At 47.7% G+C, this 288,358-nt stretch overlaps 2 protein-coding genes across 2 annotated transcripts; both read left to right on the plus strand.

The window, feature by feature from the left end:
- Positions 1–543: 543 nt before the first annotated feature.
- On the plus strand, positions 544–123,474 carry LOC135057144 (uncharacterized). Its single transcript, XM_063963041.1, has 13 exons — positions 544–645; positions 4,476–4,832; positions 24,786–24,977; positions 25,630–25,708; positions 31,422–31,519; positions 31,651–32,527; positions 35,794–37,035; positions 51,321–52,264; positions 53,371–54,610; positions 109,980–110,185; positions 115,905–116,194; positions 117,363–117,433; positions 117,583–123,474. The coding sequence occupies exons 2-13, from the start codon at positions 4,743–4,745 to the stop codon at positions 119,484–119,486; spliced, it is 7,233 nt and encodes a 2,410-aa protein (XP_063819111.1). The 5' UTR covers positions 544–645; positions 4,476–4,742; the 3' UTR covers positions 119,487–123,474.
- A 67,564-nt stretch (positions 123,475–191,038) lies between these two features.
- Positions 191,039–243,818, plus strand: LOC135057145 (zinc finger protein OZF-like). The gene is made up of 5 exons (XM_063963042.1): positions 191,039–191,069; positions 198,249–198,374; positions 198,585–198,745; positions 238,048–238,651; positions 239,177–243,818. Exons 1-5 carry the CDS (start codon positions 191,039–191,041, stop codon positions 239,821–239,823), a joined length of 1,569 nt encoding a protein of 522 aa, XP_063819112.1. The 3' UTR covers positions 239,824–243,818.
- Positions 243,819–288,358: the final 44,540 nt, after the last annotated feature.

Here is a 288,358-nt window from a genome sequence, read left to right on the forward strand (position 1 = left end):
AAACTACTTAGAAAAACATCAGATTGCTGTTTTATGAACTTTTAATAAAAACCCTTTGATTAATTTTTTGATGTCATTCCTGATCCTGGCTTGAAAGATACCTTTATATGTGGAATTAATCCCCCTCCAAAGTGAGTGGGGTACGCCCTCTTAAAATAGCTCTTTTTCTGTGTTACATCACGTGGTAAATAGCAGTTTAAAGATACCTTTATACACCTGTTCCTACACATTTTAATGTGAGTTTCGGTACGTCCACAAAATATTGATAAATTGGTGGCGAGATACTATTCTCATCTACTATCAAGTTGGGTCCAGCACTTCAGGCTTCATTTTCTAGACACTCATTGGTTGCTTATATTAATTGTTGAAAGCAATACCACCCATGCATGTGTATTATCTCTCTTTTTTGCATGTTTGACATCTGGATATCATGGGAAAATTGAGAGATTGAATATCCAAAAGGACACCATATTATGTGACGTATATCAAAAGTATTTATTTGTTATCGCCTTTGATCTATCCTCTCATCTGTTTTTCATTGAATATTGTTTTGATCTGTTATTTGGACTGATCTGCAGAGGATTTAGATTGGGCTGACAACTTTTTGCGCCAGGAATTTACACTACTGTGTTTTAAAATTTACCGGTAAGTAAAATCTTATTTTAAACCACCTCCTAGTGTTGTCTAATTGTAACTATAACTATTATGTAAGCCAGTGTAAATACAGTGACTATCTCTACTGCGTGAAATGTAGGGAATTAATATATCGGCAAACATGTATCCTCCTCATTCACGGTTGTGTGTCCCTATTAACACATGTATAGGGATAGTCGCTTTCTATCCATTTCTCTGTATAGTAATGTGTATACTTCACTAATGATCAATTAGGGGTGGCATAAATTTCTTTCCCTTTTAATATCGGGACTAAGTTGATATAATGAACCATTCCCCACAGATCCTAATTAGGATAATATATGATGATTAGTCTCAAATAGTCAGAAGTGAAGCTGCCATGTGTCTAAATATCTGGACATTATATACCATAGAGATCTTTCCCAGTGGTATATTGAGAGAGGATTAGCAGCCCGGTATATATGTAATCAATGCAATGGCTGACTCACATAAGTTCTAATAGGTCTCATTACACGTCCCATATTAATCCGCCTTGTATGCTAAATATTCAAAGCTACTGGTTACAATTCTGACATATGAGCAAATATCAATTAAAGGCGTTATCTTTCCCTGCAGTACAAGTGTAGTGGTTCAGTGTCCCGGCAAGCTCAAGTCAGACACGGAGCGCTACAGCTTTCTCGTTCATACTAATGCGTCCCTGGTAGTAAATATCTAACACACATAATGGACAAACATTTTTATACATATAAAGGGTACTGTGCCCATTTTAAACGGGTGGTTAGTTTAAACATTCAGGCACGTTAACACGTGTCTGTTCCAAACGATAGTTTCGCATGTTAGCTTAGTCATAGGAAAACATACAACATATAACATACACCACAGGCTGCTCCCTCTGCATAGTATAACATGTACCGTGGGCTGCTCCCACTGTATAGTATAACATACACTGCGGGCTGCTCCCCCTGTATAGTATAACATACACCACGGGCTGCTCCACCTGTATAGTATAACATACACCGCAGGCTGCTCCCCCTGCATAATATAAGATACACCGCAGGCTACTCCCCCTGTATAGTATAACATGCACCGCGCGCTGCTCCCCCTGTATAGTATAACATGCACCGCGGGCTGCTCCCCCTGTATAGTATAACATACACCGCAGGCTGCTCCCCCTGCATAATATAACATACACCACAGGCTGCTCCCTCTGCATAGTATAACATGCACCGTGGGCTGCTCCCACTGTATAGTATAACAAACACTGTGGGCTGCTCCCCCTGTATAGTATAACATACACCACGGGCTGCTCCACCTGTATAGTATAACATACACCGCAGGCTGCTCCCCCTGCATAATATAAGATACACCGCAGGCTACTCCCCCTGTATAGTATAACATGCACCGCGCGCTGCTCCCCCTGTATAGTATAACATGCACCGCGGGCTGCTCCCCCTGTATAGTATAACATGCACCGCGGGCTGCTCCCCCTGTATAGTATAACATGCACCGCGGGCTGCTCCCCCTGCATAATATAACATGCACCGCAGGCTGCTCCCCCTGCATAATATAACATACACCGCAGACTACTCCCCCTGTATAGTATAACATGCACCGCGGGCTGCTCCCCCTGTATAGTATAACATACACCGCAGGCTGCTCCCCCTGCATAATATAACATACACCGCAGGCTGCTCCCCCTGCATAATATAACATACACCGCAGACTACTCCCCCTGTATAGTATAACATGCACCGCGGGCTGCTCCCCCTGTATAGTATAACATACACCGCAGGCTGCTCCCCCTGTATAGTATAACATGCACCGCGCGCTGCTCCCCCTGTATAGTATAACATGCACCGCGGGCTACTCCCCCTGTATAGTATAAAATGCACCACGGGCTGCTCCCCCTGTATAGTACAACATGCACCGCGGGCTGCTCCCCCTGTATAGTACAACATACACCGCAGGTTGCTCCCCCTGTAGAGTATAACATGCACCGCAGGCTGCTCCCCCTGTATAGTATAACATACACAGCAGGCTGCTCCCCCTGTAGAGTTTAACATGCACCGCAGGCTGCTCCCCCTGTAGAGTTTAACATGCACCGCAGGCTGCTCCCCCTGTATAGTATAACATGCACCGCGGGCTGCTCCCCATGTATAATATAACATACACCGCGGGCTGCTCCCCCTGTATAGTATAACATACACCGCAGGCTGCTCCCCCTGTATAGTATAACATACACAGCAGGCTGCTCCCCATGTATAGTATAACATACACAGCAGGCTGCTCCCCATGTATAGTATAACATACACAGCAGGCTGCTCCCCATGTATAGTATAACATACACCGCAGGCTGCTCCCCCTGTATAGTATAACATACACCGCGGGCTGCTCCCCATGTATAGTATAACATACACCGCAGGCTGCTCCCCATGTATAGTATAACATACACCGCAGGCTGCTCCCCATGTATAGTATAACATACACCGCAGGCTGCTCCCCATGTATAGTATAACATGCACCGCGGGCCGCTCCCCCTGTATAGTATAACATGCACCGCGGGCTGCTCCCCATGTATAGTATAACATACACCGCGGGCTGCTCCCCCTGTATAGTATAACATACACAGCAGGCTGCTCCCCCTGTATAGTATAACATACACAGCAGGCTGCTCCCCATGTATAGTATAACATACACAGCAGGCTGCTCCCCATGTATAGTATAACATACACCGCAGGCTGCTCCCCATGTATAGTATAACATACACCGCAGGCTGCTCCCCATGTATAGTATAACATACACCGCAGGCTGCTCCCCATGTATAGTATAACATACACAGCAGGCTGCTCCCCCTGTATAGTATAACATACACCGCAGGCTGCTCCCCCTGTATAGTATAACATACACCGCAGGCTGCTCCCCCTGTATAGTATAACATACACAGCAGGCTGCTCCCCCTGTATAGTATAACATACACAGCAGGCTGCTCCCCATGTATAGTATAACATACACCGCAGGCTGCTCCCCATGTATAGTATAACAGACACAGCAGGCTGCTCCCCCTGTATAGTATAACATACACAGCAGGCTGCTCCCCATGTATAGTATAACATACACCGCAGGCTGCTCCCCATGTATAGTATAACATACACCGCAGGCTGCTCCCCCTGTATAGTATAACATACACCGCAGGCTGCTCCCCATGTATAGTATAACATACACCGCAGGCTGCTCCCCATGTATAGTATAACAGACACCGCAGGCTGCTCCCCCTGTATAGTATAACATTCACCACAGGCTGCTCCCCATGTATAGTATAACATACACAGCAGGCTGCTCCCCCTGTATAGTATAACATACACCGCAGGCTGCTCCCCCTGTATAGTATAACATACACCGCAGGCTGCTCCCCATGTATAGTATAACAGACACAGCAGGCTGCTCCCCATGTATAGTATAACATGCACCGCGGGCCGCTCCCCCTGTATAGTACAACATACACCTCGGGCTGCACCCCATGCGGTAAATTTACTAAGATGGGAGTTCTATTTAAGATGGGAAGTTGCCTATAGCAACCAATCAGATTCCAGGTATCTTCTACAAGCGCCTAGATAAATGAGAAGTAGAATCTGATTGGTTGCTATGGGCAACATCCCATCTTAAATAGAACTCCCATCTTAGTAAATTTAACCCCATGTATAGTATAACATACACCGCAGGCTGCTCCCCCTGTATAACATAAGATGCACCGTGGGCTGCTCCCCCTGTATAGCTAGCATAACATGCACCACAGACTGCTGCTGCCGGAAACCGTAAAATCTGTGAAAGTGTGAATCTTTCAGGCTGCAAGTCAAGAATTAACACGTCATATGTCCCAGGCGTTTGGAACACAAAGGCCGGAAGTCCTGTGGAACGCACAGAGCTGAAGTGTAGTTGAACGCAAAGGCCGGAAGTCCTGTGGAACACATAGCCAGGATTTCTAGTGGAACGCATAAGCCGGAAGTCTTATGAAACGCACACAGGCCAGAAGTCATGTGGACGGCATAGCCCGGAAGTCTAGTGGAACGCACAGCCCGGAAGTCTAGTGGAACGCACATCCCGGAAGTCTAATGAAACGCACAGTCCGGAAGTCTAGACGAACGCACAGACCGGAAGTTGGGTGTGTAACGTCTTTTGGGTGCGAACAAGCAGAGCTGTGGGTTGAGTATCTCTGTATTGTATATAATGTAGATGTGGTGTAAGATAGGTGTATAGTGAGATATATAAAACACGTATAATGAGGTAGATGGGACGCGCGGTGGACGTATAATGAGGTAGATGTAACGTATAACATACCTCCCAACATGACCCTCTCCAGGAGGGACACGATGCTCTGCTTCTGGACTTTTCTCTTAATTTATGATTGCTATTACCTGGTTTGAATAGGTTAATGGAGAAGAAAGGTGTTTAACTACAGGTGATGGCAATCATAAATGAAGAGGGTCCTGGAGAGGGTCATGTTGGGAGGTATGCGTATAATGAGGCAGATGTGACGCATGATAGACGTATAATGAAGTAGATGTGACGCGTGATAGACGTATAATGGAGTAATTGTGACGCGTGATAGACGTATAATGGAGTAATTGTGACGCGCGATAGACGTATAATGAGGTAGATGTGACGCGTGATAGACGTATAATGAGGTAGAAAGGCAATAGACGTTAAATGAGGTAGATATGATGTATAATGAGGTAGATGTGACGTATGATGAGGTCGTTGTGACGTATAATGGGGTAGATGTGACGTATAATGAGATAGCTGTGACGTATAATGGGGTAGATGTGACGTAAAATGGGGTAGATGTGACGTATAATGGGGTAGATGTAACGTATAACGGGGTAGATGTGACGTATAATGGGGTAGATTTAACGTATAATGGGGTAGATTTAACGTATAATGGGGTAGATTTAACGTATAATGGGGTAGATGTGACGTATAATGGGGTAGATGTGACGTATGATGAGGTAGATGTGACGGGTAATGAGGTAGATGTGACGTATAATGAGGTAGATGTGACGTATAATGAGGTAGATGTGACGTATAATGAGGTAGATGTGACGTATAATGGAGTAGATGTGACGTATGATGAGGTAGATGTGACGTATGATGAGGTAGATGTAACGTATGATGGGGTAGATGTGACGTATAATGGGGTAGACGTGACGTATAATGAGGTAGATGTGACGTATAATGAGGTAGATGTGACGTATAATGAGGTAGATGTGACGTATAATTGTTATGCACACCAGTGCCTGCAGGAAAGTACTGGTGTCAGAACTGTTATGCACTCCAGTGTCTGCAGGAATGTACTGGTGTTTGAACTGTTATGCAAAACAAATGGACTCACAGACAAACTGGGGAATATGACATAACGTACACAGAAGGTGATAGGGTAACAAAATACACACAAAGTGAACAGAGAAGCCCAGAGGCTAAGGAACTGGGTATCTCCCTTGTATTAGAACTGTTCAGATGGAAAAAGCAAGATGTTGTGTTTTAATACGTAGAGAACCCGAAATGCTGTTGCTAAGGGCAACAGCAAAACCCTAAAGGGTTACCAACGGGTGTGGCAGTAAACTCCTTGGTCAGAGATGGAATGATAGACACAAGGAGAGTCCCCACAATCCTAATTTTCACTTGCAGTGCACAGGTTTTAGCTTACTGCCACTAAACTGACCCCTGACACCTAGCACAGTGAGACAGGATTAGACAGGCAAGTCTTAGAATACAGCCGCAAACTTGCTAAGTTCACAGAGTAGTAACAGAACCCCAGCAAGCTAAACGACTGACTCCAGTCTTACTGCTAGGTCTGGATTGGCAGAGTGTAATACCAAATCCCCAGGCCTATTTGCAGTAAGCAACAAACAAATACAAAGCTACACAGTACTGGCTAACTTTCATGAACTGACTAACCAACAAAGATTCAGCAGCATCTGCTTACCCTGAAAAGAGGCCTTATAAAGCAGGTGCTGTCCACGCCCCACTCAGACCTCACAGACTGTGAGCACAAAAACCAGCACCGGATCCCCTGCCGTGCACAGAGCCTATAACCACTGCACAGCAAAAGACCCGAACCGGAGTATCAGCTGCGCTCAGGTTACTCCACTAGCACTTGTCTCCCGGTTGCCATGACGACGTGGCAGCACAGGGCAGGAGACCCTAACAATAATGGAGTAGATGTGACGTATGATGAGGTAGATGTGACGTATGATGAGGTAGATGTGACGTATGATGAGGTAGATGTGACGTATAATGGGGTAGATGTGACGTATAATGGGGTAGATGTGACATATAATGGGGTAGATGTGACTTATAACGGGGTAGATGTGATGTATAATGGGGTATATGTGACGCGTGATAGACTTATAAATAGGATTTTAATTACCTACCAGTAAATCCTTTTCTCGTAGTCCATAGAGGATGCTGGGGTCCATTTTAGTACCATGGGGTATACACGGGTCCTTTGGGAGCCACTGGCACTTTAAGAGTTTTAATAGTGTGGGCTGGCTCCTCCCTCTATGCCCCTCCTACCAGACTCAGTCTAGAAACTGTGCCCGAGGAGACGGACATACTTCGAGAAAAATACACTTATATTGGTGAGGTTCACACCAGCTCACACATAACAAAAGTAAAGCCAAGCTAACCACCTTGAAACGATTCAGCAACGTCTGAACCAAAAATACTTATGTAACAATGCAGGAAAATGAAGCACTGGGCGGGCACCCAGCATCCTCTACGGACTACGAGAAAAGGATTTACCGGCAGGTAATTAAAATCCTATTTTCTCATACGTCCCAGAGAATGCTGGGGTCCATATTAGTACCATGGGGATGTACCAAAGCTCCCAGTATGGGAGGGAGAGTGCTGAGGTTCCTGCAGAACAGATTGACCAGACTTGAGGTCCTCAGAGGCCAAAGTATCGAACTTGTAGAACTTAGCAAACGTGTTCGACCCTGACCAAGTAGCTGCTTGGCAAAACTGTAAAGCCGAGACACCCCGGGCAGCCGCCCAGGAAGAACCCACTTTATGAGTAGATTGGGCCTGAACAGATTTTGGACACGGCAAGCTTGCTGTAGAATAAGCATGCTGGATAGTACACCTGATTCAGCGAAAAATTGTCTGTTTAGAAGCAGGACACCCAACCTTGTTAGGATCATAAAGGACAAACAGAGCGTCCGACTTCTTGTGACGAGAAGTTCTCTTCACATATGTTTTCAAAGCCCTCACCAACATCCAAGGGCTTTGAGGTAATTGAGGAGTCAGTAGCCACTGGCACCACAATAGGTTTGTTGATATAAAAAGCTGACACAACCTTCGGAAGAAATTGCTGACGCGTTCTGAGCTCAGCTCTATCTTCATGGAAAATCAAGTAGGGACTCTTGCATGACAATGCCCCCAATTCTGACACACGTCTAGCAGATGCCAATGCCAACAGTGTGATCGCCTTCCAAGTAAGAAACTTGACGTCCAGCTCCTGTAAAGGCTCGAACCAATCCGATTGCAGGAACTGCAGTACCACAGTAAGATCCCAAGGTGCCGTGGGAGGCACAAAGGGAGGTTGGATGTGCAGAACCCCTTTCAAGAATGTCTGAACCTCAGGGAGAGCAGCCAATTGTTTCTGGAAGAAAATGGACAAGGACAAAATCTGGACTTTAATGGAGCCCAAACGTAGGCCCACATCCACACCTGCTTGTAGAAAGAGGAGAAACTGTCCCAATTGAAACTCCACCATAGGAAACTTCTTGGATTCACACCAAGACACATACTTTTTCCAAATCCAATGGTAATGCTTAGACGGTACTCCCTTTCTAGCCTGTATCAGTGTAGGAATGACCTTTTTCGGAATGCCCTTCCGAGCTAAGATCTGGCGTTCAACCTCCATGCCGTCAAATGTAGCCGCGGTAAGTCTTGATAAGCGAACGCCCCCTGTTGAAGAAGGTCCTTGCGAAGAGGAAGAGGCCTCGGATCCTCCAGTATTAATTCCAGAAGATCCGCGTACCAAGCCCTTCTTGGCCAGTCCAGAGCAATGAGGATCGCCTGAACTCTTGTTCTTTTTTTTAGTTTGAAAATCCTTGGGATGAGTAGAAGTGGAGGGAACACATACACTGAGTGGAACACCCACATAGTTACCAGTGCGTCCACCACCACGGCTTGTGGGTCTCTCAACATGGAACAGTACCTTCGAAGCGTCTTGTTGAGGGGAGAGGTCATCATGTCTATCTGAGGGACACCCCATCGGCTTGTCACCTCTGTGATCACCTCCGGGTGGAGGCCCCATTCTCCTGGATGGAGATCGTGTCTGCTGAGGAAGTCTGCTTCCCAGTTGTCCACTCCCGGAATGAAGATTGCGGACAGAGCCACCACGTGCTTTTCTGCACAGAGGAGGATTCTTGTTACCTCTGACATTGCTGCTCTGCTCTTCGTTCCACCCTGTCGGTTTATGTAGGACAATGCCGTTACATTGTTCGATTGATCCTCAATGGCCTGATCTTGCAGAAGATGTGCCGCTTGCAGCAGGCCATTGTATACGGCCTTTAGTTCCAGAATGTTTATCGGAAGGATGGATGATTCCAGATTTGACCACTTTCCTTGGAAGTTTACCCCTTGGGTGACTGCTCCCCAACCTCTGAGACTTGAATCCATGGTTAGAAGGATCCAATTCTGAATCCCGAACCTGCGGCACTAGAGAAGGTGAGAAGTTTGCTGCCACCAGAGGAGTGAATTTCTGGTTTCGGCAACAGGCATATCCGCTGGTGCATGTGAAGATGTGATCCCGACCATTTGTTCAGGAGATCCAGTTGGAAGGATCGTGCATGGAATCTTCCGTACTGTAGAGCCTCGTAGGAGGCAATCATCTTCCCCAGAAGTCGAGTGCACTGATGAACCGATACCTGGGCTGGCTTCAGGACATCCCGGACAATGGATTGTATCACCAAAGCTTTTTTCACAGGTAGAAACACCCTCTGCACTTCCGTGTTGAGAATCATCCCCAGGAAGGGCAGTCTCCTTGTCGGTTCCATATGTGACTTTGGAAAGGTTCAGGATCTACCCATGATCCTGGAGTAGTCGAGTTGAAAAAGCAATGCTCTGTAACAGCTTCTCCCTGGAAGATGCTTTTATCAGCAGATCGTCAAGATATGGAATTATGTTCACTCCCTGCTTGCGGAGGAGTAGCATCATCTCTGCCATGACCTTGGTGAACACCCTCTATGTTGTGGAAAGGCCAAATGGCAGCGCCTGGAACTGATAGTGACAGTCCAGCAGCGCAAATCTTAGATAAGCCTGGTGTGGAGGCCAGATCGGAACGTGAAGGTATGCATCCTTGATATCCAGGGATACCAGGAATTCCCCCTCCTCCAGACCTGAGATCACCGCTCTCAGAGACTCCATCTTTAATTTGAATTCCCTCAAGTAGGGGTTCAAGGACTTTAGGTTTAAACCGTCTGGTTTCGGTACTACAAACAGGTTTGAGTAATAACCCTTGTGTTTTAGATGAGGTGGAACTGGAACAATAACATTTGTTTGAAGCAATTTTTGAATGGCTTCCTGTAGGACTGCACTTTCTGTCAGTGAAGCTGGTAAGCCTGATTTGAAGAATCTGGGAGGTGGGAATTTGTACCTCTGGGCAACAATCTCTCTTACCCAGGGTCCAGGCATGATGACGCCCAGATGTGACTGAAATTTTTTAGTCTCTCTCCCACCTGCCCGTTTACCATGCTGGGAGGTCCACCGTCATGCTGAAGATTTTTGAGGAAGCAGAATCTGGTTTCTGTTCCTGAGAACCTGTTGGTGCAGGTTTTCTGTATTTTCTCCGACCACCCCTAAAGAAAGTGGAAGGGGGTTTGGACTTTTTCACTTTTGCAGTCCGAAAGACTGAGGGAAGAAAGTTTGACTTACCCGCAGTTGCCATGGAGATCCACGCATCCAATGCGTCCCCAAACAGAGCCTGACCTGTGAAGGGTAGGTTCTCCACACTTTTCTTGGATTCCGTATCCGCAGTCCATTGGCGTAGCCAGAGTCCTATGCGCGCCGAGACCGCCATGGAAGTAGCCCTTGCGTTCAGCATGCCAAGTTCCTTCATGGCCACCACCATGAAACCTGCAGAATCTGGTATGTGACGCAAAAGTAATTCAATGTCACTCCTATCCATAGAATCTAAGTCCTCTAGTAATGTGCCTGACCACTTTACTATGGCTTTAGAAATACACACACAAGCAATGGTGGGCCTTAAAGCTACACCAGTAGCTGTGTATAGTGATTTGAGCGTAGACTCAATCTTACGGTCAGCCGGCTCTTTTAAGGCGGTTGAACCAGGGACAGGTAATACCACCATTTTAGACAACCTAGATACAGAAGCATCTACTATAGGTGGGTTTCCCCACTTCTTTCTATCCTCTTCAGGGAAAGGGAAAGCAATGAAAATTCTTTTAGGTATCTGGAATTTCTTCTCTGGGTTTTCCCAGGATTTTTTAAATAAAGAGTTTAACTCTTTAGAAGCAGGGAAGGTAAGCAAGGATTTCTTATTTTCGGTAAAAAAAGATTCCCCCTCCTGCTCAGGTACCTTCTCAGAAATATGTAAAACATCCCTAATGGCTTCAATCATTAGCTGCACCCCTCTAGCAAGGGATGCATCTCCCCCCTGCATATCTCCATCACCTTCCCCTGTATCAGAGTCGATATCAGTGTCAGCTTGCATTATCTGGACAAGTGTAAGTTTTTTCGGGTATGTAGGTGGGGTTTTAGATAAAGTAGTTGGAGCTGAATACTTCAAACCCTCCATAGATTTTCTCAGAAACTGCGTCTCTTTTTCAGTATGTGACATCCTTGCTGAAATCTGGGATATCATTCCCCTTAAAGAACCCACCCATGGGGGTTCGGATTCAGAAGGCTGGGAAAGTACATTGCAGTCCTGAGTACATGGAATAGACTCTTCAGGAGAAGATAAACACTCTGCAGCACAGGACACAGAGTCCATAGACATGGTAATGTGGATATACACACTTACACAGACACACAGAAAAGTGTCAGACACCGTTTCCCCCAGAGTACCTTCAGAGAGTCACAGAGTATAAGGAGCCAGCTACACAGCGCCCTTGTAGGCAGTTATTATGATAAAAGCCTGGCACTGACTAATTTACCTTAATAGGGTAACTAGTACTATAAGCACACTCCCCCCTGTCTATAACACCCTAGTACCGCAGAGGTATGCTGGGGTTATCTAGTGGGCAGCGCTCCTTGTCAGCGTTCTGTTCCTATGATCTGCAGGGAGAAAATGGCGCTGGTGAGTGCTGGATCCGCTCTGAGGAGAAGCCCCGCCCCTTGTAATGGCGCACGGCTTCCCGCACTAATTGTTTATACTGGCCTGAGGAATTAGGTGCTAACAGCAGGGATTAGTCCCTGTTAGCTGTGTGACCAGTGTAGGTTATTCGTGCTGGCTCCGAACGCCCCTCAAAGCGCCTACAGAGTGTGCACGCTGACTCTTCCTGGAGCGCAGCCTGTTAGAGCTGCACTCCCACCCTTCTGCCGCCATTCCCGCTGGCGACCCGCTGATCGGGCCGTCGGCGCTGTACTCACCACTCTTCATTCTCCTGGCTGTTAGGGGGTGGTGGCCGTGCTGCGGGAGTGAGTGGTTGCCTCGTGGGCTTGCGATCAGCACCCCCAGGAGCTCAGTGTCCTTTCAACGGAGATAGAGAACCATTAACTTCAAGAGTTGGTTCCTACTCCCCCCCCCTAAGTCCCACGAAGCAGGAGGCTGTTGCCAGCAGCGTCCCTGTACCTAACAATCGTAGAAAAACAATAAAACCAGAGAAACTCCTAGGAGCTCCCCTAGCTGTGACCGGCTCCTCCGGGCACATTTTCTAAACTGAGTCAGGTAGGAGGGGCATAAAGGGAGGAGCCAGCCCACTCTATTAAACTCCTAAAGTGCCAGTGGCTAGTAAAGTACATGTCTATACCCCATGGTACTAAAATCGACCCCAGCATCCTTTAGGATGTAAGAGCAATGGGGTAGATGTGACGTATAATTGGGTAGATGTGACGCGCGATAGACGTATATTGAGGTTGATGTGACGCGCGATAGACGTATATTGAGGTTGATGTGACGCGCGATAGACATATATTGAGGTACTTGTGATGTATAATGAGGTAGATGAGCCGTGCAATAGATGTATAATGAGGTAGATGTGACGTATAATGAGGTAGATGTGACGTATAATGGGGTAGATGTGACGTATAATGGGGTAGATGTGACGTGTAATGGGGTAGATGTATAATGAGGTAGATGTGACGTATAATGAGGTAGATGTGACGTATAATGAGGTAGTGACGTATAATGGGGTAGGTGTGACGTATAATGGGGTAGGTGTGACGTATAATGGGGTAGATGTGACGTATAATGAGGTAGATGTGACGTATAATGTGGTAGATGTGACGTATAATGGGGTAGATGTGACGTATAATGGGGTAGATGTGACATGTAATGGGGTAGATGTGACGTATAATGGGGTAGATGTGACGTATAATGAGGTAGATGTGATGTATAATGGGGTAGATGTGACGTATAATGGGGTAGATGTGTCGTATAATGAGGTAGATGTGACATATAATGAGGTAGATGTCACGTATAATGGGGTATATGTGACGTATAATGAGGTAGATGTGACGTATAATGAAGTAGATGTGACGTATAATGAGGTAGATGTGACGTATAATGAGGTAGATGTGACGTATAATGAGGTAGATGTGACGTGTAATGGGGTAGATGTGACGTGTAATGAGGTAGATGTGACGTATAATGGGGTAGATGTGACGTGTAATGGGGTAGATGTGACGTGTAATGGGGTAGATGTGACGTGTAATGGGGTAGATGTATAATGGGGTAGATGTGACGTATAATGGGGTAGATGTGACGTATGATGAGGTAGATGTGACGTATAATGAGGTAGTGACGTATAATGGGGTAGGTGTGACGTATAATGGGGTAGGTGTGACGTATAATGGGGTAGGTGTGACGTATAATGGGGTAGATGTGACGTATAATGAGGTAGATGTGACGTATAATGTAGATGTGACGTATAATGGGGTAGATGTGACGTATAATGGGGTAGATGTGACATGTAATGGGGTAGATGTGACGTGTAATGGGGTAGATGTGACGTATAATGGGGTAGATGTGACGTATAATGGGGTAGATGTGACGTGTAATAAGGTAGATGTGACGTATAATGAGGTAGATGTGACTTATGATGAGGTAGATGTGACGTATGATGAGGTAGATGTGACGTATAATGAGGTAGTGACGTATAATGGGATAGATGTGACGTATAATGAGGTAGATGTGACGTATGATGAGGTAGATGTGACGTATGATGAGGTAGATGTGACGTATAATGAGGTAGATGTGACGTATGATGAGGTAGATGTGACGTATAATGAGGTAGATGTGACGTATAATGAGGTAGATGTGACGCGCAATAGACGTATAAGGGGTAGATGTGACGCGCGATAGACGTATATTGAGGTTGATGTGACGCGCGATAGACGTATATTGAGGTAGTTGTGATGTATAATGAGGTAGATGAGACGTGCAATAAATGTATAATGAGGTAGATGTGACGTATAATGAGGTAAATGTGACGTATAATGAGGTAGATGTGACGTGTAATGAGGTAGATGTGACGTGTGATAGACGTATATTGAGGTTGATGTGACGCGCGATAGACGTATATTGAGGTAGTTGTGATGTATAATGAGGTAGATGTGACGTATAATGAGGTAGATGTGACGTGTAATGAGGTAGATGTGACATGTGATAGACGTATAATGAGGTAGATGTGACGTGTAATGAGGTAGATGTGACGTGTGATAGACGTATAATGAGGCAGATGTGACGTGTAATGAGGTAGATGTGACGCGTGATAGACGTATAATGAGGTAGATGTGACGTGTAATGAGGTAGATGTGACGTATAATGAGGTAGATGTGACGTGTAATGGGGTAGATGTGACGTGTAATGAGGTAGATGTGACGTATAATGGGGTAGATGTGACGTGTAATGGGGTAGATGTGACGTGTAATGGGGTAGATGTATAATGGGGTAGATGTGACGTATAATGGGGTAGATGTGACGTATGATGAGGCAGATGTGACGTATAATGAGGTAGTGACGTATAATGGGGTAGGTGTGACGTATAATGGGGTAGGTGTGACGTATAATGGGGTAGATGTGACGTATAATGAGGTAGATGTGACGTATAATGAGGTAGATGTGACATATAATGGGGTAGATGTGACGTATAATGGGGTAGATGTGACATGTAATGGGGTAGATGTGACGTGTAATGGGGTAGATGTGACGTATAATGGGGTAGATGTGACGTATAATGGGGTAGATGTGACGTGTAATAAGGTAGATGTGAATGTATAATGAGGTAGATGTGACTTATGATGAGGTAGATGTGACGTATGATGAGGTAGATGTGACGTATAATGAGGTAGTGACGTATAATGGGATAGATGTGACGTATAATGAGGTAGATGTGACGTATGATGAGGTAGATGTGACGTATAATGAGGTAGATGTGACGTATGATGAGGTAGATGTGACGTATAATGAGGTAGATGTGACGTATGATGAGGTAGATGTGACGTATGATGAGGTAGATGTGACGTATAATGAGGTAGATGTGACGTATAATGAGGTAGATGTGACGCGCAATAGACGTATAAGGGGTAGATGTGACGCGCGATAGACGTATATTGAGGTTGATGTGACGCGCGATAGACGTATAATGAGGTAGTTGTGATGTATAATGAGGTAGATGAGACGTGCAATAAATGTATAATGAGGTAGATGTGACGTATAATGAGGTAAATGTGACGTATAATGAGGTAGATGTGACGTGTAATGAGGTAGATGTGACGTGTGATAGACGTATATTGAGGTTGATGTGACGCGCGATAGACGTATATTGAGGTAGTTGTAATGTAAAATGAGGTAGATGAGACGTGCAATAAATGTATAATGAGGTAGATGTGACGTATAATGAGGTAGATGTGACGTGTAATGAGGTAGATGTGACGTGTAATGAGGTAGATGTGACATGTGATAGACGTATAATGAGGTAGATGTGACGTGTAATGAGGTAGATGTGACGTGTGATAGACGTATAATGAGGCAGATGTGACGTGTAATGAGGTAGATGTGACGCGTGATAGACGTATAATGAGGTAGATGTGACGTGTAATGAGGTAGATGTGACGTGTAATGAGGTAGATGTGACGTGTGATAGACATATAATGAGGTAGGTGTGACGTATAATAGGGTAGATGTGACGTATAATGAGGTAGATGTGACGTATAATGAGGTAGATGTGATGTATAATGAGGTAGATGTGACGTATAATGAGGTAGATGTGACGTACAATGGGGTAGATGTGACGTATAATGAGGTAGATGTGACATGTAATGGGGTAGATGTGACGTGTAATGAGGTAGATGTGACGTGTAATGGGGTAGATGTGACGTATGATGGGGTAGATGTGATGTGTAATAAGGTAGATGAGAGGTATAATGGGGTAGATGTGACGTGTAATGGGGTAGATGTATAATGAGGTAGATGTGACTTATAATGGGGTAGATGTGACGTATAATGGGGTAGATGTGACGTATGATGAGGTAGATGTGACGTATGATGAGGTAGATGTGACGTATGATGAGGTAGATGTGACGTATAATGAGGTAGATGTGACGTATAATGAGGTAGATGTGACGTATAATGGGGTAGATGTGACATATAATGGGGTAGATGTGACGTATGATGAGGTAGATGTGACGTATAATGAGGTAGATGTGACGTATAATGAGGTAGATGTGACGTATAATGAGGTAGATGTGATGCGCGATAGACGTATAAGGGGTAGATGTGACGCGCGATAGACGTATATTGAGGTTGATGTGACGCGCGATAGACGTATATTGAGGTAGTTGTGATGTATAATGAGGTAGATGAGACGTGCAATAAATGTATAATGAGGTAGATGTGACGTATAATGAGGTAGCTGTGTGACGTATAATGAGGTAGCTGTGACGTATAATGAGGTAGATGTGACGTATAATGAGGTAGATGTGACGTGTAATGAGGTAGATGTGATGTGTGATAGACGTATATTGAGGTTGATGTGACGCGCGATAGACGTATATTGAGGTAGTTGTGATGTATAATGAGGTAGATGTGACGTGTAATGAGGTAGATGTGACGTGTAATGAGGTAGATGTGACGTGTAATGAGGTAGATGTGACGTGTAATGAGGTAGATGTGACGTGTAATGAGGTAGATGTGACGTGTGATAGACGTATAATGAGGTAGATGTGACGTATAATCGGGTAGATGTGACGTATAATGGGGTAGATGTGACGTATAATGGGGTAGATGTGACGTGTAATGGGGTAGATGTGACGTATAATGGGGTACATGTAACGTATAATTGGGTAGATGTGATGTATAATGGGGTAGATGTGACGTGTAATAAGGTAGATGTGAGGTATAATGGGGTAGATGTGACGTGTAATGGGGTAGATGTATAGTGAGGTAGATGTGACGTATAATGGGGTAGATGTGACGTATAATTAGGTAGATGTGACGTATGATAAGGTAGATGTGACGTATAATGGGGTAGATGTGACGTATAATGGGGTAGATGTGACGTATAATGAGGAAGTGACGTATAATGGGGTAGATGTGACGTATAATGAGGTAGCTGTGACGTATAATGAGGTAGATGTGACGTATAATGAGGTAGATGTGACGTGTAATGAGGTAGATGTGACGTGTGATAGAGGTATAATGAGGTAGATGTGACGTATAATGGGGTAGATGTGACGTATAATGGGGTAGATGTGACGTATAATGAGATAGATGTGACGTATAATGGGGTAGATGTGACGTGTAATGGGGTAGATGTGACGTATAATGGGGTAGATGTGATGTATAATGGGGTAGATGTGACGTGTAATAAGGTAGATGTGAGGTATAATGGGGTAGATGTGACGTGTAATGGGGTAGATGTATAATGAGGTAGATGTGACGTGTAATGGGGTAGATGCGACGTATAATGGGGTAGATGTGACGTATAATGAGGTAGATGTGACGTATGATAAGGTAGTTGTGACGTATGATGAGGTAGATGTGACGTATAATGGGGTAGATGTGACGTATAATGGGGTAGATGTGACGTATAATGAGGAAGTGACGTATAATGGGGTAGATGTGACGTATAATGAGGTAGATGTGACGTATAATGAGGTAGATGTGACGTATAATGAGGTAGATGTGACGTATAATGGGGTAGATATGACGTATAATGAGGTAGATGTGACGTATAATGAGGTAGATGTGACGTATAATGAGGTAGATGTGACGTATAATGAGGTAGATGTGATGCGCGATAGACGTATAAGGGTAGATGTGACGCGCGATAGACGTATATTGAGGTTGATGTGATGCGCGATAGACGTATATTGAGGTAGTTGTGATGTATAATGAGGTAGGTGAGACGTGCAATAAATGTATAATGAGGTAGATGTGACGTATAATGAGGTAGATGTGACGTATAATGGGGTAGATGTGACGTATAATGGGGTAGATGTGACATGTAATGGGGTAGATGTGACGTGTAATGGGGTAGATGTGACGTATAATGGGGTAGATGTGACGTATAATGGGGTAGATGTGACGTGTAATAAGGTAGATGTGACGTATAATGAGGTAGATGTGACTTATGATGAGGTAGATGTGACGTATGATGAGGTAGATGTGACGTATAATGAGGTAGTGACGTATAATGGGATAGATGTGACGTATAATGAGGTAGATGTGACGTATGATGAGGTAGATGTGACGTATAATGAGGTAGATGTGACGTATGATGAGGTAGATGTGACGTATAATGAGGTAGTTGTGATGTATAATGAGGTAGATGAGACGTGCAATAAATGTATAATGAGGTAGATGTGACGTATAATGAGGTAAATGTGACGTGTAATGAGGTAGATGTGACGTGTAATGAGGTAGATGTGACGTGTGATAGACGTATATTGAGGTTGATGTGACGCGCGATAGACGTATATTGAGGTAGTTGTGATGTATAATGAGGTAGATGTGACGTATAATGAGGTAGATGTGACGTGTAATGAGGTAGATGTGACGTGTAATGAGGTAGATGTGACATGTGATAGACGTATAATGAGGTAGATGTGACGTGTAATGAGGTAGATGTGACGTGTGATAGACGTATAATGAGGCAGATGTGACGTGTAATGAGGTAGATGTGACGCGTGATAGACGTATAATGAGGTAGATGTGACGTGTAATGAGGTAGATGTGACGTATAATGAGGTAGATGTGACGTGTAATGGGGTAGATGTGATGTGTAATGAGGTAGATGTGACGTATAATGGGGTAGATGTGACGTGTAATGGGGTAGATGTGACGTGTAATGGGGTAGATGTATAATGGGGTAGATGTGACGTATAATGGGGTAGATGTGACGTATGATGAGGTAGATGTGACGTATAATGAGGTAGTGACGTATAATGGGGTTGGTGTGACGTATAATGGGGTAGGTGTGACGTATAATGGGGTAGATGTGACGTATAATGAGGTAGATGTGACGTATAATGAGGTAGATGTGACGTATAATGGGGTAGATGTGACGTATAATGGGGTAGATGTGACATGTAATGGGGTAGATGTGACGTGTAATGGGGTAGATGTGACGTATAATGGGGTAGATGTGACGTGTAATAAGGTAGATGTGACGTATAATGAGGTAGATGTGACTTATGATGTGGTAGATGTGACGTATGATGAGGTAGATGTGACGTATAATGAGGTAGTGACGTATAATGGGATAGATGTGACGTATAATGAGGTAGATGTGACGTATGATGAGGTAGATGTGACGTATAATGAGGTAGATGTGACGTATGATGAGGTAGATGTGACGTATAATGAGGTAGATGTGACGTATGATGAGGTAGATGTGACGTATGATGAGGTAGATGTGACGTATAATGGTGTAGATGTGACGTATAATGAGGTAGATGTGACGCGCAATAGACGTATAAGGGGTAGATGTGACGCGCGATAGACGTATATTGAGGTTGATGTGACGCGCGATAGACGTATATTGAGGTAGTTGTGATGTATAATGAGGTAGATGAGACGTGCAATAAATGTATAATGAGGTAGATGTGACGTATAATGAGGTAGATGTGACGTGTAATGAGGTAGATGTGACGTGTGATAGACGTATATTGAGGTTGATGTGACGCGCGATAGACGTATATTGAGGTAGTTGTGATGTATAATGAGGTAGATGAGACGTGCAATAAATGTATAATGAGGTAGATGTGACGTATAATGAGGTAGATGTGACGTGTAATGAGGTAGATGTGACGTGTAATGAGGTAGATGTGACATGTGATAGACGTATAATGAGGTAGATGTGACGTGTAATGAGGTAGATGTGACGTGTGATAGACGTATAATGAGGCAGATGTGACGTGTAATGAGGTAGATGTGACGCGTGATAGACGTATAATGAGGTAGATGTGACGTGTAATGAGGTAGATGTGATGTATAATGAGGTAGATGTGACGTGTAATGAGGTAGATGTGACGTGTGATAGACATATAATGAGGTAGGTGTGACGTATAATGAGATAGATGTGACGTATGATGAGGTAGATGTGACGTATAATGAGGTAGATGTGACGTATAATGAGGTAGATGTGACGTATAATGAGGTAGATGTGACGTACAATGGGGTAGATGTGACGTATAATGAGGTAGATGTGACATGTAATGGGGTAGATGTGACGTGTAATGAGGTAGATGTGACGTGTAATGGGGTAGATGTGACGTATGATGGGGTAGATGTGATGTGTAACAAGGTAGATGAGAGGTATAATGGGGTAGATGTGACGTGTAATGGGGTAGATGTATAATGAGGTAGATGTGACGTATAATGGGGTAGATGTGACGTATAATGGGGTAGATGTGACGTATGATGAGGTAGATGTGACGTATGATGAGGTAGATGTGACGTATAATGAGGTAGATGTGACGTATAATGAGGTAGATGTGACGTATAATGAGGTAGATGTGACATATAATGGGGTAGATGTGACGTATGATGAGGTAGATGTGACGTATAATGAGGTAGATGTGACGTATAATGAGGTAGATGTGACGTATAATGAGGTAGATGTGACGTATAATGAGGTAGATGTGATGCGCGATAGACGTATAAGGGGTAGATGTGACGCGCGATAGACGTATATTGAGGTTGATGTGACGCGCGATAGACGTATATTGAGGTAGTTGTGATGTATAATGAGGTAGATGAGACGTGCAATAAATGTATAATGGGGTAGATGTGACGTATAATGAGGTAGCTGTGACGTATAATGAGGTAGATGTGACGTATAATGAGGTAGATGTGACGTGTAATGAGGTAGATGTGACGTGTGATAGACGTATAATGAGGTAGATGTGACGTGTAATGAGGTAGACGTGACGTGTGATAGACGTATAATGAGGTAGATGTGACGTATAATCGGGTAGATGTGACGTATAATGGGGTAGATGTGACGTATAATGGGGTAGATGTGACTTGTAATGGGGTAGATGTGACGTATAATGGGGTACATGTAACGTATAATGGGGTAGATGTGATGTATAATGGGGTAGATGTGACGTGTAATAAGGTAGATGTGAGGTATAATGGGGTAGATGTGACGTGTAATGGGGTAGATGTATAATGAGGTAGATGTGACGTATAATGGGGTAGATGTGACGTATAATTAGGTAGATGTGACGTATGATAAGGTAGTTGTGACGTATGATGAGGTAGATGTGACGTATAATGGGGTAGATGTGACGTATAATGGGGTAGATGTGACGTATAATGGGGTAGATGTGACGTATAATGAGGAAGTGACGTATAATGGGGTAGATGTGACGTATAATGAGGTAGCTGTGACGTATAATGAGGTAGATGTGACGTATAATGAGGTAGATGTGACGTGTAATGAGGTAGATGTGACGTGTGATAGACGTATAATGAGTTAGATGTGACGTATAATGGGGTAGATGTGACGTATAATGGGGTAGATGTGACGTATAATGAGATAGATGTGACGTATAATGGGGTAGATGTGACGTGTAATGGGGTAGATGTGACGTATAATGGGGTAGATGTGATGTATAATGGGGTAGATGTGACGTGTAATAAGGTAGATGTGAGGTATAATGGGGTAGATGTGACGTGTAATGGGGTAGATGTATAATGAGGTAGATGTGACGTATAATGAGGTAGATGTGACGTATAATGGGGTAGATATGACGTATAATGAGGTTGATGTGACGTATAATGAGGTAGATGTGACGTATAATGAGGTAGATGTGACGTATAATGAGGTAGATGTGATGCGCGATAGACGTATAAGGGTAGATGTGACGTGCGATAGACGTATATTGAGGTTGATGTGACGCGCGATAGACGTATATTGAGGTAGTTGTGATGTATAATGAGGTAGGTGAGACGTGCAATAAATGTATAATGAGGTAGATGTGACGTATAATGAGGTAGATGTGACATGTAATGCGGTAGATGTGACATATAATGAGATAGATGTGACCTATGATGAGGTAGATGTGATGTATAATGGGGTAGATGTGATGTATAATGGGGTAGATGTGACGTATAATGGGGTAGATGTGACATATAATAAGATAGATGTGACGTATAATGGGGTAGATGTGACGTATGAGGTGGTAGATGTGACGTATAATGAGGTAGATGTGACGTATAATGAGGTAGATGTGACGTATAATGAGGTAGATGTGACGTATAATGGGGTAGATGTGACGTATAATGGGGTAGATGTGACGTATAATGAGGTAAATGTGACGTGTAATGAGATAGATGTGACGTATAATGAGGTAGATATGACGTATAATGGGGTAGATGTGACGTATAATGGGGTAGATGTGACGTATGATGAGGTAGATGTGACGTATAATGGTGTAGATGTGACGTATAATGGGGTAGATGTGACATATAATGAGGTAGTGACGTATAATGGGGTAGATGTGACGTATAATGAGGTAGATGTGACGTATAATGAGGTAGATGTGACGTATAATGAGGTAGATGTGATGTATGATGAGGTAGATGTGACGTATAATGGGGTAGATATGACGTATAATGAGGTAGATGTGACGTATAATGAGGTAGATGTGACGTATAATGAGGTAGATGTGACGTATAATGAGGTAGATGTGACGCGCGATAGACGTATAAGGGGTAGATGTGACGCGCGATAGACATATATTGAGGTTGATGTGACGCGCGATAGACGTATAATGAGGTAGGTGAGACGTGCAATAAATGTATAATGAGGTAGATGTGACGTATAATGAGGTAGATGTGACATGTAATGAGGTAGATGTGACGTGTGATAGACGTATAATGAGGTAGATTTGACGTATAATGGGGTAGATGTGACGTATAATGGGGTAGATGTGACGTATAATGAGGTAGATGTGACGTATAATGGGGTAGATGTGACGTATAATGAGGTAGATGTGACGTATAATGGGGTAGATGTGACGTATAATGTGGTAGATGTGACGTATAATGGGGTAGATGTATAATGAGGTAGATGTGACGTATAATGTGGTAGATGTGACATATATTGAGATAGATGTGACGTATGATGAGGTAGATGTGACGTATAATGGGGTAGATGTGACGTATAATGAGGTAAATGTGACGTATAATGCGGTAGATGTGACATATAATGAGATAGATGTGACCTATGATGAGGTAGATGTGACGTATAATGGGGTAGATGTGATGTATAATGGGGTAGATGTGACATATAATAAGATAGATGTGACGTATGATGAGGTAGATGTGACGTATGAGGTGGTAGATGTGACGTATAATGAGGTAGATGTGACGTATAATGGGGTAGATGTGATGTATAATGGGGTAGATGTGACATATAATAAGATAGATGTGACGTATGATGAGGTAGATGTGACGTATGAGGTGGTAGATGTGACGTATAATGAGGTAGATGTGACGTATAATGAGGTAAATGTGATGTATAATGAGGTAAATGTGACGTATAATGGGGTAGATGTGAAGTGTAATGAGGTAGATGTGACGTATAATGAGGTAAATGTGACGTATAATGGGGTAGATGTGACGTGTAATGAGGTAGATGTGACGTATAATGAGGTAGATGTGACGTATAATGAGGTAGATGTGACGTATGATGAGGTAGATGTGACGTATGATGAGGTAGATGTGATGTATAATGGGGTAGATGTGACGTATAATGAGGTAGATGTGACGTATAATGAGGTAGATTTGAGCGCTTAGCGATTTTAAATGGTAGTGCACCAGTTTATTTACGGATGCACTACAGGTCCCAGCAAGCTGTGCCATAGCTTTGTTTCATGGTTGCCAGGGCATGTTGGTACTTGGGGAACTAGTGACACATTGATGAGACTTTGGTGATTACAGTATTTCCTCATTAAAGTTTACAGCTGAAACCAGTCGGACGACCGCTGTTCTCTCTGTAATTATTTCCGTGGTGCAGTGTGTATGATGATTCTCTCTCCTGCCATTTACGGGGGGAAGGGTAGGGGGGGCATTCTGCGCCCCCTACTTTCATTCAGCCTCACTGTCACATCATCCGGCTGTAGGACTCAACGCAGCCCATAACATAAAGATGGCAGTAGAGAGAAATGCTATATACACTCTGCTAGGAAGGGCTGACGTATGAAATAGGGACAGTGAGGCAGATGTATTAAGCTTGGAGAAGTGATTAAGCAGACCAGCCAATCAGCTCCTAACTGTCAATTTACGTATTGGAGCTGATTGGCTGGTGCTTTATCACCTTGCACTTATCACTGCTTTATCACTTCTCCAGGCTTAATACATCTGCCCCAGTGTTTGTAAAATAGACCATTGTATATCTTATGCTACCTAGTTGTGTTTCCCTTACATATTTATTGATGTCTCCCCCAATATACAGGTTTATACAGTAGTGAGGAAGGCATCCGCTGAACATGAAACACACAGCAGCCGTCCCTGTGAGTCAGGAGGACGGAGCAGGACCCAGAGCCCCATCACGGTGCCTCCACCTCACTCACTGATACATGTGAGGCACAATGACCAGAAGATTCTGGAACTCACCAACAAGATCATTCAGCAGCTGACTGGAGAGGTGACTGCTGGGAATGGGGCATTATACAGTAACACCAGGGGACGTGTCTGGGTGATGACTGGAGAGGTGACTGCTGGGAATGGGACATTATACAGTAACGCCAGGGGACGTGTCTGTGTGATGACTGGAGAGGTGACTGCTGGGAATGGGGCATTATACAGTAACACCAGGGGATGTGCCTTGGTGATGACTGGAGAGGTGACTGCTGGGAATGGGACATTATACAGTAACACCAGGGGACGTGTCTGTGTGATGACTGGAGAGGTGACTGCTGGGAATGGGGCATTATACAGTAACACCAGGGGATGTGTCTGGGGGATGACTGGAGAGGTGACTGCTGGGAATGGGACATTATACAGTAACACCAGGGGATGTGTCTGGGTGATGACTGGAGAGGTGACTGCTGGGAATGGGACATTGTAAGGTAACACCAGGGGACGTGTCCGGGTGATGACTGTAGAGGTGACTGCTGGGAATGGGATATTATACAGTAACACCAGGGGACGTGTCTGGGTGATGACTGGAGAGACGACTGCTGGGAATGGGACATTGTACAGTAACATCAGGGGATGTGTCTGGGTGATGACTGTATCATTGTGTGTGTCAGGTGCCTATAAGGTGTCAGGATGTCACTGTCTATGTTTCCATGCAGGAGGGGGAGTATATAGAGGAACACAGGGGTCTGTACAAGGACGTGATGATGGAGAATCACCGGCCCCTCACATCACTGGGTAAGAGGAGACTGTCATGTATTGTACAGGGGAGAGCAGGTATGGGGGCCCCTATATACACATCATCTGATAATCACATTTCTCTGACGTCCTAGTGGATGCTGGGAACTCCGTAAGGACCATGGGGAATAGCAGCTCCGCAGGGGACTGGGCACAAAAGTAAACTTTAGGACTACCTGGTGTGCACTGGCTCCTCCCCCTATGACCCTCCTCCAAGCCTCAGTTAGATTTTTGTGCCCGGCCGAGAAGGGTGCATTCTAGGAGGCTCTCCTGAGTTTCTTAGAAAAAGTTTAGTTTTAGGTTTTTTATTTTCAGTGAGTCCTGCTGTCAACAGGCTCACTGCATCGAGGGACTAAGGGGAGAAGAAGCGAACTGCCTGCTTGCAGCCAGCTTGGGCTTCTTGGCTACTGGACACCATTAGCTCCAGAGGGACCGAACACAGGCCCAGCCTCGGAGTCCGGTCCCAGAGCCGCGCCGCCGGCCCCCTTACAGAGCCAGAAGCAAGAAGAGGTCCGGAAAATCGGCGGCAATAGACATCAGTCTTCACCAAGGTAGCGCACAGCACTGCAGCTGTGCGCCATTGCTCCTCAGGCACACTTCACACTCCGGTCACTGAGGGTGCAGGGCGCTGGGGGGGGGCGCCCTGAGGCAGCAATAAAAACACCTTGGCTGGCGAAAATACATCACATATAACCCCCAGGGCTATATGGATGTATTTTAACCCCTGCCAGAATCCATAAAAAAGCAGGAGAAAAGTCTGCGAAAAAGGGGCGGAGCCTATCTCCTCAGCACACTGGCGCCATTTTCCCTCACAGCTCCGTTGGAGGGAAGCTCCCTGGCTCTCCCCTGCAGTTACTACACTACAGAAAGGATTAAAAAAGAGAGGGGGGCACTAATTAGGCGCAGTATTAATAAAACAGCAGCTATAAGGGGAAAAACACTTCCATAAGGTTATCCCTGTATATATATAGCGCTCTGGTGTGTGCTGGCATACTCTCCCTCTGTCTCCCCAAAGGGCTAGTGGGGTCCTGTCCTCTATCAGAGCATTCCCTGTGTGTGTGCTGTGTGTCGGTACGATTGTGTCGACATGTATGAGGAGGAAAATGGTGTGGAGGCGGAGCAATTGCCTGTAATGGAGATGTCACCCCCTAGGGAGTCGACACCTGAGTGGCTGAGCTTATGGAAGGAATTACGTGACAGTGTCAGCTCTTTACAAAAGACGGTTGATGACATGAGACAGTCGGCTACTCAGCTTGTGCCTGTCCAGGCGTCTCAAAAGCCATCAGGGGCTCTAAAACGCCCATTACCTCAGATGGCAGATACAGACGCCGACACGGATACTGACTCCAGTGTCGACGATGAAGAGACAAATGTGACTTCCAGTAGGGCCACACGTTACATGATTGAGGCTATGAAAAATGTTTTACATATTTCTGATAATACAAGTACCACTAAAAAGGGTATTATGTTTGGTTAGAAAAAACTGCCTGTAGTTTTTCCTTCATCTGAGGAATTAAATGAAGTGTGTGATGAAGCGTGGTTTTCCCCCGATAAAAAACTGATAATTCCTAAAAGGTTATTAGCATCATACCCCTTCCCGCCAGAGGATAGGGCACGTTGGGAAACACCCCCTAGGGTGGATAAAGCGCTCACACGTTTGTCTAAACAGGTGGCACTACCGTTTCCTGATACGGCCGCCCTTAAGGAACCTGCTGACAGAAAGCAGGAGAATATCCTAAAATGTATATACACTCACACGGGTGTTATACTGCGACCAGCAATCGCCTCAGCCTGGATGTGCAGTGCTGGGGTGGCTTGGTCGGATTCCCTGACTGAAAATATTGATACCCTAGATAGGGACAGTATATTACTGACTATAGAGCATTTAAAAGATGCATTTTTATATATGCGTGATGCACAGAGGGATATTTGCCGACTGGCATCAAGAGTAAGAGCGCTGTCCATTTCTGCCAGAAGAGGGTTATGGACGCGGCAGTGGTCAGGTGATGCGGATTCCAAAAGGCATATGGAAGTATTGCCTTATAAAGGGGAGGAGTTATTTGGGGTAGGTCTATCAGACCTGGTGGCCACGGCAACTGTTGGGAAATCCACATTTTTACCCCAGGTAGCCTCTCAACATAAGAAGACGCCGTATTATCAGGCGCAGTCCTTTCGGCCCCATAAGGGCAAGCGGGCAAAAGGCTCCTCATTTCTGCCACGTGGCAGAGGGAGAGGAAAAAGGCTGCAGCAAACAGCCAGTTCCCAGGAACAGAAACCCTCTCCCGTTTCTGCCAAGTCCTCAGCATGACGCTGGGGCTTTACTAGCGGACTCAGGCATGGTGGGGGCCCGTCTCAAGAATTTCAGCGTGCAGTGGGCTCACTCACAGGTGGACCCCTGGATCCTTCAGGTGGTATCTCAGGGGTACAAATTGGAATTCGAGACGTCTCCCCCTCGCCGTTTCCTAAAGTCTGCTTTACCGACGTCTCCCTCCGACAGGGAGGCGGTATTGGAAGCCATTCACAAGCTGGTGATAATCAAGGTACCCCTCCTGCAACAGGGAAAGGGGTATTATTCCACGCTGTTTGTGGTACCGAAGCCGGACGGCTCGGTGAGACCGATTTTAAATCTGAAATCCTTGAACACTTACATAAAAAGGTTCAAATTCAAGATGGAGTCACTCAGAGCGGTGATTGCGAACCTGGAAGAAGGGGATTATATGGTGTCTTTGGACATCAAGGATGCTTACCTCCATGTCCCAATTTACCCTTCTCACCAAGGGTACCTCAGGTTTGTGGTACAGAACTGTCACTATCAGTTTCAGACGCTGCCGTTTGGTTTGTCCACGGCACCCTGGGTCTTTACCAAAGTAATGGCCAAAATGATGATACTCCTTCGAAGGAAGGGAGTTTTAGTTATCCCTTACTTGGACAATCTCCTGATAAGGGCAAGATCCAGGGAACAGTTGGTAGTCGGGGTAGCACTATCTCAAGTAGTGTTGCGGCAGCACGGTTGGATTCTTAATATTCCAAAATCGCAGCTGATCCCGACGACACGTCTTCTATTCCTAGGGATGATCCTGGACACAGTCCAGAAAAAGGTGTTTCTCCCGGAGGAGAAAGCCAGGGAGTTATCCGAACTAGTCAGAAACCTCCTAAAACCAGGCCAAGTGTCAGTGCATCAATGCACAAGGGTCCTGGGAAAAATGGTGGCTTCCTACGAAGCAATCCCATTCGGCAGATTCCACGCAAGAACTTTCCAGTGGGACCTGCTGGACAAATGGTCCGGATCGCATCTTCAGATGCATCAGCGGATAACCCTGTCACCATAGACAAGGGTGTCTCTCCTGTGGTGGTTGCAGAGTGCTCATCTTCTAGAGGGCCGCAGATTCGGCATTCAGGACTGGGTCCTGGTGACCACGGATGCCAGCCTGCGAGGCTGGGGAGCAGTCACACAGGGAAGAAATTTCCAGGGCTTGTGGTCAAGCCTGGAGACATCACTTCACATAAATATCCTGGAGCTAAGGGCCATTTACAATGCCCTAAGCCAAGCAAGACCTCTGCTTCAAGGTCAGCCGGTGCTGATCCAGTCAGACAACATCACGGCAGTCGCCCACGTGAACAGACAGGGCGGCACAAGAAGCAGGAGGGCAATGGCAGAAGCTGCAAGGATTCTTCGCTGGGAGGAAAATCATGTGATAGCACTGTCAGCAGTGTTCATTCCGGGAGTGGACAACTGGGAAGCAGACTTCCTCAGCAGGCACGACCTCCACCCGGGAGAGTGGGGACTTCACCCAGAAGTCTTCCACATGATTGTAAACCGTTGGGAAAAACCAAAGGTGGACATGATGGCGTCCCGCCTCAACAAAAAACTGGACAGGTATTGCGCCAGGTCAAGGGACCCTCAGGCAATAGCTGTGGACGCTCTGGTAACACCGTGGGTGTACCAGTCAGTGTATGTGTTCCCTCCTCTGCCTCTCATACCCAAGGTACTGAGAATTATAAGACGGAGAGGAGTAAGAACTATACTCGTGGGTCCGGATTGGCCAAGAAGGACTTGGTACCCGGAACTTCAAGAGATGCTCTCAGAGGACCCGTGGCCTCTACCTCTAAGAAGGGACCTGCTCCAGCAAGGACCCTGTCTGTTTCAAGACTTACCGCGGCTGCGTTTGACGGCATGGCGGTTGAACGCCGGATCCTGAAGGAAAAAGGCATTCCGGAAGAAGTCATTCCTACCCTGATCAAAGCCAGGAAGGAAGTGACCGCAAAGCATTATCACCGCATTTGGCGAAAATATGTTGCGTGGTGCGAGGCCAGGAAGGCCCCAACGTCGGAAATTCAACTGAGTCGATTCCTGCATTTCCTGCAAACAGTCGATTTTTCCAGAAAGAACTGGCTTCAGTTCCTGAAGTTCAGACGTTTGTCAAGGGGGTGCTGCATATACAGCCTCCTTTTGTGCCTCCAGTGGCACCTTGGGATCTCAATGTAGTTTTGGGGTTCCTAAAATCACATTGGTTTGAACCGCTTAAATCTGTGGATTTTAAATATCTCACATGGAAAGTGGTCATGCTGTTGGCCCTGGCTTCGGCCAGGCGCGTGTCAGAATTGGCGGCTTTATCTTATAAAAGCCCTTACCTGATTTTTCATACGGACAGGGCAGAATTGAGGACTCGTCCTCAATTTCTCCCTAAGGTGGTTTCAGCGTTTCACCTGAACCAGCCTATTGTGGTACCTGCGGCTACTAGGGACTTGGAGGACTCCAAGTTGCTGGACGTTGTCAGGGCCCTGAAAATATATGTTTCCAGGACGGCTGGAGTCAGAAAATCTGACTCGCTGTTTATCCTGTATGCACCCAACAAGCTGGGTGCTCCTGCTTCTAAGCAGACTATTGCTCGTTGGATTTGTAGTACAATTCAGCTTGCACATTCTGTGGCAGGCCTGCCACAGCCAAAATCTGTAAATGCCCATTCCACAAGGAAGGTGGGCTCATCTTGGGCGGCTGCCCGAGGGGTCTCGGCTTTACAACTTTGCCGAGCAGCTACTTGGTCAGGGGCAAACACGTTTGCAAAATTCTACAAATTTGATACCCTGGCTGAGGAGGACCTGGAGTTCTCTCATTCAGTGCTGCAGAGTCATCCGCACTCTCCCGCCCGTTTGGGAGCTTTGGTATAATCCCCATGGTCCTTACGGAGTTCCCAGCATCCACTAGGACGTCAGAGAATATAAGAATTTACTTACCGATAATTCTATTTCTCGTAGTCCGTAGTGGATGCTGGGCGCCCATCCCAAGTGCGGATTGTCTGCAATACTTGTACATAGTTATTGTTAACTAAATCGGGTTATTGTTGTTGTGAGCCAACTATCCAGAGGCTCCTCTGTTATCATGCTGTTAACTGGGTTCAGATCACAAGTTGTACGGTGTGATTGGTGTGGCTGGTATGAGTCTTACCCGGGATTCATGAATCCTTCCGTATTGTGTACGCTCGTCCGGGCACAGTATCCTAACTGAGGCTTGGAGGAGGGTCATAGGGGGAGGAGCCAGTGCACACCAGGTAGTCCTAAAGCTTTACTTTTGTGCCCAGTCTCCTGCGGAGCCGCTATTCCCCATGGTCCTTACGGAGTTCCCAGCATCCACTACGGACTACGAGAAATAGAATTATCGGTAAGTAAATTCTTATTATATACACTGTACTCAGTCACTGCGTGTCTCCTACAGATGGGCCCAGTGACAGAGATACCCCAGAGAGATGTCCCCGTCCTCTGTATTCCCAGGATTGTACAGAGGGGAATCACAGGATCCCACAGGAGGATCAGGTAGGTGAGATTTAGGGTCTTATCAATATACCAAAGTGACTTTTCACAGGATCATTTATAAAGCAGATTTGTTGATCTAATTCACGGATATTCTACAATATGAAAGTGTTTTTTTGTTGTTTGTTAATAAGGTTGAATATGTGACTAATATCAAGGTAGAAGTTGTAGAGGGAGAAGAAGAGACGTATGTGACTAATATCAAGGTAGAAGTTGTAGAGGGAGAAGAAGAGACGTATGTGACTGATTTGAAGACAGAAGATATAGAGGGAGAAGAAGAGACGTATGTGACTGATAAGAAGGCAGAAGATACAGAGGAAGAAGAAGAGACGTATGTGACTGATATGAAGGCAGAAGATACAGAGGAAGAAGAAGAGACGTATGTGACTGATATGAAGGCAGAAGATACAGAGGGAGAAGAAGAGACGTATGTGACTGATATGAAGGCAGAAGATATAGAGGGAGAAGAAGAGACGTATGTGACTGATATGAAGGCAGAAGATATAGAGGGAGAAGAAGAGACGTATGTGACTGATATGAAGGCAGAAGATATAGAGGGAGAAGAAGAGACGTATGTGACTGATATGAAGGCAGAAGATATAGAGGGAGAAGAAGAGACGTATGTGACTGATATGAAGGCAGAAGATATAGAGGGAGAAGAAGAGACGTATGTGACTGATATGAAGGCAGAAGATATAGAGGGAGAAGAAGAGACGTATGTGACTGATATGAAGGCAGAAGATACAGAGGGAGAAGAGACGTATGTGACTGATATGAAGGCAGAAGATATAGAGGAAGAAGAAGAGACGTATGTGACTGATATGAAGGCAGAAGATACAGAGGAAGAAGAAGAGACGTATGTGACTGATATGAAGGCAGAAGATATAGAGGAAGAAGAAGAGACGTATGTGACTGATATGAAGGCAGAAGATACAGATGGAGAAGAAGAGACGTATGTGAGGGGTGATCAGCAGTGTAAGGAGGGGGAAATCCCTACAGATATTAGCACAGGTGAGTAATAATCACTTATTACAGAAAAGAGTCACATATTCTCCTTGCATAGTCCCTACAACAGTTTATTGCCTTACACCCTCCACTATCAGTACAAACTAATGAGGGAAATCAGGAGCCATCAGCCCCTATTATACTCCTGCTCTCCTCCTCGCATCATGTCACTGTGTGTTACCAGCCCAGAGATCTGACCAGTCTCCTCCCCACACTCTCTGGTGTATATCATACATCAGGAGTCATCAGCCCCTATTATACTCCTGCTTTCCCCCTCACATCATGTCACTGTGTGTTACCAGCCCAGAGATCTGACCAGTCTCCTCCCCACACTCTCTGGTGTATCTCATACATCAGGAGCCATCAGCCCCTATTATACTCCTGATCTCCCCTTCACATCATGTCACTGTGTGTTACCAGCCCAGAGATCTGACCAGTCTCCTCCCCACACTCTCTGGTGTATCTCATACATCAGGAGCCATCAGCCCCTATTATACTCCTGCTCTCCTCCTCACATCATGTCACTGTGTGTTACCAGCCCAGAGATCTGACCAGTCTCCTCCACACACTCTCTTGCATACCTCCCAACATTGGCTTCTTTGGCAGAGGTACATCCGCGCGATTTTTGAAAAGGGTGTAGCTTATCGGAAAGGGGCGTAGCTTTGTGGGAGTGCCGCGATTGTGCGCCACGCCCCCCGTTTTTGTCACTGAGGGGGCATGCCCAGCGCTCTGTGAGCTGCTGGCATGCCCCCTCTCTCTGTCATCTGTGAATAGACGTTGTGCGCATGCGCACAGCGCCTAATCACCGCTGCTCTGCTAAGCAGGGCAGCGAGAGACAGAGCCTCTGAACTGCCCCCCCCCCACTGCAGGACACTGTGGCCCGCGGGTGGGACAGCGGGACAGACCCCAAAAAATGGGACTGTCCCGCAAAAATGGGGACAGTTGGGAGGTATGCTCTCTTGTGTATCTCATACATCAGGAGCCATCAGCCCCTATTATACTCCTGCTCTCCTCCTCACATCATGTCACTGTGTGATACCAGCCCAGAGATCTGACCAGTCTCCTCCCCACACTCTCTGGTGTATCTCATACATCAGGAGCCATCAGCCCCTATTATACTCCTGATCTTCTCCTCACATCATGTCACTGTGTGTGACCAGACCAGTCTCCTCCCCACACTCTCTGTTGTATCTCATACATCAGGAGTCACCAGCCCCTATTATACTCCTGCTCTCCCCCTCATATCATGTCACTGTGTGTTACCAGCCCAGGGGTCTGACCATTCTCCTCCCCACACTCTCTGGTGTATCTCATACATCAGGAGCCATCATCCCCTATTATACTCCTGCTCTCCTCCTCACATCATGTCACTGTGTGTTACCATCCCAGAGCTCTGACCAGTCTCCTCCCCACACTCTTTGGTGTATCTCATACATCAGGAGCCATCAGCCCCTATTATACTCCTGCTCTCCTCCTCACATCATGTCACTTTGTGTTACCAGCCCAGAGATCTGACCAGTCTCCTCCCCACACTCTCTGGTGTATCTCATACATTAGGAGCCATCAGCCCCTATTATACTCCTGCTCTCCCTCTCACATCATGTCACTGTGTGTTACCAGCCCAGAGATCTGACCAGTCTCCTCCCCACACTCTCTGGTGTATCTCGTACTTCAGGAGCCATCAGCCCCTATTATACTCCTGCTCTTCCCCTCACATCATGTCACTGTGTGTTACCAGCCCAGCGGTCTGACCAGTCTCCTCCCCACACTCTGGTGTATCTCATACAATAGGAGCCATCAGATTATTTTTTTAGGGATGGTTTGAAACTTTGGAGACTTCTATGTTAAATAGACATGGGAATGGATTATTGAAATCAGGACTGGGAGGTGACATGACAAACAGATTTTACCAACGATTCTAAACGACATTTTCATCTGTTTTCTTGCGTTTTGGAGCAAAGTGTTGATTGTCATTTGTTCCCATACAGTGCCTGCTTTTCATTCCAACCAGCCAACTTGGTGTATGGCCTGCTTTACAGGAATTGTTGACTGCTTTGTAGGTGCAGGGAAAAAGTTGGCTGTTTCTGTAGAGGACAGGAAGACAGTGTAGTGGTAGACTGAGTGAGGAAAAAGTAGAGCGGTGAAAGAAGGAAATAAGTTGGCCAGTATTATGGATGTACTGAAGTTGGGAGAGGTGGTAGAGAGAGAGAATACAGAGAGGAGCAGGTTCTGGTAGTTTGGAGATGATGGAATTATTTGTTTCCAATGTGGAAATGGTCTTAATCTGGGAGATTTTATGATGGTTGAAGTGGCAGAATCGGCTAAAAGCCTCTAATGTGGGGAGTGAAGTAGAGGCAGGGGTCAAGGATTGCACCAAGTCAGTGGATTTGAGGCACAGAGGAGAGAGTAGTGTTTTCAATTGATTTGGAGAGGAGTAGACACTGGAGAAGGAAAGATAGTGATTTTCATTTTAGACATATTAAGTTTGGGAAAGCACTGAGGCCTTCAAAAGGAGATATCTTATGGGGAAGATGTGTACAGGGGGGAGAGTAGGAGGCTAAGAATGAACCCCTGGTGAGCCTGACAGTTAGTGGAAAAGTAAGTTATGTGGAAGCAGAGACAGAAATAGTGGTTTGAAAATTTGGAGGTAAACCAGGAGAATACACTGTCCTGGAAGACGATGGTGTGGATGGTTTGCAGGAGAAGAAGTTGGTCATTGTTGAAGGCTGCAGAGAACACAAGAAGGATACTTAAGGAGGAATAATCCTTCGATTTATAATCTTAATGTCATAAAGTGGAGACATGGTTAAGGAAGGCTTTGAGGTAGGACCTTTAGACATTTAGGAGACATGGAATAGCAGGGCCTGGAAAGATTAAGGACCCTGCAGTATCCATGTGAGGATCTGAGAGACCTGTAGCCAGGCAGACTGGTGATAGGATCAGTGGTGGCAGCTAGGTTGAAGCTGTGGCCTAGATTAGTAACATGTAGCAGGATTAGAGGTGGGGGACACACAACATGGATGGATGGAGTCAGTGGCATGTGGAGAGCAGAAGCGGCACAGCATGACCTGGTCCATTCTGTCTGATTTTAGAATCATGCCGGGACCAGCAAATTGGAACCTTTTACAATTGGGCCCTAGTGTTGGGTGGGTCATAGTTTGCACATTGAAATGAAACAACTGAATGCCTCAAACTTTTTAACAGTATGTCAATTTGCTCCTCATTCTAAACTCAAGATATCTATTTCCAAACATTTGTTTTATTTTCCCCAGATGGACGCAAAAGCAAGAATAACTCCTCGGAAGATCTTTTGTTGTCTCCACATTTTAAAACAGAAGATATAAACATTATACCAGAGCCTCAAGGGGAAAATCCTATTACCCTAAATATACACCCAGTACTTCACGGTGCAGATATATCATCCATTCCCTCTAATCATGAGGAATGTTCTCCTGGTATTGTTACACATAGTACAGCTCTTACAGTTGATACACTCCTTCCATGCTGTGAGTGTAGTAAAAGTTCTATACAACAGGCAATCTGTGCTAGACATCAGGGAACTCACAAAGGTGAGAAACAATTTCCATGTCCTGAGTGTGGGAAATGTTTTACAAAAAAATCATTACTTATAAGACATTCAAGAAAGCACACAGGAGAAAAACCGTTTACATGCTCTGAGTGTGGGAAATGTTTTACACAGAAATCAGGTCTTGTTACACATCAAAGACATCACACAGGTGAAAAACTAATTCCATGCCCTGAGTGTGGGAAATGTTTTACACACATATCTGTACTTGTTACACATCAGAGAATTCACACAGGTGAGAAACCATTTATGTGTTCTGAATGTGGAAAATGGTTTACACAAGAATCTGGTCTTGTTATACATCAGAGAAGTCACTCAGGTGTAAAATCATTTCCCTGTTCTGAGTGCGAAAAAAGTTTTATACGCAAATCAAATCTTGTTATACATCAGAGATGTCACACAGGTGAGAGACCATTTCCATGCTCTGAGTGTGGGAAATGTTTTACACAGCAATCAGGTCTTATTAAACATCAATTGACTCACACAGGTGAAAAACCATTTCCATGCTCTGAGTGTGGGAAATGTTTTACACAAAAATCTGTTCTTTTCACGCATCAGAGAACCCACACAGGTGAGAAATTATTTCAGTGCTCCGAGTGTGATAAATGTTTCTCACATAAATTGAGTCTTCTTAATCATCAGAGAAGTCACACGGGCGAGAAACCATTTCCATGTTCTGAGTGTGGGAAATGTTTCAAGCTAGAAGCAACTCTTATTAGACATAAACTAAATCACACAGGTGAGAAGCTATTTCTGTGCACTGAGTGTGAAAAATGTTTTACCTATGAATGGGGTCTAATTAGACATCGGAGAATTCACACAGGTGAGAAACCATTTCCTTGTTCTGTGTGCGGGAAATGTTTTAGGCGTAAATCAGCTCTTGTTACACACCAAAGAATTCACACAGCTGAAAGAACTATTCCCATGAGCTGATAGAAATGCATTGGGGTTGTAACAATACTCCAGATATTGTAAACAGCCTTCTATTTTATAAATGTAAATTTATTTAAAATTTTTTTTTTAAAGAGCTTATACTCCATATAGACATTGGTGAGGTTCGGATGGCAATACAAAGCTCCAGTCACACAGTATATGAACATGTCATAATGTACAGTTGTGCTCATAAGTTTACATACCCTAGCAGAATTTGTGATTTTCTGGCCATTTGTCAGAGAATATGAACGATAACTCACAAACTTTTCTTTCACTCAAACGGGTTTGAATTGCTACTAAAGGTAACCATCCTCACCTGTGATCTGTTTGCTTGTAATCAGTGTGTGTGTATAAAAGGTCAAATCACAGGTGAGGATGGTTACCTTTTTTTTTAAATTCAAAAGTTTTTATTGAAATTTTCCATAACATTCAAATAAAATTACAACAAGCTACAAACCCTCCCCAGCAACTGTTGAAAAGCTTAACAATAGTATTGCATTTGATACTTACAGGGAAAATGTACATATATGTAAGGCAAATAAACAATTGTATGTGGAAGAATTTAGCAGTTCGTGTGGTTCTTGTGCAGAAGTGTATGCCAGAGTGCGCCGACCCGGCAGAGCCACTAATTTAGAGAGACATCAATCGGTATTTAGTTAATAACCCCATTCAGCCACTATCATCCAAACACGATCCCACACTATCTGTGTATATATGGTGAGTTTAACCACCTTTCCCAAATACAATAATATTTTGTTTCAGCACGTCTACTCATGTACACATACCTTTCGTGTTTGACAACCTCGTTAGTGAGGGATATCCAGGCTGCGGTGCAAGGAGCGCTAGCGGCCATCCATAGTCTGGCTATGCAGACCTTGGCCAGCATGCATAGGTTGGCAATGTATCGTTGCATATTTTTATCAAGGCCATCGTCATCAAAAGCCGCTAGTAGACATACAGCAGGCGTGCATGTGTCTAAGGGTATCCCAGTATCATTCATAACTCGAATAACTTCATTCCAGAATACCTTAACCATAGGGCAATCCCATAATAGATGCCAGAACGTGCCCTCCATCGAGCCGCATTTAGGGCACTTGGAATCCCCCCTACCCCCCATCTGTAGCAAGCGCATAGGGGTGATGTACACTCTGTGAAGTATAAATAGTTGAATCTGTTGGAATCTTGCTGAAGTGGAGGAGGTGCGGGGACCTACCAGAGCAACATCCCAAGCGTCCTGGGACAAGGACCCCAAGTCTGCCTCCGATTTTAAACGAAGGAGTGGCATGTCAGTCGGGTGTTGCGAAGTGAGCAGACTAGAATATATCCGGGACGTGAGGTGGGAGCCATCCAGGGACCGTAACATCAGCCTAACAGGGGACTGCTGCAGCTGAATTGAGTTGTCAGGGAACTGAGCAGAGCAGGCATGTCGCAACTGTAAATATCTATAAAAGTAGGTATGGGGAATTGGATATTCTGATTGTAGCTGCGAAAAGGATTTAAACACATTCCCAGAGTATAACTGCCCAATAGCATATACACCCCATCTGCCCCATACGTCACGGATCCCCAGACCCTTCAGCTCCCTAAATCCAGTGGTTCCATCTAATGGTGCATCCGGATCCCAGCCCTCACTCAAGAGCAGAGTACTAGCCTGCTTCCAAATCATCACTGCCTGCTTAAATATTGGTAGGTCAATTAAGTTGATATTGCCAGATAGCAAGCAGTTCAATGGAGTGAGCCCAGGAGCCAACGTCGACACCACCAGAGAGGGAAGATCCAGCCCAGATTCGTCTTTAAGCCAGTCGTAGATATGTGCTAGTTGAGTGGCCCAGTAATACAGTCTAAAAGATGGTACCGCCATGCCCCCAGAGTCCCTATCCCGCGTCAGGGTGTTCAGTTTAATCCGTACTCTCTTGCTAGACCATATTATGGAGGATATGTAACTATCCATGTGTTTGAATATCGCTTGGGGGATATAAATCGGGGAGTGTTGCAGTATATACAATATCTTAGGTTGTGCCGTCATTTTAATTAGACTAATTCTCCCGGAGACAGTCAGCGGGAGCCTACCCCAGATCGCTATCCGTGATTTCAAATAGTCCAACTGGGGTTGTACATTAAGGTTTATGTATCGGGACGGGTCGTTAGATATCCAAATTCCCAAGTACTTAAAGGCCTCCACCCACTGAAGTGGGAGGGATATTTTAGGAGTCTCTGGGCACCGGCCCCTGAATGGCATTATACATGATTTATCCCAATTAATCAAAAGGCCCGAATACACCCCAAAGTCATTAATTATAGTAAGGATAATAGGCATGGTGACAGAGTAATTGGAGACAAAAAGCAATATGTCATCTGCGTACAGAGCTATTTTATCCTCTCTCGGGCCTCTGCAGTGGGAATGAAGAGGAGACAAAGCCATTAATCGATACTCTAGCCCTAGGGCTCGAGTAGAGCAATTTAACCCATTTTATAAAGCCAGGACCTATCCCAAATTTCTCCATGGTCCCCCAGAGAAACTTCCACTCCACAGAGTCAAATGCTTTAGCAGCGTCCAATGAAACAATAATCGAGGAGTGGTCGTCCCCATGGGGGACCTGCAGATGGGTGAACAATCTCCTAAGATTGATTAGCGTAGATTTTCCAGGCATGAACCCGGTCTGGTCGTCATGAACCAGCTGGGCTATAACTGAATTAAGTCTAACCGCTAGTATTTTAGCTAAGATTTTGATATCAGTAGGTAGCAGGGATATGGGCCGATAAGATTCCACCCTGGTGGGGTCCTTATCAGGCTTCAGCAGGACAATAATCAGTGCCTCAGACATGGATTCTGGTACCTTTCCTTCCCCAAACATTCCCTCATATAAAGCCAGCAATCTAGGCGCGCAGAATTCCCTGTGCTTCTTGTAGAATTCTGCTGGTATACCATCCAACCCTGGCGCTTTACCACCAGGGAAGGACTGTATGGCCCTCTCTACCTCGGCTAAAGAGATCGGAGAATCAAGGAATTCTCGTGCATCTGGGGTCAGTGACGGCAAGGGGATAGCATCAAGGTATGACAAAAGGTCTTCCTCCGTGCAGGTCAATCTAGTATTATATAAATGAATATAGTAGTCAAGAAATTGGTTGACTATATCTGGGGTATGATCATATACGATGTCGTCGTGATCCCTAAGGCTAATCACAGTATTAGACGGTTGCTCAGTACGTGCCAGTCTAGCGAGGAACCCGCCCGGTCTGTCACCTATAGCATAAAGTGAATGTTTAGTAAAGAGTATTCTGTACTTAGCTTTGTCAGTTAGACAGTCAGTCCATTCCCTCTGTGCTCTCAGCCAGGCCTCCTTAGAGGAGGACAAATTATCAGTCAAGTAGGCAAGTTCCAGGGACCTACAGGAAGCCTCCAGAGTTGCCTCTTTTTCCCTATATGATTTCTTCAGAGTCGAAACCGCCCGTATAAGGGTACCTCGTAGATGGGACTTAAATGCGTCCCAGAGTATAGGTAAGGGAGCAGTGCCCTCATTAAATTGCAGAAATTCCGCCCACTGTCCCTCTAGCGTTTCATCAGCATCCAGCCTAGTAAGCCAAAAAGGGTTTAACTTCCAGAAAGCTTGACCTCTCAAACCTCCCATATCGAGAACCAGGGAGAGCGGGGAGTGATCAGAGATCCCCCTGGTTTCGAGCTGCACCGAGCGCACCCGCGGTAGCAATTCAGGAGAAATCAGAGCTAGATCTATTCTAGAGAAAGCAGAATATGTAAGTGAGAAGCAGGAAAATTGTTTGGTACCAGGGTGTCTTTGACGCCACACATCGACCAGCCCCATGCCCTCCACCATAGCTCTAAATGAGCCACCTCCACGTCCGGTAGGTGTCCCGGCAGCCGTAAGCCTATCTAGGGTCGGATCTAAGGTGTTGTTGTAGTCCCCCAGGCTGATGACGGGAGCTTCAGGGAACAAAGCTATAAACTCTGCAGCCTTTTTAAGGATTTCCGGGGAGTATGGAGGCGGTATATAGAGTGCTATCAGCACAAGTGACATTGCATGAATCTGGCACTTAATAAAAACCGACCTACCCCATGGATCAGTCTGTACCTGCTCTATCACGAACGGGACATGCTTCTTGATTAAGATGGAGACTCCCCGAGAGGAGGAGGTATGGGTTGAATGATAGGACCAACCCACCCAAGGTTTCTTTAACGATAGAACTCTAGCCCCAACTAGGTGAGTCTCCATCAGGCATACAATGTCCGCCCCTAATTGTTTGATCTGTCTAAGGACCAGCGTCCTTTTGACCTTGTCGTTTAGGCCTCGCACATTCCAGGAGATAAATTTGACTAAGTTATTTGCCATTGGGTCGCTGTGTACCGAGCAGTTAAGACTCTGTCAGCCCGCACACCATCCAGCAGGCACCACACCGCACTTCCATTAACATGATAATTCACATTTTCCACATACCACGATACAGTTAAGGAAAGAAAACATAAACAGTTCAGCAGTTGCATAGTAATCCTTAAAACTAAACCCCCAGGTAACATCCCAGACCTTGGGAAACCTTTACCCCCGAGCCCCACACCCCCCTCCCTGTACACCACCCCGAACATTGGCATACTTGGATCCCTGCAACAAGAAATTATCCCCCCCCCCTCCGTCTACAGAGAAAACAAACTCTCTAGAATCCTAACTGTTCAATAGAAAACCGGTAGGCAAAAAATACAGTGGCGACTAGACATGTCTCAGCGCCCTCCGTACATTTAAGGCATCCTCCCACTTAACTAGTAAAAGTTTCCCCCCCCCCACAGAGATAGTCCCTGTGGCACTGCATCGTGGAGTGAAGCGCAATTTTTTAGGCTGTTCCCAACTCAAAAAAAGGGAAAAAAAACTCCCCCTAGTAAAACAGTATGGGGTCTATCCTTTCAAGGCAGGCTCCCCGATCGCCCCCCCCCCCCCAGCCACCCCCTAACAGAGGGACACTCCATGAAGCCCACTCCGTGCTCCCGAGCACAGCAATATCACAGGGCAGTATTGAGTATATGTGTCACAGTTACAGCATACACCCCCCCAGCTCCCCCCTGAAGCTGCAGACAGGAGTGAACGTCCAGGTGTAGAAGAGAGCGTTCATAGCAGGAGAGTAAGCATGCGTCTTCTTTAATCATCTGCCAATGCCCGTCTAGCCGGCCTAGCAGTGTCCAGCCACGCAGAGGCCTCCCAAGGGGTTGTAAAGAATTTCGCCTCACCATCCACCACTACTCTCAATTTAGAAGGGAACATCATGGCATAGGATATGTTGAGTTCACGAAGACGTCTCTTAACCGGGGTAAATTGGGCCCTATTCTTTTGGACTTCCACCGCGAAGTCAGGGAATACGGATACACGGGAGCCATTCCACATCAGTGGGCCCTTAATACGATTCAACCTCAATAGAGCATCCCTGTCACGGTAGTTGAGGAGCTTAGCTATCAAGGTGCGGGGAGGCGCCCCAGGTGGAGGAGGGCGGAAGGGGACCCGGTGGGCTCTTTCCACGGTGAAAAAAGGTGAGAAGGATTCCATCCCGTAGTTGTCCGTGAGCCATTTTTCCACAAATTTTTCAGGAGCCTGGCCTTCCTCGCGTTCCGGGAGGCCCACAAAGCGCACGTTGCACCTTCTCAAACGCCCCTCCATATCTAGCAGTTTGTGTTGTACATCCGTCATTAAGTCCTCGAGGGAGGAAGTGCGAGCCTCCACTTCACCTACCCGTTCCCGGACCCTCTGGAGGTCATGATGTATAATAGATAGGTCGGATTGAACTTGACCAATTTTGTCCGCCAGCCTAGCCTCACTAGCCACCACAGCCTCCAGGACCTTCTGTAGGGCAGCGTCAGGAGGAGCGTCCGGGATGGCCGAGTTTCGCGGGGATTCAGGCGGAGGAGAGGAGGTGCGGTCAGGGGTCACCTCTTTACGGGCAGGATTAGATGACCGGGAATACTTCTCCAACTTAGCAGCGGCGGCAGATTGCTGTGGTTTCACCATTATGTTATAAAGGGAAGCACCCAGGCAAAAACCAATAGTATAGAATAAGGTAGCTAAGGTATATTGCAGGGTGTGTATCGGGTCAGGCACCTGTCAGAAGTAAGCAGGCAGCCCCACTTCAGAGGCGCACAGTAACTATATTGCAGGGTTTATAATAGATCAGATCAGACTCCGGGCATGAGGGAGCAGTTAGCCGCACTTTGCAGGTGCCCAGGTATTGTATTGCAGGGTATTTGGCAGATCAGTCTCTGGTCAGAGGGGAGCAGGCAGCCACACTCTGCAGGTGTACAGACATTGTATTGCAGGGTATACATCAGATCAGACTCCGGTCAGAAGGGAGCAGGCAGCCATGCTGCAAAGGTACACGGGCACTGAATTGCAGGGTAAACGTCAGATCAGACCCCGGTCAAAGGGAAGCAGGTATCCACATTTAAGGGTACACAGGCACTGTGTTGCAGGGCAGATATCGGATCAGACTCCATTCAGGAGGGGGCAGGCAGCCGCACCTCAAGGCACACGGGCACAGTGTATGTAAAATGCCTTCTGCTATTATCCGCACTGCAGGCTTTATGGAGTGTGGGTGTCAGCAGGGGGATCAGGGCAGACACGTCTAGGCTGGGAGTTATTGGGGCCAGGGCACCTCTCGGCCCAGCATGGACACGAGGCTCTCCTCCCCTTCCAGCAGCCCTCGGTCACGCTCCACACGTCGGGCTCAGGCTCTAATGGCAGCAGGATAGAGTCTCAGGAGGGGGCATAGCAGGGCCCATTCATAGTGTTAAGCTTACCCCACTGAGCCGCTGACTCCGTCTTCTGCTGAGCCCGGCGTCGTCCCGCGTGTGAGTCACATCTGCAGTTCCGGCGTCTCCCTCTCGTGATGGCGCCAGCTCCTTCCCGCTCAACGACGCCAGCAGCACTTGTCGGGTTCGTACGGACACGGCAGCCGCCGTACACGGCCAGGGGGAGAGTCACCGCAGTCAGGGCTAGTTCCCCCGCACTTAGATGCCTCGCAAAGTATAGATGGGAGATCAGGAGATGTTGTGCAGGATAGTGTAGACGGAGAGCGCCGATCAAGTGCAGCTACTCCATGTCCGCGAAGCCACGCCCCCCGAGGATGGTTACCTTTAGTAGCCATTCAAACCCGTTTGTGTCAACTTGTGTGCATGTTATCAGGACAAAATTTCCAGGGTATGTAAACTTTTGATCAGGGTCATTTGGGTAGTTTCTGTTGTATTTATGATTTAAAAAGAGTAAACACAGTTGTTTGACAATAAATGGCTTCACCCAACCACTAACCATGAGTGAAAGAAAAGTTTGTGAGTTATCATTCATATTCTCTGACAAATGGCCAGAAAATCACAAATTCTGCTAGGGTATGTAAACTTATGAGCACAACTGTATATACCATCCAAGGATATAGATGGAATGTGTCTTATAAAAGTAAAACAGGACTGGTTACCTTATGTGTGGATCTTTTGGGCAGTTTCCTTACTCTAATGGGTTTTGGCATCACTCCACAATAGTAACAGACTAATATAGGCTACCAAGCAACATATATTCATGGTAATGGCCATCTGATATGATTCGGGGGGATGTAGTTAATTTCCAGAATAACGGGAACCCATTGGTCGACATACCGGCGCCTGAATATCGAAGGACACCATAAGACCGGTGTCTAAATCCCAACGGAGGCCAGGATACCAGCATCAACATACCGACACCCGGAATCCTGATCGTTCTTTCAGCTGGATGCGCCTGCGTCATGACGCGGGAGGTGGGAGGTTAGGTTTAGGCATTAGGAGGGGGGTTAGGGTGCAGGGACTGAAAGGGTTTGGTTAGGTGCCAGGGTAGGAAGGGGGGGTTAGGCACCACCGGGGATAGTTAGGGTAGGGAACAGGTAAGGGTTACAGTAATTTCTGGGGGGCTGTCGGCATTCTGACTGTTTGGGATATCTCTGTCGGTAGTCTGACCGCTGGCATCTCGTCCATCGGGATATGATCCTGAATCCGCTGTGAGACTAATACTCTGTAGTTGAAGGTATAAGATAGTTTATACCATTGTGTAATATGTTACTTTTATTATTACACTTTATTTATATGGTGCCACAAGAGGTCTGCAGCGCCGTACAAAGGCAAACAGCAAGACAGAACATTAAAGTAGCCAAAACATAGACAGGACACAAGTAACAATAGGCCCCACAGATCTCAGTACGCAATACAGCTGGTGAGCGGATAACATAAGGAATGTCATCAATAGCGACGGCAACACTAGTCATCTAAGTGCCGGTGGAAGAATGAGTGGCTACAAGACGGACTGTGTGTGGGTGGGTGCTGTAATTGAAGTTCAAGAGAAGAGGACTGAGAAAACAAGAGGAGGAGGAACCTACTGCTAGAAGCTTACAATCTAAGGAGAGGGGGTACAGAAGACATGAGCAAGTCAATGGGGTCCTTTGAGCAGGAATGTAGAGCGATAGCAATGGCTGGGGCGAATTTGATTGGTTATGTGCCGGATGGGTAAGCTGTGAGGAACAGGTGGGTTTTTAGTGCCCATTTGATGCTATGTAAGGTCGGGGAGAGTCTGATGGACTTACTATCTCAGCGGTTATTTAGGAAGCCGTGAAAATGTGGCCCAGTACTTATCTTTAGTTCTTACCCCAGCCACATGCTAGGTGGAAGAGATCCATCAGAAACAGGTTTCCCTTGTCCATACGCACGCAAGTCAAAACCGCCGGAGCTTTTGATAACATTTCTATAATTTCTCTAACGTCCTAGTGGATGCTGGGGACTCCGTAAGGACCATGGGGAATAGACGGGCTCTGCAGGAGACTGGGCACTCTAAAAGAAAGATCTAGTACTATCTGGTGTGCACTGGCTCCTCCCTCTATGCCCCTCCTCCAGACCTCAGTTAGAATCTGTGCCCGGCCAGAGCTGGGTGCTCCTAGTGGGCTCTCCTGAGCTTGCTAGAAAAGAAAGTATTTTGTCAGGTTTTTTTCAGAGGTCTTCTGCTGGCAACAGACTCTCTGCTACGTGGGACTGAGGGGAGAGAAGCAAACCTAATAACTGCGGCTAGGTTGCGCTTCTTAGGCTACTGGACACCATTAGCTCCAGAGGGATCGAACACAGGTTCCTAACCTTGATCGTCCATTCCCGGAGCCACGCCGCCGCTCCCCTCGCAGAGCCAGAAGTACAGAAGCAGCAGAAGCAAGAAGACATCGAAATCGGCTACAGAAGACTCCTGTCTTCACTTAAGGTAGCGCACAGCACTGCAGCTGTGCGCCATTGCTCCCACAGCACACCCGCACACTCCGGTCACTGCCCTGGGCAGCAATTAAGATACCTGATGGCAAAAAGATGCATATATACAGTCAGGCACTGTACATATGTACGAGCCCCCGCCATTTTTACACATAAAAAACGGGACAGAAGCCCGCCGCTGTGGGGGCGGGGCCTTCTTCCTCAGCACACCAGCGCCATTTTCTCTTCACAGCTCCGCTGGAAGGACGCTCCCCAGGCTCTCCCCTGCAGTATACAGGTGCACTAGAGGGTGATAAAGAGAGGGGGAGGCACATAAATTTAGGCGCAGAGGTATATAAAACAGCAGCTACTGGGTAAACACTAAGGTACAGTGTAATCCCTGGGTTATATAGCGCTGGGGTGTGTGCTGGCATACTCTCTCTCTGTCTCCCCAAAAGCCTTTGTGGGGTCCTGTCCTCAGTCAGAGCATTCCCTGTGTGTGTGCGGTGTGTCGGTACGCCTGTGTCGACATGTTTGATGAGGAAGGATACGTGGAGGCAGATCAAGTGCAGATAAATGTGGTGTCACCGCCGACGGTGCCGACACCTGATTGGATGGATATGTGGAAGGTGTTAAATGATAATGTAAGCTCATTGCATAACAGATTGGATAAAGCTGTAGCCTTGGGACAGTCAGGGTCTCAATCCATGCCTGATCCTACAGCGCAGAGGCCGTCAGGGTCTCAAAAGCGCCCAATATCCCAGTTAGTTGACACAGATGTCGACACGGAATCTGACTCCAGTGTCGATGACGATGAGGCAAAGTTGCAGCCTAAAATGACTAAAGCCATCTACTACATGATTATAGCAATGAAGGATGTATTACACATTTCTGAGGAAAATCCTGTCCCTGACAAGAGGATTTCTATGTTTGGGGAGAAAAAGCAAGAAGTGACTTTTCCCCCGTCACATGAATTGAATGAATTATGTGAAAAAGCGTGGGATTCCCCTGATAGGAAGGTGTTAATTCCCAAGAGATTACTTATGGCAGATCCTTTCCCGCCAACGGACAGGTTACGCTGGGAATCCTCCCCTAGGGTAGACAAGGCGTTGACACGCTTGTCTAAGAAGGTGGCCCTGCCGTCTCAGGATACGGCCGCCCTAAAGGATCCTGCGGATAGAAAGTAGGAAGCTATCCTGAAGTCTGTTTATACACATTCTGGTACACTGCTGAGGCCAGCAATTGCTTCGGCCTGGATGTGTAGTGCGGTAGCAGCATGGACGGATACTCTGTCTGAGGAGATAGATACCCTGGACTGGGACACTGTTCTACTGACCCTGGCTCATATCAAGGACGCGGTCCTATATATGCGGGATGCCCAGAGGGACATTTGCCTGCTGGGCTCTAGAGTAAACGCAATGTCCATTTCTGCCAGAAGGGTCTTATGTACTCGACAATGGACAGGGGATACCGACTCTAAAAAACACATGGAGGTTTTACCTTATAAGGGTGAGGAATTGTTTGGGGACGGTCTCTCAGACCTAGTTTCCACAGCTACGGCTGGGAAGTCAAATTTCTTGCCTTATGTCCCCCCACAGCCTAAGAAAGCACTGTATTACAAAATGCAGTCCTTTTGTTCTCAAAAAAGCAAGAAAGTCAGAGGTGCATCCTTTCTTGCCAGAGGTAGGGGTAAAGGAAGAAGGCTGCACCATGCAGCTAGTTCCCAGGAACAAAAGTCTTCCCCGGCTTCCACTAAATCCACCGCATGACGCTGGGGCTCCACAAGCGGAGCCAGGAGCCGTGGGGGCGCATCTCCGACATTTCAGCCACCAGTGGGTTCACTCCCAGGTGGATCCTTGGGCTATACAAATTGTGTCTCAGGGATACAAGCTGGAATTCGAGGTGACGCCCCCTCACCGTTACCTAAAATCTGCCTTGCCAGCTTCCCCCATGGAAAGGGAGGTAGTGTTGGCGGCAATTCACAAACTATTTCTCCAGCAGGTGGTGGTAGAGGTTCCCCCCCTTCAACAGGGAAGGGGCTACTATTCCACTATGTTTGTGGTACCGAAACCGGCTGGTTCGGTCAGACCCATTTTGAATTTAAAATCCCTGAACATTTACCTGAAGAAATTCAAGTTCAAAATGGAATCGCTCAGAGCGGTCATTGCAAGCCTGGAAGAGGGGGATTTTATGGTTTCTCTGGACATCAAGGATGCTTACTTGCATGTCCCCATTTATCCGCCTCATCAGGAGTACCTCAGGTTTGTGGTACAGGACTGTCATTACCAATTCCAGACGTTGCCGTTTGGCCTGTCCACGGCACCGAGAATATTTACCACGGTGATGGCGGAAATGATGGTGCTCCTTCGGAAGCAAGGAGTTACAATTATCCCATACTTGGACGATCTCCTCATAAAGGCGAGGACCAGAGAGCGGTTGGTGATCAGCGTAGCACACTTGCAGGAAGTGTTGCGTCAGCACGGCTGGATTCTGAATATTCCAAAGTCGCAGCTGATTGCTACGACGCGTCTGCCTTCCTGGGCATGATTCCGGACACAGACCAGAAGAAGGTGTTTCTCCTGGAGGAGAAGGCTCAGGAGCTCGTGACTCTGGTCAGAGATCTCCTAAAACCAAAACAGGTGTCGGTGCATCACTGCACGCGAGTCCTGGGAAAGATGGTGGCGTCATACGAAGCCATTCCCTTCGGCAGGTTCCATGCAAGGATCTTTCAGTGGGATCTGTTGGACAAGTGGTCCGGATCGCATCTTCAGATGCATCGGCTGATCACCCTGTCCCCCATGCCCAGGGTGTCTTTTCTGTGGTGGCTGCAACATACTCACCTCCTCGAGGGCCGCAGGTTCGGCATACAGGACTGGGTCCTAGTGACCACGGATGCAAGCCTCCGAGGGTGGGGGGCAGTCACTCAAGGAAGAAACTTCCAAGGGCTGTGGTCAAGTCAGGAGACTTGTCTGCACATAAATATCCTGGAGCTGGGGCGTGGCTTGGCTGCTGAAGGAGCAAGACACGCAGTTTGGGAGCTCCTGCACATAGCCCCAACAAAATTCATATTTTCCTCACTTGTGACCACCCATTTAATCTGGGACATCTCTCCCACTGCTCTCCAGCCGATTGGGACTGCCCTGGGGAGACGCCGCGGAATCGGGGAGTGCTTCTAAGCGCTCCCGCGGGTTGCGGCCTTCTCCCCGGACTGAAGCCGGGGCCTGGAGTAGCTGCGGGTCCCGACCTGTGCCCCTGGAGCCGAGCCGACGGCTGGTGGATCCCCCTCGGCGATCGAGGAACCCTGTGTGGAGCCTGCTGGTTCCCCCCTCCATATACCTACCCCCGTGGATGCTCGGTGACGTCGCCCTCTGGAGATCCGGGCGCCGAGACGGGTGCGGCCGCCATCTTGCTGGGACTCTGCCGGGGGCCTGCAACGGGAGACGCGGCTTGCAGTGACTGACCCGGCACACGCTCTATCGGCGCCGCAGCTTCTGGCGACTGAGGTGCCCGAGGCGGATCCGTTGCTGAGGCCAGTAGCCAGAGGGTAAGAGGTGCTCTCCCTGCTCTCCCTGATTTGCTAGGGGTCCGGCCGGTGCCGCCGTGATTAACCCTCCCTTGCCCTTCCCAGGGCCCCCCCTTGTATGCACGCTCTGCCTCCTCTATCCCAACGCTTGGGCATTGCCGCAGCCTCCAGAAACGGGGCATTTGAGACCCCCGGACGGGGTTACTCCACACAGAAGAGCCCTGCCGTGGATGGTTCCCCCTCAGCATACTGCCGCCCTGTTTGGACCCTCCGGACGGAGGACCGTGCCCCGCTAGGGAGCCTGGGGGTGAGTCTGCTCCGTGATCGGGGCTTCCCTGCGGGCCGCGGCGCCCGCTGTCCCCCGGAGCTGCGGAGGCCGCCGTGCCGTCAGACGCGACCTCCCTCCCCCACCTCTTCCACCCGCCTGGTAGCCTGGGACGCTGTGAGCGGCACGGCCGGCCGCCGGGGCCCGCTATCCTCCCGCTCCCCTCTGCAGCGGGGACGAGAAGCCTACTGACGGCTTTACTCCCGGGCCGACGCACAGTTCCGGAGCGGCGGGGAGAAAGCACACATCTCCCCCCTGCCCCCTGGGGCTCTCCATTGGTCCGTTATTCACGAGACCACACCTGGTCCTGAAGCACTGTATTTCTGCCAGTGTGTGCCCGGTTGTGCGACCCCGAGCGACGACGACCAGCAGCAAGCTGCTGCGGCGGTGAGGCCTACGCGGTTCACTGAAGCGGGGGCCTAGAGTCTCAGGACGACCCGGCGGGAGGCTCCGGACCGGTGCACGACAGTGGCGGGACCGGACGGCGCCCTGCGGACACCCCTAGAGCCCTCCTGTCAACCTGAAGTCCTCCCTGGTCAGGTACTCTAATATAACGGGGAAACCCCTCTAAAGCCCGCAGGCTCCACACATATACCCACATACCTCAGCCCAGCACAGCGGCGGCGGCCATCTTGAATGCCAAAGTCACATTACACAAGCTGCACAGATACAGGAGCTCAGCCTGAGACCCCCCTGACATTAAACGGCGGGTCAGCTCACTGCTGGGTGGCTGAGGGAATACCTCACTCTGCCCTCACCTCTACCCCCTGAACACCCACCCGTGTTCCATAGGAGCTCTTACGAGCTAGTACTACTAGACCAGACAGCACCTTGGAACACCATTACCACTACACCGGTACTATCTAAACACCCTGCGGAGCTGTCGGCCCCCCCCTGGCAACCACACACACTACGCCGGCAGGGCCTTGGACATCTCTAAAAGAAACCCCGGTCCCCGGTGGACCCCAAACCAGCTGGAACCTGAGAGCGTACATTCACTGCGCTGAGGCTCGACCACTACCCACAGGACATGGCACGCCCAACTGGGCCCGTCTGACCATTCTCTCCAAAGCGCCTAGCATGTGATCTCGATATGTGCTACACTTGGTCTCGTGTGTGATCCTAATGATATAGGAGCTTCCCTCATCCTTCCCAGGTGTTGACAAATAACCTACCTCACCTCCGCCACTATGCCTAAAGGGGGGAAAAAGACGAACGCCCATAACCTGGTGGGCTACTTCAAAAACCCTGCTCCATCCTCCACCCGGAGAGCAACCTCACCCCCACCTACTCCAGCAATATCTGACAAAGACTCAGACGATGACTCTTCCTCCACTCCCGCCACAAAGGCTGATGTCGCCCTCCTCCTATCCGAGATGCGCAATATTAAAAAATCAATACGTGCAGAAGTACAAGAGGCTATCTCGGGTCTAAAATCGGACGTGGATAGCCTGGGCACCAGAGTAGATGCCATCGAAAGAAAACAGGAAGAGCTTATCGCCTTCCAACAAGAATCAGAACAGGAGATATCTCAAATACGCACGGATGTTATGCTCCTAGCGGACAAACAAGAAGATTTGGACAACAGGGGGCGCCGGAACAATCTTAGAATTCGTAACGTCCCCGAGACGATAGAACAAAACCACCTCACGGACTATCTGCTCCGCCTCTTCCGTTCTCTTGCTCCCTCCGTTCCAGACGATATGCTTCTTCTGGACAGGGCTCACAGGGCTCTACGTCCTAGATCCCAAGAGGCTAAAACTCCAAGAGACGTAATACTCCGCTTTCATTATTTCGCGGTCAAAGACCAAGTCTACGCCAAAACTAGGAGGATGACGACGATCCCGTTCGAAGGCTCCGATCTCTTGATCTTCCAAGACCTGTCACCGGTCACGCTGAACAGACGGAGGGAATTAAAAGACATAACCAAAGCCCTAAGAGATCATAATATCCGATACAGATGGGGCTTCCCCTTTGCACTACAAGTCAGAGCAGATGGCAAATTCCTCTCCGCTAGATCTCCAGATGAGGCCCTTCAGCTACTACACCAACTGAACATCTCCGGCCCTCCGGCCACCCCTCATCACTCTCACCCAGTCAACACCTCCCCGTCTCTCACAGCTCCAGCCTCAGAATGGACCACCGTAGGATCTGCATCACACACCTCCCCAGATACATGAACTACCATGTATAGATGCCCAGGATAGGACTTGTGACCACACGAGCCCACAACGGACTACAGGGGGTCTTTCCGCAATATGCCAAGATCCCCATACGGTGTAGAGCCTTGGGTTAAGATGTTGTTTACCATTTAAGGCCTTGTTGATCCTGTTGTGAGGGGACCTGTCCGGGCCCTCGGGGCCGGGGTTCTTCGTGGCTGGCCGCGTGGGCTTCGGTCCCGGGAGGCCCGTATGGGGTGAGTTTTGTTTCTTTTCTTCTCCTTTTCTACCTCACACAGGTCTTAATATTATTGCTCTTAGTATGCGTTCAGCAGGCCATGTTTACCCCCAATTCTACTAATGCTGTTACCCCCCCCCCCCCCACTTCCCCCCTCCCCTTTAAGCTCCCCTAGCTTATAGTTCGCATTGCGTACATTTAAATATAACATGATCACTCACGGGACCCGGTCTCCTCTCGGAGCAGCTGGGTTCACCCACCCCCCACTCGACCTTTAGGGTCGACGTCGGACGACCTAGACCTGCGGGTCTGTCTCTCCCTTGGGTCCGACTGACGAGAACGGACTCCCTCCGCTCTTTAACCACTGATGCTAATATATGCTTGTTCTTCATCTGTTCTCCTACCCTCTTTCTTCCCTTCTTCCTGATCCTCTTTCCTTTTCCTCCCCCCCTGTCTTTCGGAACTCCGCTGGCGCGCTCCCACATGAAAAGTGCTCTGTTCTCAAACCATGGTCCTTAGGATACTCACATTGAACACGAAAGGTCTAAATAGCCCACGCAAACGCTCCCTTTTATTTCAATCCCTTAAGCAACTTAAAGGCGATATTGTTTTCCTACAGGAGACCCACTTCTCAGGTAAATCACACCCAGCACTTAAGTCCAAACACTTCCCGCACACTTTCCATGCTTGCGATCCCATACACAAGAAGAAAGGGGTCTCTATACTCTTTGCTAATCACTTAGATTTCATCCCCTCTGAAATACTGAGCGACCCTGAAGGCAGATACTTGTTATTAGTAGGGTTGTTAAACGGGACCCCCTATACATTCCTAAATGTTTATGCTCCAAATCAGACCCAGGCTCCCTTTTTCCACTCCTTAAATAGCCTCTTAGCCCTACACAGACGCGGCAATGTGGTACTAGGGGGGGATTTTAATGTGACTCTAGACAGCGCTCTGGACAGATCTAAACCTCTGCCCAGATCCATGCGCCCCTCACACACGCGCAATGCAACTGCTTTGAACCTCCTGCTGTCACGGCACCTTCTTTTCGATGCATGGAGAGTAAAAGACCCGACTGCCAAAGACTACACTTACTATTCCCCCATATACGATGTTTACACGAGATTAGACATGATTTTCCTGAGTTCGGAGCCTGCACAAAATATCATTGACACCTCCATTCACCCCAACACGTGGTCAGATCACGGTCCGGTCACCGTAGATGTCGCAGGCCCACACCCACCCGCTCGCCACCCTGTATGGAGATTGAACGATAGACTCCTTCTTAATCCCCAAACGAAAGCTCACATAGCCGCCGAAATCTCCCACTACTTTGAGACAAACACATCCCCGTCTGTCCCCCCTATGTTACTCTGGGACGCTCACAAAGCGGTCATACGCGGATGCATGATCAGTGCCTCCTCGTATAACAAGAAGGCCAGATCCAAACGCATCCGGGAACTCACGGACATGCTTGGCTCCCTCTCACTGAAGCACAAAAAAACAGGGTCCGAAACGGACCTCTCCGCTTTATCTGCGGTCAGAGGCGAGTTAAACATGCTCCTGACGACGAAGGTGGAGACCAGCTTGAAGTGGCTCAACCAATCCTTTTACGAAAAAGGGGATAAAGCTGATCGGTTGCTAGCCTCCAGGCTCCGGGCTAAACTCACAAGGAATAACGTTATGTCTATCCAGCATCCCTCTGGTGTGAAGACTAGGGACCCCAAACGCATCACTGAAACTTTCTCTCACTTCTACGAGAAACTATACAACGCCCATAAGACCACTCAGACGAAACCAGACTTTATTGGGGCTATTCGTACCTTCCTATCCCAATGCCATCTCCCTCGATTAAGCCCTTCGGTCTCAGCCGAATTGAATTCGGAGATATCCGAAGAGGAAATTGCCACTGTTGTCAAATCCCTAAAGCTTAGCAAAGCTCCTGGCCCAGACGGCTTTACGGCCGCATATTACAAGACCTTTCTCCCCCAACTTACACCTCACCTCTCAGCCCTTTTCAATGCTGTCTTGCAGGGAGCTTCTTTCTCCAAAACGGCACTGGAGGCCAAGATAATAGTCATCCCTAAGGAGGGTAAGGACACATCTAGTTGCGCTAACTATAGGCCAATATCATTACTTAACTCAGATATCAAGATTTATGCCAAAATATTGGCTCTCCGTCTAAATAGAGTCTTACCCCACCTTATCCATAACGACCAGGTAGGATTTATCCCCGGCCGTCAAGCTCGAGACAACACGAGACGAACTATTAGCCTGACTCACTATATCAACCTTACACGCACCCCTGCTCTCTTGCTTTCTCTGGACGCGGAGAAAGCATTTGACAGAATAGGGTGGCCCTTTATGTTTGAAACCTTGGCACATCTGGGCTTTCAGGGGGAATTTCTTACAGGGATACAAGCCTTATATTCGACCCCTTCCGCTAGGGTATCTATAAACGGAGTACAATCTGACCCTTTGGACATCTCCAACGGTACCAGACAGGGCTGCCCACTCTCACCCCTGATTTTTGCCTTAGTGATAGAACCATTAGCAGCCCGAATCCGAGCCTCGCCCGACATCGGAGGGCTAGGAGTAGGGGACTCCGTTTACAAGATTTCCTTGTTCGCAGACGACGTCCTCCTGTCACTTTCCTCACCTCACACCTCTCTGCCGAACCTTTTTACTCTCCTGTCTGAATACGGACAGTTATCGGGCTACAAAGTTAACTGGTCCAAGACGGAAGCCCTCCCCTTCCACATCTCCCCTCCCCAAATAGCCAACATGCAAAACAACTTTAAATTCACCTGGTGCACTTCTAAAATCCGATACCTGGGGGTCTATATTACGAGCCGCTATGGAGACTTGTTTAAGGAAAATTTCTCGCCTTTGCTTAAAAATCTTAAGGCCGATCTCCATAAATGGCAATCATTAATCATATCTTGGTTAGGCCGTATCATAGCTCTGAAAATGAATATTATCCCCCGCCTCCTCTATCTATTCCAAACGCTACCAGTGAAAGTGCCGGACTCGGTACTGGCACAAATTCATACGTGGTTGCTACGCTTTGTGTGGAGAAGTAAAACTCCTAGGATAGGGTTCTCTACCCTCCGCAGATCAGTACAAGAAGGGGGGAGAGGATTCCCAGATATACGCCTTTACTATCTGGCCACCCATCTCAGCCAAGCGGTTGCATGGTTCGCCCCTACGCAGTCCATACGTTGGCTCCAGTTAGAGAGGACACTTAGCCGCACTCCTCTATCATCTCTACTCCTATCCCCTCCTAAATCTAGATCTCCCCATTTGCAACTACACCCGGTTCTGGAATTCACCTGTCAGATCTGGGACTATTGTACACGCCATTTCCACATGCTATCAGCCCCTTCGGCGCTCACTCCATTGTGGGACAACCCTTCGTTCGTCCCAGGCCATTCCGTGACCCGCTCGCACTCATGGTCGACACATAACATCCGCTTCGTTCTAGATGTATTGTCCGAAGGGGCCTGTACACCCTTACCGGAAATTGCGTCAAAATATGACTTCCCGGATGCGAACCCTTTTACCTATCTACAGGTGAGACATTTTGTCTCGTCCTTAACAAGCACATCCCCATTCCAACCTCTCTCCACCCTGGAGTCCTATTGCTATTACAAACCGCTCGCTCGTGGAATCATCTCACAAATGTATTACCTTCTCCAGGTAGAGGATAGGAAAACGACCCCGGCCTTTATACTCAAGTGGGAACAGGACCTTGGCCCGATACCAGATGACTATGATTGGTCAGACGTCTTTGCGGCTGCCGCAAAATCCTCGATTTCAACCCTAGTTAAGGAAAACGCATATAAAATCTTATATAGGTGGTATCTAGTCCCCTCTAGACTTCACAAAATGTTCCCCTCCTCCCAGCCACTGTGCTGGAGAGGATGTGGCGGACACGGCTCTTTCCTCCATATATGGTGGACATGCCCTAAAATCGAGCTATTCTGGGATTCAGTCGCCCACTTGTTGAGTACAGTGCTCCAGACCCGGATATACAAAGATCCTTGGTCCTTTCTACTAGGCCTCCCCACTGCCAATGCACCTCCGAACTCCGGTAAATTACTGACACAGATCTTGAACGCGGCTAGATGCGCAATTGCCCTAAACTGGAAAAAGAGGGAGCCCCCCCCTATACAACAGGTCATCAACAAAATATGGTACTTCGCAAGCATGGAAAAAATCACTGCATACCTCCATAACAGATCTTTTCAGTTCCTTCAAGTATGGGAACTCTGGTTTAACTCACAGGCCCCCGCACACGGAGCCCGACCCCCCGGGAGCTCGACGGCCATACTATTATGACCCCTGTACTCTACTAGCCCGACAACTAGCTCAGAGGATATCCCCAACTTATCCTTTTCGTGTTCCCCGAGTAGCACTTTCCATTTAGTACTAGCGCCATGCGCGTACCAACGCAAAACGGGGGCGTACCAGCGGCGTATCCCTAACCCTGCCACCTCTCCTCCTACTCTATTCCCTCCCCATCCCCCCTGTCTCTTTTTCTCGCCTCTCAGGTTCTATCTCTTTAGTCTCTACCCTCCTACAGTTATAATTACGAATCTGTATGTCAGTTCCCACCCATCTGAATAGTCTCTGTTTACCCTGAGACATAACGCTTTGCTGTTTCTCTGCATTGTGGGAACCACATGTTCCTTATTTTAAGGTTATGTATCTGTTATCGGTAATGTTATGTTAGACAGAACAGCCCATCCCATGTAAGGGGGAAGGCTGCAGTAATGTTTGTAACCTGTAAAGTTTATACCCTGAAAATTAAAATAAACAATTTAAAAAAAAAAAAAATATCCTGGAGCTATGGGCCATATACAACGCCCTGAGTCAAGCGGAGCCTTTGCTTCGAGACCAACCAGTGCTGATTCAGTCAGACAACATCACGGCAGTCGCCCATGTAAACTGCCAGGGAGGCACAAAAAGCAGGGTGGCAATGGCGGAAGCCACCATGATTCTTCGTCGGGCGGAGAATCACGTACAAGCACTGTCAGCAGTGTTCATTCCGGGGGTGGACAACTGGGAAGCAGACTTCCTCAGCAGGCACGACCTCCACCCGGGAGAGTGGGGACTTCATCAAGAAGTCGTCACGCAGATTGTAAATCGATGGGAACTGCCACAGGTGGACATGATGGCGTCCCGCCTCAACAAAAAGTTAAAGAGGTATTGCGCCAGGTCAAGGGACCCTCAGGCGATAGCTGTGGACGCACTGGTGACACCGTGGGTGTTCCAGTTGGTCTATGTGTTTCCTCCTCTTCCTCTCATACCCAAGGTACTGAGAATCGTAAGAAAAAGAGGAGTGAGAACAATACTCATTGTTCCGGATTGGCCAAGAAGGACTTGGTATCCGGAACTGCAAGAAATGCTCACAGAGGACCCATGGCCTCTGCCTCTCAGACAGGACCTGTTGCAACAGGGGCCCTGTCTGTTCCAAGACTTACCGCGGCTGCGTTTGACGGCATGGCGGTTGAACGCCGGATCCTAGCAGAAAAGGGCATTCCGGATGAAGTTATTCCTACGCTGATAAAGGCTAGGAAGTACGTGACAGCAAAACATTATCACCGTATATGGCGAAAATATGTTGCTTGGTGTGAGGCCAGGAAGGCCCCTACAAAGGAATTCCAGCTGGGTCGATTCCTGCACTTCCTACAGTCAGGGGTGACTATGGGCCTAAAATTAGGGTCCATAAAGGTCCAGATTTTGGCCCTATCCATTTTCTTTCAAAAAGAACTGGCTTCACTGCCTGAGGTTCAGATGTTTGTTAAGCGAGTGCTGCATATTCAGCCCCCTTTTGTGCCACCGGTGGCACCTTGGGATCTCAACGTCATTTTGGATTTCCTGAAATCCCACTGGTTTGAGCCACTTAAAACAGTGGAGCTAAAGTATCTCGCTTGGAAAGTGGTCATACTGTTGGCCTTGGCTTCGGCTAGGCGTGTGTCAGGATTTGCGGCTTTGTCGTGTAAAAGCCCCTATCTGGTTTTCCATATGGATAGGGCAGAATTGCGGACTCGTCCGCAATTTCTGCCAAAGGTGGTGTCATCTTTTCATTTGAACCAGCCTATTGTGGTGCCTGTGGCTACTCGTGACTTGGAAGACTCCAAGTTGCTAGATGTAGTCTGGGCTTTGAAGATTTATGTTTCTAGAACAGCTGGAGTCAGGAAGACTGACTCGCTATTTATCCTGTATGCACCCAACAAGCTGGGTGCACCTGCTTCAAAGCAGACTATTGCTCGCTGGATCTGTAACATGATTCAGCAGGCTCATTCTGCGGCTGGACTGCCGCATCCTAAATCAGTAAAAGCCCATTCCACAAGGAAGGTGGGCTCATCCTGGGCGGCTGCCCGAGGGGTCTCGGCATTACAGCTTTGCCGAGCTGCTACTTGGTCGGGTTCAAACACTTTTGCTAAATTCTACAAATTTGATACCCTGCCTGAGGAGGACCTTGTGTTTGCTCATTCGGTGCTGCAGAGTCATCCGCACTCTCCCGCCCGTTTGGGAGCTTTGGTATAATCCCCATGGTCCTTACGGAGTCCCCAGCATCCACTAGGACGTTAGAGAAAATAAGAATTTACTCACCGGTAATTCTGTTTCTCGTAGTCCGTAGTGGATGCTGGACGCCCGTCCCAAGAGCGGACTTTCTGCAATACGTGTATATAGTTATTGCTTAATAAAGGGTTATTGTTATGGGGCATCCGTTGAGTGATGCTCAGTTTTGTTCATACTGTGAACTGGGTAAGGTTATCACAAGTTGTACGGTGCGATTGGTGTGGCTGGTATGAGTCTTACCCTGGATTCCAAAATCCTTTCCTTGAAATGTCAGCTCTTCCGGGCACAGTTTCCCTAACTGAGGTCTGGAGGAGGGGCATAGAGGGAGGAGCCAGTGCACACCAGATAGTACCTAAACTTTCTTTAGAGTGCCCAGTCTCCTGCGGAGCCCGTCTATTCCCCATGGTCCTTACGGAGTCCCCAGCATCCACTACGGACTGCGAGAAATAGAATTACCGGTGAGTAAATTCTTAATATTCCCACAAGACAGGGCGGTTGCGTGTTGTTTCTCCCCAGTTGCCTTTCCGAAACTGCCAATTTCATAGAGTTCCGTAGACTTCAAATAGGGTGTGCATATGGAAAAATGCATACATCTGCGAAAGCGCTGTAAGCTAAAACTCGCCATTTGCATCAATGCACAGAGATCTGTCTGAATCCGGATCAGCTGTATGGACACAATCTGATATAGCATCGGTATGTGAGAATGACTATTTGTGAAAATGTTTCATGTTTCTAAGTAAAGCAAAACAAAAAGCAAGCAAGTAACTTTGTATCTGGAGCAAACCATGGGGGTCATTTCATGTTGATTGCTCACTAGCTACTTTTTGCAGCCGTGCAAACGCATAGTCGCCGCCCACGGGGGAGTGTATTTTCGCTTTGCAAGTGTGCGAACGCCTGTGCAGCCGAGCAGGACGAAAAAGTGTTTTGCCGTTTCGGAGTAGCTCTGGACTTACATAGCCCTTGCGATCTCTTCACTCTTTTTGGACCCGGAACTGACGTCAGACACCCGCCCTGCAAACACCTGGACATGCCTGCGTTTTTCCAGACACACCCATAAAACGGTCAGTTACAAATGCCCTCTTCCTGTCAATCTCCTTGCAATCGGCTGTGCAAATGGATTCTTCGTTAAATCCATCGCCCAGCTACGATCCGCTTTGTACCCGTATGACGCACGTGCGCATTGCGGTGCATGTGCAGTAGTAACCTGATCACTGCGCTGCGAAAAAAGGCAGCGAGCGATCAACTCGGAATGACCCCCCCCCCCATATTGCCATGCAAGAGGAGCAAATACATTGATAATGTTTCTGTGCAGGGTAAATACTGGCTGCTTTTGCATGTAGCCCTCAAATGTTAGACAGCTTTATTTCTACATTGCCATTTAGATTTCAGTTTGAACACACCCCATCCAAATCTAACTCTCTCTGCACATGTTACATCTGCCCCACCTGCAGTGCAGCATGGTTTTGCCCAGTTGCTTACTTTATCGCTTTACTTACAAACAAATCAGGCCCAAAGGGTGGAGAGGTCATTGTGCAGGAGACTTTCCCATTTGTACCTTGTCAGTAGTAATAACATCTCTCATCTCTTTGGACTTGATTTGGAAAAATAAAGATGTGTTTACTTGACATTGTGATAGTTCCTTTAATTTAAATATTAGACAAATGAAATGGTGTTATGTAAAACAGCGATGGTTGTCTGTCTTGGTAAACATTTATTCCCAATAACCAGGTACTTCATCAATTAATTGGCCTCTGTCACAACTGAGGGCCTGAGTTGACGGGAGGCAACCTCAGTTGTAGGGGCTGAGATGTAACGGAACCTGGGAGGTTGTATCAGACCCCTAGACATGTAAGTAACATGTAGAATAACTGCCCAAAGGCGTGACCACGACAACCAGGATAAAAGTCAATGATGTTTATTATGACAAACTCCGTAACACAGCAGCAAATAAGAAAACATAAAAGTCAGCAGGGCAATAATACAGTTCCTGGGTACTACAGGGTGGTAGGGACCACAGGGCTCTGGTAGTATGAGACAGTTGATAAATACAATTCCTGGGTACTACAGGGTGGCAAGGGCCACAGGCACTGGTAGTGTGAGACAGTTCTTATAATCTTCTAGTTGGAAAGTCCTTACCAGGCCTGACTGTAGCAATGGAGAGAACCCAGGATCGTACCAGCTGGTGTTCCAGGAAAGGCTGGGCTGCTGAAGATAAAACGGCTGCTGTGGATACTGGCTGGAACCAGACTGTTGTTGGTACGGAGTGGATACTGGCTGGAACCAGTTAAATAATAAACGAACTTGAGAGCGATGAAATAATAATACCGGTGGAGAGTGGTAAACTGCAGAAAGGACACCGGCCCTTTAAGGGAAGCTGTACACTGCTGGAAGCTGGGCTGGAAGCAGGTGATTGACTTGAGAGCGATGAAATAATAATACCGGTGGAGAGTGGTAAACTGCAGAAAGGACACCGGCCCTTTAAGAGAAGCTGTACACTGCTGGAAGCTGGGCTGGAAGCAGGTGATTGTTGTAGCTGGAAACAGGTGAGTCCAGAATGGATCGGAGAGTCAGGCTACACCGCAGATGGAATGCTGGTGCGGGTCTCTATAGCAGAAGTCTGGAGACAGGAGCTGGAACCTGGAAGACAACCACAGGAGAGAGACAAACTGGAACTAGGTTAGACAACCAAAGCACTGACGCCTTCCTTGCTCAGGCACAGCTTACTTATACCTGCAGCAAGGAAGGGGTTGGCTAGGCAATTATGCAAATCAACAATACAGACAGCAGATTGGTGGAAATGATCAGATGACAAAATCCAAGATGGCTGCGCCCATGCAGACACTTGGAGGGAAGTTTGGTTTGTAATCCATGTGAGAATTGAAACAGTAGTGGCGACGCCGGCCACAGGAGACAGGAGACGCCAGACTGACAAGCGCACATTTAACCACGCGGGCACAGCGGAGGCCGCGGCTGATGAAATCACCACTCTGACATTCTGCATGTGGAAACTCAGGAACAGCGGGATCCGGTCCTGGAACGCTGAGCCAGCCTTAGGAGGCATCTGAAGGGTAAGTAATGGCGTCCAGATACCCGGATCGTGACAGCACCCCCCCCTTTAGGAGTGGCCCCAGGACACTTCTTAGGCTTTAAAGGAAACTTTGCGTGGAAATTTCGGACCAAGGCAGGAGCATGGACGTCTGAGGCATTGGTCCAAGAGCGTTCTTCAGGACCATAGCCCTTCCAGTCAATGAGGTATTGTAACTGACCATAAAGGAAATGTGAGTCCAAAATCTTGGCCACCTCGTACTCGACTCCCCGTTGAGTCTGAACTTTGGGAGCTGGAGGAAGTGCGGAATGAAACCGATTCAGGATCAGCGGTTTCAACAAAGAAACATGAAATGTCCTGGGTATTTTCAAGAAGGATGGTAACTGTAACCTGTAGGCAACAGGATTGATGACTTGTTCAATCTTGAAGGGTCCGATGTAGCGAGGTGCAAATTTCATGCTGGGAACTCTCAACCTCAAATTCTTCGTGGACAACCACACACGATCACCCACCTTGAGAGCAGGAACCGCTCTACGCTTCCTATCGGCAAACTTCTTATACCTGAACGAGGCTTTAAGCAGGGCTGCGCGGACGTTCTTCCAGTTATTTGAAAACTGACGCAAGGTGACATCCACTGCTGGAACAGAAGTTGCGGGAAGCGGTTGGAATTCTGGGACTTTAGGGTGGAATCCATAATTAATGAAGAATGGTGTAGAAGAAGATGAGGAATGGTATTGATTGTTGTGGCTGAACTCGGCCCAAGGAAGGAGTTGAACCCAGTCATCTTGAGAGGAAGACACATATATACGGAGGAAGGCCTCCAAGTCCTGATTCACCCTCTCAGTTTGACCATTGGTCTGAGGATGGTAAGCCGTGGAAAACTTTAACTTGACTTGGAGGGCTTGACACAAACTTCGCCAAAATTTGGCTACAAATTGTACTCCACGATCCGAGATGATCTCTTCAGGAAGACCGTGAAGTCATAAGATCTCTTGTATAAACACTTGAGCCAACTTGGAAGCTGACGGAAGACCGGTGAGAGGGATGAAATGTGCCATCTTGGTGAACCGGTCAACTACCACCCAGATGGTATTAAACTTGTTGCAGATAGGTAGATCGGAAACAAAGTCCATCGACAAATGGGTCCATGGTCGACGGGGAACAGATAATGGAACCAGTTGCCCCGCAGGCGACTGGCGGGAGACTTTGTGTTGGGCACACTTTGGGCAGGAGGCAATAAATTCCATAACGTCCTTCTTCAGAGTTGGCCACCAGTAGGACCTAGAAATAAATTCAAGGGTTTTCTGAATGCCTGTATGTCCAGCAAAACGGGAAGCATGAGCCCAATGCATGAGCTTCTTCCTTAGAACTGGCTTAACAAAACTTTTCCCTGGTGGAGGCGTAGAGTCCATCCCTACCGTGGAGAATGCCAACGGATTAATAATAGGATGCTTGTCTGCAGACTCGGACTCATTTTCTTGCTCCCATGAGCGGGAAAGGGCATCGGCCTTACGATTCTGAGAACCCGGACAGAACTGGAGTTTAAAGTCAAACCTAGAGAAGAAAAGTGCCCATCTGGCCTGACGAGGATTCAGACATTGTGCGCCTTTGAGATATAAAAGATTTTTGTGGTCGGTAAGTATGGTGATTGAGTGGGAAGCTCCCTCCAACAGGTATCTCCACTCCTCCAGAGCGAGCTTGATGGCCAGCAACTCCTGATCGCCAATGGCATAGTTGCGCTCAGCTGGGGAGAACTTCCGGGAGAAGAAACTGCAAGGATGTAGATGTCCATCTTTGGCCCTCTGGGATAACACTGCTCCTACTCCAATGGAGGAGGCATCTACCTCTAAGATAAAAGGAGAGTCGGTGTCAGGCTGTTTCAAAACTGGCGCAGAGATGAACCGTTGCTTCAGAAGGTGAAAGGCCTGTGTAGCTTCCTCGGACCACTTGGACGGATTAGCACCTTTCTTGGTTAATGCAGTGATAGGCGCCACAATGGTGGAAAAGTCTCGTATAAATTTTCTATAATAATTGGCGAACCCTAAGAACCTCTGGACCCCTTTGAGGCTTAAGGGTATAGGCCAATTCTGGATTGCTTGGAGTTTCTCAGGATCCATCTCTAGTCCGGAACCGGACACAATGTAACCTAGAAACGGAATGGTTTTAACTTCAAACACACACTTCTCCAATTTACAATAGAGGTGATTGACACGGAGACGGGAAAGAACCTCTTTTACCCAGAAACGATGATCTTCGAGATTATTAGCAAAGATGAGGATGTCGTCTAGATAAACCACGACATGGCGGTACAAGATGTCCCTGAAGATCTCATTCACGAAGTGCTGGAAGACTGCTGGAGCGTTGCTCAATCCGAAGGGCATGACGAGGTACTCATAATGTCCGTCACGAGTGTTAAAGGCGGTCTTCCACTCGTCACCCTCACGGATTCGGATGAGATTGTAGGCACCCCTCAAGTCCAGCTTTGTGAAAATGGTTGCACCACTAACTCTATCAAAGAGCTCAGTAATCAGAGGTAAAGGGTATCGGTTCTTGACGGTAATGTCGTTCAGACCTCTGTAGTCGATGCACGGACGCAGACAACCGTCTTCTTAACGAAGAAGAAGCCTGCGCCGGCTGGAGAAGAAGATGGTCGGATGAAACCCTTCGCCAGGTTCTCTTTGATGTACTCTTCCATGGAGTGTGTCTCGGGCAGAGACAACGGATAAGTTCGACCTCGCGGTGGAACCTTCCCTGGAATGAGGTCGATTGGGCAGTCCCATTCTCTATGAGGAGGAAGGATATCAGCATAGGCTTTACTGAACACATCCGTGAAGTCTTGATATGGAGGAGTCGGAACATCAGTTGACCTGGGGAAGGAAGAACAAACAGGAAGAACTTTGGCTAAACAAGTCTCAGCACAGGAGGGACCCCATGCCAGTATTTGCGTAGTCGTCCAGTCAATTGATGGGTTGTGGAGACGGAGCCATGGAAGGCCTAAAACCACTGGATGTGTGGCTCTTGGAATCACTAAAAAAGAAATATACTCAGAATGAAGAACTCCCACTCTCAGACGAACTGGAAGAGTCCTTAAGGAAATGACTGCGTCAAAAATCTTGCTGCCATCCACGGCAGTCAAAGAGATGGACGAGGACAGTCTCTCGGTGGGTAGGGACCACCGTTTAACATAAGCTTCGGTTATGAAATTCCCAGCTGCTCCGGAATCAAGGAGGGCAATGACGTTCCTGTAACGTTGAGCAATTTGGAGCGACACTGGGAGGTTACAGTCATAAGGAGATGGAGAGGAGATCATTACTCCTAGCCGGCCCTCTCCTTGGCGAGCTAGGATCTGGAGTTTCCCGGACGTTTGGGACAGGTATTGATAGTGTGCGACGGAGCTGCACAGTAGAGACAGAGAGACTCAGAGAGACGTCTTCGGCGCTCAGCGAGAGATAGACGGGAACGACTCATTTGCATAGGCTCATCTTTGGATGGAGATGGTTGACGAGGAGGAGGAGCAGAAGATTTAGGAGTAGATGATCTTCCTCGCTCGGTTGCTCTCTCTCTAAAACGTAGATCAACCTTCGTGCAAAGAGAAATTAGCTCATCCAACTTAGAGGGCAAGTCTCTGGTAGCTAACTCATCCTTGATGCGTTCTGATAAGCCTTGCCAGAATGCAGCATACAGGGCCTCGTCGTTCCATGCCAGTTCGGATGCCAGGATTTTAAACTGTATAAGATACTGTCCCACAGTACGTGTTCCCTGGCGTAAACGAAGAATCTCAGATGAAGCAGATGTTATCCGGCCTGGCTCGTCGAAGATGCGCCTGAATGTAGCTACAAAGTCAGTATAGGAGGATAGCAGGGGATCAGACTTCTCCCATAAAGGTGATACCCAGTCAAGGGCTGAGCCACTGAGAAGGGAGATGATATAAGCAATTTTGGTACGGTCACTGAAGAAATTGCCAGGTAGAAGCTCAAAGTGGATTTCACATTGATTGAGAAATCCTCTGCAGAACCTTGGAGATCCATCAAATTTTGCTGGCGTTGGAAGATGAAGATGTGGACTGGAAATGGGTAAGGTGGGTGGGGTTACAGCTGGTGTCACTGTAGTGGACGCACCAGACGTGCCAGGTCCACGGAGGGTCGTTTGAATCCCATCCAGCCGTGTAGAGAGATCCTGCAGACAGCGGATGATGTGGCCCTGTGCAGCCTCCTGATGTTCAAGTCGGGCTGCCAGTTCTTGCATCGGCCTGGCCGCTTGATCCTGGTCTCCGGCTGGATTCATTAGGTCAGTGCTTACTGTCACAACTGAGGGCCTGAGTTGACGGGAGGCAACCTCAGTTGTAGGGGCTGAGATGTAACGGAACCTGGGAGGTTGTATCAGACCCCTAGACATGTAAGTAACATGTAGAATAACTGCCCGAAGGCGTGACCACGACAACCAGGATAAAAGTCAATGATGTTTATTATGACAAACTCCGTAACACAGCAGCAAATAAGAAAACATAAAAGTCAGCAGGGCAATAATACAGTTCCTGGGTACTACAGGGTGGTAGGGACCACAGGGCTCTGGTAGTATGAGACAGTTGATAAATACAATTCCTGGGTACTACAGGGTGGCAAGGGCCACAGGCACTGGTAGTGTGAGACAGTTCTTATAATCTTCTAGTTGGAAAGTCCTTACTAGGCCTGACTGTAGCAATGGAGAGAACCCAGGATCGTACCAGCTGGTGTTCCAGGAAAGGCTGGGCTGCTGAAGATAAAACGGCTGCTGTGGATACTGGCTGGAACCAGACTGTTGTTGGTACGGAGTGGATACTGGCTGGAACCAGTTAAATAATAAACGAACTTGAGAGCGATGAAATAATAATACCGGTGGAGAGTGGTAAACTGCAGAAAGGACACCGGCCCTTTAAGGGAAGCTGTACACTGCTGGAAGCAGGTGATTGACTTGAGAGCGATGAAATAATAATACCGGTGGAGAGTGGTAAACTGCAGAAAGGACACCGGCCCTTTAAGAGAAGCTGTACACTGCTGGAAGCTGGGCTGGAAGCAGGTGATTGTTGTAGCTGGAAACAGGTGAGTCCAGAATGGATCGGAGAGTCAGGCTACACCGCAGATGGAATGCTGGTGCGGGTCTCTATAGCAGAAGTCTGGAGACAGGAGCTGGAACCTGGAAGACAACCACAGGAGAGAGACAAACTGGAACTAGGTTAGACAACCAAAGCACTGACGCCTTCCTTGCTCAGGCACAGCTTACTTATACCTGCAGCAAGGAAGGGGTTGGCTAGGCAATTATGCAAATCAACAATACAGACAGCAGATTGGTGGAAATGATCAGATGACAAAATCCAAGATGGCTGCGCCCATGCAGACACTTGGAGGGAAGTTTGGTTTGTAATCCATGTGAGAATTGAAACAGTAGTGGCGACGCCGGCCACAGGAGACAGGAGACGCCAGACTGACAAGCGCACATTTAACCACGCGGGCACAGCGGAGGCCGCGGCTGATGAAATCACCACTCTGACATTCTGCATGTGGAAACTCAGGAACAGCGGGATCCGGTCCTGGAACGCTGAGCCAGCCTTAGGAGGCATCTGAAGGGTAAGTAATGGCGTCCAGATACCCGGATCGTGACAGCCTCATGTTACCACCAAAATGGTTGCCTGTTGTGTGCTGATGACACTTGATGTTGGAATATGTGTAAGAGCGATAGTTCCCGCTCCTTGTATGCGAGGTACGGCACATTGCTGGCTTATGATTAAAATTAACTCATGTACTGTGTCGTTTGCACAAGGGCTCAGGACACCAAACTTTCGCCTCCAAAGTTTTTCTACAGCCCGACTTCTTTATAGATGGCACATGTAAATTAATTGAAAAAAAACCAACATTTGAGAGATGCCTGCCAATGTACTGGGTCATGCGGCGCTGTGAGGCCTTCATCTAGGGTTACCATGGGCAGTGTTAGGGCGGAGATGATCCCCTCTCTGGCTGCTCCTCTCCCAACAGCCATGTTACATGCCAACGTGATGACAATTTTTAGCACTCATCTGCGTTACATAATTATCAGTGGTGGCCTGTCCCATCTCCGAAATGGCCGGAGTCGCAGCTGCACTTGCGCCATCATTGATTGACTGCCAAGGTCACCTTCCACCTGAAAGGAGAGTCTTCCCACAGTATCTGCAGTAGAACTGGTGGTACACTGCACTAGGATATGGAAGGAGAACTGGAGGCGGATAATCAGAAACTGAAGCAGGATGTTATGGGAGCCAGAGAACACCCCATGCGTGGTGGCCCTAGTGATCCCCAGGAACATATCTACCTGATTGATCATCATCTCTTATGCTAAGTATCCAATGTTATCGCTTAGTATTACTTCCACACAGCATATTTAAATACATGTACTGTCTTGTATGCTTTCTTTAACTCTGTGTATTCAAAGAGTCCAGTTCAGCCGTGAACATTGGCCCAAGGCCAAGACACAAGCTGGCAGCAAGTCCTGCAGAAGCCTTATATGTGATCTTATGTGCACGACATAGGCATGAGGGGTACTGTACGGGTAAAGGCGTAAAGTTCTCTACAGGGTACATGGTCGCAGTATACTAGAGGGTATATGGGCACCATGGGTATGCTACAGGGCAAATGGGCACCAGGGGTATGCTACAGGGCACATGGGCATAGTAGGTATGACACCTACAGGGAACATGGTCACAATAGCCTAGAGATGACATGGGTTCTACTAGGGGTACATGCGCATTATGGGCACAGAACATGGTATTTCAGCACCAGGAGTAGACTATAAGGTAGGTGGGCATTAGGGACACAGCACCTAGAGTGTACACGGACACAGGGAATTTGGAACCTACAAGGTACATAGGTGTATGGAACCTATAGGGTACATGGGCACAGAGGACATACAGCAGCTACAGAGTACATAGGCATGGAGGGAACAGTGCATGGCACATTGGTACAGCACCTACAGGTTATATAGGCATGGAGGGCACAGTACAGGGTACATGGGTGGTAGTCCTACAGCTGCTAGGGAGCCAGGTGTGTGAGACTATGGGACAGCATGTGTATGTGTGAGACTATGGGGGCAGAATGTATATGAGGCTCTGGAGGCAGTATGTGTGTTAGGCTATGGGGTCATCATGTTTGTGTGAGGCTATGGGGGAGCATATATGAGACTGGGACAGTGTGTGAGGCTATGGGGCAGCAGGTATATGTTTGAGGCTGTGGGGCAGTATGTATGTGTGTGAGGTTATGGGGGCAGCATATGTGTGAGTTAGTGTGTGTGAGGCTATGGGGCAGCAGGTATATGAGGCTATGGGGGCAGCATGTATGTGTGTTAGTGTGAGGTTATGGGGGCAGCATATGTGTGAGGCTGAGGCAGTGTGTTTGAGGGTATGGGGCAGCATGTATATGTTTGAGGCAATGGGGCAGTATGTGTTAGGCTATGGGGGCAGCATGTATGTGTGTTAGTGTGAGGTTCTCGGGGCAGCATATGTGTGACACTATGGGGCAGTGTGTGTGTGAGACTGGGGCAGCGTGTGTGTGAGGGTATGGGGCAGTAGGTATATGTTTGAGGCTATGGGAGCAGTATGTGTGTTAGGCTATGGGGGCAGCATTTATATGTGTTTTGTTGAGGCTATGGGGGCAGCATGTGTGTGTGTGTGTGTGTGTGTGAGACTATGGAGCAGCGTGTGTGAGGGTATGGGGCAGCATGTATATGTTTGAGGCAATGGGGCAGTATGTGTTAGGCTATGGGGGCAGCATGTATGTGTGAAGGTGTGAGGTTCTCGGGGCAGCATATGTGTGACACTATGGGTCAGTGTGTGTGTGAGACTGGGGCAGCGTGTGTGTGAGGCTATGGGGCAGTAGGTATATGTTTGAGGCTATGGGAGCAGTATGTGTGTTAGGCTATGGGGGCAGCATGTGTGTGTGTGTGAGACTATGGAGCAGCGTGTGCGAGGGTATGGGGCAGCATGCATATGTTTGAGCCTATGGGGGCAGCATGTGTGTGTGAGACTGGAGCAGCGTGTGTGAGGGTAAGGGGCAGCATGTATATGTTTGAGCCTATGGGGGCAGCATGTGTGTGTGTGTGTGAGACACTATGGGGCAGTGTGTATGTGTTAGGCTAAAGGACATATTTTGTGTGTGAGGCTATGGGGGCATTGTGTGTGTGAGGCTACGGGGCAGTGAGCGTATGTGGGGAGGGTGTGTGGATATGGGGCATCGTGTGGGTGGATGGACCAAGGGAAATTCCCAGCCTGGACTACACTTGGTTTAGAACTGGCCCTGGCAGCAGACATCGTGTCAGGGGATGGTCTGATTGTGTTCCCGGTAATGACCTGGGTGAGCCAGTGGAGGGCGCAGGGAGGCAGAAGTTAGGTGGCTTGAGAGATGGACAAGTCATATGCTGGAGCACTCCGGAAGTTTACACAGTGAGCACAGAGAATTGGCCAGACCTGAAGCAGAGGCGTGGAGTCTAACTCGCCAGGGGTTTTCGCCAGTGACCCCCGCCAGGGGATATGGTCTTCCCTGCGCCTGACGGGCAGGTCGCGGCCCTCTGCTCAGGTTCCTCTGTGGAGGCTGTGAGACACTCGGGTATACAGGGATGCTTAATACCGGATTATACTGAAGTGCTTATCCATCGATGGTGAGTCCGATGGTGACATGAAAAGGTAAGTAAATCGGAGATGGTGAACTCTGGCGTGCTTGGGTAGCTGAGGATATCCGGAGCCTGTGAGAGGAATCCTGGGCTGAGCACCGTAGACTGGTAACACACTGAGATGGAGATAGTGAAAGTCTCTGGCAGCAAGTAAGTAATCAGGAAAGGCAGGTACAGCAGGACACAAGTAAACAGATCTCTGGAGCAAGCTTGGAGCCTTGAGAGCGATGCTGGAGAACTTGCAGGAGAATTGACAAGTTGTTCAAGGCAATGAGGACTCTGGGAAGCCTGCTTATATCCCCCCAGAAGGATGCTGATTGGTTGCTGCCGGCAGCAGCAGCATGCACAGAACCAGGAAGTAATTACCTGGATCATGTGACTCTGGATCATGTGACTCTGGATCATGTGACTGGATCATGTGACTCTGCCAGAGTCAGTGGAAATCATGCTAGTAACTACTGAAAGCACCAGTGGCTGATCTGCGGCACAGAATACACCAGCGTACCGGTAAGTGGCGTGTGCGAGCAGTGCGTGAACTGTGGTTCCTGACAGTACCCCTCCCTTTTAGGGTGGGCACCGAACACCCACGAGGCTTGGAAGGATTGTCCCTGTGGAAGGCTGAGATCAGACGAGGAGCGTGAACATCAGAGGCATTAACCCAGCTTCTCTCTTCTGGGCCATAGCCCCTCCAATCGATAAGATACTGGATATGCCCATATCTCTGGCGAGAATCCACAATTTTATTGACCTCGAACTCAACTCCTCGACGGGTGTAGACTCTGGGGGACTCAGGGGAAGATTTCTGGAAGCGGTTAAGAATGAGAGGCCACAGCAAAGAGATGTGGAAAGAATTAGGTATTCTCAGTTAGGCTGGTAGTTTTAACTTGTATGCCACAGGATTGATCATTTGTTCCACGGAGTATGGGCCTATGAATCGAGGGGCAAACTTCATGGAAGGAACCCTTAAACGTAGATTCCGAGTGGAGAGCCAAACTTTGTCTCCAGGTTTCAGCAGAGGAACAGCTCGCCGTTTGCGATCAGCAAAGATTTTATATCGCTTGGAAGCTTTCTTGAGCGAGACATGGACATTTTTCCAAACTAGAGAGAAGTGCTTGAGTGTAGAAGATGCAGCTGGCACTTCTAAAGCTGGTAGGGCCTCGAAGTTAGGTGGACGCGGATGTTGACCGTACACAATATAGAATGGTGAATAACCCGTAGCCGTATGGTACCTGAAATTATGAGCGAACTCTGCCCAAGGAAGTAGACTAACCCAGTTATCCTGTGAAGAGGAAATGTATAGCCTGAGGAATGCTTCAAGGTCCTGGTTGACCCTCTCCGTTTGCCCATTGGACTGGGGGTGGTACGCTGTGGAGAAATTTAACTTCACTTGTAAGGCAGAACAAAGGGATTTCCAGAAGCGGGCTACGAATTGTACACCACGGTCAGAGACAATTTCTATAGGAAGTCCATGAATTTTGAAAATATGCTGTATGAATATTTGGGCGAGCTTGGGAGCCGAAGGTAGACCGGTGAGTGGTATAAAGTGTGCCATCTTTGAGAATCGATCCACCACTACCCAGATGGTATTACACTCTTGGGACTTTGGGAGCTCTGAGATGAAGTCCATGGATAAGTGTGTCCATGGACGCGTAGGAATGGGCAATGGGAGTAGAGCACCTGCAGGAGCTTGGCGATGTACTTTATGTTGGGCACATGTGGAACAAGAGGCCACAAAATCTTGGACGTCTTTCCTAATTTTGGGCCACCAGTAAGAGCGACGAACAAGTTCAAGTGTCTTGAGAACCCCAGGATGACCAGAAAATAGTGAGGCATGAGCCCAGGATAGTAACTTCAGCCGAAGTTCAGGCGACACATATATTTTCCCTGGAGGTGGCACAGGAGACACGTGAGTGGTGGCAAAGGCAGTGGGACTGATGATGGGACGCAGGTCATGAGGCTGAACATCTTCCTCCATGGACCGTGATAACGCATCCGCCTTTACATTCTGGGAGCCTGGACGATACAAGATCTTGAAATCAAAACGCGAGAAGAATAATGACCAGCGGGCTTGGCGAGGATTCAGGCACTGGGCCGCTTGGAGTAGAGCAAGTTCTTGTGGTCTGTAAAAATGGTTACAGTGAATTTGGCACCCTCTAACAAGTACCTCCACTCTTCCAATGCCAACTTGATCGCTAACAACTCTTGATCGCCAATGGAGTTGTTTTTCTCTGCAGGAAGGAATTTTCGTGAGAAAAACCCGCATGGATGTTGCTTCCCATCTTCCGCGGTCTGGGATAGCACTGCGCCAATACCCACATTAGAGGCATCAACCTCAAGGGAAAAGGGCTTATCAGGGTCTGGTTGCTGGAGAATAGGTGCCGAGATGAAGGCTTGTTTTAGCAGATGGAATGAGGACAAGGCTTCTTCAGACCAGGCGGCGGGATTTGCTCCTTTTTTGGTCAGGGCTGTAATTGGAGAGATTAGCGTGGAGAATCCCCTGATAAATTTTCTGTAATAATTGGCAAAGCCAATGAAGCGCTGGACAGCCTTTAGCGTAGTTGGTTGGGACCAACCGTTGATGGCCTCAAGTTTTTCGGGATCCATCTGTAATTTTGAGCCCGAGATAATGTACCCCAAGAAAGGTATAGAGGGTACTTCAAAGGTACACTTGGAGAGTTTACCGTACAATTTATTTGCATGTAAACGGGACAGGACTTCTTTCACCTGACTGCGATGGGTTTGGAGATCTTGGGAAAATATCAGGATGTCGTCGAGATATACTACGAGGAACTTGTATAATACATCCCTGAATATATCATTCACAAACTCTTGAAAAACTGCAGGAGCGTTACTTAATCCGAAGGGCCTTACAAGGTACTCGTAATGCCCATCTCTGGTGTTGAAAGCTGTCTTCCATTCATCGCCCTCACGGATTCTGATTAAGTTATATGCTCCTCTGAGGTCCAGTTTGGTGAAGACCTTTGCTCCCTTGACACGATCGAACAGCTCAGTGATGAGAGGAAGAGGATAACTGTTTTTGACTGTTATGTTGTTTAAACCTCTGTAATCAATGCAGGGACGCAGGCCTCCATCTTTCTTTTTCACAAAGAAGAAACACGCTCCAGCGGGAAAGGAGGAAGGGCGGATGAAACTTTTTTGCAGATTTTCCTGAATGTAATCGGACATTGCTTTAGTCTCGGGTACAGAGAGTGGGTATGTGCGCCCCTTAGGAGGGGACTTTCCGGGAAGAAGGTCAATGGGCAATCCCATTTACGATGAGGAGGTAACACATCAGCAGCCTGCTCACTGAATACATCACAAAATTCTTCATATGCTGTGGGTAGGCCAGGCAAGGGCTTAATCTTAGTAGACCGGATAGGAGTTACTTCACTGGTGCAATGCTTCTGGCAATAATCACTCCATTCCTCTATCTGAAGTGAGGCCCAATTGATGCGAGGATTGTGGAGTCGTAACCACGGCAACCCTAGCACAATGTCGTAAGAAGATTTAGGAATGATGAGAAACTTAATGCGTTCCTGATGAAGAATCCCCACTTGGATGGTAACAGAAGCTGTCTGATGTGTGATATCACTGCCAAGAATTTTATTACCATCGACTGCAGTCAGATAGAGGTGCGGAGACAATGACGAGACTGAAATATTACTTTTTTTGACAAGGTCTGAGGTAATGAAGTTCCCTGCTGCCCCAGAGTCCGCCAGGGCAGGGACGTGATAGGAACCTGCTGGAGTCACAAGGGTAACTGGAAGTACTAAGTCAGGAGAAGGAGGAGACTTTATTAAACTGCCTAACCTGACTCCCCCATTGCAGGTTAGGGCTTGGTGTTTTCCCGGACGCTCAGGACAGAACCCGATAAAGTGACCGGAAGCGGCACAATACAAACACAATTTCTCTTTTTGCCTCCTAGATCGTTCTTCCGGTGAGAGCCTAGGTCTACCTGCTTGCTTAGGTTCTTCTGTACTAGCAGTCACTGGACGATGCAGAGGCGTGGAAGCAACTCTGGAGAAAACTTTTTCCTGCCGCTCTAGAGCTCTCTCTCTGAGACGTAGGTCTATTTTGACACACAGGGAGATCAAATCTTCTAACTGAACTGGAAGATCACGGGTAGCCAACTCGTCCTTATTGCGCTCCGAAACTCCTAGCCAGAAAGCAGCAGTTAGTGCTTCATTGTTCCACTTTAATTCGGAAGCCAAGGTCTGGAATTGGACTACAAATTGTCCCATGGGACGGGAGCCTTGTTTAATACGGAGTATCTCTGTAGAGGTGGACGCTGCTCGACCTGGCTCGTCGAATATGCGTCTGAATGCGGAAACAAATTTGACGTAATCAGTGAGTAAAGGGTCAGACCTTTCCCACAGCGGTGATACCCAACTTAAAGCTGAACCAGTTAGCAGGGAGACAATGTAAGCTATCTTGGTCCTAGCAGAAGGGAAATTCTGTGGTTGTAGTTCAAATTGGATATCACATTGAATGAGAAATCCTCTACAGAGCTTGGGGTTGCCAGCATATTTATTAGGAGCAGGAAGCTGTAAGTGAGAGACAGACACAGAAGAATGAGCAGCTGGTGGAGTGGACACTACAGGGGCAGGTGACCTGAGTGACTGCTGGAGAACATCCAAGTGAGTGGACACTTCCTGTAGGTAGGTAGTGACTTGCTGCTGCGTGGCTTCCTGTGTCTCTATTCGTGAAATAACATCCTGAAGAGCCGCTGGGCCCACACTGTGGTCATGTGCCGAGTCCATCGGCCTTGAACAATCTGTCAGGGGCTGGTCTGATTGTGTTCCCGGTAATGACCTGGGTGAGCCAGTGGAGGGCGCAGGGAGGCAGAAGTTAGGTGGCTTGAGAGATGGACAAGTCATATGCTGGAGCACTCCGGAAGTTTACACAGTGAGCACAGAGAATTGGCCAGACCTGAAGCAGAGGTGCGGAGTCTAACTCGCCAGGGGTTTTCGCCAGTGACCCCCGCCAGGGGATATGGTCTTCGCTGCGCCTGACGGGCAGGTCGCGGCCCTCTGCTCAGGTTCCTCTGTGGAGGCTGTGAGACACTCGGGTATACAGGGATGCTTAATACCGGATTATACTGAAGTGCTTATCCATCGATGGTGAGTCCGATGGTGACATGAAAAGGTAAGTAAATCAGAGATGGTGAACTCTGGCGTGCTTGGGTAGCTGAGGATATCCGGAGCCTGTGAGAGGAATCCTGGGCTGAGCACCACAGACTGGTAACACACTGAGATGGAGATAGTGAAAGTCTCTGGCAGCAAGTAAGTAATCAGGAAAGGCAGGTACAGCAGGACACAAGTAAACAGATCTCTGGAGCAAGCTTGGAGCCTTGAGAGCGATGCTGGAGAACTTGCAGGAGAATTGACAAGTTGTTCAAGGCAATGAGGACTCTGGGAAGCCTGCTTATGTCCCCCCAGAAGGATGCTGATTGGTTGCTGCCGGCAGCAGCAGCAGCATGCACAGAACCAGGAAGTAATTACCTGGATACCTGGATCATGTGACTCTGGATCATGTGACTCTGCCAGAGTTAGTGGAAATCATGCTAGTAACTACTGAAAGCACAAGTGGCTGATCTGCGGCACAGAATACACCAGCGTACCGGTAAGTGGCGTGTGCGAGCAGTGCGTGAACTGTGGTTCCTGACACATCGCTGATGACAATGGGCCTAATTTAGAGTTGATCACAGCAGCAAATTTGTTAGCAGTTGGGCAGAACCATGTGCACTGTAGGGGGGGGGGGGGGGGGGGCAGATGTAACATGTGCAGAGAGAGTTAGATTTGGGTGGGGTGTGTTCAAACTGAAATCTAAATTACAGTGTAAAAATAAAGCAACCTGTATTTACCCTGCACAGAAACAAAATAACCCACCCAAATCGAACTCTCTCTGCACATGTTACATCTGCCTCCCCTGCAGTGCACATGGTTTTGCCCAACTGCTAACAAATTTGCTGCTGTTATGAACTCTGAATTACCCCCAACAACCCCACTGTAGGCTGCCACCAGAGAACAATAGCTTGCAAAGAAAATAGAAATAGAAAAATGATTCACATTCTATGAGCATATGGAAATGCTTACATACGGTTATTATATATAGTATATGCATAAGCTGCATTAGAGATGAGAAGGCGATCCTGATCTGTGTCACGCTGAGCAGCCACCGTGTCTGCCGCCCTATGGCACTGCCAGCAGTGCAGCAAACAGCCGGCCGCAGCATAGAGAGTATGTATGTGAGACAAGCTGTGTCCAAGATTACACATGACATGAAAAAATATGCAAATGTCGCAGCTGCTGGGATTTTATATGGAAACGCCCACTTGCAGCATCTCAGATCCACCACTTGTGTACGAAGATGAACATCATGGACGCCGTACTAAGACGCCGGAGCCACTGTAACTACGTATGGGATCGCAGCTGCAAGCTGTGACACTTCCTGGAAGTGGTCGGAACATGCCGGCGTTTGAGCCGCCACTCCCGCATTACCACCACAAACAGTCCCTGACTGTCACTCACTTCACAAATAAATCCTCACTGCGGCTGCCATAGCAAGACCATTGCATCTTATACGCATGTGCAGTGGCTCCACAGCGCCCGACATTGATGTAGTAGTGGAGACTGGCGTGCAAAGAAACCAGGCCGTTGTATGATGGGTCCGATTTATAGTTGCAATGTTAACAATGTTAAAACATTGGTAGAACAGATTGGAAGTTGTTTTGAAGTGCCATTGCTACTGTGCATGTGTGTGCCAAAGGGTGGTCTTCAGTTTGCCGGCTGTCGGGATCCCGACGCACAGTACACTGGCGCCGGAATCCCAACAACACTTTTTCTCACTCTTGGGGGTCCACGACCCCACTGGAGGGAGGATAGATATCGTGGCATGCGTAGCAACCGCAGCAAACCCACAAGGGGCTCATTTGCGCTTGCCACGCTGTCGGTATGCCAGCAGTTGGGATTCCAGCGCTGGTATGCTCGTCGCCGTCGGCATACCATACTGGTAGGGAATATAGATTGTAAGCTCCAAAGGGGCATGGACTGATGTAAAATTACCAAATACTCTCTGTACTGTGCTCTACACACATTACTGGTATTAAAATAAACTGGTTAATGGCTTTTGATCTCCTTGTAACTCACATTATCTATCTATAGGTGTTACATTTTCATTATATATTAGACATGTCTGATTGTGATTTTGATGTCTTCCTAATTGTATTTGTGTAGTATCACTTTGAGATGCTTATTATATTACTAGAGTCCAGTTTTTTTGATATTTCCTTTTTTTAATAACGCATCTTTCAGGTGTAATAGGCCAGGATATGTCTACCGCTTTAAATATGTGTTATACGGTATGTGTTTAAAATACCAGGCTGTCACAATACCGACCCCGTAATCTCGACGGGTACAATCTCGGTTCCAGAATACCAGCGAGGTAGGTGATTCTCCCTCTGGGGGTGTCCACGACACTCATAGAGGGAGAATATAACCTGTGGCTGATGCAAGGGGCCTTGATGCGCTTGCCTCGCTGCTGACATTGTGGCAGCTGGGATGCCACCGTCGGTACAGTGACAGCCGACATCCGTTTCGCCGGGATCCCTTACCGATCCCTTTAAAACTTGCTGATGTGCTGTAATTTGGTCTCCATTCTATGGAGCTTCAAAGATGGTAATTTTTATGCACTAACTGGATTGGGATACGGTCGGCCTGCCGGTATACCTCGATCATGTTAAGAGTGAGGACAATTAGAGAATCTGTTGGTTTCTCAGCACACACGCAGGGCAGCCAAATCCTACACCAAGGAACTAATGTGTTCGATGTATAGAAACTGGGGGTCGGAACATTACTTCATGTAGATAAATGTAATTACTTTGTTATTGCGATCCAAATAAATAATTTATAGGATTTAAACGAAATTGTCTTATTTTCAAATCCTTTGAGGCACCAGGTGAGGTAGTCCAATGGAGCTCAAACTTTGCCTACATTTTTTTTTATTCCAAAAGGAAAAAAAATAGGGGGTATCCCATATTAAATTAAAAAAATGTCAGAATCGCCCTATGTAAGGGACACCCTAGCAGGAGGGGGAAGGTTAGGGTTAGGCTGCGGGGAGGGGGGTTGGGGTAGGCACTAAGAAGGAGGGGTTAGAGTTAGGTACTAAGGGGGGAGGGTTAGGTTTAGGCACCACCAGGGAAGATTAAGGTTTGGCTGCGTAGCGGGGCAGTTTGGGTTAGTGTTAAAATACTAAACAGGTGTTGGGATTCTGCGCATTGGGGTGTCGGTATTCTGACCGTCAGCATCCCAAATGCCATCCCCCATGGATCACTGTTAGTGCCTATGTGTTGTAAGATATTGATGCGTATATTTTCACATTTGTTTTTTTTTAATTCATTTCTGGGCTTATGAATTTCTTGTTAATTCATGTTGAGAAGCAATAGTATCGGGGGACGACACCAGGGTGAGCGGTGCATGACGCAATCATGCTGATGTGTGTTGATGAAGCCACGCTCCCTTGGGGATGGCATCAGTGCCACAGCGCCTCCCGAGTGCAGATCCACAGAATCCACCTTCCGCACGTAACAGATCATCATATGTGTGTCAAGTGTTGTCTCCACTTTTGCTTGGAGGTACTCTGGTGACGTAATTTATGTTTGCTGGGTCCCAATAACTGGATATGGGGTTTTGTTGTACGTGCACATGGGAATCAATTGTCTGTATAAGGTGAGCTTCTTTACTGTCATTTTATCCCTGAGGACAGTATCTAATAAATAAGACTGAAACGTCAGATCACTATGATGTAGACCTGGTGTCACATCAGTGATGTGCGGTGAGGTCAGTGGCTGGGGAGGCACTGGTTAGTATCAAAGCCAGAGTTATACACATATATGATTTGGTGGTGATTTTTCACTGTAAAATTATGCTCGGTTATAATGATCACATGTGATCTAGAAAACGCCAGCACAAGAAATAGTAAGTAAAAAAATTAGTATTATGTGTCTATGAGCAGCATTCCAAAAAAGTCATCAGTCACATAACAAAGTGAAACGTACGTAAGCACCATGAAGGAGCATGCGAGCATTGAATCAGCTTTCCGGATGCTGACCATACACTGCGGGGGGATCATCATGATAGGGGAATGGGGTGTGATTAGTGGCTACAGGTACATTTGCGTGTGGGGCGTGGTCTCACAGGATATGCCACCCTTGTAAGCTACAACCCGCATTTTCATCAGACTGGGGGGCATTGAGTACACATAAGAAACAAGGTCATGACCCTTACCTGCTTGCCATGCAATTGGAGCTTTTTTTCCAGGTTGATGACAGCATCCTCCAGGTGGGTGATCCCAGTGGCGGTGGCTGGATGGCTTCTCTCCACAGTCTGTGTGTGCCTTGGCTGAAGCACATGAGTTATATAGTCAGCCGTTAAAATAAAGCCACATAGTTTAAAAGCTATGGGGATACATTGGTACAATAGCGGCTTCTACTGGTGTCATTGGTGATTAGGACACAGACTTTGAAAGAATGGGACCTGCCAGAAAAGCGGACATAAGTGTATCCCTTTGGGAAGGTGATCACAGTGCACAGTGGTGTGAAAGTGACTGTAACCACAAAGACAATTCAGGGCTACAGTCAGAATTTGTGGGCCCAGGACTGACAAAATAGGCAGCCCCCCCCTTCAAGATTGTGGTGCCCCCTCCCAAGACAGAGCATGTGTTGCAGTATCCAGTAATAATACCAACAACAGGACACCACCGGCAGCTCCACTGTATTATATTAAGCATGCAGGACACCGCAGAATGCTCCTTCTGAGGCAGTAGCGGATTTACCACTAGACAACATAGGCAGTCACTTAGGGCCTGGTGGGTCCCAGGGGGCCTGCCGACAGGGAAGCATGGAAGGCAGTTATACTTGCTAAATACTTCTGACCGGGCCCGGCAGGCTGTCGGCAGTTTGAATTGACCGCTGCCGGGAGCCGGCTCCAGCACACGCCACTGCTCCTGCATGTGTACATCATGGGACACGCAGCAGAGAAGACCAAAGACCGTGTGGTGCAATGCAGCAGCGGCTCAGAGACTGGATAGCAGATTAGAAGGTGAGTCGGTGTACCACTGCCAGTATGTGCCATCACTGCAAACGGGGGTCTAAATCTGTCTGCTCTACGGTACATAATGTGACACCACAGGCTGCTCCCCCTGGGGTATAGTAAGGTGACACAACAGGCCGCTCTTACTGCGGTACAGTGAGGTGACAAACAGGCTGCTCCCCCTGCGGTAAATTCAGGTGACGCCACAAGCCGTTCTCCCTGTAGAACGGTAAAGAGACACTAAAGTCCACTCTCCCTGCGGTACAGTAATGTGACAGCACAGGCTGCTCCCCGTGCGGTACAGTAAGGTAACGACACAGGCTGCTCCCACTGCGGTACGGTAAGGTGATACCACAGGCCGCTCTCCCTGCGGTACAGTAAGGTGACACCATGTGTCGCTCCTCCTGCAGAACAGTAAGGTGACACCATGTTCTGCTCCCCCTGTGGTACAGTAAGGTGACAAAGCAGGCTGTTCCACCTGCAGTACAGTAAGGTGACACCACAGGCCACTCCCCCTGCAGTACAGTAAGGTGGCACCACAGGCCACTCCCACTGTGGTATAGTAAGATGACAGTACAGGTTGCTCCCCCTGTGGTACAGTAAGGTGACACCACAGGCCACTCCCCCTGTGGTACAGTCAGGTGACACCACAGGCCGCTACCCCTGCAGTACAGTAAGGTGGCACCACAGGCCACTCCCCCTGTGGTATAGTAAGATGACAGTACAGGCTGCTCCCCCTGTGGTACAGTGAGGTGACACCACAGGCCACTTCCCCTGCGGTACAGTAAGGTGACAGAACAGGCAGCTCCCCCTGTGGTACGGTGAGGTGACACCACAGGCCACCCCCCCTGCAGTACAGTAGGTGACACCACAGGCCGCTCCCACTGTGGTACAGTAAGGTGACATCATGTGCTGCTCCCCCTGCGGTATGGTAAGGTGACAAAGCAGGCTGCTCCACCTGCAAAATGGTAAGGTGACACCACAGGCCTCTCTCCCTGCGGTACAGTAAGGTGACACCACAGGCTGCTCCCCCTGCGGTACGGTAACACCACAGGCCACTTCCCCTGTGGTACAGTCAGGTGACACCACAGGCCGCTCCCCCTGCAGTACAGTAAGGTAACACCACAGGCTGCTCTCCCTACTGTACAGTGAGGTGACACAACAGGCCGCTCCCCCTGCGGTACAGTGAGGTGACACCACTGGCGGCTCCTCCTGCAGTACAGTAAGGTGACACCACAGGCCGCTCCCGCTGCGGTACAGTAAGGTGACACCATGTGCCGCTCCCCCTGCAGTATGATAAGGTGACAAAGCAGGCTGCTCCACCTGCAAAATGGTAAGGTGACACCACAGGCCTCTCTCCCTGCTGTGCAGTGAGGTGACACCACTGGCAGCTCCTCCTGCGGTATAGTAAGGTGACACCATGTGCCGCTCCCCCTGCAGTATGGTAAAGTGACAAAGCAGGCTGCTCCCCCTGCGGTACGGTATGGTAACACCACAGGCCGCTCCACCTGCTGTACAGTGAGGTGACACCACAGGCTGGAGTATAAGCCATAGCTGATATATAATAACACAGGACACTGCCCGGGGGGGACATATTGGGGACAGAGCAGCACATTACTACCTGTTACTAATACAGTCAGGAGATTATTATATATATCCCTCATTAGTCACATGACAGCCAGTGTTACTATGGGGAGGGGCGGGGCCTCCTCAGCGTCTCTGTAGCCATGGTTACCTCCTATTATCCTACTGACACGCCCACCCCGCAGCTGTCCCCTCCCGCTCTCCCCACATCAGCCAACCGCATCTCAAAGCTGCCCCACCGGCTCCTCCCTCCCACTCTCCCTATGGCTACAGATACCGCCCCATCTCAGTCGGAGCTGTGATTGACGCATAGAGAAGCTAATCAGATGGCAGTGTTATCTTGCGTGCATCGCCTATTTCTCTATAGTCCCTATCCTATACTCATAACAACTTGAAGTGACGCAGCAGAGGGGGCGGAGTTAGGGAGTCCTTATTCGCCATTTTGGAGATCCTCATTAATGCACGAGGTAACTTATTCTATATCATGTGGTATTATTATATAGGGGAGAGGTAACCGTACAGTGATATATGAGGGGAATAACACAGCTCCCGGCACACACTGATATGTGGTATTATTATATAGGGGAGAGGTAACCGTACAGTGATATATGAGGGGAATAACACAGCTCCCGGCACACACTGATATGTGGTATTATTATATAGGGGAGAGGGGACCGTACAGTGATATATGAGGGGGAATAACACAGCTCCCGGCACACACTGATATGTGGTATTATTATATAGGGGAGAGGGGACCGTACAGTGATATATGAGGGGGAATAACACAGCTCCCGGCACACACTGATATGTGGTATTATTATATAGGGGAGAGGGGACCGTACAGTGATATATGAGGGGAATAACACAGCTCCACGCACACACTGATATGTGGTATTATTATATAGGGGAGAGGGGACTGTACAGTGATATATGAGGGGAATAACACAGCTCCCGGCACACACTGATATGTGGTAAATTATATAGGGTAGAGGGGACCGTACAGTGATATATGAGGGGAATAACACAGCTCCCGGCACACACTGATATGTGGTATTATTATATAGGGAAGAGGTAACCGTACAGTGATATATGAGGGGGAATAACACAGCCCCCGGCACACACTGATATGTGGTATTATTATTATATAGGGGAGAGGGGACCGTACAGTGATATATGAGGGGAATAACACAGCCCCCGGCACACACTGATATGTGGTATTATTATGTAGGGGAGAGGGGACTGTACAGTGATATATGAGGGGGAATAACACAGCTCCCGGCACACACTGATATGTGGTATTATTATTATTATTATATAGAGGAGAGGGGACTGTACAGTGATATATGAGGGGGAATAACACAGCCCCCGGCATACACTGATATGTGGTATTATTATGTAGGGGAGAGGGGACCGTACAGTGATATATGAGGGGAATAACACAGCTCCCGGCACACACTGATATGTGGTATTATTATATAGGGGAGAGGTAACCGTACAGTGATATATGAGGGGGAATAACACAGCCCCCGGCACACACTGATATGTGGTGTTATTATTATATAGGGGAGAGGGGACCGTACAGTGATATATGAGGGGAATAACACAGCCCCCGGCACACACTGATATGTGGTATTATTATGTAGGGGAGAGGGGACCGTACAGTGATATATGAGGGGAATAACACAGCTCCCCGGCACACACTGATATGTGGTATTATTATATAGGGGAGAGGGGACCGTACAGTGATATATGAGGGGGAATAACACAGCTCCCGGCACACACTGATATGTGGTATTATTATATAGGGTAGAGGGGACCGTACAGTGATATATGAGGGGAATAACACAGCTCCCGGCACACACTGATATGTGGTATTATTATATAGGGTAGAGGTAACCGTACAGTGATATATGAGGGGGAATAACACAGCCCCCGGCACACACTGATATGTGGTATTATTATTATATAGGGGAGAGGGGACCGTACAGTGATATATGAGGGGAATAACACAGCCCCCGGCACACACTGATATGTGGTATTATTATGTAGGGGAGAGGGGACTGTACAGTGATATATGAGGGGGAATAACACAGCTCCCGGCACACACTGATATGTGGTATTATTATTATTATATAGAGGAGAGGGGACTGTACAGTGATATATGAGGGGGAATAACACAGCCCCCGGCATACACTGATATGTGGTATTATTATGTAGGGGAGAGGGGACCGTACAGTGATATATGAGGGGAATAACACAGCTCCCGGCACACACTGATATGTGGTATTATTATATAGGGGAGAGGTAACCGTACAGTGATATATGAGGGGGAATAACACAGCCCCCGGCACACACTGCTATGTGGTATTATTATTATATAGGGGAGAGGGGACCGTACAGTGATATATGAGGGGAATAACACAGCCCCCGGCACACACTGATATGTGGTATTATTATGTAGGGGAGAGGGGACTGTACAGTGATATATGAGGGGAATAACACAGCTCCCCGGCACACACTGATATGTGGTATTATTATATAGGGGAGAGGGGACCGTACAGTGATATATGAGGGGGAATAACACAGCTCCCGGCACACACTGATATGTGGTATTATTATATAGGGGAGAGGGGACCGTACAGTGATATATGAGGGGTATAACACAGCTCCCGGCACACACTGATATGTGGTATTATTATGTAGGGGAGAGGGGACCGTACAGTGATATATGAGGGGGAATAACACAGCCCCCGGCACACACTGATATGTGGTATTATTATATAGGGTAGAGGTGACCGTACAGTGATATATGAGGGGAATAACACAGCTCCCGGCACACACTGATATGTGGTATTATTATATAGGGAAGAGGTAACCGTACAGTGATATATGAGGGGGAATAACTCAGCCCCCGGCACACACTGATATGTGGTATTATTATTATATAGGGGAGAGGGGACCGTACAGTGATATATGAGGGGAATAACACAGCCCCCGGCACACACTGATATGTGGTATTATTATGTAGGGGAGAGGGGACTGTACAGTGATATATGAGGGGGAATAACACAGCTCCCGGCACACACTGATATGTGGTATTATTATTATTATATAGAGGAGAGGGGACTGTACAGTGATATATGAGGGGGAATAACACAGCCCCCGGCATACACTGATATGTGGTATTATTATGTAGGGGAGAGGGGACCGTACAGTGATATATGAGGGGAATAACACAGCTCCCGGCACACACTGATATGTGGTATTATTATATAGGGGAGAGGGGACCGTACAGTGATATATGAGGGGGAATAACACAGCCCCCGGCACACACTGATATGTGGTATTATTATTATATAGGGGAGAGGGGACCGTACAGTGATATATGAGGGGAATAACACAGCCCCCGGCACACACTGATATGTGGTATTATTATATAGGGGAGAGGGGACCGTACAGTGATATATGAGGGGAGTAACACAGCTCCCTGCACACACTGATATGTGGTATTATTATATAGGGGAGAGGGGACCGTACAGTGATATATGAGGGGAATAACACAGCCCCCGGCACACACTGATATGTGGTATTATTATATAGGGGAGAGGGGACCGTACAGTGATATATGAGGGGGAATAACACAGCCCCCGGCACACACTGATATGTGGTATTATTATTATATAGGGGAGAGGGGACCGTACAGTGATATATGAGGGGAATAACACAGCCCCCGGCACACACTGATATGTGGTATTATATAGGGGAGAGGGGACCGTACAGTGATATATGAGGGGAATAACACAGCTCCCTGCACACACTGATATGTGGTATTATTATATAGGGGAGAGGGGACCGTACAGTGATATATGAGGGGAATAACACAGCCCCCGGCACACACTGATATGTGGTATTATTATATAGGGGAGAGGGGACCGTATAGTGATATATGAGGGGAATAACACAGCTCCCCGATCACACACTGATATGTGGTATTATTATTATATAGGGGAGAGGGGACCGTATAGTGATATATGAGGGGGAATAACACAGCCCCCAGCACACACTGATATGTGGTATTATTATTATATAGGGGAGAGGGGACCGTACAGTGATATATGAGGGGAATAACACAGCCCCCGGCACACACTGATATGTGGTATTATTATGTAGGGGAGAGGGGACTGTACAGTGATATATGAGGGGGAATAACACAGCTCCCGGCACACACTGATATGTGGTATTATTATTATTATATAGAGGAGAGGGGACTGTACAGTGATATATGAGGGGGAATATAGTCGGAGCTGTGATTGACGCATAGAGAAGCTAATCAGATGGCAGTGTTATCTTGCGTGCATCGCCTATTTCTCTATAGTCCCTATCCTATACTCATAACAACTTGAAGTGACGCAGCAGAGGGGGCGGAGTTAGGGAGTCCTTATTCGCCATTTTGGAGATCCTCATTAATGCACGAGGTAACTTATTCTATATCATGTGGTATTATTATATAGGGGAGAGGTAACCGTACAGTGATATATGAGGGGAATAACACAGCTCCCGGCACACACTGATATGTGGTATTATTATATAGGGGAGAGGTAACCGTACAGTGATATATGAGGGGAATAACACAGCTCCCGGCACACACTGATATGTGGTATTATTATGTAGGGGAGAGGGGACCGTACAGTGATATATGAGGGGAATAACACAGCTCCCGGCACACACTGATATGTGGTATTATTATATAGGGGAGAGGGGACCGTACAGTGATATATGAGGGGGAATAACACAGCTCCCGGCACACACTGATATGTGGTATTATTATATAGGGGAGAGGGGACCGTACAGTGATATATGAGGGGAATAACACAGCTCCACGCACACACTGATATGTGGTATTATTATATAGGGGAGAGGGGACTGTACAGTGATATATGAGGGGAATAACACAGCTCCCGGCACACACTGATATGTTGTATTATTATATAGGGTAGAGGGGACCGTACAGTGATATATGAGGGGAATAACACAGCTCCCGGCACACACTGATATGTGGTATTATTATATAGGGAAGAGGTAACCGTACAGTGATATATGAGGGGGAATAACACAGCCCCCGGCACACACTGATATGTGGTATTATTATTATATAGGGGAGAGGGGACCGTACAGTGATATATGAGGGGAATAACACAGCCCCCGGCACACACTGATATGTGGTATTATTATGTAGGGGAGAGGGGACTGTACAGTGATATATGAGGGGGAATAACACAGCTCCCGGCACACACTGATATGTGGTATTATTATTATTATATAGAGGAGAGGGGACTGTACAGTGATATATGAGGGGGAATAACACAGCCCCCGGCATACACTGATATGTGGTATTATTATGTAGGGGAGAGGGGACCGTACAGTGATATATGAGGGGAATAACACAGCTCCCGGCACACACTGATATGTGGTATTATTATATAGGGGAGAGGTAACCGTACAGTGATATATGAGGGGGAATAACACAGCCCCCGGCACACACTGATATGTGGTATTATTATTATATAGGGGAGAGGGGACCGTACAGTGATATATGAGGGGAATAACACAGCCCCCGGCACACACTGATATGTGGTATTATTATGTAGGGGAGAGGGGACCGTACAGTGATATATGAGGGGAATAACACAGCTCCCCGGCACACACTGATATGTGGTATTATTATATAGGGGAGAGGGGACCGTACAGTGATATATGAGGGGGAATAACACAGCTCCCGGCACACACTGATATGTGGTATTATTATATAGGGTAGAGGGGACCGTACAGTGATATATGAGGGGAATAACACAGCTCCCGGCACACACTGATATGTGGTATTATTATATAGGGAAGAGGTAACCGTACAGTGATATATGAGGGGGAATAACACAGCCCCCGGCACACACTGATATGTGGTATTATTATTATATAGGGTAGAGGGGACCGTACAGTGATATATGAGGGGAATAACACAGCCCCCGGCACACACTGATATGTGGTATTATTATGTAGGGGAGAGGGGACTGTACAGTGATATATGAGGGGGAATAACACAGCTCCCGGCACACACTGATATGTGGTATTATTATTATTATATAGAGGAGAGGGGACTGTACAGTGATATATGAGGGGGAATAACACAGCCCCCGGCATACACTGATATGTGGTATTATTATGTAGGGGAGAGGGGACCGTACAGTGATATATGAGGGGAATAACACAGCTCCCGGCACACACTGATATGTGGTATTATTATATAGGGGAGAGGTAACCGTACAGTGATATATGAGGGGGAATAACACAGCCCCCGGCACACACTGATATGTGGTATTATTATTATATAGGGGAGAGGGGACCGTACAGTGATATATGAGGGGAATAACACAGCCCCCGGCACACACTGATATGTGGTATTATTATGTAGGGGAGAGGGGACTGTACAGTGATATATGAGGGGAATAACACAGCTCCCCGGCACACACTGATATGTGGTATTATTATATAGGGGAGAGGGGACCGTACAGTGATATATGAGGGGGAATAACACAGCTCCCGGCACACACTGATATGTGGTATTATTATATAGGGGAGAGGGGACCGTACAGTGATATATGAGGGGAATAACACAGCTCCCGGCACACACTGATATGTGGTATTATTATGTAGGGGAGAGGGGACTGTACAGTGATATATGAGGGGGAATAACAGAGCCCCCGGCACACACTGATATGTGGTATTATTATATAGGGTAGAGGGGACCGTACAGTGATATATGAGGGGAATAACACAGCTCCCGGCACACACTGATATGTGGTATTATTATATAGGGAAGAGGTAACCGTACAGTGATATATGAGGGGGAATAACACAGCCCCCGGCACACACTGATATGTGGTATTATTATTATATAGGGGAGAGGGGACCGTACAGTGATATATGAGGGGAATAACACAGCCCCCGGCACACACTGATATGTGGTATTATTATGTAGGGGAGAGGGGACTGTACAGTGATATATGAGGGGGAATAACACAGCTCCCGGCACACACTGATATGTGGTATTATTATTATTATATAGAGGAGAGGGGACTGTACAGTGATATATGAGGGGGAATAACACAGCCCCCGGCATACACTGATATGTGGTATTATTATGTAGGGGAGAGGGGACCGTACAGTGATATATGAGGGGAATAACACAGCTCCCGGCACACACTGATATGTGGTATTATTATATAGGGGAGAGGGGACCGTACAGTGATATATGAGGGGGAATAACACAGCCCCCGGCACACACTGATATGTGGTATTATTATTATATAGGGGAGAGGGGACCGTACAGTGATATATGAGGGGAATAACACAGCCCCCCGGCACACACTGATATGTGGTATTATTATATAGGGGAGAGGGGACCGTACAGTGATATATGAGGGGAGTAACACAGCTCCCTGCACACACTGATATGTGGTATTATTATATAGGGGAGAGGGGACCGTACAGTGATATATGAGGGGAATAACACAGCCCCCGGCACACACTGATATGTGGTATTATTATATAGGGGAGAGGGGACCGTACAGTGATATATGAGGGGGAATAACACAGCCCCCGGCACACACTGATATGTGGTATTATTATTATATAGGGGAGAGGGGACCGTACAGTGATATATGAGGGGAATAACACAGCCCCCGGCACACACTGATATGTGGTATTATTATATAGGGGAGAGGGGACCGTACAGTGATATATGAGGGGAATAACACAGCTCCCTGCACACACTGATATGTGGTATTATTATATAGGGGAGAGGGGACCGTACAGTGATATATGAGGGGAATAACACAGCCCCCGGCACACACTGATATGTGGTATTATTATATAGGGGAGAGGGGACCGTATAGTGATACATGAGGGGAATAACACAGCTCCCCGATCACACACTGATATGTGGTATTATTATTATATAGGGGAGAGGGGACCGTATAGTGATATATGAGGGGAATAACACAGCTCCCGGCACACACTGATATGTGGTATTATTATATAGGGGAGAGGGGACTGTACAGTGATATATGAGGGGGAATAACACAGCTCCCGGCACACACTGATATGTGGTATTATTATATAGGGGAGAGGGGACTGTACAGTGATATATGAGGGGGAATAACACAGCTCCCTGTACACACTATGTGGTATTATTATTATATAGGGGAGAGGGGACTGTACAGTGATATATGAGGGGGAATAACACTGCTCCCTGTACACACTATGTGGTATTATTATTACATAGGAGAGAGGGGACTGTACAGTGATATATGAGGGGGAATAACACAGCCCCCGGCACACACTGATATGTGGTATTATTATTATATAGGGGAGAGGGGACCGTACAGTGATATATGAGGGGAATAACACAGCCCCCGGCACACACTGATATGTGGTATTATTATGTAGGGGAGAGGGGACTGTACAGTGATATATGAGGGGGAATAACACAGCTCCCGGCACACACTGATATGTGGTATTATTATTATTATATAGAGGAGAGGGGACTGTACAGTGATATATGAGGGGGAATAACACAGCCCCCGGCATACACTGATATGTGATATTATTATGTAGGGGAGAGGGGACCGTACAGTGATATATGAGGGGAATAACACAGCTCCCGGCACACACTGATATGTGGTATTATTATATAGGGGAGAGGGGACCGTACAGTGATATATGAGGGGGAATAACACAGCCCCCGGCACACACTGATATGTGGTATTATTATTATATAGGGGAGAGGGGACCGTACAGTGATATATGAGGGGAATAACACAGCTCCCTGCACACACTGATATGTGGTATTATTATATAGGGGAGAGGGGACCGTACAGTGATATATGAGGGGAATAACACAGCCCCCGGCACACACTGATATGTGGTATTATTATATAGGGGAGAGGGGACCGTACAGTGATATATGAGGGGAATAACACAGCTCCCGGCACACACTGATATGTGGTATTATTATGTAGGGGAGAGGGGACTGTACAGTGATATATGAGGGGGAATAACACAGCTCCCTGTACACACTATGTGGTATTATTATTACATAGGAGAGAGGGGACTGTACAGTGATATATGAGGGGGAATAACACAGCCCCCGGCACACACTGATATGTGGTATTATTATTATATAGGGGAGAGGGGACCGTACAGTGATATATGAGGGGAATAACACAGCCCCCGGCACACACTGATATGTGGTATTATTATGTAGGGGAGAGGGGACTGTACAGTGATATATGAGGGGGAATAACACAGCTCCCGGCACACACTGATATGTGGTATTATTATTATTATATAGAGGAGAGGGGACTGTACAGTGATATATGAGGGGGAATAACACAGCCCCCGGCATACACTGATATGTGGTATTATTATGTAGGGGAGAGGGGACCGTACAGTGATATATGAGGGGAATAACACAGCTCCCGGCACACACTGATATGTGGTATTATTATATAGGGGAGAGGGGACCGTACAGTGATATATGAGGGGGAATAACACAGCCCCCGGCACACACTGATATGTGGTATTATTATTATTATATAGGGGAGAGGGGACCGTACAGTGATATATGAGGGGAATAACACAGCCCCCGGCACACACTGATATGTGGTATTATTATATAGGGGAGAGGGGACCGTACAGTGATATATGAGGGGAATAACACAGCCCCCGGCACACACTGATATGTGGTATTATTATATAGGGGAGAGGGGACCGTACAGTGATATATGAGGGGAATAACACAGCTCCCGGCACACACTGATATGTGGTATTATTATGTAGGGGAGAGGGGACTGTACAGTGATATATGAGGGGGAATAACACAGCCCCCGGCACACACTGATATGTGGTATTATTATATAGGGTAGAGGGGACCGTACAGTGATATATGAGGGGAATAACACAGCTCCCGGCACACACTGATATGTGGTATTATTATATAGGGGAGAGGTAACCGTACAGTGATATATGAGGGGGAATAACACAGCCCCCGGCACACACTGATATGTGGTATTATTATTATATAGGGGAGAGGGGACCGTACAGTGATATATGAGGGGAATAACTCAGCCCCCGGCACACACTGATATGTGGTATTATTATGTAGGGGAGAGGGGACTGTACAGTGATATATGAGGGGGAATAACACAGCTCCCGGCACACACTGATATGTGGTATTATTATTATTATATAGAGGAGAGGGGACTGTACAGTGATATATGAGGGGGAATAACACAGCCCCCGGCATACACTGATATGTGGTATTATTATGTAGGGGAGAGGGGACCGTACAGTGATATATGAGGGGAATAACACAGCTCCCGGCACACACTGATATGTGGTATTATTATATAGGGGAGAGGGGACCGTACAGTGATATATGAGGGGGAATAACACAGCCCCCGGCACACACTGATATGTGGTATTATTATTATATAGGGGAGAGGGGACCGTACAGTGATATATGAGGGGAATAACACAGCCCCCGGCACACACTGATATGTGGTATTATTATTATATAGGGGAGAGGGGACCGTACAGTGATATATGAGGGGAATAACACAGCTCCCTGCACACACTGATATGTGGTATTATTATGTAGGGGAGAGGGGACCGTACAGTGATATATGAGGGGAATAACACAGCTCCCGGCACACACTGATATGTGGTTTTATTATATAGGGGAGAGGGGACCGTACAGTGATATATGAGGGTGAATAACACAGCCCCCGGCACACACTGATATGTGGTATTATTATTATATAGGGGAGAGGGGACCGTACAGTGATATATGAGGGGAATAACACAGCCCCCGGCACACACTGATATGTGGTATTATTATATAGGGGAGAGGGGACCGTACAGTGATATATGAGGGGAATAACACAGCTCCCTGCACACACTGATATGTGGTATTATTATATAGGGGAGAGGGGACCGAACAGTGATATATGAGGGGAATAACACAGCCCCCGGCACACACTGATATGTGGTATTATTATATAGGGGAGAGGGGACCATACAGTGATATATGAGGGGAATAACACAGCTCCCGGCACACACTGATATGTGGTATTATTATGTAGGGGAGAGGGGACTGTACAGTGATATATGAGGGGGAATAACACAGCTCCCTGTACACACTATGTGGTATTATTATTACATAGGAGAGAGGGGACTGTACAGTGATATATGAGGGGGAATAACACAGCCCCCGGCACACACTGATATGTGGTATTATTATTATATAGGGGAGAGGGGACCGTACAGTGATATATGAGGGGAATAACACAGCCCCCGGCACACACTGATATGTGGTATTATTATGTAGGGGAGAGGGGACTGTACAGTGATATATGAGGGGGAATAACACAGCTCCCGGCACACACTGATATGTGGTATTATTATTATTATATAGAGGAGAGGGGACTGTACAGTGATATATGAGGGGGAATAACACAGCCCCCGGCATACACTGATATGTGGTATTATTATGTAGGGGAGAGGGGACCGTACAGTGATATATGAGGGGAATAACACAGCTCCCGGCACACACTGATATGTGGTATTATTATATAGGGGAGAGGGGACCGTACAGTGTTATATGAGGGGGAATAACACAGCCCCCGGCACATACTGATATGTGGTATTATTATTATATAGGGGAGAGGGGACCGTACAGTGATATATGAGGGGAATAACACAGCCCCCGGCACACACTGATATGTGGTATTATTATATAGGGGAGAGGGGACCGTACAGTGATATATGAGGGGAATAACACAGCCCCCGGCACACACTGATATGTGGTATTATTATATAGGGGAGAGGGGACCGTACAGTGATATATGAGGGGAATAACACAGCTCCCGGCACACACTGATATGTGGTATTATTATGTAGGGGAGAGGGGACTGTACAGTGATATATGAGGGGGAATAACACAGCCCCCGGCACACACTGATATGTGGTATTATTATATAGGGTAGAGGGGACCGTACAGTGATATATGAGGGGAATAACACAGCTCCCGGCACACACTGATATGTGGTATTATTATATAGGGGAGAGGTAACCGTACAGTGATATATGAGGGGGAATAACACAGCCCCCGGCACACACTGATATGTGGTATTATTATTATATAGGGGAGAGGGGACCGTACAGTGATATATGAGGGGAATAACTCAGCCCCCGGCACACACTGATATGTGGTATTATTATGTAGGGGAGAGGGGACTGTACAGTGATATATGAGGGGGAATAACACAGCTCCCGGCACACACTGATATGTGGTATTATTATTATTATATAGAGGAGAGGGGACTGTACAGTGATATATGAGGGGGAATAACACAGCCCCCGGCATACACTGATATGTGGTATTATTATGTAGGGGAGAGGGGACCGTACAGTGATATATGAGGGGAATAACACAGCTCCCGGCACACACTGATATGTGGTACTATTATATAGGGGAGAGGGGACCGTACAGTGATATATGAGGGGGAATAACACAGCCCCCGGCACACACTGATATGTGGTATTATTATTATATAGGGGAGAGGGGACCGTACAGTGATATATGAGGGGAATAACACAGCCCCTGGCACACACTGATATGTGGTATTATTATATAGGGGAGAGGGGACCGTACAGTGATATATGAGGGGAATAACACAGCTCCCTGCACACACTGATATGTGGTATTATTATATAGGGGAGAGGGGACCGTACAGTGATATATGAGGGGAATAACACAGCCCCCGGCACACACTGATATGTGGTATTATTATATAGGGGAGAGGGGACCGTATAGTGATATATGAGGGGAATAACACAGCTCCCCGGCACACACTGATATGTGGTATTATTATTATATAGGGGAGAGGGGACCGTGAGGGGACTGTACAGTGATATATGAGGGGGAATAACACAGCTCCCGGCACACACTGATATGTGGTATTATTATATAGGGGAGAGGGGACTGTACAGTGATATATGAGGGGGAATAACACAGCTCCCTGTACACACTATGTGGTATTATTATTATATAGGGGAGTGGGGACTGTACAGTGATATATGAGGGGGAATAACACAGCTCCCTGTACACACTATGTGGTATTATTATTACATAGGAGAGAGGGGACTGTACAGTGATATATGAGGGGGAATAACACAGCCCACGGCACACACTGATATGTGGTATTATTATTATATAGAGGAGAGGGGACCGTACAGTGATATATGAGGGGAATAACACAGCCCCCGGCACACACTGATATGTGGTATTATTATGTAGGGGAGAGGGGACTGTACAGTGATATATGAGGGGGAATAACACAGCTCCCGGCACACACTGATATGTGGTATTATTATTATTATATAGAGGAGAGGGGACTGTACAGTGATATATGAGGGGGAATAACACAGCCCCCGGCATACACTGATATGTGGTATTATTATGTAGGGGAGAGGGGACCGTACAGTGATATATGAGGGGAATAACACAGCTCCCGGCACACACTGATATGTGGTATTATTATATAGGGGAGAGGGGACCGTACAGTGATATATGAGGGGGAATAACACAGCCCCCGGCACACACTGATATGTGGTATTATTATTATATAGGGGAGAGGGGACCGTACAGTGATATATGAGGGGAATAACACCGCCCCCGGCACACACTGATATGTGGTATTATTATAGAGGGGAGAGGGGACCGCACAGTGATATATGAGGGGAATAACACAGCTCCCTGCACACACTGATATGTGGTATTATTATATAGGGGAGAGGGGACCGTACAGTGATATATGAGGGGAATAACACAGCCCCCGGCACACACTGACATGTGGTATTATTATATAGGGGAGAGGGGACCGTATAGTGATATATGAGGGGAATAACACAGCTCCCCGGCACACACTGATATGTGGTATTATTATTATATAGGGGAGAGGGGACCGTATAGTGATATATGAGGGGAATAACACAGCTCCCGGCACACACTGATATGTGGTATTATTATATAGGGGAGAGGGGACTGTACAGTAATATATGAGGGGGAATAACACAGCTCCCGGCACACACTGATATGTGGTATTATTATATAGGGGAGAGGGGACTGTACAGTGATATATATGAGGGGGAATAACACAGCTCCCTGTACACACTATGTGGTATTATTATTATATAGGGGAGAGGGGACTGTACAGTGATATATGAGGGGGAATAACACAGCTCCCTGTACACACTATGTGGTATTATTATTACATAGGAGAGAGGGGACTGTACAGTGATATATGAGGGGGAATAACACAGCCCCCGGCACACACTGATATGTGGTATTATTATTATATAGGGGAGAGGGGACCGTACAGTGATATATGAGGAGGAATAACACAGCTCCCGGCACACACTGATATGTGGTATTATTATTATATAGGGGAGAGGGGACCGTACAGTGATATATGAGGGGGAATAACACAGCCCCCGGCACACACTGATATGTGGTATTATTATATAGGGGAGAGGGGACCGTACAGTGATATATGAGGAGGAATAACACAGCTCCCGGCACACACTGATATGTGGTATTATTATATAGGGGCGAGGGTACCGTACAGTGATATATGAGGGGGAATAACACAGCTCCCTGTACACACTTTGTGGTATTATTATTATATAGGGGAGAGGGGACTGTACAGTGATATATGAGGGGGAATAACACAGCCCCCGGCACACACTGATATGTGGTATTATTATTATATAGGGGAGAGGGGACCGTACAGTGATATATGAGGAGGAATAACACAGCTCCCGGCACACACTGATATGTGGTATTATTATATAGGGGAGAGGGGACCATACAGTGATATATGAGGGGGAATAACACAGCCCCCGGCACACACTGATATGTGGTATTATTATTATATAGGGGAGAGGGGACCGTATAGTGATATATGAGGAGGAATAACACAGCTCCCGGCACACACTGATATGTGGTATTATTATTATATAGGGGAGAGGGGACCATATAGTGATATATGAGGGGGAATAACACAGCTCCCGGCACACACTGATATATGGTATTATTATATAGGGGAGAGGGGACTGTGCAGTGACAGGAGATTACGGAAGTGGCTACACCACATCACAGTCCCAGCAGCATCACAGTCATATTTGTAGCTCACCAGTGCGTCTGGGTAACAACATACCGCACTGATAAAACAGAAAACAACCAGGCAGTGTGGACAGAAGTCACAGCTTGAGGTAAGTACCTGTAAGTGTCGGAGCTGTTTATTGAGAATCCAAAATCTGTAATAGCTGTTGCACTTGGGACAGATGGGGCGGTATTCAATTCTTTCCACACCCGTTCTGTTTTTACTCACAGGTGTGGTATAATCATTTCAGCTCGCTACGCCCGGTAGTGAGGGCACCCAACCCATTACACAGTTAAACCTGGATACTATGGATGTGATATGTATGATAACAGGGATCACTTTAGAAAGGAGATTGGGCATGATATATCATTTGAATACCGCCCTCAGATACGTGGCAGAGAAGTAATGGGTAACGTCTGACTGCTGATACATGCCGCTGCAACTGCGTTTGCATGTGACTGAGAAACAGGCCCAGGTTGTGTTATTAGGATGGCGGGTGCTCGGGCATATATACATACTGTACCCATTGGGATTTGGGGCTCTGTATATATTTTCCTCATGCTTAGTTGGTTACATTTATCATTTACTAGCACAAACCCACAGCGCTATCCTACCCACTATCTTACAGGGACCCGTAGCGCTATCCTACCCACTATCTTACAGGGACCCGCAGTGCTATCCTACCCACTATCTTACAGGGGCCCGCAGTGCTATCCTACCCACTATCTTACAGGGGCCCGCAGTGCTATCCTACCCACTATCTTACAGGGGTCCACAGTGCTATCCTACCCACCATCTTACAGGGACCCGTAGTGCTTCTGGTCACCCAGTGCAGTGATAGGGGACAGTCGCTGTACAGGGAACATGTTAGGCTGTGTAGCTGTACTAATAGCACACATCTGGCAATATCTAATAACAGGTAATAATACACAGTCATACCGCAATATATGATGAGTAATAATGGGCATGTAGGCAAGTGGATGGTATGAGCACTGCCCCAGTGTCACTCTATTCATCTACTCCAGACACAGGTAACAGAGCCCCACGTCAGGGGCATTACTATAATAAGCGGCAGGAATTACATGTACAGTGTAAACTGGATGTCAGTACTCCTGTATGTAACAGTATATTGCAGTCACGTATCATCTCCTGATCTACACATCTGATATATTCCTCAGGTGCCGGACAGCAGAAAGGATTAGAACCAGTAACTCAGACGCACACAGAGGCCGGTGACAGAAGGCAATGATGGAGAATGGCCGGGTCCCCACGTCACTGGGTAAGAGGAGGCGTAATCACAGTCCCGGGGGAGGGGGGTGATATGGGATGCACACCCTAATTTCTGCTGCAGGGTACATAGGGTTTCCACTGGGAAGTGGTGGATCAGGAATTCGGGTACCACACAGTTAAAGCTTTCAGCTGTCCCAAGATGCACGTCTTCACTCTATAACCCCGCCTCCAGGCACAGGCAACTTAGTTTTAAGTTGGTGCCTGCAGTAAAGCAGGTGCACTGACCAGAGGGCTGCTATGCAGGCGCAGACTATAAGCCCCCTCTTTATGTGTGTATATAATGTACATGTGGAAGTAGTGAGCCCTCCTGCCTGGTACTAGCCCCTAGTTAGGTGATTCCTATAAGCGCAGGTCCTGCTTTGCTGTCTGAGTATTAGACTGGGCACTATGATAGCTAAGTACTGGATACATATATATATATATATATATATATATTCTCTACACACGGATCATACATCTGTCTCCTATACACGTGCATCATATGTCTGTATCCTATACACGCGCATCATATGTCTGTATCCTATACAAGCGCATCATACGTCTGTCTCCTATACACGCGCATCATACGTCTGTCTCCTATACACGCGCATCATACGTCTGTCTCCTATACACGCGCATCATACGTCTGTCTCCTATACACGCGCATCATACGTCTGTCTCCTATACACGCGCATCATACGTCTGTCTCCTATACACGCGCATCATACGTCTGTCTCCTATACACGCGCATCATACGTCTGTCTCCTATACACGCGCATCATACGTCTGTCTCCTATACACGCGCATCATACGTCTGTCTCCTATACACGCGCATCATACGTCTGTCTCCTATACACGCGCATCATACGTCTGTCTCCTATACACGCGCATCATACGTCTGTCTCCTATACACGCGCATCATACGTCTGTCTCTTATACACGCGCATCATACTGTTAGGTTCCTGGTGCTCAGAACAAGGGAGATGTTCATGAAGTGAGTCCAGAGCACCAGGACGTAACGCTGGGAAAGGGGAATGGAAAGGGAATAGCCCCTGGCGCCCTAACTCTGTTGTCTCACCCGTGCTGTCAGAAATCCCTTGCGAGACTATGGTTTCTTGAGCCCTTGGCAGCCGCGTTTGAAGGGCGGATTATGTCTGCCCAACTCCGATGCCCCCCGGTCTTAGTGAGAGACAAAGGGAAATCCGAGACAGGATGATAACAAAAGGCCCTCTAACTAAGCAAACAGGCCAGGTGCTACAAGCTAACTAAAAACCTAAAGTATGTGCGGAGAAACCGCCAAAGGAAAAGAACAACAAAGGAAATGCTGATCACACGCCGACACAATACCTTTGTGTACCGGCGGTGACAGCATAAGCAGAACCCTCTGCAAAACACCAGGGACAGAAACTATAATGGAATACAGCGGCCTAGGCCAACGAACGCGGCAGAGCCGCTACTCACGGAACCGGTACGAACACTGGCAAACGGACAGGAACTTCTAATGCTGCCGACACCGACTCTCAGAACTGGAGGACAGGCAGAATCCCAAACGACAGACCGGTGGACACCAGGAAGCCAGAAGACTTGACCAGGGACAGGCAAAGCCACTGGACCTCAGGGCAGGAACGCCTCACAACAGGACACGGGATCAGACACAGGAATCGACACAGGGACTGACACAGGAATCAACACAGGGACTGACAGGAACCAGCTCAGACTTCAAGCAGACTGCAAACCAAGAAATATCACCAGCATCTGTGAATTGCAGTCAGCCAGCATATAACAGAGAGGCCTAATTAATAATCCCATGCAGCTGCCCTGTTGCATGAGTCCAAACTGACAAGATGCAATTAGCAGCCAGGTGAGGCTGAACACATGGGAACAAGCTGCAATTACGCAGACTCACCAGCGGCAGCAGACAAGAGTATTCTAAAACAGAGCAACGGGAAATCCTGGCATGCAAGACAACTTTATAAACATAAAATAGGAATGAACCACTACCTGTGGTTCATAACAGTATCCCCTCCTTAAGGGTGAGCTCCGAGCACCCCATGACACCCACGGGGAACATAAACAGAAGTATAACATAAAATACAGAACAAAAATGCAAAACAGGAATGAGCCACAGCCGTGGCTCATAACACATACGTCTGTCTCCTATACACGCGCATCATACGTCTGTCTCCTATACACGCGCATCATACGTCTGTCTCCTATACACGCGCATCATACGTCTGTCTCCTATACACGCGCATCATACGTCTGTCTCCTATACACGCGCATCATACGTCTGTCTCCTATACACGCGCATCGTACGTCTGTCTCCTATACACGCGCATCGTACGTCTGTCTCCTATACACGCGCATCGTACGTCTGTCTCCTATACACGCGCATCGTACGTCTGTCTCCTATACACGCGCATCGTACGTCTGTATCCTAGTACTCTTGGGATATGGACGGTACGATAGCAGGGATAGGCACATTTAAATATTTAAACTAGTAACCCTCCTCCCCCTCCATACTCTCATAATGCACGTGTTTCCTTTTCATACACTAGGGGTCACTGGAGTACTCTTGGGATATGGATGGGGCGTTAGCAGGGATAGTCACATTTAAATATTTTAACTAGTAACCCTCCTCCCCCTCCGTACTCCCAAGATGCCCCAGTGTGTTTTATGCCTTCACCAGGGAAATGCACGTTCTGGAAGAACTCCAGACTTTCTTTTTAAAAGGGGGCAGTACGCCCGGTACTAAATTTCATTGCGACGGAGGAGCCTCAGTCAAAAGATGAGGTTTTATTTGCTAAGAGACAAAGGGCGACTGTGTTTTCCTTATTCAGATTCTCTTTATCAGTAATTGACTGGAGGATGACAGAATCCAGATAAACGCTTTTCTGTGCCAAAACGATTTTTGTCTAACTACCTTTAACCACAGGCTATGACAACTAAATGGTAAAATTCACCACCAGTGGATTCTTCAGTGTCAAAACTTTCAAAGAAGTTAATTATTCCAGTCCCAGCTGCAGCAACGCTTAAAAACCAGACCGAGCGTAACCTGTAGGCCTTGCTAAAGTCCATTTATACAGCAGCAGGAGTGTTGCTTAGACCTGCTTTAGTTGGGGTTTGCGTTAACAAGATTGTAGTTGCATAGGCGAAACAGCTCAGGTTAGGCCTACAACAGGGTCTTTCCTCAGACCAGCTTATACTTCTTACCGATCACATTTGTGAATCGGCTGAGTATTTAGGTACGGCATCTATGGGGGTGTAATATGGCTGACCGGCGGTCTCCTGACCGCCGGTCAGCTTACCGACCCCGGGATCCCGGCAGCATACCGACGCCGGGATCCCGGCGGGGAGGGGCGAGTGCAGCTAGGGGCGAGGCGAGTGTCCACGACACCCATAGAGTGCAGTTCTATTCCCACTCTATGGGTGTCGTGGACACCCACGAGTGGAAATAGTCCCTGTTGGTCGGCATGCCGATCATCGGTGAAAGTGAGCCATCGGGCTCGCGGAGGAGGTCATGTGACTGTCAGTCAGCTGACCGGCATTCACATGAATACCACCCCATCTATGGATGTCGGACAAGTTAGTTCTCGGATTTCAACTTCTATAATTGCGGCCCTACGGCCGCTATGGTTGCGGTCTTGGCAGGCCGAGGCTGAGTCGAAATGAGTAATATAGGCATTGCCTTATACTAGCAATATGTTATTTGGTCCTGAATTGTACAAAATTTATTTCTCAGGCTACGGGCAGAAAATCTGTGTTTGTACCGCTGCCCACACCAGTTCCTAAAAGAAAGTATGCTGGATCAGTGTTCAAGTCTTTTAGACCTCAGTTCTTTTGAGGTCGTGCATGAGGAACAACTGTACAGAGTAGACGTGGTAGAGGACGTGGTTTTCAACAATCCACTAACCATTGCCAAAAAACAAAGCCAGCTGACAAACCAGTGGCATGACTGGCTTCCAGCCCATCTCGGATCTTCAGTAGTGGGAGCACGCCTTCAAACGTTTCGCCTGGCATGGTTTCAGACATCCACAGATGGGTGAATCCACAATTTAGTGTGCAAAGGTTACAAAATATAGTTCAATTGCCTACCACCAATACGGTTTTTCAAGACAGGTCTGCCTGTGTCCGAAGACAAGAAAGTGGTTCTGCAGACCGCTAGTCAGTCTCTCGTAGATTCAGCAGTTTTGATTTAGGTATCAGTTCACCAACAGGGTCAAGGTTATTATTCCAATCTTTTTGTAGTACCAAAGCCGGACGGCTCAGTCAGACCAATATTGAACCTAAAGGAGCTAAATCAGTACGTCACTTACTACAGATTCAAGATGGAATCCCTGAGGTCAGTGATTGTAGGTTTAGAATAACTAGAATTCATGATTTTGCTGGATCTCAAGGATGCGTACTTACACATTCCAATTTGGCCACCGCATCAGGCGTACTTAAGGCTTTCAGTACAACAAACCCATTATCAATTTCAGGCACTGCCGTTTGGCCTCTCATCAGCGCCTCGGGTCTTCACATAGGTGGTGTCTGTGATGATAGCTCAACTCAGGTCTCTGGGAGTGATAATAGTTCCGTACTTGGACGACCTTCTCATCAAGGCTTCGTCTCAACAAATACTGCTTCAAAATGCCTTACTGACGTACAATGTACTAGTTCAGCACGGTTGGATTGTCAACTTAAAAAAATAAAGCCTTGTCCTGTCTCCACAAATTGAATTTCTGGGAATGATTCTGGGGATGGTATATCAACGAATTTACCTGCCAGAGGAGAAAGCACACAATTCTCTCGTCTGGTACAGTTAGTGCCCAAACTACGGACAGTCTCGGTGCATTTGACTGTTAAGCAAGATGGTGTCCAGTTCGGAAGATTTCACTCATGTATTTTCAGCTAGATCTTCTCCCACTGTGGTCAGGCTTTCATCTACAAATTCAAATGGTGCGGTTGTCTCCAAGAGGAAGAGTATCCTTACTCTGGTGGCTCCAAATAAAAAACCTCACCGCAGGAAAAAGGTTCGGAGTTTGGAATTGGATAAATCTGACGACGGACGCCAGTCTCAGAGGTTGGGGAGCAGTGGTCCTACATTGTCAGCTTCAGGGTCTATGGTCAGACGGAGAAAGATTACTGTCAATAAATGTCCTGGAACTCAGGGCTATTTACAATGCTCTGCAACAGGCAGTTCACATATTCCAGTCTCAGACTGTTCAGGTTCAGTCAGACAATTCGACGGCAGTCGCATACATCCACAAACAAGGTGGGACTCAAAGTCGCACGGCCATGCGAGAAGTTGCTTAAATCCTGAATTGGACCGAGCATCACCAAGTGATGCAGATTATCTTAGTTGTCAGGATTTTCATCCAGGAAAATGGGGTTTACATCCAGAAGTGTTCCAGATGTTAGTCCAGCGGTGGGGTTACCCACAGGTTGATCTAATGGCATCTCACCAAAATCATCAGACTCCCACGTATATGTCCAGAACAAGAGATCCAAAGGCAGTGGCAGTGGATGCTATCACAATAGCGTGGTCATACAGCCTAGTGTATCTATTTCCACTGCTAAAGCGGATGAAAAGAGAGTCTACGACCGTCATACTAGTGACGCCTCATTGGCTTTGGAGAGCATGGTTCTTGTATCTCAGCTGTCTACTCGCAGACAAACCGTGGCCGCTTCTGCTACATCCAGACCTACTGCAACAGGGTCCGTTTCTTTACCATGATTTAGCACGGCTGCGTTTGACGGGGTGGCTGTTTAAACCGTTCTCTTAACAGATTCCAGAATCGGTTATACCAACCATGTTACAGGCTAGGAAACCAGTTACAGCAGCTCATTATCACAGGATTTGGCTTATATTGGTTTGTGTGAATCTTGAAAGTATCCGACATCTTCTTTCAAGTTATCCCGTCTTTTGCTATTTTTACAGACGGGGTTAGATGAAGGACTACGTTTAGCGACACTAAAGGCGCAGGTTCTGCTTTGTCAATTTTCTAACAGAGGCATTTGGCTCTTTTTGCCAACAGTTCACACTTTTCCTGCAAGGTGTACTTAGAGTTCAACTTCCGTTTATACCACCTACAGCTCCATGGTACTTGAATTTAGTTTTAAACTTTTTGCAGTCCTCAATTTTTGAACCCTTACAACAAGTGGATGTTAAGTTTCTGACTTGGAAAAACAGATTTCCTCCTAGCCTTAGCTTCACCAAGGCATGTTTCAGAATTGGGTGCGTTGTCATGATGTTTCATGATGACAGAACGGAACTTCGGACGAATCCCACTTTTCTACCAAAGGTAGTATCCTCTTTTCACATCAATCTACCAATCACAGTTCCTTTTTTTTCCCCCGAAGATTCAGGAACTCCAGCTACTTTGGATGTGGTACGCGCACTCTGCGTTTATGTAGCCCGAACATCAACAGTACATAAAACAGATACATTGTTTGTTCTCTATGATGCAGTCAAGATAGGTTGGCCAGCTTCCAAGCAGATGTTCGCTAAATGCATTAAACTACAACCACCTGCATCTATTTCAGCACATTCGACCGTGTTCTGTGGGAACGTCATGGACAGCAGGTCATGGGGCTTCCACGACACAACTTACATGGGCATCAGTGCACACGTTTGTGCGCTTTTACAAGTTTGATACTTTTGTGGCATCAGCATCTAGCTTTGGTCGTCTAGTGTTCCAGTTGCCAACCAGCTCTCCCGCCCAAGGGGGAAACTTTGGTACGTCCCAAGAGTACTCCAGGGACCCCTAGTGGATGAAAAAGAAAAGAGGATTTTGGTACTTACCAGATAAATCCTTTTCATTGAATCCATAGGCCACCCAGAGCAGTTTCACCTGTCTTGTGGTAGGTTCAGTGTATCTCATGGAAACACATTATTACCGGCTTGTTTGAATGTTAAGGTGATGTTATCTATTGTCATGTCAACTTGTCCGTTATGTTATAATGTTATATGTAATTATATGTAATTATCCATTGTTCATCCTCTCTTTCGCTCCTGTTCGGCTCAGCAAAAACACTGAGGCTTCTTGGGAGTACGGAGGGGAGGAGGATTACTAATTTAAATATTTAAATGTAACTATCCCTGCTAACGCCCTGTCCATATCCCAAGAGTACTCCAGTGCCCCCTGTGGATTCAAAGAAAAGGATTTATCTGGTAAGTACTACATCTATTTCCTATACACATGCGCATCACACGTCTATATCTTATACTCGCACATGTATCACGCATCTGTAGCCTATATGCACACGCATCATACACCTCGCGCTATATGGCCTATAGACGCTAGGTTTACAAGGACTCGCCTGAACATCTGTGTTGAAGAGGCCACAGCCCCTTGGGAGGTCCCGACATAGTTAATGCTCCGATAGCAAGCCTGACTAAATTTACTGCTTTCTGCAGCAGGGTACATAGGGTTCCACAGGGAACATTGGGGTGTAGTGGTGGATCAGAAATCCGGGCACCAAACAGTTAAAGCTTTAGCTGTCCCAAAATGCATGGTTTCACTCCTCTATAACCCCACCTCCAGGCACAGGCAACTCAGTTTTTAGTTGTTGCCTGCAGCAAAGCAGGTGCACTGAACAGTGGGCTGCTATTGCAGCCCTGAAAGCTTTTTATGTTTTATCTGAAGTTACTATTTTTCTGTAGGGCTGGCAGCGCTGTAAGTCAGGTTGACTTCAGTGCTTCAGCTCCATCATCCCCCACGCCAGAGCCGCACACTCCGGCTGGCAGCGCCCAGGTACTTGCAGGGACATCCACTGCTTTGGCACCACTACGATTTTGGACCCAGGACTGCGGGTCCGACACCAGGGGACAGGTAAAAGGGTTCTCCTTGCGGGACCCGCTGTTAAATCGCGGTCTGCTGCGGACCTTCTCCCTGGGGAGATGGGGCGCTGCCGTGGACACTGTCTTCGAGCATGGAACCCACTAGAGCAGCAGGGCAATAGGGCACAGGTCCAGGTGTTGGCCATAGTACCTGGGGTTGAAGGTCAGCACAGGGGAGGAGGTGCTTTGACCTTTAGCCCCTCCCCCTGCTCTGGGCGCCATCTACTGCAGATTTCCCACCTTTGAGCTGCCTCATTCTCCCTCTTCCCTCACAGAGACCGGGCAGCCATCTTAAAGAAAGCAGCACCAGGTCTCCGGGATTGCTGGGCTATGTCTTCCTGTAAAAACACCTGAACAGGCCAGGCTTTTACATCACTTAAATATCCTTCCTGCCTCATAAGGCTGTGTAGTTGATATAAGTGTTATGTGCAGTTATATTGTACAAGTTTCTGAATTATTCTACCTGCCTCAGGGTTGAGTAGTTGATATAAGGGTCCATTGCAGTATTATTGTATAATATTTTGCCTTGTGTGTGACTTTGTGCATTTCTCTGCTGTCTGGTTTCACTTTCAGTGTATCTCAGATATCTATCACTGTTATTTCATACCCTGGGCTTTGGTACTGTTTGGGTTATATTTCACAGATTATATCTATATAGGAATATTATATCTGTGTTTCAGTCACCTAATAGCTTACACTAATTACTTTGCATATAGTGTACTGGTACATCCACTTTGTGTTGCTAATATGTCTAACAAAAAGGGAGACAAACAGGTTGTAGCTCCTGTGTTACTCTCCTGCAGAGTGTGCTCAGCCGGTGTAGCTGAAGAAAAGATATGTTACACGATGGTCTCTGTGGTTTTCTCTTTCATCCACTAGGGGACACTGGAGTCCTATACAGTAGGGGTGTGAAGCCTTGAACCGGAGGTGTGGCACAATCTTAAATTAGCATTGTCTGCACAGCCAGCTCCTCCCCCTTCACATCCCTCCTCCCTCAGTTTGAAGAATTGTGCTGGAGGCACAATACGTGGAGCACTGAGCTCCTGACTGAAAATCTCAAAGGGGCTGCGTAACCCTAATAAAGGGGGGACAAAGCTGCCTGCTAGCAGAGAGACAAAGATCCCTATTGAAGGGACCTGCATCTCTCCACAGGAGATCCTCAAATAGTGAGTACTGGTACAAAAATCCAGTTAGAAAGGATATTTACTTTTATTTATTTATTTTATTTTCCTCTCTCTACTACTGCGAACATTGCCTAGACTCCCTTTTATACAACTAATCAGGGTGGAAGGGCATGGCGGCGCGTGGGAGACTTAGTGCGGCGCGGGAGAGCGGAGAAACTAAACAGCCTGTCTTCCCTGTAGCAGGGGGGGACGGCGGAAGCGGCTTGTTGCAGCACTAACAGAGCGGAGAACAGGACCCGTCGCGCGCGCCAGCCGGCGGCCCCTGGGTGATCTGCAAATGCGGTGACTCGCGTGCGGAGAGCACGGGCACCGCTGCGGAAGACGGACCCGTCACGTGCGCGCCAGCCGGCGGGTCCGGCGCTGTATAGCGGCAGAGGGGGTCATAAGTGTTTAAAAAGACAGAATCCCGCAAGCAGCAAAACAGCACACAAAAACATATAAATACATAGTGGGGATCATGGTTGCTCGTTTTGGCGCCAGGATGAGGTGAGGGATGGGTCCTCCCCTTCCCCCACCAGTAGTGTACAGAAGTAATTACTCCCCCTGCTGCTTGGCCTGGATAGTACAGGCATAAGATAAAGAGAGCGTTAGGAGACAGCTCCCTCTGCTGGGGAAATGTGTGTGTGTGTGTGTGTGTGTGTGTGTGTGTGTGTGTATATATATATATATATATATATATATATATATATATATATATGTATATGTGTATATATATATATATATATATATATTCTCCTGAACATTAAACTGTACAAATTATATTTTCAAGGGACGTCTGTTCAAAGATCCCGGAGAAAATACACGGAAGCAAGCCAACTCTAACATCGTAGCTGAATTACAGTTGGGGTGTGAGGGTTGAGAGTCGGCTGGTGTTTTAAATTTTTTTTTTTTTTTTTTTTAGTTTAATTTTTTGACCTGTTCCTTTTATAAAGAAAAGGGAACAGGTAATTCCAGCCGGGTCCAATACCTTTGCTTCCGTCATCCCCCAGTCTTTCTCTTCCTAGTTTAAGGGTGAAAGAGCTGCGTAATACCCTGGTAAGGGGTTTTAAAAAGAAAAACAACATGTCTAAGGCTACCAAGACCTCAAAGACCTGCTATGTTTGTACGAAATGTAACAAGAAGAGCACGCGGGTTGGCAGCTCCGGGGTGTGCGACTCCTGCTTAGACAAGGACGCTCAACCTGGGAGCAGTGCTCTGTCTAAGGCTTGGGAAGACAACCTTAGAATTTGTCATAGAAACATAGAATTTGTCGGCAGATAAGAACCACTTGGCCCATCTAGTCTGCCCCTTTTTTTTTTTTTTTAATATTATTTTTTTTATCACTAACCTTATTTGATCCTTATTTCTTTGTAAGGATATCCTTATGTCTATCCCATGCATGTTTAAATTGCTCTACTGTCTTAGCCTCTACCACCTCTGATGGGAGGCTATTCCACTTGTCCACTACCCTTTCTGTGAAATAATTTTTCCGCAAATTTCCCCTGAACCTCCCCCCCTCCAGTCTCAGTGCATGTCCTCGTGTCCTATTGCTTCTCTTCATTTGGAGAATGTTTCCCTCCTGGACTTTGTTAAAACCCTTCATATATTTGAAAGTTTCTATCATGTCCCCCCTTTCCCTTCTCTGCTCCAAACTATACATATTGAGATTTCTTAGTCTTTCTGGGTATGTTTTGTGATGTAGGCCATGCACCATTTTAGTTGCCCTCCTTTGTACAGTTTCTAATGTATTAATATCCTTTTGAAGATATGGCCTCCAGAACTGAATACAGTATTCTAGATGAGGCCGTACCAATGACCTATACCTTGCCAATAGAATCTCCAAGGAAATGGCAGAATCCCGCAAGCAGCAATCAGAATGGGCTGCGGGATTCTCAAAGACAATGGAGGAATTTCTCATTAAGTTAACACCACCCGCATACGCAGAAACGAGTGTGCGCAAGGCTGTTAAAAGAACTCTTCCTATTATACCAGAAACTGAGGAGGAAGAGAGTTTTCTTCTGGATACGGAAGAAGGTGAGTTAATTGAACCTAACCTAGACGCCGATTTTCCTGAAGAAGACTCGGCGATCTCTGATCTGGATTCCTTGATTGACGCGGTTAAGGACATCCTAAGCTTTAAGGAAGAGGAAGTACGGGAGCCAGAGGATTTCGATTTGTTCGAATCCCAGAAGCCACGTTCAGCAGCGTTCCCCATTCCTAAATCCCTCCAGTCTCAGATGGAGGAGGCTTGGAAACAACCTGACAAACGTTTTCAATTTCCGAAACGTTTTCAGGTAACTTACCCCCTACCTAAGGGTGTAATGGACAAGTGGGAAAACCCACCGGTAGTGGATGCTTCACTAGGAAGGTTGTCAAAGAAGACAATCTTGCCAATTCCTAACGTAACTACTTTAAAGGATGCGTCCGACCGTAAGGTTGAGACTGCGTTAAAATCAATATTTGTAGCAGCAGGTGCAGCGCAGAGACCTGCGATCATCTGTGCTTGGGTCAACAAGGCCATGGGTGCATGGTCCGGCCGTATTGTACAAGCTATTGAGGAGGAAAATATCTTAGAAGAGATTACACAGTTGGCGGAACACATTCGAGAATCTGCTACATACTTGTGTCAGGCTTCTAAGGATATTAGCAGAATAGCATCGCGCATATCTGCATCGGCCATATCGGCTAGGAGGATTTTATGGCTCAGAGAATGGCAAGGAGACTCTGACACCAAAAAGGCGGTAGAATCCATCCCCTTTGGGGGTGAAATGCTGTTCGGACCAGAGTTGGACAAGTGGATTTCACAGGCTACAGCGGGGAAGTCCACTTTTCTGCCTACTCCTTATACGAGAACCGCTCCACAAACTAGGAGAGGTTATTCGGGACCATCGTTTACTTCATTTAGATCACAGTCCTTTCGAGCCCAAAGGTAGAGGTTTCGGTACACAAGCACGCGGGGGCAGAGGTAGAGGCCGCTCGCAAGCAGCAACCAGAAAGCAGGATAAACCTGCTGACAAGACCGTGGCATGACGGCCTCCCAGCTCACCTGGGGTCCCCCTTGGTGGGCGGCCGACTGGAAGGTTTTCAGGACATCTGGGCCAAAACCTCACCAGAGCTTTGGGTGAACAACTTAATCTCTCAGGGATACAAACTGGAGTTTCAACAGAGTCCTCACAGTCAGTTTTTTACAACAGGATTGCCTCAGTGCCCTCAAAAAGCAAGGGCACTACGGGCAGCAATTCAAAAATTACTACAAGCAGAGGTCATTATTCCAGTTCCCGCTTCTCAGAGAGCAACAGGGTTCTATTCCAATCTTTTTGTCGTGCCAAAACCAGACGGGACGGTCAGACCAATTCTCAATTTAAAAGTTTTCAACCAGTTTTTAAGAGTCTACAGATTCAAGATGGAATCAATCCAATCAGTTATTGCAGGCTTAGAACCAAGCGAGTTCATGGTATCCATGGACATAAAGGATGCATATCTGCATATCCCAATCTGGACTCCTCACCAGGCTTACTTGCGGTTCGCACTGGTGGCGGAGCACTACCAATTCCGGGCCTTGCCGTTCGGTCTAGCGTCAGCCCCAAGAATTTTCACAAAGATCATGGCGATCATGGTGGCAGGACTAAAACTGTTGGGGGTCACGATTATACCTTATCTGGACGATTTACTGATCAAAGCTCCATCTCAGAATCGACTGATCAAGGATGTTCAGACATCCCATCAATTTTTAATTCAACATGGATGGATTGTCAATTTCAAAAAGTCCAACCTCATACCGACTCAACGGATTCAATTCCTCGGTCTCATCTTGGACACGGTCCTATTACGGGTGTTCCTACCAGAGAACAAGGTGCAGGACCTACAGAGATTAGTGGCTCAGGTACTGAGGACGCAGACCGTTTCTCTGCACCTCTGTGTGAAACTTCTCGGGAAGATGGTGGCGTCGTTCGAAGCGCTCCAGTACGGCAGACTTCATTCACGACCATTCCAAATGAACCTCATTGCTCAGGGAGCAGGCTCACACTGGCTTCTCCAACGGAAAATTCGACTTCAACCACAAGTAAGGGTCTCCTTGATATGGTGGTCTTTACACAAGAACCTTACAGCCGGCAAGAGATGCGGCATTTGGGATTGGAAGATCTTGACGACGGACGCCAGTCTCAGAGGTTGGGGAGCCGTCCTAGACGACCATCAGTTTCAGGGACGATGGACGCTACAGGAAAGCAAATTACCCATAAATATCCTCGAACTAAGAGCAGTCTACAATGCTCTTCTCTTAGCAGAAGACCTAGTCATGAATCAAAACATCAGGATTCAGTCAGACAATGTCACGACGACGGCTTACATAAACCGTCAAGGAGGAACAAAGAGCAGGATGGCGTTAAAGGAGGCCACAAAGATCTTGTTGTGGGCAGAAAGACGAGACATCATTCTCTCCGCAGTGTTCATTCCAGGTGTGGAGAACTGGGAAGCAGATTACCTCAGTCGCCAGGACATGCATCCGGGGGAGTGGTGCCTTCATCCACGGATTTTCAACATGATTGTGAGAAGATGGGGTCTACCTCAGGTGGACCTAATGGCGTCTCGACAAAACCATCAACTGCCCAGATATGTGTCAAGAACTCGAGATCCAGCAGCAGAAGGAGTGGACGCATTGACACTTCCGTGGTGTTACAGACGGGTTTACATATTTCCACCATTCCCACTCATACCCAGGGTTCTGAAAAGAGTAAAGCGGGAACGAGTGTGGGTTATTCTAATCGCACCAGATTGGCCCCGCAGGAGTTGGTACACTGACCTGCGAGGGTTACTGGCGGAGGATCCTTGGAGGTTACCTCAGAGAGAGGACCTACTATCTCAGGGACCATTCCTACACCCCGACCTAAACAGGCTGCGTTTGACGGCGTGGCTATTGAAACCCGGATCTTAAGAGACAAAGGGATCCCACGAACGGCCATTCCTACAATGATTGCCGCTAGGAAGCCGGTCACAGCCAGGCACTACTACAGGATTTGGAGACGGTACATGGCTTGGTGTCAGGAACGGGGATGGAACTTATCAAATTTCCATTTATCGCGACTTCTATTGTTCCTTCAGGCCGGTCTAGAAGGAGGACTCAGACTGGGCTCTTTGAAGGTTCAGATTTCGGCTCTCTCCATCCTTTTCCAACAGCGGCTAGCATCCTTGCCAGAGATTCAGACCTTTTTACAAGGGGTTCTGAGGATTCAACCCCCTTTTCGTCCTCCTACGGCACCATGGGACTTAGGTTTGGTGTTAGAATATTTGAAGTCACCGACCTTTGAGCCGTTGACGAGTACAGACCTGAAATATATTTCTTGGAAGGTCACGTTATTACTAGCCTTGGCTTCGGCTAGGCGGGTTTCTGAGTTGGGAGCTTTATCCTGTAAGAGCCCTTTCTTAGTTTTTCATGAGGATAGGGCGGAACTCCGTACAAGAGCAGACTTCCTTCTGAAGGTGGTGTCGGGGTTTCATGTAAACCAGCCAATAGTGGTCCCATCCTTCCACGGTCTCACAGATGAGGACGTGTCATTGGACGTTGTCCGAGCTTTACGGGTATACGTACAGGTTACGTCGTCCTTCAGAAAGTCGGACCATTTGTTTGTTCTGTATGATGGGCCAAAGAAGGGTTGGCCGGCCTCTAAACAGACCTTGTCCAGATGGATTAGACTTGCCATTCGGCAGGCTTATATTTCCTGTGGCAAACAGGTTCCGGTTCAGACGGGTGCTCATACTACCCGATCAGTGGGTGCCTCGTGGGCGGCTGCCAGAGGTGCTTCCACTACTCAACTTTGCAGAGCGGCGACGTGGTCTTCAGCCCACACGTTCGCAAGATTTTACAAGTTTGATACTTTTGCGTCCGGAGAATCTAAGTTCGGACGTTTAGTTTTGCAGGCCACCGACAGCACTCCCTCCCTGGGGGAAAACTTTGGGACGTCCCCTACTGTATAGGACTCCAGTGTCCCCTAGTGGATGAAAGAGAAAAGAGGATTTTGGTACTTACCGATAAATCCATTTCTCTGAATCCTCTAGGGGACACTGGACGCCCGCCTCGGTGCTGTCGACCTGCTGTGTTCTAAGTTCTTGTTGTAAACAGTTCGTGCAAACAGTTCTTGTGTTAGACAGTTCGTGCAAACAGCATTGGTTGTTCGGTTACGAGTCTTGGTCGCTGTTTGATATGTTGTACGGTTCGGTTCCTCGCCATGCGCTATAGTGTCATGTCCTATTCTCTCAGTCAAAATTCTTCAAACTGAGGGAGGAGGGATGTGAAGGGGGAGGAGCCGGCTGTGCAGACAATGCTAATTTAAGATTGTGCCACACCTCCGGTTCAAGGCTTCACACCCCTACTGTATAGGACTCCAGTGTCCCCTAGAGGATTCAGAGAAATGGATTTATCGGTAAGTACCAAAATCCTCTTTTTGTTACACACCTCCCAGTCAGTCTGCAGCTCCTTCCCCCACGCAGGAGCCTCAATGAATAGCCTTTTCCACACTGTTGGGTACTCTGGTAGAACTCCTTGCGCCCCCTATGGGTCTGCCAGTGGCTTTACTTACTAATGTAGTACCTAATCGGCTCAAACCACTAAATCGGTCCCTAACTAGACATAAGCATAGGGCCACTCTAAGCAGGCCACTTCGTCCTTGCAATCCACAATCCTCTCTAATGTCTCATCTGAAGAGGAGGGGGAGCATATGTTTTTTTTGGACACAGAATCCTGTGCTGCAGAAGAGGAAACTCCTATGTTAGTAGATGTCCTTGCCCTTGTGAATGCTAATAAGCATTTTCTCCAACTCTCAGACGAGGAGCAATGCACTACAGTGGCTAATAAAACTGATATGTTTAAGAAGCAGAAGGTGGTTAAAACTGAATTACCCCAGTCTGAATATTTATTGGACATTAGATGGGAATCCTGGACAACTCCTAGTAAGAAGTTCCTTGTTTCTACCGTAGCTTGTTATCCTCTACCAGCTGAGATATGTAACAAATGGGAAAATCCACCGCCGTTGGACTCTCATGTCACCCGCCTCGTGGTATCATCCACTTTGCCTGTTACTACTGTCACCTGCCCTGAGGGAACCGACAGATAAACGTATTGAGGGTTGCCTGAAATCTATTTATTCCCTTACAGGGGCTATACATATTACATAGACTTACTATAGTGGCTTCCTGGGCCGCAAAGGCTATAGAAGCTTGGGCTCAGTACCACTTTTTGCTCCTTTTGGCCATAAAGAAAGGCGAAGGATCAGTCGTTCCCTAGACTATCTCGACCTTCCAAATCCTCCAAGGCCAAACTTTCCTGGCCTGCATGTCACTCTGCTGAAAACAGACAACAGCCTGACGGTACGGGCATCCCCCTGGGGGACGCCAGGGTGGGAGGCCGACTTCTACACTTCACTCAGGCTTGTCACACGACCACTTCAGACGCTTGGGTGCTAGAAGTTGTCTCTCACGGGTACGCCATCTCGTTCAAGGGAAGCCACCCTTATCAGTATATCACCACAGGCCTACGATCGGACTCGTTAAAGGCGCAAATCTTGCAAACTGTGGTAAGTTCTCTCCTACACTAAGCAGTGATTGTGCCAGTTCTTCAGTCCCAAAGGGGCAGAGGGTAGTACTCAGACTCTGTTTCTAGTCCCAAAACCCAACGGGTCACACTGGCCTATTCTCAATCTCAAATCTTTGAACAAATTTGTGAGAGTATCCTACTTTTCAGTAGTTCTGGCCATAGAGCCTATGGGCTACATGGTTTCCCTGGATATACAGGATGTGGATCTGCAAATTTCAATTGCCACTTCGCTTCAGCAGTTCCTGCGGTTTGCTATTGGCAAACTTCATTACTAATTCCAGGCTCTGCCATTTGGACTGGCTACAGCACCTTGCATCTTTACCAAGGTCATAGCCGTTATGGCTGCTCATCTCCTTCGCCAGCGGGTGCGCATTCTTCCATACTTAGACGACTTGCTACTTCTGGCGAACTACCAGGAAGTCCTCCTCAGTCATCTCCAACTGACGGTAACCTTTCTACAAGCCCACGGTTGGCTGATAAATTGGACAAACTCCTCCATGGTTCCTTCTCTGGTGCTGGACAGAGTTCTGAAACTGCAGAACAAGATATCTGACATTTCCCAGGACATTATGTACAACATCAGTTATATCAGGGACACTACATCTTACCTCAGGGAAGCGGTTCTGGATACTGGTCTCCTGGCTTCCAGGGTATCTGCTACTTCAGTGGTATCTCAACACCTCCACTGGCTACGCTCATGGAAAGCAGACACGGACTACAAGAAGGTCCTGGAATTGCTACCTTACACTGGAGATATCATGGTTAACCTGTGGCCTCCAAGACTGCTTACCTACCCTTAGCCTCTGCTCCGCTGTCCCGGTCATCTACATTTCGGTCCTTTCACCCACAAGGCAAAGCTAAAGGTAATTAATTTCCCAGACGGTCAACTTCCACAGAGACCTCCAAGCCCAGAACCAAGCAGGCCTGGGCTTCCATACATCCAACTACCATGGTGGGAGGCCGACTTCTTCAGTTTACTCTCTGCTGGCGTCGGACCACCACAGATTCCAGAGTGCAAGAAGTAGTCTCTCACGGGTATGTTGTCTCATTCCAGAGACGCCACCCCTGAGCAATTCTTTTGCACTTGCACATGCCCCCATCTGACCCAAGCAAAGCTTTGGCTCTTCATTCTACTCGCTCTGTGGGTGCTTTGTGAGCAGCCCACCGTGGCACGTCTGCCGAACAACTCTGCCAAGCGGCCACGTGGTCTTCTGTCCACACCTTTCTCAGGTTCTATACCTTTGATACATTTACTTCTCAGGACGCTTAATTCGGACATCTGAATTCTACTATCCACTCAGGAGCATCCCCGCTCTTAAATGCCTGCTTTGGGACATCCCCACTGTCTCCCTTTGGATCCCTATGGAACCCGAAGAAGAAAAGGAGAGTTATGGTAGACTTACTTTTGATAACTCTCTTTCTTCGAGGTCCATAGGGTCCACCGGGTGCACACCCTGACGCTCCTGGATTCTATGGGTTTCTGTTCTTGTTCACTGGTTCCCTTCTCTTGTTTGTGAGAGTGTGTTCTTGAATGTACCACATCGTCCTTCTCTCCTATCCTGCTCCTGCCTTGGGCTTGTTGACAAAACTGAGAAAGCCTGAGCTGGAGGCGGAGTACGGGGGGAAGGATCGGTGCATCCTGGGATGCCTAAAGTGTTAACTGTTTGGTGTTCGGTCCTTACCACCAACTACACCCCATTGTGTCCCCTTTTTGATTTGCCTGATATTTTCTCCATTAGAGCTATGAGAACTAAAAAATCTGAGGTCCTGTTGGAGATGGGAGGTGATTATATGATGGAGCGTCAGTTTAGTAAGTACAATTAGTTAAGTTTCCGCTTTAATTGCCCAACCTCTATAACCAGAGTTAGCTATGTACCCTGAATGGATTTCCAGAAATTGATTATGTGATGAGTACAAAACAATCCTGATTTTATAACCAACATCCATTTTTCCCAACAGAATTACAGGCAGATCCATCTGTTCATAATAAAGAATATATCCCTTGTGAAAAAGAAAATCTTCTACATCCTGACATTAAGGAGGAATCAGTCTCATGTGATGGAGGAGATCTCAAACACACTGACATGTATACACCCACAGGTCATACACAGTATACAGCCGCTCATATTAAGGAAGAACCAGTCTCATGTGATGGAGGAGACCTCAAACACACTGACATTTATACACCCACAGGTCATACACAGTATACATCTACTCGTATTAAGGAAGAACCAGTCTCATGTGATGGAGGAGACCTCACACACACTGACATTTATACACCCACAGGTCATACACAGTATACATCTACTCATATTAAGGAGGAAGCAGCATCGTGTGATGGAGGAGACCTCACACACATGGACATGTATACGACCACAGGTCATACACAGTATATATCTACTCATGCTGAGGAGGAACTAGGGTCTTCTTCCAAAGGTGAAACATGTTTTAAGAACAGGTCCAGTTATCTTCGACACCAGAGGAAAAAAAATCTAAATACCAATCGAGACAAATCTTGGACCTGCCCTGAATGTGGAAAATGTCTTTCTAGTAAGGCATCGCTTAATAAGCATCAAAGAACTCATACAGGCGAGAAGCCATTTCCATGCTCTGAGTGTGACAAATGTTTCACATTGAATGCAAATCTTGTAAGACACCAGAGAACTCACACAGGTGAGAAGCCATTCCCATGTTCTGAGTGTGGGAAATGTTTTGCACAGAAATCAGATGTTGTTGCACACCAGAGAAGTCACACAGGTGAGAGGCCATTTCCGTGTTCTGAGTGTGGGAAGTGTTTTAGAGGTAAAACAAATCTTGCTATGCATCAGATAAGTCACACGGGTAAGAGGCCGTTTCCATGTTCTGAGTGTGAAAAACGTTTTATATGTAAATCAAATCTTGTTGTGCATCAGATAAGTCACACAGGTGAGAGACCATTTACATGCTCTGAGTGTGAAAAATGTTTTTCAAGGAAATCAGAGCTTGTTCTGCATGAGAGAAGTCACACAGGTGAGAAACCATTTTCTTGTTCTGAGTGTGGGAAGCGTTTTAGATGTAAATCACATCTTGTTAGACATCAGAGAGGTCACACAGGTGAGAGGCCGTTTCCATGTTCTGATTGTGGGAAGTATTTTGCACAGAAAACACTTCTTGCCCTTCATCAAAGAAGTCATACAGGTGAGAAACCATTTCCATGTTCTGAGTGTGGGAAGCGGTTTACATGTAAATCACATCTAGTTAGACATCATAGAGGTCACACAGGTGAGAGGCCATTTAGATGTTCTGAATGTGGGAAATGTTTCTCACAGAAATCACAGCTCCGTACACATCAGAGTAGTCACACAGAAAAGAAACCGTTTCCATGTTCTGAGTGTGGGAAATGTTTTTACACTACCTCAAGTCTGAAAAGTAATGTGAAGATCCATATAGGAGAGAAATTATTTTCCTGCTCTGAGTGTGGGAAATGTTTTATGCGCAAATCTGAGCTTGTTACTCATCAGAGAAGTCACACAGGAGAGAAACCATTTCCTTGTTCTGAGTGTGGGAAATGTTTTAACCGTAGCTCACATCTGAAAACACATCAGAAGATCCACACAGGAGAGAGGCCATTTTCCTGCTCTGAGTGTGGGAAATGTTTTAGGCACAAATCCGATCTTCTTATACATGAGAGAACTCACTCAGGTGAGAAACCATTTCCATGTTCTGAGTGTGGGAAATGTTTTACGCAGAAATCAAATCTTGTTAAACATCAGAGAAGTCACACAGGTGAGAGGCCGTTTCCATGTTCTGAGTGTGGGAAATGTTTTAACCGTAGCTCTCATCTGAAAACACATCAGAAAATCCATACAGCGAGAAAGCCATGATCTAACTCTAAAGTAGGACAAATTTCAGTCCTAAGTCAAATCAGAAAGTACATAAACAAGTTACGCAGGAGAAAAAATGGGATGCAGTCAATTTACCTCCAATCAAAATCCCGACAGTCGAAATCCCGACCGCAATTGACCGACGGTCAAAATCCCGACATGGACAAAATACCGACATGTAAAATGGCGACAGGTCAAAATGCCGACATGAGTATTTCATGTTTGTTTCATTGATACCGACTTGTTCATACTTTACCATCCCAGTGGACCTCGCCGAAGCATGGCGAGCCATGCGAGGGGACGCGGTACGCTTATATGGTGTCCATGTCGACCTATGTTGACATACACAAAAAAAATTAAAACCGCATGTCGGTATTTTTGACCTGTCGACATTTTACATATTAGTATTTTGACCTTGTCTTTATTTTAAATGTCGGTATTTTGTCCATGTCGGGATTTTGACCTTGTTGGGATTTTGACCGTCGGTCAATTGCTGTCGGGATTTCGACCGGCGGTATTTCATAGCGATCCCAAAAAGCTATAATATTGTTCTGAATGTTGTAAATGATTTTCCTTTATCTCAGAAGAATTTTGGAAAATCTGTACAGGAGAGAGCTCTACTACCAGCGGGCGTCTTTCTCTATCAAAATTGCTTCTTAGTCGATGTGCGATGGGACTAGGAGGCACAGGAGACTGTGCTAATTTGATATGTGATACTTGTATATCTGTGTGCGACTGAGTCTGTATATGAAGCACATTGCAGCACTTTGTAGGCAGATTCAGAGACTCTGTCGCACACAGATATACATTACAATTATCACATCAAATTAATGTGCACAGTCTCCTGGTGCCTCCTATTCGTATCGCGTTACAACTTTCCATTTCCAAGTAAAAGACGCCTGGCGCTAGCAGAGTCTCCTGGGACCTGGCGCACGGAGAGTGGCTGTTACAGGAACAAGGACACATCTGTATTATGTGTAGGTTCCTTTAGGGACCCGGCTGTGCAGAGTAGCCCCTCTGTAGTATAGGGAGGAATTATTTCCACAGTGGAATCTCAGGGGATGTTTATAGTATAAAGTGTATTGTTACAGCGGTTTCTTGCTGTGTCCAACTGTCTGCAAACGTGAGAGCCCCAGAACAGTTACCGGTATGGCGCCATTATGTGTATTTTTATTTTCATGTAAATAGTAATAAAATATACAGTGTGCGAATAAACAGTTTGTGCATTTGTAATAATTACATACTCGGGTGATAAATCAAATTCTGCAGAATGTGGGAAAGGTTTTACTTATAGTTCATCTCATCTTAGTGATCAGAAATAGCCCATATTCATGTTCCTAGTGGGGAATGTCCTGTGGGCAGAAAGTAACCTATAGATGTATGAGAGACCCCAGAGGTAGCGGGCGTGTTCCTTACTATAGAGACAACCCATATTCATGTTCCTAGTGGAGAATCTCCTGTGTGCAGAAAGTAACCTATGGATGTATGAGAGACCCCACAGGTAGCGGGCGTGTTCCTTACTATAGAGAAAACCCATATTCATGTTCCTAGTGGGGAATGTCCTGTGGGCAGAAAGTAACCTATGGATGTATGAGACACCTCACAGGTAGCGGGTGTGTTCCTTACTATAGAGAGAACTCATATTCATGTTCCTAGTGGGGAATGTCCTGTGGGCAGAAAGTAACCTATGGATGTATGAGAGACCCCACAGGTAGCGGGCGTGTTCCTTACTATAGAGACAACCCATATTCATGTTCCTAGTGGAGAATGTCCTTTGGGCAGAAAGTAACCTATGGATGTATGAGACACCCCACAGGTAGCGGGCGTGTTCCTTACTATAGAGAAAACCCATATTCATGTTCCTAGTGGGGAATGTCCTGTGGGCAGAAAGTAACCTATGGATGTATGAGACACCTCACAGGTAGCGGGTGTGTTCCTTACTATAGAGAGAACCCATATTCATGTTCCTAGTGGGGAATGTCCTGTGGGCAGAAACTAAACTATGGATGTATGAGAGACCCCACAGGTAGCGGGCGTGTTCCATACTATAGAGACAACCCATATTCATGTTCCTAGTGGAGAATGTCCTGTGGGCAGAAAGTAACCTATGGATGTATGAGACACCCCACAGGTAGCGGGTGTGTTCCTTACTATAGAGATACCCCATATTCATGTTCCTAGTGGGGAATGTCCTGTGGGCAGAAAGTAACCTATGGATGTATGAGAGACCCCACAGGTAGCGGGCATGTTCCTTACTATAGAGATACCCCATATTCATGTTCCTAGTGGGGAATGTCCTGTGGGCAGAAACTAAACTATGGATGTATGAGAGACCCCACAGGTAGCGGGCGTGTTCCTTACTATAGAGACAACCCATATTCATGTTCCTAGAGGGGAATGTCCTGTGGGCAGAAAGTAACCTATGGATGTATGAGAGACCCCACAGGTAGCAGGCGTGTTCCTTACTATAGAGACAACCCATATCCATGTTACTAGTGGGGAATGTCCTGTGGGCAGAAAGTAAGCTATGGATGTATGGGAGACCCCACAGGTAGCGGGCGTGTTCCTTACTACAGAGAGTACCCATATTCATGTTCCTAGAGGGGAATGTCCTGTGGGCAGAAAGTAACCTATGGATGTATGAGAGACCCCACAGGTAGCGGGCATGTTCCTTACTATAGAGATACCCCATATTCATGTTCCTAGTGGGGAATGTCCTGTGGGCAGAAAGTAACCTATGGATGTATGAGAGACCCCACAGGTAGCGGGCATGTTCCTTACTATAGAGATACCCCATATTCATGTTCCTAGTGGGGAATGTCCTGTGGGCAGAAAGTAAGCTATGGATGTATGAGAGACCCCACAGGTAGCGGGCGTGTTCCTTACTACAGAGAGTACCCATATTCATGTTCCTAGAGGGGAATGTCCTGTGGGCAGAAAGTAACCTATGGATGTATGAGAGACCCCACAGGTAGCAGGCGTGTTCCTTACTATAGAGACAACCCATATCCATGTTACTAGTGGGGAATGTCCTGTGGGCAGAAAGTAAGCTATGGATGTATGGGAGACCCCACAGGTAGCGGGCGTGTTCCTTACTACAGAGAGTACCCATATTCATGTTCCTAGAGGGGAATGTCCTGTGGGCAGAAAGTAACCTATGGATGTATGAGAGACCCCACAGGTAGCGGGCGTGTTCCTTACTATAGAGACAACCCATATCCATGTTACTAGTGGGGAATGTCCTGTGGGCAGAAAGTAATCTATGGATGTATGGGAGACCCCACAGGTAGCGGGCGTGTTCCTTACTACAGAGAGTACCCATATTCATGTTCCTAGTGGGGAATGTCCTGTGGGCAGAAAGTAACCTATGGATGTATGAGAGACCCCACAGGTAGCGGGCATGTTCCTTACTATAGAGACAACCCATATTCATGTTCCTAGTGGAGAATGTCCTGTGGGCAGAAAGTAACCTATGGATGTATGAGACACCCCACAGGTAGCGGGCGTGTTCCTTACTATAGAGATAACCCATATTCATGTTCCTAGTGGGGAATGTCCTGTGGGTAGAAAGTAACATACAGATGGAGCCTCCCTCAATGTTGTAGTTTCTCCGCCTAAACTGAGTATTTGTCGCTCCTTAGCTATCGCTCAGGTTGTTCAATTGTAGCGCGGAAAGGTGTGACAACACACAGCATGCAATACACCTCTTCACCACTGGGTGGCTAATGCTCCACTAATCCAGTACTGTAGAGAGAATAGCGGAGGAAGGATATACAGTACAGTAGTAATCGTACTGTAATAGTTTACTCTTTGCAAGACCTGACAAATGGCCAGTGACAACTAATGTTATACACACAGACCAATGGTCAGACGGAAAGAGTCAATCTGGAACTTGAAATGTATAGCGTTCTGTAAATAAAGGGATGCTGTAGAAAATATTCTCTGTCAGGCCGAATAAATCAATCAATAAATACCTGTGTATAAATAACTGTGTGTAACAACTCTGTGGCTGATTGTAATAATTTTATTTCTTTTAGAGAGCTGTGTAGAACTCAACTGGGATTTTCTTTCTGTGCATTGGAGACCCTGAGCCAATCTACAGATGGGTCCTCTTATATCCTTGATGCGGTCACACTAAACAGCCCTTAAAGTCACACCATGCCGGCGGCAGGACTCGGTAGTGCTGTTCATCTGTCTCCCCCCCCTGCGAAAATGAGTCTGATATGCAGCATGCCTATATTCTGTATGTGACTGTATTTGCATACAAAATGCTCTGCTACCTGAAAAACACTGTAATGTTTCATTTTAGATGCACATAGAGATGCTATTACACACAGAATATAGGCATGCCACATATCATTTTAATCAACAGAAGCTGCTTGTGCGTCTTATCAGCATAGCATTTATTTGCATTCATGGGAAAAAAAGCAGTGCTGCCTGGGAATTGGCGGTTTACTCACGCCAAGCATATCACGGTGCATACACAATGTAACCATGCCTTACAAATAATAATTATTTTATTTCTATAGCGCTCTTTCTAATAGGACTCAAAGCGCTTAACAGATACATAGCATAATATAGTACAGAAAATAATGAAGTACATTTTCATAAAATACAGAAGCGTGAAGATACTAAAGGGACATTACGGAAATGCTTGAGTAAACAGGAAAGTCTTGAGTCTACTTTTGAAGGATTCTATAGTTGGGGCCTCTTGCACTGTGCGGGGAAGTGAGTTCCATAGAGTCGGAGCCGCATGATTAAAAGCTCAAATTACAGGAGATTCTAGGTACTGCTAAAAGTCCTTCATCTACAAATCACAGTAATCGAGTGGGGCAGTATGGGGTCAGAAGTTGCTTCAGGTACCTTGGACCCCGGTCGTGTAATGCTTTGAAACTCAGTAAGCCAATTTTGAAGATGATTCGCCATCTTACAGGCAGCCAGTGAAGGGAGTAGAGTATGGGTGTTATGTGGCTAGAACGGGGCTGGTTGGTTAACAGCCTGGCAGCTGTGTTTTGCACCAGCTGTAAGCGCCGCAATTCTTTTGCTGGTAGACCAAGGTAGAGGGCATTACAGTAGTCTAAACAAGATGATACAAATGCATGTATGACTTTTGGCAGATCATCTGAGTGAATTAAGTGCTTGATTCTGGCTATGTTCCTCAGGTGAAAAAATGAGGATTTGATTGTGGCTGATATCTGATGTTTAAGTGTCAAGCCACCATCCAGGACAACGCCAAGATTTTGCACACAATCAGTGGTCTGTAATTCTGAATCCTCGCGTGTAAGTCCAGTTGGTTGGCTATGCTGCAGTCTTGTCCTTTGATGTTGCGGTCCTATCATAAGGACTTCGGTTTTATCCGGGTTTAGTCGCAACCAACTGGCGCTCATCCACTCCTGGAGCTCAGCTAGACAGTCATTTAGGGTTGCTATTGGGCTATCAGTACCCAGAACAAAGGACAAGTAAAGTTGTGTATCATCTGCATAGCAGTGGTAGATCACACCTGATTATTTCACCCAACGGGAGCATGTATACTGCAAAAAGCATGGGGGATAGTATAGAACCTTGTAGGACACCACGTGACAATGGCACTGATGGTGAGTATACTCCAGACGATACTCTCTGTGATCTGCCTGTGAGAAATGATTTGAACCAGCTTAGGACTGTGCCATCCAGACCACAGAAATGTATCAGTCGCTCAATCAGAAGCCAATGGTCCACGATATCAAATGCTGCAGAGACATACAGAAGGATTAATATTGAACAGTCATCTCTGTCTCTTGCCATCAGAAGATCATTTAACACACACACCAGGGCTGTTTCAGTGCTATGTCTTCTCCTGAATCCTGATTGGAATGGATCATAAATATCATGGGTTGTCAGGTGGGTTTCCAGTTGATTAGCAACCACTTTCTCAATAACCTTTCCTAGGAAAGGAAGGTTTGATACTGTAGTTGGTTATGCAGTTAAGATCTAAATTAGTTTTTTTAAGAAGCGGTCTAACAATTGCTTCCTTTAGGGGTCCAGGAAAAATGCCTGTCTGCAAAGAGCATTGAACAATTTTTTGCAAAGACAGGACCAATTATGTCCATACAACCTATTAGAAGATTGGTTGAGGCCGGGTCCAGATCACAGGTGATGGGACGCAAAATCCCAGCAATTTCACCAGTGTACTTTACATCCACTGGGTCAAAGCTGGTCCATGAAGGCAGGTACCTTATATTGGCAGGCTTTGTAGTTTGGCACACCTTTGATGGCACTGTGGAGATTCCAGCCCGAATGGTGGATATTTTATCTGCAAAGAAGTTTGCAAACTCGTATCTTGCTTGGGAGAGGGTTTCATCAGTCTGCAGGCATGCTGGCTTGCAAAGCATCTCCACTGTGCGGAAAAGTTGAGCTGGCCTATTGTTTGCTGCCGTGATCTCATTTGACAGAAACTGTGATTTCTTACAAGTGATTGTCGATTGATATTCTTCGTTATGCTTTATTAGTTTTATTTTGTCATCCACTAAGTTAGTCTTCCTCCATCGTCTTACCAGTCTACGCCCCATTTTCTTGAGCTCACTAACACTGTTGTCGAACCGGGGAGCTTGACGTTGTGCGAGGACTTATACGCACAGGGGTGATAATATCAATTGCACCATAACATCCCTATTATAATAACGGACTAGGGAACAGGGATCTTCACTGGCACCCAGTATAGCAGAGAGATCCAGATTTGCTTCAAGAGCCTGGGGAGTCATACCCCTCCTTGGACGATACCTAGTCAACTCCATGGGCAGAGATCTTATTTAAGGGGTTGCAACTGAGAACCAAAGGGAGTGGTGGTCTGACCAGATAACTGGGTCTATTTTTAGGTCAGTGACTTCTAATCCAATCTGAAAGACAAGATCAAGAGTGTGACCACTTTTATGTGTGGCAGAGGGAATGACCTGTGTGAAGCCCAGACCATTCATTGTGCACAGGAGGTCTTGGCCAAGGCGTGAGAGCTCGTCATCCACCCATGCATTGAAATCCCTGAGAATGAGCCATCTTTGATGTTCCAGAACCAGGCCAGCAACTGTGTCTGCAATTTCTTGTAGAAATATCTTTTTGCAGGGGTGGAGAGGGGAGCGGATGGCTGTGTATGTGCTGCAGGGTGGGGAGAGGGGAGCGGATGGCTGTGTATGTGCTGCAGGGTGGGGAGAGGGGAGCGGATGGCTGTGTATGTGCTGCAGGGTGGGGACAGGGGAGGGGATGGCTGTGTATGTGCTGCAGGGGTGGAGAGGGGAGCGGATGGCTGTGTATGTGCTACAGTGGTGGAGAGGGAAGCGGATGGCTGTGTATGTGCTGCAGGGTGGGGAGAGGGGAGCGGATGGCTGTGTATGTGCTGCAGGGGTGGAGAGGGGAGCGGATGGCTGTGTATGTGCTGCAGGGGGGGAAGGAGGTGAGCGGATGGCTGTGTATGTGCTGCAGGGGGGAGGGAGAGGAGGTGAGCGGATGGCTGTGTATGTGCTGCAGGAGGGGAGAAGGGAATGTATGTGCTGCAGGGGTGGAGAGGGGAGCGGATGGCTGTGTATGTGCTACAGGGGGGGAAGGAGGTGAGCAGATGGCTGTGTATGTGCTGCAGGGGGGGGAAGGAGGTGAGTGGATGGCTGTGTATGTGCTGCATGGGGGGAAGAGGTGAGCGGATGGCTGTGTATGTGCTACAGGGGGGGAAGGAGGTGAGCGGATGGCTGTGTATGTGCTGCAGGGGGGGAAGGAGGTGAGCGGATGGCTGTGTATGTGCTGCAGGGGGGAGGAGGTGAGCGGATAGCTGTGTATGTGCTGCAGGGGGGGAAGGAGGTGAGCAGATGGCTGTGTATGTGCTGCAGGGGGGGAAGGAGGTGAGCAGATGGCTGTGTATGTGCTGCAGCGGGGGGGAGGAGGTGAGCAGATGGCTGTGTATGTGCTGCAGGGGGGGAGGAGGTGAGTGGATGGCTGTGTATGTGCTGCGGGGGGGAGGAGGTGAGTGGATGGCTGTGTATGTGCTGCAGGGGGGGGAAGGAGGTGAGTGGATGGCTGTGTATGTGCTGCAGGGGGGGAGGAGGTGAGCGGATGGCTGTGTACAGGGGGGGAAGGAGGTGTGTACAGGGGGGGAAGGAGGTGAGCGGATGGCTGTGTATGTGCTGCAGGGGGGGAAGGAGGTGAGCAGATGGCTGTGTATGTGCTGCAGGGGGGGGAGGAGGTGAGCGGATAGCTGTGTATGTGCTGCAGGGGGGGAAGGAGGTGAGCAGATGGCTGTGTATGTGCTGCAGGGTGGGAGGAGGTGAGCAGATGGCTGTGTATGTGCTGCAGGGGGGGAAGGAGGTGAGCGGATGGCTGTGTATGTGCTGCAGGGAGGGGGAAGGAGGTGAGCGGATGGCTGTGTATGTGCTGCAGGGGGAAGGAGGTGAGCGGATGGCTGTGTATGTGCTGCAGGGGGGAAGGAGGGGAGCGGATGACTGTGTATGTGCTGGGGGGGGAGGAGGTGAGTGGATGGCTGTGTATGCTGCAGGGGGGGGAAGGAGGTGAGCGGATAGCTGTGTATGTGTTGCAGGGGGTGGAAGGAGGTGAGCGGATGGCTGTGTATGTGCTGCAGGGGGGAAGGAGGTGAGCGGATGGCTGTGTATGTGCTGCAGGGGGGAAGGAGGTGAGCGGATAGATGTGTGTGTGCTGCAGAGGGGGAGGAGGTGAGCGGATAGATGTGTATGTGCTGCAGGGGGGGGAGGAGGTGAGCGGATGTCTGTGTATGTGCTGCAGGGGGGGGAAGGAGGTGAGTGGATGGCTGTGTATGTGCTGCAGGGGGGAAGGAGGTGAGCGGATGGCTGTGTATGTGCTGCAGGGGGGGGGAGGTGAGTGGATGGCTGTGTATGTGGTGCAGGGGGGGAAGGAGGTGAGCGGATGGCTGTGTATGTGCTGCAGGGGGGGGAGGTGAGCAGATAGCTGTGTATGTGCTGCAGGGGGGGAAGGAGGTGAGCGGATGGCTGTGTATGTGCTGAAGGGGGGGTGTGGAGGTGAGCGGATGGCTGTGTATGTGCTGCAGGGGGGGGGAGGTGAGCGGATAGCTGTGTATGTGCTGCAGGGGGGGGGGGAGGTGAGTGGATGGCTGTGTATGTGCTGCAGGGGGGGAAGGAGGTGAGCGGATAGATGTGTATATGCTGCAGGTGGGGGGGAGGAGGTGAGCGGATGGCTGGGGATGTGCTGCAGGGGGGGGTGAGTGGATGGCTGTGTATGTGCTGCAGGGGGGGGAAGGAGGTGAGCGGATGGCTGTGTATGTGCTGCAGAGGGGGAGGAGGTGAGCAGATGGCTGTGTATGGGCTGCAGGGGGGGGGTGAGCGGATGGCTGTATGTGCTGCAGGGGGGGAGGAGGTGAGTAAATGGCTGTGTATGTGCTGCAGGGGGGGAGGAGGTGAGTGGATGGCTGTGTATGTGCTGCAGGGGGGGGAGGAGGTGAGTGGATGGCTGTTTATGTGCTGCAGGGGGGGTGAGCGGATGGCTGTGTATGTGCTGCAGGGGGGGGGAGGTGAGCGGATGGCTGTGTATGTGCTGCAGGGGGGGGGGGGTGAGTGAATGGCTGTGTATGTGGTGCAGGGGGGGAAGGAGGTGAGCGGATGGCTGTGTATGTGCTGCAGGGGGGGAGAGGTGAGCAGATAGCTGTGTATGTGCTGCAGGGGGGGAAGGAGGTGAGCGGATGGCTGTGTATGTGCTGAAGGGGGGGGGGGGGGGGGTGGAGGTGAGCGGATGGCTGTGTATGTGCTGCAGGGGGGGGGGGGAGAGGTGAGCGGATAGCTGTGTATGTGCTGCAGGGGGGGAGGAGGTGAGCAGATGGCTGTGTATGGGCTGCAGGGGGGGGTGAGCGGATGGCTGTATGTGCTGCAGGGGGGGGGAGGAGGTGAGTAAATGGCTGTGTATGTGCTGCAGGGGGGGAGGAGGTGAGTGGATGGCTGTGTATGTGCTGCAGGGGGGGGAGGAGGTGAGTGGATGGCTGTTTATGTGCTGCAGGGGGGGGTGAGCGGATGGCTGTGTATGTGCTGCAGGGGGGGGGAGGTGAGCGGATGGCTGTGTATGTGCTGCAGGGGGGGGGAGGTGAGTGGATGGCTGTGTATGTGCTGCAGGGGGGGGAGGAGGTGAGCGGATAGCTGTGTATGTGCTGCAGGGGGGGGAGGAGGTGAGTGGATGGCTGTGTATGTGCTGCAGGGGGGGAAGGAGGTGAGTGGATGGCTGTGTATGTGCTGCAGGGGGGGGGGAGGAGGTGAGTGGATGGTTGTGGATGTGCTGCAGGGGGGGGAAGAAGGTGAGTGGATGGCTGTGTATGTGCTGCAGGGGGGGGGGAGGTGAGTGGATAGCTGTGTATGTGCTGCAGGGGGGGAAGGAGGTGAGCGGATAGATGTGTATGTGCTGCAGGGGGGAGGAGGTGAGCAGATAGATGTGTATGTGCAGCAGGTGGGGGGGGGAGGAGGTAAGCGGATGGCTGGGGATGTGCTGCAGGGGGGGGGGAGGTGAGTGGATGGCTGTGTATGTGCTGCAGGGGGGGGGGGAGGAGGTGAGCGGATGGCTGTGTACGTGCTGCAGGGGGGGAGGAGGTGAGCAGATGGCTGTGTATGTGCTGCAGGGGGGGGGTGAGCGGATGGCTGTATGTGCTGCAGGGGGGGGAGGAGGTGAGTAAATGGCTGTGTATGTGCTGCAGGGGGGAGGAGGTGAGTGGATGGCTGTGTATGTGCTGCAGGGGGGGGAGGAGGTGAGTGGATGGCTGTTTATGTGCTGCAGGGGGGGGGGGGTGAGCGCATGGCTGTGTATGTGCTGCAGGGGGGGAGGTGAGCGGATGGCTGTGTATGTGCTGCAGAGGGTGGGGGGGAGGTGAGCGGATGGCTGTGTATGTGCTGCAGGGGGGAAGAGAAGGTGAATGGATGGCTGTGTATGTGCTGTGGGGGGGAGAAGGAGGTGAGCGGATGGCTGTGTATGTGCTGCAGGGGGGGAGAAGGTGAGCAGATGGCTGTGTATGTGCTGCAGGGGGGGGGGTGAGCGGATGGCTGTGTATGTGCTGCAGGGGGGGGGAAAGGAGGTGAGCGGATGGCTGTGTATGTGCTGCAGGGGGGGAAGAAGGTGAGCGGATGGCTGTGTATGTGCTGCAGGGGGGGGGGAGGTGAGCGGATGGCTGTGTATGTGCTGCAGGGGGGAAGCAGGTGAGTGGATGGCTGTGTATGTGCTGCAGAGGGGGGAAGGAGGTGAGGGGATGGCTGTGTATGAGCTGCAGGGGGGGGGGGTGAGTGGATGTCTGTATGTGCTGCAGGGGAGAGAAGGAGGTGAGCGGATGGCTGTGTATGTGCTGCAGGTGGGGGGAGGGGAGCGGATGGCTGTGTATGTGCTGCAGGGGGAGGGGAGGAGGTGAGTGGATGGCTGTGTATGTGCTGCAGGGGGGGGAAGAGGTGAGTGGATGGCAGTGTATGTGCTGCAGGGGGGGGAGAGGTGAGTGGATGGCTGTGTATGTGCGGCAGGGGGTGGGGGGAAGGAGGTGAGCGGAAGGCTGTGTATGTGCTGCAGGGGGGGGGGAGGAGGTGAGTGGATGGCTGTGTATGTGCTGCAGGGGGGGGAGGGGAGCGGATGGCTGTGTATGTGCTGCAGGGGGAGGGGAGGAGGTGAGTGGATGGCTGTGTATGTGCTGCAGGGGGGGAGGAGGTGAGCGGATGGCTGTGTATGTGCTGCAGGGGGGGGGGAGGAGGTGAGTGGATGGCTGTGTATGTGCTGCAGGGGGGGGTGAGCGGATGGCTGTGTATGTGCTGCAGGGGGAGGAGGGGAGCGGATGGCTGTGTATGTGCTGCAGGGGGGGGGGAGGTGAGCGGATGGCTGTGTATGTGCTGCAGGGGGAGGGGAGGAGGTGAGTGGGTGGCTGTGTATGTGCCGTAGGGGGGGTGGAGAGGGGAGCGGATGGCTGTGAATGTGCTGCAGGGGGGGGGAGGGGAGCGGATGGCTGTGTATCTGCTGCAGGGGGGGGGAGGGGAGCGGATGGCTGTGTATGTGCTGCAGGGGGGGGAGGTGAGCGGATGGCTGTGTATGTGCTGCAGGGGGGAAGGAGGTGAGTGGATGGCTGTGTATGTGCTGCAGAGGGGGGAAGGAGGTGAGGGGGTGGCTGTGTATGAGCTGCAGGGGGGGGGAGGTGAGTGGATGTCTGTGTATGTGCTGCAGGGGAGAGAAGGAGGTGAGCGGATGGCTGTGTATGTGCTGCAGGGGGGGGGGGTGAGTGGATGGCTGTGTATGTGCTGCAGGTGGGGGGAGGGGAGCGGATGGCTGTGTATGTGCTGCAGGGGGAGGGAGGAGGTGAGTGGATGGCTGTGTATGTGCTGCAGGGGGGGGAAGAGGTGAGTGGATGGCAGTGTATGTGCTGCAGGGGGGGGGAGAGGTGAGTGGATGGCTGTGTATGTGTGGCAGGGGGTGGGGGGAAGGAGGTGAGCGGAAGGCTGTGTATGTGCTGCAGGGGGGGGGAGGAGGTGAGTGGATGGCTGTGTATGTGCTGCAGGGGGGGAGGGGAGCGGATGGCTGTGTATGTGCTGCAGGGGGAGGGGAGGAGGTGAGGTGGATGGCTGTGTATGTGCTGCAGGGGGGGAGGAGGTGAGCGGATGGCTGTGTATGTGCTGCAGGGGGAGGGGAGGAGGTGAGTGGATGGCTGTGTATGTGCTGCAGGGGGGGGGGGGGGTGAGCGGATGGCTGTGTATGTGCTGCAGGGGGAGGGGAGGAGGGGAGCGGATGGCTGTGTATGTGCTGCAGGGGGGAGGGGAGAGGTGAGCGGATGCTGTGTATGTGCTGCAGGGGGAGGGGAGGAGGTGAGTGGATGGCTGTGTATGTGCTGCAGGGGGGGTGGAGAGGGGAGCGGATGGCTGTGTATGTGCTGCAGGGGGGGGAGGGGGAGCGGATGGCTGTGTATGTGCTGCAGGGGGGAGAGGTGAGTGGATGGCTGTGTATGTGTGGCAGGGGGTGGGGGGAAGGAGGTGAGCGGAAGGCTGTGTATGTGCTGCAGGGGGGGGGGGAGGAGGTGAGTGGATGGCTGTGTATGTGTTGCAGGGGTGGGGGGGAGCGGATGGCTGTGTATTTGCTGCAGGGGGAGGGGAGGAGGTGAGTGGATGGCTGTGTATGTGCTGCAGGGGGGGAGGAGGTGAGCGGATGGCTGTGTATGTGCTGCAGGGGGAGGGGAGGAGGTGAGTGGATGGCTGTGTATGTGCTGCAGGGGGGGGGGGGGTGAGCGGATGGCTGTGTATGTGCTGCAGGGGGGGGGGGAGGAGGTGAGCGGATGGCTGTGTATGTGCTGCAGGGGGAGGGGAGGAGGTGAGTGGATGGCTGTGTATGTGCTGCAGGGGGGGTGGAGAGGGGAGCGGATGGCTGTGTATGTGCTGCAGGGGGGGGGGGGGGAGCGGATGGCTGTGTATGTGCTTCAGGGGGGGGGGAGCGGATGGCTGTGTATGTGATGCAGGGGGGGGAAGAGGTGAGCGGATGGCTGTGTATGTGCTGCAGGGGGGGGGAGGAGGTGAGTCAGAGTTGCCGACTTCTGGGCTGCTCTCTCCGGGAGAGAGCAGCCCGTCGGCTCAGCAGGGGTGGGGGGGCGGGCCTGAGATGCCGTGCAGGGGGCGGGCCAGAGGCGTAACGGGGGTGGGGCTTCTGACAGCATTGTTTAAGCCGCGCCCCCTGCTGTGTAATGCCGCGATTACCGGCACGGCATTACACAGCAGGGGGCGATGTTACGATGACGCGATTCAACAAGAATCGCGTCATCACCTGCCCGGACCGCCCACTACTCGTTAAGTGGGCGGCCGGGCAGAGGGGGACCCCTGTGACCGGGAGACTTGCCTGCTCTTCCGGGGGGGGCGGGAGGGTCACCTGTTTTTCGGGAGCCTGCCGCCATTCCGGGAGGGTAGGCAAGTATGAGGTGAGTGGATGGCTGTGTATGTGCTGCAGGGGGGGGGGAGGGGAGCGGATGGCTGTGTATGTGCTGCAGGGGGAGGGGAGGAGGTGAGTGGATGGCTGTGTATGTGCTGCAGGGGGGGAGGAGGTCAGCGGATGGCTGTGTATGTGCTGCAGGGGGAGGGGAGGAGGTGAGTGGATGGCTGTGTATGTGCTGCAGGGGGGGAGTGGATGGCTGTGTATGTGCTGCAGGGGGGGGGAGAGGTGAGTGGATGGCTGTGTATGTGCTGCAGGGGGGGGAAGAGGTGAGTGGATGGCTGTGTATGTGCTGCAGGGGGGGGGAGGAGGTGAGTGGATGGCTGTGTATGTGCTGCGGGGGGGGAGAGGTGAGTGGATGGCTGTGTATGTGCTGCAGGGGGGTAAAGAGGTGAGTGGATGGCTGTGTATGTGCTGCAGGGGGGGGGAGGAGGTGAGTGGATGGCTGTGTATGTGCTGCAGGGGGGGGGAGAGGTGAGTGGATGGCTGTGTATGTGCTGCAGGGGGGGGAAAGAGGTGAGTGGATGGCTGTGTATGCTGCAGGGGGGGGAGGAGGTGAGTGGATGGCTGTGTATGTGCTGCAGGGGGGGGGGGAGAGGTGAGTAGATGGCTGTGTATGTGCTGCAGGGGGGGGAAAGAGGTGAGTGGATGGCTGTGTATGTGCTGCAGGGGGGGGGGTGAGTGGATGGCTGTGTATGTGCTGCAGGGGGGGAGAGGTGAGTGGATGGCTGTGTATGTGCTGCAGGGGGGGGGGGGAAAGAGGTGAGTGGATGGCTGTGTATGTGCTGCGGGGGGGGAGGAGGTGAGTGGATGGCTGTGTATGTGCTGCAGGGGGGGGGGAGGAGGTGAGTGGATGGCTGTGTATGTGCTGCAGGGGGGGGAGAGGTGAGTGGATGGCTGTGTATGTGCTGCAGGGGGGGGAAAGAGGTGAGTGGATGGCTGTGTATGTGCTGCAGGGGGGGGAGGAGGTGAGTGGATGGCTGTGTATGTGCTGCAGGGGGGGGGGGAGGTGAGTGGATGGCTGTGTATGTGTGGCAGGGGGTGGGGGGAAGGAGGGGAGCGGATATCTGTGTATGTTATTTGATTAAAGGAATTTCGTCTCAGAGTTGTTGTTCAATCTACTATATAATAGCCCTATTCTGTGACCTTGTGATTCATTTGCTAACGCTGGGCGGAGTCACAACACTGGGCGGAGTTAGTCAAATGAGTCACAGAGATCTGGACAAATCTACAGGAGACTAGGAGCTCCTACCCTACCCATGGTGCCTGCAGTCCCCTACCCCACCCCCGGCACTCCCGTCCCTTCCCATCCCACAGCACCTCCGGCACCCTTCACCCATCCACAACATCCCCACGCCTGCCCCTCTCCCACCCGTTGCACCCCTGCACCTCCCCCACCTGCAGTGCCTCCGGACCAGTCCCCCATCTGCATACCCCACTCCTCTGCCCCTCCCCCACGCGCAGCACCTCCCGAACCTTCCCCATCCGGGCCCCACCCCCACTTCTGCCCCCCCATCTACAGCACCATCCGCAGTCCCCCGCGCACCCGCTACATTCTGTACATCGTGCCCTGCAGGTGCTGTTCACGCCGTCGCAAGGGGCTGCACCTCCTTTACCATTGCACGCCCTTTCATTGTGCAATATTTAACCACTAACAAAAGAATGCAGGTAATACTCCATATAATAGAAATATTAAACCCCAGAAAGGCATGCAAGGGTTAAGGGGGCGTAGCCCCTTGCGACGGTGTGAAGAGCGCCCGTAGGGCGCGATGAAGCACCTAGTACATGTATATTCATGGAGTTGGGTATATGATCACGGCGGCCGGGATCCTGGCGGTCAGTATACCAATGCCAGTATCATGGCCGCCAGAATGCCTGCTGGGGGATGAGTGCAACGTTGCCCCTTGGGGGCTCACTGCGCTCTCCACAGGTTCTATTCCCACTCGATGGGTTTCGTGGACATCCACGAGTGGGAATAGCCCTGGCACAGCGGCCGGGATCCCGGCGTCGATATTCTGACCGCCGGGATCATAACTACATACCTATACCATACATTATATACAGCGCCATTTTTGTTTGTTAGTTATACACTTTTAGTGTTCTGTAGTGTTGGATTTCCCTTTTATATAAAACAGCAGTTTATAGGATCTGTGCATACATTATTATTATTATTATTATAATAGAAATAATAATAAATAGAAAACATTGCCAGTCAACTGCACATTCCCCCTCCCTGCACCAATCCCTTCTTGTCCTTAGCCCCCTCTAGCACCATCTCTACCCCAAATGCTGCTTGCCCTTACCCGCTTTATCCCAAGTTGCCGCCTCACCCCCTATATTATGTTATGGGACCCAGAAATCGTTAAGTAGGATCCCAAATTTTCAAAGCAAGGGGTCCCTGGGACCCACATTTTTTTTCCGGCCAGCGCGATCACTATTTAGCTATAATGAAAATGGTGTTTAATATGTTGCTGGTGCATTGAGGTGTGACCTTAAGGGGGTAATTCTGAGTTGATCGCAGCAGGATTTTTGTTAGCAGTTGGGCAAAACCATGTGCACTGCAGGTGGGGCAGATATAACATGTGCAGAGAGAGTTAGATTTGGGTGTGGTGTGTTCAATCTGCAATCTAATTTGCAGTGTAAAAATAAAGCAGCCAGTATTTACCCTGCACAGAAACAAAATAACCCACCTAAATCTAACTCTCTCTGCACATGTTATATCTGCCTCCCCTGCAGTGCACATGGGCCCTCATTCCGAGTTGTTCGCTCGCACGCTGCTTTTAGCAGCATTGCACACGCTAAGCCGCCGCCTACTGGGAGTGAATCTTAGCTTCTCAAAATTGCGACCGACGGATTCGCAATATTGCGAATAGACCTCTCTTAGCAGTTTCTGAGTAGCTCCGGACTTACTCTGCCATTGCGATCAGTTCAGTCAGTGTCATTCCTGGTTTGACGTCACAAACACACCCAGCGTTCGCCCAGACACTCCTCCGTTTCTCCAGCCACTCCCGCGTTTTTCCCAGAAACGGTTGCGTTTTTTCACACACTCCCATAAAACGGCCAGTTTCCGCCCAGAAACACCCACTTCCTGTCAATCACATTACGATCACCAGAACAAAGAAAAAACCTTGTAATGCCGTGAGTAAAATACCTAACTTCATAGCAAATTTACTTGGCGCAGTCGCACTGCGGACATTACGCATGCGCTTTAGCAACTAATCGCTCCGTTGCAAAAGAAAAATAACGAGCGAACAACTCGTAATGACCACCATGGTTTTGCCCAACTGCTAACAAGATTCCTGCTGCGATCAACTCAGAATTACCCCTTAGTGCAGTTTGGTGCGGCTTTGAATGGATACATCTATACTAAATATCTGAGTCTGTATACGAAGCAGAACTCATGAGATTTGTAATGTAAAATATGCATTATATCATAAGCATAGTTGCCTACCCTCCCACATCCTGCAGGAGCCTCCCGTTTCAGCCATAAATCTCCTGATCCCCTGCTTTATAGGTCAATTCTCCCGGATTCTTCAGATTCTGTCAGGGGTTGACACTAAGGAGTTTCTTTGCAAGAACAGTGAGTTGCTGTAGTTGCTGAGGAATCACTGCTGACGGCTCTCATTACCCCCCTTGTGTATCCCCTGAGAGAGAGAGAGAGAGAGAGAGAGAGAGAGAGAGAGAGAGCAGTACCTGATCACACACTCCTCTTATCTGTGTTGGAGTGCACTGACCCATAGCATGCCTCTGCTGCTGCTGCTGCTGCTGGTGTAAGAATTGTTGTTAGTATAATCTTTCTGTAGTTAAACACATTTGTTTAATTAGAGCAGCTGGTATCTATAATGATTTGGTGAATGCTGCAATGGAATGGAAAATAGCAAATCCAATAAATATAGGTTGTGCCTACAAGATGCAGACAATCCAGTGTTCCCAATAAAAATAACATCTACAACACCAAAATAATCATTTACTTATATGTTTATGGATGAATTCACACACGGTCAACTTGCATTTGGAATTTATTGCATACAGTAGGCATCACATTTACCATGCATATTGTGCTGAGTGAGAAGAAAAGAAATATCACAGCGAAAACATATTGCAAATAAGAAACCCTGTATTTCAGGCAGTAATGTTAGTATCAATACTTGCAAAACTTCCCAAAATATATTGTTACTAATGTTATATAGAAATATCTTGCAACAACAAGCATTTAAGCATAGACACGCCCATTTGTGGAACTAGACACGCCCTTTGGGTAGAGTTTGACATGCCCCCATAGCGGCACGCCGCGCTTTGCACGGCACATGCTACTGTAATCTCCCTGATTTTAGTTTTCAAAAGTAGGCAAGTATGATCATAAGTGATTTATGAGAGCTCCAGCACGAGCACGGCAAAATTAGCAGTGTGTAATAAAACAACTGTTATTGTGGTAAAGCTTGTTAAACATTCATTAGAGTATATCCGCCATAATATAACAAGCTACTGTACAGTGGGCCTAAATAGCATGGATCGCTATTCTGAGAATTCGTACATAATGACATAAAATGCGTACAGATAGTAAACACAATGTAGCCGCTGTTTGACTGACAGGAAGCTGGCATTTCTGGGCGGAAACCTGATGTTTTGTGGGTGTATCAGAAAAATGCAGGCGTGCCCAGGCATTTTAGGGGAGGGTCTCTGATGTCAGCGCAGACCACTTCCAGCCCGTCTCAGTCGCAAATTAGTGGCAGCCTCAGCAGGGCCGAAACTAGGATTTCCGTCACCCGGGGCAAAGTAATAGTTTGCGCCCCCCCCCCCCCCCAAAAAAAATAAAAAAATAAACAACAACAGTAAAACAAACTCTGTCAGACTAAAATATCAGATTACCAGGAAATTTCAAAAAAGAAGATACTATTGGACAATGGGGGTTATTCCGAGTTGTTCGCTCGTTGCCAATTTTCGCTACGGAGCAATTAAGGCAAAAATGACCATGTGCATGGTACGCAGTGTGCATGCGCTAAGTATTTTAGCACAAAACTTTGTAGATTTACTCGCGTCCGAAGGAAGAATTTTCATTGTTGAAGTGATCGGAGTGTGATTGACAGGAAGTGGGTGTTTCTGGGCGGAAACTGGCCGTTTTCTGGGAGTGTGCATAAAAACGCAGGCGTGTCAGGGAGAAACGCGGGAGTGTCTGGCCGAACGCTGGGCGTGTGTGTGACGTCAAACCAGGAACGAAACTGACTGAACTGATCGCTATTTGTGAGTAGGTCTGGAGCTACTCAGAAACTGCTAAGAAATTTCTATTTGCAATTCTGCTAATCTTTCGTTCGCTATTCTGCTAAACTAAGATACACTCCCAGAGGGCGGCGGCCTAGCGTGTCAATGTCGACCAATAGTGGTCGACCTAATGACTGTCGCCCATAACATGGTCGACCATTCATCCCGGAACCATATGGCACACTATATCACTACACTACATCCCCCTATAAGCTGCACCAAATCCCCCCATCTGGGAGGCAAAGCGGAGAGTTTAAGACAGAAGCCGGACGAGATCCCAGGTACTGGGGCTCACCTGCACAGCATTGGAGCCAGCTGTGGGATGACAGGTGGGTCAGAGACATAGCCAAGGGTGCTGGCTGGTACCTCACTGGACCAGCACACTGCTGTTAAAAAATTAAAAAATAAATACCTCTTAGCCCCCCCCCCCCCACCCACGGGCGTTTTTTTCTCCTTATCGGCGCAACGCCTTTCTACACACAGACAACTAGACAACTACAATTTCTCAGAATACCGTTCCACAAGGAATTAGGCCCATAGTGGCCCTCATTCCGAGTAGTTCGCTCGTTGACGAGTTTCGCTATATTGCGATTAGTCGCTTACTGCGCATGCGCTTAGTTATTTTACTCAAAAGTTAGGTATTTTACTCACGGCCTAACAAGGATTTTTCATCGTTCTGGTGATCGGAGTGTGATTGACAGGAAGTGGGTGTTTCTGGGCGGAAAATGGCCGTTTTCTGGGCGTGTGCGAAAAAACGCTGGCGTGTCTGGGAAAAACGCGGGAGTGGCCGGAGAAACGTGGGAGTGTCTGGGCGAACGCTGGGTGTGTTTGTGACGTCAAACCAGGAACGAAACTGGCTGAGCTGATCGCAGTGTAGGAGTAAGTCTCGAGCTACTCAGAAACTGCTAAGAAATGTCTATTCGCAATTCTGCTAATCTTTCGTTCACAATTCTGCTATGCTAAGATTCACTCCCAGAGGGCGGCGGCTTAGCGTGTGCAAAGCTGCTAAAAGCAGCTAGCAAGTGAACAACTCGGAATGAGGGCCAGTGCCTGCATCTAAAGTTATAGAACCGCTCACACGGCACCATGGGGGGTAATTCCAAGTTGATCGCAGCAGGAAATTTTTTTAGCAGTTGGGCAAAACCATGTACACTGCAGGGGAGGCAGATATAACATGTGCAGAGAGAGTTAGATTTGGGTGGGTTATTTTGTTTCTGTGCAGGGTAAATACTGGCTGCTTTATTTTTACACTGCAATTTAGATTGCAGATTGAACACACCCCACCCAAATCTAACTCTCTGCACATGTTATATCTGCCCCACCATCCCCCACCTGCAGTGCACATGGTTTTGCCCAAATGCTAAAAAATTTCCTGCTGCGATCAACTTGGAATTACACCCCCTGTTCAGGAGAGAACTGCACCTGCCGTAGAGCGGCTGCATAGTGGAGGTCATTCCGAGTTGTTCGCTCGCAAGGCGATTTTAGCAGAGTTGCTCACGCTAAGCCGCCGCCTACTGGGAGTGAATCTTAGCATCTTAAAATTGCGAACGATGTATTCGCAATATTGCGATTACAAACTTCTTAGCAGTTTCAGAGTAGCTTCAGACTTACTCGGCATCTGCGATCAGTTCAGTGCTTGTCGTTCCTGGTTTGACGTCACAAACACACCCAGCGTTCGCCCAGACACTCCCCCGTTTCTCCGGCCACTCCTGCGTTTTTTCCGGAAACGGTAGCGTTTTTTCCCACACGCCCATAAAACGGCCTGTTTCCGCCCAGTAACACCCATTTCCTGTCAATCACACTACGATCGCCTGAGCGATGAAAAAGCCGTGAGTAAAAATACTAACTTCATAGCAAAATTACTTGGCGCAGTCGCAGTGCGGACATTGCGCATGCGCACTAAGCGGAAAATCGCTGCGATGCGATGAAAATTACCGAGCGAACGACTCGGAATGACCACCAGTGTGTCCAATGCCGCAAGCCAGATGCAAATGAGCATCTCAGTATGAAGAACATTGTCTGTTGCCGTATTTATTATTATTACCAGTTATTTAGATAGCGCACACATATTCCACAGCGCTTTACAGAGACTATTTAGCAATTCACATCTGTCCCTACCATAGAGACACGTACACTCATTCACACTAGGTTAAATGGGAAACCTACTCAAGCACATGGAGAATATACAAACTCCACACAGGAACATGGTGGGAATTTAACCCATGACCTCAGTGCTGTGAGGCAGTAATGCATAAAACTATGATGGCGGTTGGACTGCGCATGTGTAGAACAGCTCCTGCGTTATTGTATGCAGCACCTCCTAAGCGGCACCATGAGTGACAGGCTGCAGCCATTTGGGGACTGGGATGGGGGGTGCTGGGCAGTGTTCCCCCTTACAGGGTCTGATGTCCCCATTTTATGGGAGTGCCGTGGCCAGTAGCTGGCTCTTGCAACGCAGATTTACCGATGAGGCGGCCAATCTGAGTAGATTTATGCTTACTGTGATGTCCGACGCTGCAAACATTTGAGGTCATTCCGAGTTGATCGCTCGCTAGCAGATTTTAGCAGCATTGCACACGCTAGGCCGCCGCCCTCTGGGACTGAATCTTAGCTTAGCAGAATAGCGAATAGAAAATTCTTAGCAGTTTCTGAGTAGCTCCAGACCTACTCACAGATTGCGATCAGCTCAGGGCGTTTCGTTCCTGGTTTGACGTCACACACACGCCCAGCGTTCAGCCAGCCACTCCCCCGTTTCTCCAGACACTCCCGCGTTTTTCCCAGAAATGCCAGCGTTTTTTCGCACACTCCCAGAAAGCGGTCAGTTTCCGCCCAGAAACACCCACTTCCTGTCAATCACACTCTGATCACTTCAACAATGAAAATTCTTCATTCGGACGTGAGTAAATCTACTAAGTTTTGTGCTAAAATACTTACCACGTGTGCACTGCGAACCATGCGCATTTTTGCCTTAATCGCTCCGTTGCGAAAATAGTCAACGAGCGAACAACTCAGAATGACCACCATTGTGACCGATGGTCTTGATGGTGATCCGATGTTACTTCCTCAGATGCAGCACTCATATCTGCTATGCCGGCTGTAGGCGCCTCTTACCCCCAGATGCCTCCGGCAGCATTAGTATATTTTAGCGTCACTGCTGCGTCCAAAGACAAAAGAGCGATGCAATTATATTCCATCTCTGAATCAGCCCATAGTGTGCTATGTACTTACAGTAGGGGAACAGAATTGGTATAAAGTTGCAGAGTAAGCCTAATGATCCATGGAGCGTATCACTCCTGGCAGGATATGGGGGGAGTACAGAACAGCACACAGCAGAGGGATGGATTCTGCATATAACAGAACAGGCTGCTTCCCCTGTGGTACAGTAAGGTGACACCACAGGCCGCTCCCCCTGCGGTACAGTAAGGTGACAGAACAGGCTCCTCCCCCCTGCAGTACAGTAAGGTGACGCCAGAGGCCGCTCCCCCTACGGTACAGTGAGGTGACACCACGGGCTGCTCCCCCTGCGGTACAGTAAGGTGGCACCACAGGCCGCTCCTCCTGCGGTACAGTAAGGTGACACCACAGGCTGCTCCCCCTGCAGTACAGTAAGGTGACACCACAGGCCGCTCCCCCTGCAGTATAGTAAGGTGACAACACAGGCTGCTCCCCCTGCAGTACAGTGAGGTGACACCACAGGCCGCTCTTCCTGCAGTAAAGTGAGGTGACACAACAGGCTGCTCCCCCTGCGGTACAGTAAGGTGACACCAGAGGCTGCTCTCCCTGTGGTACAGTGAGGTGACACCACAGGCTGCTCCACCTGCGGTACAGTGAGGTGACACCACAGGCTGCTGTATAAGCCATAGCTGATATATAATAACACAGGACACTGCCCGGGGGGGACATATTGGGGACAGAGCAGCACATTACTACCTGTTACTAATACAGTCAGGAGATTTATTATATATCCCTCATTAGTCACATGACAGCCAGTGTTACTATGGGGAGGGGCGGGGCCTCCTCAGCGTCTCTCTGTAGCCATGGTTACTGTCCCTGCTGCTCTACCTCCTATTATCCTACTGACACGCCCACCCCGCAGCTGTCCCCTCCCGCTCACCGCACATCAGCCAATCATCTGTCCAGGCTGTATGACGGCCCCGCCCACCCACTCTCTTTATGGCTACAGCTCCATGATTGCATTGTGATGAGTGACGTCCCGATGGACCAATCAGGCAGTCCAAACACATACAGTCTCATCACTAGAGTTAGAAAACGTAGCGGCCATTTTGTTATAGTCTTAAAGTAACAAATATAATAATTAAAGTATTCTAATACGACAGTACTGAAGGGGCGGGGCTACAGTTCATCGCCATTATAGGAACTTTCATCCACACCCATCCTGAGGTAACTTGTTCTGCTATGTACTATTATATAGGGGAGAGGGGACAGTACAGTGATATATGTGGGGGAATAACACAGCTCCCAGCACACACTGATATGTGGTATTATTATATAGGGGAGAGGGGACCGTACAGTGATATATGAGGGGAATAACACAGCTCCCGGCACACACTGATATGTGGTATTATTATATAGGGGAGAGGGGACCGTACAGTGATATATGAGGGGAATAACACAGCCCCCGGCACACACTGATATGTGGTATTACAGGTTGAGTATCCCATATCCAAATATTCCGAAATACGGAATATTCCGAAATACGGACTTTTTTGAGTGAGAGTGAGATAGTGAAATCTTTGTTTTTTGATGGCTCAATGTACATAAACTTTGTTTAATACACAAAGTTATTAAAAATATTGTATAAAATGACCTTCAGGCTGTGTGTATAAGGTGTATATGAAACATAAATGAATTGTGTGAATGTAGACACACTTTGTGTAATACACAAAGTTATAAAAAATATTGGCTAAAATTACCTCCAGGCTGTGTGTATAAGGTGTATATGTAACATAAATGCATTCTGTGCTTAGATTTAGGTCCCATCACCATGATATCTGAAAGGATATGACCTTATTTTCTTAACCCTCGATGTGATGGCCTCTTAGACGTCTGGAGTGTAAACTCTTAGCCACAAGGTACATGCACAACACAAGCAGTAAGAATTCACACTGTTTTATTGAATGTTTAACATTGGTATAAAAAGAGAACACATAAGGGTGTAACTGATAAGTGTAAAAGGGCTCATTGGCTTAGGGGTAGGTGCCTGGGTGGGGTACGTAGGGGTGGTTAATACTTGACATAACATAATTGGATATAGCAGTTGCTAGGCAGATGTTATATACGTTGCATCAGACGGAACTTAACAAAGGATCTTTTAGTAACACACAGAAGTAGAAAAAGCAGGTTTCATCTAGTATAGAGCTGACCTTGGATGCCAGACCCACACAAGCCTGGTATCTGTATGAGAGACAAAGGCATCTAACACAGGGCAGCACGCATCCATTGCAAACACATAAGAGTTCATAAAGCATGTTTTAACCCTTCACTAGGGAAATAGAAATATTCACTTTTACACTGTAACCACCACAAGGAAACTGATCATATAAAAAGTAATATGTACAAAGACAGAAGAGGTAACCCTTCAATCCCCTCTTAGAATCATGATTATTATATGACATGATTCTTGAGTGAGGCTCCTTTCTTGTTTCTCCAGTTCTTGAGATATTGGACATAATCGTCGGGTCCCTTACTATCAGAGGAGGTGACAGGACTGGTGGTTATGTCATAATACATCAGGGCCTTATCAATGCCTTTGGAGGTAAGTTTCTTTCCACAGGGAATTATACAATAAACTATAATGCCTAAAAGAATTAAAGTTATGAGTATAAATATGCTTATTTGCACAAGAGCCTGTTTCCAATTTTCAAACCACCCAAAATATTGGCTCCATGGGTTATCAATACCTGAATTTTTCTTAAGTTCTATGGATAAGGTTTCTAACTTGTTTATGGCTAAAGTAACCTTACCATTGGGACCAGTGTTGTCAGGAATATATGTACAACAGCCTTCCACCTTACTAATGTAAACACATGTACCGCCTTTTTCTGCTAGGATCATGTCAAGGGCCATTCTATTTTGGAATGTCATTTGGGAAGTGGCTTCTAGCTGTTCAGCTGTACCTTTAAGAGCATCTTTGGTATCATTAACAAATCTTTGTTGATTATAATATATATATAATTAATCCAGGCTACGTTTTTATTTACAGTTACTATAGGAAACAATGACTCAAAAACCCGCAGCCACTTCATCTCTAGCTTTGAACTCATTTGGAACACCTCTTGGGACCTCTATAGCATCAATGTATACGTGGGGGTCAAAGCTACCTCCTGGGAGTGCTCTTTTCTTTCGATTAGCAGGAGTATTAGAGGGAGGAGTGGGGTCATCGGTGATCATTAAAAAGGCTGAAAAAAAAACAATTTTCCTGTTCTAGGGGTATATTAAGGGGCACTGTACCTAGGTGGGGCCTAGATTTGCCACAGACATAACAGTTGCTTTTATTGTGTTTGTTAGCACTATACTTCATCCATTCCAACCAAAAATTAATGTCAGAGAAACCAGTTTCAATAGCTAGGGTGTCTTCAAAGGTAGGGTTAGTAATAGCCACCATATCTTTAGAAGTGGCAATATGGGGCTTTAAAGGTTTGTTTTGGGGATATTTGCTATATCTATTTTTTGCAAATGATGGGCCATATTTCCAATCTACTCCTGTATTCCACCCCACAGCTTCCCAGGAATTACAATTAGATCCATAATATCTAATGTCATAGTACCATTCGTCAGTAACACAAATATATACTGTCTCAGACATTCCTGATTTCCTCCTTTGTTGTATATAATATTTGTCATCAGCAATTTTGGGGAACATAAAATAGTCAAGGATATATGTGGCTACGTGTGTGTTAGAGCAATTATACCACAAGGTGGGGATCCATTTGTTTGTGTGATGTCGACTTCACATATTGTGAGGTGAATGAGGGCCAGTAGGGCTATCGAGATAGTCCCCAGGATAAAGATAGGGGACAGGTTCCTCATCTTCTTCTGTTCTTCTTTCTTCGCTAGGTGGGAGGTCAGGGCTGTCTGCCCCGGTTCGTACCTCACTGGAATCACTTGCTTCCCTCTCTAGGTCTGGTCTAGGAACCTTTTTTACTCGGGATGCATGGATCCAGGTAGGACTTTCCTCTGTCAGGACTGCTGTCCGGGTAACTGCTACGACCTCTGTCTCTGGACCATAAAGGGGTGTGTAGGTTCCTGTGGATTCAAAAGGGTTTTTACAAACAACCTCATGTTCAATTTCATTCAGTTTTGTTATCAGGGACCTGACATACTCTTCTCTGATGAGTTCTAGATCTCCTTCCTGTATTACTAGTGGTTTCTTAGCCCAGGGTGTAGGAAAAGGGTCTACCCATTAGTATTTCAAAGGGTGAGTATCCTAGAGTTTTCTGTGGGGTATTCAAGATGCTGGTGTTTAGCTTTATTAGGGTTGTTCCTGAGGCAAGTGATGCATCTGCTAACATACTGGTCCACAAGTGATTTGGCATTAGTAACATAAAAATCATTGGTTAGTAGGAGGAGTGTTGTGGCTTCACCACGGTGACCAACACCACGGCACTGGGCAACGAGCAAAGGGGCACTGGACTGGGGCATACAGGGTTTCCCCTCTTTGCAGATTAATCCTGATTTAGGATTTTTTCTGCAGAATTGGGTAAGTCCAGTCGGAGAGATCAGTATTAGTCGCAGCAGCTTGAAGTTGAGTGAGCAGATGGACGTTGTAAAGGGAGGGACATGCTCTAGTGAGTGCAATGAGTTCTGCAGCTTGCGCGGACTGATAAGGTATTGGCAGGGTTTCCAACACAGTGTCAGGGAGGGTGACAATGGCATAGCCAGCCTGGTATGCATTGTCATTGAGCCTGCTACAGGAGCCGTCAACAAAAACAATGTCTGCGCCTGGTATGGGAACGGGAGACATGTCAAGTCTGGGAGAAGTTTCAGCGTCAATGGAAGCAGCACAGTCATGTAGGTCGGGTGGTTCATCCTCGGGACCTTTCAAGCCTAAAAGGGCATTGAGAATGGGTGCAGGGCCAGAAGAACTAGCAGTGTACTTGATGGTAAGGGTAGGGTTACTCAAAAGGAGTACTTCATATCCACTAAGGCGTTGTGCTGACATGTGCTGTGTGTGCAAGCTTTTAAGTATTGCCAGGACATCATGTGTGGTGTGGAGTACTGTGATGTGGCCTAAAGTGAGGGTAGTGGCCATTTCTGCAACCATTGCACAGGCTGCCAAAGCCCTGAGGCAGGCAGGCATACCTTGCACAGACACTGGCATGACTTTGGGAAAAAAATGCCACGGGGCGCAACTTCCCTCCATGAAACTGTGTGAGCACCCCCGCCATGGTTTTACAATTGTCCCTTGCATATAGATGGAAAGGTAGTACATAATTGGGGAGGCCAAGTGCCGGACTTTTTATCAACATACATTTTAAACTTTCATATGCAGTTAACATTTCTTGTGACCATTGTACAGTTTTAGGTTTGTCCTTCAGTGTGGCTTGTCTCAAAATGTTATCATAATAAGAGCAATCAGATATCCACTGTCTGCAGTAATTTACCATACCCAGGAAGGACAGTAGTTCCCTCTGGGTAGTTGGGGTGACCAGGCCCAATACAGACTGTATGCGTTGTGGACTGACTTTCCTCTCTCCCTGAGTGAGCACAAAACCTAAGTAATCAACATGCTTTTTACACCATTGCATTTTTATTTTGGACACCTTGTGTCCACATTCACAAAGCCAGTTTAGTAATGAAACACCATCCTCTCGGCAGGCCTCCTCAGTTTTACTACAGAGCAGCAGATCATCTGCATACTGTAGCAGGACTGAACCATGGTGAGGTTGCCAGGGCCCCAATGTGGCCTGGAGACAACAGGTGCGTCAATAATCTGCACCAGGTAAGTTGTTTACCCTCAAAAGAAAAGGCAAAAGTAATTGTGTCTGTGAATCTACAGGTATGCTGAAAAAAAAAGGCATTCTTCAAATCAATTACAGAGAACGCAGCATCTGCAGGGATTGCAGAAATGAGTGAGTTTACATCTGGAACAATTGGTGCAATTGGGACAATTAACTGATTGATCGCTCTGAGATCCTGTACAAATCTTATACTACCATCAGCTTTGGCAACAGGGTTCACAGGAGTACAGTATGGTGATACAATATGTCTGAGATACCCTGTTGTAAGAATTGCTGTATCATGGGGAGGAGACCTTCTATCTTTTCTGGTGAGAGGGGATACTGCATAGGTCAGAACACAAAACACTGGTTGTTGCACCGCTGTCCACTAAAAAGGGAATTTTACTTCCATTTATAATAAGTGGCAGCAGAGGTGAATCTTTACTATGACGGGAGAGTTGAATAAAGGCTGGGATACCCTCCTCCGGGCCCCGTCAGTGCGCGGGGTCTTTGGAATCTTTACTGACTGCGGGGTTGGTTCTGTCTGTCAAAGCGTCTGGAGTTCTGATAGTTATGAGTGAGTGGGGAAGTGAGTAAGCTTTCTAAGTTAAGCAAAGGTAAGCTAGCGTCATCTGTCCAGCAGTCCTTAAACCTTTTCCAAAACGCAGTAACAGACTATGAAGGTTTCTGTTTACAAGCTACAGCGACAGGCAAAAAAAAACTTCCTTCATATGTGTATAGCTGCGTCCTTTGCAAGCTTTGCGCAAATAAGATATACAGCCATCGAGGGTAATAGTGGGCTTGGGACAGTGTTTTACTATTATCTAAACTCTGGGTTATTGGTGCTAGGGATAGAGCTAGTGGACGCACCCTCCAGCAGTGGAGCTGGAGGCAATCCCATTTAGTGTGAAAGGGTTACTGCTGCCAAGAGATTTGTGTCTCTGAGCGCAGGATACATTGGAATGCAAGGGGGAGGAGGGAGAGGGTTTTAAAAGATTTACAGTTCTCTGCAGTTTCGCTTCTGTGCTAAACTGACATTTTTTCTTAAATCTCCATATAGAAAGGGCAATCACTGCCTTCCCGTAGGAATGGGTCCTGTCCTGCTTTCTCTGTCCATCCCGCCAAACCATCCACCCATGGGTCAACCAAACAACAATCTGTGGTGGAGTTACGGGCAACATACATCTTGCATGTCTCACCAGGGAGGGGCGGGGGATAAATGACTGTCTTACTCTGACCCCCTCCCATAGTAAATGCAATCTACACCAGCTTTCTACGCAATTTCCACAACAACTTACAACAACTGTCTATGCAATATCACAACAAAAATGCAGTTTACAAAAAAAACCTTCTATGCAATTTCACAACAAAAAATGCAATTTACAAAAACTTTCTATGCATGCATTAGCTAACACCAGTTAATTAGTCATTGACAATATCACAATATTATCTGTACAGTGAGAACATGAAATCTTTTGACGGGTACGCTTACCATTCGTACAAGATGTCAGAAAAATACAGCGTTTTAGACAGGAAGCAGGAAAAGTGTTTGAGTAAAGATATCTGGCAGACGAAAACTTACCAGCCGTCTGAACCAAATATAAGAACTTATCTCACTACAAACATACAAGAATATATAGGCGATCAAATCGGGGTATAATCTACGTTACGTATAGACCCCAGGTCTATGTTTTTTTTAAGTATCCCAGATACTGACGTCTTTGGAGAATTGCGCTTGGACCCCGGGTCCTTTCTCAGACGTATTCTTTAAGTCCCAGACATTAAAGATTCTATGGTATCCCTGATACCTGTTTTATGCTTTTACATAAAACTTCGTAATATTAAGTCCCGGACTTAAATATTACCTTGTCACGTGTTCCCGGAACACTGACACGGATTCAGCTTCAGTGTATGACCGCAATCCTGTATGGCAAAGACAGACAATAAATTCTCTATTTTTACCATTCAGGGACGATCACTGAATCCCGGACGAGCCCCCAGCTGAAAGGATATGACCTTATTTTCTTAACCCTCGATGTGATGGCCTCTTAGACGTCTGGAGTGTAAACTCTTAGCCACAAGGTACATGCACAACACAAGCAGTAAGAATTCACACTGTTTTATTGAATGTTTAACATTGGTATAAAAAGAGAACACATAAGGGTGTAACTGATAAGTGTAAAAGGGCTCATTGGCTTAGGGGTAGGTGCCTGGGTGGGGTACGTAGGGGTGGTTAATACTTGACATAACATAATTGGATATAGCAGTTGCTAGGCAGATGTTATATACGTTGCATCAGACGGAACTTAACAAAGGATCTTTTAGTAACACACAGAAGTAGAAAAAGCAGGTTTCATCTAGTATAGAGCTGACCTTGGATGCCAGACCCACACAAGCCTGGTATCTGTATGAGAGACAAAGGCATCTAACACAGGGCAGCACGCATCCATTGCAAACACATAAGAGTTCATAAAGCATGTTTTAACCCTTCACTAGGGAAATAGAAATATTCACTTTTACACTGTAACCACCACAAGGAAACTGATCATATAAAAAGTAATATGTACAAAGACAGAAGAGGTAACCCTTCAATATCTCATTATAGTATGCAATTATTCCAAAATACGGAAAAATCCCATATCCAAAATACCTCTGGTCCCAAGCATTTTGGATAAGGGAGACTCAACCTGTATTATTATATATGGGAGAAGGGACTGTACAGTGATATATGAGGGGAATAACACAGCCCCCGGCACACACTGATATGTGGTATTATTATATAGGGGAGAGGGGACCGTACAGTGATATATGAGGGGGAATAACACAGCCCCCGGCACACACTGATATGTGGTATTATTATTATATATGGGAGAGGGGACCGTACAGTGGGTGGTCATTCCGAGTCGTTCGCTCGGTAAATTTCATCGCATCGCAGCGATTTTCCGCTTAGTGCGCATGCGCAATGTCCGCACTGCGACTGCGCCAAGTTATTTTGCTATGAAGTTAGGATTTTTACTCACGGCTTTTTCATCGCTCAGGCGATCGTAGTGTGATTGACAGGAAGTGGGTGTTACTGGGCGGAAACAGGCCGTTTTATGGGCGTGTAGGAAAAAACGCTACCGTTTCCGGAAAAAACGCAGGAGTGGCCGGAGAAACGGGGGAGTGTCTGGGCGAACGCTGGGTGTGTTTGTGACGTCAAACCAGGAACGACAAGCACTGAACTGATCGCAGATGCCGAGTAAGTCTGGAGCTACTCTGAAACTGCTAAGAAGTTTGTAATCGCAATATTGCGAATACATCGTTCGCAATTTTAAGATGCTAAGATTCACTCCCAGTAGGCGGCGGCTTAGCGTGAGCAACTCTGCTAAAATCGCTGTGCGAGCGAACAACTCGGAATGACCTCCAGTGATATATGAGGGGAATAACACAGCACCCGGCACACACTGATATGTGGTGTTATTATTATATAGGGGAGAGGGGACCGTACAGTTCTATATGAGGGAATAACACAGCCCCCGGCACACACTGATATGTGGTATTATTATATAGGGGAGAGGGGACCGTACAGTTCTATATGAGGGAATAACACAGCCCCCGGCACACACTGATATGTGGTATTATTATATAGGGGAGAGGGGACCGTACAGTGATATATGAGGGGAATAATACAGCACCCGGCACACACTGGTATGTGGTATTATTATATATGGGAGAGGGGACCGTACAGTGATATATGAGGGGAATAACACAGCTCCCGGCACACACTGATATGTGGTATTATTATATAGGGGAGAGGAGACCGTACAGTGATATATGAGGGGAATAACACAGCTCCCAGCACACACTGATATGTGGTATTATTATATAGGGGAGAGGGGACCGTACAGTGATATATGAGGGGAATAACACAGCCCCCGGCACACACTGATATGTGGTGTTATTATTATATAGGGGAGAGGGGACCATACAGTGTTATATGAGGGGGAATAACACAGCACCCTGCACACACTGATAATAAGAATTTACTCACCGGTAGTTCTATTTCTCGTAGTCCGTAGTGGATGCTGGGGACTCCGTAAGGACCATGGGGAATAGATGGGCTCCGCATGAGACTGGGCACTCTATAGAAAGATTTAGGACTATCTGGTGTGCACTGGCTCCTCCCCCTATGACCCTCCTCCAAGCCTCAGTTAGGAACTGTGCCCGGAAGAGCTGACACAATAAGGAAGGATTTTGAATCCCGGGTAAGACTCATACCAGCCACACCAATCACACCATATAACACGTGATAGGAACCCCAGTTAACAGTATGATAACAATGGAGCCTCTGAATAGATGGCTCACAATAACAACCCGATTTTTGTAACAATAACTATGTACAAGTATTGCAGACAATCCGCACTTGGGATGGGCGCCCAGCATCCACTACGGACTACGAGAAATAGAATTACCGGTGAGTAAATTCTTTTCTCTGACGTCCTAGTGGATGCTGGGACTCCGTCAGGACCATGGGGATTAGCGGCTCCGCAGGAGACAGGGCACAAAAATAAAGCTTTAGGATCAGGTGGTGTGCACTGGCTCCTCCCCCTATGACCCTCCTCCAAGCCTCAGTTAGGTTTCTCTGACGTCCTAGTGGATGCTGGGAACTCCGTAAGGACCATGGGGAATAGCGGCTCCGCAGGAGACTGGGCACATCTAAAGAAAGCTTTAGGATCACCTGGTGTGCACTGGCTCCTCCCCCTATGACCCTCCTCCAAGCCTCAGTTAGATTTCTGTGCCCGACGAGAAGGGTGCACACTAGGGGCTCTCCTGAACTCTTTGTGAAAGTTTTAGTTTAGGTTTATTATTTTCAGTGAGACCTGCTGGCAACAGGCTCACTGCATCGAGGGACTAAGGGGAGAAGAAGCGAACTCACCTGCGTGCAGAGTGGATTGGGCTTCTTAGGCTACTGGACATTAGCTCCAGAGGGACGATCACAGGTTCAGCCTGGATGGGTCACCGGAGCCGCGCCGCCGTCCCCCTTACAGAGCCAGAAGAGCGAAGAGGTCCGGAAAAATCGGCGGCAGAAGACGATCCTGTCTTCAGATAAGGTAGCGCCATTGCTCTCAGCACACTTCACACTCCGGTCACTGAGGGTGCAGGGCGCTGGGGGGGGCAGCGCCCTGAGACGCAATAAATCGATAAAAAAACCTTATATGGCTAAAATAAATGCATCACATATAACTCCTGGGCTATATGGATGCATTTAACCCCTGCCAAAACATACAGAAAAAGGATGATAAGGACGCCGAGAAAGGGGCGGAGCCTATCTCCTCAGCACACTGGCGCCATTTTCCCTCACAGCTCAGTTGGAGGGAAGCTCCCTGGCTCTCCCCTACAGTCACTACACTACAGAAAGGGGTTAAAAAAGAGAGGGGGGCACAAATTAGGCGCAGTATATAACAATACAGCAGCTATAAAGGGAAAAACACTTATATAAGGTTATCCCTGTATATATATAGCGCTCTGGTGTGTGCTGGCAAACTCTCCCTCTGTCTCCCCAAAGGGCTAGTGGGGTCCTGTCCTCTATCAGAGCATTCCCTGTGTGTGTTCTGTGTGTCGGTACGTTGGTGTCGACATGTATGAGGAGAAAAATGATAAGGAGACGGAGTAGAGTGTCTGAAATTGTGTTGTCACCCCCTAGGGGGTCGACACCTGAGTGGATGTACTGTTGAAATTGCGTGACAGTGTCAGCTTTGTATAAAAGACAGTGGTTGACATGAGACAGCCGGCTACTCAGCTTGTGCATGTCCAGACGTCTCATACAGGGGCCCTAAAGCGCCCGTTACCTCAGATACAGACGCCGACAGGGGTACTGACTCCTGTGTCGACGGTGAAGAGACAACCGTGATTTCCAATAGGGCCACACATTGCATGATTGAGGCAATGGAAAAAGTTTACACTTTTCTGATAATATGAATACCACCAAAAAAAGGGGTATTATGTTTGGTGAGGAAAAACTTCCTGTAGTTTTCCTGAATCTGAGAAATAAAATGAGGTGTGTGATGATGCGTGGGTTTCCCCCCCGATAACAATTGATATTTTCTAAAAAGTTATTGGCAGTATACCTTTTCCCGCCAGAGGTTAGGGTGCGTTGGGAAACACCCCCTAGGGTGGATAAAGCGCTCACACGCTTGTAAAAACAAGGGCTCTACCCTCTCCTGAGATGGCCGCCCTTAAGGATCCTGCTGATAGAAAGCAGGAGCGTATCCTAAAATGTATTTACACACATACTGGTGTTATACTGCGACCAGCAATCGCCTCAGCCTGGATGTGCAGTGCTGGGTTGGCGTGGTCGGATTCCCTGACTGGAAATATGATATCCTAGATAAGGACAGTATATTATTGCCTATAGAGCAATTAAAAGATGCATTTCTATATATGCAGGATGCACAGCGGAATATTTGCCGACTGGCATCAAGTATAAGTGCGTTGTCCAATTATTCCAGTAAAGTGGTCAGGTGATGCGGATTCCAAACGGCATTTGGAAGTATTGCCTTAAAAGAGGGGATGTACCCCAGGTCGCCTCTCAAAATAAGACGCCGTATTATCAGGCGCAGTCCTGGTTGGCAAGCGGACAAAAGGGTTCCTCTTTTCTGCTCGTGACAGAGGGAGAGGAAAATGGCTGCAGAGATCAGCCAGTTCCAAGGAACAGAAACCCTTTTCCGCCGCTGCCAAGCCCTCAGTATGACGCTAGGGCTTTACAAATTCAGGCACAGTGGGGTCCCGTTCTCAATGAATTTCAGTGCGCAGTGGGCTCACTCGCAAGTAGACCCCTGGATCCTTCAGATAATATTTCAGGGGTACAAATTGGAATTCGAGACGTATTCCCCTCGCCGTTTCCAAAAGTCTGTTTTACCGACGTCTCCCGCTGACAGGGAGGCAGTTTTGGAAGCCATTCACAAGCTGTATTCCCAGCAGGTGATAATCAAGGTACCCCTCCTGCAACAGGGAACGGGGTATTATTCCACACTATTGTGGTACCGAAGCCAGACGGCTCGGTGAGACCGATTTTAAAATCTAAAATCTAAAATCTTTGAACACTTGCATACAGAGGTTCAAATTCAAAATTGAGTCACTCAGAGCAGTGATTGCAAACCTGGAAGAAGGGGACTACATGATGTCTCGGGACATCAAGGAGGCTTACCTTCATGTCAAAATTTACCCTTCTCACCAAGGGTATTTCAGGTTATGGTACAGAACTGTATCAGTTCGGACGCTGCCGTAGGGATGGTCCACGGCACCCCGGGTCTTTACTGAAGTAATGACCGAAATGATGATATTCCTTCGAAGGAAGGGAATTTTAGTTATCCTTTACTTGGACGATTCCCTGATAAGGGTAAGATCCAGGGAACAGTTGGAGATCGGTGTAGCACTATATCAGGTAGTGTTGCGGCAGCACGATTGGATTTTCAATATTCCAAAAATCGCAGCTGGTTCCGACGACTTGTCTTCTGTTCCTAGGGATGATTCTGGACATAGTCCAGAAAGAAGGTGCTTCTCCCGGAGGAGAAAGCCAGGGAGTTATCCGAGCTAGTCAGGAACCTCCTAAAACCGAACCAAGTCTCAGTGCATCAATGCACAAGGGTTCTGGGTAAAAATGGTGGCTTCCTACGAAGCAATCCCATTCGGCAGATTCCACGAACAGTGGAACCTTCTGGACAAATGGTCCGGGTCGCATCTTCAGATGCTTCAGCGGATAACCCTGTCACCAGGGACAAGGGTATCCCTCCTGTGGTGGTTGCAGAGTGCTCATCTTCTAGAGGGCCGCAGATTCGGCATTCGGGACTGGGTCCTGGTGGCCACGGATGCCAGCCTGCGAGGCTGGGGAGCAGTCACACAGGGAAGGAATTTCCAGGGCTTATGGTCAAGCCTGGAGACATCTCTTCATAAAAACATTCTGGAACTAAGGGCCATTTACAATGCCCTAAGTCAAGCGAAACCCCTGCTTCAGGGTCAGGCGGTATTGATCCAATCGGACAACATCACGTCAGTCGCCCACGTAAACAGACAGGGCGGCACGAGAAGCAGGAGGGCAATGGCAGAAGCTGCAAGGATTTTCGCTGGGCGGAAAATCATGTGATAGCACTGTCAGCAGTGTTCATTCCGGGAGTGGACAACTGGGAAGCAGACTTCCTCAGCAGACACGACCTTCACCCGGGAGAGTGGGGACTTCACCCAGAAGTCTTCCACCTGATTGTAAACCGTTGGGAAAAACAAAAGGTGGACATAATGGCGTCCCGTCTAAACAAAAAACTAGACAGATATTGCGCCAGGTCAAGGGACCCTCAGGCAATAGCGGTGGACGCTCTGGTAACACCGTGGGTGTACCAGTCAGTGTATGGGTTCCCTCCTCTGCCCCTCATACCAAAAGTACTGAGAATCATAAGAAGGAGAGGAGTAAGAACTATACTCGTGGTTCCGGATTGGCCAAGAAGGACTTGGTATCCGGAACTTCAAGAGATGCTCACGGACGAACCGTGGCCTCTACCTCTAAGAAAGGACCTGCTCCAGCAAGGGCCTTGTCTGTTCCAAGACTTACCGCGGCTGCGTTTGACGGCATGGCGGTTGAACGCCGGATCCTGAAGATCCCTACCCTGGTCAAGGCCAGGAAAGACGTAACCGCAAAACATTATCACCGCATTTGGCGAAAATATGTTGCGTGGGGTGAGGCCAAGAAGGCCCCTACAGAGGAATTTCAACTGGGTCGTTTCCTCCATTTCCTGCAAACAGGACTGTCTATGGGCCTAAAATTAGGGTCCATTAAGGTTCAAATTTCGGCCCTGTCGATTTTCTTCCAAAAAGAACTGGCTTCAGTGCCTGAAGTTCAGACATTTGTAAAAGGGGTACTGCATATACAGTCTCCTTTTGTGCCTCCAGTGGCACCTTGGGGATCTCAATGTTGTGTTGAGTTTTCCTAAAGTCACATTGGTTTGAACCACTCACCACTGTGGACTTAAAATATCTCACATGGAAGTGACGAGTTAGCCCTGGTTTCAGCCAGGCGGGTGTCAGAATTGGCGGCTTTATCATATAAAAGCCCTTACTTAATAGTTCATTCTGAAAGGACAGAATTGAGGACTCGTCCTCAAATTTTCTACCTAAGGTGGTTTCTGCATTTCACATGAACCAACCTATTGTGGTACCTGCGGCTACTAAGGACTTGGAGGATTCCAAGTTGCTTGACGTGGTCAGGACCCTGAAAATACATGTTTCCAGGACGGCTGGAGTCAGAAAATCTGACTCGCTGTTTATCCTGTATGCACCCAACAAACTGGGTGCTTCTGCTTCTAAGCAGACGATTGCTCGTTGGATTTGTAGTACAATTCAGCTTGCACATTCTGTGGCAGGCCTGCCACAGCCAAAAATCTTAAAATGCCCACTCCACAAGGAAGGTGGGCTCATCTTGGGCAGCTGCCCGAGGGGTCTCGGCTTTACAACTTTGCCGAGCAGTTACTTGGTCAGGAGCAAATACGTTTGTAAAATTCTACAAATTTGATATCTTGACTGAGGAGGACCTGGAGTTCTCTCATTCGGTGCTGCAGAGTCATCCGCACTCTCCCGCCCGTTTGGGAGCTTTGGTATAATCCCCATGGTCCTTACGGAGTTCCCAGCATCCACTAGGACGTCAGAGAAAATAAGAATTTACTTACCGATAATTCTATTTCTCGTAGTCCGTAGTGGATGCTGGGCGCCCATCCCAAGTGCGGATTGTCTGCAATACTGGTACATAATTATTGTTACCAAAAAATTCGGGTTATTGTTGTAGTGAGCCATCTTTTCTAGAGGCTCCTCTATTATCATGCTGTTAACTGGGTTCAGATCACAAGTTGTACAGTGTGATTGGTGTGGCTGGTATGAGTCTTACCCGGGATTCAAAATCCTTCCTTATTGTGTACGCTCGTCCGGGCACAGTATCCTAACTGAGGCTTGGAGGAGGGTCATAGGGGGAGGAGCCAGTGCACACCAGGTGATCCTAAAGCTTTCTTTAGATGTGCCCAGTCTCCTGCGGAGCCGCTATTCCCCATGGTCCTTACGGAGTTCCCAGCATCCACTACAGACTACGAGAAATAGAATTATCGGTAAGTAAATTCTTATTTTTTGTGCCCGTCCGAGCAGGGTGCAATCTAGGTGGCTCTCCTAAAGAGCTGCTTAGAAAAAGTTTTTAGGTTTTTTATTTTCAGTGAGTCCTGCTGGCAACAGGCTCACTGCATCGAGGGACTTAGGGGAGAGAAGTGAACTCACCTGCGTGCAGGATGGATTGGCTTCTTAGGCTACTGGACACCATTAGCTCCAGAGGGATCGAACACAGGCCCAGCCATGGAGTCCGGTCCCGGAGCCGCGCCGCCGACCCCCCTTGCAGATGCCGAAGATTGAAGAGGTCCAGAAACAGGCGGCAGAAGACTTTTCAGTCTTCATGAGGTAGCACACAGCACTGCAGCTGTGCGCCATTGTTGTCAGCACACTTCACACAGCGGTCACTGAGGGTGCAGGGCGCTGGGGGGGCGCCCTGGGCAGCAATGTATAATACCTTTCTTATGGCTAAAAATACATCACATATAGCCCTTGAGGCTATATGGATGTATTTAACCCCTGCCAGATCTCACAAACTCCGGGAGAAGAGCCCGCCGAAATAGGGGGCGGGGCTTATTCTCCTCAGCACACAGCGCCATTTTCCTGCTCAGCTCCGCTGTGAGGAAGGCTCCCAGGACTCTCCCCTGCACTGCACTACAGAAACAGGGTAAAACAGAGAGGGGGGGCACTTTTTTTGGCGATATTACTATATTTAAGCTGCTATAAGGATACAACACTTATATAGGGTTGTTCCCATATATATTATAGCGCTTGGGTGTGTGCTGGCAAACTCTCCCTCTGTCTCCCCAAAGGGCTAGTGGGGTCCTGTCTTCAATAGAGCATTCCCTGTGTGTCTGCTGTGTGTCGGTACGTGTGTGTCGACATGTATGAGGACGATGTTGGTGTGGAGGCAGAGCAATTGCCGGTAATGGTGATGTTACCCCCCAGGGAGTCGACACCGGAATGGATGGCTTTGTTTATGGAATTACGTGATAATGTCAGCACATTACAAAAATCAGTTGACGACATGAGACGGCCGGCAAACCAGTTAGTACCTGCCCAGGCGTCTCAGACACCGTCAGGGGCTGTAAAACGCCCTTTACCTCAGTCGGTCGACACAGACCCAGACACGGACACTGAATCTAGTGTCGACGGTGAAGAAACAAACGTATTTTCCAGTAGGGCCACACGTTATATGATCACGGCAATGAAGGAGGCTTTACATATCTCTGATACTGCAAGTACCACAAAAAGGGGTATTATGTGGGGTGTGAAAAAACTACCTGTAGTTTTTCCTGAATCAGAGGAATTGAATGATGTATGTGATGAAGCGTGGGTTAACCCAGATAGAAAAGTGCTAATTTCAAAAAAGTTATTGGCATTATACCCTTTCCCGCCAGAGGTTAGGGCGCGCTGGGAAACACCCCCTAGGGTGGATAAGGCGCTCACACGCTTATCAAAACAAGTGGCGTTACCGTCTCCTGATACGGCCGCCCTCAAGGATCCAGCTGATAGGAGGCTGGAAACTACCCTAAAAAGTATATACACACATACTGGTGTTATACTGCGACCAGCCATCGCCTCAGCCTGGATGTGCAGTGCTGGGGTGGTCTGGTCGGATTCCCTGACTGAAAATATTGATACCCTGGATAGGGACAGTATTTTATTGACTTTAGAGCAATTAAAGGATGCTTTTCTTTATATGCGAGATGCTCAGAGGGATATTTGCACTCTGGCATCGAGAGTAAGTGCGATGTCCATATCTGCCAGAAGAAGTTTATGGACGCGACAGTGGTCAGGTGATGCGGATTCCAAACGGCATATGGAAGTATTGCCGTATAAAGGGGAGGAATTATTTGGCGTGGGTCTATCGGATCTGGTGGCCACGGCAACTGCCGGGAAATCCACCTTTTTACCTCAGACCCCCTCCCAACAGAAAAAGACACCGTCTTTTCAGCCGCAGTCCTTTCGGTCCTATAAGAACAAGCGGGCAAAAGGACAGTCATATCTGCCCCGAGGCAGAGGAAAGGGTAAGAGAGGGCAGCAAGCAGCTCCTTCCCAGGAACAGAAGCCCTCCCCGGGTTCTGCAAAGCCCTCAGCATGACGCTGGGGCTTTACAAGCGGACTCAGGAGCGGTGGGGGGTCGACTCAAGAATTTCAGCGTGCAGTGGGCTTGCTCACAGGTGGACCCCTGGATCCTGCAGGTAGTATCTCAGGGTTACAGGTTGGAATTCGAGAAGTCTCCCCCTCGCCGGTTCCTAAAGTCTGCTTTGCCAACGTCTCCCTCAGACAGGGCGACGGTATTGGAAGCCATTCACAAGCTGTTTTCTCAGCAGGTGATAGTCAAGGTACCCCTCCTACAACAGGGAAAGGGGTATTACTCCACGCTATTTGTGGTACCGAAGCCGGACGGCTCGGTAAGACCTATTCTAAATCTGAAATCTTTGAACCTGTACATACAAAAATTCAAGTTCAAGATGGAGTCACTCAGAGCAGTGATAGCGAATCTGGAAGAAGGGGACTTTATGGTGTCCCTGGACATCAAGGATGCTTACCTGCATGTCCCAATTTGTCCTTCACACCAAGGGTACCTCAGGTTCGTGGTGCAAAACTGTCATTATCAGTTTCAGACGCTGCCGTTTGGATTGTCCACGGCACCTCGGGTCTTTACCAAGGTAATGGCCGAGATGATGTTTCTTCTGCGAAGAAAAGGCGTATTAATTATCCCTTACTTGGACGATCTCCTGATAAGGGCAAGGTCCAGAGAACAGCTGGAAGACGTAGTAGCACTAACCCAAGTAGTGCTGCAACAGCACGGGTGGATTCTGAATTTTCCAAAATCTCAATTGAACCCGACGACACGTCTGCTGTTCCTGGGAATGATTCTGGACATGGTTCAGAAAAAGGTGTTTCTTCCGGAGGAGAAAGCCAGGGAGTTATCCGAACTTGTCAGGAACCTCCTAAAACCAGGAAAAGTGTCTGTGCATCAATGCACAAGAGTCCTGGGAAAGATGGTGGCTTCTTACGAAGCGATTCCATTCGGCAGATTCCACGCACGAACTTTTCAGTGGGATCTGCTGGACAAATGGTCCGGATCGCATCTGCAGATGCATCAGCGGATAACCTTATCGCCACGGACAAGGGTGTCTCTTCTGTGGTGGTTGCAGAGTGCTCATCTGTTAGAGGGCCGCAGATTCGGCATACAGGACTGGGTCCTGGTGACCACGGATGCCAGTCTGAGAGGCTGGGGAGCGGTCACACAGGGAAGAAACTTCCAGGGAGTATGGTCAAGCCTGGAGATGTCTCTTCACATAAATATACTGGAGCTAAGAGCGATTTACAATGCTCTAAGCCTGGCAAAACCCCTGCTTCAGGGTCAGCCGGTGTTGATCCAGTCGGACAACATCACGGCAGTCGCCAACGTAAACAGACAGGGCGGCACAAGAAGCAGGAGAGCAATGGCAGAAGCTGCAAGGATTCTTCGCTGGGCGGAAGATCATGTGATAGCACTGTCAGCAGTGTTCATTCCGGGAGTGGACAACTGGGAAGCAGACTTCCTCAGCAGACACGATCTACACCCGGGAGAGTGGGGACTTCATCCAGAAGTCTTCCACATGATTGTGAACCGTTGGGAAAAACCAAAGGTGGATATGATGGCGTCTCGCCTCAACAAAAAACTGTAGGTATTGCGCCAGGTCAAGAGACCCTCAGGCAATAGCTGTGGACGCTCTGGTAACACCGTGGGTGTTCCAGTCAGTGTATGTGTTTCCTCCTCTGCCTCTCATACCAAAAGTACTGAGAATTATACGGCAAAGGGGAGTAAGAAGACGGCATGGCGGTTGAACGCCGAATTCTAAGGGAAAAAGGCATTCCGGAAGAGGTCATTCCTACACTGGTAAAAGCCAGGAAGGAGGTGACTGCACAACATTATCACCGCATTTGGAGAAAATATGTTGCGTGGTGTGAGGCCAGGAAGGCCCCCACGGAGGAATTTCAACTGGGTCGATTCCTACATTTCCTGCAAACAGGATTGTCTATGGGCCTCAAATTGGGGTCCATTAAGGTTCAAATTTCGGCCCTGTCGATTTTCTTCCAGAAAGAATTGGCTTCAGTTCCTGAAGTCCAGACTTTTGTAAAAGGAGTACTACATATACAGCCCCCGGTTGTGCCCCCAGTGGCTCCGTGGGACCTTAATGTAGTTTTGGATTTTCTCAAATCCCATTGGTTTGAGCCACTCAAATCGGTGGATTTGAAATATCTTACGTGGAAAGTAACCATGCTACTGGCCCTGGCTTCAGCCAGGAGAGTATCAGAATTGGCGGCTTTATCGTATAAAAGCCCATATCTGATTTTCCATTCGGACAGGGCAGAACTGCGGACGCGTCCTCAGTTTCTGCCTAAGGTGGTGTCAGCGTTTCACCTGAACCAGCCTATTGTGGTGCCTGCGGCTACTAGCGATTTGGAGGATTCCAAGTTGCTGGACGTTGTCCGGGCATTGAAAATATATATTTCAAGGACGGCTGGAGTCAGAAAATCTGACTCGCTGTTTATACTGTATGCACCCAACAAGCTGGGTGCTCCTGCTTCTAAGCAGACGATTGCTCGTTGGATTTGTAGCACAATTCAACTTGCACATTCTGTGGCAGGCCTGCCACAGCCTAAATCTGTCAAGGCCCATTCCACAAGGAAGGTGGGCTCATCCTGGGCGGCTGCTCGAGGGGTCTCGGCATTACAACTCTGCCGAGCAGCTACGTGGTCGGGGGAGAACACGTTTGTAAAATTCTACAAATTTGATACCCTGGCTAAAGAGGACCTGGAGTTCTCTCATTCGGTGCTGCAGAGTCATCCGCACTCTCCCGCCCGTTTGGGAGCATTGGTATAATCCCCATGGTCCCGACGGAGTCCCAGCATCCACTAGGACGTCAGAGAAAATAAGATTTTACTTACCGATAAATCTATTTCTCGTAGTCCGTAGTGGATGCTGGGCGCCCATCCCAAGTGCGGATTGTCTGCAATACTTGTACATAGTTATTGTTACAAAAAAATCGGGTTGTTATTGTTGTGAGCCGTCTGTTCAGAGGCTCCTACGTTTGTCATACTGTTAACTGGGTTCAGATCACAAGTTGTACGGTGTGATTGGTGTGGCTGGTATGAGTCTTACCCGGGATTCAAAATCCTTCCTTATTGTGTACGCTCCTCCGGGCACAGTATCCTAACTGAGGCTTGGAGGAGGGTCATAGGGGGAGGAGCCAGTGCACACCACCTGATCCTAAAGCTTTATTTTTGTGCCCTGTCTCCTGCGGAGCCGCTAATCCCCATGGTCCTGACGGAGTCCCAGCATCCACTACGGACTACGAGAAATAGATTTATCGGTAAGTAAAATCTTATTTTCTCTATCGTCCTAGTGGATGCTGGGGTTCCTGAAAGGACCATGGGGAATAGCGGCTCCGCAGGAGACAGGGCACAAAAAGTAAAGCTTTAGGATCAGGTGGTGTGCACTGGCTCCTCCCCCTATGACCCTCCTCCAAGCCTCAGTTAGATTTTTGTGCCCGGCCGAGAAGGGTGCAATCTAGGTGGCTCTCCTAAAGAGCTGCTTAGAAAAGTTTAGCTTAGGTTTTTTATTTTACAGTGAGTCCTGCTGGCAACAGGATCACTGCAACGAGGGACTTAGGGGAGAAGAAGTGAACTCACCTGCGTGCAGGATGGATTGGCTTCTTTGGCTACTGGACATTAGCTCCAGAGGGACGATCACAGGTACAGCCTGGATGGTCACCGGAGCCTCGCCGCCGGCCCCCTTGCAGATGCTGAAACAAGAAGAAGGTCCAGAATCGGCGGCATGAAGACTCCTCAGTCTTCTTAAGGTAGCGCACAGCACTGCAGCTGTGCGCCATTTCCTCTCAGCACACTTCACACGGCAGTCACTGAGGGTGCAGGGCGCTGGGAGGGGGGCGCCCTGGGAGGCAATGAAAACCTATTTTTGGCTAAAAATACCTCACATATAGCCTCCGGGGGCTATATGGAGATATTTAACCCCTGCCAGAATCCGTTAAGAGCGGGAGACGAGGCCGCCGAAAAAGGGGCGGGGCCTATCTCCTCAGCACACAGCGCCATTTTCCCTCACAGAAAGGCTGGAGGGAAGGCTCCCAGGCTCTCCCCTGCACTGCACTACAGAAACAGGGTTAAAACAGAGAGGGGGGGCACTAATTTGGCGTTAAAAATATATAAAAAAGATGCTATAAGGGAAAACACTTATATAAGGTTGTCCCTATATAATTATAGCGTTTTTGGTGTGTGCTGGCAAACTCTCCCTCTGTCTCTCCAAAGGGCTAGTAGGTCCTGTCCTCTATCAGAGCATTCCCTGTGTGTGTGCTGTGTGTCGGTACGTGTGTGTCGACATGTATGAGGACGATGTTGGTGAGGAGGCGGAGCAATTGCCTGTAATGGTGATGTCACTCTCTAGGGAGTCGACACCGGAATGGATGGCTTATTTAGGGAATTACGTGATAATGTCAACACGCGGCAAGGTCGGTTGACGACATGAGACGGCCGACAAACAATTAGTACCGGTCCAGACGTCTCAAAAACACCGTCAGGGGTTTTAAAACGCCCGTTTACTTTAGTCGGTCGACACAGACACAGACAGGGACACTGAATCCAGTGTCGACGGTGAATAAACAAACGTATTCCTTATTAGGGCCACACGTTAAGGGCAATGAAGGAGGTGTTACATATTTCTGATACTACAAGTACCACAAAAGAGGGTATTATGTGGGATGTGAAAAAACTACCGTAGTTTTTCCTGAATCAGATAAATTAAATGAAGTGTGTGATGATGCGTGGGTTCCCCCCGATAGAAAATATGGGCGGTATACCCTTTCCCGCCAGAAGTTAGGGCGCGTTGGGAAACACCCCTTAGGGTGGATAAGGCGCTCACACGCTTATCAGAACAAGTGGCGGTACCGTCTATAGATAGGGCCGTCCTCAAGGAGCCAGCTGACAGGAGGCTGGAAAATATCATAAAAAGTATATACACACATACTGGTGTTATACTGCGACCAGCGATCGCCTCAGCCTGGATGTGCAGAGCTGGGGTGGCTTGGTCGGATTCCCTGACTAAAAATATTGATACCCTTGACAGGGACAGTATTTTATTGACTATAGAGCATTTAAAGGATGCATTTCTATATATGCGAGATGCACAAAGGGATATTTGCACTCTGGCATCAAGAGTAAGTGCGATGTCCATATCTGCCAGAAGATGTTTATGGACGACAGTGGTCAGGTGATGCAGATTCCAAACGGCACAAAGGTGTATTGCCGTATAAAGGAAGAGGAGTTATTTGGGGTCGGTCCATCGGACCTGGTGGCCACGGCAACTGCTGGAAAATCCACCGTTTTTACCCTAAGTCACATCTCTGCAGAAAAAGACACCGTCTTTTCAGCTTCAGTCCTTTCGTCCCTATAAGAGTCATATCTGCCCAGGGATAGAGGAAAGGGAAGAAGACTGCAGCAGGCAGCCCATTCCCAGGAACAGAAGCGTTCCACCGCTTCTGACAAGCTCTCAGCATGACGCTGAGACCGTACAGGACCCCTGGATCCTACAAGTAGTATCCCAGGGGTACAGATTGGAATGTCGAGACGTTTCCCCTGCGCAGGCTCCTGAAGTCTGCTTTACCAAGGTCTCCCTCCGACAAGGAGGCAGTATGGGAAACAATTCACGAGCTGTATTCCCAGCAGGTGATAATTAAATTACCCCTCCTACAACAAGAAAAGGGGTATTATTCCACACTATATTGTGGTACTGAAGCCAGAAGGCTAGGTGAGACCTATTCTAAATCTAAAAAAATTTGAACACTTACAAAGGTTCAAATCAAGATGGAGTCACTCAGAGCAGTGATAACGAACCGGGAAGAAGGGGACTATATGGTGTCCCGAGACATCAGGGATGCTTACCTCCATGTCCCAAATTTGCCCTTATCACTAAGGGTACCTCAGGTTCGTGGTACAGAACTGTCACTATCAGTTTCAGACGCTGCCGTTTGGATTGTCCACGGCACCCCGGGTCTTTACCAAGGTAATGGCCGAAATGATGGTTCTTCTTCGAAGAAAAGGCGTCTTAATTATCCCTTACTTGGTCGATCTCCTGATAAGGGCAAAGTCCAGGGAACAGTTGGAGGTCGGAGTAGCACTATCTCGGATACTGTTACAACAGCAGGGGTGGATTCTAAATATTCCAAAATCGCAGCTGATCCCGACAACAAGTCTCCTGTGCTTAGGGATGATTCTGGACACAGTCCAGAAAAAGGTGTTTCTCCCGGAAGAGAAAGCCAGGGAGTTATCCGAGCTAGTCAGGAACCTCCTAAAATCAGTGCATCATTGCACAAGGGCCATGGTAAAAAAATGGTGACTTCCTTCGAAGCAATTCCAGTCGGCAGATTTCATGCAAGAACTTTTCAGTGGGATCTGCTGGACAAATGGTCCGGATCGCATCTTCAGATGCATCAGCGGATAACCCTATATCCAAGGACAAGGGTGTCTCTCCTGTGGTGGTTACAGAGTGCTTCTAGAGGGCCGCAGATTCGGCATTCAGTTTTGGATGTTGGTGACCACGGAGGCCAGCCCGAGAGGCTGGGGAGCAGTCACACATGGAAAAAATTTCCAGGGAGTGTGATCAAGTCTGGAGACTTTTCTCCACATAAATATAGCTAAGGGTAAATTTATAATGCTCTAAGCTTAGCAAGACCTCTGCTTCAAGGTCAGCCGGTATTGATCCAGTGGGATAAAACATCACGGCAGTCGCCCACGTAAATAGACAGGGCGGCACAAGAAGCAGGAGGGCAGTGGCAAAAACTGCAAGGACTTTTCGCTGGGCGGAAAATCATGTGATAGCACTGTCAGCAGTGTTTCATTCCGGGAATGGAAACTGGGAAGCAGACTTCCTCAGTAGGCACGACCTCCACCCGGCAGAGTGGGAACTTCATGGGGAAGTTTTCCACATGATTGTAAACCGTTGGGAATTACCAAAGGTGGACATGATGGCGTCCCGTCTGAACAAAAAACGGGACAGGTATTGCGCCAGGTTAAGAGACCCTCAGGCAATAGCTGTGGACGTTCTGGTAACACCGTGGGTGTACCAGTCGGTGTATGTGTTCCATCCTCTGCTTTTCATACCTAAGGTACTGAGAATTATAAGACGTAGAGGAGTAAGAACTATACTCATGGCTCCGGATTGGCCAAGAAGGACTTGGTACCCGGAACTTCAAGAGATGCTCACAGAGGACTTATGGCCTCTGCCGCTAAGAAGGGACTTGTTTCAGCAAGTACCATGTCTGTTCCAAGACTTACCGCAGCTGCGTTTGACGGCATGGCGGTGGAACGCCGGATCCTAAGGGAAAAGGCATTCAGGAAGAGGTCATTCCTACCCTGGTCAAAGCCAGAAAGGAGGTGACCGCACAACATTATCACCACATGTGGCGAAAATATGTTGCGTGGTGTGAGGCCAGGAAGGCCCCACGAAGAAATTTCAACTCGGTCGATTCCTGCATTTCCTGCAAACAGGAGTGTCTATGGGCCTCAAATTGGGGTCCATTAAGGTTCAAATTTCGGCCCTGTCGATTTTTCTTCCAGAAAGAATTGGCTTCAGTTCCTGAAGTCCTGAAGTTTGTCAAGGGAGTATTGCATATACAACCCCCTTTTGTGCCTCCAGTGGCACTGTGGGATCTCAACGTAGTTCTGGGATTCCTCAAAACACATTGGTTTAAAACCAGTCAAATCTGTGGATTTGAAGCATCTCACATGAAAAGTGAACATGCTCTTGGACCTGGCCTGGACCAGGCGAGTGTCAAATTGGTGTTTTTTTTCTCAAAAAAGCACATATCTGTTTGTCCATTCGGACAGGGCAGAGCTGCGGACTCGTCCCCAGTTCTCTCCCTAAGGTGGTGTCAGTGTTTCACCTGAACCAGCTTATTGTGGTGTCTTGCGCCTACTAGGGACTTGGAGGACTCCAAGTTGCTAGATGTGGTCAGGGCCCTGAAAATATAGGTTCCAGGACTGCTGGAGTCAGGAAAACTGACTTGCTGTTATCCTGTATGCACCCAACAAACTGGGTGCTCTTGCTTCTAAGCAGACTTTTGCTAGTTGGATGTGTAATACAATTCAGCTTGCACATTCTGTGGCAGGCCTGCCACAGCCAAAATATGTAAATGCCCATTCCACAAGGAAGGTGGGCTCATCTTGGGCGGCTGCCCGAGGGGTCTCGGCTTTACAACTTTGCCGAGCGGCTATTTAGTCAGGGGCAAACACGTTTGTAAAATCCTACAAATTTGATAACCTGGCTAAGGAGGACCTGGAGTTCTCTCATTCGGTGCTGCAGAGTCATCCGCACTCTCCCGCCCGTTTGGGAGCTTTGGTATAATCCCCATGGTCCTTTCAGGAACCCCAGCATCCACTAGGACGATAGAGAAAATAAGAATTTACTTACCGATAATTCTATTTCTCGGAGTCCGTAGTGGATGCTGGGCGCCCATCCCAAGTGCGGATTATCTGCAATACTTGTACATAGTTACAAAAATCGGGTTATTATTGTTGTGAGCCATCTTTCAGAGGCTCCGCTGTTATCATACTGTTAACTGGGTTCAGATCACAGGTTGTACAGTGTGATTGGTGTGGCTGGTATGAGTCTTACCCGGGATTCATAAATCCTTCCTTATTGTGTACGCTCGTCCGGGCACAGTATCCTAACTGAGGCTTGGAGGAGGGTCATAGGGGGAGGAGCCAGTGCACACCACCTGATCCTAAAGCTTTACTTTTTGTGCCCTGTCTCCTGCGGAGCCGCTATTCCCCATGGTCCTTTCAGGAACCCCAGCATCCACTACGGACTCCGAGAAATAGAATTATCGGTAAGTAAATTCTTATTATTTTCTCTGACGTCCTAGTGGATGCTGGGGACTCCGTAAGGACCATGGGGATTATATCAAAGCTCCCAAACGGGCGGGAGAGTGCGGATGACTCTGCAGCACCGAATGAGAGAACTCCAGGTCCTCCTCAGCCAGGGTATCAAATTTGTAGAATTTTGCAAACGTGTTTGCCCCTGACCAAGTAGCAGCTCGGCAAAGTTGTAAAGCCGAGACCCCTCGGGCAGCCGCCCAAGATGAGCCCACCTTCCTTGTGGAATGGGCTTTTATTGATTTAGGCTGCGGTAATCCTACCGCAGAATGCGCCAGCTGAATAGTGCTACAAATCCAGCGCGCAATAGACTGCTTAGAAGCAGGAGCACCCATCTTGTTGGGTGCATACAGGATAAACAGCGAGTCAGTTTTTCTGACTCCAGCCGTCCTGGAAACATAAATTTTCAGGGCCCTGACTACGTCCAGCAACTTGGAATCCTCCAAGTCCCTAGTAGCCACAGGCACCACAATAGGTTGGTTCAAGTGAAAAGCTGAGACCACCTTCGGGAGAAACTGGGGACGAGTCCTCAATTCTGCCCTATCCATATGGAAAATCAGATAAGGGCTTTTACAAGACAAAGCCGCCAATTCTGAAACCCGCCTGGCCGAAGCCAGGGCCAACAGCATGACCACTTTCCACGTGAGATATTTTAAATCCACAGTCTTAAGTGGTTCGAACCAATGTGATTTCAGGAATGCCAAAACCACATTGAGATCCCAAGGTGCCACTGGGGGCACAAAAGGAGGCTGAATATGCAGAACTCCTTTGACAAAAGTCTGAACTTCAGGCAATGAAGCCAGTTCTTTCTGGAAGAAAATCGACAGAGCCGAAATCTGGACCTAGATGGACCCCAATTTGAGGCCCAACGTCACCCCTGCTTGCAGGAAGTGCAGAAATCGACCCAGTTGAAATTCCTCCGTCGGGGCCTTCATGGCCTCACACCAAGCAACATATTTCCGCCAAATGCGGTGATAATGTCTTGCGGTGACATCCTTCCTGGCTTTGATCAGGGTAGGGATGACTTCCTCCGGAATACCCTTTTCCTTTAGGATCCGGTGTTCAACCGCTATGCCGTCAAACGCAGCCGCGGTAAGTCTTGGAACAGAGAGGGTCCCTGCTGCAGCAGGTCTTGTCTGAGCGGCAGAGGCCAAGGGTCCTCTGCAAGCATCTCTTGAAGTTCCGGGTACCAAGCTCTTCTTGGCCAATCCGGAGCCACGAGAATAGTTCTCACTCCTCGCCTTCTTATTATTCTCAGTATCTTGGTTATGAGAGGTAGAGGAGGAAACACATAAACCGACTGGTACACCCATGGTGTCACTAGAGCGTCCACAGCGATCGCCTGAGGGTCTCTTGACCTGGCGCAATATCTTTTCTACTTCTTGTTGAGGCGGGACGCCATCATGTCCACCTGTGGTCTTTCCCACCGGTTTACCAGCATTTGGAAGACTTCTGGATAAAGTCCCCATTCTCCCGGGTGGAGGTCGTGCCCGCTGAGGAAGTCTGCTTCCCAGTTGTCCACTCCCGGAATGAACACTGCTGTCAGTGCTAACACATGATTCTCTGCCCATCGGAGAATCCTTGTGGCTTCTGCCATCGCCATCCTGCTTCTTGTGCCGCCCTGTCTGTTTACATGGGCGACCGCCGTGATGTTGTCTGACTGGATCAGTACCGGCTGGTTCTGAAGCAGGGGCCTTGCCTGGCTTAGCGCATTGTAAATGGCCCTTAGCTCCAGGATATTTATGTGAAGAGAAATCTCCTGATTTGACCACAGGCCTTGGAAATTTCTTCCCTTTGTGACTGCCCCCCAGCCCCAAAGGCTGGCATCCGTGGTCACCAGGACCCAGTCCTGTATTCCGAATCTGCGGCCCTCTAGTAGATGAGCCCTCTGCAGCCACCACAGCAGCGACACCCTGGTTCTTGATGATAGGGTTATCCGCTGTTGCATCTGGAGATGGGACCCCGACCATTTGTCCAACAGGTCCCACTGGAACGTCCTTGCGTGGAACCTTCCGAATGGAATTGCTTCGTATGAAGCTACCATTTTTCCCAGGACTCGTGTGCATTGATGTACCGACACCTTTCCTGGTTTTAGGATGTCTCTGACTAGAGATGACAATTCCTCGGCTTTTTCCACTGGAAGAAACACTTTTTTCTGGTCTGTGTCCAGAATCATTCCCAGGAACAGAAGACGTGTCGTCGGGACCAGCTGTGACTTTGGAATATTGAGAATCCAGCCGTGCTGTTGTAGCACTTCCCGAGAAAGTGCTACCCCCACTACCAACTGTTCTTTGGACCTCGCCTTTATCAGGAGATCGTCCAAATATGGGATAATTAAAACACCCTTCTTGCGAAGGAGTATCATCATTTCGGCCATTACCTTGGTAAAGACCCTCGGTGCCGTGGATAACCCAAACGGCAGCGTCTGGAACTGATAGTGACAGTCCTGTACCACAAATCTGAGGTACTCCTGGTGCGGAGGGTAAATGGTGACATGCAGGTATGCATCCTTGATGTCCAGGGAGACCATGTAATCCCCCCTCGTCCAGGCTCGCAATAACCGCCCTGAGCGATTCCATCTTGAACTTGGACCTTTTGATATAAGTGTTCAAGGCTTTTAAATTTAAGATGTGTCTCACCGAACCGTCCGGTTTCGGTACCACAAACATTGTGGAATAGTAACCCTTTCCTTGTTGAAGGAGGGGTACCTTGACAATCACTTGCTGTGAATACAGTTTTTGAATAGCCACCTACACTGCCTCCCTGGCAGAGGGAGTTGCCAGTAAGGCAGATTTTAGGAAACGGCGGGGGGGGGGGGGAGACGTCTCGAATTCAAGCCTGTACCCCTGAGATACTACTTGAAGGACCCAGGTATCCACTTGTGAGAGAGCCCACTGTGCGCTGAAATTCCTGAGACGGGCCCCCACCGTTCCCGGTTCCGCCTGAGCAGCCCCAGCGTCATGCTGTGGACTTACCTGACGCAGGGGAGGACTTCTGCTCCTGGGAACTAGCTGTGTGCTGCAGCTTTTTCCCCCTTCCTCTGCCCCTCGGCAGAAAGGATGAGCCTCTAGCCCTCTTATTTTTCTGGGGCCGAAAGGACTGTACCTGATAATACGGTGCTTTCTTTTGCTGTGGGGTAGCCTGTGGCAAAAAGGTCGATTTCCCAGCAGTAGCTGTGGAAACGAGGTCTGACAGACCCTCCCCAAAAAGTTCCACCCCTTTATAGGGTAAAACTTCCATGTGCCGCTTCGAGTCGGCATCACCTGACCATTGCCTAGTCCATAACCCCCTTCTGGCGGCAATGGAAATAGCGCTTATTTTTGATGCCAGCCGGCAAATATCCCTCTGTGCATCACGCATGTATAAGACAGCGTCTTTTATATGGTTAATCGTCAGCAAAATATTGTCCCTATCCATGGTATCAATGTTTTCCGACAGGGAATCTGACCATGCAGCTGCAGCACTGCACATCCAAGCCGATGCAATGGCTGGTCACAATATAATGCCAGTGTGTGTGTATATAGGGGGTAATTCCAAGTTGATCGCAGCAGGAAACATTTTAGCAGTTGGGCAAAACCATGTGCACTGCAGGGGGGGCAGATATAACATTTGCAGAGAGAGTTAGATTTGGGTGGGTTATTTTGTTTCTGTGCAGGGTAAATACTGGCTGCTTTATTTTTACACTGCAATTTAGATTGTAGATTGAACTCACCACACCCAAATCTATCTCTCTCTGCACATGTTATATCTGCCTCCCCTTCAGTGCACATGGTTTTGCCCAACTGCTAAAAAAGTTCCTGCTGCGATCAACTTGGAATTACCCCCATAGCTTTTAGGGTATTTTCCTGCTTTCTATCAGCAGGTTCTTTTAGGGCGGCCGTATCCGGAGACGGTAGTGCCACCTTCTTTGATAAGCGTGTCAGCGCTTTATCTACCCTAGGGGGTGTTTCCCAACGTGACCTATCCTCTGGCGGGAAAGGGTACGCTGCCATTAACCGTTTAGAAATGATCAATTTCTTATCTGGGGAAGTCCACGCTTCCTCACACACCTCATTTAATTCATCAGATGCAGGAAAAACTACTGGTAGTTTTTTCTCACCAAACATAATACCCTTTTTTGTGGTTCCTGGGGTATCATCAGAAATGTGTAATACATTTTTCATTGCCTCAATCATGTAACGGGTGGATCTATTGGAGGGTACACTCGTCTCATCATCGTCGACACTGGAGTCGGTATCCGTGTCGACATCTGTATCAGTCATCTGAGGTAGCGGGCGTTTTACAGCCCCTGATGACATTTGAGACGCTTGGACAGGCACAAGCTGAGTAGCCGGCTGTCCTATGTCGTCAAACCTTTTATGCAAGGAGCTGACACTGTCACGTAATTCCTTCCATAAGTCCATCCACACAGGTGTCGACCCCGCAGGCGGTGACATCACATTCACAGGCATTTGCTCCGCCTCCACATCATTATCCTCATCAAACATGTCGACACAGCAGTACCGACACACAGCAGACACACAGGGAATGCTCTTACAGAGGACAGGACCCCACAAAGCCCTTTGGGGAGACAGAGGGAGCGTATGCCAGCACACACCAGGGCGCTATATATCACAGGGATATCACCTATACAGAGTGTTTTCCCCTTATAGCTGCCTATATATTATATACTGCGCCTAAATTGTGCCCCCCCCCCTCTCTTTTTTACCCTTTCTGTAGTGCAGGACTGCAGGGGAGAGCCAGGGAGCTTCCTTCCAGCGGAGCTGTGAGGGAAAAATGGCGCCAGTGTGCTGAGGGAGATGGCTCCGCCCCTTTTTCGGCTGGCTTTCTCCCGCTATTTTAACGTTTCTGGCAGGGGTTAATATACACCTATATAGCCCCTGGGGCTATATGTGGTGTTAGTTTGCCAGCCAAGGTGTTAATATTGCTGCTCAGGGCGCCCCCCCAGCGCCCTGCACCCATCAGTGACCGCAATGTGTGGTGTGCATGAGGAGCAATGGCGCACAGCTGCTGTGCTGTGCGCTACCTTGGAGAAGACAGGAGTCTTCAGCCGCCGATTTTTCGGACCTTCTTGCTTCTGGCTCTGTAAGGGGGACGGCGGCGCGGCTCCGGGAACGGACGACGAGGTCGGGTTCCTGTGTTCGATCCCTCTGGAGCTAATGGTGTCCAGTAGCCTAAGAAGCCCAAGCTACCACCAGTTAGGTAGGTTCGCTTCTTCTCCCCTTAGTCCCTCGCTGCAGTGAGCCTGTTGCCAGCAGGTCTCACTGTAAAATAAAAAACCTAAATTATACTTTCTCTATCGTCCTAGTGGATGCTGGGGTTCCTGAAAGGACCATGGGGAATAGCGGCTCCGCAGGAGACAGGGCACAAAAAGTAAAGCTTTAGGATCAGGTGGTGTGCACTGGCTCCTCCCCCTATGACCCTCCTCCAAGCCTCAGTTAGATTTTTGTGCCCGGCCGAGAAGGGTGCAATCTAGGTGGCTCTCCTAAAGAGCTGCTTAGAAAAGTTTAGCTTAGGTTTTTTATTTTACAGTGAGTCCTGCTGGCAACAGGATCACTGCAACGAGGGACTTAGGGGAGAAGAAGTGAACTCACCTGCGTGCAGGATGGATTGGCTTCTTGGCTACTGGACATTAGCTCCAGAGGGACGATCACAGGTACAGCCTGGATGGTCACCGGAGCCTCGCCGCCGGCCCCCTTGCAGATGCTGAAACGAGAAGAGGTCCAGAATCGGCGGCAGAAGACTCCTCAGTCTTCTTAAGGTAGCGCACAGCACTGCAGCTGTGCGCCATTTTCCTCTCAGCACACTTCACACGGCAGTCACTGAGGGTGCAGGGCGCTGGGAGGGGGGCGCCCTGGGAGGCAAATGAAAACCTTTTTTGGCTAAAAATACCTCACATATAGCCTCCGGGGGCTATATGGAGATATTTAACCCCTGCCAGAATCCGTTAAGAGCGGGAGACGAGGCCGCCGAAAAAGGGGCGGGGCCTATCTCCTCAGCATACAGCGCCATTTTCCCTCACAGAAAGGCTGGAGGGAAGGCTCCCAGGCTCTCCCCTGCACTGCACTACAGAAACAGGGTTAAAACAGAGAGGGGGGGCACTAATTTGGCGTTAGAAATTTATAAAAAAGATGCTATAAGGGAAAACACTTATATAAGGTTGTCCCTATATAATTATAGCGTTTTTGGTGTGTGCTGGCAAACTCTCCCTCTGTCTCTCCAAAGGGCTAGTAGGTCCTGTCCTCTATCAGAGCATTCCCTGTGTGTGTGCTGTGTGTCGGTACGTGTGTGTCGACATGTATGAGGACGATGTTGGTGAGGAGGCGGAGCAATTGCCTGTAATGGTGATGTCACTCTCTAGGGAGTCGACACCGGAATGGATGGCTTATTTAGGGAATTACGTGATAATGTCAACACGCGCCAAGGTCGGTTGACGACATGAGACGGCCGACAAACAATTAGTACCGGTCCAGACGTCTCAAAAACACCGTCAGGGGTTTTAAAACGCCCGTTTACTTTAGTCGGTCGACACAGACACAGACAGGGACACTGAATCCAGTGTCGACGGTGAATAAACAAACGTATTCCTTATTAGGGCCACACGTTAAGGGCAATGAAGGAGGTGTTACATATTTCTGATACTACAAGTACCACAAAAGAGGGTATTATGTGGGATGTGAAAAAACTACCGTAGTTTTTCCTGAATCAGATAAATTAAATGAAGTGTGTGATGATGCGTGGGTTCCCCCCGATAGAAAATATGGGCGGTATACCCTTTCCCGCCAGAAGTTAGGGCGCGTTGGGAAACACCCCTTAGGGTGGATAAGGCGCTCACACGCTTATCAGAACAAGTGCGGTACCGTCTATAGATAGGAGGCTGGAAAAATATCATAAAAAGTATATACACACATACTGGTGTTATACTGCGACCAGCGATCGCCTCAGCCTGGATGTGCAGAGCTGGGGTGGCTTGGTCGGATTCCCTGACTAAAAATATTGATACCCTTGACAGGGACAGTATTTTATTGACTATAGAGCATTTAAAGGATGTATTTCTATATATGCGAGATGCACAGAGGGATATTTGCACTCTGGCATCAAGAGTAAGTGCGATGTCCATATCTGCCAGAAGATGTTTATGGACACGACAGTGGTCAGGTGATGCAGATTCCAAACGGCACAAAGGTGTATTGCCGTATAAAGGAAGAGGAGTTATTTGGGGTCGGTCCATCGGACCTGGTGGCCACGGCAACTGCTGGAAAATCCACCGTTTTTACCCTAAGTCACATCTCTGCAGAAAAAGACACCGTCTTTTCAGCTTCAGTCCTTTCGTCCCTATAAGAGTCATATCTGCCCAGGGATAGAGGAAAGGGAAGAAGACTGCAGCAGGCAGCCCATTCCCAGGAACAGAAGCGTTCCACCGCTTCTGACAAGCTCTCAGCATGACGCTGAGACCGTACAGGACCCCTGGATCCTACAAGTAGTATCCCAGGGGTACAGTTTGGAATGTCGAGACGTTTCCCCTGCGCAGGCTCCTGAAGTCTGCTTTACCAAGGTCTCCCTCCGACAAGGAGGCAGTATGGGAAAAAATTCACGAGCTGTATTCCCAGCAGGTGATAATTAAATTACCCCTCCTACAACAAGAAAAGGGGGTATTATTCCACACTATATTGTGGTACTGAAGCCAGAAGGCTAGGTGAGACCTATTCTAAATCTAAAAAAATTTGAACACTTACAAAGGTTCAAATCAAGATGGAGTCACTCAGAGCAGTGATAACGAACCGGGAAGAAGGGGACTATCTGGTGTCCCGAGACATCAGGGATGCTTACCTCCATGTCCCAAATTTGCCCTTATCACTAAGGGTACCTCAGGTTCGTGGTACAGAACTGTCACTATCAGTTTCAGACGCTGCCGTTTGGATTGTCTACGGCACCCCGGGTCTTTACCAAGGTAATGGCCGAAATGATGGTTCTTCTTCGAAGAAAAGGCGTCTTAATTATCCCTTACTTGGACGATCTCCTGATAAGGGCAAAGTCCAGGGAACAGTTGGAGGTCGGAGTAGCACTATCTCGGATACTGTTACAACAGCAGGGGTGGATTCTAAATATTCCAAAATCGCAGCTGATCCCGACAACAAGTCTCCTGTGCTTAGGGATGATTCTGGACACAGTCCAGAAAAAGGTGTTTCTCCCGGAAGAGAAAGCCAGGGAGTTATCCGAGCTAGTCAGGAACCTCCTAAAATCAGTGCATCATTGCACAAGGGCCATGGTAAAAAAATTGTGACTTCCTTCGAAGCAATTCCAGTCGGCAGATTTCATGCAAGAACTTTTCAGTGGGATCTGCTGGACAAATGGTCCGGATCGCATCTTCAGATGCATCAGCGGATAACCCTATATCCAAGGACAAGGGTGTCTCTCCTGTGGTGGTTACAGAGTGCTCATCTTCTAGAGGGCCGCAGATTCGGCATTCAGTTTTGGATGTTGGTGACCACGGAGGCCAGCCCGAGAGGCTGGGGAGCAGTCACACAAGGAAAAAATTTCCAGGGAGTGTGATCAAGTCTGGAGATTTTTCTCCACATAAATATAGCTAAGGGTAAATTTATAATGCTCTAAGCTTAGCAAGACCTCTGCTTCAAGGTCAGCCGGTATTGATCCAGTGGGATAAAACATCACGGCAGTCGCCCACGTAAATAGACAGGGCGGCACAAGAAGCAGGAGGGCAGTGGCAAAAACTGCAAGGACTTTTCGCTGGGCGGAAAATCATGTGATAGCACTGTCAGCAGTGTTTCATTCCGGGAATGGAAACTGGGAAGCAGACTTCCTCAGTAGGCACGACCTCCACCCGGCAGAGTGGGAACTTCATGGGGAAGTTTTCCACATAATTGTAAACCGTTGGGAATTACCAAAGGTGGACATGATGGCGTCCCGTCTGAACAAAAAACGGGACAGGTATTGCGCCAGGTTAAGAGACCCTCAGGCAATAGCTGTGGACGTTCTGGTAACACCGTGGGTGTACCAGTCGGGTATGTGTTCCATCCTCTGCTTTTCATACCTAAGGTACTGAGAATTATAAGACGTAGAGGAGTAAGAACTATACTCATGGCTCCGGATTGGCCAAGAAGGACTTGGTACCCGGAACTTCAAGAGATGCTCACAGAGGACTTATGGCCTCTGCCGCTAAGAAGGGACTTGTTTCAGCAAGTACCATGTCTGTTCCAAGACTTACCGCAGCTGCGTTTGACGGCATGGCGGTGGAACGCCGGATCCTAAGGGAAAAGGCATTCAGGAAGAGGTCATTCCTACCCTGGTCAAAGCCAGAAAGGAGGTGACCGCACAACATTATCACCACATGTGGCGAAAATATGTTGCGTGGTGTGAGGCCAGGAAGGCCCCACGAAGAAATTTCAACTCGGTCGAATCCTGCATTTCTTGCAAACAGGAGTGTCTATGGGCCTCAAATTGGGGTCCATTAAGGTTCAAATTTCGGCCCTGTCGATTTTTCTTCCAGAAAGAATTGGCTTCAGTTCCTGAAGTCCAGAAGTTTGTCAAGGGAGTATTGCATATACAACCCCCTTTTGTGCCTCCAGTGGCACTGTGGGATCTCAACGTAGTTCTGGGATTCCTCAAAACACATTGGTTTAAAACCAGTCAAATCTGTGGATTTGAAGCATCTCACATGAAAAGTGAACATGCTCTTGGACCTGGCCTGGACCAGGCGAGTGTCAAATTGGTGTTTTTTTTCTCAAAAAAGCCCATATCTGTTTGTCCATTCGGACAGGGCAGAGCTGCGGACTCGTCCCCAGTTCTCTCCCTAAGGTGGTGTCAGTGTTTCACCTGAACCAGCTTATTGTGGTGTCTTGCGCCTACTAGGGACTTGGAGGACTCCAAGTTGCTAGATGTGGTCAGGGCCCTGGAAAATATAGGTTCCAGGACGGCTGGAGTCAGGAAAACTGACTTGCTGTTATCCTGTATGCACCCAACAAACTGGGTGCTCTTGCTTTTAAGCAGACTTTTGCTAGTTGGATGTGTAATACAATTCAGCTTGCACATTCTGTGGCAGGCCTGCCACAGCCAAAATATGTAAATGCCCATTCCACAAGGAAGGTGGGCTCATCTTGGGCGGCTGCCCGAGGGGTCTCGGCTTTACAACTTTGCCGAGCGGCTATTTAGTCAGGGGCAAACACGTTTGTAAAATCCTACAAATTTGATACCCTGGCTAAGGAGGACCTGGAGTTCTCTCATTCGGTGCTGCAGAGTCATCCGCACTCTCCCGCCCGTTTGGGAGCTTTGGTATAATCCCCATGGTCCTTTCAGGAACCCCAGCATCCACTAGGACGATAGAGAAAATAAGAATTTACTTACCGATAATTCTATTTCTCGGAGTCCGTAGTGGATGCTGGGCGCCCATCCCAAGTGCGGATTATCTGCATTACTTGTACATAGTTACAAAAATCGGGTTATTATTGTTGTGAGCCATCTTTTCAGAGGCTCCGCTGTTATCATACTGTTAACTGGGTTCAGATCACAGGTTGTACAGTGTGATTGGTGTGGCTGGTATGAGTCTTACCCGGGATTCATAAATCCTTCCTTATTGTGTACGCTCGTCCGGGCACAGTACCTAACTGAGGCTTGGAGGAGGGTCATAGGGGGAGGAGCCAGTGCACACCACCTGATCCTAAAGCTTTACTTTTTGTGCCCTGTCTCCTGCGGAGCCGCTATTCCCCATGGTCCTTTCAGGAACCCCAGCATCCACTACGGACTCCGAGAAATAGAATTATCGGTAAGTAAATTCTTATTTTCTTTCTAGGAGCTCAGGAGAGCCCCTAGTGTGCAACCAGCTCGGCCGGGCACAGAAATCTAACTGAGGCTTGGAGGAGGGTCATAGGGGGAGGAGCCAGTGCACACCAGATAGTCCTAAATCTTTCTATAGAGTGCCCAGTCTCCTGCGGAGCCCGTCTATTCCCCATGGTCCTTACGGAGTCCCCAGCATCCACTAGGACGTCAGAGAAATGTGGTATTATTATTATATAGGGGAGAGGAGACCGTACAGTGATATATGAGGGGAATAACACAGCTCCCAGCACACACTGATATGTGTATTATTATTATATAGGGGAGAGGGGACCGTACAGTGATATATGAGGGGGAATAACACAGCTCCCAGCACACACTGATATGTGGTATTATTATATAGGGGAGAGGGGACCGTACAGTGATATATGAGGGGAATAACACAGCCCCCGGCACACACTGATATGTGGTATTATTATATAGGGGAGAGGGGACCGTACAGTGATATATGAGGGGAATAATACAGCACCCGGCACACACTGGTATGTGGTATTATTATATATGGGAGAGGGGACCGTACAGTGATATATGAGGGGAATAACACAGCACCCGGCACACACTGGTATGTGGTATTATTATATATGGGAGAGGGGACCGTACAGTGATATATGAGAGGAATAACACAGCACCCGGCACACACAGATATGTGGTATTATTATATAGGGGAGAGGGGACCGTACAGTGATATATAAGGGGAATAACACAGCTCCCGGCACACACTGGTATGTGGTATTATTATACAGGTTGAGTATCCCATATCCAAATATCCGAAATACGGAATATTCCGAAATACGGACTTTTTTGAGTGAGACTGAGATAGTGAAACCTTTGTTTTTTGATGGCTCAATGTACACAAACCTTGTTTAATACACAAAGTTATTAAAAAATATTGTATTAAATGACCTTCAGGCAGTGTGTATAAGGTGTATAAGAAACATAAATTAATTGTGTGAATGTACACACACTTTGTTTAATGCGCAAAGTTATAAAAAATATTGGCTAAAATTCCCTTCAGGCTGTGTGTATAAGGTGTATATGAAACATAAATTCATTCTGTGCTTAGACTTAGGTCCCATCACCATGATATCTCATTATGGTATGCAATTATTCCAAAATATGGAAAAATCCCATATCCAAAATACCTCTGGTCCCAAGCATTTTGGATAAGGGATACTCAACCTGTATAGGGGAGAGGGGACCGTACAGTAATATATGAGGGGAATAACACAGCACCCAGCACACACTGATATGTGGTATTATTATATAGGGTAGAGGGGACAGTACAGTGATATATGAGGGGAATAACAAAGCCCCCGGCACACACTGATATGTGGCATTATTATATAGGGGAGGGGGGGACCGTACAGTGATATATGAGGGGGAATAACACAGCTCCCTGCACACACACTGATATGTGGTGTTATTATTATATAGGGGAGAGGGGACCGTACAGTGATATATGAGGGGGAATAACACAACACCCGGCACACACTGGTATGTGGTATTATTATATATGGGAGAGGGGACCGTACAGTGATATATGAGGGGAATAACACAGCACCCGGCACACACTGGTATGTGGTCTTATATATGGGAGAGGGGACCGTACAGTGATATATGAGGGGAATAACACAGCACCCGGCACACACAGATATGTGGTATTATTATATAGGGGAGAGGGGACCGTACAGTGATATATGAGGGGAATAACACAGCTCCCGGCACACACTGGTATGTGGTATTATTATTATATAGGGGAGAGGGGACAGTACAGTGATATATGAGGGGAATAACACAGCTCCCAGCACACACTGATATGTGGTATTATTATTATATAGGGGAGAGGGGACCGTACAGTGATATATGAGGGGGAATAACACAGCTCTCAGCACACACTGATATGTGGTATTATTATATAGTGGAGAGGGGACCGTTCAGTGATTTATGAGGGGAATAACACAGCTCCCGGCACACACTGGTATGTGGTATTATTATATAGGGGAGAGGGGACAGTACAGTGATATATGAGGGGAATAACACAGCTCCCAGCACACACTGATATGTGGTATTATTATTATATAGGGGAGAGGGGACCGTACAGTGATATATGAGGGGGAATAACACAGCTCTCAGCACACACTGATAATAAGAATTTACTTACCGATAATTCTATTTCTCGGAGTCCGTAGTGGATGCTGGGGTTCCTGAAAGGACCATGGGGAATAGCGGCTCCGCAGGAGACAGGGCACAAAAGTAAAGCTTTCCGATCAGGTGGTGTGCACTGGCTCCTCCCCCTATGACCCTCCTCCAAGCCAGTTAGGTACTGTGCCCGGACGAGCGTACACAATAAGGGAGGAATTTTGAATCCCGGGTAAGACTCATACCAGCCACACCAATCACACCGTACAACTTGTGATCAAACCCAGTTAACAGTATGATAACAGAGGAGCCTCTGAAAGATGGCTTCCTAACAATAACCCGAATTAGTTAACAATAACTATGTACAATTATTGCAGATAATCCGCACTTGGGATGGGCGCCCAGCATCCACTACGGACTCCGAGAAATAGAATTATCGGTAAGTAAATTCTTATTTTCTCTATCGTCCTAGTGGATGCTGGGGTTCCTGAAAGGACCATGGGGATTATACCAAAGCTCCCAAACGGGCGGGAGAGTGCGGATGACTCTGCAGCACCGAATGAGAGAACTCCAGGTCCTCCTTAGCCAGAGTATCAAATTTGTAAAATTTTACAAACGTGTTCTCCCCTGACCACGTAGCTGCTCGGCAAAGTTGTAATGCCGAGACCCCTCGGGCAGCCGCCCAAGATGAGCCCACCTTCCTTGTGGAGTGGGCCTTTACAGATTTAGGCTGTGGCAGGCCTGCCACAGAATGTGCAAGTTGGATTGTGCTACAGATCCAACGAGCAATCGTCTGCTTAGACGCAGGAGCACCCATCTTGTTGGGTGCATACAATATAAACAACGAGTCAGATTTTCTGACTCCAGCTGTCCTTGCAATATATATTTTTAATGCTCTGACAACGTCCAGTAACTTGGAGTCCTCCAAGTCACTTGTAGCCGCAGGCACTACAATAGGCTGGTTCAGATGAAATGCTGACACCACCTTAGGGAGAAAATGCGGACGAGTCCGCAGTTCTGCCCTGTCCGAATGGAAAATCAGATATGGGCTTTTGTAAGATAAAGCTGCCAGTTCTGACACTCTCCTGGCCGAAGCCAGGGCTAGTAACATGGTCACTTTCCATGTGAGATATTTTAAATCCACCTTTTTTAGTGGTTCAAACCAATGAGATTTTAGAAATTCCAAAACCACATTGAGATCCCACGGTGCCACTGGAGGCACCACAGGAGGCTGTATATGCAGCACTCCCTTAACAAAAGTCTGGACTTCAGGAACTGAAGCCAATTCTTTTTGAAAGAAAATCGACAGGGCCGAAATTTGAACCTTAATAGATCCCAATTTGAGACCCATAGACAATCCTGATTGCAGGAAATGTAGGAATCGACCCAGTTGAAATTCCTCCGTCGGAGCACTCCGATCCTCGCACCACGCAACATATCTTCGCCAAATGCGGTGATAGTGTTGCACGGTTACTTCCTTCCTTGCTTTAATCAAAGTAGGAATGACTTCTTCCGGCATGCCTTTTTCCTTTAGGATCCGGCGTTCAACCGCCATGCCGTCAAACGCAGCCGCGGTAAGTCTTGAAACAGACAGGGACCCTGCTGAAGCAAGTCCCTCCTTAGAGGTAGAGGCCACGGATCTTCCGTGATCATCTCTTGAAGTTCCGGGTACCAAGTCCTTCTTGGCCAATCCGGAACCACTAGTATCGTTCTTACGCCTCTTTGCCGTATAATTCTCAATACTTTTGGTATGAGAGGCAGAGGAGGAAACACATACACCGACTGGTACACCCAAGGCGTTACCAGCGCGTCCACAGCTATTGCCTGCGGATCTCTTGACCTGGCGCAATACCTGTCCAGTTTTTTGTTGAGGCGAGACGCCATCATGTCCACCATTGGTCTTTCCCAACGGGTTACCAGCATGTGGAAGACTTCCGGATGAAGTCCCCACTCTCCCGGGTGAAGGTCGTGTCTGCTGAGGAAGTCTGCTTCCCAGTTGTCCACTCCCGGGATGAACACTGCTGACAGTGCTATCACATGATTCTCTGCCCAGCGAAGAATCCTTGCAGCTTCTGCCATTGCACTCCTGCTTCTTGTGCCGCCCTGTCTGTTCACATGGGCGACTGCCGTGATGTTGTCCGACTGGATCAACACCGGTTTTCCTTGAAGCAGAGGTTCTGCCTGGCTTAGAGCATTGTAGATTGCTCTTAGTTCCAGAATGTTTATGTGAAGAGACGTTTCCAGGCTCGTCCACACTCCCTGGAAGTTTCTTCCTTGTGTGACTGCTCCCCAGCCTCTCAGGCTGGCGTCCGTGGTCACCAGGATCCAATCCTGTATGCCGAATCTGCGGCCCTCCAATAGATGAGCACTCTGCAACCACCACAGAAGAGATACCCTTGTCCTTGGAGACAGGGTTATCCGCTGGTGCATCTGAAGATGCGACCCTGACCATTTGTCTAACAGATCCCTCTGGAAAATTCGTGCATGGAATCTGCCGAATGGAATTGCTTCGTAAGAAGCCACCATTTTTCCCAGGACTCTTGTGCATTGATGTACAGACACCTTTCCTGGTTTTAGGAGGTTCCTGACAAGCTCGGACAACTCCTTGGCTTTTTCCTCCGGGAGAAAAACCTTTTTCTGAACCGTGTCCAGAATCATCCCTAGGAACAGCAGACGAGTTGTCGGCATTAACTGGGATTTTGGAATATTCAGAATCCAGCCGTGCTGTTTTAGCACTTCTTGAGACAGTGCTAATCCCCTCTCTAGCTGTTCTCTGGACCTTGCCCTTATTAGGAGATCGTCCAAGTATGGGATAATTAATACGCCTTTTCTTCGAAGAAGAATCATCATCTCGGCCATTACCTTTGTAAAGACCCGAGGTGCCGTGGACAATCCGAACGGCAGCGTCTGAAACTGATAGTGACAGTTTTGTACAACGAACCTGAGGTACCCCTGGTGTGAGGGGTAAATTGGAACGTGGAGGTACGCATCCTTGATGTCCAAGGACACCATAAAGTCCCCTTCTTCCAGGTTCGCTATCACTGCTCTGAGTGACTCCATTTTGAACTTGAACTTCTTTATGTACAGGTTCAAGGACTTCAGATTTAGAATAGGTCTTACCGAGCCGTCCGGCTTCGGTACCACAAATAGAGTGGAATAATACCCCTTTCCCTGTTGTAGAAGAGGTACCTTGACTATCACCTGCTGAGAGTACAGCTTGTGAATGGCTTCCAAAACCGTCTCCCTTTCGGAGGGGGACGTTGGTAAAGCAGACTTCAGGAAACGGCGAGGCGGATCTGTCTCTAGTTCCAACCTGTACCCCTGAGATATTATCTGCAGGATCCAGGGATCTACCTGCGAGTGAGCCCACTGCGCGCTGAAATGCTTGAGACGACCGCCCACCGCCCCCGAGTCCGCTTGAGAAGCCCCAGCGTCATGCTGAGGCTTTTGTAGAAGCGGGGGAGGGCTTCTGTTCCTGGGAAGGAGCTGCCTGTTGGTGTCTCTTCCCCCTTCCTCTGCCTCGTGGCAGATATGAATATCCCTTTGCTCTCTTGTTTTTAAAGGAACGAAAGGGCTGCGGTTGAAAAGTCGGTGTCTTTTTCTGTTGGGGAGTAGCTTGAGGTAAAAAGGTGGATTTCCCGGCTGTAGCCGTGGCCACCAAATCTGATAGACCGACTCCAAATAACTCCTCCCCTTTATACGGCAAAACTTCCATATGCCGTTTTGAGTCCGCATCGCCTGACCACTGTCGCGTCCATAAACTTCTTCTGGCCGAAATGGACATAGCACTTACCCGTGATGCCAGTGTGCAGATATCCCTCTGTGCATCACGCATATAAAGAAATGCATCCTTTATTTGCTCTAAAGACAGTAAAACATTGTCCCTATCCAGGGTATCAATATTTTCAATCAGGGACTCTGACCAAACTACTCCAGCACTGCACATCCAGGCTGACGTGTATATACTTTTTTGGATATTTTCCATCCTCCTATCTGTTGGATCTTTAAGTGCGGCCGTCTCAGGAGAGGGTAACGCCACTTGTTTAGATAAGCGTGTGAGCGCCTTATCCACCCTAGGAGGTGTTTCCCAGCGCGCCCTAACCTCTGACGGGAAAGGGTATAAAGCTAATAACTTCTTTGAAATTAGCATCTTTTTATCGGGGGCAACCCACGCTTCATCACATACATCATTTAGTTCTTCTGATTCAGGAAAAACTATAGGTAGTTTTTTCACACCCCACATAATACCCTGTTTAGTGGTACCAGTAGTATCAGCTAAATGTAACGCCTCCTTCATTGCCAAAATCATATAACGTGTGGCCCTACTGGAAAATACGGTTGATTCGTCACCGTCGCCACTGGAATCAGTGCCTGTGTCTGGGTCTGTGTCGACCGACTGAGGCAAAGGGCGTTTTACAGCCCCTGACGGTGTTTGAGGCGCCTGGACAGGCACTAACTGATTGTCCGGCCGTCTCATGTCGACAAACGACTGCTTTAGCGTGTTGACACTATCCCGTAATTCCATAAATAAAGGCATCCATTCTGGTGTCGACCCCCTAGGAGGTGACATCCCCATATTTGGCAATTGCTCCGCCTCCACACCAATATCGTCCTCATACATGTCGACACACACGTACCGACACACAGCAGACACACAGGGAATGCTCTTAACGAAGACAGGACCCCACTAGCCCTTTGGGGAGACAGAGGGAGAGTTTGCCAGCACACACCAAAAGCGCTATATATGACAGGGATAGCCTTATAATAAGTGCTCCCTGTATAGCTGCTTTTATAATATAATTTCTGCCACTATTTTGCCCCCCCTCTCTTGTTTTACCCTGTTTCTGTAGTGCAGTGCAGGGGAGAGACCTGGGAGCCGTCCTGACCAGCGGAGCTGTGTAAGGAAAATGGCGCTGTGTGCTGAGGAGATAGGCCCCGCCCCTTTTCCGGCGGGCTCGTCTCCCGCTCTTTAGTGTATTCTGGCAGGGGTTAAATATCTCCATATAGCCCCGGAGGCTATATGTGAGGTATTTTTTAGCCAAATAGGTTTTCATTTGCCTCCCAGGGCGCTCCCCTCCCAGCGCCCTGCACCCTCAGTGACTGCCGTGTGAAGTGTGCTGAGAGGAAAATGGCGCACAGCTGCAGTGCTGTGCGCTACCTTTAGAAGACTGAGGAGTCTTCTGCCGCCGATTCTGGACCTCTTCATGTTTCAGCATCTGCAAGGGGGCCGGCGGCGAGGCTCCGGTGACCATCCAGGCTGTACCTGTGATCGTCCCTCTGGAGCTGATGTCCAGTAGCCAAGAAGCCAATCCATCCTGCACGCAGGTGAGTTCACTTCTTCTCCCCTAAGTCCCTCGTTGCAGTGATCCTGTTGCCAGCAGGACTCACTGTAAAATAAAAAACCTAAGCTAAACTTTCTCTAAGCAGCTCTTTAGGAGAGCCACCTAGATTGCACCCTTCTCGGCCGGGCACAAAAATCTAACTGGCTTGGAGGAGGGTCATAGGGGGAGGAGCCAGTGCACACCACCTGATCGGAAAGCTTTACTTTTGTGCCCTGTCTCCTGCGGAGCCGCTATTCCCCATGGTCCTTTCAGGAACCCCAGCATCCACTAGGACGATAGAGAAATGTGGTATTATTATATAGGGGAGAGGGGACCGTACAGTGATATATGAGGGGAATAACACAGCACCCGGCACACACTGGTATGTGGTATTATTATATAGGGGAGAGGGGACCGTACAGTGATATATGAGGGGAATAACACAGCACCCGGCACACACTGGTATGTGGTATTATTATATAGGGGAGAGGGGACCGTACAGTGATATATGAGGGGAATAACACAGCACCCGGCACACACTGGTATGTGGTATTATTATATAGGGGAGAGGGGACCGTACAGTGATATATGAGGGGGAATAACACAGCTCCCGGCAGACACTGTTATGTGGTATTATTATATAGGGGAGAGGGGACCGTACAGTGATATATGAAGGGGAATAACACAGCACCCGGCACACACTGGTATGTGGTCTTATATATGGGAGAGGGGACCGTACAGTGATATATGAGGGGAATAACACAGCACCCGGCACACACAGATATGTGGTATTATTATATAGGGGAGAGGGGACCGTTCAGTGATTTATGAGGGGAATAACACAGCTCCCGGCACACACTGGTATGTGGTATTATTATATAGGGGAGAGGGGACAGTACAGTGATATATGAGGGGAATAACACAGCTCCCAGCACACACTGATATGTGGTATTATTATTATATAGGGGAGAGGGGACCGTACAGTGATATATGAGGGGGAATAACACAGCTCTCAGCACACACTGATATGTGGTATTATTATATAGTGGAGAGGGGACCGTTCAGTGATTTATGAGGGGAATAACACAGCTCCCGGCACACACTGGTATGTGGTATTATTATATAGGGGAGAGGGGACAGTACAGTGATATATGAGGGGAATAACACAGCTCCCAGCACACACTGATATGTGGTATTATTATTATATAGGGGAGAGGGGACTGTACAGTGATATATGAGGGGGAATAACACAGCTCTCAGCACACACTGATATGTGGTATTATTATATAGGGGAGAGGGGACCGTACAGTGATATATGAGGGGAATAACACAGCACCCGGCACACACTGGTATGTGGTATTATTATATAGGGGAGAGGGGACCGTACAGTGATATATGAGGGGAATAACACAGCACCCGGCACACACTGGTATGTGGTATTATTATATAGGGTAGAGGGGACCGTACAGTGATATATGAGGGGAATAACACAGCACCCGGCACACACTGGTATGTGGTATTATTATATAGGGGAGAGGGGACCGTACAGTGATATATGAGGGGGAATAACACAGCTCCCGGCAGACACTGTTATGTGGTATTATTATATAGGGGAGAGGGGACCGTACAGTGATATATGAAGGGGAATAACACATCTCTCGGCACACACTGATATGTGGTATTATTATATACAGGAGAGGGGACCGTACAGTGATATATGAGGGGAATAACACAGCCCCCAGCACACACTGATATGTGGTATTATATAGGGGAGAGGGGACCGTACAGTGATATATGAGGGGAATAACATAGCACCCGGCACACACTTGTATGTGGTATTATTATATAGGGGAGAGGGGCCGTACAGTGATATATGAGGGGGAATAACACAGCTCCCGGCACACACTGTTATGTGGTATTATTATATAGGGGAGAGGGGACTGTACAGTGATATATGAGGGGAATAACACAGCCCCCGGCACACACTGGTATGTGGTATTATTATATAGGGGAGAGGGGACCATACAGTGATATATGAGGGGAATAACACAGCCCCCGGCACACACTGATATGTGGTATTATTATTATATAGGGGAGAGGGGACCGTACAGTGATATATGAGGGGGAATAACACAGACCCTGGCACACACTGATATGTGGTATTATTATATAGGGGAGAGGGGACCGTACAGTGATATATGAGGGGGAATAACACAGCTCCCGGCACACACTGATATGTGGTGTTATTATTATATAGGGGAGAGGGGACTGTACAGTGATATATGAGGGGAATAACACAGCCCCCTGCACACACTGATACGTGGTATTATTATATAGGGGAGAGGGGATCGTACAGTGATATATGAGGGGGAATAACACAGCTCCCGGCACACACTGTTATGTGGTATTATTATATAGGGGAGAGGGGACCGTACAGTGATATATGAGGGGAATAACACAGCCCCCGGCACACACTGATATGTGGTATTATTATATAGGGGAGAGGGGACCATACAGTGATATATGAGGGGAATAACACAGCCCCCGGCACACACTGATATGTGGTATTATTATATAGTGGAGAGGGGACCGTACAGTGATATATGAGAGGGATAACACAGCTCCCGGCACACACTGATATGTGGTATTATTATATAGGGGAGAGGGGACCGTACAGTGATATATGAGGGGAATAACACAGCCCCCGGCACACACTGATATGTGGTATTATTATATAGGGGAGAGGGGACCGTACAGTGATATATGAGGGGGAATAACACAGCTCCCGGGAAACACACTGATATTTGGTATTATTATATAGGGGAGAGGGGACCGTACAGTGAGAGGAGATTACGGAAGTGGCTGCATCACATCACAGCCCCAGCAGCATCACAGTCACACTTGCAGCTCACCAGTGAATCTGGGTAACAACATACCGCACTGGTGACACAGAAAACAACCAGGCAGTAGAAGTTTCAGCTTAAGGTAAGTACCTGTAGGTATACATTGCCTGTGCCTGAGCTGTTTATTTAGCGCCTGCAACCTGTAATAGCGGTTGTGATTGGGACAGACGGTATCAGAGATGGGTCAGTGAAGTGATGGGTGACGAGCGATAACCAATAAACAATGCTGCAATACAGGGACCCGCAGCGATATCCTAGCCACTATCTTACAGGGACCCGTAGTGCTATCCTATCCGCTATCATACAGGAACCGTAGCGCTATCCTACCCGCTATCTTACAGGGACCCGCAGTGCTATCCTGCCCACTATCTTACAGGGACCCGCAGTGCTATCATAGCCGCTATCTTACAGGGACCCGCAGTGCTATCCTACCCGCTATCTTACAGGGACCCGTAGCGCTATCCTACCCGCTATCTTACAGGGACCCGCAGTGCTATCCTACCGACCATCTTACAGGAACCCATATCGATATCCTATCCGCTATCATACAGGGACCCATAGCGATATCCTACCCACTATCTTACAGGGACCCGTAGTGCTATCCTACCCAATATCTTACATGGTCCCATAGCGATATCCTACCCGCTATCTTACAGGGACCCGTAGTGCTATCCTACCAGCTATCTTACAGGGACCCGTAGTGCTATCCTACCCGCTATCTTACAGGGACCCGTAGCGGTATCCTACCCCCTATCTTACAGGAACCTAATGGCACACATCTGCCTATATCTAATATCAGGTAATAATACACAGTCATACAGCAATATATGATGAGTACTCAAGGAGTAATTAGGGGCATGTAGCCAAGTGGATGGTATGAGCACTGCACCAGTGTCACCCTATTCATCTACTCCAGACACAGGTAACAGAGCCCCACGTCAGGGCTATTACTATAATAAGCGGCAGGAATTACATGTACAGTGTAAACTGGATGTCAGTACTCCTGTATGTAACAGTATATTGCAGTCACGTATCATCTCCTGATCTACACATCTGATATATTCCTCAGGTGCCGGACAGCAGAAAGGATTAGAACCAGTAACTCAGACGGACACAGAGGCCGGTGACAGAAGGCGATGATGGAGAATGGCCGGGTCTCCACGTCACTGGGTAAGAGGAGGCGTAATCACAGTCCTGAGGAAGGGGGGAGGGGGGTGATATGGGATGCACACCCTAATATCTTCAGCAGGGTACATAAGGTTTCCACAGGGAAACAATGGGGTGAAGCGGTGGATCAGGAATCCGGGCACCAAACAGTTAAATTTTTCAGCTGCGCGGCTTCCCTCCTCTATAACCCCGCCTCCAGGCACAGGCAACTTAGTTTTAAGTTGGTGCCTGCAGTAAAGCAGGTGCACTGACCAGAGGGCTGCTATTGCAGCCGTAAAAGATTTATCATTTTTCATCTTATTCCTGCTGGGGACAACCTCTGAGATGGGTACTTGCGGCGGGGACATCCACATCTCTGGCACCGCTACGTTTATGGACCTAGGACTGCATGGCCGACCCAAGGGGGGCATGTAAGAGGGTTCTCCTTGCAGGACCTGCTGCTAAATCGTGGTCCTCTGGACACTGCTGCGAGCAGGGACCGCACTAGACCACCAGTGCAAGTGGGCACTGGTCCAGTGTTTTAACGCCACTTTTGTAAGGCCCACAGTACATGAGGTTGAAGACCAGCATAGGGGGGGGAAGCTTTGACCTGTAGCCCCTCCCCCGCCTCTGGGCGCCGTCTACTGCAGATTTCCCGCCCTTGAGCTGCCTCACTCTCTCTTCCCTCACAGAGCCCAGGCAGCCATCTTACAGCAAGGCAACAAGCAGGTCTCCGTGATTGCTGGGCTATGTCTCTTTGTAAAAATGCCTGAACAAGCCAGGTTTTACATAACTTAATTATTCTACCTGTCTCATAAGGCTGTGTAGTTGATATAAGTGTGATCTGCAGTTATATTGTACACGTTTCTTAATTATCCTACCTGCCTCAGGGCTGAGTAGTTGATATAAGGGTCCATTGCAGTATTATTGTATAATATTCTGCCTTGTGTATGACTTTGTGCATTTTTCTGCTGTCTGCTTTCAGTGTATCTCAGATATCTATCACTGTTATTTCATACCCTGGGCTTCGGTGCTGTTTGGGTTATATTTCACAGAATTTCTCATACGTCCTAGAGGATGCTGGGGTCACATCAAGAACCATGGGGTATAGACGGGATCTGCAGGAGACATGGGCACTGTAAGACTTTCAAAGGGTGTGAACTGGCTCCTCCCTCTATGCCCCTCCTCCAAACTCCAGTTTAGAATCTGTGCCCAGTGAGACTGGTTGCACTCTGACGATCTCTACTGAGTTTCTCTCAAAAAGACTTATGTTAGGTTTTTTATTTTCAGGGAGACTGCTGGCAACAGTCTCCCTGCTTCGTGGGACTTACGGGAGAGAAGTCAGACCTACTTTTGTGAGTTTAAAGGCTCTGCTTCTTTGGCTACAGGACACCATTAGCTCCTGACAGTCTGATCGCTAGGTACACCTAGATGCTCGTTCCCAGAGCCCGCCGTCACCCCCTTTGCAGAGCCAGAAGTCAGAAGACAGGTGAGTAGAAGAAGAAAAGAAGACTTCAGTGACGGCTTCTGAGGTACCGCAGCGCTCGCACGCTGGGTGCCATGCTCCCACACACAGCGCCACTACAGGGTGCAGGGCGCGGGAGGGGCGCCCTGTACAGCATATTTGACCTCTATAAGTAACTGGCAAGAGCATCATAGTGCCAGGGCACTGTCCGGACCCCCGCCAGTATAAAAATGTATTTGAAAAGAACGGGTCTGAAGCGCGCCAATACGGGGGCGGAGCTTAGCCCTCACAGCACACAACCCAACGCCATTTTCTCTACACAAGGCTGCAGAGACGCTGGTCCTTCCTCATACTGCTGCATAAGTATCAGGGTGTAAAACGTGTGTGTGGGGGGGGGGGTCACAATTATTTTGGTGCATTATATGTACATTATAAAAGCGCTGCAGGTCTGGGGCATTTTCTGTGGTGTTTCAGACCGGATTGAGCGCTGGGGTGTGAGCTGGCAATAACTCCCTCTGTGTCTCTCTGACAGGCTTTACTGTGGGTCTGTCCCCTATAGGCCCAGTGTGTCTGGGTGTGTTGGGTGCACGTGTGTCGGTATGTCTGAGGCGGAGTGCTCTTCCCAGGAGGAGACTATGTTAGGGACACAAACGGCTGTGGGAGTGACCCTGTCGGCACCGCTGACACCTGATTGGGTGGATGCAAATGTGGCTCTGATAAATAAGAGATTGGATAAATCTGAGTGGCATGGAAGAAATCCGTAGAGTCCACACCCCCTCTGGGTCACAAAAACGTTAATTTGCCCAGCTGGCAGACACGGATACCGACACGGACACTGACTGAAGTGTCGACTACAGTGATGCCAGATTAGATCCTAAACTGGCAAAGAGCATTCAGTACATGATTGTCGCAATAAAAGACGTATTCATATCACTGAGGTGGCTCTTCCGTCCCCTGACACGGCAGCCCTAAAGGATCCTGCGGATCGTAGGCAGGAAAATACATTGAAATCCATTTATATCACCACAGGTACACTACTCAGACCAGCCATTGCGTCTGCGTGGGTGAGTAGTGCTATCGAAAGATGGGCAGATAACTTGTCATCTGAAATAGATACCCTGGATAGGGATAGAGTTCTTTTGACACTAGGTTATATCAGGGACGCTGCAGTCTACCTAAAGGAAGCTGCGAGTGATATTGGCCTCTTGGGATCAAGGGCCATTGCCATGGCAGTCTCAGCTAGAAGAGCATTGTGGATTCATCAATGGAATGCTGATGCTGACTCTAAGAAAACTATGGAGTCTCTACCATATAAAGGTGGTGTATTGTTTGGTGATGGCCTCGCTGACTTGGTATCTACGGCTACCGCGGGTAAGTCATAATTTTTACCTTATGTGCCTGCACCTCAAAAGAAAGCACACCACTATCAGATGCAGTCCTTTTGGCCCAATAAATACAGAAAAGGCCGAGGGTCTTCCTTCCCTGCTTCTAGAGGAAAGGGAAAAGGTAAACAATCACCAGCTGTGGCCGGTTCCCAGGAGCAGAAGTCCTCCCCGACTTCTGCCAAATCCACCACATGACGCTGGGGCTCCTCTGCGGGAGTCCGTACCGGTGGGGGCACGTCTCAGGCTCTTCAGTCAGTTCTAGGCTTGTTCGGCCCTGGACCCATGGGTTTTAGAAATAGTGTCCCAGGGGTACAAACTGGAGTTTTAAGACGTTCCCCCTCGCCGATTTTTCAAATCGGCCTTGCCAGCTTCTATTCCGGACAGGCAGGTGGTATGCGCCGCAATACAAAAATTGTGTCACAATCAAGTTATTGTCAGGGTTCCCCCGTCGCAACAGGGAGAAGGCTTTTAGTCGAGCCTGTTCGTGCTACCGAAGCCAGACGGCTCAGTCAGACCAATCCTGAACCTCAAATCCCACAATTTCTACCTGAGAAAATTCAAGATGGAATCTCTCTGGGCAGTGATCTCCAGTCTGGAGGATGGGTATTTTATGATGTCGGTAGACATGAAGGATGCCTACTTACATGTTCCCATTTATCCTCCACATCAGGCTTACCTGAAGTTTGCAGTTCAGGATTGTCATTACCAATTTCAGACGTTGCCGTTTGGTCTGTCCACGGCTCCGAGGGTTTTCACCAAAGTAATGGCCGAAATGATGGTTCTCCTGCGCAAACAAGGAGTCACAATTATCCCATACTTGGACGATCTCCTGATAAAGGCGAGATCCAGGGACCAATTACTGCAGACATTACGCTCTCCCTGACAATTCTGCAGCAACATGGTTGGCTCCTAAACTTGCCAAAATCACAGTTGGTTCCAACGAGATTGCTGTCGGTTTTGGGAATGATTCTGGACACAGAATTACAGACAGTTTTTCTTCCAGTGGAAATGGCTCTGGAAATTCAGAACCTGGTCAAACAAATTCTGAAACCAGCAAGAGTATCGATCCATCAATGCACTCGGTTGCTGAGGAAGATGGTGGCGGCCTATGGGGCCATTCAGTTTGGCAGATTCCATGCCAGAGTGTTTCAGTGGGACCTCTTGGACAAGTGGTCCGGGTCCCATCTGCACATGCACCGAAGGATAATCCTGTCTTCCAAGAGCAGAATCTCACTCCTGTGGTGGCTGCACAGCTCTCACCTCCTAGAGGGACGCAGGTTCGGGATCCAGGACTGGATCCTAGTGACCACGAATGCGAGTCTCCGAGGCTGGGGAGCGGTCACACAGGGGGAAAGCTTCCAGGGAGGATGGTCAAACCAAGAAATTTGTCTACACATAAACGTTCTGGAGTTAAGGGCCATTTACAACGGCCTTCTGCAAGCGGAACATCATCTTCGCGATCGGGCCGTCTTGATTCAGTCGGACAACATAACAGCAGTAGCATACATAAACCGCCAGGGCGGAACAAAGAGCAGAACGGCAATGGCAGAGGCCACAAAGGTTCTCCGCTGGGTGGAAAGGCATACAAGCGCTCTGTCAGGGATCTTCATTCCAGGAGTGGACAACTGGGAAGCAGACTTCCTCAGCAGACACGATCTCCATCCAGGAGAGTGTGGTCTTCATCAAGAGGTCTTTGCAGAAGTGATAAGTCTTTGGGGAATTTCTCAAAGAGACATGATCTCGTCTCGCCTCAACAAGAAACTTTGTAGATATTGTTCCAGGTCGAGAGACCCTCAAGCAATAGCAGTGGACGCCCTGATGACACCATGGGTGTTTCAGTCGGTGTATGTGTTTCCTCCGCTTCCACTCGTTCCAAAAGTGATAAAGATCATAAGACGAACAAAGGTTCAAGCGATCCTCATTGTTCCCGACTGGCCAAGGAGGGCTTGGTATCCAGATCTTCAGGAATTACTCATAGGAGATCCCTGGCCTCTTCCTCTGAGGGAGGATCTGTTACAGCAGGGGCCGTGCGTGTTCCAAGACTTACCTTGCGTTTGACGGCTTGGCGGTTGAACGCTGGATCCTAGCCCGACCGTGCGTTTGACGGCTTGGCGGTTGAACGCCGGATCCTAGCCCGAAAGGGTATTCCCAAGGAAGTCATCCCCACTCTTATTCAGGCCAGAATAGGAGTAACGTCTAAACATTACCACCGTATTTGGAGAAAATACGTGTCCTGGTGTGAATCCAGGAAGGCTCCTACGGAAGAATTTCAGTTAGGACGTTTTCTCCATTTTCTACGAGCTGGTGTGGATGCGGGCCTAAAGTTGGGCTCAATTAAAGTACAAATTTCAGCCTTATCGGTTTTCTTCCAAAAACAATTGGCCTCCCTTCCAGGAGTTCAGACTTTCGTGAAAGGCGTGTTGCACATCCAACCTCCCTTTGTGCCCCCAGTGGCACAGTGTGATTTTAACGTGGTGTTACAATTCCTTCAATCTCATTGGTTTGAACCTTTACAGAAGGTAGAGTTGAAATTCCTCACTTGGTAAGTGGTCATGCTGTTGGCCTTGGCATACGCAAGGCGGGTGTCTGAATTAGCGGCCTTGTCTCACAAGAGCCCTTATTTGATCTTCCATAATGATAGAGCAATGTTGAGGACTCGTCAGCAATTTCTGACGAAAGTTGTTTCGTCGTTCCACTTGAACCAACCTATTGTGGTGCCAGTGGCTACTGACGCCTTGCTGGAATCAAAGTTTCTTGATGTAGTCAGAGCTTTGAAAATTTATGTTGCCAGAACGGCTCAGTTTAGGAAAACGAAGGCTCTGTTTGTCCTGTATGCTCCCAACAAGATTGAGGATCCTGCTTCCAAGCAGATTTGCGCGCTGGATCTGTCATATGATTCAGCATGCTCATTCTACGGCTGGATTGCCGTTACCGAAATCGGTGAAAGCCCATTATACCAGAAAGGTGGGCTCGTCCTGGGGGGCTGCCCGGTGGTCTCTGCATTACAACTTTGCCGAGCGGCTACTTGGTCGGGTTCAAACACCTTTGCGAAGTTCTACAAGTTGATACCCTGGCTGATGAGGACCTCATGTTTGGTCAATCGGTGCTACAGAGTCATCCGCACTCTCCCGCCCGTTCTAGAGCTTTGGTATAACCCCATGGTTTTTTATGTGACCCCAGCATCCTCTAGGACGTATGAGAAAATAGGATTTTAATACCTACCGGTAAATCCTTTTCTCTTAGTTCATAGAGAATGCTGGGCGCCCGTCCCAGTCCGACTGTATCTGCAGTTTTTTGTTACGTTTCAACACATGTTGTGTTACGTTTTTTAGTCAGCCTGTTGCTGACGTTGTTCATGCCGTTGACTTGCGTTATGTTGAATGCCATGTTGTACGGCATGTTTGGTGGTGTGAGCTGGTGTGTATCTCACCTTGGTTTAACAATAAATCCTTTTCCTCTAAATGTCCGTCTCCCTGGGAACAGTTCCTTTAACTGGAGTCTGGAGGAGGGGCATAGAGGGAGGAGCCAGTTCGCACCCATTGAAAGTCTTAAAGTGCCCAAGTCTCCTGCGGATCCCGTCTATACCCCATGGTTCTTGATGTGATCCCAGCATCCTCTACGGACTAAGAGAAAAGGATTTACCGGTAGGTATTAAAATCCTATTATCACTGTTATTTAATAGCCTGGGCTTCGGTGCTGTTTGGGTTATATTTCACAGAATATATCTATATATGAATATTATATCTGTGTTTCAGTCACATAATACCCTACACTAATTACTTTGCATATATTGTACTGGTACGTCCACTTTGTGTTGCTAGCATGTCTAACAAAAAGGGAGACAAACAGGCTGTAGCTCCTGTGTTAATCTCCTGCAGAGGTTGCTCAGCCGGTGTAGCTGAGGAAGATATGTTACATGATGGTCTCTGTGCTTTTTATTATCTCCCAGTCAGTCTGCGGCTCCTTCCCCCACGCAGGAGCCTCCATGGGCAGCCTTTTCCACACTGTTGGGTACTCTGGTAGAACGCCTCGCACCCCCTATGGGTCCACTTGTGGCTTTACCCCCTAATGTAGTACCTATTGTGGACCCGCTGTGGGCGGAAAACTTGTCTAATCAGCTACAGCAACTAAATCAGTCCCTGACAAGACATAAGGCTCCAACAGGACATAAACGTGTCTCTGGTCACTCTAAGCAGTCTACCTCATCCTCGCAATCCACAATCCTCTCTGATGTCTCATCTGAAGAGGAGGGGGGAGTATATGGCTCTATCTGACTCATGTGGTGCAGAAGAGAATGCTCCACTGTTAGTAGATGTCTCTGCCCTTGTGGATGCTATATTCTTCAACTCGCAGACAAGGAGGAACCCACTACAGTGGCTAAGAAAACTGATATGTGTAAGAAGCAGAAGGTGTTTAAAACTGAATTGCAGCATTCTGATCATTTATTGGACATTAGACTGGAATCCTGGACCACTCCTGGTAAGAAGTTCCCTGTTTCTAAACGGGCTTTAGCTTGTTATCCTCTGCCAGCAGATATATGTAGCAAATAGGAAAATACACCTTTGGTGTACTCTAATGTCACCCGTCTGGTGGTGTCAGCCACCCTGCCTGTTACCACTGTTACATCCCTGAGGGAACCAACAAATAAACGTATTGAGGGTTGCCTGAAATCTATTTATTCCCTTACAGAGGCCATACATAGGCCCACTATAGCTGCTTCCTTGCCTGCTAAGGCTATAGAAGCCTGGGTACAGGCACTTGAGGAAGAGCTGCATGCGGATATCTCTGAGGAAGGTCAGAACTCATTAAAACTGCTTCTTATTACATTCAGGAAGCATCAGCTGAGGCTGGTGTGTTGGCCGCCAAGGCGTCTGGTACATCCATTCTGGCACGCCATATCCTGTGGTTAAGACCTTGGAAGGTGGAACTAGATTTCAAGAAAATCTTGGAAATTCTCCCCTTCATGGGGGATATTCATTTTTAGGGAAGAACTAAACAAAATTGTGACTTTCTTAGCGGAGGCCGTGCTCAGAAGGCTAAAAGTACTACTTTTCGGTCCTTTCATCCACAAGGAAAGGCTAAGGGACAGTCATTCCCTAGACAATCTCGTCCTTCCAAATCCTCCAAGGCCAAACAGCCCTGGGCGACCTGCCAGCCTGACGCAAAAACCTATGGCCTGACTGGACAGGCCTTCCCCTAGAAGACCCCAGGGTGGGAGGCCGACTTCTGCACTTCGCTCAGGCTTGGCACACGACCACTTCAGATGCTTTGGTACTAGAAGTTGTCTCTCATGGGTACGCTGCCTTGTTCAATTGACTCCCCCTCACCAGTATTTCACCACGGGCCTACCATCGGACCCGATAAAGGCACAAATCTTACAAACTGCGGTCAGTTCTCTCCTTTACTTGGGAGTGATCGTGCCGGTTCCTCAGTCTCAAAGGGGCAGAGGTTACTACTCGACTGTTTCTGGTTCCAAAACCCAACGAGTCACACCGGCCTATTCTCAACCTCAAATCTTTGAACAAGTTTGTGAGAGTCTCCAAATTTCGCATGGAAACTTTGCGTTCAATAGTTCTGGCCATGGAACCTGGGGACTACATGGTTACCCTGGATAAACAGGATGCGTATCTGCATTTTCCTATTGCCACTTCGCATCAGCAGTTCCTGCGGTTTGCAACCTACATGACCAATTCTAGGCTCTGCCGTTTGGACTGGATACGGCTCCTCACATCTTTATCAAGGTCATGGCCGTTATGACAGCTCATCTCAGTTGCCAGGGTGTACGGATTCTTCCTTACCTGGACGACTTGCTGATTCTGTCGAACTCACAGGAAGTTCTACTCAGTCATCTCGAACTGACGGAAACCTTCCTACAGGCTCACGGTTGGCTGATAAATTGGAAAAAGTCCTCCCTGGTTCCATCTCAAAGCATGGTAGACCTGGGGGCACTCCTCGATACTCACAGTCAAAGACTGTATCTGTCGCCAGACAAGGTTCTGGAAATATATATAAAAGAATTCAGGCGCACAAGAAATATATCACTCAAAATGGTTGACTATAATATAAGGTCACTTATAATATTGCTCACAGCTGCCAGTCGATACTCTAGTGTACTGAAATAAGATATATATATATATATACACACAATTAAGCTGAAACAAGCCAATCAAAGAGCGTTGTATTTAAGCATTTAATAAAACATTTTCACATTACATAAAAAAATATATATCTGCGCTCATGTGTGGACGGTTTCTTCAGAAGGTTTGTAAGGGCAGGTAGAGACCCCAGTATTTAACTGGTCTTCAACCAATCAGTGTCCACATCTTATTTTCAACACCTGAATCAACAGGTGTGGTCTAATTGTTTAATGCTGCAGACAATAATAATTTAATAGAAAGTAAACAAAAATAATAATAATAGTAATGACATGATAAAAAATGGCATCACATCGGAACAAGAAAGATATCAGTATTTAATCATTAGCACATGTCAAATATTATAGTGGGAAAAAGACATGTCTCATAGTGGACGCTTCCATAGCACAACAGACTAATAACCTGTCTACTAGAGAATAAGACAATGGGTCTCTAAGTTCGAACCCAAGTATGAATAGATAATAATTTTTTCTTATAATTCATATTTCTGCTGCGGGGTACACTGGGCTCCACAAGGATAGACATAGGGGTGTAGAGTAGGATCTTGATCCGAGGCACCAACAGCCTGAAAAGCTTTGACTGTTCCCAGAATGCATAGCGCCGCCTCCTCTATAACCCCGCCTCCCTGCACAGGAGCTCAGTTTTGTAGTTGGTGCCGCAGATAGCAGGCACATAACAGAGGGGCTGCTCCAGGCAGCCCTAAGAAAAGCTTTTTAGAAGAAAAGTGAAGACTTCAAGGGCAGCAGCAGTGTGTAAATGTCTTGTGACATTCACTGCTGCAGCTCCAGCTCTCCCCAGCGGCCCTGTACACTCCCGAGCCCTGGTTGCCGGGTAACTACAGCAGGAGGCTCCGGTTTTCTTCCATGGTCAGGCACACACGACGGGGGCTCTCTGGGATCGCGTGGCCGTGCTTCGGGAGGTGGTGAGTGGGTCCCGCTTGCGGGACCCGTACTTTATTGCGATCCGGCGCGTTCAGTGGGAGGCGGGCCACGCGCGCTGGCGGTGGACACTGTGGCAGTACAGGCGATCCCACTAGATCACCAGGGCATGGGTGCAGGTCAGGTTTTCTCTTTAAACCATTTTAATAGTAGCGCACAGTACCCAGTGGTTTTGCCAGCAGGGGGATAAGGCTTATACCTGGAGCCCCTCCCCCAGCCCCAGGGCGCCATTTCCAGCAAGTGTTCCAGCCCTGCAGCTGCATCTCTGTCTTTTCCTCACTACCTGTCAGTGTCTGGGCGCAATTTCTCTCAGCTCACTGTTCCTGGGACTGCTTGGGCAAATCCTCCTGTGTAAAGCCGCCTGGTTGTCGGCGCTGTGACTTTACATGACACTTAAGTATTCCACCTGCCTTTTTTAGACAGTGATAGTTAAGAAAGAGTGCATTTAGTCAGGGTTTTCTAGTACAATTACCCTGTGATATACATCCAGTTCTTATTGTGCAGTGTTATATCTATAGACTATATAGCTATATAAGCTAGTCCAGTGCAGTATTATTGTCAGTAATAACCTCTGTATTGTTTAACTGTGACTATATGTGTGTGCATTAGCTTGCTGTGTGGTGCGTCCGGTTTTATAATTATATAGGATATTCACAAGATATACTTTAATACGTATTTTTCTCTGTGATTTAGTCACCATATCTCTCCTTAATCTCTGCTTGTGCTGACTACACTGCGCAGGGGTTTGGGTAAGAGGTATTGTGCTGCTGCCAATTGAACTGTGTTACCTGATACTGCAAGTTATATCATGTCTGTTCTGAGGGTAACGGTTCTGGGGCGGAACACACTGCCCGTGTTGCTGAAGCCACAGATCCATATGAGGAGAATATAGCAGTTGTGGGTTCTGGTTCTAGGGGCTCCTTGCCCCCCAGTGGGACTGTGGCAACGGAGGTCCATAATGACCCACCGTGGGCTGCTTTTTCCATGCTTCTGCATATGCTAGTTAATTAACACCCCCTATGGGACCCCCTATGCCAGTGCAACCGTATGTGGTCCCTGCAGCTAATCCACCGTGGGTGGACAATTTGTCTGCTCAGTTGAAGAAGTTGAACCAGTCCCTGACTACTAAAAAGTCTGACCCTCGCTCGCCTAAGCCCAAGGGGGCCTCTAAGCGAGCTCTTATCTCCTCACAATCCACTGCTGTCACTGACTGACTCCTAAGAAACCTGATAGGTTCAAGCGTCAGAATGTGTTTAAACAAGTTTCTCTGACGTCCTAGTGGATGCTGGGAACTCCGTAAGGACCATGGGGAATAGCGGCTCCGCAGGAGACTGGGCACAAAAGTAAAGCTTTAGGACTACCTGGTGTGCACTGGCTCCTCCCCCTATGACCCTCCTCCAAGACTCTGTTAGATTTTTGTGCCCGGCCGAGAAGGGTGCATTCTAGGAGGCTCTCCTGAGTTTCTTAGAAAAAGTTTAGTTTTAGGTTTTTTATTTTCAGTGAGACCTGCTGGCAACAGGCTCACTGCATCGAGGGACTAAGGGGAGAAGAAGCGAACCTGCCTGCTTGCAGCCAGCTTGGGCTTCTTGGCTACTGGACACCATTAGCTCCAGAGGGACCGAACACAGGCCCAGCCTCGGAGTCCGGTCCCAGAGCCGCGCCGCCGGCCCCCTTACAGAGCCAGAAGCAAGAAGAGGTCCGGGAAAATCGGCGGCAGAAGACATCAGTCTTCACCAAGGTAGCGCACAGCACTGCAGCTGTGCGCCATTGCTCCTCAGGCACACTTCACACTCCGGTCACTGAGGGTGCAGGGCGCTGGGGGGGGCGCCCTGAGCAGCAATAAAAACACCTTGGCTGGCGAAAATACATCACATATAACCCCCAGGGCTATATGGATGTATTTTAACCCCTGCCAGAATACAGCAAAAAGCGGGAGAAAAGTCAGCCGAGAAGGGGGCGGAGCCTATCTCCTCAGCACACTGGCGCCATTTTCCCTCACAGCTCCGCTGGAAGGACGTCTCCCTGACTCTCCCCTGCAGTCCTGCACTACAGAAAAGGGTAAAACAAGAGAGGGGGGCACTAATTAGGCGCAGTATTAACATAAACAGCAGCTATAAGGGGAAAAACTTCTATAAGGTTATCCCTGTATATATATATAGCGCTCTGGTGTGTGGTGGCATACTCTCCCTCTGTCTCCCCAAAGGGCTAGTGGGGTCCTGTCCTCTATCAGAGCATTCCCTGTGTGTGTGCTGTGTGTCGGTACGATTGTGTCGACATGTATGAGGAGGAAAATGGTGTGGAGGCGGAGCAATTGCCTGTAATGGAGATGTCACCCCCTAGGGAGTCGACACCTGAGTGGCTGAGCTTATGGAAGGAATTACGTGACAGTGTCAGCTCTTTACAAAAGACGGTTGATGACATGAGACAGCCGGCTACTCAGCTTGTGCCTGTCCAGGCGTCTCAAAAGCCATCAGGGGCTCTAAAACGCCCGTTACCTCAGATGGCAGATACAGACGCCGTCGCGGATACTGACTCCAGTGTCGACGATGAAGAGACGAATGTGACTTCCAGTAGGGCCACACGTTACATGATTGAGGCTATGGGAAATGTTTTACATATTTCTGATAATACAAGTACCACTAAAAAGGGTATTATGTTTGGTGAGAAAAAACTGCCTGTAGTTTTTCCTGCATCTGAGGAATTAAATGAAGTGTGTGATGAAGCGTGGGTTTCCCCCGATAAAAAACTGATAATTCCTAAAAGGTTATTAGCATCATACCCCTTCCCGCCAGAGGATAGGGCACGTTGGGAAACACCCCCTAGGGTGGATAAAGCGCTCACACGTTTGTCTAAACAGGTGGCACTACCGTCTCCTGATACGGCCGCCCTTAAGGAACCTGCTGACAGAAAGCAGGAGAATATCCTAAAATGTATATACACTCACACGGGTGTTATACTGCGACCAGCAATCGCCTCAGCCTGGATGTGCAGTGCTGGGGTGGCTTGGTCGGATTCCCTGACTGAAAATATTGATACCCTAGATAGGGACAGTATATTACTGACTATAGAGCATTTAAAAGATGCATTTTTATATATGCGTGATGCACAGAGGGATATTTGCCGACTGGCATCAAGAGTAAGTGCGCTGTCCATTTCTGCCAGAAGAGGGTTATGGACGCGGCAGTGGTCAGGTGATGCGGATTCCAAAAGCCATATTGAAGTATTGCCTTATAAAGGGGAGGAGTTATTTGGGGTAGGTCTATCAGACCTGGTGGCCACGGTAACTGCTGGGAAATCCACATTTTTACCCCAGGTAGCCTCTCAACATAAGAAGATGCCGTATTATCAGGCGCAGTCCTTTCGGCCCCATAACGGCAAGCGGGCAAAAGGCTCCTCATTTCTGCCCCGTGGCAGAGGGAGAGGAAAAAGGCTGCAGCAAACAGCCAGTTCCCAGGAACAGAAGCCCTCTCCCGTTTCTGCCAAGTCCTCAGCATGACGCTGGGGCTTTACTAGCGGACTCAGGCACGGTGGGGGCCCGTCTCAAGAATTTCAGCGTGCAGTGGGCTCACTCACAGGTGGATCCCTGGATCCTTCAGGTGGTATCTCAGGGGTACAAATTGGAATTCGAGACGTCTCCCCCTCGCCTTTTCCTACAGTCTGCTTTACCGGCGTCTCCCTCCGACAGGGAGGCGGTATTGGAAGCCATTCACAAGCTGTATTCCCAGCAGGTGATAATCAAGGTGCCCCTCCTGCAACAGGGAAAGGGGTATTATTCCACGCTGTTTGTGGTACCGAAGCCGGACGGCTCGGTGAGACCTATTTTAAATCTAAAATCCTTGAACACTTACATAAAAAGGTTCAAATTCAAGATGGAGTCACTCAGAGCGGTGATTGCGAACCTGGAAGAAGGGGATTATATGGTGTCTTTGGACATCAAGGATGCTTACCTCCATGTCCCAATTTACCCTTCTCACCAAGGGTACCTCAGGTTTGTGGTACAGAACTGTCACTATCAGTTTCAGACGCTGCCGTTGTTATGATTCCAGTATTCCTGACCGGAGGAGATCTCATGGCAATGGTCAGAGTACTGGAGGGGAATGCTGGTTACGGGAGCAGGAAAGCCTAGTAGCCCCTGGCGCCCTAACTCCGTTGTCTCGCCCGTGTTGTCAGAAATCCCCTGCGAGACTATGGTTGCTTGAGCCCATGGCAGCCGCGTTTGAAGGGCGGATTATGTCTGCCCAACTCCGATGCCCCCTCAGGTCTTAATGGGAGACAAAGGGAAATCTGAGACAGGGTGATAACAAGGGGCCCTCTGACTAAACAACCAGGCCAGGGGCTACAAGCTAACTAACAAAACCAGAAGTATGTGCGGACAACCGCCAGGGAAAAGAACAACCAAAATCCACTAGTCCGTTACTCCTACCCAGCACCGCTGGATACCAGAGTGGATCTGTGGGAGCGGAATCCTCCGCAAAAAGCTCCGAAACACAAATAACAAATAATAAATAGTAAGCGGTCAAGCCGCAACACACGGCTATGCCGCGACTCACGAACACCACTGGATGTTAAAAGGTGCTCGGTCAGGACTCCAGGAACAGATGACAATGTCTATCCTTGTGTCGGTGGTTTTGGAGGCGCTACAAGAGTCTCCGTTTGAACCTCTTGGTTCAGCTGATCTTAAGAGGCTTTCCCTTAAGGTGGTGTTTCTGCTGGCTATTGCTTCAGCTAGAAGAGTGTCGGATTTGGGTGCCTTGTCTTGTAGTTCCCCATATCTGATATTTCACCGTGACCGGGCGGTTCTTAGGACTTGTCCCGGATATTTGCCTAAGGTGGTTTCTTCGTTCCACCTTTACCAGAAGATTGTGGTTCCGACACTTGTTTTTCTGATCTGTCTCCCAAAGAGCGGTCTTTGGATGTGGTTTGGGCTCTCCGTATCTATGTGAAGAGAACTGCTTCTATTAGGAAATCTGATTCTCCCTTTGTGTTGTTTGGATTTCACAAACGGGGCTGGCCTGCTCACAAGCAAACTTTGGCCAGATGGATTAGAATGGTGATTGCACATGCTTATGTGAGGGCTGGTCTATCAGCTCATGCTCACATTACGGCCCATTCTACTCAGTCTGTGGGACCTTCTTGAGCGGCCCGCCGTGGTGCAACCTTTGAACAATTGTGCAAGGCGGCTACGTGGTCCTCAGTGAACACGTTCATAAGGTTCTATGCCTTCGATACTGCCAATACCCAGGATGCTTCCTTTGGACGCAGGGTTTTTGTGCCCGCTACAGTGCGTCCCCTCCCATAAGGAACTGCTTTAGGACATCCCCAATGTCTATCCTTGTGGAGCCCAGTGTACCCCGCAGCAGAAAATGAGATTTATGGTAAGAACTTACCTTTGTTAAAACTCTTTCTGCGAGGTACACTGGGCTCCACAGGGCGCCCACCCTGATGCACTTTCTGCGAGGTACAGTGGGCTCCACAGGGCGCCCACCCTGATGCACTTAGCTTCTTTGGGTTGGTATGGCATTAGCCGCTAACACTTCTCCTGTCGTGAGAGTGTGGTGTATGTGGCTACTAACCGTTGTCGTCTCTTTTCCTGCTACTGCATTGGGCTGGTTAACTAAAAACTGAGCTCCTGTGCAGGGGTTATAGAGGAGGCGGCGCTATGCATTCTAGGAACAGTCAAAGCTTTTCAGCCTGTTGGTGCCTCGGATCAAGATCCTACTCTACACACCTATGTCTATCCTTGTGGAGCCCGGTGTATCTCGCAGAAAGAGTTTCAACAAAGGTAAGTTCTTACCATAAAACTCGTTATTAGCACCGACACACTCTGAGGTTGAAAAGATTGTAAACATTCACGTAAGGCCTGTGAGAAAATACTTGGGCTGTCAATGAAACCTTGGGGGAGACGAGTCCAGGTGTACTGTACTCCCCTGTAAGTGAAGGCAAAGAGGTATTGGCTGTCAGGGTGCAGAGGGACAGAAAAGAAATCAGAACAGAGATCAATGACAGTGAAGAACTTGGAGGTTGAGGGAATCTGCATTAGGATGACAGTTGGATTGGGCACTACGGGGAATTGACTCTCAGCTATCTTGTTTATCCCCCTTAGATCCTGCACTAGCCTGTAACCCCTCCCCCCACTCTTTTTCACAGGGAAGATGGGACTATTGGCTGTGCTGGACGTCCTGACTAGGATGCACTGCTGTAGCAGCCGTTCTATGACGGGGTATACTCCTAATTCCACCTCTGGTTTCAGAGGATACTGGGGGATTTTTGGAGCTATCCTACCATCTTTTACCTGTACTGCTACTGAGGCTTCGATGGACACTTGTCTATAACGGTGGAAAGTAACATTAGCCTTTGAGGGGTGTCTAATATATCTTACACCTCTTGAGCATGGTTCTCAGGGATATCTAAGAACACACCCTCAGGGGTACAATATATGACACACCGCATTTTACACAATAGGTCTCTGCCTAGTAGATTAGTCGGAGCCGATGCAGCCAGCAGAAAAGAATGTTTGGTTTGCAAGGGCCCTATCGTAATCTCTGCAGGTCTACTCAAAGGTTATTGCTGCACCTTTCCCATTACTCCCATAGCCGAAATCGTTTAACCCATGGTTTTTACACCTGTGGTGGAATTTAACACTGATCTGGCCGCCCCTGTATCTACAAGAAATGGTAATGATACACCAGCTACATCAACCATGACCTCAGGTTCACTACCAAGACTAGCAATCAATTTCACTGGCTGCAGACTACAGGTGTGGCCTAATCTCTATTGTGTAGTGGGACGCTTCCGCAGGGCATTGGCAGCTGCAATATGTGTGGGGGATAACTGAGTTTTCGGGGACCTGGCATTCCCTCCTGGGTGGGTACCTCCTTGTTTCACCTGTATGCGGCACATACTAAAAATAAACCCCCTAGACCTGAATACGAACCACGCTACAATACACATAGTTGGGACCAGGGAACACATAGAAGGGATTATGTGTATTGTAGTGTAGTTCGTATTCAGGTCTAGGGGGTTTATTTTTAGTAGGTGTCCCATTACTCCTACAATCCCTGGCTACGTGCCCTTCCCTCCTGCAATTAAAACATGTTACCGTCCTTTTCCAATCATCAGGGTTCTGGGGTATAGGCTGATGAGGCTATCCTGTAAGAGCCTGTATACTTACCGTCATCAGTTTATCCCCTTGCGACTCCCTGTGTTTACTGATGTTACGATCATGCTCGATAGCGGACTCTCGTTGCGCTGCCACCGAGATACCTCTCCAATTTGGCAGAGAGGTTTGCACCCTCGTCCTCAGTGCCTCCTTTAATCCATCCATTAACACAGACAGCTACCTCCCTGTGGTTGGCATTCTCCTTAATATCCTCTATCCCAGTGTATCTAGCTATTTCCTGCAGTGCTCTATGGAAATACTCGGATGCTATATTACTGTCCTTCTGTCTTATGGAGAAAATGTTGTTCCATTTAACAACAGTGGGGAAATACACTCCTAATTGCAGGCTGATTTGCTTTACATTCCCCTGGTTGTGCTCATCAGTGAGAGGCACTTCTACATCTAATTTACAATCGGTTATACATTTTGGGATGTCAGTGTTTGAGGGTAAAGTCGCTCCTAGCACTGTTCACCAATCCTTATTTGTGGGCTCATGGGCATTGCCCAATTCTTTAATGCATTTCGGGCATCCGACTAGATCTTTTCTGGGATCGGGGAATTCTGACATAATTGATCTCAGTTCTGATCGGGACCAAGGACAATGCATTGCAATGTTACTGAAGGGAGTTACTCCCTGATTATCAGTTCTCCCATTGGGCACTGCAATCACCCTGACTGGATTTAACTCAACCACATCATTTTTGTTTGATTCTATTTTGTCTGCATAATGTATGGTACCGTACTTACCGGTGGACACAACCTCACTCACCCTTCCACTAGGGGGCATCGCTACTACTCTTGGTGGTTGGGCTGTGCCCACCTGGGTATCCTGTATGGTAGCTGCTAAAGTGAGTGCCGATATCGTGCTGGGCTCGTCATCCTTCTCACAACCTCGGGAAAAATTAAAAACGGGATACAACTGGTAAGGGTTAGGGTTAACACATTGATTAATCAATTTGCTATCCTTTACCAATGCACCATTGGTTGTAGCCAATTTCTCCCCATCGACATATGGTGGTGGTGGTGCGCTCGCAATTGCTTTCCCGCTAGGTTTGGAACTTGCTGTGTGAGCCAGTTCCCTTTGCACCTCCCCCTCTTGCTGCCACAGGTTTAAACAATCGGTATGTCTGATCCTCTGTTTTCTAGATTTGATCAGACATATTCTAATCCTTATGCTCTGTAATACCTCTAATTCAAAGCTACCCACCCTAGGGAATGATACCCTATCTTCAGCAGTCATACGTACCCATTCATTGCAATAATCCTCTGTGTGTGGACCATATTTCCCACGCATTATAAACTGAGCTGACCCTCTTGGCCATAGCTCTCCAGCATTAACCCTGGCTGCTGAACGTCTCTCACTTGAGCAACTGGCTCCCATTGTGGGTCCTCTACCACAAACACCAAAATACACAATGCAAGCAGACAGTGAAAGTTCTCTGAGCGCTCTTCACCCGCTCTCGCCCATACTGGCCAGTACTACGATACACTGTCGATAGTGGATCGTGATGTACCCAACTTAGGGCTCCTATCAGACCTTACAGCACCGTAATTCTTTCGGTGGAGGTTCTGTTGGAATATTTTCCTGAGAGAGGCAGCAAAAAATTCCTTTTCGGTATCTTTCCACTGGAATTTTTGTAGGGTGAAAAACAGAAAACTTCAATAACTATTGCTCACCCTTTCCAGTGGACTTCTACCAGGGAGATTTCCCGACGTAATCAGCGAAAAAACCCTTGTTTACACAATCATGTCTGCATATGCTTTTCCACAGTGCATATGACACAATAATATCACGTTGTGCTGTGTAGAACACACGGACGTGCGGTTCAATCGTACGGCCTATAGATACTTGTTATCTATATATCCTACGATTGCGGCAGTCAAATTCACAAGCTGCGCTCCTCAGCCGGAGCGTAATAAAAAACTTTACTTCAATTCACAATTCTATCACAATTCCCTATCACGCTCCTGTGCAAGTCTCCTCACGACTTGCGTATTTCTCTGTTTCTGTATTCACGTAAGGTAGCGGGCCTTACGTCACCGAGCCTCTACTAACTCAGTGTCCCCCACGGTATACCGATTTTCAAGGTTCAATACAATCACTCCTACTTTCACTCACTCAGATACACAGTGTTTTTCTTTTCTGTACAGAAAATATCACTCCCTCTGATTGGTTACTTTACCCCAGAGGTAATACAGTTTAAACAAAATATTATATTAATCTGCTTTTGAAATCGGATAGTTATGTGCTATTGTATTAAACGTAATCCCACCTTAAATTGAACAGCTATCGTGTGGTTATATCTTGTGCCCGCAACTTCTACGTAACCTTGCGTAAACAGATGTGTGACCCTGCGCCACGTGCACGCTTCTGTACACTGTTCTCACGTTCCGTACCACGCGTACAAATGTGCGTCTGCAATTTAATAAACCACACTATTTCAATAAATGTGAGCAATAAAACTACTATCGCTCACTAACACAACCCACACTTGTTCCGTATAAACCTAAACGACTAGGCCGGAACTGCGTTTCGTGTTTTACAGTTACACCCTTAACACACTTTCAAATATATATAGCAAACAAATGTATCCGATTTCACACAGATCTATAAAGACTGTTAACCTATGGCAACAATATGTGAGAGAGTATGCAAATCTGTACGCTTTGTGTACGCTTTTTGCGGCAAAAATTTACACACAGGTTTTAAACTGCTTTTTTTTCTGTGTCCTTTGGACTACATCAGCACCTCTTTAGACTAGACAGAACAGACGTGATCTAACAGCACAAATTGGTTTTAACACAATGCAAGGTTATTTAGCATGCGTCTCTACCCTTTGCTGATAGATCAAAGTCTGTTATGGCCTGTAAGTCTGTGAGTGTGAGATGAACCGGACAGAGCCCCCAGTTGTTAAAGCTGATTAATTTTCAGGAATTAAAAGCAATATCTTAAACTTATATCTGTACAGGCTACTGCGACCTCTAAGCGTGTGTGTCTGTGTAAAACCCCTAACAGATGCGTACACGTTGCGTGCACACGCCGTCACGCTGTAAGCACAGAGTAGCTACACGTGAGGCGGAATACACTTTATTACCCCTAGCAGGAAAGGAACACGACACCAATTGTATTTAAAATGTTGGGATCCGACCCACCCACAGTTATTTACCAAAAAGGGGGTTACAACAATAATACAATCACAACAAGAGAAGAGGCTACAATCAATGGATACATACGTTTGTTCGCCAGTGCCACCCGATTCCGGTCCTCAGTCTATCTGGAAAGATGACCTTTAGAGAATGTGTGTGACCGGCCAGGCAACGTGGCTTTTAATCCAAATCATGAAACAATGGAACCTGTAATCTCTTCACCCATAGGTCGAAGGGCTGGTCATTTACAGTACAGGAGGGGTCATAGGTTGGTTTGAATAGGTGGGCGATGCCTGGTCCAGGTGCACTTGCAGATGTTATCCACTGGTTTCCCAGAGTACAGTAAATACAGTGTAATATTAATATTCTGTCCCTGTGCATATCTATGTGCAGGAGCGTGCTATCTTCTGCAATCTGCTACCGGAATATTGCTCTTAAAATACTGTACAGCTGGATACCAAACACCACCTCCTAACCTAATTCTGTCCCCTCATATCCTGTAAAGTCGAATCCCTCTGTTGTTGTACCTTTTAAACAAATGAAACTCGCTGGTGTAGTGCGTGCAGACTATGGGGTATATGCAATTGCGGTCGAATTCCCGAAATTGTCGAATTTCGGGTCATTTTCGACCCAAAAAAAAATTTGCCTATGCAATTCAGTGCTTTCCGACCAAAAAACGGACTTTCAAAATTCGACTTTTTGAAATTCGAATTTTTGCAAATTCGACTTTTCTGCAATGATACAATTGCTGCAATTCGACCAAAGCATATTCAATTCAAGTTTGGAAATTCGACAGCAGTGCTTTTAGACAGCAAATTCGTCATTTTCAATCCGCCACACTTTGGAGGGTGAAAACAAATAAAAAAAATGTAAACATTTTTTTTTTGGTGTTTTTTTTTGGGGAATAGCAGATCTATTTATATTAGAAGGGATTAGGTACTTTTTTTTTTTTTTTGGAGGCACAAATATTATTTATATATTTTTTAAAATATTATTATTATCTTTTTTTTTTTTTAATTGCTGGAACGGTAAAATCCTAAAAAAAATAGCGTGGGGTCCCCCCTCCAAAGCATAACCAGCCTCGGGCTCTTCGAGCTGGTCCTGGTTCTAAAAATGCGGGGAAAAAATTGACAGGGGATCCCCCGTATTTTTAAAACCAGCACCGGGCTCTGCGCCTGGTGCTGGTGCCAAAAATACGGGGGACAAAAAGAGTAGGGGTCCCCCGTATTTTTAACACCAGCATCGGGCTCCACTAGCTGGACAGATAATGCCACAGCCGGGGGTCACTTTTATGCCGTGCCCCGCGGCCGTGGCATTAAATATCCAACTAGTCACCCCTGGCCGGGGTACCCTGGGGGAGTGGGGACCCCTTCAATCAAGGGGTCCCCCCCCCCCAGCCACCCAAGGGCCAGGGGTGAAGCCCGAGGCTGTCCCCCCCCATCCAATGGGCTGCGGATGGGGGGGCTGATAGCCTTTTGTGATAATAAAAAGATATTGTTTTTTCCAGTAGTACTACAAGTCCCAGCAAGCCTCCCCCGCAAGCTGGTACTTGGAGAACCACAAGTACCAGCATGCGGGAGAAAAACGGGCCCGCTGGTACCTGTAGTACTACTGGGAAAAAAATACCCAAATAAAAACAGGACACACACACCGTCGACAGTAAAACTTTATTTCATACGTCGACACACACATACTTACCTATGTTCACACGCCGACATCGGTCCTCTTCTCCATGTAGAATCCACGGATACCTGAAAATAAAAGATCAATATACTCACCTCAGCCATGGTCCAGAGATAAATCCACGTACTTGGCAAAAAAACAAACCGAACACCCGCTCCATGCCGGACTGAAAGGGGTCCCATGCTGACACATGAGACCCCTTTCCACGAATGAGACCTGTCAGTGACAGCTGTCACATAAAGGTCTCTAAAGTCAATCAGGAAGCGCAACTTCGTTGCGCTCACCTGATTGGCTGTGCGCTGTCTGAACTCAGACACCGCATCGCACAGCCCCGTCCATTATATTCAATGGTGGGAACTTAGCGGCTAGCGGTGAGGTCACCCGCCGGTCAGCGGCTGACCGCGGGTTAACCCCACCGCTACCCGCAAAGTTCCCACCATTGAAAGTAATGGAGCGGCTTTGCGATGCGCTGTCACAGCACAGACCGCGCACAGCCAATCAGGTGAGCGCCACGGAAGTAGCAGGAGTCACGTGATGTCCCGGGATTCGGGGAAAGGGGTCTGATGTGAAAGCATTGGACCCCTTTCAGTCCGGTATGGATCGGTGTTCATTTTTTTTTTTTTGCCAAGTACGTGGATTATCTCTCTGGACGTGGATTTATCTCTGGACGCTGGAAGGTGAGTATAATTTTTTCACAGGTACCCTCGAATCTTCGGAGACCGTGGCAGTCGGCGTGTCAACATAGGTAAGTATGTGTGTGTCGGTAGTGTGTAATAAAGTTTTACTATCAAGGTGTCTGTGTCCTGTTTTTATTTGGGTATTTTTTTCCCAGTAGTACTACAGGTACCAGCGGGCCCATTTTTCTCCCGCATGCTGGTACTTGTGGTTCTCCAAGTACCAGCTTGCGGGGGAGGCTTGCTGGGACTTGTAGTACTACTGGAAAAAACAATATCTTTTTATTATCACAAAAGGCTATCAGCCCCCCCATCCGCAGCCCATTGGATGGGGGGGGGGGACAGCCTCGGGCTTCACCCCTGGCCCTTGGGTGGCTGGGGGGGGGGGACCCCTTGATTGAAGGGGTCCCCACTCCCCCAGGGTACCCCGGCCAGGGGTGACTAGTTGGATATTTAATGCCACGGCCGCAGGGCACGGCATAAAAGTGACCCCCGGCTGTGGCATTATCTGTCCAGCTAGTGGAGCCCGGTGCTGGTTTTAAAAATACGGGGGATCCATGCCCAATTGTTCCCCGCATTTTTAGAACCAGGAACAGCTCGAAGAACCCGAGGCTGGTTATGCTTTGGAAGGGGGACCCCACTCCATTTTTCCCCCCGGGTTTTTCCCGTTTTTTCCCGTTTTTTAAAATCGCGGCAAAATCCGCCAAATCGGCCGATTTTCGCCCGCGATTCTGGCGAATCCGTTTTTCATTGAATATGGTGAATTCCGGCAGGCACCTGCCGGAATTCACCTGGCGAATTGAGTCGGAAAAAAAACCGGCGAAAAATTGCCGCGATTCGCCGTGAATTGCATATACCCCTATGTGTAAATTATGTGCTATGTGAATTCAATATGAGATATGTCTTTGTGACTTTTCCATGCGAATGCATATGCTACCGTAATTACTCATACCACCAGCTAACACGCAAGACCGCATGAGCGATTATACGTAGCTTGCGAGCATGCGCACGCACGGCAGAACAAGCACCCGCATGGAGGCCATCTGTGTGATGTTTGTACGTGATGAGTGTGGCTATAATATTTTCGACTTCGACAGTAGCTATACTTAGTATTACTCTGTATTGCTAGTACAGTTTTATTACGTGTCATAATTTCTGCATTGTACAATGTGACTGTGTGTGTGCATATAGCTGCTGCGTGACTTCCATTTCGTGAATCTCACTCAGATTGCTATCCCTATATTCTATAACCTGAGGGGACTCAGTGCGTCAGGGTTATTATTTAATATAGGTGTTTCACAGGATATATTTATTGTGCATTTTTCTCTGTGTTTTTAGTCACCATATACCTCTTGAATTCTCGGTTTGTGCTAATACATGTACTGGGTTGCCTTGAATTGAGCTTTCAGATATGTCAGCTACAAGGGGCGACGGAGCTGGGGCTGATCCCACATTGCGTGGTGGTGTTGCTGCAGACGCATTAGAGGAAAACATAACAGCAGAGGGTTCAGGGGGTTCCTTACCCCCCAGTGGGACCGTAGCAATGGGGGTTCAAAATGACCCACCTTGGGCTACTTTCGCCACGTTATTAAGTATGCTGGTAACTAAACTAATGCCCCCTATGGGACCTCATGTGCTGGTACAACCGCTTATGGTCCCTGCGGTTATTCCACCATGGGCAGATCACCTGTCCACTCAGTTACAGCAATTGAACCAATCACTGACTAAACAGAAGTCTACCCCTCGCCCTCCTAAGACCAAGGGGTCCTCTAAGCGGGCCATTACTTCCTCACAATCCACCCACGTCCCAGACACCTCGTCTGTACGCCATGTATATACTGACCCCACAGACACTGACCCAGATACTTCTGATGGGGAATCTGTTTCACAGGTGGATGTTCCTGACTTATTGGAGGCTATCAGGCTCATTCTTCAAATTACTGATGACCCAGAGCCCGACGCTGCTCCTAAGAAACCGGACAGATTTAAACGTCAGAAAGTCGTTAAATAAGTTTTACCTCATTCTGACCATTTAGTTGACATACATCAGGAATCCTGGGAAAATCCAGGAAAGAAATTCACACCTCACAAGAAGATGCTGGCTCGCTCTTCCCTTGCTGCGGAGCTAAGTAAGAATTGGGAAAAACCCCCGCTAGTGGATTCGCAGGTGGCGCGGCTGGTGGTATCCACAGCTCTACCTGTAACTACCGTCACGTCTCTGAAAGAACCGACGAATAAGCGTGTGGAGGGTTGTTTGAAGGCGATTTACACCCTGGCAGGTGCTGCGCATGGGCCCACTATTGCAGCGACATGGGCTGCAGAGGCTATTGAAGCGTGGGCTCAGGAGGTGGAAGCAGAGTTTCCTTCCAACTTTTCTGATAATGCTAGACAATGTCTCATATATTGTCACAGCTTCTCATTATATCAAGGAGGCGGCTTCTGATGCCGGTATTCTGGCGGCCAAGGCTTCTACTACGTCCATTTTGGCTCACCGGATTCTTTGGTTACGGTCCTGGTCTGTGGATCTGGACTTTAAGAAAATCCTGGAGAGGTACTCCCTTTTAAGGTAGACATTCTTTTTGGAGAGGACCTCAACAAGATAGTGGCTGACTTAGCTTCTGCGAAAACAGTGTGTCTGCCTAGTACTGCTCCTTCGGTACCGAAGGCTAAGAGTTCTTCATTTCGTTTCTTTCATCCTTCAGGGAAAGCAAAAGGTCAGGCGTACCTGAAACAAACTCGCACTTCCAAGCCCACTAAGCTCAAACCTAAACGGTCCTGGGCTGCCCATCAGCCTGCTTCCAAAACTGACAAGCCTGCCGCATGACGGGGCGGGCCTCCCTCTGGGGGATCACAGGGTGGGGGACCGACTTCTAGGGTTTACCCAGGAATGGTTGAAGACCACATCAGATGCCTGGGTACTGGAAGTCGTCACTCGAGGTTACGCTGTATCTTTCAAGAATCGTCCCCCACATCGATTTTGCCTGACAGACGTCCCATCGGATCAGGTGAAGGCAAATATTCTTCATTCGGTGGAACAGCACCTGTACTACCACTCCACACAGGAGTGGTAGTACAGGTGCCTCTGGCTCAGAGAGGCAAGGGGTACTATTCACCGCTATTCCTAGTCCCGAAACCGAATGGGTCGTCTCGGCCCATTCTCAACCCCAAGACCTTGAACAAATATATGAGAGTCTCCAAATTTGTGTGGAAACTCTTCGCACTATTCTTCTGGCCTTGGAACCAGGGGATTAAATGGTCTCCCTGTACATACAGGATGCTTACCTGCATATTCCTATTGCACTGTCGCATCAGCAGTACCTGAGGTTTGCTGTTTGCAACCTCTATTACCAATTTTGGGCGTTACCTTTTGGTTTGACCACAGCCCGCATGTCTTCACAAAGGTCATGGCGGTAATGCCGGCTGTAATTCGCTGTCAAGGGGTCAGGATCCTCCCGTATCTGGATGACTTGTTGATCCTGGCAAATTCCCCAGAAATTCTCCTACGTCATCTGGATCTGACGCACCAGTTTCTGCAAGTGGCTCATCAACTGGAAGAAATCTTCCCTGGTCCCTGCGCAGAGCATGGTGCACCTGGGGGCGTTATTGGACACTCACAACCAGCGGTTGTTCTTGTCTCAGGAGAAGGTCCTGAAACTTAAGGACAGGATTCGATGCTTCCTATCTCGTCCGCAAGTGTCGTTACATTCGGCGATGCAAGTGCTAAGTCTGATGGTGTCGGCTTACGACATGGTGGAGTATGCTCCATTCCATTCCCACCCTCTACAGAAATTTGATTCTTGCCAAGTGGGACAGCCTGCCTCACCGGATCAGGTCTCACATGATCTCCTTGTCTCCGGAGGTCCATCTGTCACTGAGCTGGTGGCTTCAGGACCAAAGATTGTGCAGGGGTCGTCCCTTCTGGATCTCCAACTGGGTCCTTCTGACGACGGATGCCAGTCTGGGAGGTTGGGGCGCGGTGTTGGACCAACACTCCCTTCAGGGTCGGAGGACCAAGGAGGAGTCTCACCTCCCGATAAACATTCTGGAACTGCGGGCAGTGTTCAATGCTCTGAACTTGGCCCAGCATTTAATACAGAACAGACCTGTTAAGTAGAGTCGGACAACACCACCACGGTGGCGTACATAAATCATCAAGGCGGCACCCGAAGCCGCATGGCAATGAGGGAAGTAGGTTATAAAAGGAAAACTGCACTAGTACCATGTTCCGAATTGAATGATGAAAAGGCCTATTCCTACAGCTTATCTGGGGAAAAAAATGATTAGTTGGCTAGTGTTCTCAGTCTCTGCCGTCAACGCTGCAATATATGATACACTGTACTAATAACGAGCACAACAACTCTGTTTTAATTCACTCTTATTGATTGCGGTTGGTAAATTGCCTATTCATACAGCATAATTAAGAGTATTACACCTTGTTCGGCTAGCATTCTCAATCCCTGTTGTCAACGCTGCCTACTGTAATGCACTGTACCTATCTGGGCAGTGTCTTTAACGGACTTCCTTCTTTGCCTCTCCTGATTTGTCTTCCAAAGAGCGGTCTTTGGATGTGGTACGGGCTCTCCGTATCTACGTGAAGAGAACTGCCTCCATCAGGAAGTTGGATTCTCTCTTTGTTCTGTTTGGTTTTTCACAGACGTGGCTGGCCTGCTCACAAGCAGACCCTGGCCAGATGGATTAGAATGGTGATTGCACATGCTTATGTACAGGCTGGCCTTCCAGCTCCTGCTACCATCAAGGCCCATTCTACTCGGTCGTTTGGACCTTCTTGGGCGGCCCGCTGTGGTGCGGCCCTTGAACAATTGTTCAAGGCGGCTACAGTGATCGCGCTAAGCCCAAAAAAAAGTGGGTCCCAGGGACCCCTCACTTTTTAAAATTGGGGTCCTGCCTTTCCTTTTTTGGGTTCCATCGGAATAAAGGTTCTTATTAATCTTATTAATGATTCAAACATAAAACACAGACTTGATTTTGACGCTACAAGAGTGCTGCAAGGGGGAGGAGGGGGAGTGACAGTGTTGCTGGGCTGTGCAGCATACAGGACACTCTGCAACAGGGCTTTACAACGTGAAGAAAGGAACGGACAGTGCGCGCCGTAGGCGCGCCGCAAAAATTTAGGTTCATGTTTTTGTGGAGAAGGGGCATGGCCACATCATAGTAGTGCCGCTTGTACACATTGCACCAGGTAGGACCTCCTATACATGTTACAAACATTGCGCCAGGTAGAGCACGTTACAAACATTGCACCAGGTAGAGCACATTATACACATTGCACCAGGTAGAGCACATTATACACATTGCACCAGGTAGAGCACATTATACACATTGCACCAGGTAGAGCACATTATACACATTGCACCAGGTAGAGCACATTATACACATTGCGCCAGGTAGAGCACATTATACACATTGCGACAGGTAGAGCACGTTACGCCCACTGCGCCAGGTAGAGCACGTTAGGCCCACTGCGCCAGGTAGAGCACGTTAGGCCCACTGCGCCAGGTAGAGCACGTTAGGCCCACTGCGCCAGGTAGAGCACGTTAGGCCCACTGCGCCAGGTAGAGCACGTTACGCCCACTGCGCCAGGTGGAGCACGTTACACACATTGCGCCAGGGGGAGCACGTTACACACATTGCGCCAGGGGGAGCACGTTACACACATTGCGCCAGGGGGAGCACGTTACACACATTGCGCCAGGGGGAGCACGTTAGGCCCACTGCGCCAGGTAGAGCACGTTAGGCCCACTGCGCCAGGTAGAGCACGTTAGGCCCACTGCGCCAGGTAGAGCACGTTAGGCCCACTGCGCCAGGTAGAGCACGTTAGGCCCACTGCGCCAGGTAGAGCACGTTAGGCCCACTGCGCCAGGTAGAGCACGTTAGGCCCACTGCGCCAGGTAGAGCACGTTAGGCCCGCTGCGCCAGGTAGAGCACGTTAGGCCCGCTGCGCCAGGTAGAGCACGTTAGGCCCGCTGCGCCAGGTAGAGCACGTTAGGCCCGCTGCGCCAGGTAGAGCACGTTAGGCCCGCTGCGCCAGGTAGAGCACGTTAGGCCCACTGCGCCAGGTAGAGCACGTTAGGCCCACTGCGCCAGGTAGAGCACGTTAGGCCCACTGCGCCAGGTGGAGCACGTTAGGCCCACTGCGCCAGGGGGAGCACGTTACACACATTGCGCCAGGGGGAGCACGTTACACACATTGCGCCAGGGGGAGCACGTTACACACATTGCGCCAGGGGGAGCATGTTACACACATTGCGCCAGGTGGAGCACGTTAGGCCCACTGCGCCAGGTAGAGCACGTTAGGCCCGCTGCGCCAGGTAGAGCACGTTAGGCCCGCTGCGCCAGGTAGAGCACGTTAGGCCCACTGCGCCAGGTAGAGCACGTTAGGCCCGCTGCGCCAGGTAGAGCACGTTAGGCCCGCTGCGCCAGGTAGAGCACGTTAGGCCCGCTGCGCCAGGTAGAGCACGTTAGGCCCGCTGCGCCAGGTAGAGCACGTTAGGCCCACTGCGCCAGGTAGAGCACGTTAGGCCCACTGCGCCAGGTGGAGCACGTTAGGCCCACTGCGCCAGGTGGAGCACGTTAGGCCCACTGCGCCAGGTGGAGCACGTTAGGCCCACTGCGCCAGGGGGAGCACGTTACACACATTGCGCCAGGGGGAGCACGTTACACACATTGCGCCAGGGGGAGCACGTTACACACATTGCGCCAGGGGGAGCACGTTACACACATTGCGCCAGGGGGAGCACGTTACACACATTCACCTGTAGTGCAGGACCGGGTCTCGCAGAGGAGCGGGTACACGGTGCTGACCCCGGCGCTTAGTAGCAGACCTTTCTTCTTTCCACCCCCCTGATCGTCCGCCACGGAGTACTGGGCGGGACGCCGCTCACACTCAGACCCGCTGATGCACAGGCCGGGCTGCAACAAGGGGGGGGGGGGCGGGGGGGAAAGCGCTGATAGCCGCCACTGCCAGTGGCGACACGGGGACACGGAGCAGACAGGAGGGGGTGGGGCCGGTGAGGCTAAGTGGGAGGGGCCGGCAGGAGAGGGGGTGGTTTGCGCACAGAGCAGACAGTGAGGGGAGGCGGGAGTGAACATACTCTCGATCTCCTCCCCTTCCAAGTTCCCTTCCTATGCTGCCCTGGAGACGGAACTGACTGACAGCGCAGGACAGCGCTGCTGGTCAGAGCGCGTCCTGAGGGACCCGGCGTTTTTTTATTTTTGAGTCCCCACCATCAATAATGGGGTAAAATACGCGCCATAGCGCGTTTTTGCGATCACTGGGCTACGTGGTCCTCAGTGAACACGTTCATAAGGTTCTATGCCTTTTATACTTCCGCCTCCCAGGATGCTTCCTTTGGGTTCTTGTGCCCGCTCCAGTGCATCCCCTCCCATAGGGAACTGCTTTAGGACATCCCTAATGTAATTCCCTGTGGAGCCCAGTGTACCCCGCAGAAAGAGATTTAACAATGGTAAGTTCTTACCATAAATCTCGTTTTCTTTAGGACATCCCACCTACAACTAACTTTGTCGTTGGTGCCGACATGCACCATGACCGGCGGGTCGTCTCCAGCCCCTCCCAACAATCTTCCCACGATGTGCCGTAGCTGAGCACCCGGGAGACAACAGACTGTACGGCGATCACGGTCCAGGTAACAGATTGCCCTGTTTGTCTTCCTGATAATAGAATCCCCAACCACCACAATCTTACTGGGTACCTCACTATCTTTTTTTCCCCATCTGTACCGGAGGTACCGCTCCTGTGGTTGCTAGAGGGAACAGTCTCCTCCGTCATCTCTTCACTGCCATCCTCATATTCTTCGTCTAGTCGGGCGAATTTGTTGGGGTTTGGCAGATCAGAGATGTCCTGCCTTCCCTCTCCCTCTTCTTCCTTCTAACCGTGACCCAGCTGTCTACCTGCTCATCCTCATCTACCAGTGTCCCCCCCTGCAGCTCCTCCTCCTAAACTTTGCTTGAGATTGTGAATACTCACCGTTCGCGTAACGGTCCGTTCTAGATCAGTTACCTGGACTGTTGTTCCAGATGCGCCTACATCATGCACGACACGCACTGAGTGAGATTCTCAATCGTGGCCCCACCTGTTTTTAATAAGTGCTAACTCCCTGTTACCTTCAGAAAATAAAAAAAAGAGAAGGACAATATATAAAGGACAATAAATAAAATAAAGGACAAATTAAGTACAATAAAATACAGTAAAAGGACAAAGGGAGAGCAATCAATTATACAATAAAGTAGGAAAAGCTAATCCTCATCTGCTCCCTGCTCCTCCGTTCTACTTGCTGAAGTGCACTTCTTCAGGTCTCACTGCCCCTCCTCCACTGCGGACAGCCGCCATTACAACTGGCACAGTCCTGCTTTATGCTCTCAGCCCCCTGGCACCTCTGTTAAGTCTTCCGATCAGCGCTCGCCCCCAGCTCTTACACTTGCTGCCTGTAGTTGCTGCGGCTCTGGCTGCGGCTGCGGTTCCGGCTACTTGCTTCACAGTAATCACTGCCCCTCCGTCTGGCACCTTGATTCCCTGCTCGCGGCACTTGCACTTGTACCTTGCAGCCGACTCGTCCGCTCCGTCCCGCATGTACACACGCGCGCGCTCTCGCTCACGACTTGTCACTTCCGGTTCCATCTTCTGACTTGGATAGAAAAAAAGAGAAAATAGGGAGGGTCTACAAGTTTGGCGCACAGCAGCCCGTCCACTGACAAAATACCTATGTAAAAATCACCGATTTTACCAAAACAATATATAGAAGAAGCAAGTGTTGGTATTTATCTGTGTCCAGGGCGCATAAAAAAAGAAAAAGGTAATGAAACTTAACACATCCCTTGTCAAATGGGTATACGATGTCTTCTCCAGATTATGCAGGCCTATGAGTCCTTTCGTTCAGGTGAATCTTCTCGTTGTAAATGGCTCCCAGTTCATGTCAAAATGGAGAGAAATAAGAGAGAAAAGAAATGTGTAGCACCGTTTACAACAGCTAGAATCGAGAATTCCACACAATGAAAGTTTTTAAGGGCGTACCCCACTCACACAGAAACAAGTAAGTGGGTTCCCGTAAAGGTATCTTTATTGCTAGTTTTTTTCTCCAATCCCCTCAGGTTAGGTTCACGTAATTAAGCGTGCCTGAATCTCACACCACATGGGGTACTGTAAACACGTATGGGTAGCGTCTGAGGCAATTTCAATGCGTACCCTCACTTACACAGAGCAAAGCCAGAACATTCATATAACGGTTTCTTTATATCAACAAAAATCCTCAGGTGCGTACCCCAACTCACTCAGTAAACGATGAATGACTCCTATAAAGGTTTCTTTAAATAGATTCACTGGTATCCCTTTGGTGGATCCACAAGAGGAAAAGGAACTCTTTCTCCCAAATGCCAGACCAGAGTCATGAAAAAAATCCTTCTTTCTAAAACAGGTTTTTTATTCCAGACATAGTCCAAATTCATACAAAGAAATGACCACACATGGTGACAGAAAAAATAAAAAAGTAAAAATGTAAAAGTACAATAAAAATTCCAAAGGCAAAATTTGAGATAATAATCGGCGTGATTATTCCCTTTTTCCAGAAAACTACTCACAGTACAGTCGTCCGACGCGTTTCGGTCTCGAATGGACCTTAATCATGAACTATCTGCACTGTGAGGAGTAAGCATATTTATGCTATGAACATCCAATGAATGAGTAGCCGGAAATGACATCATTAATTACAATGAAAATTAATTTCGTTTAAAAACATGATTATTCATCACACAAATTCATAATAACATATACATAAACACTAGTATCATGCATGGTGAAAAAGTACAGCAGGAAAAACACTTTAAAACATATTTTCTTCTCTATTAAAAAACGGAGCTTGGAATTCTGGGTAATGTAGTTTCCATAGTGAACTACTACATGACCATATATGGTGTTTCCGCCGGATATTGTGTTGCACCGCTGCTGGTGAAACTTCCCCAGAAAATAATCCCTGAAGGTTTGTTCTGTTTGTAGCCGGAAATGACATCATTAATTACAATGAAAATTAATTTTGTTTAAAAACATGATTATTTATCACACAAATTCATAATAACATATACATAAACACTAGTATCATGCATGGTGAAAAAGTACAGCAGGAAAAACACTTTAAAACATATTTTCTTCTCTATTAAAAAACGGAGCTTGGAATTCTGGGTAATGTAGTTTCCATAGTGAACTACTACATGACCATATATGGTGTTTCCGCCGGATATTGTGTTGCACCGCTGCTGGTGAAACTTCCCCAGAAAATAATCCCTGAAGGTTTGTTCCGTTTGTAGCCGGAAATGACATCATTAATTACAATGAAAATTAATTTTGTTTAAAAACATGATTATTCATCACACAAATTCATAATAACATATACATAAACACTAGTATCATGCATGGTGAAAAAGTACAGCAGGAAAAACACTTTAAAACATATTTTCTACTACATTACCCAGAATTCCAAGCTCCGTTTTTTAATGGAGAAGAAAATATGTTTTAAAGTGTTTTTCCTGCTGTACTTTTTCACCATGCATGATACTAGTGTTTATGTATATGTTATTATGAATTTGTGTGATGAATAATCATGTTTTTAAACAAAATTAATTTTCATTGTAATTAATGATGTCATTTCCGGCTACAAACGGAACAAACCTTCAGGGATTATTTTCTGGGGAAGTTTCACCAGCAGCGGTGCAACACAATATCCGGCGGAAACACCATATATGGTCATGTAGTAGTTCACTATGGAAACTACATTACCCAGAATTCCAAGCTCCGTTTTTTAATAGAGAAGAAAATATGTTTTAAAGTGTTTTTCCTGCTGTACTTTTTCACCATGCATGATACTAGTGTTTATGTATATGTTATTATGAATTTGTGTGATGAATAATCATGTTTTTAAACGAAATTAATTTTCATTGTAATTAATGATGTCATTTCCGGCTACTCATTCATTGGATGTTCATAGCATAAATATGCTTACTCCTCACAGTGCAGATAGTTCATGATTAAGGTCCATTCGAGACCGAAACGCGTCGGACGACTGTACTGTGAGTAGTTTTCTGGAAAAAGGGAATAATCACGCCGATTATTATCTCAAATTTTGCCTTTGGAATTTTTATTGTACTTTTACATTTTTACTTTTTTATTTTTTCTGTCACCATGTGTGGTGATTTCTTTGTATGAATTTGGACTATGTCTGGAATAAAAAACCTGTTTTAGAAAGAAGGATTTTTTTCATGACTCTGGTCTGGCATTTGGGAGAAAGAGTTCCTTTTCCTCTTGTGGATCCACCAAAGGGATACCAGTGAATCTATTTAAAGAAACCTTTATAGGAGTCATTCATCGTTTACTGAGTGAGTTGGGGTACGCACCTGAGGATTTTTGTTGATATAAAGAAACCGTTATATGAATGTTCTGGCTTTGCTCTGTGTAAGTGAGGGTACGCATTGAAATTGCCTCAGACGCTACCCATATGTGTTTACAGTACCCCATGTGGTGTGAGATTCAGGCACGCTTAATTACGTGAACCTAACCTGAGGGGATTGGAGAAAAAAACTAGCAATAAAGATACCTTTACGGGAACCCACTTACTTGTTTCTGTGTGAGTGGGGTACGCCCTTAAAAACTTTCATTGTGTGGAATTCTCGATTCTAGCTGTTGTAAACGGTGCTACACATTTCTTTTCTCTCTTATTTCTCTCCATTTTGACATGAACTGGGAGCCATTTACAACGAGAAGATTCACCTGAACGAAAGGACTCATAGGCCTGCATAATCTGGAGAAGACATCGTATACCCATTTGACAAGGGATGTGTTAAGTTTCATTACCTTTTTCTTTTTTTATGCGCCCTGGACACAGATAAATACCAACACTTGCTTCCATCTTCTGACTTACTATGCAGCTCTTCTTCCTGTCCTGTGGCAGCCCTGTCTTGTAATTTCCCTTACTGGTTTCCCATCCTGACAAGGTAGTCCTTCCAACTCGTCAATCCTATCAGCTGGATTCCATGTAACTCAGGAAACATGGGTTTGTCGGGAACATTTCTTCTAGTTCAGTGAATCCTCCATCTCCTGGATGTGGTTTGAGCTTTACGAATTTACATTGAGTGGACTTCAAACGTAGAACAGATGTTCGTCTTGTTCTCTGTTATGCCCATAAATGGTGTTGGCCAGCATCAAAATAATCTGTAGCAATATAGCTTACCGCTACGATGCTGCAGGTGTACATGTCTGCTGGTAGCGGTGAACATCTGGGATCACGCTACTTGTGCTGTAAGTGCTTAATGGGTGGCGTGGCATGGGGCCATTGTCTAACAGCTGTGCAAGGCATCGACATGATCATCTGTGCAGACATATATGACATTTTACAGGTTTAACACCTTTTCTTAAAGCCGTTTTGGGCTTTGAATGTTGCGTATGGCATTGCCGAAACACTCCCCTCACTTGCATAGGGAAATCCCAGAGTAAGCAGTGTCCCCGAGATAGGATGTAACAGAAATCAGAATTTGTATACTCTATGTAAAGACTCTTCCCTGTTCTCTGTTCTGATATGTTGTGTTCCACTTGTTCCTGTCCTTTTCATTTTGCCTGATGTTTTCTCCATTACAGCTATGAGAACAAAAAAAAAAACTGAGGTCCTGTTGGAGGTGGGAGGTGAATATATGATGGAGCGTCAGTTTAGTAAGTTCAGCTGTTTAGTGTCCATTTTATTTGCCCATCCTCTATAGCCAGAGTTAGCTGTGTACCCTGGATGGATTGCGAGAAACTGATTATGTGACGAGTACAAAACAGTCCTGATTTTATAACCAACATACATTTCTCTATCGTCCTAGTGGATGCTGGGGTTCCTGAAAGGACCATGGGGAATAGCGGCTCCGCAGGAGACAGGGCACAAAAAGTAAAGCTTTTCCAGATCAGGTGGTGTGCACTGGCTCCTCCCCCTATGACCCTCCTCCAGACTCCAGTTAGATTTTTGTGCCCGGCCGAGAAGGGTGCAATCTAGGTGGCTCTCCTAAAGAGCTGCTTAGAAAAAGTTTAGCTAGGTTTTTTATTTTACAGTGATTCCTGCTGGCAACAGGATCACTGCAGCGAGGGACTGAGGGGAGAAGGAGTCAACTCACCTGCGTGCAGGATGGATTGGCTTCTTGGCTACTGGACATCAAGCTCCAGAGGGACGATCACAGGTACAGCCTGGATGGTCACCGGAGCCGCGCCGCCGGCCCCCTTGCAGATGCTGAAGTCAGAAGAGGTCCAGAATCGGCGGCTGAAGACTCCTGCAGTCTTCTAAAGGTAGCGCACAGCACTGCAGCTGTGCGCCATTTTCCTCTCAGCACACTTCACACGCGGTCACTGAGGGTGCAGGGCGCTGGGGGGGGGCGCCCTGGGAGGCAAATGTAACCTATATAAAGGCTAAAAATACCTCACATATAGCCCCTAGAGGCTATATGGAGATATTTAACCCCTGCCTGATTTCTCTAAATAGCGGGAGACGAGCCCGCCAGAAAAGGGGCGGGGCCTATCTCCTCAGCACACGGCGCCATTTCCTCTCACAGCTCCGCTGGTCAGGACGGCTCCCAAGTCTCTCCCCTGCACTGCACTACAGAAACAGGGTAAAACAGAGAGGGGGGGGCAAATTTATGGCGATATTTTGATATAACAAAGCAGCTATAAGGGAGCACTTATTATAAGGCTATCCCTGATATATATATATAGCGCTTTTGGTGTGTGCTGGCAAACTCTCCCTCTGTCTCCCCAAAGGGCTAGTGGGTCCTGTCTTCGTTAGGAGCATTCCCTGTGTGTCTGCTGTGTGTCGGTACGTGTGTGTCGACATGTATGAGGACGATATTGGTGTGGAGGCGGAGCAATTGCCAAATATGAGGATGTCACCCCCTAGGGAGTCGACACCAGAATGGATGCCTTTATTTATGGAACTACGGGATAGTGTCAACACGCTAAAGCAGTCGTTTGACGACATGAGGCGGCCGGACAATCAATTAGTGCCTGTCCAGGCGACTCAAACACCGTCAGGGGCTGTGAAACGCCCTTTGCCTCAGTCGGTCGACACAGACCCAGACACAGGCACTGACTCCAGTGGTGACGGTGACGAATCAACCGTATTTTCCAGTAGGGCCACACGTTATATGATTTTGGCAATGAAGGAGGCGTTACATTTAGCTGATACTACAGGTACCACTAAACAGGGTATTATGTGGGGTGTGAAAAAACTACCTATAGTTTTTCCTGAATCAGAAGAATTAAATGACGTGTGTAATGAAGCGTGGGTTGCCCCTGATAAAAAGCTGATAATTTCAAAGAAATTATTGGCATTATACCCTTTCCCGCCAGAGGTTAGGGAGCGCTGGGAAACACCTCCTAGGGTGGACAAGGCGCTAACACGCTTATCTAAACAAGTGGCGTTACCCTCTCCTGAGACGGCCGCACTTAAAGATCCATCAGATAGGAGGATGGAAAATATCCAAAAAAGTATATACACACATGCAGGTGTTATACTACGACCAGCTGTAGCGACTGCCTGGATGTGCAGTGCTGGGGTAGTTTGGTCAGAGTCCCTGATTGAAAATATTGATACCCTGGACAGGGACAATATTTTACTGTCGTTAGAACAAATAAAGGATGCATTTCTTTATATGCGTGATGCACAGAGGGATATCTGCACACTGGCATCACGGGTAAGTGCTATGTCCATTTCGGCCAGAAGAGCTTTATGGACGCGACAGTGGACAGGCGATGCGGATTCAAAACGGCATATGGAAGTTTTGCCGTATAAAGGGGAGGAGTTATTTGGAGTCGGTCTATCAGATTTGGTGGCCACGGCTACAGCCGGGAAATCCACCTTTCTACCTCAAGTCACTCCCCAACAGAAAAAGGCACCGACTTTTCAACCGCAGCCCTTTCGTTCCTTTAAAAATAAGAGAGCAAAGGGCTATTCATATCTGCCACGAGGCAGAGGTCGAGGGAAGAGACAGCAACACGCAGCTCCTTCCCAGGAACAGAAGCCCTCCCCGGCTTCTACAAAAGCCTCAGCATGACGCTGGGGCTTCTCAAGCGGACTCGGGGACGGTGGGCGGTCGTCTCAAAAATTACAGCGCGCAGTGGGCTCACTCGCAGGTAGATCCCTGGATCCTGCAGATAATATCTCAAGGGTACAGGTTGGAATTAGAGACAGATCCACCTCGCCGTTTCCTGAAGTCTGCTTTACCAACGTCCCCCTCCGAAAGGGAGACGGTTTTGGAAGCCATTCACAAGCTGTACTCTCAGCAGGTGATAGTCAAGGTACCTCTTCTACAACAAGGGAAGGGGTATTATTCCACTCTTTTTGTGGTACCGAAGCCGGATGGCTCGGTAAGGCCTATTCTAAATCTGAAGTCCTTGAACCTGTACATAAAGAAGTTCAAGTTCAAGATGGAGTCACTCAGAGCAGTGATAGCGAACCCGGAAGAGGGGGACTTTATGGTATCCTTGGACATCAAGGATGCGTATCTCCACGTTCCAATTTACCCCTCACACCAGGGGTACCTCAGGTTCGTTGTACAAAACTGTCACTATCAGTTTCAGACGCTGCCGTTCGGATTGTCCACGGCACCTCGGATCTTTACAAAGGTAATGGCCGAGATGATGATTCTTCTTCGAAGAAAAGGCATATTAATTATCCCATACTTGGACGATCTCCTAATAAGGGCAAGGTCCAGAGAACAGCTAGAGATGGGATTAGCACTGTCTCAAGAAGTGCTAAAACAGCACGGGTGGATTCTGAATATTCCAAAATCCCAGTTAATGCCGACAACTCGTCTGCTGTTCCTAGGGATGATTCTGGACACGGTTCAGAAAAAGGTTTTTCTCCCGGAGGAAAAAGCCAAGGAGTTATCCGAGCTTGTCAGGAACCTCCTAAAACCAGGAAAGGTGTCTGTACATCAATGCACAAGAGTCCTGGGAAAAATGGTGGCTTCTTACGAAGCAATTCCATTCGGCAGATTCCACGCAAGAATTTTCCAAAGGGATCTGTTGGACAAATGGTCAGGGTCGCATCTTCAGATGCACCTACGGATAACCCTGTCTCCAAGGACAAGGGTGTCTCTTCTGTGGTGGTTGCAGAGTCCTCATCTATTGGAGGGCCGCAGATTCGGCATACAGGATTGGATCCTGGTGACCACGGACGCCAGCCTGAGAGGCTGGGGAGCAGTCACACAAGGAAGAAACTTCCAGGGAGTATGGACGAGTCTGGAAACGTCTCTTCACATAAACATTCTGGAACTAAGAGCAATATACAATGCTCTAAGCCAGGCAGAACCTCTGCTTCAGGGAAAACCGGTGTTGATCCAGTCGGACAACATCATGGCAGTCGCCCATGTGAACAGACAGGGCGGCACAAGAAGCAGGAGTGCAATGGCAGAAGCTGCAAGGATTCTTCGCTTGGCAGAGAATCATGTGATAGCACTGTCAGCAGTGTTCATCCCGGGAGTGGACAACTGGGAAGCAGACTTCCTCAGCAGACACGATCTTCACCCGGGAGAGTGGGGACTTCATCCAGAAGTCTTCCACATGCTGGTAACCCGTTGGGAAAGACCAATGGTGGACATGATGGCGTCTCGCCTCAACAAAAAACTGGACAGGTATTGCGCCAGGTCAAGAGATCCGCAGGCAATAGCTGTGGACGCGCTGGTAACGCCTTGGGTGTACCAGTCGGTGTATGTGTTTCCTCCTCTGCCTCTCATACCAAAAGTATTGAGAATTATACGGCAAAGAGGCGTAAGAACGATACTAGTGGTTCCGGATTGGCCAAGAAGGACTTGGTACCCGGAACTTCAAGAGATGATCACGGAAGATCCGTGGCCTCTACCTCTAAGGAGGGACTTGCTTCAGCAGGGTCCCTGTCTGTTTCAAGACTTACCGCGGCTGCGTTTGACGGCATGGCGGTTGAACGCCGGATCCTAAAGGAAAAAGACATGCCGGAAGAAGTCATTCCTACTTTGATTAAAGCAAGGAAGGAAGTAACCGTGCAACATTATCACCGAATTTGGCGAAAATATGTTGCGTGGTGCGAAGATCGGAGTGCTCCGACGGAGGAATTTCAACTGGGTCGATTCCTACATTTCCTGCAATCAGGATTGTCTATGGGTCTCAAATTGGGATCTATTAAGGTTCAAATTTCGGCCCTGTCGATTTTCTTTCAAAAAGAATTGGCTTCAGTCCCTGAAGTCCAGACCTTTGTTAAGGGAGTGCTGCATATACAGCCTCCTGTGGTGCCTCCAGTGGCACCGTGGGATCTCAATGTGGTTTTGGACTTTCTAAAATCTCATTGGTTTGAACCACTAAAAAAGGTGGATTTGAAATATCTCACTTGGAAAGTGACCATGCTTCTAGCCCTGGCTTCTGCCAGGAGAGTATCAGAATTGGCAGCTTTATCTTACAAAAGCCCATATCTGATTTTCCATTCGGACAGGGCAGAACTGCGGACTCGTCCGCATTTTCTCCCTAAGGTGGTGTCAGCATTTCATCTGAACCAGCCTATTGTAGTGCCTGCGGCTACAAGTGACTTGGAGGACTCCAAGTTACTGGACGTTGTCAGAGCATTAAAAATATATAGTGCAAGGACAGCTGGAGTCAGAAAATCTGACTCGTTGTTTATATTGTATGCACCCAACAAGATGGGTGCTCCTGCGTCTAAGCAGACGATTGCTCGTTGGATCTGTAGCACAATCCAACTTGCACATTCTGTGGCAGGCCTGCCACAGCCTAAATCTGTAAAGGCCCACTCCACAAGGAAGGTGGGCTCATCTTGGGCGGCTGCCCGAGGGGTCTCGGCATTACAACTTTGCCGAGCAGCTACGTGGTCAGGGGAGAACACGTTTGTAAAATTTTACAAATTTGATACTCTGGCTAAGGAGGACCTGGAGTTCTCTCATTCGGTGCTGCAGAGTCATCCGCACTCTCCCGCCCGTTTGGGAGCTTTGGTATAATCCCCATGGTCCTTTCAGGAACCCCAGCATCCACTAGGACGATAGAGAAAATAAGATTTCTCTAACGTCCTAGTGGATGCTGGGGACTCCGTCAGGACCATGGGGAATAGCGGGCTCCGCAGGAGACAGGGCACATCTAAAAAGCTCTTTAGGTCACATGGTGTGTACTGGCTCCTCCCCCTATGACCCTCCTCCAGGCTTCAGTTAGGTTTCTGTGCCCGGCCGAGTAGGGTGCAACCTGGATGGCTCTCTTATAGAGCTGTTTAGAAAAGTCTTTTTTAGGTTTAAACTAATCAGTGATTCCTGCTGGCGACAGGATCACTGCAACGTGGGACTTAGGGGAGAGACTTGCAACTCACCTGCGTGCAGGAGGATTGAAGTCTTAGGCTACTGGACACTGAGCTCCAGAGGGAGTCGGAACACAGGTCAGCCTGGGGTTCGTCCCGGAGCCGCGCCGCCGATCCCCCTTACAGACGCTGAAGACGGCGGAGACGGAGGTCCGGTGACAGGCGGCAGAAGGCTTCTCAGTCTTCATAGAGGTAGCGCACAGCACTGCAGCTGTGCGCCATTGTTGTCTCACAGGCTCACTGACACGGTCACGGAGGGTGCAGGGCGCTGCTGGGGGCGCCCTGGGCAGCAATATAAATACCTAATTTGGCAAAAGAAATACACCACATATAGCCATTAAGGCTATATGTGTGTATTTTAACCCAGGCCAGTATTAAAAAACCGGGAGGAGAAGCCCGCCGAGAAAGGGGCGGAGCTTATTCTCCTCAGCACACAGGCGCCATTTTCCCTCACAGAAAGGCTGAGGGGAAGGCTCCCATGCTCTCCCCTGCACTGCACTACAGAAACAGGGTTAAAACAGAGAGGGGGGGCAATGATTTGGCGATATAAATATATATAAATGCTATAAGGGAGGAACACTTATATAAAGGTTGTCCCTGTATAATTATAGCATTTTGGTGTGTGCTGGCAAACTCTCCCTCTGTCTCCCCAAAGGGCTAGTGGGTCCTGTCCTCTATCAGAGCATTCCCTGTGTGTGTGCTGTAGGTCGGTACGTGTGTGTCGACATGTATGAGGAAAATGTTGGTGAGGAGACGGAGCAAATTGCCTGTAATAGTGATGTCACTCTCTAGGGAGTCGACACATGAATGGATGGCTTACTTATGGAATTACGTGATAATGTCAACACGCTGCAAGCCGGTTGACGACATGAGACAGCCGGCGGACAAATTAGTATTGGTCCAGGCGTCTCAGACACCGTCAGGGGCTTGTAAAAACGCCCATTTACCTCAGTCGGTCGACAGACACGGACACTGACCCCAGTGTCGACGGTGAAGAAACAAACGTATTTTTCCTTTAGGGCCACAAGTTACATGTTAAGGGCAATGAAGGAGGTGTTACATATTTCTGATACCACAAGTACCACAAATAAGGGTATTTTGTAGGGTGGGAATAAACTACTTGTAGTTTTGCCTGAATCAGATAAATTAAATGAAGTGTGTGATGATACGTGGGGTTCCTCCGATAGAAAGTTATGGGCGGTATACCCTTTCCCGCCAGAAGTAAGGGCGAGTTGGAAAACACACCTTAGGGATAAGGTGCTCACACGCTTGTAAAAACAAGGCGTTACCGTCTCCAGATACGGCCGCCTCAAGGAGCCAGCTGATAGGATGCTGGAAAATATCATAACAGTATATACACACATACTGGTGTTATACTACGACCAGCAATCGCCTCAGCATGGATGTGCAGCGCTGAGGGGGCTTGGTCGGATTTCCTGACTGAAAATTTTGATACCCTTGACAGGGACAAGATTTTATTTACTATAGAGCATTTTAAGGATGCATTTCTATATATGCGTGATGCGCAGAGGCATATATTGTATTCTGGCATCAAGAGTAAATGTGATGTACATATCTGCCAGACGAATACACGACAGTGGTCAGGTGAGGCAGATTCCAGACGGCATATGGAAGTATTGCCGTATAAAGGGGCGGTCCATTGGACCTGGTGGCCATGGCAACAGCTGAAAAATCCACCTTTTGTTACCCCGAGTCACATATCGGCAAGAAAGGACACAGTCTTTTCAGTCTCAGTCCTTTCGTCCCCATACGGGCAGGCGGGCAAAGGCCAGTCATATCTGCCCAGGGGTAGAGGAAAGGGAAGAAGACTGCAGCAAGCAGCCCATTCCCAGGAACAGAAGCCCCTCACAGCTTCTGCCAAGTCCGCAACATAACTCTGGGGCCGTACAAGCGGACTCAGGTGCGGTAGGGGGTCATCTCAAGAGTTTCAGCACGCAGTGGGCTCACTCGCAAGGGAACTCCGGGATCCTACATGTAGTATCCCAGGTGTACATTAGAAATTCGAGACGTCTCCCCCTCACACAATTCACAGGCTGTATTCCCAGCAGGTGATAATCAAAGTACCCCTTTTACAGAAGGGGGTAGTATTCCACACTATATTGTGGTACTGAAGCCAACCGGCTCGGTGAGATCTGAAATATTTGAACACTTACATACAAGCGTTCAAATCAAGATGGAGTCACTCGGAGCAGTGATAGCGAACCAGGAAGAAGGGGACGATATGGTGTCACTGGATATCAGGGACGCTTACCTACAGGTCCAAATTTGCCCTTCTCACCAAGGGTACTTTAGGTTCCTGGTACAGAACTGTCAATATCAGTTCAGACGCTGCCGTTTGGATTGTCCACGGCGCCCCGGGTCTTTACCAAGGTAATGGCCGGAATGATGAATTTTCTTAAAAGAAACATGGACGCTTTCCTGATAAGGGCAAGGTCCAGAGAACAGTTGGAGGTCGGAGTAGCACTATCTTAAGTAGTGCTACGACAGCACGAGTGGATTCTAAATATTCCAAAATCGCAGCTTTTTCCGACGACACGTCTACTGTTCCTAGGGATGATTCTGGACACAGTCCAGAAAAACGTGTTTCTCCCAGTGGAGAAAGCCAGGGAGTTATCCGAGATAATCGGGATCCTCCTAAAACCAGGAAAAGTGTCAGTACATCATTGCACAAGAGTCCTGGTAAAAATGGTGGCTTATTACGAAGCAATTCCATTCGGCAGATTTCCCGCAAGAATTCTTCAATGGGATCTGCTGGACAAATGGTCCGGATCGCATCCTCAGATGCATCAGCGGATAACCCTATATCCAAGGACAAGGGTGTCTCTCCTGTGGTGATTACAGAGTGCTCATCTTCTAGAGGGCCACAGATTCGGCATTCAGGATTGGATGCCGGTGACCACGGAGGCCAGCCTGAGAGGCTGGGGAACAGTCACACAGGGAAAAAAATTTCCAGGGAAGTGTGATTAAGTCTGGAGAATTCTCTCCGCATAAATAAGCTTAGAGCAAATATATAGTGCTCCAAACTTAGCAAGACCTCTGCTTCAAGGTCAGCCGGTATTGATCCAGTGGGATAACGTCACGGCAGTCGCCCACGTAAACAGAAAGGGCGGCACAAGAAGCAGGAGGGCAGTGTCAAAACTGCAAGGATTTTTCGCTAGGCGGAAAATCATGTGATAGCACTGTCAGCAGTGTTCTTTCCGGGAGTGGACGACTGGGAAGCAGACTTCCTCAGCAGGCATGACCTCCACCCGGGAGAGTGGAAACTTCATAGGGAAGTTTTTTCAGCATGATTGTGGACCGTTGGCAAAGACCAAAGGTGGACATGATGGCGTCCCGCCCGAACAAAAAACGGGGCAGGTATTCCGCCAGGTCTTGAGACCTTCAGGCGATAGCTGTGGATGTTCTGGTAACACCGTGGGTGTACCAGTCAGTGTATGTGTTCCCTCCTCTGTTTCTCATAACCAAGGTATTGAGAATTATAAGACATAGAGGAGTATGAACTATACTAGTGGCTCCGGATTGGCCAAGAGGGACTTGGTACCCGGAACTTCAAGAGATGCTCACAGAGGACTAAGGGCCTGGGGAGCTAAGAAGGGACTTGCTTCAGCAAGTACCATGTCTATTCCAAGATTTACCGCGGCTGCGTGTGACGGCATGGCGGTTGAATGCCGGATCCTGAAGGGAAAAGGCATTCCATAAGAGGTCATACCTACCTTGGTTAAAGCCAGGAAGGAGGTGACCGCACAACGTCATCACCACATGTGGTGAAAATATGTTGCGTGGGTGAGGCCAGGAAGGCTCCACGAAGGAAATTCAACTAGGTCGATTTCTACACTTCCTGAAAACAGGAGTGTTTTGAGCCTCAAATTGGGTTTCATTAAGATTTAAATTTCGGCCCTGTAGATTTTCTTCCAGAAAGAATTGACTTCAGTTCCTGAAGTCCAGATTGTAAAGGGTGTATTGCATATACAGCTCTTTTGTGCCTCTAGGGGCACCGTGAAATCTCAACATAGTGTTGGGATTCCTTATATTCATATTGGTTTGAACCGCTCAAATCTGTGGATTTGAAATATCTCACATGGAAAGTGACCATGCTGTTGACCAATATCTCACATGGAAAGTGACCATGTTGTTAGCCCTGGCCTCGGCCAGGCGATTGTCAGAATGGGCGGCTTTGTCTTACAAAAGCCCATATTAAAAATTTTTCCATTTGAACAGGGCAGAACTGGGTCTCGTCTCCAGTTTCTTCCTAAAGGGGTGTCAGCGTTTTCACCTGAAACAACCTATTGTGGTGCCTGCGGCTACTAGGGACTTGGAGGACTCCAAATTACTAGACGTTGTCAGGGCCCTAAAATATATATATATATATATATATATAGTTAGGACGGCTGGTGTCAGAAAGTCTGACTTGCTGTTTATATTGTATGCACCCAACAAGCTGGGTGCGTCTGCTTCTAAGCAGTCTATTGCACGCTGGATTTGTAGTACAATTCAGCTTGCACATTCTGTGGCAGGCCTGTCACAGTCGAAATATGTAGATGCCCATTCCACAAGGAAGGTGGCATTCATCCTGGGCGGCTGCCCGAGGAGTCTCGGCATTATAACTTTGTCGAGCAGTTACGTGGTCAGGGGAGAACACGTTTGTAAAATTTTACAAATTTGATACTCTGGCTAAAGAGGACCTGGAGTTCTCTCATTCGGTGCTGCAGAGTCATCCGCACTCTCCCGCCCGTTTGGGAGCTTTGGTATAATCCCCATGGTCCTGACGGAGTCCCCAGCATCCACTAGGACGTTAGAGAAAATAAGATTTTACTTACCGATAAATCTATTTCTCGTAGTCCGTAGTGGATGCTGGGCGCCCATCCCAAGTGCGGATTGTCTGCAATGTTGTACATAGTTATTGTTACAAAAAAATCGGGTTATTACTATTGTTGTGAGCCATCTTTTAGAGGCTACTTCGTTTTGTTATCATACTGTTAACTGGGTTCAGATCACAAGTTGTACGGTGTGATTGGTGTGGCTGGTATGAGTCTTACCCGGGATTCAAGATCCTTCCTTATTGTGTACGCTCGTCCGGGCACAGTACCTAACTGAAGCCTGGAGGAGGGTCATAGGGGGAGGAGCCAGTACACACCATGTGACCTAAAGAGCTTTTTAGATGTGCCCTGTCTCCTGCGGAGCCCGCTATTCCCCATGGTCCTGACGGAGTCCCCAGCATCCACTACGGACTACGAGAAATAGATTTATCGGTAAGTAAAATCTTATTTTTACTTACCGATAAATCTATTTCTCGGAGTCCGTAGTGGATGCTGGGCGCCCATCCCAAGTGCGGATTATCTGCATAAATTGTACATAGTTATTGTTAACTAATTCGGGTTATTGTTGAAGGAAGCCATCTTTCAGAGGCTCCGCTGTTATCATACTGTTAACTGGGTTTAGATCACAGGTTGTACGGTGTGATTGGTGTGGCTGGTATGAGTCTTACCCGGGATTCAAAATCCTCCCTTATTGTGTACGCTCGTCCGGGCACAGTACCTAACTGGAGTCTGGAGGAGGGTCATAGGGGGAGGAGCCAGTGCACACCACCTGATCTGGAAAAGCTTTACTTTTTGTGCCCTGTCTCCTGCGGAGCCGCTATTCCCCATGGTCCTTTCAGGAACCCCAGCATCCACTACGGACTCCGAGAAATAGATTTATCGGTAAGTAAAATCTTATTTTTTCCCAACAGAATTACAGGAAGATCCATCTGTTCATATTGAGGAATCTATCCCTTGTGAAAAAGAAAATCTTCTACATCCTGACATTAAGGAGGAACCAGTCTCATGTGATGGAGGAGACCTCACACACACTGACATGTATACACCCACAGGTCATACACAGTATACATCTACTCATATTAAGGAGGAACCAGACTCATATGACAGGGGAACCCTAACACACACTGACATGTATACACCCACAGATCATACACCGTATACATCTACTCATATAGAGGAGGAACTAGGGTCTTCTTCCAAAGGTGAAACGTGTTAAGAACAAGCCTAGTCATGTTGGACACCACAGGAAAAAAAATCTAAATATCAATAGACATAAATCTTGGTCCTGCTCTGAATGTGGAAAATGTCTTTCTAGTAAGGCATCGCTTAGTATGCACCAGAGAACTCACACAGGCGAGAAGCCATTTCCATGCTCAGAGTGTGACAAATGCTTCACATTCAAATCAGCTCTTGTTAGACATCAGAGAACTCACACAGGCGAGAAGCCATTTCCATGTTCAGAATGTGGGAAATGTTTTCCACAGAAATCATGTCTTGTTACACATCAGAGAAATCACACAGGAGAGAAGCTATTTCCATGTTCTGAATGTGGGAAATGTTTTCCACAGAAATCATGTCTTGTTACACATCAGAGAAATCACACAGGAGAGAAGCCATTTCCATGTTCTGAATGTGGGAAATGTTTTCCACAGAAATTATCTCTTGTTAGACATCAAATAACTCACACAGGCGAGAAGCCATTTCCATGTTCTGAGTGTGGGAAATGTTTTTACCGTAGCTCACATCTGATAAGACATCATAAGATTCACATCTCCAATGACCTGTCTTGGGGTATCCATACACGATGTGTTGTTAAAAAATCTCAACAACGCCTGTTTTTATTGAGGAAAATGCGCATGGCAGGGATACGTAAGGAGATTTTAGTAAACTTTTATTCAGCAATTTTAGAGAGTGTCCTCACATACGGAATTATAGTATGGTTTGGAAACTGTACTGCTATAGAACGTAAGTCCCTTCAGAGAGTGGTTAAAACTGCAAGTAGAGTAATTGGAGTCAGCCTGCCCTGTATTCAGGATATATATGAAAAAAGGCTCCTCACTAAGGTGAAAAGTATTCTGGGAGATCTATTTCATCCAAATGGGGGGATGTTTTCTGTGTTGCCATCTAATAGGCGTTACCGTTCTATTCTTTGTCGGACAAACCGGTTAAGGGGTAGTTTTTTCCCAAAAGCAATAAACATGTTAAACCAGATAGGACCGAGATAAATTGACAATTGGGAATGTCTTGGGTTTAGGAGTGCTCTCTTCGTTCTGTTCTTATGGTCTCTGTATATGCTTGCTTTTTAGTTTCGTTGATTGTTCATTGAACTATTGATGACAATAAAGTATTATTATTATATAGGTGATAGGCCATTATCCTGCTCTGAGTGTGGGAAATGTTTTACATGGAAATCAGATCTTGTTATACATGAGAGAGTTCACACAGGTGAGAGACCATATCCATGCTCTGAGTGTGGGAAATGTTTTAAAGCGAAAGCACAACTTACTTTGCATCAGAGAAGTCACACAGGTGAGAGACCAGCTAGATGTTCTGAGTGTGGGAAATGTTTTGCACAGAATTCTGATCTTGTTAGACATCAGAGAAGTCACACAGGTGAGAAACCATTTCCATGCCCTGAGTGTGGGAAAAGTTTTATACAGAAATCAGGTCTTGTTACACATCAGAGAAGTCACACAGGTGAGAGGCCATTTCCATGTTCTGAGTGTGGAAAATGTTTTGACAGTAGCTCACATCTGAAAAGACATCAGAAGAGCCACACAGGAAAGAAGCCATTTTCCTGCTCTGAGTGTGGGAAATGTTTTACCATTAGCACAAGTCTGAAAACACATCAAAAGATACATACAGAGCAGAAACCATGTTCTGGCTCCAAAAGTGGGAAAAGTTTCAGTCCTAAGTCAAATCAGAAAGTATATAAAACAAGTCACGCAGGAGAAAAACTATAATATTGTTCTGAATGTTGTAAATGGTTTTCCTTTATCTCAGAAGAGTTTTGGAAAATCTACACAGGAGAGAAGCCAATGGGGGTAATTCAGATCTGATCGCTGGGCTGCTTTTATTGGTGTCCAGCATTCAGATAGTCGCTGCCTACAGGGGGAGTGTATTTTTGCCGTGCAAGTGTGCAATCGCATGTGTACGCCGAGCTGCTAAAATTCAGTGTGTGCAGTCTGTACGCAGCCCAGGACTTACTTATCCATTGCGATCACATCAGGCTGATCGGAGCCAGAGCTGATGTCAGACGCCCTCCCTGAAAACGCATGGGCACGCCTGCGTTTTTCCAAACACTCCCAGAACACGGTCAGTTGCCACCCACAAACGGCTTCCTCCTGTCACTCACCTTACGTACGGATTTTTCGCACCAATCCGCCGCTGACCAGCGATGCCCTTTGTTGTTGTCCGACGCGCATGTGCATTGCGGTGCATACACACGCGCATTTACTACCTGATCGCCCGCTGTGCGATAACGCACAGCCGCCATCAGATCTCAATTACCCCCAATATCCTTATTCTGAACATTAAAAAATCTTTACAACCTAATACAGACATTGGTCTGAAAAACCAAAGACAGAGCTGATCTAATCTGCAGCCTTCCCGTCATTTTATAACATTGGGAACCATTAAACCATAATAATCAGAGTTACTAACAGCCTCCCAGGACCTGGAACGCCAAGAGGAGCTGTTTGGCAGGACTACAGCAACAATGTATAAGGACCCATCTGTATTATGTATAGGTTCCTTTAGGGGCCCATTTGGGCAGAGTAGCCACTCCTTGGTATAGGGAGGAAGTATTTGCCCAGTGGAGTCCCAGAGGATTTTAGGTTTCCTGCTGTGTCCAACTGTTCAAACGTGGGAGCCCGGCACAGTTACCGGTATGGCTCCATTATGTGAAGTTTCATCTTTAAGCAAGACGGCCGGAGCACCGAGGTTCTGGATGAACTCTTACTTTTTTTTTTTAAGTGGCAATCATTTGCAGTCTGGTTTTGCCTTGTAAATGACTGCTGCTTTTAAAAAAAAAATCACGTTCGGCCGGAATCTCGGAGCTCCGGCCGTCTCTAACTGCATTACATCTAGCCCGTAGTGTGTGAACAAACAGTATCTGCATTTGTAGTTCTTACATACTCATGCAGATGATAAAACGTATGATATTCTCCTGCAGAATGCGAGAAAGGTTTTACTTACAGCTCATCTCTCGTTATACGTCATAACCCATATTAATTTTCCTAGTGGGCAGAAAGTAACCTATGGACATATGAGAGACCACACAGGTAGCGGGCATGTTCCTTACTATAGAGATAACCCATATTCATGTTCCTAGTGGGCAGAAAGTAACCTATGGACGTATGAGAGACCCCACAGGTAGCGGGCGTGTTCCTTACTACAGAGAGTACCCATATTCATGTTCCTAGTGGGGAATGTCCTGTGGGCAGAAAGTAACCTATGGATGTATGGGAGACCCCACAGTTAGCGGGCGTGTTCCTTACTACAGAGAGAACCCAAATTCATGTTCCTAGTGGATAATGTCCTGTGGGCAGAAAGTTACCTTTGGATGTATGAGAGACCCCACAGGTAGCGGGCGTGTTCCTTCCTATAGAGAGAACCCATATTCATGTTCCTAGTGAAGAATATCCTGTTGGCAGAAAGTAATCTATGGATGTATGGGAGACCCCACAGGTAGCGGGCGTGTTCCTTACTACAGAGAGTACCCATATTCATGTTCCTAGTGGGGAATGTCTTGTGGGAAGAAAGTAACCTATGGATGTATGGGAGACCCCACAGGTAGTGGGCATGTTCCTTACTACAGAGAGAACCCATATTCATGTTCCTAGTGGAGAATGTCCTGTAGGCAGAAATTAACCTATGGATGTATGAGAGACCCCACAGGTAGCGGGCGTGTTCCTTACTATAGAGATAACCCATATTCATGTTCCTAGTGGAGAATGTCCTGTGGCAGAAAGTAATCTATGGATGTATGGGAGACCCCACAGGTAGTGGGCGTGTTCCTTACTACAGAGATAACCCATATTCATGTTCCTAGTGGAGAATGTACTGTGGGCAGAAAGTAACCTATGGATGTATGAGAGACCCCACAGGTAGCAGGTGTGTTCCTTACTATAGAGATAACCCATATTCATGTTCCTAGTAGAGAATGTCCTGTGGGCAGAAAGTAGCCTATGGATGTATGCGAGATCCACAGGTAGCGGGCGTGTTCCATACTATAGAGATAACCCATATTCATGTTCCTAGTGGAGAATGTCCTGTGGGCAGAAAGTAACCTATGGATGTATGAGAGACCCCACAGGTAGCGGGCGTGTGCCTTACTATAGAGAAAACCCATATTCATGTTCCTAGTGGGGAATGTCCTGTGGGCAGAAAGTGACCTATGGATGTATGAGAGACCGCACAGGCAGCGGGCATGTTCCTTAGTATAGACAGTTCTACTTGCTTTGCCAAGTAATTATACAGTGAGTAGAAACTTTTAATTTACGCTGTTTTTTCCTGATTACGTTTATTTGTAAGAATAATTGCTGTGCAATTTGGTGTATACCTTATAAACTGCATGTAGTGTCTGCTTCATTTCTGTCATTGTTACCAGGTCTGAAATTAATGAGAAACTAGTTATAATTTACAAGCTTGCCCAACCCAGGGTGTAGCTATTGCAGCACCTTTATTTTATACTCCCTTAAATACTCCTATAATTCTTATAACCTTATAAACCTTTTAAAAATTTGCCAAAATATTGACATCTTCACGGCTGCGGTGAAGCCACGATAAGCGTGGCATCATCTATATATATATATATATATATATATATATAGAGAGAGAGTACACACACACATACATACTGTATATGTAATCTCATGTGCCAGAAAACCTTAAAGACACCTGTCTGGTAACACGTTGGTCCTCCTCTCAGTCAGATAGGTCCTCCAGGGTTTACAGCAGTAACACATCCCTGAAGAAGGTCATTGAACAAAACGCATTGTATGGTTCTGTATTGCATTCAATGGACGTGCATTGACTTTCCTGGACCTTAATGATGTGTTATTGATATGTGCACTGATGTATTATTTCTTTTAATGTACGTTTTTTTAATCCTTTTTTATCTAATAAATTTACAGTAACACACTTTGATAGCCTCTTGTGTTTGTTGGTGTTGGGAATTGATTGCACTTGTTTGAAGATACTAACAATCTAATTTCATCGAAGGATGGTCCATTGATGGTGGAATAAAAGATATTAGATAAGCCTTGCTTTCAGTGGATTTCAGTGGGCATGCCTGGGAGGCAATGAAGGTGACTAGCCAGATAGTGGAACGCTGCAGATAGTGTCTGCATCTAAAAATACACAACCACTCCGATATTTGCTGATCGGCCAGATAGCTGTAATGCTGGATTGCCTGTGGCTGCAGAAGTTCACCACCTCTCCCGGATAGATGTATTGGCAGGGTGAATAGTGGACGGTAATCAATGCTCTCAGCTTCCCGTGATGGTATACCAGTATAAATTTTCAGGAGTGCAAATATCGGAGCCCGCAGTGAGCATATCCTGGCTGAGAGCCTGCAGTTCCACCTATAAGGATATCCCATCCCGGCGCACATCACACGGGGCGGTGACGGCCTCACCACCGAGTGAAGAAAAGGGAAGGATACGTCAGCCCAGCAGGGAGAATCAGTGGTAACTATTTATACTGCTTTCAGTTTCACACTGAACTGTTTCCAATACAGCCGGGACGCCGGTATACAAATTAACAACTCCGTGTGTGGACCCAGTATTAAAAGACTGCCTATTACTGTGTTACACACTGTTTATTCAGGACTTCAGCATATATTTATCTAAAGTGTCACCAAGACAGTTATTTAATCAACCTCACATATTTTATGCTAATTAGGGATATTCCCTTGTTCAAACTGGCCATATGCATATTTGATAGGTATTATTGTTTTAGATTTTAGATGTATGTTTTTGTGTATGTATACGTAATAAATGTTATTTGAGATATTTGCGGACGTCTCTCGATCTCTTCACTGATATATACAGAGCCACTCCTACAGTACATGTATATTTTTATTTATATATATATATAATTCAACACTGCCTATATTTAGGAAAGCAAAATAATCAGTAACACACAGCGCAATGTTTTAAGTATCTATCCATGTATGTACTTGTATGCCTAAGACTCTAAGTCTTAAAAACATACTCTGCAGTGTGTTGAATTCTTCTCTTATATTCATTTATTCACCTGTGAGATATTTTTAATTAGCGCCGGGAGGGTGGAACTGGCATACCACCAAGAGACAAGTTCTCTTTATCCTTTCCATAATTTCCTTTGTGGTCACGCCTTCGGGCAAATGGTGCTTAGACCTCCTGTATGTCCAAGAACCCTATTCAACCTCCACGGTTCACATACACGCCAGCCCCTACGTCTGAGGCTTCCCTAGGTCAGCATCAGCCCTCAGTTGTGACAGTAAGCACTGACCTAATGAATCCAGCCAGAGACCAGGCCCAAGTGACCAGTCCGGTGCAACAACTTGCAGCCCGCTTAGAACACCAAGAGGCTGCACAGGGACAAGTGATCCGCTGTCTCCAGGACCTTTCCTCCTGGCTGGATGGGATTCAAGCAACCCTCCATGGTTCAGGGGCGTCCAGTGTTCCGACTGCAGTACCTCAAGTGGTAACCCCACCCACCATTCCCGTCTCTGCACCTCGTCTCCATTTGCCGACACCAGCCATGTTCGATGGTTCCCCTAAAGCCTGTTGATGTTTTCTGAATCAGTGTGAGATACACTTCCAGTTACAGCCTGGCAGTTTTCCAACCGACCACACCAAGGTTGCCTACATCATCTCCCTCCTCAGTGTCTCCGCCCTGGATTGGGCATCACCTCTATGGGAGAAATCCGATGCCCTGCTCTCTTCATATGCAGATTTTGTGGCGACCTTCAGGCGCATCTTCGATGAACCAGGACGTGTGACATCTGCCTCCACTGATCTTCTCCGACTACGTCAGGGGACACGGACAGTCGGTCAATATCTGGTATAATTCCAGATCTTAGCATCTGAACTCTCCTGGAATGATGATGCTCTCTATGCAGCTTGCTGGCATGGGTTATCCGAGCGGATCAAGGATGAGCTTGCTACCAGAGACTTACCTCCAAAATTAGATGAGCTCATATCCCTCTGCACTAAAGTTGATCTCCAATTCCGCGAAAGGGCGACTGAGCGAGGAAGGTCCACGCTTCCTAAGACCTCTGCCATTAATCCTCCTCGTGAGCCATCTCCGCCCAAAGATGAGACTATGCAGATCAACCGTTCTCGTCTGTCACCTGCAGAGCGTAGAAGACATCTGTCCGAACACCTGTGTCTATTATGCTGCTCCATCCCATGTCATCAACGCTTGTCCAAAGCGTCAGGGAAACTCCAAATACTAGCCAGTTAAGGAGCGGGCCGGCTAGGAGTAATGAACGATCTTCCTGTGATTTCAATCTTCCTGTATCTCTTCAAGTATCTCAGCGCTTCAGGAATCTCATCGCTCTTCTGGATTGGGGAGCTGCTGGGAACTTTGTGACCGCAGAATTTGTTATAAACGGTGGTCCCTACCCACTGAGAGACTTTTGTCTTCTGTTTGCCTGACTGCTGTGGATGGCAGCAGAATCACTGATGCAGTTATCCACTACAAGACCCTACCTATCCATCTGAAGGTAGGAGCTCTTCACTCTGAGCTGACCTCCTTCCTGGTTATCCCGAAGGCTACGCATCCTGTAGTTCTAGGCTTTCCATGGCTTAGTCTCCACAATCTGCAGATTGATTGGAAGACTACACACATCCTGGCATGGGTTCCTTCCTGTTCCGAGGCCTGTCTCCAAAAAGTTCTTCCAGCTCGAACTTCTACTTCCAAATCTCCAGATGTTCCGCCTCCACAGTACCAAGAATTCACTGATGTCTTCAAGTCCTCCGCAGATATATTTCCTCCACATAGAGAGTGGGACTGTTCTGTCGATCTTATTCAAGGGAAGACTCCTCGTGGACGCACCTATCCTCTGTTGCTTCCAGAGACCCACGCCATGGAGGAATATATTAAAGAAAACCTAGCCAAAGGATTCATCCGGTCTTCCTCTTCTCCAGCTGCCGCAGGCTACTTCTTTGTGAAAAAGAAAGATGGTGGCCTGCAACCATGTATTGATTATTGTGGCCTTAACAACATCACAGTGAAAAACCTGTACCCTTTGTCTCTTATCACTGAGTTGTTTGATTGTGTCAGTGGAGCCACCATCTTTTCTAAGTTAGACCTGAGGGATGCATACATTCTCATCCGTAGCCGAAAGGGTGATGAGTGGAAAACCGCATTTAACACCCGTGATGGACATTATGAGTACCTCGTAATGCCTTTCGGACTCTGCAACGCTCCAGCGGTATTTCAACATTTCGTGAATTAAATCTTCCGAGATATCCTCTACCGACATGTTGTAGTCTACCTCAATGATATTCTCATCTTTGCCAATGATCTGAAGGAACATCATTATTGGGTCAAGGAAGTCCTGTCCCATCTCTGTGCCAATCATCTCTACTGTAAGTTAGAGAAGTGTGCCTTCGAGGTCAAGTCAATTCCATTTCTGGGTTACATTGTGTCCGGTTCCAGATTAGAGATGAATCCTGAGAATCTCCAGGCTATCCGTGATTGGACGATACCCACGACACTCAAAAGGTGTTCAAAGATTCCTTGGTTTCGCCAATTACTACAGGAGGTTCATGCGGGGGTTCTCTACTATTGTGGCTCCAATCACCGCTCTCACACGGAAAGGTGCCAATCCCTCCAAGTGGTCAGAAGAAGCTACCCAAGCCTTTCATCTTCTTAAACAAAAGTTTGTCTCTGCTTCAGTACTGAAACAGCCTGATACCAGCTTGCCCTTCACCCTGGAGGTGGATGCCTCTTTAGTAGGGATTGGCGCAGTTTTATCTCAAAGAGCCGATGATGGCCACTTATATCCTTGTGGCTTCTTCTCGTGAAAGTTCTCTCCTGCTAAGCGTAACTAGGCCATTGGTGACCAAGAACTTCTAGCCATCAAGCTCGCTCTCAAAGAATGGAGATATTTACTAAAGGGAGCCTCTCATACTATCACCATCCTGACAGACCACAAGAATCTCCTGTACCTGAAAGCCGCCCAATGCCTCAATCTTCGTCAAGCTAGGTGGGCACTCTTCTTCTCCAGGTTCGACTTTAAAGTCTTGTTTTGTCCAGGGTCACAGAATCGCAAGGCTGATGCTCTTTCCCGCTCCTGGGAGCAAGAAAATGAGTCTGAATCCACTGGTAAGCATCCCATTATCGATCCAGTGGCATTCTCCGAAGTGGGAGTGGACTCTATGCCTCCGCCAGGGAAAAGCCTCATAAAATTGGCTCTCAGAAAGAAGCTCTTGCAATGGGTACATTCTCCTCGCTTCGCCAGATACGCGGGTATTCAGAAAACCTTCGAATTTGTTTCCAGATCATAATGGTGGCCGACCCTAAAAATGGACATTACAGAATTTATTGCATCCTGCCTGAGTGTGCCTAGCACCAGTTATATTCACATGGTCGACCATGTTATGGTCGACAGTCATTAGGTCGACCACTATTGGTCGACATTGACATGGTCGACATGGACACATGGTCGACACATGAAAATGGTCGACACATGAAAGGTCGACACATGAAAAGGTCGACATGAGTTTTTTAACTTTTTTTTCTTTTGGGGAACTTTTCCATACTTTACGATCCACATGGACTACGATTGGAACGGTAAAGTGTGCCGAGCGAAGCGGTAGCGGAGCGAAGGCACCATGCCCGAAGCATGGCGAGCGAAGCGAGCCATGCGAGGGGACGCGGTGCACTAATTGGGGTTCCCAGTCACTTTACGCAAAAAACGACACCAAAAAAAGTAAAAAAACTCATGTCGACCTTTTCATATGTCGACCTTTCATGTGTCGACCATTTTCATGTGTCGGCCATGTGTCCATGTCGACCATGTCAATGTCGACCAATAGTGGTCGACCTAATGACTGTCGACCATAACATGGTCGACCATTCATACCGGAACCGCCTAGCACAAGGTGCCATGCCAGTTGCCCACTGGACAACTGATACCTCTGTCTATTGCTCACCATCCATGGACCAGTTTATCAATGGACTTTATTACCGATCTCCCTGAGTGTAACAAGTATAATACGGTCTGGGTGGTAGTTGACTGGTTCACCAAGATGGCTCACTTCTTCCCTCTCACCGGTCTTCCATCAGCTTCCAAGCTGGCTCAAGTCTTCATTCAAGAGATCTTCAGATTACATAGTCTTCCTGAAGAGGTTATCTCCGATAGAGGTGTTCAGTTTGTAGCCAAATTCTGGCTAAGTCTGTGCTTGGCTCTCCAAGTCAAGTTAAAGTTTGCTACTGCTTATCACTCCCAAACCAATGGGCAAACCGAGAGGTTGAATCAGGACTTGGAGGCCTTCCTCCAAATTTATGTATCCTCTTCTTAAGATGACTGGATTCATCTTATTCTGTGGGCTGAATTTTGTCACAACAACCAGTATCATTCTTCATCTTCTACGCCATTCTTTGGCAACTACGGGTTCCATCCCAAAGTTCCTGAGTTTCAACCGCGTCCAGCAACATTGGTGTTATGATTCCCGTACTCCAGACCAGAGGAGATCTTATGGCAGAGGTCTGAGTACTGGAAAGATATGCTGGTTACGGGAGCAGGAAAGCCTAGTAACCCCTGGCGCCCTAACTCCGTTGTCTCGCCCGTGTTATCAGAAATCCCCTGCGAGACTATGGTTGCTTGAGCCCATGGCAGCCGCGTTTGAAGGGCGGATTATGTCTGCCCAACTTCGATGCCCCCTCAGGTCTTAATGGGAGACAAAGGGAAATCCGAGACAGGGTGATAACAAGGGGCCCTCTGACTAAGCAACCAGGCCAGGGGCTACAAGCTAACTAACTTAAACCAAAAGTATGTGCGGACAAACCGCCAGGGAAAAGGACAACCAAAGATCCACTGATCCGTTACTCCTATCCAGCACCGCTGGATACCAGAGTGGATTTGTGGGAGCGGAATCCTCCGCAAAAGCTCCGGAACACAATGAAACTAAATAATAAACAGTAAGCGGTCAAGCCGCAACACACGGCTACGCCGCGACTCACGAACACCACAGGATGTTAAAGGTGCTCGGTCGGACTCCAGGAATAGATGACAACTTCCGAGTACAGGACCACTGAGGACAGGAACAACCGGATTGAGCAGGACTGGAAACTCTCTGTAACTGACACAGCAACAGGAAGCTATCACCGGCGTCTGTGAGAAGTCCTGAGAGTGCTTAAATTTGGGAGCCCTCCAATCAAGATCCAGACAGGGTAATCACATAATCATGCCGTGCAGCTGCATGCTGCACGGCCAGGATACAATTGAACTGATTAATTAAGACCCAGCAACGGGGAACGCGGTCCGACCGTGGCGTCCCCGTTGCTAGGGTCTGAGCGGCTCCGTGCGCCCGGCGTCTAGCGTTGCTAGGGAGCCGGCGGCTGTCTGCCTGCGGCGTCCCTAGTTGCTAGGCGCCGGGCCGCACTGACGGGCGGACCCTCGGCGCCTAACAGTACCCCCCCCTTGAGGAGGGGTCAAGGTACCCCTAAGGCCAGGTTTCTGAGGAAATTCTTGAAAAAATGCCCTTTTGAGCCTCGGGGCATGGAGATCCTCATCCAGGACCCAAGACCTTTCTTCTGGACCATAACCTCTCCAATGTACCAAAAAATAAAGCCGACCCCGGGACAACTTGGAATCGAGAACCTTCTCCACCAAGAACTCCTGCTGACCCTGTACATCTATTGGTGATTTCCCCTGAGAGATCTTGCGAGGAAATCTACTGGACGAAACATATGGTTTTAACAAGGAGCAATGGAAGGTATTTCCGATCCGTAAAGTTTTTGGTAAACGTAACCGGAAAGCAACTGGATTGACTTTTTTGATAATATGAAATGGTCCAATAAATTTAGGACCCAATCTGGCTGAGGTTTGTCGAAGTTTAATGTTGCGAGTCGACAACCATACCCTATCTCCTACTTTAAAAGTGCACGGCCGCCGGAGCCTGTCAGAAAAATTTTTCTCCCGAAATGCCGCTTTTCTGAGAGCCAGGTGCACTTTTCTCCAAATGAGTCTGAGATGAGAGGTCAAGGTCAGTGAGGAGACAGAGGAATGTTGAAAAAAGGAATTAGCTCTGGGGTGAAAACCAAAAACTGTAAAAAATGGAGACACATTGGTGGAGGAATGACAGGCATTGTTGTAAGCAAACTCCGCCAACGGAAGAAACTCAGACCAGTCATTTTGGAGTTTGGCTGAGTACAAACGTAAATATTGTTTTAATGATTGATTAACTCGCTCAGTCTGCCCGTTGGATTGGGGATGGTAGCCAGACGTTAAAGATAATTTCATCTTTAATGAGGCACAAAAAGACTTCCAAAATTGTGCAATGAATTGTGGACCCCGATCAGAAACAATATCAGTGGGTAACCCATGGAGTCTGAAAACATGGCGGAGGAACAAGACTGCCAATCCCTGGGCAGATGGCAATCGGGGAAGAGCAATGAAATGGGCCATTTTGCTAAAACGGTCCACTACCACCCATATGACTCGGCATCCGGCTGACAGAGGGAGGTCCACCACAAAATCCATGGAAATATGAGACCATGGCCTAAGAGGAACATTCAAGGGCATAAGTTGACCGATAGGCAAGGAACGGGGAACCTTATGCTGTGCACAGACCTGACAAGAAAAAACAAACTCCTTAATGTCTTTGGAAAGACCAGGCCACCATACCGAGCGGGAAACTAATTCAAAAGTTTTGGCGATCCCCGGATGCCCGGCAACTTTGCTATCATGAAACTCCGTCAAAACAGTTGCTCTCAAAAACTCGGGGACATAAAGACGACCAGCAGGAGTATTTCCAGGAGCTTGATGTTGAAGCTGCTTTAACTGGGTAAATAAATCTTGTGTGAGGCCTGCCCGAATGACTGAAGACGGAAGTATGGGAGTAACAGGACTGTTGTCTTGAACTGGAAGAAAACTGCGTGACAGGGCATCTGCCTTGGTATTCTTGGAACCTGGCCTGAAGGTGATAATGAACTTGAAACGAGTAAAAAATAAAGCCCAACGAGCTTGCCGGGCATTCAGCCGTTTAGCTGATTCAATGTATTGAAGATTTTTGTGATCAGTCAAAACTGAAATGGTATGAGTGGCTCCTTCAAGCCAATGCCTCCACTCCTCGAAAGCCCATTTAATAGCCAGTAATTCCCGGTTACCAACATCGTAGTTGGATTCAGCAGATGAGAATTTCCTGGACATAAAGGCACAAGGATGTAATTCTAGAGAATCCGGATCCTTCTGAGATAGGATAGCCCCTACTCCAACCTCCGAGGCATCAACCTCAACAATGAAAGGCAATTCTGGGTTGGGATGTCTGAGGACTGGGGCTGAGACAAAGGCTTGTTTCAAGGCCTGAAAAGATAACTCAGCTTCACGTGACCAGTTGGTAGGATCTGCTCCCTTCTTAGTCAGTGCCACAATGGGAGCAACTAGGTCGGAGAAAGAGTGAATAAATCTTCTATAGTAATTCGCAAACCCTAAAAAGCGCTGAATTGCTTTTAAGTTGGTGGGTTGCGCCCAACTAAGGATGGCTTGGAGCTTCTTTGGTTCCATACAGAATCCCCGAGGGGAAATGATGTACCCTAAAAAGGATACCTCCGTGACATGAAATTCACACTTCTCCAGCTTGGCATATAGGTGATTTTCACGTAATTTTTTTAGAACCTGACGCACCTGGGTAACATGTTGTTCTATAGAGTCAGAATATATCAAAATATCGTCTAAGTAGACTACAACGAATCTTCCAAGAAATTCACGGAGCACATCGTTAATGAGATCCTGGAAAACTGCCGGAGCGTTAGACAGGCCGAATGGCATAACCAGATACTCATAGTGACCCGACTGAGTACTGAATGCCGTTTTCCACTCATCCCCTGACTTGATTCGGATGAGGTTATATGCTCCTCTCAGGTCAATCTTAGAAAAAATCACAGCCGAACGTAGCTGATCAAAGAGGACAGAAATCAGCGGCAAAGGGTAAGTATTTTTTACTGAGATCTTATTCAAGGCTCTAAAGTCAATGCAAGGTCTGAGTGATCCATCCTTCTTCTCCACGAAGAAGAAGCCTGCACTTAAAGGGGATTTAGATGGCCTGATAAATCCTTTCCCTAGGCTTTCTTTAACATACTCATTCATGGCCACAGTTTCAGGTCCGGACAATGCATATAACCTTCCCTTAGGCAAAGTGGCACCAGGAATTAGCTCAATAGCACAATCATAAGGCCTATGGGGAGGCAGAATGTCCGCATTGCCCTTGGAAAATACATCAACAAAATCCTGGTATTCCACAGGAATGGGTGCGGGAATGACAGCAGCTATTCTGATGGGCAACGTAATACATTCCTTATTACAGATGGTACCCCATTGTGAGATCTCCCCCGACTGCCAATCAATGATGGGATTATGAAAGGCCAGCCAAGGGTGACCCAGAACCACTGGAACTGCTGGGCAATGGGTAAGGAAAAACTCAATTTTTTCAGAATGCAGAGCTCCTACCGAAAGTAGAACAGGAGGTGTACAGAGAGAAATAACCCCATTGGACAAGGGACTCCCATCTAAACCATGCATGGTGATACACCTACCCAAGGCTAACTGAGGAATACCTAAGGCCTTGGCCCATGTTAAATCCATAAAGTTCCCTGCAGCTCCACTGTCCACAAAAGCCGAGACCGAGGAACAGAGGCTGCCAAAGGAAACTTTAGCTGGGACTAACAGTGAATTATTTGAGGAGATAAGCTGCAGACCAAAGTGAACCCCCTCACAAATCACTTGGTCGAGGCGTTTCCCGACTTGTTCGGACAACTACGGGCAAAATGTCCCTTACCTCCACAGTATAAACAAAGACCAGAATTTTGCCTTCTGGTTCTTTCTTCAGGAGACAGTTTGGAGAGGCCTATCTGCATGGGCTCCTCTATGTCCACAGGAATGGAAAAAACACAAGGAGTAGACCCGACAGATGCTCCTTTTTCAGCCCTCCGCTCTCTGAGACGACGATCAATCTTAATAGAGAGCTCCATGAGTTTATCGAGAGTCTCAGGAGCGGGATACTGAAGGAGACTGTCTTTTATAGACTCGGATAAGCCGAGGCGAAACTGACTGCGCAGGGCTGGGTCATTCCATCCACAGTCGTTCGACCAACGGCGAAACCCCGTACAATAAATCTCTGCGGGATTCCTACCCTGTCTGAGAGCACGCAACTGACTCTCGGCGGATGCCTCTCTATCAGGGTCGTCATACAATAGCCCTAAAGACCCCAGAAAGGCGTCTACAGACAATAAAGCCGGATCGTCTGTTCTTAAACCAAAAGCCCAGGTCTGAGGATCCCCCTGAAGTAAAGAAATAATAATTCCAACCCGCTGAGATTCCGTACCTGAGGAGACTGGTCTTAAACGAAAATAAAGTTTACAAGACTCTTTAAAATTAAAAAACTGCTTTCTATCCCCAGAAAAACGGTCAGGCAAATGCATTTTTGGTTCAGGAATGACCCTCGGGGAAGTCCGTAACAGATCTTCCTGTGACCTCACCCGAAGGGACAGATCCTGAACCATCTGAGTAAGTTCTTGAATCTGGCTAACTAGAAGCTGGCCAGGATTTGGCCCAACACCGGTGGGATTCATGAGGCCGACAAATCTTCCAACTGAATAAGGGAAAAAATTAAATCCTGTTTAATTTTAAATTTTAGTCTGGCCGGTGATAATGTTATGATTCCCGTACTCCAGACCAGAGGAGATCTTATGGCAGAGGTCTGAGTACTGGAAAGATATGCTGGTTACGGGAGCAGGAAATCCTAGTAACCCCTGGCGCCCTAACTCCGTTGTCTCGCCCGTGTTATCAGAAATCCCCTGCGAGACTATGGTTGCTTGAGCCCATGGCAGCCGCGTTTGAAGGGCGGATTATGTCTGCCCAACTTCGATGCCCCCTCAGGTCTTAATGGGAGACAAAGGGAAATCCGAGACAGGGTGATAACAAGGGGCCCTCTGACTAAGCAACCAGGCCAGGGGCTACAAGCTAACTAACTTAAACCAAAAGTATGTGCGGACAAACCGCCAGGGAAAAGGACAACCAAAGATCCACTGATCCGTTACTCCTATCCAGCACCGCTGGATACCAGAGTGGATTTGTGGGAGCGGAATCCTCCGCAAAAGCTCCGGAACACAATGAAACTAAATAATAAACAGTAAGCGGTCAAGCCGCAACACACGGCTACGCCGCGACTCACGAACACCACAGGATGTTAAAGGTGCTCGGTCGGACTCCAGGAATAGATGACAACTTCAGAGTACAGGACCACTGAGGACAGGAACAACCGGATTGAGCAGGACTGGAAACTCTCTGTAACTGACACAGCAACAGGAAGCTATCACCGGCGTCTGTGAGAAGTCCTGAGAGTGCTTAAATTTGGGAGCCGTCCAATCAAGATCCAGACAGGGTAATCACATAATCATGCCGTGCAGCTGCATGCTGCACGGCCAGGATACAATTGAACTGATTAATTAAGATCCATCAACGGGGAACGCGGTCCGACCGTGGCGTCCCCGTTGCTAGGGTCTGAGCGGCTCCGTGCGCCCGGCGTCTAGCGTTGCTAGGGAGCCGGCGGCTGTCTGCCTGCGGCGTCCCTAGTTGCTAGGCGCCGGGCCGCACTGACGGGCGGACCCTTGGCGCCTAACAATTGGTACCTGCAGCTGATCTCACCCTTCATCAGTTTTCTCAAAACTGGAAGAATATCCAGGCAGCTCTCCTAAAAGCTTCCTCGAGGTACAAGAAATTTGCAAATAAGAAGCATAAGGCAATTCCTGCCCTCTAACCAGGTGATCGTGTTTGGCTATTCACCAAAAATCTGAGACTGAAGGTTCCAAGTATAAAGTTTGCTCCTCGTTATATCGGGCCCTTCCAAATCGAACAAGTCGTCAATCCTGTCGCCTATAGGCTCAAGTTGCCTCCATTCCTAAAAATCCCTAGGACATTCACATCTCCTCAAGCCGGAGGTCTTGAATCGATTTCACTCTGCGCTTCCCACTGCACCCAAGGTCCAGAATCAATGTGGTGTTGAGTATGAGGTCGCCAAGATTCTGGACTCATGCTTTAGGTATGGTCACCTCTAATGCCTGATAGATTGGAAGGGCTACAGGCCTGAAGAATGCTCATCGACGAATGTATCGGATATCCATGCTCCCAAGTTGGTCCAGGCTTTCCACGCCAAATTTCCTCATAGGCCAAAGAGGTGTCTGGGTAATTAGTCACCGCTTCTTACCTTCCAAGTGTCTCCAGAGACTGGCTCAGCGCTCCAAGCCTGGATTCCACCTGTGCTGTCTGCGTGCAGCACGCTGTACAGCATTGCCTCAGTCTCCCCTCCGTGATCCCGGTAGCGCTGTCATGGCAACTACACAGCAAATTCATCCTGTCATAATGAATGGCATCTCCTGCCCTCCGCGGCCTCTGCTGCCATTACTACAGATTCCCACATGTTAAGTTCAAACAGACTTTCCCTCCAGAATCAAACATGGACGCAGCCATGTTTGGATTCATCACATGTCACTTTCCAGCCTATCCGCTGTGCTCTGGACTCTGCCTGATTGCTCAGCCAATGCCTGCTTCCCAGCTGGTATAAATATCCTGCATTCAGGCTGCCTAATTGTCAGTGCTTTGGTTGTCTATCTGTTAGGCGCCGGGGTCCGCTCGGCCGTGCGGCCCGGCGCCTAGCAACCAGGGACGCCGTGCGCGTTCAGCCGCCGGCTCCCTGGCAACGCTAAGACGCCGGGCGCACGGAGCCGCTCTGACCTTAGCAACGGGGACGCCACGTTCAGCCGCGTTCCCCGTTGCTGGGTCTATTCTCATTACCCTGATTATGTGCTGGCCGTGCAGCATGCAAGCTGCACGGCATTTCTATTTGATTGTCCTGTCTGGATCCTGATTGGAGGGTGCCTGAATAAAGGCACCCTCAGGACTTCTTACAGACGCCGGTGATAGCTTCCTGTTTGCCTGTGTCTGCTGCAGAGAGTTCCCAGTCCCGGTCTTTTCGGTTGTTCCTGTCCTCAGAGATCCTGTACTCGGAAGTTACCATCTGTTCCTGGAGTCTGACCGAGCACCTTTAACATCTGGTGGTGTTCGTGAGTCGCGGCGCAGCCGTGTGTTGCGGCTTGTCCGCTTCTGTTTATTATTTTGTTTTATTGTGTTCTGGAGCTTTGCGGAGGATTCCGCTTCCACAGATCCACTCTGGTGTCCGGCGGTGCCGGATAGGAGTGTCGGATCAGTGGATCCTTGGTTGTCCTTTTTCCTGGCGGCTAGTCCGCACATACCTTTTGATTTAGTTAGTTAGCTTGTAACCCCTGGCCTGGTTGCTTAGTCAGAGGGCCCCTTGTTATCACCCTGTCTCGGACTTCCCCTTGTCTCCCATTAAGACCTGCGGGGGCATCGGGGTTGGGCAGACATAATCCGCCCTTCGAACGCGGCTGCCATGGGCTCAAGCAACCATAGTCTCGCAGGGGATTTCTGATAACACGGGCGAGACAACGGAGTTAGGGCGCCAGGGGTTACTAGGCTATCCAGCTCCCACAACCAGCTTATTTTCCTGTACTCAGATCCCTGCCATATGATCTCCTCCGGTCTGGAGTACAGGAATCATAACATTATCACCGGCCTACAAAAGAAAAGATTTAACTTACAGTAAATTTTTTCACTTTTTAGTTGGGAGATTTTTGTCGGCCTTATGAATCCCACCGGTGTTGGGCCAAACCCTGGCCAGCTTCTTGTTAGTCAGATTCAGGAACTTACTCAGATGGTTCAGGATCTGTCCCTCCGGGTGAGGTCACAGGAAGATCTGTTACGGACTTCCCCGAGGGTCATCCCTGAACCAAAAATGCATCTGCCTGACCGTTTTTCTGGGGATAGAAAACAGTTTTTTAATTTTAAAGAATCTTGCAAACTGTATTTTCGTTTAAGACCAGTTACCTCAGGTACAGAGGCTCAGCGGGTTGGGATTATTATTTCTCTACTTCAGGGGGATCCTCAGACCTGGGCTTTTGGTTTAAAGACAGACGATCCGGCCTTATCGTCTGTAGACGCCTTTTTAAAATCTTTAGGGCTATTGTATGACGACCCTGATAGAGAGGCGTCCGCAGAAAGTCAGTTGCGTGCTCTTAGACAGGGTAGGAATCCCGCAGAGAATTATTGTACGGAGTTTCGCCGTTGGTCGAACGACTGTGGCTGGAATGACCCAGCCCTGCGCAGTCAGTTTCGCCTCGGCTTATCGGAATCTATAAAAGACAGTCTCCTCCAGTATCCCGCTCCTGAGACCCTCGATAACCTCATGGAGCTATCTATTAAAATAGATCGTCGGCTCAGAGAGCGGAGGGCTGAAAAAGGGGCATCTGTCGGGTCCTCTCCCTGGGTTCCTTCCATTCCTGTAGACATAGAGGAGCCTATGCAGATTGGTCTCTCCAAATTGTCTCCGGAAGAAAGAACCAGGAGGCAAAATTATGGTCTGTGTTTATACTGCGGAGGTAAGGGACATTTTGCCCGTAGTTGTCCAAACAAGTTGGGAAACTTCCTGACCAAGTGAATTGTGAGGGGGTTCACTTTGGTCTGCAGCTCATCTCCTCAAATAATTCACTGTTGGTTCCTGCTAAAGTTTCCTATGGCAGCCTCTGTTCCTCGGTCTCTGCTTTTGTGGACAGTGGAGCTGCAGGAAACTTTATGGATTTAACATGGGCCAAGGCCTTAGGTATTCCTCAGCTAACCTTAGGTAGGTGTATCACCATGCATGGTTTAGATGGGAGTCCTTTATCCAATGGGGTTATTTCTCTATGTACACCTCCTGTTTTGCTCTCGGTGGGAGCTCTGCATTCTGAAAAAATTGAGTTTTTCCTTACCCATTGTCCAGCAGTTCCTGTGGTTCTGGGTCATCCTTGGCTGGCCTTTCATAATCCCGTCATTGATTGGCAGTCTGGGGAGATCCTACAATGGGGTACCATCTGTGATAAAGAATGTATTACGCTTCCTATCCGAGTAGCTGCCGCCAGTTCCGCACATATTCCTGGGGAATACCAGGATTTTGTTGATGTGTTTTCCAAGGGCAATGCGGATATTTTGCCTCCCCATAGGCCTTATGATTGTGCCATTGAGTTAATTCCTGGTGCCACGTTGCCTAAAGGAAGGTTATATGCATTGTCTGGTCCTGAAACTGTGGCCATGAATGAGTATGTGAAAGAAAGCCTTGGGAAAGGGTTTATCAGGCCATCTAAATCCCCTTTAAGTGCAGGTTTCTTCTTCGTAGAGAAGAAGGATGGTTCACTCAGACCCTGCATTGACTTTAGAGCTTTGAATAAAATCTCAGTAAAGAATACTTACCCTCTGCCGCTGATCTCTGTCCTCTTTGATCAGCTACGTTCGGCTGTTATTTTTTCTAAGATTGATCTTAGAGGAGCATATAACCTCATCAGAATCAGGTCAGGGGATGAGTGGAAAACGGCATTTAGTACTCAGTCGGGCCACTATGAGTATCTGGTCATGCCATTCGGCCTATCTAACGCTCCGGCAGTTTTCCAGGATCTCATTAATGATGTGCTCCGTGAGTTTCTGGGAAGATTCGTCGTGGTCTATTTAGACGATATTTTGATATATTCTGACTCCGTGGAACAACATGTTACCCAGGTGCGTCAGGTGCTAAAGAGATTACGTGGAAAAATCACTTATATGCCAAGCTGGAGAAGTGTGAATTTCATGTCACGGAAGTATCCTTTTTAGGGTACATTATTTCCCCTCGGGGATTCCGAATGGAACCAAAAAAGCTCCAAGCCATCCTTAGTTGGGCGCAACCCACCAATTTAAAAGCAATTCAGCGCTTTTTAGGGTTTGCAAACTACTATAGAAGATTTATTCACTCTTTCTCTGACCTAGTTGCTCCCATTGTGGCACTTACTAAGAAGGGAGCAGATCCTACCAATTGGTCATGTGAAGCGGAGTTATCTTTTCAGGCCTTAAAACAAGCCTTTGTCTCAGCCCCTGTCCTTAGACATCCCAACCCAGAATTACCTTTCATTATTGAGGTGGATGCCTCGGAGGTTGGAGTAGGGGCTATCCTTTCTCAGAAGGATCCAGATTCCCTTGAGTTACATCCTTGTGCCTTTATGTCCAGGAAATTCTCATCTGCAGAATCCAACTACGATGTTGGTAACCGGGAATTGCTGGCTATTAAATGGGCTTTCGAGGAGTGGAGACATTGGCTTGAAGGAGCTACCCACACCATTTCAGTTTTGACTGATCACAAAAATCTTCAATACATTGAATCGGCTAAACGACTGAATGCCCGACAGGCTCGTTGGGCTTTATTTTTTACTCGTTTCAAATTCATTATCACCTTCAGACCAGGTTCCAAGAATACCAAGGCAGATGCCCTGTCACGCAGTTTCCTTCCGGTTCAAGACAACAGTCCTGTTACTCCCATACTTCCGCCTTCAGTCATTCAGGCAGGTCTCACACAGGATGTATTTTCCCAATTAAAGCTGCTTCAACATCAAGCTCCGGGAAATACTCCTGCTAGTCGTCTTTTTGTTCCTGAGTTTTTGAGAGCAACTGTTTTGGCGGAATTTCATGATAGCAAAGTTGCAGGGCATCCGGGAATCGCTAAGACTTTGGAATTAGTATCCCGCTCAGTATGGTGGCCTGGTCTTTCCAAAGACATTAAAGACTTTGTTTTTTCGTGTCAGGTCTGTGCACAGCATAAAGTTCCCCGTTCTTTGCCTATTGGTCAACTTATGCCCTTGAAAGTTCCTCTTAGGCCATGGTCGCATATCTCCATGGATTTTGTGGTGGATCTCCCTCTGTCAGCCGGATGCCGAGTCATATGGGTGGTAGTGGACCGTTTTAGCAAGATGGCCCATTTTATTGCTCTTCCCCGATTGCCATCTGCCCAGGGATTGGCAGTCTTGTTCCTCCGTCATGTTTTCAGACTCCATGGGTTACCCACTGATATTGTTTCTGACAGGGGTCCACAATTCATTGCGCAATTTTGGAAGTCTTTTTGTGCTTCATTAAAGATGAAATTATCATTAACCTCCGGCTATCATCCACAATCCAATGGACAGACTGAGCGAGTTAACCAATCTCTAAAACAATATTTGCGTTTGTACTCGGCCAAACTCCAAAATGACTGGTCTGAGTTTCTTCCATTGGCGGAGTTTGCTTATAATAATGCCTGTCATTCCTCCACCAATGTGTCTCCATTTTTTGCAGTTTTTGGTTTCCACCCCAGAGCTAATTCATTTTTTCAACATTCCTCTGTCTCCTCTCTGGCCCTGACCTCTCATCTTAAACTTATTTGGAAAAAAGTGCACCTGGCTCTCAGAAAAGCAGCCTTCCGGGAAAAAAAAATTTCTGACAGGCTCCGGCGGCCGTGCACTTTTAAAGTAGGAGACAGGGTGTGGTTGTCGACTCGCAACATCAAACTTCGACAAACCTCAGCCAGATTGGGTCCTAGATATATTGGACCATTTCTCATTATCAAAAAAGTCAATCCAGTTGCTTTCCGGTTACGTTTACCAAAAACTTTACGGATCGGAAATACCTTCCATTGCTCATTGCTTAAACCATATGTTTCGTCCAGCAGATTTCCTCGTAAAAAATCTCAGGGGAGATCACCAGTTAATGTACAGGGTCAGCAAGAGTTCTTGGTTGAGAAGGTTCTCGATTCCAAGTTGTCCCGGGGTCGGCTTTATTTTTTGGTGCATTGGAGAGGTTATGGGCCAGAGGAAAGGTCGTGGGTCCTGGATGAAGACCTTCATGCCCCAAAGCTCAAAAGGGCATTTTTTCGTGAATTTCCTCGGAAACCTGGCTTTAGGGGTTCCTTGACCCCTCCTCAAGGGGGGGGTACTGTTAGGCGCCGGGGTCCGCTCGGCCGTGCGGCCCGGCGCCTAGCAACCAGGGACGCCGTGCGCGTTCAGCCGCCGGCTCCCTGGCAACGCTAAGACGCCGGGCGCACGGAGCCGCTCTGACCTTAGCAACGGGGACGCCACGTTCAGCCGCGTTCCCCGTTGCTGGGTCTATTCTCATTACCCTGATTATGTGCTGGCCGTGCAGCATGCAAGCTGCACGGCATTTCTATTTGATTGTCCTGTCTGGATCCTGATTGGAGGGTGCCTGAATAAAGGCACCCTCAGGACTTCTTACAGACGCCGGTGATAGCTTCCTGTTTGCCTGTGTCTGCTGCAGAGAGTTCCCAGTCCCGGTCTTTTCGGTTGTTCCTGTCCTCAGAGATCCTGTACTCGGAAGTTACCATCTGTTCCTGGAGTCTGACCGAGCACCTTTAACATCTGGTGGTGTTCGTGAGTCGCGGCGCAGCCGTGTGTTGCGGCTTGTCCGCTTCTGTTTATTATTTTGTTTTATTGTGTTCTGGAGCTTTGCGGAGGATTCCGCTTCCACAGATCCACTGTGGTGTCCGGCGGTGCCGGATAGGAGTGTCGGATCAGTGGATCCTTGGTTGTCCTTTTTCCTGGCGGCTAGTCCGCACATACCTTTTGATTTAGTTAGTTAGCTTGTAACCCCTGGCCTGGTTGCTTAGTCAGAGGGCCCCTTGTTATCACCCTGTCTCGGACTTCCCCTTGTCTCCCATTAAGACCTGCGGGGGCATCGGGGTTGGGCAGACATAATCCGCCCTTCGAACGCGGCTGCCATGGGCTCAAGCAACCATAGTCTCGCAGGGGATTTCTGATAACACGGGCGAGACAACGGAGTTAGGGCGCCAGGGGTTACTAGGCTATCCAGCTCCCACAACCAGCTTATTTTCCTGTACTCAGATCCCTGCCATATGATCTCCTCCGGTCTGGAGTACAGGAATCATAACACTATCCTAGTGATACATGTCTCTTCTGTTTTGTGAATGTTCCAGTTTGAGCTTCCAGGTATTCCAGCTCCTGTGACCTTGCTCCACTTAAAGAGACTACGCATCAGTTACCATCCTGCGGTGTTGCATGACTCCAGCAGAGTTCTTACATTGCTTCCTGTGTTCTGCAGTGATCTATCACTGGCTTCCAGCTTTCAGCATTGTTCAAGTATCGCTTCCAGCGGTTTTCTAGTATCACTCCCAGCTCTCATTGCTTACCAACATCGCTCTCTGTGATTTACAGTGACTTCATCACTGGCTTCCAGCCTCCAGCGTTGCTCCAGTCTCGCTTCCAGAGGTGTTCCTGTGTCACTACTAGCTGTCAGCTGTGTTCTATATCACGTGCAGTATCACTGTCCATCTCCAGCGGTGTTCCAGCATCGATCCGTTCATCATCTACCACACAACATCGAACTACAGTTCACCATCGATACTCACCATCGGACTCTTCAGCGGTGAGTTCAATACCCCTTCTGTCTGCACTAGTTCCATCCGGCATCCCCAGCAATTCTTCCAAGTTCCCTTCAACCTCTGTGCACTTGTTCCAACCCCAGCTTCCAAAGTGTCATCTGCTGGGCTATACCTGCTCGTTCCCTGATACAGTGGTTAGCTGTGTCCTACGGACTTTCCAACTCCGGGTATTGCAAGGACTTTGTTACATCTCATCCTGCATAGCCACAGTATTCATTACCACTGCGCTCCCAGGAACTGTACTGCTATATTAACCTGCACATCTACTATTAAAGTTACCTGAATTGCCAAGGTGTTTAAACTGTGTGTTCAATGAACAGACTTTATTTTATAATTTCCGTTGTTGTGGTCACGCCTTCGGGCAAATGGTGCTTAGACCTCCTGTATGTCCAAGAACCCTATTCAACCTCCATGGTTCACATACATGCCAGCCCCTACGTCTGAGGCTTCCCTAGGTCAGCCTCAACCCTCAGTTGTGACAGCAGATTGATCTCCAGTCCTGCTGCTTGGCCTCCAACCTTGGGGACTTCAAACCTTTAAAAACCAGAGTTGATTGTTTTCTGCTTAGGTATCTGAAGGTCCTTTGTGAGCCCATCCCCAGGGTTTTCCTGGTCAAATAAGCAGGGGTCCTTATCTTGTTTCATTCTGGGCGATTTGAACGATGAATGATTTTTCAGTAATGATTTTTTGCATACAGTCTGAACGATTTCTATGAATGAGATGAACGATTTGACATTGCAAACATCAACATCGTCCAGATTGGCTTGCAACGATGATAGACCAGTGATGAATGACTGCGGGTACGCGCATCGTTCATTGTTGGTGCCTCCACACTGAATGATATATCATTAATTTTTTTAACAATATCTTTCTAAAATATTGTCCAGTGTGTAGGGCCCCTAAAGGAGGTTATTAAGGTTTGTTAGCAAACCAAAAAAGCACACGAATGGGCAAAACCATTTGCCCTGCTGGTGGGGCAGATGTAACATGTGTAGAGAGATTTCGATTTGGGTGGGTTCAGGGCCGGTTCAAGGGCGCAGAGCGCCCCGGGCAGGAAAGGGGCATGGCCTAATACAGGGGGCATGGTCAGTTACGCCCCCTGTACATTGTTAGCGCCGCTTGAATGCTGAGCGGTGCGCGATGACGTCATCGCGCACCGCTCAGCAAAGTTACTCTCCACGAAGGGAAACTAGACGCATTGGAGCTTGCTCGTTGTGATAAGCTTGCCTTCTAAAGTGAAGTTTGGCTTTTTAAGTGAATTGTGAGTTTGAAACAGAAGCAGGTGAGTTATAATACACAAACAGGAACACAAATATTGGCAATGTCTTTAACATCTTATACAATGTTTGGGCTAACGCAGTGCAATGGATGCAATGGCTGCTGTCCAATCTGTAAGAAATTGTCTCTGCTGAAGGACGAGATAGCTAAGCTGCATGCTGAGATATGTAGGATGTATGTGTCCTTGAGGCCACCGCCGCCTCAAGAGAGCCACCAGAAGACATTCTGTCTGGACTACTGTGGGCTCTCAAAGGCAGAGATTTCCAGAGGGACACATACACCTCCCACAAGCTGTGACACTGGAAAACTCATATGCTGCTCTTGCAGGGCTGGAAGATACAACTAATAGAGGCATTACAGAACAGGAGGATATGGGGACTTCTACTAACTATAGGAACAGGAAAATGTATTATCCAAACAGGACTGCACTTCTCTTGGGAGATTCCATTATTAGAGGAATACATCTGGGAAATACAAATGAAGTAGAGAAACATGTAAGGTGCTTACATGGAGCCACAGCTCCAAGGGATAAAGTGAACATGCTAAGAATTGTAAAGGCAGCAAGAAAAGATTTGAAGGTGGATGTCATTGTCCATCCAAATGACCTGGCTAATGCTGACCTCGTGGCCATAAAAGATGAATTTAGGTAGTTAGGGACTGCTCTGAAGCAGGTAGCAACCACTGTAACTTTTTCAGACGTATTGCCAGTACACAAAGAAGACAGAACTCATCGCATCAGAAACTTCAGTGTTTGGCTGATGATATGGTGCAGTGAGGAAAGATTTGGATTTATAGGCCATAATGACACCATCTGGCAAGATAGGAGCTTATACAAAAGTGACAGCCCGCACCCATATTCAAGGGGAACGAGAATACTAACTGAACAGTATGGCTGCTCCATCAAAAACTATTTAAACTAGCAGAGGGGGCAGTGATCCAAATATGAATAAAGCAATCTGCTCCCCCAACCCAGAGGTATTGTTTCTGCAGGCAAAGGGAATAGGAAGCATATCCACAGCAACAGAAGATAATTCAAATCAAAACCAAATAAACATAGGCAGAGAGATAAACAGCTAGGAACAGGAAAAGCACAAATACAACTCTAAAAGCTATGTGTGCAAATGCTAGGAGCTTAAGAAATAAAATCCCAGAACTAATTGCAATAATGACAAGGGATGATCTAGATATTGTGGCTATTACAGAGTCATGGTGCAATGAAAATCATGACTGGGACATAGCTATACCAGGATATACTTTATTTAGGAAGGACAGAATGGGAAGAATCAGAGGAGGGTTAGCAATGTATGTAAAATAAAGCATAAATACTACCTTAATACAAAGTACTGAAGAAAAAAACGAAGGCCCTTTGGGTGATCATAGAAACGGGTCAAGTCAATTCTTCATATTGGGGTGATATACAGGCCACCAGGTCAGGAAGAGGAACTGGACAAGAACCTATTACAGGACATCACTAAAATGGCATTAAAAGGAGAGGTAATAATCATGGGAGGCTTTAATCTTCCTGATGTAAACTGGGAGGTGTCTTTTGCTAGTTCCACTAGAAGTAGGGACATTTAAAATTCCTTACAGGGAGCATCCCACCACCAATTGGTGAGGGAGCCCACTCAGAAACATGCAATATTAGACTTAATACTTACAAATGGAGAAAAATAGTCAGCAATGGTAATTTAAGGGAAACCCAGGTACCTAATGAAACGTTATCTACAACAAAACTTTTGGATCAGGGAATTACTAAACGTAAGTGTATGATTGCAAATGCAAGAAACCTAACAAGTAAAATGGGGGAATTAGAGACAATTGCACTTAATGACCAAATTGACATAATAGGCATTACAGAGACATGGTGGGACGATTCTCATGACTGGGTGGCAAAAATTGAGGGGTATACCCTCTTCAGGTGAGCTAGGACTAATAAAAAGGGAGGGGGTGTTTGTCTATGTTAAACCATTCTTAAAACCATATTTAAAGGAGGTCATTTACGAGGGGACTGGAGATAACGTAGAGTCTTTATGGGTTGAGATTTCGAGTGAGGGTATAGATACAAAAAAAACTTTCAATAGGGACATGCTATAAACCGCCAGATATTAGTGTGGCTGACGATTTACAACTCTTGCGGCAAATCAAAAAAGCTGCAGGAATGGGGAACGTCATTATTGTTGGGGACTTTAATTACCCGGACATAAACTGGAACACCGAAACAGTAAATACAGCTAGGGGTAACAGGTTCTTAAACATGCTAAAAGATCATTACTTATCCCAGGTAATCGAGGAGCAAACTAGGCAAACGGCTATACTGGACCTAGTACTAATGATGAGGAAATAATAAATACTAAAGTAGGGGAGACCCTAGGAAATAGCTTTCACAATATGATCACATTCGATATCAGCTTTCAAAAACAACAATACAAGGGTTTAACGCTTTTAACTTTAGGAAAGCTAATTTCATATTGCTGAAACAAGCAATAAAGGACATCAATTGGGAAATTGTATTTCTCTGACGTCCTAGTGGATGCTGGGGACTCCGTAAGGACCATGGGGAATAGACGGGCCCCGCAGGAGACTGGGCACTCTAAGAAAGATTTAGGACTACCTGGTGTGTACTGGCTCCTCCCCCTATGACCCTCCTCCAAGCCTCAGTTGGATTTCTGTGCCCGGCCGAGCTGGATTCACACTAGGGGCTCTCCTGAGCTCCTAGGAAGAAAGTGTTTGTTAGGTTTTTTATTTTCAGTGAGACCTGCTGGCAACAGGCTCACTGCATCGAGGGACTAAGGGGAGAAGAAGCGAACCTACCTAAGTGGTGGTAGCTTGGGCTTCTTAGGCTACTGGACACCATTAGCTCCAGAGGGATCGAACACAGGACCCGACCTCGTCGTCCGTTCCCGGAGCCGCGCCGCCGTCCCCTTTACAGAGCCAGAAGCAAGAAGGTGGTCCGGAAAATCGGCGGCTGAAGACTTCTGTCTGCAGCTGTGCGCCATTGCTCCTCATGCACACCACACACTGCGGTCACTGATGGGTGCAGGGCGCTGGGGGGGGGGCGCCCTGAGCAGCAATACTAACACCTTGGCTAGCAAACTGGCACCATATATAGCCCCAGGGACTATATAGGTGCTTATTAACCCCTGCCAGAACTTTTACAATAGCGGGAGAAAGCCCGCCGAAAAAGGGGCGGAGCCTTCTCCCTCAGCACACTGGCGCCATTTTTCCCTAACAGCTCCGCTGGAAGGAAGCTCCCTGGCTCTCCCCTGCTGTCCTGCACTACAGAAAATGGTAAAAAAAGAGAGGGGGGGGCACAAATTAGGCGCAGTATAACTATTTTATGCAGCTATAAGGGGAAAACACGTTTCTATAGGTGATATCCCTGTGATATATAGCGCTCTGGTGTGTGCTGGCATACTCTCCCTCTGTCTCCCCAAAGGGCTTTGTGGGGTCCTGTCCTCTGTAAGAGCATTCCCTGTGTGTCTGCTGGTTGTCGGTACTGCTGTGTCGACATGTATGAGGAGGAAAATGATGTGGAGGCGGAGCAAATGCCTGTGAATGTGATGTCACCCCCTGCGGGGTCGACACCTGTGTGGTTGGACTTATGGAAGGAATTACGTGAAAGTGTCAACTCCTTGCACAAAAGGTTTGACGACATAGGACAGCCGGCTACACAGCTTGTGCCTGTTCCAGCGTCTCAAATGTCATCGGGGCTTTAAAACGCCCGCTACCTCAGGTGACAGATACAGACGTCGACACGGATACCGACTCCAGTGTCGACGATGATGAGACTAGTGTACCCTCCAAGGGTTCACTACGGCTGGCCGGCGGTCGGGCTCCCGGCGACCAGCATACCGGCGCCGGGAGCGCGACCGCCGGCTTACCGACAGTGTGGCGAGCGCAAATGAGCCCCTTGCAGGCTCGATGCGCTCGCCACGGTACGGGCACGGTGGCGCGCTACGCGCGCCACACTATTTTATTCTCCCTCTATGGGGGTCGTGGACCCCCACGAGGGAAAATAAGTGTCGGTATGCCAGCTGTCGGGCTCCCGGCGCCGGTATACTGAGTGCCGGGAGCCCGACCGCCGGCATACAGAAGACCACCCCCCTCCAATAGGTCCACCCGTTACATGATTGAGGCAATGAAAAATGTTTTACACATTTCTGATAATACCCTAGGTACCACAAAAAAGGGTATTATGTTTGGTGAGAAAAAACTACCTGTAGTTTTTCCTGCATCTGAGGAATTAAATGAGGTGTGTGAGGAAGCGTGGACTTCCCCCGATAAGAAATTGATAATTTCAAAACAGTTATTGGCAGCCTACCCTTTCCCGCTAGAGGATAGGTCACATTGGGAAATACCCCCTAGGGTAGATAAGGCGCTGACACGCTTATCAAAGAAGGTGGCACTACCGTCTCCGGATACGGCCACCCTGAAGGAACCTGCTGATAGAAAGCAGGAAGCTACCCTAAAAGCTATTTACACACACACGGGCATTATATTGCGACCAGCGATTGCATCAGCTTGGATGTGCAGTGCTGCTGCTGCGTGGTCAGATTCCCTGTCGGATAATATTGATACCATGGATAGGGACAATATTTTGCTGACGATTGAGCATATAAAAGATGCAGTCTTATACATGCGTGATGCACAGAGGGATATTTGCCGGCTGGCATCAAGAATAAGCGCTATGTCCATTGCCGCCAGAAGAGGATTATGGACTCGGCAATGGTCTGGCAATGCCGACTCAAAGCGGCACAAGGAGGTTTTGCCCTATAAGGGGGTGGAACTGTTTGGGGACGGTCTTTCGGACCTCGTGTCCACAGCTACTGCTGGGAAATCGACTTTTTTGCCACAGGCTGCCCCACAGCAAAAAAGCACCGTATTATCAGGTACAGTCCTTTCGGCCCCAGAAACGCAACAGGGCTAGAGGCTTATCCTTTCTGCCGAGAGGCAAGGGTAGAGGAAAAAAGCTGCAAAGCACAGCTAGTTCCCAAGAGCAGAAGTCCTCCCCTGCGTCCGGTAAGTCCACAGCATGACGCTGGGGCTGCTCAGGCGGACCCGGGTACGGTGGGGGCACGTCTCAGAAATTTCAGCGCACAGTGGGCTCTCTCACAGGTGGATCCCTGGGTCCTTCAAGTAGTACTTCAGGGCTACACGCTGGAATTCGAGACGTCTCCCCCTCACCGTTTCCTAAAATCTGCCTTACCGGCAACTCCCTCTGCCAGGGAGGCAGTGTTGGTGGCTATTCAAAAACTGTATTCACAGCAAGTGATTGTCAAGGTACCCCTCCTTCAGCAAGGAAAGGGTTACTACTCCACAATGTTTGTGGTACCGAAACCGGACGGTTCGGTGAGACCCATCTTAAATTTAAAATCCTTGAACACTTATATCAAAAGGTTCAAGTTCAAGATGGAATCGCTCAGGGCGGTTATTGCGAGCCTGGACGAGGGGGATTACATGGTCTCCCTGGACATCAAGTATGCGTACCTGCATGTCCCCATTTACCCTCCTCACCAGGAGTACCTCAGATTTGTGGTACAGGACTGTCACTATCAGTCCAGACGCTGCCGTTTGGGTTGTCCACGGCACCGAGGGTCTTTACCAAGGTAATGGCCGAAATGATGATACTCCTTCGCAAGAAAGGAGTTTCAATTATCCCGTACTTGGACGATCTCCTGATAAGGGCGAGGTCCAAGGAACAGTTGGTAGTGGGGGTAGCACTTTCTCGGGAAGTGCTACAACAGCACGGCTGGATTCTCAATATTCCAAAGTCACAGCTGGTCCCGACGACACGTCTTCTGTTCCTGGGAATGATTCTGGACACAGACCAGAAAAGAGTGTTTCTTCCAGTGGAAAAAGCCGAGGAGTTGTCATCTCTAGTCAGAGACATCCTAAAACCGGGACAGGTGTCGGTACATCAATGCACACGAGTCCTGGGAAAAATGGTAGCTTCGTACGAGGCAATTCCATTCGGAAGGTTCCACGCAAGGACTTTCCAGTGGGACCTGTTGGACAAATGGTCCGGGTCCCATCTCCAGATGCAACAGCGGATAAACCTGTCGGCAAGAACCAGGTGTCGCTGCTGTGGTGGCTGCAGAGGGCTCATCTACTAGAGGGCCGCAGATTCGGAATACAGGACTGGGTCCTGGTGACCACGGATGCCAGCCTTAGGGGCTGGGGGGCAGTCACACAGGGAAGAAATTTCCAAGGACTGTGGTCAAATCAGGAGATTTCGCTTCACATAAATATTCTGGAGCTAAGGGCCATTTACAATGCCCTAAGTCAAGCAAGACCCCTGCTTCAGAACCGGCGGGTGCTGATCCAGTCAGACAACATCACGGCGGTTATATAAAAAGTGAAGTAATACATTCCTTAATGGGTAGAAGAAATCCAGGACATAGTTGCACTCCTTCTCCACTTATCAATACCTCACGAATGCAGGGAAATATGCAAAGAAAAAGATCATAGCATGTGTCGTACAGTCACAATTTAATTTTAAAATCACTGACACACATTAACATAAACACAATCCACATAAAAGAATTATCCACAAAGTTCTGCTGAGAATGGGAGGCCAGAATAATTACCAATAAAAATTGAGAACTGATTTTTGTCAGATCTCAAAAATGGCAGTTTGTGATATAGTCACCAAGCGTCTCTCCGGAAAAGACCACTGGAACCAGCCTTGGCAATCAATTCAGCTCTCCAGATCTTTTGTCATCAGCAGCTTCGGAGTCCGGTAGGTCCCTTATTTACCAACGCGTTTCCACCCGCGGTGCTGCGGGTCTTTCTCAAGGTGAAGTAAGGGACAGTGTTCTGATCCATATATTTATTCAAAAGTCCACCAATCAGAATCCTAATCCTCTATTCCAAACAGCTGTTGTGCCACAGATAGGTTACCATGGAGATGCAATCCTCCAATCCCTAAAGATCGATACATCACTTCCGGGGGCGTGGCTTACCGTTTGATTTTCACTAATCATATGTATAGAGAGATGTGTCATTAAAACCTCTACAAAGTAATGGGCTTTAAACGGAGCTCCCATTACCTAAACTCAATACTTATTTAGAATGTATTTACAGCGCTGGCCGGGATCTCCGCCAACCATTAGGTAGCGGGGGCTTCCGCCAACCATCCCTATGGGATCGGTGACGGCTTCCGCCAACCCCTTCCACTCGGGCAGCGGGACTTCCGCCAACCGTTCTTGAAACGTAGATGTCCCCGGCGGCTTACGCCAACCACTTGACCTCCAGCCGTGCGACATCCTATGACGCATGCTCTATCCCGGCCCCGTCACTTCCGGCTATCTGTGGATTTCATATGCAGCCATTCCTCTGCATACTTATAACTTTAGATGCTGCGGTGGCATATACTTCCGCCAACCGTTCATTACTTTTTGCCATCCAACAACCCGGAAGTGGTGACCAATCTGCCTAACCTGATTATATCTCCTTGGCACATAAATATAAATACATATAAAATACATTATAATGCATCCCAATTAAAAGTCCAGCTCTCAAGGATGGTGAAACCTAAAAGTAAACATATATTAAAAACATTATAAAAATAAAACACAGATCACATAAATATGAGAAAAATATATTTATAAAAACCATTTGAGCTCGAAATCATTATTTAACCCAAACGGATGCAGTGTGTTGAACTCATAAATAGATTGCATTTCACTTTTTGCCAACATCGTTGTAGTGTCTTTTTGTCTATTTGTCGGTTTAATTAATTTAAATCCCGCAAATCTGACTATTTCTTTTACAGAACTGTTGTGGTGAATCTTAAAATGATTAGATAGAGCATGGGTGACTAGACCTTTTTTAATATTTCTGCAATGTTCACTTTTACGTATTTTTATTGACCTTGTGGTGCGTCCAATATAAAATAAATTACATGAACACTCTATAAAGTATACCACATTTTTAACATTGCAGGTAATAAAATCCTGTATCTTGGCTGTCTTTCCATTAATACATACTACATCTAATTTCTTTGTTCCATCGCTTTTTATTTTCTTGCACCCGATACAATCTCCACAGCGATGGAAACCCTTCGTTAAAACTCTACCTTCTCTCTTTTTTGGAGGGAGATAGCTCCTTACTAATGAATTTTTTAAATTAGGAACTCTTCTATATATAAAAACTGGTTGGTCCGGGATTACTTTTCCAACAACAGGATCTCTTTTAAGAATATCCCAGTTTTTTCTAAAAGACCTTTCAAGAGTTCTATGTTGGGCAATAAAGCTGGTAACAAATGCCCAATCAAAATTCTTTTTTTTAATATTACTTTTCAGTTGTTCTCGTGGCTTATCACACAGCAGTTCTTTCCTATCTATCAAACCCACTTCCTGTATAACTTTATCTATCTTTTCACTGTTGTAACCGCTTTTTTCAAATCTATCTTTCAATGGATGCGCCTGTTGCTTAAAAACCTCATTACTGGTACAATTTCTTTTGAACCTTTTCAGCTGTCCTTGTGGTATTGATTCTAACCAACTATGGTGATGGCAGCTGGTGATATTAATAAAAGCCTGTGAATCAGTTTCCTTGATAAAAGTCTTAGTACAGAATCTGCCATCCTCCTGAGAAAGGGTAATATCTAGAAAGTCTACTTGTTGTTCATCTATGTTAAAAGTCAATTGGATATTAAGTTCATTATTAATTAGATATGTGCAAAAACAGTCTAGATCTTCTCTACTTCCTCTCCATATAAATAAAATGTCATCGATATATCTTTTCCAGGACACCAGGTTCGCTCCAAATAGGTTGTAGTCCCAAATACAATCTAGTTCCCATTGCCCCATAAAAATATTGGCATAACTTGGAGCGAACCTGGTGCCCATGGCTGTTCCGACCTTCTGGATAAAAAAGTCCCTTTCTACCGTAAATTAATTATTATGCAAAATAAAATGAATCCCTTCTTTAATAAAATGTTGCATCTCGACCTCTAAAGTACTATTGCAAAGTGCAGAAGTGACAGCTTTAATCCCAGCCTCATGCTCGATGATGGAATAGAGAGACTTTACATCCGCTGTGACCATAATTAAATTCTCTTCCCACGGAACCATAGATATTGAATTTAAAAGGTCTTTTGTATCTTTAAGATGGGAAGTATTTTTCAAGACTAGCGGCTGCAAAAATAATCAATATACTCCGACAGATTGGCAGTCACAGAGTCAATCCCTGCGACAATAGGTCTGCCTGGGGGATGGGTAGGATTTGTATGCACTTTAGGCAATAAGTACAGAGTGGGAACAACCGGTTTTTCAATTATAAGGAATTTTACCTCTTTCTCTTCTAAAACCCCTAAATTCCTATATTTCTCATTGAGTTCCAAAAAACTGGTTTTGATCCTTTCGGTTGGATCCGATCTCAATTTCTGATAAGTTTGTCGGTCCCCTAAATGATTCTCAACCTCCCTTGTATACCACTCCCTGTCCATTACTACTATACCCCCCCCCCCCTCCTTTATCTGTAGATTTAATTACAAGATCCTTATTTGACTGTAAATTTTTCAATGCTGTCCTTTCCTTTCCTGTTAAATTATGTTTAATCCCTGTTGGTCTGATTTCTCTCAGATCTTCCTGTACTAACTGGCAGAAAGTTTCAATGAAATTACCTTTCACATGGGCCGGATAAAAAATGGACTTGGGTTTAAAAGGGGTTTGTTCTGTTGTTTCCATATTCCCGAATTCTTCAACTGTCTCTTTTGTTAGGAAAAATGTTTTGATACAAACCTTCCTTATAAACCTATGAATATCGATAAAAGTCTGAAATTTGTTTATGGGAACAGCTGGAGCGTATTTCAGTCCTTTCTCTAAGACTTTAGTTTCATATTCAGTGAGGATATGGGTACTGATATTAAAAATGTTAACCCCGGGGGGCGTGGTCTGGATGCAGAAGGAGAAAGACGTGTCCGGCAAGAGCTCCTGGGACCCATTGCCCAAACTACTTTATCCTCACCCTCCTGTGCCTCCCTGACAACCCCACCTCCTCTACTACCCTGCCTGTACCCCCTGCTGAGCCTCCTGCAGTGCCGCGGAATCGGGGAGCAGTTTTAACTGCTCCTGCGGGTTGCGGCCTGCGGGACCTGGGGGAGCCGGGACCTTGAGTTAGGCTGCAGGCCGGGGACGGCTCCAGGACCCGCTGCCCGGGCCGCGGACCTCCCTGCTACCAGCTGCACCCTGCGCATACCTGCCCGATGGGGACCTGGAGAAAGGACTAGCGGGGCGGCGCTGAAGGGCGTCCGGTGGCCATCTTGTACTCGAGGTGCTGGGAGGCTCACTCCTGCTGAGCTGCTGGAGGGGACTGGGATCCCTGGGACTGCAATACTGCACTGCAATACCAGGGGGAAGTGGCTTAGAGCTACACTGCATAAAAAATAAATAAATAAATAAATAGATAAATAAATAAATAAAAAAATTAAAAATAAATAAATAAATAATAATAATAATTAGCCCGTTTTAACCCTTTCCCCTCCTATACACCCCCTGTCCCTATTCATACCCAGTCACAGAAGGCCGCAGAGCCCTGGGGGACCCTCTCACACTGCCACCAATGCTACGGGCCACTCCAGGAACATATCAGATAACCTGGTCCCGGAGGCCCTGTATGTGACACCAGCGCCGCCATATTGCTTGTGGGCAGCAGGCCCACACCACCCCAGACAATTACTGGACTGCCTCTTAGCCTCCCTGCCATACTTCTCCGCAGGTTTGGTTGGAGACTCATATGGGGGGCATCTGCTGGCCCCAATCTTTTGGCCACCGTGCATTTACACTGTGAAGAAACTCACAGCCAGCTTCACTTTTCCATACCATTGTTGAGACGAGATCTCCCTCTTGTGGCAAACTCCTGAATTACATCCCTATCCTCAGACTTTCTTATACTGCATGGCACCTTCGGAGGGGAGGCTAGAAGCGCTCCAAGATGGATGAATGGTGTGCCGACACTATCCAACTACAATCCTCTCACGCTATGGTACCTGAGCTGTAACATACAATGACCTGATCAGGCCACGCTGGGGGGAACACGTGATACGACACTCATGCTTATATGTGGATACCCAGTTCGACGATAACCCCCTCCGATCACGCCTAATATTGTGCCTCATGCCGGGCAGACGGTCAACCAAGAAAAGGTCATCTGCCTTAGCTAATACATCCAGAACCAAGGCCTTTCAGACGCTGTTCCGGCCGCCGATAATTGGTCCGACCTCAACCACCCCTTCTTCGTCCTCCTTGCCTTCCAGGGTCATGGCAGATAGGACAACTGAGGAGCAATCGGCTCCCCCTCCGCCACCATCTCCTATGATGGAATCCTCGGACCTATCCACCATTCTCTCCACACTGCGATCCCTGCCTACCCGTCAAGACCTGCAACATGACCTTCAATCCATGGAACAAAGAATACAGGATTCGATACAGACCCGTCTTTCTTCTCTGCAGGCGGACATTACGCATGTTGCGGATAGAGTAGTAGCACTAGAAGATTGCTCTGAAAAGACGGTCACAAAAATTTCTGACCTCCATGATCTCATCTCGCGGCAGTCGTGTTCTCTGGTGGCCATGGGTCGGCGACTAGATGACGTGGATAACAGAGGTCGACGGAATAACCTACGAATACGAGGTTTGGCTGAGGACGTCGCACCCCAAAACCTTGAATCTGCCCTAACCAAAATATTCAATGAACTTCTGGAAATGGACTCGGACTACCAGATAGTATTCGACAGAGCACATCGGGCTTTACGCCCTAGAGGAGCACCGACGGAGCGACCTCGAGACGTTATCTGCAGGCTCCACTACTTTCAAGAGAAGGAAGAGATTCTCAGAGCAGCCAGACGAGCACCGAACATCAATTTTGAGGGCCAGAAGATACAAATCTTCCCAGACATCTCGTGGTCCACCTTACAGCAGAGGCGGATACTCCGCCCCATCACAGATGAACTCAAGAGCCGTAACATTAAATTCCGTTGGGGTTTTCCGATATCCATCCAAGTGAACTATAAAGGATCCTTTTATGTTCTACAGGAATACGACGGCGTCAAGGACTTCTGCCTAGCTCTGGATATCCCGGCCCCGACCCTCCCTAATTGGCTGGACCCGTTTGAACTTTCGCTGGCTCCACCACCCCAAAGGGAACAGTGGCACAGAGTCCGCAATCCTCGGAGGCGGCGGCGAAACAACACGACCGGAGAACCCTCACATGTGCCTGATACCGCGGGTGCCACGGATGGCGAGGGTTGACGAAGATGGACCGGAACCCCGGCAACAACTCATAAAGACACGTGACTATTGGATATGTTTATTAAGTAATGTTTTGCTGTCCTCTCTTTTATGATGTTTTTTCAGTACAGGTTGAATAGTCTACTTTAAGGGCTACTTTGGTACTCGATTACCACGCATGGACGCACATGGACTGATGCACCCTGCCATATTGTATACTCTGTTATCTGTGTTTGTTTCCCCGATTTCTAGGTTGTCATTCTCATACTGGACTAGCAACTCTTATTACGTTGTCCTACCTCCATGTCACTACTGCCCTACTAGGCTATCGCAGTTTACTGACTTAGTTTTCCCCTTATTAGAACTGTTATATCCACTGAACAACTTTTAATAGTATTGTTTATACTTTAATACTATCGATGGTGATGTGTCCCGGTTCCCCCCGGACCCCCCTTTGCTCTGCTGTACACTTGTAGATCATGGGCCGTTTCCGGTCTCCCATGACTAACGACGCAGAGTATTGCTGTTGTATCGACAGCTGTTTTCTTTATCTCGTTTGTCTTTGTTATTCCCCCCTCCTCCCTCCCTCTTGTGTTTTCCTACCCCATCTCCATTACCCAGACAAGATGCCCTGGGCGGCTGCTCATTTAGTAAGGCAATATGAGCTCCATAGCGAATTAACAATGCTGGTACTCATGACTATTAGATTATTATGGCTACTTTAAAGTTAGTATCATTTAACGTAAAGGGCCTTAATATCCCTGAGAAGAGGTCCCGGCTCCTACACACTCTACACACCGACAAAGCAGATGTGGTGTTCCTCCAGGAGACGCATTTTAAAAAGGGTGCCTCTCCGAAGCTACACTCCCGTCACTACCCGCAGGGGTACTACAATGATTTCTCTGGAGCTAAGGCTAAAGGAGTTGCAATCCTATTTGCCAAACATATTAGACTGAATGATGTATTAGAAATCCCAATTGGGGATGGGAGGGGCCTGCTGGTGAGGACTACTACTGCTGGCCAAATTTTTACATTTGTTAACCTCTATCTCCCTAATCAGGGTCAGATCCGCTTTGTGAAGGAGGCTTTAGAGTTGATAGAACGATCTCTGTCGGGGGTATTAGTGATAGGGGGTGACCTTAACTGGGCATTGGAGCCTCTTCTAGATACTTCAACTGGAGCGCCTAGATCCTCTAGGAATGATGTTAAACGATTTAAATCAATCTTACACGACTTTCAGTTAATAGACACCTGGCGCCTGCTCCATCCCAAAGACAGGGACTACACGTTTTATTCCCATCCTCAAAATTCTTACACCCGTATTGACTATCTCCTCGTAGACCATAACTCCCTCGATTTTCTAGTTGATGCCTCAATAGGTCAAATAGTTGGCTCTGACCACGCCCCAATTACGGTTACCCTGTCCTTGCGTTGCCCCCCCTCCCATCAGTGGCGTTGGCGCTTTAACGAGCATTTCCTCAGAGACCCAGATTGCCGGGCCCAACTAGACAGTGCTATTGAGGATTATATAAATCTCAACTTGACTGATGACGTCTCCCCAGTGACGGTTTGGGAAGCCCACAAATGCGTGATTAGGGGCAAATGCATCCAACTAGGCTCCATCCTTAAAAAACAAATGAATGTCGGGAAGCTTTACTTGCTAAAATTAAAAGACTGGAGCTCACTCATAAATCCACGCTAACCTCGGACGTCTTAGCAGAACTGCAAGACGCTCGTGCCTCTCTCAATGGCTTGCTGGATGAAGGCACTCGTAGAGCGTTTCGCTGCTGTCGACACAAGTTTCATAGATGGGGTAATAAACCCGGGAAACTTTTAGCTCGCGCCCTCCGCGCCCAAAGATCCCTGACCTATATTCGAGAGATCAGGGACTCCTCTGGTGTCCCCCATGCTTCTGACGGTAAGATGGCTGAGATCTTTCAGTCGTATTACACGAATCTCTATAATCTAACGTCTCAGCGCTCCCATTGTTAGCAGTCATTACATGGGAAGACAGTAGAGGACTACCTGGAAGAGATTGGATTCCCGTCCCTCTCCCCTGCTACAATTGAGGCCCTTGAAGTCCCTTTTACGGCTGAAGAGCTGCTGTCCGCTCTGAAGTCCTCCCCGTCTGGAAAAAGCCCGGGCCCTGACGGCTTTCCCATATCCTACTACAAAACATTTCAGGATAAACTTCTCCCTCTCCTGCTCCGTGCATGTAATGCTGTCTCCCCGCAGGCCCCCTTCTCAAACCAGTCCCTAGAGGCTCATGTCACGGTCATCCCTAAAGATGGAAAAGACCCCTCATTGCCATCTAGCTACAGGCCAATATCCCTCCTCAACGTGGATCTTAAATTATATGCTAAACTCATGGCAAACCGCCTATGCCAGTTGCTTCCTACAGTAATACATCCGGATCAGGTCGGTTTCATACGCGGCAGAGAAGCAAGAGACAACACCATACGAGTGTTTGACTTGATTGCCCATGCGCACACTGCTAAGGCCCCCATGATGCTTCTCTCCATAGATGCTGAGAAAGCTTTTGACCGTATTGACTGGGTCTTTATGGAGACCGCGCTGCGTCGGCTGGGTTTGGGAGAGGTGTTCTTGCAAAAAATATTGGCACTATATCGAGCCCCCTCAGCACAAGTGCGGGTAAACGGAATATTATCTGGCCCGATAGCCATCTCAAATGGAACTAGACAGGGGTGTCCGCTGTCGCCATTGATATATGTTATCTGCATGGAAGCTCTAGCTAGAGCCATTCGGCAGAATACAGACATCACTGGTTTGAAGGTGAGCAAAGACGAACATAAACTGGCATTATTTGCGGACGACCTCTTGGCGGTTGTTACAAATCCTACCGTTTCCCTGCCTGGGCTTATGAAAGAATTTGAGCGCTTTGGAACGCTGTCCAATTTCAAAATTAACTATGCTAAATCAACGGCCCTTAATATCTCTCTCACCACGGACATAGTTTCGTCCCTAAAGACTGCATTCCCATTTGCCTGGCACCCCTCACACATTAAATACTTGGGCATCCTGATCCCCTCCTCCCTTTCGACCACTGTCACTCTGAACCACATTCCTTTACTGCGAAAATTGCGCACGGAAATGTCACAATGGCTCCAACAGAAGTTCTCCTGGCTAGGCCGTATGAACATTGGCCCTCATTCCGAGTTGATCGCTCGCAAGGCGAATATAGCAGAGTTACACACGCTAAGCCGCCGCCTACTGGGAGTGTATCTTAGCTTCTTAAAAGTGCGACCGATGTATTCGCAATATTGCGATCACAAACCTCGTAGCAGTTTTAGAGTAGCTTCAGACTTACTCTGCCTGTGCGATCAGTTCAGTGCTTGTCGTTCCTGGTTGACGTCACAAACACACCCAGCGTTCGCCCAGGCACTCCCACCGTTTCTCCGGCCACTCCTGCGTTTTTTCCGGAAACGGTAGCGTTTCCATCCACACGCCCCTAAAACGCTGTGTTTCCGCCCAGTAACACCCATTTCCTGTCAATCACACTACGATCGCCGGAGCGAAGAAAAAGCCGTGAGTAAAAATACTATCTTCATAGTAAAGTTACTTGGCGCAGTCGCAGTGCGAACTTTGCGCATGCGTACTAAGCGGATTTTCACTGCGATGCGATGAAAAAGACCGAGCGAACAACTCGGAATGAGGGCCATTGTAAAAATGAATATCTTACCACGGCTACTTTACCTTTTCCAAACTATCCCCCTACAGCTCCCCCGCCAGTTCTTGGCAAATGCGCACAAAGCGATCAGCCACTTTGTTTGGAGCGGCAGGAAACCCAGGTTTAAACACTGCTATCTATTCTTAAGGAAAGCTCAGGGGGGCCAACAACTACCCATGGTGTCGGCATATTATCAAGCTACTGTTTTAAATAGAGTCCTAGATTGGTCCCGGCCTGGCACCGGCTCTAGGCGGTGGGTTGACTTGGAGAAACGGTCTTCGGGCCTACACTTACAGGCGGTACCCTGGCTTGCAACCATTAGCCGCTCCTCACATCTGACGGTTGGACCCACCTTGGCTCTCTGGAGCACACTGAGATTTAAACTGGGTCTTACCTCAGCAACTTCCCTGCTTCTCCCGCTCCTTGACAACCCACTGTTTGGACCGGGTATGGGAGGCGGCGTGGCCGCTAGGTGGAACAGGGCAGGCTTGACTAGAATAACACATTTGCTCTCTGAAGGGAACATCAAAGCTTTCAATGATCTTAGGAAGGGAACTGATATTCCTGCGACTGACTTCTGGTTTTATCTCCAAACTCGCCATTTTATTTTGTCCCACAGGTCAGCCGCTGCATTGACTGGTAGTCTTACCCCTTTTGAAACAATGTGCTCCCAATCCTCTGAACCCTCCCATGTTGTGTCAGGTATCTGCAAGATATTGCTACATGGTCGCTACCCCGGCGAACCCGCTTTCTGCACAAAATGGGACGCAGATCTCATACCTAGAGGGATACACATCAACTGGCAGAAACACTGTGAAGTTATGTCTCGGTGCTCTACGAGTTTAGAAGTTATTGAAACACAATATAAACTGCTCACAAGATGGTATCGCTGTCCCTCCCTTCTACATAAGTTTTATCCCTCAGTATCCCCCATGTGCTGGAGATGTGGAAAAGAAAGTGGCACCCTTCTTCACATATGGTGGGACTGTCCCCTGATAGCTACCTTTTGGACCCAAATAATAAAAATTTCCTCCAAGATCCTGGGGTTTCAGGTGCCCACTGGAATTGATTTCTGGTTGCTCTCCCACACTACAATTCCACTGGCAAAATATAAAAACTCTCTCCTCAAACACCTCAACAACGCAGCGAGAGCTGTAGTACCAGTCCACTGGAAGTCCCGGGCCCCCCCTCAAATATGGGAATGGTTCCAGCGGATAGAATTTTATAGATCCATGGAAGAGACGTTTCATTCGGTTCTTGACTCACATGCCGACTACGTCGCCACGTGGTTCTCTTGGATAGAGTTCAAAGCTACCTCTACCTACAAAGATCAGATCCCACTAGACTCAACATGAGGACACGTATATGTGTAACATGCTTAGCTATAAGGAATCCAAACTAATACCTAATTTAAAAAATAAAAAATAAAACAACGATTAGCTCGCCCATTCCCCACCTTCCCCTGATTCTATTCCCATTTCCCCCCTTCTAACCTCTGTCTTGTCTTTTGTGTAGATATAGGATGGTTTATATATCTTGCAGGTATCTTAACCCATGTATTTCTATATTGTACGACTTGTTGTACTTTCAATGACGTCCTTACTTTTTCTGTAAAAACCAAAATAAAGAATATATATATATAAAAAAAAAAAAAATGTTAACCCCCTTTTCCCTCATAACTTCTGTATCATTCCCCGTTCCCAAGGTCACCGGTACCTGAGTCATACACTCCTGTGGTTGAGCAGGAATTTTTCTGTGTTTTATTCTGGTTTTTTTCTTTGTTATTCTCCGTTTTTGGGGATCCTTCTTTCTGTTTTTATTATTATTCCCACCCCTTCTGCCTCTATATGTCTTTTTAGTTAATTCCAATTCCGTGTTGGTCACCCCCTCTCTAAAAAATGAGATCTATAGTTGTTGCCATCTAACACCTCATATCGATTCCTCACAGGCAAAAATGTTTGCACAGGAGACCTCATTCCAAAATCTCTCCTATAATTTCTATTTCTCATATTCACATCCAGAATGGGATCATTCCTATACCTCTTTTCTCTAAATCCCTGGGGTTCATGAAAATGGTCTCTAAATCTGTCCCTTGAGTGTTGGTTTATTTCTCTATTCCTTTTATATGGTCTTCTAGGGGACAGAACCCTTCTAAACCTAGTGGGAGTTCTTTCTATTCCACGGTTAGTTCTATAATTAGTACATTTAGAATGTCTGACCTGATCCTCTTTGGGATATGAAACACTCCTATCTCTAATAGCGCCAACAGGTTCTTCTTCCATTTGGTTATTGGATTCTCTTTTATCCCTGATAAATTTTCTGATTTTACGATCTATAAGTGCCTTTTCATTTTTCTTTATATTCAATTCGATCCTTTCTTCAAAACGCTTATAGTCAGGCATATCTGCAAACTGACTAATGAGATCCCTATATCGTTTGATTTCCTCATCCAATTGAGATAGCTCTCTTTTCCGTTCAATGATTATAAGATTAATCAATGAAAAAGAACATTCTGTTATAATTCTGTCCCATTCATCTCTAAAAGTATCGGATGAAGTCTCAAAAGAGGCTTTTTTATTCCTCTTGGTATAATTTCGTGGGAGACATATTTTTCTAAGGTAACTGTCTCCCACCAAATCCTGTTTTCTTTTAAGAGTGTTACTTCTAATTTTCTCATTATATTTTCTAAGCTTTCATCAAGGAGCTCGATATTCTCTCCCTCGTCCTTAAACAGGCTTTCTAAAACCACTCTTCTATTTTCTCTGCATTTAAACATGACTGCTGCAATTATAGATCCCAAAGGATAGGAGAGAACACAATATTGAATACAGATAAAATCCCTTCGGGACCTCTTAATTGCGCAAAAAATCACAAAGCAGCCTACTGGGTACTCACAATCTCCAAGGTACCCCTCCAAAAGTACCAAGAAATGTATAACAGAAAGAAACCAAGTGGTGGAGACAAATTTCCCCTTAGGCGCTCAACATAACAATATAGAAAATATCAAAAAATATATAAAAAGTGAAGTAATACATTCCTTAATGGGTAGAAGAAATCCAGGACATAGTTGCACTCCTTCTCCACTTATCAATACCTCACGAATGCAGGGAAATATGCAAAGAAAAAGATCATAGCATGTGTCGTACAGTCACAATTTAATTTTAAAATCACTGACACACATTAACATAAACACAATCCACATAAAAGAATTATCCACAAAGTTCTGCTGAGAATGGGAGGCCAGAATAATTACCAATAAAAATTGAGAACTGATTTTTGTCAGATCTCAAAAATGGCAGTTTGTGATATAGTCACCAAGCGTCTCTCCGGAAAAGACCACTGGAACCAGCCTTGGCAATCAATTCAGCTCTCCAGATCTTTTGTCATCAGCAGCTTCGGAGTCCGGTAGGTCCCTTATTTACCAACGCGTTTCCACCCGCGATGCTGCGGGTCTTTCTCAAGGTGAAGTAAGGGACAGTGTTCTGATCCATATATTTATTCAAAAGTCCACCAATCAGAATCCTAATCCTCTATTCCAAACAGCTGTTGTGCCACAGATAGGTTACCATGGAGATGCAATCCTCCAATCCCTAAAGATCGATACATCACTTCCGGGGGCGTGGCTTACCATTTGATTTTCACTAATCATATGTATAGAGAGATGTGTCATTAAAACCTCTACAAAGTAATGGGCTTTAAACGGAGCTCCCATTACCTAAACTCATTACTTATTTAGAATGTATTTACAGCGCTGGCCGGGATCTCCGCCAACCATTAGGTAGCGGGGCTTCCGCCAACCATCCCTATGGGATCGGTGATGGCTTCCGCCAACCCCTTCCACTCGGGCAGCGGGACTTCCGCCAACCGTTCTTGAAACGTAGATGTCCCCGGCGGCTTCCGCCAACCACTTGACCTCCAGCCGTGCGACATCCTATGACGCATGCTCTATCCCGGCCCCGTCACTTCCGGCTATCTGTGGATTATATATGCAGCCATTCCTCTGCATACTTATAACTTTAGATGCTGTGGTGGCGTATACTTCCGCCAACCGTTCATTACTTTTTGCCATCCAACAACCCGGAACTGGTGACCAATCTCCCTAACCTGATTATATCTCCTTGGCACATAAATATAAATACATATAAAATACATTATAATGCATCCCAATTAAAAGTCCAGCTCTCAAGGATGGTGAAACCTAAAAGTAAACATATATTAAAAACATTATAAAAATAAAACACAGATCACATAAATATGAGAAAAATATATTTATAAAAACCATTTGAGCTCGAAATCATTATTTAACCCAAACGGATGCAGTGTGTTGAACTCATAAATAGATTGCATTTCACTTTTTGCCAACATCGTTGTAGTGTCTTTTTGTCTATTTGTCGGTTTAATTAATTTAAATCCCGCAAATCTGACTATTTCTTTTACAGAACTGTTGTGGTGAATCTTAAAATGCCAAGGCGATATAATCAGGTTAGGGAGATTGGTCACCACTTCCGGGTTGTTGGATGGCAAAAAGTAATGAACGGTTGGCGGAAGTATACGCCACCACAGCATCTAAAGTTATAAGTATGCAGAGGAATGGCTGCATATGAAATCCACAGATAGCCGGAAGTGACGGGGCCGGGATAGAGCATGCGTCATAGGATGTCGCACGGCTGGAGGTCAAGTGGTTGGCGGAAGCCGCCGGGGACATCTACGTTTCAAGAACGGTTGGCGGAAGTCCCGCTGCCCGAGTGGAAGGGGTTGGCGGAAGCCGTCACCGATCCCATAGGGATGGTTGGCGGAAGCCCCGCTACCTAATGGTTGGCGGAGATCCCGGCCAGCGCTGTAAATACATTCTAAATAAGTAATGAGTTTAGGTAATGGGAGCTCCGTTTAAAGCCCATTACTTTGTAGAGGTTTTAATGACACATCTCTCTATACATATGATTAGTGAAAATCAAACGGTAAGCCACGCCCCCGGAAGTGATGTATCGATCTTTAGGGATTGGAGGATTGCATCTCCATGGTAACCTATCTGTGGCACAACAGCTGTTTGGAATAGAGGATTAGGATTCTGATTGGTGGACTTTTGAATAAATATATGGATCAGAACACTGTCCCTTACTTCACCTTGAGAAAGACCCGCAGCATCGCGGGTGGAAACGCGTTGGTAAATAAGGGACCTACCGGACTCCGAAGCTGCTGATGACAAAAGATCTGGAGAGCTGAATTGATTGCCAAGGCTGGTTCCAGTGGTCTTTTCCGGAGAGACGCTTGGTGACTATATCACAAACTGCCATTTTTGAGATCTGACAAAAATCAGTTCTCAATTTTTATTGGTAATTATTCTGGCCTCCCATTCTCAGCAGAACTTTGTGGATAATTCTTTTATGTGGATTGTGTTTATGTTAATGTGTGTCAGTGATTTTAAAATTAAATTGTGACTGTACGACACATGCTATGATCTTTTTCTTTGCATATTTCCCTGCATTCGTGAGGTATTGATAAGTGGAGAAGGAGTGCAACTATGTCCTGGATTTCTTCTACCCATTAAGGAATGTATTACTTCACTTTTTATATATTTTTTGATATTTTCTATATTGTTATGTTGAGCGCCTAAGGGGAAATTTGTCTCCACCACTTGGTTTCTTTCTGTTATACATTTCTTGGTACTTTTGGAGGGGTACCTTGGAGATTGTGAGTACCCAGTAGGCTGCTTTGTGATTTTTTGCGCAATTAAGAGGTCCCGAAGGGATTTTATCTGTATTCAATATTGTGTTCTCTCCTATCCTTTGGGATCTATAATTGCAGCAGTCATGTTTAAATGCAGAGAAAATAGAAGAGTGGTTTTAGAAAGCCTGTTTAAGGACGAGGGAGAGAATATTGAGCTCCTTGATGAAAGCTTAGAAAATATAATGAGAAAATTAGAAGTAACACTCTTAAAAGAAAACAGGATTTGGTGGGAGACAGTTACCTTAGAAAAATATGTCTCCCACGAAATTATACCAAGAGGAATAAAAAAGCCTCTTTTGAGACTTCATCCGATACTTTTAGAGATGAATGGGACAGAATTATAACAGAATGTTCTTTTTCATTGATTAATCTTATAATCATTGAACGGAAAAGAGAGCTATCTCAATTGGATGAGGAAATCAAACGATATAGGGATCTCATTAGTCGGTTTGCAGATATGCCTGACTATAAGCGTTTTGAAGAAAGGATCGAATTGAATATAAAGAAAAATGAAAAGGCACTTATAGATCATAAAATCAGAAAATTTATCAGGGAAAAAAGAGAATCCAATAACCAAATGGAAGAAGAACCTGTTGGCGCTATTAGAGATAGGAGTGTTTCATATCCCAAAGAGGATCAGGTCAGACATTCTAAATGTACTAATTATAGAACTAACCGTGGAATAGAAAGAACTCCCACTAGGTTTAGAAGGGTTCTGTCCCCTAGAAGACCATATAAAAGGAATAGAGAAATAAACCAACACTCAAGGGACAGATTTAGAGACCATTTTCATGAACCCCAGGGATTTAGAGAAAAGAGGTATAGGAATGATCCCATTCTGGATGTGAATATGAGAAATAGAAATTATAGGAGAGATTTTGGAATGAGGTCTCCTGTGCAAACATCTTTGCCTGTGAGGAATCGATATGAGGTGTTAGATGGCAACAACTATAGATCTCATTTTTTAGAGAGGGGGCGACCAACACGGAATTGGAATTAACTAAAAAGACATATAGAGGCAGAAGGGGTGGGAATAATAATAAAAACAGAAGGATCCCCAAAAACGGAGAATAAGAAAGAAAAAAACCAGAATAAAACACAGAAAAATTCCTGCTCAACCACAGGAGTGTATGACTCAGGTACCGGTGACCTCGGGAACGGGGAATTATACAGAAGTTATGAGGGAAAAGGGGGTTAACATTTTTAATATCAGTACCCATATCCTCACTGAATATGAAACTAAAGTCTTAGAGAAAGGACTGAAATACGCTCCAGCTGTTCCCATAAACAAATTTCAGACTTTTATCGATATTCATAGGTTTATAAGGAAGGTTTGTATCAAAACATTTTTCCTAACAAAAGAGACAGTTGAAGAATTAGGGAATATGGAAACAACAGAACAAACCCCTTTTAAACCCAAGTCCATTTTTTTTTTATATATTCTTTATTTTGGTTTTACAGAAAAAGTTAGGACGTTATCAAGAGTACAACAAGTCGTACAGTGTAGAAATACATGGTTTAAAGTAACTGTAAAATATTAAACATCCAACATCTACACATAAAACAAGACAGAGGTTAGAGGGGGGAATGGGAATAGAAACAGGGGAGGGGAATGAGTGAGCTAATCAATCTTAATTAAATATTAGCGCGGGTTCCACATAGCGAGGCGTGTTACACAAATAAGCGGCATCATGTTATGTCTAGTGGGATCTGGTCTTTGTAGGTAGAGGTAGATTTAAACTCTATCCAAGAGAACCACGTGGCGACATAATCGGCACGCGAGTCAAGGACCGAGTGAAAAATATCCTCCATTGATCTATAGAATTCTATCCGCTGAAACCATTCCCATATTTGAGGGGGGGTCTGGGATTTCCAGTGGACTGGCACCACAGCTCTCGCTGCGTTATTGAGGTGTTTGAGAAGGGAGTGTTTATATTTTGCCAGTGGAATTGTAGTGTGGGAGAGCAACCAGAAGTCGATTCCAGTAGGCGCCTGAAACCCCAGGATCTTGGAGGATATTTGAATTATTTGGTTCCAAAAGGTGGTGATCAGGGGACAGTCCCACCATATATGAGTAAGGGTGCCACATTCTTTTCCACATCTCCAGCACAAGGGGGATACTGAGGGATAAAACTTGTGTAGAAGGGAGGGACAGCGATACCACCTGGTAAGCAGTTTATACTGTGTTTCAATAACTTCTAAGCTAGTAGAGCAACGGGACATAGCTTCACAGTGTTTCTGCCAGTTGATGTGTATCCCTCTAGGTATGAGATCTGCATCCCATTTCGCGCAGAAAGCGGGGTTACCGGGGTAACGACCATGTAGTAGTATCTTATAGATACCTGATATAACATGTGAGGGGTCAGAGGATTGGGAGCACATTGCTTCAAAAGGGGTAAGACTACCAGTCAGTGCAGCAGCTGTCCTGTGAGACAAAATAAAATGGCGGGTTTGGAGATAGAACCAGAAGTCAGTCGCAGGAATATCAGTACCCTCCCTAATGTCATTGAAAGCTTTGATCTTCCCTCCAGAGAGCAGATGTGTTATTCTAGTTAAGCCTGCCCTGTTCCACCTAGCGGGCACACCACCACCCATGCCCGGTCCAAACAGCGGGTTGTCAAGGAGCGGGAGAAGTAGAGATGTTGATGAGGAAAGACCCATTTTAAATCTTAGCGTTCTCCATAGAGCCAAAGTGGGCCCAACCGTCAGATGTGAGGAGCGGCCAATGGTTCCCAGCCAGGGTACTGCCTGCAATTGTAAACCTGAAGACCATTTCTCCAAGTCAACCCACCGTTTGGAGCCGGCATCAGGCCGTGACCAATCCAGGACCCTATTCAAAATTGTAGCCTGATAGTATGCCGTAACCATGGGCAGCTGTTGGCCCCCTTGAGCTTTCCTTAAGAATAGGTAGCAGTGTTTAAACCTGGGTTTTCTGCCGTTCCAAACAAAGTGGCTGATCGCTTTGTGCGCGTTTGCCAAAAACTGTTGGGGGAGCTTTAAGGGGATAGTTTGGAAAAGGTAAAGTAACCGTGGCAGGATATTCATTTTTACA

Source organism: Pseudophryne corroboree, chromosome 3, assembly GCF_028390025.1.
Source record: "Pseudophryne corroboree isolate aPseCor3 chromosome 3, aPseCor3.hap2, whole genome shotgun sequence".
Taxonomy (NCBI): Eukaryota; Metazoa; Chordata; class Amphibia; order Anura; family Myobatrachidae; genus Pseudophryne; species Pseudophryne corroboree.

Excerpts from the sequence above, each read along its gene's own strand:
- LOC135057144 (XM_063963041.1), top strand. The coding sequence starts at position 4,743 with ATGAAACGCACAGTCCGGAAGTCTAGACGAACGCACAGACCGGAAGTT. Across the intron at positions 32,528-35,793 it reads CCCTACAGATATTAGCACAG|ATGGACGCAAAAGCAAGAAT; the intron begins GTGAGTAATAAT and ends TATTTTCCCCAG. Across the intron at positions 110,186-115,904 it reads TAAGCTTTAAGGAAGAGGAA|GCTCTGCCATTTGGACTGGC; the intron begins GTACGGGAGCCA and ends TACTAATTCCAG.
- LOC135057145 (XM_063963042.1), top strand. The coding sequence starts at position 191,039 with ATGGAGAATGGCCGGGTCTCCACGTCACTGG. Across the intron at positions 198,375-198,584 it reads GGAATCCTGGACCACTCCTG|AGGCCATACATAGGCCCACT; the intron begins GTAAGAAGTTCC and ends ATTCCCTTACAG. Across the intron at positions 238,652-239,176 it reads CTCCAATGACCTGTCTTGGG|TGTTCATTGAACTATTGATG; the intron begins GTATCCATACAC and ends AGTTTCGTTGAT.